Source organism: Juglans microcarpa x Juglans regia, chromosome 6D (assembly GCF_004785595.1).
Source record: "Juglans microcarpa x Juglans regia isolate MS1-56 chromosome 6D, Jm3101_v1.0, whole genome shotgun sequence".
NCBI classification, from domain to species: Eukaryota; Viridiplantae; Streptophyta; class Magnoliopsida; order Fagales; family Juglandaceae; genus Juglans; species Juglans microcarpa x Juglans regia.
The window spans coordinates 26,733,552-27,008,041 of record NC_054604.1 but is presented as its reverse complement, the minus strand read 5'-3'; the positions used below and the strand labels follow the sequence as shown (position 1 = coordinate 27,008,041).

The 274,490-nt window shown below is 35.4% G+C and overlaps 15 protein-coding genes, 1 long non-coding RNA gene and 2 pseudogenes across 40 annotated transcripts; 11 read left to right on the top strand and 7 right to left on the bottom strand.

Moving 5' to 3' along the window:
* The first annotated feature begins 18,832 nt into the window (after positions 1–18,832).
* LOC121235759 (alpha-glucosidase 2) lies at positions 18,833–53,349 on the top strand. Its single transcript, XM_041132148.1, has 23 exons — positions 18,833–19,218; positions 19,920–20,211; positions 20,373–20,441; positions 20,519–20,656; positions 20,758–20,875; positions 22,646–22,728; positions 23,162–23,257; positions 29,415–29,583; positions 29,658–29,800; positions 29,912–29,998; positions 30,226–30,411; positions 34,313–34,480; positions 36,466–36,586; positions 36,689–36,758; positions 37,079–37,166; positions 37,262–37,382; positions 38,939–39,132; positions 39,707–39,815; positions 40,317–40,472; positions 41,665–41,767; positions 43,206–43,379; positions 43,731–43,876; positions 53,015–53,349. The coding sequence occupies exons 1-23, from the start codon at positions 19,031–19,033 to the stop codon at positions 53,206–53,208; spliced, it is 3,213 nt and encodes a 1,070-aa protein (XP_040988082.1). The 5' UTR covers positions 18,833–19,030; the 3' UTR covers positions 53,209–53,349.
* A 9,510-nt stretch (positions 53,350–62,859) lies between these two features.
* Positions 62,860–69,603, top strand: LOC121235757. 4 transcript variants are annotated; one of them, XM_041132147.1, is made up of 4 exons: positions 62,860–63,841; positions 68,114–68,169; positions 68,267–68,456; positions 69,115–69,603. In XM_041132147.1, the coding sequence occupies exons 1-4, from the start codon at positions 63,185–63,187 to the stop codon at positions 69,463–69,465; spliced, it is 1,254 nt and encodes a 417-aa protein (XP_040988081.1). In that variant the 5' UTR covers positions 62,860–63,184; the 3' UTR covers positions 69,466–69,603. The 4 variants fall into 4 exon arrangements, with proteins under 4 accessions (XP_040988081.1, XP_040988080.1, XP_040988079.1 ...); XM_041132146.1 differs by having other exon boundaries at positions 62,861–63,841; positions 68,264–68,456; XM_041132145.1 differs by having other exon boundaries at positions 62,862–63,841; positions 69,112–69,603.
* Positions 69,604–72,312: 2,709 nt separating this feature from the next.
* LOC121235745 (acyl-CoA-binding protein) lies at positions 72,313–74,211 on the bottom strand. 2 transcript variants are annotated; one of them, XM_041132127.1, is made up of 4 exons: positions 74,034–74,211; positions 72,836–72,953; positions 72,632–72,694; positions 72,313–72,542 (listed from the first exon to the last, which is right to left on the bottom strand). In XM_041132127.1, exons 1-4 carry the CDS (start codon positions 74,163–74,165, stop codon positions 72,463–72,465), a joined length of 393 nt encoding a protein of 130 aa, XP_040988061.1. In that variant the 5' UTR covers positions 74,166–74,211; the 3' UTR covers positions 72,313–72,462. The 2 variants fall into 2 exon arrangements, with proteins under 2 accessions (XP_040988061.1, XP_040988059.1); XM_041132125.1 differs by lacking the exon at positions 74,034–74,211 and having other exon boundaries at positions 72,836–72,983.
* Positions 74,212–81,703: 7,492 nt separating this feature from the next.
* Positions 81,704–89,053, top strand: LOC121234322 (probable polyamine transporter At1g31830). Of its 9 annotated transcripts, none has more exons than XM_041130221.1 (3): positions 85,540–85,665; positions 86,144–86,261; positions 87,245–89,053. In XM_041130221.1, coding segments are annotated over exons 1-3 (1,578 nt in total). In that variant the 5' UTR covers positions 85,540–85,663; the 3' UTR covers positions 88,703–89,053. The 9 variants fall into 9 exon arrangements, with proteins under 9 accessions (XP_040986152.1, XP_040986157.1, XP_040986156.1 ...); XM_041130220.1 differs by having other exon boundaries at positions 85,542–85,665; positions 86,081–86,261; XM_041130224.1 differs by lacking the exon at positions 86,144–86,261 and adding an exon at positions 86,335–86,745 and having other exon boundaries at positions 85,569–85,665.
* Positions 89,054–90,092: 1,039 nt separating this feature from the next.
* Positions 90,093–92,297, top strand: LOC121235484 (annotated as a pseudogene).
* An 11,377-nt stretch (positions 92,298–103,674) lies between these two features.
* Positions 103,675–106,119, top strand: LOC121233955. The gene is made up of 5 exons (XM_041129736.1): positions 103,675–104,066; positions 104,522–104,617; positions 104,702–104,750; positions 105,188–105,316; positions 105,838–106,119. The coding sequence occupies exons 1-4, from the start codon at positions 103,725–103,727 to the stop codon at positions 105,274–105,276; spliced, it is 576 nt and encodes a 191-aa protein (XP_040985670.1). The 5' UTR covers positions 103,675–103,724; the 3' UTR covers positions 105,277–105,316; positions 105,838–106,119.
* Positions 106,120–108,911: 2,792 nt separating this feature from the next.
* Positions 108,912–114,191, top strand: LOC121235051 (ATP-dependent Clp protease proteolytic subunit 4, chloroplastic-like). Its single transcript, XM_041131264.1, has 2 exons — positions 108,912–109,501; positions 113,568–114,191. Exons 1-2 carry the CDS (start codon positions 109,053–109,055, stop codon positions 114,049–114,051), a joined length of 933 nt encoding a protein of 310 aa, XP_040987198.1. The 5' UTR covers positions 108,912–109,052; the 3' UTR covers positions 114,052–114,191.
* Positions 114,192–121,803: 7,612 nt separating this feature from the next.
* Positions 121,804–145,878, top strand: LOC121235483 (protein CYCLOPS-like). Its single transcript, XM_041131833.1, has 8 exons — positions 121,804–121,892; positions 125,354–125,488; positions 125,713–125,761; positions 125,834–125,886; positions 126,193–126,441; positions 134,198–134,257; positions 143,305–143,433; positions 145,688–145,878. Exons 1-8 carry the CDS (start codon positions 121,804–121,806, stop codon positions 145,812–145,814), a joined length of 891 nt encoding a protein of 296 aa, XP_040987767.1. The 3' UTR covers positions 145,815–145,878.
* A 140-nt stretch (positions 145,879–146,018) lies between these two features.
* Positions 146,019–155,089, bottom strand: LOC121235236. 2 transcript variants are annotated; one of them, XM_041131560.1, is made up of 5 exons: positions 154,650–155,089; positions 152,657–152,784; positions 150,305–150,430; positions 149,559–149,686; positions 146,019–146,780 (listed from the first exon to the last, which is right to left on the bottom strand). In XM_041131560.1, exons 1-5 carry the CDS (start codon positions 154,852–154,854, stop codon positions 146,666–146,668), a joined length of 702 nt encoding a protein of 233 aa, XP_040987494.1. In that variant the 5' UTR covers positions 154,855–155,089; the 3' UTR covers positions 146,019–146,665. The 2 variants fall into 2 exon arrangements, with proteins under 2 accessions (XP_040987494.1, XP_040987493.1); XM_041131559.1 differs by lacking the exon at positions 146,019–146,780 and adding an exon at positions 146,935–147,432 and having other exon boundaries at positions 154,650–155,088.
* Positions 155,090–164,028: 8,939 nt separating this feature from the next.
* Positions 164,029–172,392, top strand: LOC121234695 (replication protein A 70 kDa DNA-binding subunit A-like). Its single transcript, XM_041130747.1, has 2 exons — positions 164,029–164,501; positions 169,550–172,392. The coding sequence occupies exons 1-2, from the start codon at positions 164,215–164,217 to the stop codon at positions 171,882–171,884; spliced, it is 2,622 nt and encodes an 873-aa protein (XP_040986681.1). The 5' UTR covers positions 164,029–164,214; the 3' UTR covers positions 171,885–172,392.
* Positions 172,393–173,761: 1,369 nt separating this feature from the next.
* LOC121235095 lies at positions 173,762–177,850 on the bottom strand. Of its 2 annotated transcripts, XM_041131329.1 has the most exons (5): positions 177,695–177,832; positions 177,196–177,310; positions 175,280–175,446; positions 174,859–175,149; positions 173,762–174,534 (listed from the first exon to the last, which is right to left on the bottom strand). In XM_041131329.1, exons 3-5 carry the CDS (start codon positions 175,418–175,420, stop codon positions 173,890–173,892), a joined length of 1,077 nt encoding a protein of 358 aa, XP_040987263.1. In that variant the 5' UTR covers positions 175,421–175,446; positions 177,196–177,310; positions 177,695–177,832; the 3' UTR covers positions 173,762–173,889. The 2 variants fall into 2 exon arrangements, with proteins under 2 accessions (XP_040987263.1, XP_040987262.1); XM_041131328.1 differs by lacking the exon at positions 177,196–177,310 and having other exon boundaries at positions 177,695–177,850.
* A 7,177-nt stretch (positions 177,851–185,027) lies between these two features.
* LOC121234824 (probable methyltransferase PMT21) lies at positions 185,028–190,915 on the top strand. 2 transcript variants are annotated; one of them, XM_041130940.1, is made up of 8 exons: positions 185,028–185,267; positions 187,419–187,710; positions 187,807–187,955; positions 188,063–188,258; positions 188,605–188,815; positions 189,438–190,113; positions 190,238–190,315; positions 190,539–190,915. In XM_041130940.1, exons 2-8 carry the CDS (start codon positions 187,441–187,443, stop codon positions 190,759–190,761), a joined length of 1,803 nt encoding a protein of 600 aa, XP_040986874.1. In that variant the 5' UTR covers positions 185,028–185,267; positions 187,419–187,440; the 3' UTR covers positions 190,762–190,915. The 2 variants fall into 2 exon arrangements, with proteins under 2 accessions (XP_040986874.1, XP_040986875.1); XM_041130941.1 differs by lacking the exon at positions 185,028–185,267 and adding an exon at positions 186,910–187,022.
* A 17,101-nt stretch (positions 190,916–208,016) lies between these two features.
* On the bottom strand, positions 208,017–217,001 carry LOC121234431 (cyclin-dependent kinase F-4-like). The gene is made up of 19 exons (XM_041130365.1): positions 216,846–217,001; positions 215,456–215,713; positions 215,315–215,366; positions 214,631–215,216; positions 214,473–214,551; positions 214,198–214,266; positions 214,023–214,112; positions 213,789–213,927; positions 213,475–213,577; positions 213,306–213,358; positions 213,143–213,209; positions 212,749–212,857; positions 212,092–212,157; positions 211,487–211,555; positions 211,306–211,369; positions 211,089–211,205; positions 209,374–209,405; positions 208,842–208,920; positions 208,017–208,473 (listed from the first exon to the last, which is right to left on the bottom strand). Exons 4-19 carry the CDS (start codon positions 214,636–214,638, stop codon positions 208,256–208,258), a joined length of 1,362 nt encoding a protein of 453 aa, XP_040986299.1. The 5' UTR covers positions 214,639–215,216; positions 215,315–215,366; positions 215,456–215,713; positions 216,846–217,001; the 3' UTR covers positions 208,017–208,255.
* A 9,661-nt stretch (positions 217,002–226,662) lies between these two features.
* On the top strand, positions 226,663–227,472 carry LOC121234433 (annotated as a pseudogene).
* A 34-nt stretch (positions 227,473–227,506) lies between these two features.
* On the bottom strand, positions 227,507–235,890 carry LOC121234432 (protein BREVIS RADIX-like). Its single transcript, XM_041130366.1, has 6 exons — positions 235,771–235,890; positions 234,577–234,725; positions 230,625–231,022; positions 230,072–230,201; positions 228,762–229,099; positions 227,507–228,185 (listed from the first exon to the last, which is right to left on the bottom strand). The coding sequence occupies exons 2-6, from the start codon at positions 234,688–234,690 to the stop codon at positions 228,107–228,109; spliced, it is 1,059 nt and encodes a 352-aa protein (XP_040986300.1). The 5' UTR covers positions 234,691–234,725; positions 235,771–235,890; the 3' UTR covers positions 227,507–228,106.
* A 12,366-nt stretch (positions 235,891–248,256) lies between these two features.
* LOC121235041 (cadmium-induced protein AS8-like) lies at positions 248,257–256,731 on the top strand. Of its 10 annotated transcripts, none has more exons than XM_041131252.1 (6): positions 248,259–248,461; positions 252,297–252,344; positions 253,659–253,904; positions 254,144–254,419; positions 256,031–256,095; positions 256,518–256,731. In XM_041131252.1, the coding sequence occupies exons 2-5, from the start codon at positions 252,323–252,325 to the stop codon at positions 256,066–256,068; spliced, it is 582 nt and encodes a 193-aa protein (XP_040987186.1). In that variant the 5' UTR covers positions 248,259–248,461; positions 252,297–252,322; the 3' UTR covers positions 256,069–256,095; positions 256,518–256,731. The 10 variants fall into 10 exon arrangements, with proteins under 10 accessions (XP_040987182.1, XP_040987186.1, XP_040987185.1 ...); XM_041131251.1 differs by lacking the exon at positions 256,518–256,731 and adding an exon at positions 256,379–256,412; XM_041131250.1 differs by lacking the exon at positions 256,518–256,731 and adding an exon at positions 256,221–256,412.
* An 8,978-nt stretch (positions 256,732–265,709) lies between these two features.
* Positions 265,710–267,927, bottom strand: LOC121235043. The gene is made up of 2 exons (XR_005934495.1): positions 267,410–267,927; positions 265,710–266,127 (listed from the first exon to the last, which is right to left on the bottom strand). It is a non-coding gene; the product is annotated as an uncharacterized LOC121235043 (long non-coding RNA).
* A 4,866-nt stretch (positions 267,928–272,793) lies between these two features.
* On the bottom strand, positions 272,794–274,015 carry LOC121235262 (protein BOBBER 1-like). Its single transcript, XM_041131588.1, has one exon. It carries the CDS (start codon positions 273,978–273,980, stop codon positions 273,135–273,137), a length of 846 nt encoding a protein of 281 aa, XP_040987522.1. The 5' UTR covers positions 273,981–274,015; the 3' UTR covers positions 272,794–273,134.
* Positions 274,016–274,490: the final 475 nt, after the last annotated feature.

Sequence of the window (274,490 nt, the reverse complement as noted above, 5' to 3'; positions counted from 1 at the left end):
TCTTTTATTATAATCATTCACTTTTCTATTTCTTTCAAAGAATTATGTTTTTTTTTTAAATATTAAGGTTGATTTGGTCACGTATTTTATTTTATACGAGCCTACAATTTGCACAATGTGTGGATTATTGTGTATGTTATATATGATAGAGATTTAGAGAGAGACAAGATTTTATAGTGAAGAAAATCCAAATGGTTTATAGGGCGGTTTAATTTGACGAAACAATATAAATGTTGAAATAGTGCATTTGGGTGGAGTTTTGAATTGGTTTACATCTATATATGTAAGAAAAGAAATGAAACTTAAAAATTATAACAGTTCATAATGAAACGTTGTTTTTAAAAAGATTATCTCTCCATAAACATAACACTTTAATATTCTATTTTTTACTCCAATTATTGCCAACAATAGTCTACTTTTATGAGTAGAATGTCATGTTGGGGTCATATGACTCCGCTAATTTCATAAAGATTTTTTTAATAAAAAAAGAAGAGGGTAGAGAAAATCACTAACTCTAACAAAGATTTTATACTAAGGGGGTGAGGAAGCTTATACCAGGCGAATAAAACATTCGGGACCCTGTGCAATTGCTTGATAAAGATGAAAAAAAGTCAGAAAAACAGGAGTTGTATTAACTTAACATAATGGAATAAGCAATTCGAAGACAGTACATTCAAAGAATGTAGCCAATTGTGTGGTCCTCCCTCTCAATAGTGAACGACACAACGTTTATTATCTTCGTGTCCCTCTCGTACGACACCCTGAAAATTAAAACTTAAAATAAACTAAGAAAATGGGCGTCAGAAAGAGAGGGGTTTAGAGATAAATCTGTGTAGAGTGATACTTTTTGGTGCCTTGAGGGACGACGAAACGTTCATAGCAGTCGGGACCATTCATATCTTTTCTTCTTCCTCTTCTTCTTCTTCTTCTACCGCTGCTTCTACTCTATTAATGCTCTCTCACGGAACTAAAGTCATATGCTTCTGCTATGCTACACCATATTGAATGATGCCTTTCATTCAATATTTGACCTTTATCTTAGAAAAGGTAAGGAAATTTTAGAAGTCATACCTTAGAAACCTTGAACCAAAGTCCTTGAACCGTTGAATCGGTTGGGTGTGTATATCAAGACGCTTGGCAAGCAGTCGAGAAGTCATATGCTTGGCAAGCAGTCGAGAAGTCATACGCTTGGCAAGAGAATCAAACCTAAAGGCATATAAATTTTAAGGACTTGCCAAGTTTTAATACCGAGGTTCTATAAATGCAAAAGATCATAACATGAAACGCAATCCTTGACCGTTTCGTAGTGGTCACCTTGAACCGTTTGCCAGGAAGTTACAAACGTTGGTTTAATAACTTCATAAAACGTTTAATACCTTCCATGCCTAGAAAATTTAATACTGATTTGACGTCTAAGTGAAATCAGATTCGTCTAAGTGTAAACAGTGCTCTAAATTATCTAAACGATTGACGTTTGATAGTTGAACCGATTGGGAGTCTGCTTAAATTCCTATATGAAAGGATTATGTCTTTCTTTTTTCTTTTCTTTTTTTGAAAAATAAAGGATTCTGTCCTTTAATAAGCCATTTCTATTTTTTTTTTATTTAATGAAACTTCTTAAATATGTAAGATTATAAAATAAAAGCGCCCATGAGCGTAGATTCAATGGATGGGCTTGGGCACTGAAAGAGACGCGAGATGTGCGAATGGGCAGTGTTGGTGTCTCCCTTTGGACACACCACTTGGCTTTACATTTCTCTTTTCGCGCTCGTCGATGCCACGTGTTTCCAGGTCACCTTTTCTTTTCACTTGGTGCAAGTCTCTCTTTGCACCATTTCATTTCCGAATTTTATGGTATGAAGGCCAAGTCAGCAATTGAAAACTTGATTTTTATATAATTAAATAGATTAATGTTGATGGACGGAAAATTTAATAAAATAAATTGTTTCTATGTAACACATACCATGCCATGTTATTCCTTAAAAAAATCAACTATGGACCTAATCCTAAATCAGCTATATGCCCATAGCAGATGGTAGATCAAATTTACCTATAAACTATATATATATATATATATATATGACTAAATCTATTCATCATTTTTTTATCATTATATCATCATCCCATGATGTGACATTAGATGATAGGTTCACAAATGAAATATAATAAATAGTTTTCAATTATCTAATGTCACATCAGGAATTGTGAGAATTGAGATGATGAGTAGTATTAATGTATATATATATTTACAAAAACTCAAATTTTTTAAATAAAGTTGTAAATATAATATAAAGAACATATTTTATTAAAACCAAGTGGTTTTTTAGCAAACTCAAGTTGCTTAAATAATAAATCAGTTGTTCACAAACATAAAATTGTAACCTTTGTTAAACTCAAGAGTAAATTTGCTCTTCGAGTAGAGATTTAGGGTTTATTTGGGAAGTGAAATGATATTATCTCATTTCAAAACTTTTCATAATTTCCTTCTCAAACATTACTAAAACACAAATACTTTTCAATTTCAAATCTTCAACTTTTTATCTAAGAATTTTGCTATGCATAAACCATTATTCACCCCACACCCCACACCTGACAGTTTTTTTTATATGTCAGACCCATCACCTTCAACCCCTCTCTCTCTCTCCTTAAGCTCTCTCTCTCTCTCTCCAACCTCTCTCTCCCCTCAAGCTCTCTCTCTCTCCAGCCTCTCTCTCCCCTCAAGCTCTCTCTCTCCTCAGCCTCTCTCTCTCCTGAAGCTCTCTTTCTCTTCGACCTTTCTCTCTCCTCAAGCTCTCTCTCTTCGACCTCTCTCTCTCTCCCTCCTCAAGCTCTGATTGGCCTTTCTCTCTCCTCAAGCTCTCTCTCTTCGACCTCATCAGGCTCTTTCTCTCTGTTCGACATCTCTCTTTCTCTCTCCTCATGCTCTCCTCGACCTCTCTCTCCGTATGAGATGGAGGGGTTGGGGCAAGAACCAGTTCACTTGTTAGTGAACTCGGTTTGCCACATAAGATGTGGGGTGTAGGGTAGTGAATAGTGGCTGATGAGAAGATTTATTCTTATCTAACTATTACATAATCATTACAATTTTCTCAAGCTTTCAAATAAAACACAAAAAAATATAATTTTTTTCAAATTTCAAAACAAAAAATTATATTAAAAATTATATTATAACAATGAGTTTTTTGTTTTATTTTATTTTTTAAAAAAATTGTAAAATCTTTTTGGTTTTGTTTTTCTTAAACTAATTAAATTTTTCTACTCATCATCTATATATCACATATTTGGTAAGAGAAAAAAATAAAAATAAAATAAAATAAAAGTGTGGTGTGTGAGGATAATTAATAGAATTTTTCATTCACAAAATTTAGAGTGGTTTGGATTCAGAGATGAGTTGAGATGGTTTGTAAATAGTAGAATAAAAGTTGAATTATTTATTATATTTTATGTGAAATTTTGGAAAAATTTTTTTGGGATTTGAAAAAGTTAAATTGTTTATTATATTTTGTGTGAAAATTTAAAAAAATTGTAATGATGAGATGAGATGAGTTGACGTGGGTTTTAAATTCAAGCAAGGCCTAATCTCATCTCACTTCTCAAACAAACCTAAAATGGCTTACCTAGTCATTATTAGCTAACTCTTAACTCTTATAAGTACATGAATGTAGTAAAATGCATTTCATATATTTGATGAATGATCATTAGAATTCTTACCTATTGACGTGTTCTTATTTACCATATTCATGTATCTCATTGATTCATATATTGCCATTTTGTAACTTCATGTATCCATTTAATATCACGTATCCTCTCATGCCTATAAAATGGAGTCTTTAGGAGTATTTATTGTAGACACACAACAAAAAAGTTGAGAGAAATAATATTGAGTTCCTTAAAAACTAATTTCATATATTGTGGTCATTCAGTTCTTTTGTTACTTTTCTTTAGTTTTACAATATGTTATCATCACAAGATTCTAGCCAACCGTTGTGTTATTTTGATTTGGCAAGATATTTACATAACATTTTTTGAAGTATTGTAAGTTTCTCTTCTATAAATATTAATATATGCTTATTACAATATAAATCATTTTATAAAGTCTTAATATGATCTGTGTGATATTATATAGAGTATAATTTTATCATATCAATGCGATTAATTTCTTATTTTCTATGTATAAGTTCATTTTAAATATTTCTTTTTCATACTTAATATGTTTATAGATAATGTCAAATCTTACCAAACTCAAATTTGTTGTCCTCGATATTTCTGGCAACAATTATTTATCATGCATCATTGATGCTAATATTCATTTTGATGAATGAATCTTAAAAATATTATTAACAAAGGAAATTAAGCATCCATGAAGGATCGCTCAAAACCAATAATTTTATTGAAAATTGAGTATCTCTCAATAAAAAATCCATTAATTCTATGGGATAATTTAAGGGAATGATACATGTACTGGAAGACTGTGATCCTCCCAAAAGTTCGTTATGATTTGATGCACCTTAAGTTGCACAATTGAGATTGTGCAGAGAAAAAAATCACTAGGATATGTTTGAAATGAAACATATAACATATTTATGTCTTGAATGTGCTCCTACATCAGCAATATCAAGTGCGAAAGTTCACTAAGTATTTTGAACTAATATCTTGTTTACTAGTAATTGAACAAAACAACGAGTTGTTAATAAAAAATATCAGTCTTGTCCAATCAGTTATATTTCATTCCCTGAACCGAATGTAATCTCATTTCATCACAATAAAAGAAACTATGGTCATGGACATGGTAGAAAACAAAAATATCAAAATCAATGAGAGCGTACTAAAAGTTTTTCATAAAGAAATGTTACATACCACCAGAAATGGAACCACACTGCGATAAAATAAGATGAAAACAAAGGTTTGCAGAATAAACCTGTAAAGAAATATGTAAATAAAAATGTTACATACCTTCATGTTGTGATCCCCCTATTGTTTCCCCAGTTACATCTTATTTTGTCCCGACTAGGGGTGCTACCCGCACCGTTCACCCCCGTCCCCCGCCCCCGGGATGCGGGGGGCAGGGTACCCCGCCCCGCCCCGCCTCTTTTCACTAAAAAAATAATACTACATTTATTTTATTTAAAAATTATTTATAAGTGCAAAAGTAATTAAAAATACATTTTTAGATCCAAATTATAAATTTAAATTTTGTAACTATGACTATAATTTAAAAACTATGTAATTTTTAAATTTGCTAGTGCATATTTTGTGTAAATTGTAGTGTATTAATTTATAAACTATGTAGTTTTTAAATTTACCAATGCATATTTTGTGAACAAGTCTAATAACTTGTAAGATATATTTATATATACACAATTTGTAATATATATATATATATATATATATAAATGGGGGTGGGGGAAATGCGGGGTGGGGCGGGGTTGGGCCCTCCCCGTCACCTGCCCCCGCTAGGGGCCCTAGATGCGGGGCAGGGGTCCCCGCCCCCGCATGGGCCGAGTGGGGTTGCCTGCCCCGCCATGCAGGGGCGGAGCGGAAATGGGGCTGGGCAGTGGGGGTGGGGCCCCGCTACCCACCCCTAGTCCTGACAGGCGATGTGAGAGCAGATGAGACCCTCACACGGGCAGAACAAACACTCTCACTGCATTTCCACGGGGCACTTTTGAAACCGACCCCTAGTCTACGGTCGTCGCTACGCTGCCCGAGGTTGACATAGAAACAATTGCTTCCTCAAATGGTGTGGAGATAAGCAGTGAAGGGTTTCAAAGGGATCTCAAGTCGTTCCCGGGGTCCTCTAGCACATGGTCTTGCATCCTCTTCAAGCTCTATATGTAATTGTACGACAAGGCTTGGTCTAGGACGAATGGTGCCTTCTCAATTGGGCATTCAGGTGAGGGACCATGTCATTCACTTTTGCCAAGTCACTCTTCAAATCCTTGACGAGAATGTTGTTGGCAGCTAACCAGCATTCCATCTCAACCAACTTTGCTATCGCCTCGTCCGCTCGGGCCTTCTCCGTGAACACATCGACACAGGCCAGGGCGACCTTAACCTCCAAGTCCTTCACCTATTGTGACTTAGAGTCGAGGGATTTCTTTTTCTTTTGCAATGACTCGGTGAGGGTCTCATATTGGTCGTTGAGCCAATTGTACAACCAAATGTCGAAGTCGCGTAGCTTCTTCAATTGAGAGTTCTTCTCCTACAACCCCTAAACAACCTCATTCAACTTTTCTAGCTCCGCTGTTTGGAGATCCAATGACTCTTGTAGGGTATCCTGCGCCTACCCGTGAAGCACATGACCTCGAGCTTGTGTTGTTCGGCCTCCTCCTGTGATTTAGTGAGGTCAAATTTGAGCGTGGTCTTCTGCCGACGAAATTGGGTCATTCTCTTCCGCCTCCGCTGAAGATTGAGTTTGTCCTGCACAAGGGCCTCCTCCAACCTCTCCTTCTCCTCCCTCTTTCCGCTTGGTGTGTCGCAAGGCAAGGCTGGCCATGGAGCGAAATGTCCGATTCTATTCCTCTAAAGCTCCTCGGCCATCCACAATGAGCGCCGCCTGTCACAAAAGCAAAGTAAAGTCAAGACTGAGCAAGCCAAGATGAACTAAGGGGAAAGAAAAGGGCAAGAGAAAATAGCGCACCAAAACATACCCCGAAAATAAGGTCATTGAGCAAGTTGGCCATCTCTTGGATGGACTCCTCACGTGCCCTCCCTGATCCTGACTGATAAGGGGAAGAAAGGGAATCCAAGGCCGGACCCCCTACTCCTCGAGATAAGGGAGGGTCTCGGTATCTGCCCTTGTCGTGGGTTCAAATCTCACAGATAGCGCCACTATTAACATCGTGTTTTGTATGCTTGAACAAGGTTCTAGCAACTCGGGCCGGAATCTTCACTTATGAACACAAAGAAGAAGGTGGGATCCGCTTCCGCTCTGCCCCCGCATGGGCGGGAGGGCTACCCCACTCTGCCCATGCGAGGCCCTGCCCCGCCCTCCTCTCCACACCACATATATAATTTATTTTTTTATTTATATATATATAAATAAATATATTGTATATAGATATATACAATTTATTAAAAACTTAAGGTTGTATTCAAGTTATTGGATTGTCTTGGCCTCTTAGGCCAACCTTTATATAGCAAGCCAAGACAATACAATAGTCATCCTTAAGCAATGTGGGACTTAGTATCCAAAATCTAACTCTAATGAGTTTAAGTTCTTTTTATATTTATAAATTTTAATTTATTATTTAAATTATATTATAATTTGGGTCAAAAAAATATTTTTGAACCAAATTTTTTTTTTTAAACACAATGTATTAGCCTAGGCGGGGGGCGGGGAGGATGGGGTTTTTTCCACCGGCACGGGGGGTGGGGTGCGAGGGAGGTTACTCCCTGCCCTGCACCATGCGGGTATCACCCCTAGGGCTCGGGGTGGTTCGGGAAACTTCTGATGCCTAAGTTAGTCTCACGTGTTTTTCAAGCCAAAAGGCTTGGCCATGTAGCAATATAACCCTCTATCCGTAATGAATGATATTTTATCCTTATTGTCGGGGTTCATGAGGATTTGGTTGTACCCTGAGTAAGCATCCATGATACTAAACATGCAATGTCCCGTGGTGGAATCCCCTATTAGGTTAATCCGGGAAAGAGGGAAGCTGTCTTTGGGGCAGACCTTATTCAAATATGTGAAATCAACATACATTCTCCACTTGTCGTTGGCCTTCTTCACGAGCACAACATTGGATAGCCAGTCCAGGTATTGTGCTTCGCGTATGAACCCTGCTGCTATAAGGTAATCAAGCTCTTCCGTGATGGTAGTGCACTTCTCGGCACTAAAACTCTGCCTTTTTCTGCTTGACCTTATTCGAGACTCACACACTGGTGGTGTTGAATGATGTTCAGGTTAATCCCGGGCATGCCATTGTGGCTCCAAGCAAACACATCATGATGCTTTGTTATAAGTTGCGTCATAGCTTATCGCATGTTGGGTGTCATTCGACTACCAAGTTTGACCGTGGCCTCGAGGTGGTTCAGGTCCAGGGGAGCCAACTCGAGCGGCTCGTTTGGCTCTACTTTTTGGAGAGCCTGCTTGTCCCTAACTTCTTCCTGCCCTATGATGAACTCGGGAGGAGGCGACAGGACAAAGTCGTCGTCTAGGGGCTCTATCATGTTGACTTGCTCGCGTCAGTCTCAGCTCTTGGACATATCACTCCCATGCCAGGACTTGCTCTCCACGGATCTCCCCCACTCCTGTAGGGGTTGGGAACTTCATCTTTAGGTGGTAAGTTAATGTTACTACCTTCAGATTGTTGAGTGTGGGTCGCCCAAGTATGGTATTGTAAGAGATGGGGGCCCTCACCACTATAAAGTCAGTCATTCTAGAGGTAGTGTGCGTGGCCTTTCTAGCCAGGACTGAAAGAGTGATGGTCCCCACCAGCTGAATCATCTCTCCTGTGAACCTCTTCAAAGGCATGGGTATTGGCCACAGGCAGTTGGGATCAATACCCATCTGAGAGAAGGCATCCCAAAAGAGGATGTCGGTGGAGCCATTGTTGATGAGGATCCTCCTAGTGGTGAAGTTAGCCACCTGCATTGTCACCACCAAGGCGTCGTCATGGGAGTAGAGGACCCCTTCTTCATCGGTCTCCCTAAAAGTAATGGTTGGTGCAGGCTCGCTCATCCTCTGCTTGGTCGGGCGGTGTTTAGCAAAATACACTTCCTCGAATCGTACCCTCCTGGCATGGGCTTTTCTATTGGAGGAAGTGGGCCCTCCCCCAGTGGACCCCCAAGCTATGGTTCGGATCTTGCCCAATGAGGCATTTTCGCGAGGCAATGATTGAGGGTGATTTCGCGAGGTCTCCTGCTCTGCTCGCCTCCTTGGACTCTCGTTTCTTCTTGGCCTGGTGAACCATCTTTGACTTCACTCCCGTTCTTCCCGACGGTTGACATGGTGCCAAGGAGCCGGGTACACCACTCTCCCCCTTCCTCCCTCGAGGGACTTACAGTCAGAATTATTGTGAGTTACAGGACGGTGGTAGGTGCAATAATAGTGGCCACCATCCTGATGGTCGATGGTCGACTTCCTAAGGAGCGGGCCCATTCTCCTCCTCTATCATCAGTGTTGCCTGGTCATGTTGGGCCCTGCCCTTAGATGAATGGGAGTCATCTCTCCCTTTGTCGTGGTGTCCCCCTCAAAGCGTGTCTTTAACATTTATGAACGCGTCTACTTGGTCCATGAATTCTCGTAGCCTGGTGGGAGTCTTCATGGCCAACTCAACCATAAATGGGTTTCAAGACCATATGTCGCCCAGGAGGGCGGCGAGAGGAATATTCTCGTCTTGGTCATCAGTGATCATGCATTCTTTGTTAAATCTAGCCAAGTAGGCCTTCAAGCTCTTGTCCTCTTGCTACTTAACGGTCGGGAGGTAAGTGGCCGATGTCTTCTCCTCCTGCTGGCCATAAACTACATGATGAAAAGACGAGCCAAGTCCTCAAAACTGTAGATTGAGTTTGGTGCCAATGATGCGAACTATGCCCACGCTGCACCTTTTAAGGTCAACAAGAAGGCCTTGCACATAATCTCTCCAGGGAATTCGTGTAAAGCCAGTCATATGAGCCTTAAAAGTGTCCAGATGCTCCAAGGGATCCTTGGATCCATCGTACAAGTCTATCTGGGGAATCCTAAAATTTAGTGGTAGCGATATGGCCATCACTTCCACGCTGTAAGGAGGATTGGTGATGGTGAGCATCTGGTTTACCGAGGCTGAGGCTCCCACCTTTTTGGCCATCACTTCGTATTTGTCTATGAAGTTGCAATGCTCATGCTGCATCTTCTTCTTGTCTTCGTCATCAGCTATGGATGTATTTACTAATTGCATTTTCTATTTTTATTTTATATTCACTGCTATGGATGTATGTACGGGTACCGTATTGTTGCCTCAAACCATCATCGTGGGTTTCAAACTGCTTCTTTGAGGCCCAAATCACCTTTGTGGGTCGGGATGACTCTTTCTTTTGTCTGCTCTGTTGAGCGATTTTATGCATTAACATAGATTATTTGTAGTATAAACAATCATTATTTTTGTCTAAATTGAAATATTTATATGAACTAATGGGAGCCCATCCACGTGAATGGTTGAGGTATTATCCACGAGACACTAATCTACTTCTGTAACACTCCAATCCCCAAGATTAATAATAAAGTCACTTTTTAAAAATTATCGGGAGCCGGAGTGCTACTACCAAACCTTGACTTAAAAATATTTTCTTTTATTCTAAAGGAAGTGTCAGGTACAGTGATTTTATAAATAAAATAATTCTTTATTAAAATACTAAAATCATAAAAGAGAGTGCGCATAAGTATTTATTAAAATTTCTCAAAACTCGTGCCATAAAAATCATAACTTAAAATATCTGTAAATGATCTAAGCCACTGTCACACCTCCCTGGACTAAGTCTCATCATGTAACTCTATCGTCATAATTATCCTGACCTAGGGTGGTTTAAAAACATTAAAAAAATAAAATTAAAATGAGTCAATGACGCAGTAAGAAATCCATCATTAACTTAAACATACTTAATATCAAATTTTTCATAAAATATTTCATGCTGAAAACTTAAAATATGACTAATCATACTGATGTTTATGCTATGCATGACTGATTTATCTGAATTAAATGACTAATCTGACTTATTTGGCTGGCCAAGACATTTAACCATGTGTGCAAGGTTGTGCACTAACTTCTCCTGCTGTAGCAAAGGAAGCCGACTGTGCAGTACTTTGACGTACTACGGTGAACCACCCTTGAGTCGTGACTTGCATGCCCACCCTAAAATTGCATTGGTACCATACATCTTAATGGCTATCTAATTAATTGTTATGAGCTTATCTTACACTTGATTTTATGAAAAATTACGTGTCTTATGTAACGTAAGATGCATAATACATACATAACTATAATATGCGGAATGAAACATGATGAATGACGTGCTTACAAAAATCATAACATGCGTGGTACGTAAACAATGGCTTCGAAAGAACTGACTTTAATAATAATATATATAACTAGCTAACGTATACTAATCTTAATTTATGATCAAACTACTTACCTTGTAGTGTGGCTTCCTAAAATTTTCGACACAAAATCGATCATGGTGCTGAATTGGGAGGTTTATGGTCTTTTCCAAATAACACGGGGAATGGAGATATTTATAGAGAGATTTGGGAGAGGGTGACGACCAATTTGAGTTGTACTCGGTTAAAAAGTTTTAACGTGAAGATGACTTGTAAAGTTGTATCCCTATTGGAATAGGATGCCGACAAGTTCGAGTACGAGTTGAACTCAGTCACAATCATTCAAGAAGAGAGTTTGAATTTTAAAACATGATCTAGTAGTTCATTTAATATAAGATTGGTAGTGATTGAAACTATGTAGGAGACTTCAACCTGTGATATTTTAAATTGAAATAAATTTCTAATAATGAGAATGAGATCATACACTCCAAAATTCAACTCAAACCTAAACAAATATATGCCTTAACAATGGGAATGGGATGGATTAAAAACCTAATAATAAATTCACTCAATAATTATCTTAACTCCACATACAATAATAACTAACGATCTCCACATAAATAAAACTCTCCACATGAAATAATAATAAAATTCTCCACCTAAAATAATAACCTCAATATATCGTAACCTAAAACTCTCAAAAGTTTGGATATCTTACACCTCGTTCTTGATGTAGAATCGTGTTACCTATAGAACATAAGATATTTTCTACCAATCATCATGAAATACCATACACCATACATAGATCTATCTCATAACTTCAAAATCTACTAAATTCATTCATAATATCCTCGGATCAAAGTCTACAAAATATAAGATTGTTACTCATGAACAAGATGCTTCATCAATCTTGAAACAAAAGATTCCTAACCTCATATTTAGAAACTTGCTCACCTTATGTGCTAAAACCCTTTCATGTAGTCGGTGCACTTTGACATGCATGTATCTAAAAATTTTTCATTCATAATTTTCATTAAAACAATTAAATCGTGAAAGTTAAAAATATATACTGCAGAGTAGGACCTTGAGGAAACCTTGACCTAGATTTATTCTTTTCACTTTCAACTTTCAAAATTCCTTTTTCCTTGTAAATGGTTTTTTTAGAAAAGTCTAGAGAATCTTCAACCTAGGTTCTGATACCAACTGTAACACCCAATTCCTCATGGTTAATAATAAAGTCAATTTTTAAAAATTATTGGGAGTCAGACTGCTACTACTGAATCTTGACTTTAAAAAATTTATTTTATTCTAAAGGAAGCACCAGGTACAAAGGTTCTATAAATAAAATAATTTTTTTATTAAAATATTGAGATCATAAAAGAGAGTGCATGAAAGCATTTATTAAAATTTTTCAAAGTCCGTGCCATAAAAATCTTAACTTAAAATTTATGTACATGATTTAGGCCATTGTCACACCTCCCTGAACTAAGTCGCATCATGCATCTCTATCATCATAATTATCCTGATCTGGGGTGGTTTAAAAATATAAAAATAAACTAAAATGAGTTAATGACTCAGTAAAGAACTTATCATAACGTAAACATACTTAAAATAAGATTTTTCATAAAATATTTCATGTTGAGAACTTAAAATTATGACTAATTATATTGATATTTATGCTATGCATGATTGATTTATCTGAATTAACTTCCTGATTTGACTTATTTGGTTGGCCAAGACATTTAATCATGTGTGCAAGATTATGCACTAACTTCTCTTACTGTAGCAAAGGAAGTCGATTGTGCAGTACTTTGGCGTACTACGGTGGATCACGCTTGAGTCCGTGAGTTGCATGCCTACCATAAAATTGCATCGGTACCATACATCTAAATAATCATCTGATTAATTGTTATGAGCTTATCTTATACTTGATCTTATGAAATTTTACGTGTCTTATGCAACGTGAGATGCATAATACATACATAATTATAATATGCAGAATGAAACATGATGAATGATGTGCTTCAAATATCATGACATGCGTGGTACGTAAACACTGACTTCTTAAGAACTGGCTTTAATAATAATATATATAACTGGCTAACGTATGTTAATCCTAATTTATGATCAAGTTACTTACCTTGTAGTGTTGTTTCCTAAATTATTGGGTCAGGTCGTTACAACTCCTTAACTAAACCTCTCACCTCTCCCATTTGTGTATTGACGTCGAGAGGTGGAAGGCCCCTCCTTCCTCCTTGCTCACCTATATTTTCATCCATGTCCATAACCACATGCGCCCCACCACATAATCCTCCAGCCACCAATCTTTAGATTCCTAGTGAAAAAGTCACAAAATGACTTACCGTGATGGCCTATTTCATGCATGATGCCTACGCATTGTTATGTCTTTGAGCATATTTGGACAACATGTGTTGGACTAAGAGCTTCAACACCTCCAGATCTAGCCCACTTCGCCTCGATACCCTTAACGCATGGGTAATACACGTTGACACAACTATGCATCATCCTTTTAGACCACCACCGACTAAGACCTCTTGAACCCATCTATTCAACTTGTTAAGATATAAAATAAATAATAAAATCTATCTCTTCTCATCAACTTAGCATTTTGAGACAATTGGTGATTTCATATGGTATAAGAGCAAATGTTCTGAGTTTGAATTCTGACTCTATACTCTACTCCATTTAATTAAATATTTCACATGTTGGGCCATTCATTGAGGAAGAGTCCGTCCACACGTGAGGGGGAGTGCTAAGATATAAAACAAATAATAAAATCTACCTATTTCCATCAGGTTAAGCTTTTAAAACAATTGATGATTTACACAACTAAATTTTCCTTTTTTGTAACCTAAGATCTTAAGGTCGAGGAAATATGTCTCTTTGTAAAAACCTTCATAGTAACAAAATACAGCATGAACCAACTGCCCACCATCTTTGGTGGTGGCATTGCAATTCGTTTTGTTGGTTGTCCAAAACAATTGCCTCATATGGTTCTCACTGATGTCTCGCTCACTTTTTTTTTTACTTAGAGATTAAGAAAATATTATTTAATAATATTATGAATTTTTTTTTTAAAAAATATTTAAAATGTTAAAAAAATGATGTGAAAAAAAAGAAATATTTAAAACTTTTTTTTCTCATCATTTTTTCAACACTTTTAAATATTTTAAAAAAAGAAAAAAAATCCACAATACTATTAAACACATTTTTTTAATCACGAAATAAAAAGAAAAAAACTTAAAAAAAAAAAAAAAAAAAAAAAAAGGAGCGAGACGTCAGTGGGATCTCCCGCGGATCCCTATCATTTTCCATAGTGAGAAATGAGTGTGGACTAAATTTTTGGTTTCAGTGCCATTTTATTTTTTATGTTTGGGTGTTGTATTCGTTACAATTGGGTATATATCGGTAAGCCCCGCCCGTTTGAAATGTATCATAATCATTTAATTTAATGAAATGCATGTTTATAAAAAGAAAGAATAATCTTCGATCTAAGTTTTTTCACCAACTTCTAAAAAACTCCACATTTCAACATAGTTCACTTCTTCATTATAATATATTATTGTAATATACAGATATATTAAGGTAACAATAAACATATGCATCATCATTAAAAAAGAGACTGCTAGAAACCACATAAAGATCTCACAAATTAATAAAATTTTATATGATATGTTAAATCTATTTTATAATAAAAATAATTTTACAATTTAACATACTGTTTCAAACCCCGTTAGTTTATGAATTTACTTTTATTAGACTAAAACATTTTTCAAACATTTATCTTAAACAAATATATTTAAAATCTCACTTACAATTTTAGCAAGGATTTTACCTCCAAAGTCCAAACGTCCCTTAAAAGAGCATTTTCCTTCTTAAGAGCATTAGCATTGGTGTAGGCAAACACCAATGCAAACTAAGATTTAGCTAACAACCCTATTAAGGTCCTGTTTGGATTTAGAGATAGTTTCATTTTATCTCATTTAATCATTATAATTTTTTCAAATTTTCACACAAAATATAATAAACAATTCAACTTTTTCAAATCTTAAAATAATAATAATATTAAAAAATAATATTCTAACAATATTTTATTCAATTCATCTAAAACCATCTCATCTCACTATCCAAACCTGCCTTAAATCTACTACATTGGAAGAGACAAATGCAATTTTTTTGCTTATAAGCTATAGTAAATCTAAATATTTGGATGGTCACTACTCATCCTTTATTGATTATTTTATCACTTATTTCTCTCTCTCTCTCTCTGGAGCCCCAACGGCTCTCACTTGATCTTACGACAGAAACTCATTTGCATGTATAGAAATTGGTAAGATTTTCTCTCATTGTTTCTGGTAACCATAGATTTACTCGTTTTCAAGAATTTATTCATTCTCTCTCTCTCTGGTCGAATCAAGCTTTTCTATTTCTTGCTCCCAAAACTGAAACATGTTATCATTTCTAGGTTTTTGGTCTCTCACATTCACACGCTGTACTTCCTTCGTTGGCATAGCTATTCATCACCACTGTTACTCTTCAGTGTTGAATCTACGGTAAATGAGGCTCTCTCTCTCTATGTTGCTATCATTTTTATTACTATGATTTCAGGATGAAATTGATTATGCTGAAGTTTTGCTTAATCTAAGGTTGGGTTTTAGGGATGATTTTAGGGTTTTTATTTACTTTTTTTTTTTTTTTGAAATTTTGCTCTCTCAATTTTAGGGATGATTTTGTTTAATTGGTCTGGTCTAGTCCAGTCAGTTTTTTAGATCTGAACTGATAGTTTTACAGCCTTAGTTGCTCTAGTGATTTTGGTACATGGATTTCATAATGGATTTTGAGGCACCATCTATGGAATGGCATTGACTTGTGAAATTATACATGTATTGTGAGAATTTCATTTTGTTGCTGCCCTAATTAAAATCGATTGAAATGAACTTTCTTTTTCCTTTCTCTTTTCTCTATATTCTTGTACATTGTTTAGTTGATGAGTAGATGATATACCGTCGATTCCACATAAGTTGATGTTCAATTTTAACGTTTTATGGATATTATTATATACTTGGGTGCAGGTGGAAAGAATAATGCATATGAGTCTCTTCTTGTAGATCTTATGTATTCAGTTTCTCAAAATCCGCCAGGAATCACCATCTCTTTTTAATTTCTGGTGACATGGATTTTGCTAACATTTTACACAGCTTAAGAATGACTTGATACTATAATATATTGCTTGCAAGTCGTAAATGTGCACCTGGTAAAATAATCGGAGGAATGACATTCTTGTGAAATTAACGGAATACTAGCATTTTCGAAATAGTACAAATAACCATATTTTGGAAGTAGTACAAATAACCACAAATAATCACATAATTAGAATACTAGCATTTTCAAAGCATACTCGGTTAGTAAATTATGAGCAGTCATGCACACTCCATAAATGCACAATGAGGTCAATTTAGAGTTGAGAATGAGTGTCTCTGTCTTTAATACGATAATGTTGCTCAATGAACTCCATAAATTCAGGTATAATATCGTGCGATATTGGTTCAAGGACACTATCATTGAATTGTTCGTAAATGAATTGGTTTGCACTGAGATATAGATGACGCTCATCTTCAACAATTATATTGTGCAAGATACTGCATGCGTACATAATGTCCTTTAAAACTTCACGAACAAAATATCTAGCAGGTCCACGCACAGTTTCAAAATACGTTGGAGTACTCCAAATGCACGTTCCACATCTTTCCTTACAAACTTTTGGAGGGTAGCAAAATGCTTTTTCTTTTTTCCTTGTGGAGTATAAATAGTTTGACTAATGTTGCTCAAGAATGATATATATCATTAGTAAGATAATATCACATCGTATATTCATGGTCATTGATTGAGAAGTTGCACGGAGGAGCACAGCCTTCGGTCAATGCAGTAAAAACAAATGATCGATCAAGCACATTAATGTCGTTATGAGACCTAGGCAAAAAACAAAAAAATGCTATATCCAAAAATCCTAAGACATAGTGGCCTCCAAAATAATAGTTGGTTCATTTATATGGCCAGCGTACATACCTTTCCAAGCACTAGGATAATTCTTTTATTTCTAGTGCATGCAATCAATGCTACCCATTCATAAAAACCCACGCCTTTATCCAACATCTAGTAACCTTGCTATATCATTATTGTGCGGAGACCTCAAGTGCTTATTAGAAAAAATTGACACAATCGCCTTAACAAATTTTTTTCATACTCACTGTTGCGGTGCTTTCTCCAATTCTAACATACTCATCCATAAGATTTGCGTTGTTATCCCATATGCGAGCATCCCAATTGTTGTAGTCATCTTCTGAAGGGAAGACAATTTGAGCCTTCCACTGGCGTCTATTTTTTGAACAAAATAATCATCATAAACTTTAACTACAGAATGAATTTGTACAAATAGACCTCGACCCATTCGGAACCTTCTCCTAGAAACATCTGGTGGATATATTGGTAGCTCAACAAAGTAATCATTCCAAAAGTGTTGATGACCTTCCAATGGATCATGTCTGATGAACGTACAATATTGAGGATTATGATGACATGAAGTAGATGCTCCCTCAATATCCCTTCGTTCTTATTCTACCGCCATTGCTTCAATCATATCGAATTCATGATCAGAATAATCATCATATATAATATGATCAATACTCCAGGGATCTATAGCAAACTGAGGGAAAATAATTTAAAGAATTGGAAGAAGATGAGTGAGAAATAGTCTAGAGATTATCTCTTTATAGGGCGTAATTCGAGACTGTTAGCTACAACAAATAAGGTTGATAGAAGAACAAAGGTTGTCAAAATGTGTTTATTGGTTTCATGAACTGTAAATGTGATTATTGAGTAGAATAAGGGTTAATATAATGTGTTTGTTGGATTAAAAAATTATAGATATGATTGTTGAATGATTAGACTGACGAAAAAAGATAGTTGACAAACAATAATTTAATTTTAAATTAAATTATTAATTAATATATAGTCAGTATAATTGTAAAATATGATTTTTTAAATATTATTATTAAAAATTAATATTTATTATTTCAACATAAAAACACAAAATAAAATATATAATTTTACCCCTGTTACTTTTGCTCCTTCACGAATCATCAATATGCTAAGACCACTAATAGTGGACTCAACAAAATTATATTTTGATCAAAATTTAATTAGATTGCATAAAAACTCACTGTAGTGGACTCAACAAAGTTACAGTACTTTTAACTTTGATAATTTTTACTAGTCAAATCTGTTGAGTTCAAGTTGCTTGCCAAATATTATTTTAGCATAAACAATTTCATTTCCCGCGTGTTATTCTTTTCGTGCGAGTTAATAACTTCAGGAAATTCATCTTCGTCTCAAAAGTACGTAGCGTCCAAATTCAAAACTCAACCACAGAAGGTGGCCAACCTCCATAAGTCATCATTTCAATGACGTGACATCATCTTGCTAGAGTATTTCAAATTCTAGTTATACAATATTATTATTAGTTGATGTCAATTTTTTCTTTTAAAATTTAATATCAAGGTTAGAAAATTAATGTGTATTTTTTTAATAACGAATAAATATTTAAATTACAATTAAGATTAAAATAAATGAAAAGATCAAAATTAATATTTTAATAGAACAATAATAGATTAAAAGAGTCTATTATTTAATATTATTAAAAAATAATTAGTTAAATTTATAAAAGTAAATACTCCGACTAAATTTTAATCAAATTTTATTAATTACACTGCTAATACTCTGATGCTAAAGAAAACAATCGGATAATGTAAAGGTGAAAGCGTGCCGACGGTTGGCTCTTCCTGCGGGCGTTATTATTTCGAGCATAGGTTCAAAAGCCTTTTCATCACCATCCATGTCAGGCTGCCATATTTTACTTCAAACGCTCCTTTCTCTCTCTTCCTGTTGAATATTTTATCATTAAAATAAGAAAAAAGAAGTTCACGGGCTCCACCAATGGGAGAAGCACAATTATTGAGGTTGGCAGTTGGTGGGGGTACGCTGGACCTCGCGCACAGTCACCAACAGCAGCATCATTTCTATAAGAGTTGCTGTATCTGGAGTTCGAACTGGAGTGGACGACGATTGTCATCAGTATCGAGGTTGAAGAAGCACGGTCTTCTTGGTTCCGAGGGCCTCTTCAGGTTATCACTGCTTCTTTTATAAAAAGAATTTCTCAAACATTTAACGTTATTCTCCGAGTTTTTATAAACTCATTTGGGTAAAAACTAGTCGAGGTTTTGTTGCGCTTGTGATGCGACTGTCTTTATTTTTATTTTTTATCTTATAAGCAATAGGATTTGAGCCCATGGCGTCCGCTACGTGATCTCATTATCATAGACATAGGTTAAAAGAGTTTTGCTACGTAAAAATTTAAGTAAGGTGCACTGCCCGTTGTCCTCAAAAAGGCCTTTATTGTTTTCAAAAGGGGTTTGGGGTCAGCCTCTCTGTTGTTTTGGGCCTTTGGGGTGCGGGATTGGGAGAAGTACGTCTTACTGCATATAGTCCAGTGTTGTTGTTACAAAAAATAAACCTAAAACAATGATATTTATCTTACTACATTCTAGATTTTAAAAAATCCTTCACCTGAAAATTTCTCCTTTCCGTCTATGTGAGGGTAAAGTGATCGTTTCTCATGTTTTTTTTTAATATCCGCTACAAACCATCTCGTACGTGCTTCCAACTTTATAGGCGATTCTGTAAGATTACATTCTCATATTGTGACATGACCTGTAATGTCATTTTCAACTTGAATATCCTTTTCTGCTATGTTTCGAGGAAAATTGAGTAGGATACTGAGTGAACACTACGTTAGAGGCTTCCTAATGCAAGCCGTGGTATGCAGGAAGAAGAGGCTTAGTAAGGAGTTAATTAGTAGAAGGTTGACATCTAAAATGGCTGATTACAAAGAAAAGAGCATCACTGCAGACGTCACTTCAGGGGATATGATATTTCAACCTATACTGGAAGATGGAATCTTTCGATTTGATTGTTCTGCAAATGATAGAGATGCAGCATATCCTAGTTTATCTTTTATAAACAGCAAGGATAGGGATAAACCGATTACAGGTCACAAGGTGCCCCTATATACCCCAACATTTGAATGTATTTTGGGGAGGCAGATCGTTAAAATTGAGGTCAGTTACTACTGTGTAATAGTTTGTCCTCAACGTGCTGTACAATATTTTCTATCCAATATATTACCACAGATACATTGTTTTTGTCTCTTTTCTGCTGCAACTTCAAGTCTAACATGATTCCTCATTAATTGATGTGATGTAATTTGCTTCTGGTTTAGCTTCCTGCTGGCACCTCCTTTTATGGAACTGGAGAAGTTAGTGGACAACTTGAGCGGACGGGAAAGAGAGTAAGTTATTTGCTTGATATTTGACCCATGCAAGCATTATCCTTGTTCTCTAAATATAGTGGTTTCATTTCTTTTAGGTTTTTACTTGGAACACAGATGCATGGGGTTATGGTCCTGAAACTACGTCCTTGTACCAGTCTCATCCTTGGGTGCTAGCTCTTCTTCCCAATGGAGAGGCATTGGGAGTTCTTGCTGACACAACACAACGTTGTGAGGTGCTGTGATAAATGAATCATATGGAAGTTAATCTTTCTGAAACCTTTAGACTTTATAAGTTTTACCTATTTACTGTTTGCATTTATCTTTTCATAAGCAGATTGACCTCAGGAAGGAATCGAAAATACAATTTGTTGCTCCATCCTCATATCCAGTTATTACATTTGGTCCATTTTCTTCACCCACTGATGTCCTAAGATCTTTATCTCATGCAATTGGTAATTTCTTAAACAATGTTATCTTTTATTTCTTTAATCCCTTATCGTAACAATTCAAATATGTTAATGCGGCCACAATGACTAACTCAATTATAGATGAACCTAAAATTTGGTGACTGATGGGTCTTATTATTATTTAATACAAAACTACGCGGTATAAGTGAGGTTTTCCCAATGAACCATACATCATTACTCTTTGCCAGCTATAATTTTTGGAGAGTTTTCCTTATGCAACTTGAGATGTGACCCAAGGTGAGCCATAGGTGAAATTCTCATTGCAAGGGATTTACATCTCTGGAAATTCAAAATTTGAGGTTAAGTTTTCTTCAATAGAGGAGAAGGATGAAGAATGGGATTCTAATTCCTAGGTATTAAACTTAGAAATTGTTTGCTAACTCTTACATCTTTGAGTGTAGCTCATGTAATTCTTGGTTGGTTTTCCTTTTCTTGTTTGACTTATAGCTCTTATTTGGTCATTAAAGGCCTTCTAACTTCTATTTTTATTTATTTGGAATTATTCCTGTATTGTTTTAGGATTTTGCTTCTTTGTAAGCACGTATTTTGGTCTTGTAAAGATTAGAGAGAAACTCTGATGAAGGCTTTGGTGATATTCCAAGGATTCTGTTTATTGAATTGTACTTCTAGCACAAGGATATGTTTCTCAATGCTGTTATGACACATTATTTCCTTTGTGAGAACTCAGATTTACTTGGATACATGTTTCAAATCTTGTACTTGTCTATTATCATGAGCAAACAAAATTAAGGTTTGCGACAAGTTCTTATGTCAAAAGCACTGATACTGATACATGATACATGATACATGATACATGTAGAAGAAAATATATACATGAAAATCTAAGTTTTAAGGAAACTAGGATATGAAATGATGGGGATCCACAATTAATTAATTAATTTAGGCCTCGTTTGTTTTCGCAGATGAGATGAGTTGAGATAAAAGTTGAAAATTGAATAAAATATTGTTAGAATATATTTTTTTAATATTATTTTTGTTTTGAGATTTGAAAAAGTTAAATTGTTTATTTTTTTTTGTGTGGGAATTTGAAAAAATTGTAATGATTAGATTAGATGAGATGAGATGAGAATAGTTGTAAAAACAAATGAGGCCTTAGAGATATATTTTATGTAAGTTTAATGTTAGTTTTATGCCACAAAAAAACAACATAAAAAGGCATCAAAATGCTTAAAAACATATTTAAAGGCAATTTTAAAGAAATATTTGATGGCAAATTAGCATGTTCAAACTCTAGACTATAGTTAAGATAATCCAATTGTGACCATCTCATTCCCTTCATGATCATCATCATCCTTAAATAGAACAGTCCTAGTGTCTGCACATCAAGTGAAGCGCTTGCAATGGAAATGTCAAGCATCATCCCAAGTGCCCTTCCAATATCCAACATCTTGCTCACTACTTTCTTATAGTCTTCCCTATTCCTTCATATTGTCAAGGATTAATATGCACAGGAATCAGATTGTTACTCTTTTATCAAGATCATGCTCGGCTCGTGTCTGAAGTTCAAAAACATTTTTAATTTCCAGAAATGTATCTGACAACGTGCAAATCTGTATCAGTATCTGATATGCGATAGATACTGGTACTTAAAAGGGTTTTCAAATATTTATGATTCTTATAGTTTGCATTATGAACACGAATTGTTTGACTACCAACCACTAACTCGTTCTTTAGCCACAAAATTTACCACTTGGTAGAGAAGTATATGCTGAATAACTAATGATATGTCATCAGGATCCGTATTTATGCCCCCAAAGTGGTCGCTAGGCTATCACCAATGTCGTTGGAGCTATGACTCAGATAAAAGGGTTCTTGAGGTAGGTACTTTCTGATTATTTCTATTTATCTCAATTAAACTAGCATCTCCCTATCTTACCCTCCCTCAATTCTCCTTGCATGCTTGTGGTAGTACATATTCAAATACTACTTTGGATTTTTTTGGGGAAATTTAGAAGATTGTCCATATGTTGACAAATACAATATATTTAATTTTAATTTTTTGCTGAAGAGAAAGCAAAATCATCATATTTCTTATTCCTGACAATAGATAAGAGTTTAGGCATGGCATGCATTCTAATGAAAAACCTAGAATTACACTCTCTAAAATACCTTGGACCATATCTGGTAATTTTCGCATTTGCGTCTTCCGCTTGATATTTAGCATTTAGGGGGGGGGGGTGGGGTTATATTTTTTTTTAACATTGTATAGCTTTCTCTTTTTCCTGATCATTGAACTTCTCGTTTTTGTAGATTGCCAATACAATGCGGGAGAAAGGCATACCTTGTGATGTCATATGGATGGATATCGATTACATGGATGGCTTTCGTTGTTTCACTTTTGACAAGGCATGTCCTCCTTAAATGGTCCCTAGTTGTTTACTTATAAAAAAAGATCCTCTGTATGATCATTCCATAGGACATTAATTCTTGGTCATCTGAATTGAATTTTTCATAAATCATGTTGTTCTTATACTTTTACTACTTTTTTACCGACCAAAAAAAAAAAATACTTTTACTACTTTTTTGGGTCAAAATACAATTTTAGTTCCTAAACAGTAGTAGGCTTCCAATTTTGGCTCTGAACTGGTGATTGTTTCAATGTAGTCCTTCAAAAGATAGGAATAGTTAAGTGCTGACTTTACCCTATTTGACGCTCCTATGAGAATGACAATCGCCGATGTGAAACGAACATGGCAATATGGAAGCACAATCTGGGATATAAATAATCGTAATGCGTGAGTAATCACATTATTTTCAATTTATTTTAACTTTTAAAGATATTATACTCATTTGTATCAATATATTCTAATATGACGAGTTTCATGATTTTCTTCTATTTTTCTAATCCTAGATAGATATCTCTCTTGTATACCTCCTGTATACATGGGTTATTCCTTTTGCAGTCTTTAAAATAACTTCAATTACTTATCAAAGAATATATGTAATTTTAAGGCTGGATTGTAATGTGGCTAGTTTCCGTGTACTTCGGCTACATCTTTTTCTATCAATAAAGTTTTATTCTTACTTATAAAAAAATGTCATCATAAACAAATAAGTCCAGAAACTAACCATAACAAGAATCTCTATAGTTACATAACATCAAATCAAGTCTACGCTACCAAATACTGAACCAAATAATAATCACAATAATCTTAGTAAGATAAATCATTTGGCTCTTGTGCACTTGTATTATCAACTCCTCAATATTTCATAAAAACTCTAGTCAATAGGATCTTGATATGTGGTATTATCTAAAAAACATAAGAGAGAGTTTTAATGAAATAAGTTAAATTAATCCAGATTAAATCTTGGGATCTGTTTAAAGAAGATCCAAAGAATATACATTCCTCATTTCATCATGCCCATGAAATTTAAGTTCTGCAGAAAGTACTAAATGGATTTTAGTTCAATAAAAATAGAATAGCAAAACCATTAGGTAATAATTTACAGTAAGCAGCAAATCATTCAACTACTCTCAAATAGAATCAATAACCTTATTCCCTAGACTTCATCACTCATGGTCATACATTCACTCCGTATGACTAGTTTGTGTGATCCCTTGTTAGGATGATGATCCCCTACTTTGGTCAATTTGTATTACTACTATAGCCTTTAATGATAAGTTCCCTAAAACGGTTTTACCTTACTTCTTTCTTGCTTATCCAAAAGAATAATAATTTTACCTTAATTGGCTAATCCTCAAAACGACACAATTGTAATTGATGTCATTTTGTTTGATACCTAGTCTTTTTAAGCTTTTAATCAATAAAAATAATGACCTCAATTACATGATAAACACATCAATTCAAGATTATTATAAGCTAACTCATCAAAATCCCCAATTTTCAGTTTATGCCAAGCCTTAAATTTCGAATTGGTGTAAAGTAATCATAACCAACCAAGTTTAACCACTCATTCACATGTTTCTAGTGTATGATTTTGAAAAAAATGTCACATGTATCAATTTATCAAACACTAGTATAGGTAATTTTTCAACTCTTCACAATCTATTTTTTGATGAGTAATGCTAGATACAAGTCTCAAATAGACAAGCTTTGCGTAGGCCCTTTGTAAAAAAGTATGTCCCACTAAAAATGAATATTTTTTTTACATTTTTTCAAGGTGGGTTCACTTTTTTACAAAGCCTTGCGTAGTGCTTGTCTATTTTGGGCTTGTATAGATCATTTCTCTTTTTTGATAGGTAATCAATAATTTTTATTCATAAGAAAATGATGTATGCATGAGAAGTACCTAACTAGGGTTTATAACCGAAAGTAGAAAATAATGGACATTTAGTCCGTTAAAATCAATGACCCCTGCCCATAAGGACTAGGTTTTAAAGAACTGACCACTCTTCAACTTTTACTTATAAAAAAAAGAACAAGGTTTTAAAGAAGAGAACTTTAAGCTTATCCATTGTCAATTTGCGATCTTCAAAGTTTCTATCATTTCTCTCCCGCCAAACGAACCAACACATACATATAGGGGCTGTCTTTCATATTATTCCACTTGTGGATTGCCTTGGAGTTCTCTCTAGCTTGCTAGAAAATCCACCAGCCTACGAGGCATGGCCCATGATAATTCTATTCCCGCAAAAAAATATCCCACATGGTCCTAGCCACCGCACAATGTAAAAACAGGTGATCTACTGATTCTCTATTCTTATTACACATGCAACACTAGTCTAACACCATTACACGATGTTTCCTCAGATTGTCTGTAGTATGAATCTTGTCTAGGGAGGCTGTCCAAACAAAACAAAAAAACTGCTTTTAGAGGAGCTTTTGTCTTCTATATATTCTTCCATGGAAAAGTGGTCATGCCCTAGCTAGTTAGAACTTGGTAGAACGATCTAACAATGAATCTACCCTTCTTGGAGGTGCTTCAATTGATCTTATCTATGGTGCCCTCAATCACCCTGACGTAAAATATAGCAAGGTAAAAAACTCGGTTATAACCTCCAACTCCCAATCTTGAGCTACCCTGATGAAACCTACATTCCATTGAGGGGAACCACTAGAAAAGACCAAGAGATCAGCTACTGAAGCATCATTTGCCCTTACAAGCTCAAAAATGCCAGGGAATGTTTCTTTGAGGCTTTGTTTACCACACCATTTGTTATGTCAAAATTTGACTCGAGAACCATCACCCACCTCAATACGTGCATGGCTTAGGAAAGTCTCCCATCCTTTTTCTATTGTGTTTCCACAAACAGACCCCATATGGTCCACGTACCTTATTTGAGCAATCCTCCCCAAGACTCCCCAAATTTCGAATCTATAATTGACTTCTATAGGGCCCCCCTTTCTTGTTGGTACCACCACATCCATTTACCCAAAAGAGCTTGATTGAACTTTATCAAATTATAGATCCGCAATCCTTCCCCAGATTTTGGTGTGCAAACAATTGACTAGTTCACTAGATGAAATTTGACCTTGTCCCCCTTCCCATTCCACAAGAAATCCTGTTGCAACTTCTCAATACGATTAGCTGCCTTTGTAGGGAGTTGGAACAAGGACAGAAAATAAGTTGGTAGATTAGAAATGGTACTTTTGATTAGAGTAAGCCTACCCCCTTTAGACTAGTATAACCTCTTCCAAGAAGCCAATTTACGTTCCACCTTTTCAATCACGCCGTTCCAAATCGCCTCTGATTTGAAGGAAGCACCCAACGGTAGGACAAGATATTTCATAAGTAGAGAAGATATCTTACATCCCAGGAGGCGAGCAAGATTCACCGCATTGGGGACAACTCCCACCAGCACTAATTCAGACTTTGAAAGATTCACTCTCAAACCGGAGATAGCTTCAAAAGAAAGGAGAGCCCTCAAAGATTGAATATGCCCATGATTTGCTCCACAAAAGATGACAGTGTCATCGTTAAAAAGCAAATTAGAAATATCAATAGAGCCATAATCACCATTTCCCCCAAGAAGCCATAGAGAAGGCCACCTTCCACAAGTCCCAAAATCATCTTACTAAGAGCTTCCACGATATTGAAAAGTAATGTAGAGAGTTGATCCTCCTGTCTCAAACCATGAGAGGAGTCAAAAATCCCACTGGCGAACCATTCACCAAGATAGAGAAAAGCTAACTGTAGAAATGCAATATGCTACCCAAGCACACCATTTCAGCCCAAAACCACTTCTTGCAAGTAGATAAAGCAAGAAGTTCCAGTTGACATGTTCGTAAGCTTTCTCCATGTCTAGTTTGCAAAGTAATCCAGGTTCTTTAGATTTGAGTCATCCGTCCAATGCTTAACTTGCAATTACTGCTGAGTCAAGAACTTGTCTACCTTTGGCAAATGCATTTTGAGGCTTTGAAATTAACTTTTCCATCACTGTACTCAATCTATTAGCTAGAACTTTGGAAAAGATCTTGTGCACCCCATTCACAAGGCTAATAGGGCAGTAGTATCAATGAATCCCCATTTTTTGAAGGAATGAGAACTAAAAAAGTAGCATTGAAATTTTTTTCAAACCTTTCATTGGCATGGAACTTCTTGAAACACTTTCATGAGATCATCCTTGATCACTTCCAACAAACTTGGAAGAAACCCATGGTAAAACCGTCAGGGCTGGGAGCTTTATCACTAGCCATGTTACAGATCACTTTGCACACTTCATCTTCTTCGAATAACCTCTCAAGCCACCCTGGACCCCGTTGGTCTAATAATTCAGAACTTAATCCATCCATTTTCGGTCTCCATGCGTACTATTATGAGAGTAGGTGTTCGTAGTACTGTATGATGTGGTTCTTGATGACTAACTGGTCTGAGGAAACTGCACCATCTACCATCAACGCCTCAATTGCATTGTTCCTTATGCGAATTAGCCACCCAATGGAAGAATTTCATGCACTTGTCTCCCTTCTTTGGCCATAGTCCCCTTGATTTTTGTCTCCAAGAGATCTCCTTCATCAATGTTGCTCTTTCAAATTTTGTGACTACTTGACTTTTGAATTACATCCGGAAAATGTAATTCCTAATCTGGAGTTATAAAAAACCTATCAATCCTTGTCCAAGATGGGCTTTTATGGCTGTTGGACCATGTGAACGTGCCTTCAATTAAAGGAATATCCATAAGCTCATGTTCGAAAATGAAGTCAGAATAACCCCTCATGGTGGGGTTAAATTGAGATGCACTTGATCTTCCACTCGGGAAGCGAGTGATATTAAAGCTCCCCCTATACATTTTGGTATCTCCCACCAACTAAGAAGCCCCACCAATTCTTCCCACAATAGCTTTCTTTCTGAATCAAGATTGGGGCCATATACTCTTGCAAATGCCCACAAGAATCCATCTTCTATATGCTTAAAGGAGCGAGCCACAGTAAACTCTCCTGCACATTCATCCATTCTCTCCACCGCCCTTTTATCATACATAACTAAAACACCCCCGGATATCCCTTTAGATGGCAAGTATGACCACAACCAACATGTTGACATCTCCATAAACTTCAAACTAATTCTCTTCCAACTTGGTCTCCTGTAAACAAATTATATTACTCTTCCATTGATGAAGTAAGTTTCTAATTTAGAGCCGCTTGTTACTCTTATTCAGCCCCCTTATATTCCATGATACAATTTTTGGTTTCATAAAGAGACCGTCTTTGCCCTTCACTCAAGATACCCCTGGTTAGAGCTCCTCTTCGCAATCTACTAATGTTTTGTAAAAATCAACACTTCAGGATAATAAATCAACTAAGAAACATAACTCTATTGGTGTAATTGAAGAAATCCCCAATCTTTGAGTAGGATAGGTTGTGGCCCGCCATGAGTTTTCCAGCCGGTTTGGCCAGAATTTTAGTTTTCTGCTGCTTTTTGGGGTGGCTAAGCAAAGCTTTAAGGTTAGAGAACGCTGGATAATGTATGGGTAATGCAAATCCTGCCAAAACTATGATCTAGATAGAATATTATTGTTTAAAGACTGAAACTCCCTTATTCCTCCTTCGCCGACGATGGCTGGGTGGCCAATGGCGTTCACCTTCTCTCTTTCTCTTAAACTCTCCCCCTTTCTTTCTTTTTTTTTTTTCCTTCTTTTGAATTCCCACCAGCAGATTTCTTCAAATGAGTTTAGAAGAGTGTTTGAGGTTTCTCCCTCTCTTTGTCAATGGTCATTTTGTTCTATACTCTTTTTTTTTTCTTTCTTGAGTGGGAGGGGAGATGGGGAAGTTATCCCCATGTGCTGTATATGCAGCTTTCTTTCTTTATTTAAATTACACTATCCGTGTATTTCTCCAGGTAATCATAGATCAGTTTTTATTTCCTTTTTAGTTTTTTTTTTTCAACAATTTGTGCATTTTCTATTTACAATTACCTAATCTTGATTGAGGTATATATAGTGTGTTCATGTTAGGTTCTATATTGTGCTACATGCTACAACTACTGTGAACTTTTAATTACAAAAGTTAGTTCCTAGTGAGTTGGGAATGAATTAGCTATCTTGTATTAAATTCTTGACACAATTCTGGATATTGAAATAAGCAATTATGATATCTTTCAGGATCGTTTCCCAAATCCAAAGTCTTTGGTAAATGACCTTCACCAGAACGGTTTCAAAGCTATCTGGATGCTTGATCCTGGAATCAAACATGAAGAGGGTTATTTTGTCTATGACAGTGGTTCCAAAAGTGATGCCTGGATTCAAAAAGCAGATGGAAGGCCTTTTGTTGGTATATATTCAATTTACACTGGTACGGCGTATTTTGATAGTTGATGTGTTACTGTATTTCCAATCTGTCTTCAGGGGAGGTATGGCCTGGGAATTGTGTTTTCCCTGACTTTACACAGTCAAAAGTTCGTTCCTGGTGGGCTAGATTAGTTAAAGATTTCATATCTAATGGTGTTGATGGCATATGGAATGATATGAATGAACCAGCTGTTTTTAAGGTAATTAAACAACTCTATCTGGTATTGACATTTTTACATTATCATTTTATATTTTAAAAAAAAAAAAATTGTTTAATTATTATTATTATTAATATTATTTTCAATTTTTAGTCTGTAACCAAAACGATGCCCGAAAGCAATATCCATAAGGGAGATGATGAGCTTGGAGGTTGTCAGAATCACTCTCATTACCACAATGTATTACTCTGTGAGCCTAGTCTTGTGTTTCTTTCTTGTTACATGCTTTATTATCCCTACACTCTTCTTGACGAGCTTTTGCTGTCAACATGCTTTGAAAATAATCTCTGGGCATGGATGATATATATGCTAGTTGAGTTTGCTTTGGTCCTGAAAGATCCGTTATTGGAAATTGACTTGCATAATATATCATGAAGTTTCCTCATTTATTGTTTTACCCATTCTAGGTGTATGGCATGCTGATGGCAAGATCAACATATGAAGGCATGAAGTTAGCAAATGAAAATAAGCGACCTTTTGTTCTCACCAGAGCTGGATTTACTGGTAGCCAAAGGTACGCTGCAACTTGGACAGGAGATAACCTTTCAAATTGGGACCACCTTCACATGAGTATCTCCATGGTACTTCAATTGGTAAGTACTTTTCTGACTCCACTTTGCCAGAAGCAAAATTGGAGGTTTTTGCTTTTGTTTGTTTGATTCTCTTGTTATTTATGGTTTTGGCTTTCCTTCCAACTCTCTGCAAATCTTTTCTTTATCCCATGGCTCCGTGGAGAACTTTGGAGCTGCCTCTATGGTGGTCATGTGAAGCCAAACTAGGAGTCTAGGGCTAAAACAGTTCTTAATTGGCGCCAGTAGTTTGTAGGTGTTTTTTTTATGAGCAGGGATCTGGAATTTCACTGGAAGTCCAGTATAAAATTTTCCTTCCAGGGCTATTTTCTTAAGCCATCCAATAGCCCTTCCGATCAGCTTTAAAAGGAACCACTTAGTTTTTTCTTTTTCCTTTTCCTGTTTGGTGGTAAAGTATTAAAGAAATGCTAAATCCTAGGGACGTCCTCCAAATGTAGAAGCAATATTTTTGCTGAAGATTTAGGGAGATGTCTTCTCTTTCTGAGTTTGAAATATCCCTGGGGATAGTTCTTCCAGGCTCTACATGGGGTATTGATTTTTATGTGACATGGGGTATTGATTTTCTCACATAAACTGCACTGCATCCTTTCTGAGAAGGAACAATGAAAAAAAATTATGTTCTCCATGTGTGTATTGCACAAAGAGCAACAATTTCTAGAGATGATCTCACGAGTCAAAAGTTGATCCTTAATGAGCCTCTCCTGATGGCCAGCTATAGAATCATGGCTTGTTTCTTTTGATGAATAAGAAATTTTATTGAGACAAGTAGCAAGACAAAGCCAATTACACAGGAAGTATACAAAAACTGAATCTAGTTACAAGTCAGGAGCTAGAAAAGGAAAGAAGGAAATCATGGACGCTTGTTCCATTAAACACAATAGCCGAAGCCTATTGAAATAAGATATTAAAGAAAAAACGTCTAAGTTCATCCATCGAGCGTTCCTTATCATCAAAGCATCGACCACTCTCCGCCCAAATACACCACACAAGGCATAGAGGGATAATATTCCAAATAGCAGCAATTTGCAAATTACCCCTTTAACCTCTCCAGCAAACAAAAAGATCCACCACTCTCCTAGGCATTGCCCAAGCCATGCCACTCCTATTAAACACTTCATACCATAACGCCCTAGTCACCTCACAATGTAATAATAAATGATCCACCAATTCACCGGCTTTCTTACACAAAAAGCACCAATCCAAAACAATTAATCCATGCTTCCCGAAATTGTCCAATGTCTAAATCTTCACTAAAGAAGCAGACCAGCCAAAGAACACAACCTTTGAAGGCACCTTACTCTTTCAAACACTTTTCCAAGGAAAGGAATGTACCCCATTTGGCCTTGACAACAACTTGTACAAAGAAGGAACTGAAAACTTCTTATTACCAGTATGCCTCCTAACCATCTTATCACTCTCATCCTGCCCAAGATGTGTAGCATACAATAAGCCAAACAATTCAGAAACGGCCTCTATTTCCCAATCATTAACGGCTCTAGAAAATTGAACATTCCAATGGGATGAAACACTCGAACAGTCCAAAATCTCAGCCACCGAAGCATCCGAATTCTGAAAAATATGAAGAGATCTAGAAAAAAAGCACTAAGAACCCTACCACCTCACCATTGATCATGCCAAAAACAAAGTCAGGAACTATCACCAACCACAAACCCCACCCCCCCCCCCCCCCCCCCCCCAAGCACTTCCATATTTTGAATCAATCATGGCCCTCCACAAGGATTTGCAATCTTGATGATACCTCCATAGCCATTTCCCAAGTAATGCTTTATTAAAGATACTCAACTTTCTAATAACATTTTCAATGGTGGTTGGGGGTGTTTAATGACGAGGTTACTATTTGACTGGAACTATATAATGGGATTCTAGAATCAGATAGTTATAGAAGCAAAAGCTTTTGAGTTCTTGAGGGATGGAAAATATTTGCTCATCACGAAGAGGAGCTAGAGAGTTGTGAAGGAAATAAGGCTGGGGAGGTCCACAACATTCTGGTTTGCCAAAGCCTTAGAGGACTGTTTGAGGGGAGGAGGAAAAGTATTCTATTAAGCTCATCGTTAGGGAAACAAAGGGTTTGTTGCGTAGAGATGCTTTAACTCATGTGGCGGTTACATGGCTTTAGTGGAGTATGGAGGTGGTGGTAGAAGAAATTTCATCTTCATTCCAGAGGAGAGAGATGAAAAGGGATGGAGGAAGATGGTGGATACACTGAGGGAGGCTGGTAGAGAGGGTGGCTTTGTGGCTAGCAACAGAGGAGGGGAAGCCCAGGTGCCGTCGGAGGAGATGGTGGTAGTGAACCAACCCAATAGGCGATCGTACATAAAGGTCCTCCAACAAAAGGAGGGAAGGTCTGACATGCCTATCAGTCTGAATGGAGGCATTGTGCAGAGGCAATATGGTGGTGGCAGCTACGTTATCGGCTTGAAAGAGGATGGCGTGTACTTTGCTCTGTTGGAAATGAAAAGGCAGATTGATTTTCTGCAGGACAGGATGGAACATGTTTTAAGCTGTGTAGAGTGAAAGGTATGGGATCTAATGGGCTAGATTTTAGGCCCAAGAAAAACATTACACTCAATAAGGATCCAGTGGGTAGAGGAAAGGCCAAAATGGATTTGGGCCGACGTAATGGGCCTCAAACCGTGGGCCAAATTAGACTTACAACAGGGGTTGGCCCTGGTCACGTTTGGATAAGATAGGGCGCTGGTGAAGCAGGCCCATCAACCGGTGAGACCCAGACCAAGCCATTGGAGGTGGTTCCGATGGTCGCGATAGGTACGTTGGTGACACCTGAGTTGGATTCCGACAACATCTACACCGAGATACGTGTGGTGGTACCTCCTGAGTTGGATTCTCACACGCTGGTGCCCTCTGGAGTGAAAGACATCGTCACGAATGGCTTTCCAACCGAGGGGGTGGAACCAACACCTTCCCAATTGGAGGTGTCATTGACTGTGTTTGAGCTTCATGAGGTGTTATCGGAAGAAGGAGACAGGAGGAGCGTGGATTTCGTGGAAGATAGCCTCGTAGGTCTACAACAGGGGCTTACCGAGGTTAGTGAGGATGTGTTTTTGGTTCCTGAAACACAGGAGATTACCCTTCCTTCTGTTAATGTTGAGATCAACGGGGGTACTATGGTTGAATGGGAAGGATGTAACCTGTTTGGAGGGGAGGGAGATGGTGGGGATAGGGAGCCATTCCCACTGAATTGTCTATTACCAAATGAGTCTGAAATCTCGTATTGGGTACTCAAAAAGGTAAAGGACATTCAACATGTGGTGGGAATGGAGTGTGTGGGTTACGAAGAGCAATTTATGGCCCTTCTCACAACCATTGAGGTGAGCCATTCTCACTCCAAGAAAGCTGGTTCCAAGAAACAGAGGGAGCTTAAGAGACTTAATTGGTCTTTGAATGAGGGTAGCTCAAGTCGAGATAGGTCCAAAGGGAAGGGTACTGTTGTTTCTTTATGAAGCCGAAAATTGTATTGTGGAATGTCCAAAGGGAAGGGTACTGCAAACAGTGTCCCTCTTTTCTGAAAACAGTTGCCCCCTTTTTGTTCATTTAGGTTGCGTTTGGGTAGTGAGGTGATCTCAGATATTCTGTGAATAGAAGTGAAAAAGTAATGATAGAATATTGAACAGTAGTGAATAATAGGTTAAAAGTAATAATAAAATAATGAATAGTAGTGGAGGTTGTGAGCTGTCTGAATTCTAACATTAGATATTTGTATGAATTCTTCCCTCACTTTGTTCAGTTTTGGAGATTGTGAACCGTTTTGCTTTTACGGAATAGTTTATCTAGAGATGCACTTTCATACTCAATTTTTTTGACAGGACACTTCTAATTTCTTTTCAACATGGAACTTCTAATCTTGGTTTTAGTTTGTGTTCAGGGACTTAGTGGTCAGCCACTTTCGGGACCTGATGTTGGTGGGTTTGCTGGAAATGCAACACCCATGCTTTTTGGAAGGTGGATGGGTGTAGGTGCTATGTTTCCTTTTTGCCGTGGGCATTCTGAAACTGGCACCATTGACCATGAACCCTGGTCTTTTGGGGAAGAGGTTTGTCCCCCTTTAGCACTACAACAATTACATTATACTGGTTTCTAACTTGTGGTTTGTATGTGATGAGCATTTTAAGTTATTGATGATTGGAGCTCTTAACTGTGCCACTTTGATTAGTTGCAGATGTATAATTCTTTTTAGAAATGGACCTGTGATAATTTATATACATAATTCATTCCCTATATATTTATGTCAACTGGCTGTCCTAGTGTTCTTATTTTCACATTTGAAAGGATCATCGCACAATGAATAAAATATGGGTGAGGCTGGAATCCAATTTCGTGTATGCTATCTTGCTGTATATGTTTCTATAATTGTTTGATTGAGAGGTTAGCCTATTTTTCATCATCTCAAAGAAACAAAGTGAGCCATATCTATACAGCATCTTTATTGAATGCTAATACTCTTGGATACTCCCCAATATGTTCCCCGTTTTCATCGACAAACCCAAAATGTTAGAATGATATTGATAAGTGAGAAAACATATGTATCAAGATTGGATACTCCTGGTCTTTATGCTAACACCTCAAGCATCTTTATTAGAGTGTTGACCTTTATTAAACGTAGGATAGTTATGTTACACGCTTTTACTGCTGTATAAAGGATGCCTTTGTAATTTAGTTATTGTAAGTCATACTTAAAACTGCAGAAAGTTTAAGAATATGATAACTAAGTTAATTCGTGAAAACTAAGAGAATTCCTTGGTTGGTTTCAATTTCACTTTAGTTGCAGCAGAATTCCTAAAATCACTTCCTTCGTAAGTAACTACCTAAATATACGATAGAAGTTCTGAAACTTTTGTGTTAATTACATATGGTATCCTTCTTTGTTACTCCTATCCCTTTCTCCTCTAAATAATGGCTGATGTTAAACTATCACTTGTGATAAAAATTTTATGCTAGCTTTCCATCTAACATTACCATCCTTTATCCAGAGTTGGAACTGGGTATGCTATAAAAGATCTGACACTGAAGAAAGCTGATTTTTAATGAAAGGATAATTTCTAACAATCTTCCATTTAAAGATATAACTCATATTCACGTGCTTCATACCCATTTTAATCTGTTGGTTGACATAAAATGTTCTCTTTACCATGGAATACATTAAAGTAATATTTTTTTTTATCAGTGGAATACATTAAAATAACATTAAAATAATATAATACTGCTTATAATCGCATCCATTGACTGCCTAAGCCAAAGTCTCAAGTAGAATAGTAATGATATTTGTGTAAAGTGAAATGTAACAAGCAAAACATTACCCTATTGTAATTGAGTAAAGCACCAACCATCCCAGTCCCTTAATGCCTGCACGAAATTTTCATTTCATATGGATTTGACTAATCGGTTTACATCCTAGAAAGAGTATCAGCGGATTTTCATAGGAAAAAAGTAAGACTTTTCATATTATAAAATTATTTGGTCCCTCTTGAACTAATATGTTGCCCCCTTTCCTATATTTTAGCTTTTTTCTGCCACATCACAACTTTATTTTCCAAAGATAAGTAATTATGTTGAAGAAAGAGGCGGCTAGGGTATTTGTAATGGGGGGTATAAAAAAGAAGACCAAATATCTTTGTGATGAGTACTTCTAGTAGGGTACCGTAGCCCTATCAGATACGGAAAATCTTGTGTACTTACTGCTCTATATTCAATATATCATAGAAAATTAAAGAGATATTTTTTGCATTTTCTGCCATATGAAGTGTGAATTGTGGAATTGTCATCCCATTGAAGTCTATTTCTTACTCTGAGGATGATTTACAATTGTTTTATCATGCTACAGTCGTCCACCTAAGTTTCTAGTGCGCAAGTGTTGTACTAAAATATAGAGAGCTTATATCATTTCATACCCTAAAAGTGGAAATGACTCATTCCAGTCTGTCTTATACTCAGAAATTACTGATTGCCCCTGTCCAATTTCTGTATTGTTCTTTATCTGTTTTGCCTATGATTCGTTGGAACTTACTCCAGTTTTATTAGTGTGAAGAAGTTTGCCGCCTGGCATTGGAAAGGCGCTACCGCCTTATACCGTACATATACACCCTTTTCTATATGGCTCATACAGTGGGTACTCCAGTGGCAATGCCTACTTTTTTCGCTGGTGGGTTCTCATGTTGTTAGCTAGTCAAATTCTGTCAGATGGATTTTAAGAATATTATTACATATTATACATGTTTGTAATGTATATTGATTGCTTTTGCAGATACAAAAGATCCCAGCTTAAGGAAGCTTGAAAATTCTTTTCTTTTGGGTTCAGTTTTAGTTTATGCAAGGTTCTCATCCTATTCCTCCCCAATTTGGTCTTACTGAAAGTCAATAGATTGTTATGACTCCAGTGTTTCTTCTCTTTCATGTAGCTTTATTCCACTTTGCGCAATAGGCATTATTTGTGTCACTGGGAAAAGTAAAATAAAAAGTTATAACTTCTTTTTTTTTTTTTTGAAAATCATAACTCTCTTTATCTTGAATGGGTAATTTGTAACCCTTTACAGAATAAAGATCTCTCTCTCTCTCTCTCTCTCTCTCTCGATATATAAATATATCTTGTACTTGACCCATAAAATTTTTATTAACAACCTTGCCATTTGATTAGCACGATGCGTGATCAAGGGCTCGATAAATTGGACTGTACAATACCCAATGGAACTTGGCTGCGCTTTGACTTTGATGACTCTCATCCGGTATCTATTCTTACATCTTTGTTTTGACAGTCAATGTTTATGGATTTAAATGTTTTGTATGCTCTCTGTCCCTTTAATTTATTTCTGGACTTCAGGATTTGCCAGCTTTATATTTACAAGGTGGATCAATTATACCTTCTGGTCCTCCTCATCAACATGTTGGTGCAGCTAGTCCTTCAGATGACTTGACACTTCTTGTGGCTTTAGATGAACATGGTAAGTTTATTGTGTTCAGCTTTTCTGGAATAGACTTGAATTTTACGCGTAGCGATGCATATAAATTTGGTGCGCCATAGGTTCTCTTTCTCTCTCTCACTCATTCACAAACACACACAACTTATCCCCACCTGAATCTGACATATTCGTCGGTGGGACTCATGTATTTCTGCAGGTCCTATCCTTATGAGATAAGAAGGAGAGGGTTTTAATTTAATCAAAGGATGTAGCCTCGAGTGAATATGGCATTTCAAGTCGCTTGGGTGAAGTCTTAGGACTGGTTTGGTTACACAAAACCAAACTATCTCATCTCATATAATCATTACAACTTTCCCTAACTTCCACACAAAATATAATAAACAATTCAATTTTTTCAAATCCCAAAACAAAAATAATATTAATTATATTATAACAATATTTTATTTAACTTTCAACAAAACATCTCATCTCATCTCATCTGAATTGCGTAACCAAATGAGGCCTTAAGGTTTTTGGGCTCTCAACGGAGGAAGGAGTTTATTTTATTTCAGAGATGAGTAGAGAGATAACAAGGTTTGTCTAAGTGCAGCAAAATCAGCATAGGTTGGTGGCATGGTGGAAGTTGTGATACAGGCATAAGGGAAGCCAGAGTTTGTGAAATCCTCCTGTGTTAGAACAAGATCATAGCTCATCCATTGTTGTTCTAATGCTCACGGTAGATTGGGATGGGATAGCTACTTTGTTTAGTTACATAAAGCCTCTAGTTTTTTTTTTTTCCTCCATTTATTCATCTGTAACGAGTTTCATTGAAGCCACACCTTCCTCAATTATCATTGGGGAATGTTGATACCAAGGATTGAGAAGGTTGGCTGGGTATTGAAAATTACAGAGGGATCTTCCTATAGGGGTGTAAGTGTGGGGGAGAGCACAAATTTCACTCAGTGAATTGGTCCAAGGTGCACTCCCCAATATGGCAAGTTGCGGAGAAGTAGTTATGGAATTATGCCAATAAAAAGGAAATCCATTTGGAGGATGGTAGTTCAAATGGAATATGGCAAGCTGTTTGAGTCTTTTCTAGTTGGTTGGGTTATGCCTGACATGTGGAGGATCTTTCATGTGTTAAGGATATTGTTTGGCAACCACCAATGTGAAACTTTGTGGAAAATGATCCCTATTTGTCTAATGGAGGGAGAGGAATGACCAAAGCTTGAGGATATTATGAAAATTGTGGAATTGTTGAAAGGATTTCTTTTTTAGAACTCCATTGGATGACTGCAAATTTATATTCTTCCAGCTTTAGTTTCTAGGCTTTCTTGACCCTTTTTTTAATTTTCTGGATAGGTGCATCTTTTGTATCCTTTTTGTGTACTTGGACAGGGTCTTTGCTCACCAATAAAATGATATTTCTTTTTCAAGTAAAAATGGCGCACCAAACCCAGGTCATATTTTGAAACATTATTGTATGCCCGAAAGGTTTTTGGTCTGGAGGTTTTGCTCACTATATTTAAAGTCTTGCATGGATTAGGCTTCAAAGGTCATTTCCTGCTCTAGGGACATACTTATCGTTTTATTTACAGGGAAAGCTGAAGGTGTTCTTTTTGAAGATGATGGCGATGGCTATGAATTCACTAGAGGTGAATATTTGTTGACACACTATTATGCTGAAATTCAGGCGTCAGTTGTTACTGTGAGAGTTTCAAAAACTGAAGGATTATGGAAGAGGCCAAAGCGTCGACTGCATGTACAGTTATTGCTTGGCAGAGGTGCAATGGTAAGTCTTCCTCTTCTTTAGGTAAAATGCTGAATAGTCTAAGATATGCATATCGTAAAAGACAACATACAGTCTTCCTCTTGGAGCTTCTTTCAAGGCCAAGTCCATTAGGAATGATGTGTTGGAGAAGATAGAGCGTAGGCTAGATGGGTGGAAAATGATGTATCTATCAAAAGGGGGTAGGATTACCCTTATAAAGAGCACACACTCAACCAATCATTTCTCATATTGCAGCTGTGTGGAAGATGGCACCTATTTGTCTATTGTGGTGTATTTGGAGGGAGAGGAATGACCGGAACATTGAGTATTGGGAGTGCTCTATGGAAGATCTGAAAAACTTTTTCTATAAGACTTTATTTATGTGGGCTATTGCTATAGATTTCAGTATCTTAGTTTTAATGATTTCTTGTATCTATCTCTAGTTCCTAATTAGGTGCATTCTCTTGTATACTACTTGTGTACTTGGATTATGCCTATTTTCATATTAATAATCTTTCTTATCAAAATAAAAAAAGATGATGAACATGATCCAATGTTTTAAAGTTTTCATATCTAATCTGTGTACCTCCAACAGCTTGAATCGTGGGGCATGGATGGAGAAGTTCTTCAGCTTATGATGCCCTCAGAACAGGAAGTATACAAGTTGATCTCTGCCAGTGAAAAGAAATACAGGACTCGTTTGGGTAATATAGCTTCTTCAACGCTGTGTACTTGCATACACCTTTATGATTGAGTGCATATTGATCTGGCTGTATGTGAATTTTTTTAAATCCAATATCTTTTGTTTTTCTAAACACATTTTTTTATATATTTTGATTTTTGTGGTTTCTTCATTTTTTCTGAGGAGTTGCATCTTTTGCGGTATAGTCCAATGGTTACGGTTTATTATGTTTTCATATAGTCCACACTTAGCTGTCCCAGAGTTCTTACTAGACAGTTCGTCATTATTTTTATCTTTTTTTCTTGGGTACGGGGGGTGGGCATTGGAAGGAAGTTGGGGTAAAAGCTGTATGATTTTAGACTCGTCTCGCATTCTTCCTTTAAAGAGTATCCTATACTATTTATACTTTTCACCATAATCTTTATAAGGGATGAATATTATTTATCATTAGAAATAAGTTTTACTGACAATGTTGGAATATCTAAGTCATCATGCTGCTGAGGATTTAAGTTTTTAAATGCAGAAAGTGCTGAGCGCATTCCAGATGCAGAAGAGGTTTCTGGGCAACGAGGAATAGAACTTTCAAGGACTCCCATTGAATTGAAAAGTGGTTGTTGGATTCTGAAAGTAGTTCCTTGGATAGGGGGTAGAATTATTTCCATGACACACCTTCCTTCGGGTAATACTTTTGAATGGGATAATCTTGATGATATCTACTCTTTCTTTTCGATTGTGTACTTTGAAAATGGTTGACAATAAAATCTTAGTATACTAATGCAATCAATTATTGTTTAGTCATATCATGTGAGTCATTGTTATTGTCACTATTCTCCACGGTAGTCTATGTTGCCCCTACCTTGTCTCAAACTGTTTGTGGCATGGTGGCACCACCATTTGTGACCATCTACAACCCCTTTTCTCACAATCACCACCTTAGTTTACCATCTTAGTAACCATTACAATCAATATTATTATGTCATTTATCTGTTTGCATATGACTTTAATGATCCAAGGAAAGACCAAGTCACACTTGGGTTTATAATTCAAAAGGACTAATCAAGGTTACAAATGGAAGCTTCCTTGGAATCATCATAAGTTCTAAGAACTTCTCTCCTCCATGCAATGTGGAATCTCATCCACCACCCTTCTTCCCATAGATATGGAGTGTTACAATCTCCCCCACTCATATGCTTGATGCCTCTTGTTAGGAGATTCCATTGTGGCGTCGCTCAAGTCCCACACTTCTGGCTGAAATTGATTCTGATACCACTTGAATGGCTCAAGGAAAGCACAAGTTACATTTGGACTTATTCTCCAAATAGACTAGTCAAGATTTCAATTGAAGCTTCCTTAAGATCATTAGAGATGTTAAGAACTTCTCCCTCTCAGATAATGTGCAATCTCATTTGCTCTCCCATTCACCACCCTCCCATAGATGGGTTAACGAAGACGCTCTTTGCCTGTCTGTATTTACAAATTGGTATTATTCACTGCTGTAGCTCCTATAAAGTTTTCTGGTCAACAAGGCTTTATCTGATTTTTCGAGGAAAGAATATATTGAGCCTTTCCTATATGTGTTTGTGGCGAGGTGCCACATTGCATGTAATTGTTCTTATGCTCCCGAAAGGCCCTTGCAAAAATAAGATCAAGCTAATTTGATATTTTGGTTTAGTTTTAACATGGGGCTTGATTGCCACCCTTTCTAGTCTACTAAGTTGCGACTGAGTCTTATTTATGAGGATTTTTTAATAATGTTAGGAGCTGCTGCATTAGTATTATTTTCTTCAGAAAATAACATAATATACTATTGTGATGTGCATTATCTTCTCTTTATGGTTTGTATTTTGTTTCTTTATGTATCATGGATGAAGGTATGCAATGGCTCCACAGCAGGGTTGATATCAATGGATATGAAGAATATAGCGGCACTGAGTTCCGCTCTGCTGGATGTTCTGAGGAATACAGTGTCATCGAGTGAGTTTATTCAGTACTAGTCTTTATTGGAGAAGCATAAGTTTAACAGAGGGATTCACTCCAAAGTTTTTACAACTGGCTGATGTATGAGGCAACTGTTAATTTTTACATCTAATTAACCTTTTGTCTACCTGCTCTTTTTATTGTTTCTTCTAGGCCCCAAGAGTGGGGAGAATATTTGAAGTAGATGACAAGCTTTTTAGTGGTTTTGCATTCACCATCTCACCTTTGGTGTCTAAAGACTTTCTAACCAAAAAATAAGGACAGTTCGTGATAATGTTTAAAGGCACTGTACACTTATAATTACACAAGGTAGCCTGCTTGTGTCATGCGGTTAAAATATGTTAGTGTAGGATCTTCGACTTGTATCTAGCCCATCAAGATCAGATCCATGTTCCTTTGAGCAGATTTAAATTTCCTTCCCTTGGATTTAGGATCTTTAGCATTGATATCACTTGTGCAATGGATGAAGCTTAGACATGGATATGGCTCAGAAAGGTGTCAGCTTCTTAACAGAGGTTTTAAGAAGAATTTATAGAAAGAAAACCTATTACAGCAAGAAAGGCAACAAGTTTGACATTGGAATTATGGATAGTATCAACATCAATTTTGGCGGTATTGGATGTCTCTTGGAGATCATGAGGGGAACTCTTTATTCTCCCACCTTCTCTTTTCTCCTTGAGATCCATGGATATAGGTTATATAGTCACGAGCAGATGTTATTACTTTCAGAAGGGCTCAAAACCTTTGCCATGGGCCTGTCCAACCTGTTAATTGACAGGTATTCTTTCATGTATTCAGTGGGTGAAATAAAATTTTGGTTATTGGGCATTGTGGTGTTAGAATGCATGAGATTCTAGATTGCATTAGTGCACCTGTGAAGAGAAGTCATTGTGTGGCAATCAAGTACTTAATAAAAATATAGTGATTTCAGCAACACTCTCTGGTGAATTCTTGTTCTTATAATTAAGTCTAACATGTTATCGGGGTTAATGTTTTGGCTGGTAAGATGATCATATCATAAGGTTTGACCTCAGTATTTCTTCTGTTCAAAAGGTGATTTTTTTGGGTTCAACTGTGGGAAGGGAGGGATTTTTTGGGCAAAGAGTGGTAACCTTATCTTGAGGTTTACTTGGGGAAAGAAAAATGTAGCCACTTCAGTATTGTTTGTTTCAGAGACCTGCGGTCATTTGCTGATCTGCTTTACTGCTCTGTTTAAGTATAAACAAAATTCAGATGTTTGTGAGTTTCACCTCATGTTTTTTAGCATTAAAATATTTTTGGCATAAAGAAGGAGAAAACACTCTTCTTCTTTTCTTCCTTTTTTTTACAGCTGCCTGAAATGGAGGAATGTTGGGAATAGCATTATTGCTTATTCTTCTATTTTATTTTTTCGCTCTTTGGGTAATTGTATTCTCTATGTTCTCTTTCCTTGTAGGCGTAATCTTGAGCATGCAGGAGAGGATGAATCAATTATGTTAGAATGTGATATTAGTGGTGGATTGATTATTCAACGGAAAATATACATTCCAAAGAAGAATCCGAAGATTTTCCAAATTGACTCTAGCATTATTGCTCGTAAAGTTGGTGCTGGTTCTGGTGGGTTTTCAAGGTTTGCTCCAAAAACTACGCTCTCTTCACCTTCTTTCTTTTCTCTTCCTTAATTATTATCGTGCATTACTGAGATGGAAAAAGTTAATTATTACAATTTTATGATGAAATTTGCAATCTATTCTTGATTGGCTTATAAGCAGCAGTAATAAAAAAGGTGTCTTTGATTTCAGGTTATCTAGTTACTTTCCTACCAAACTGACGACTTTGTAGATGGGAAAGCTTTTGATGCATTTATTATCTTCTATATTCTTATGGTTCTAACTTTGTGTCGTCTCTATGTTTTTCTAATATGCATTTTATTTCTTTCTGAAATGTATGCATAACCCTTGGTTATGCTTGTGTGCTGCAGACTTGTGTGCTTAAGAGTACACCCAATGTTCACCCTCTTGCACCCTACAGAATCTTTTGTGTCATTCACTTCCATTGACGGGACAAAGCATGAAGTGTGGCCAGAATCTGGGGAGCAGTTTTATGAAGGGAATCAACTACCTAATGGTAAGATTTTTTGTTCTTACCTGCCAAAAATCTTCATTGACATCATGGTGGAAGTTATTTCGCTGTGATGGGAATATAAAAAAACTCTTGGGTAACCAAGAAATTGAGGACACCCAAAGATGAACTTGGGCCCTCTATATTTTTCTGTCATCCTTCTAGATCTGGTGGAGTGACTTCTATCTATTCTTTAAAAAATAGCCCAAACTAGCCCTAAGCGTGCTTTACTTTATAATATTGTCATTTATTGTCCTTCCAGTCAATAACAATTTTCCAAGAGGCAGGAGACAATAAGAAATTAAAAATGCACATCGTGAAAAATGGGAAATTAATGCTTTAAGTAAAAAAATATCTGTTGTTCGCTAATTCCTCTTCTTTTTTCTTAATGTATTCAATATGTTAAAACTATCAAATTATGCTCAAGCTTTTAAATGAACAAATAAACAATTATGTCTTTGGCATCCTAGAATTGTTATGCTGCAGTTACTTTATAGGTGGAAATGTTAACTATGAAAAAAAAGGAACTTTATAGGTGGAAATGTTGCAGCTGGGATGTCCAAGACCAAATGTGAAACTTTGAGGAACTTCTTTATTTCCTTTTGATTGCAACCCATTTTTTGCCTTCAAAAATTGAAATTTCTTTGACTTTCAATTATTTGTTTGCTTTTGCATTGTGACCTCCTTGGTAATGGCTTCTTTTTGTTGTCCTTTAATATTTGTCTTCTTTGAGGGGGTCCAAGTCACACGACCCCTGGCTTCCTTCTGATGGAAAAAAATTGTTTCCTCCCTCACTTTCTTTATGGAGCTATATTGTCAAAGTAATAGGACTTGATGAAAGGATGTAATTACTAGTTTGTTGGATGTGGTTATGCCGGTATCTAATATGAAAGAGGCTAGTGCTTGAAGAGGGAACAACTAGAGTCACATTGGCTACTTAGTTCTGTCAAATTGGTCTGAATGCCCTTTCCATAGGGTTTCCTTTCATTATGTAGAAGAGATTTACATAATGAATGCCAGATTTCCAGCGCCTAAATGCTATACAAGGTAAGTATTTCCAACCTATTTACAACCTAATTCTCTGCTTTGTACAATCTAGATATCAAGGAAAACATCCCTAAAATAGTACAAATAAAATCCCTAAATTATCTCCGTAACATCCCCCTCAAATTGATGCTAGTAGATCAAGAAACATCAATTTGTCAACCAAGAACTGATGCCGGTGCCGAGAAAGAGCTTTAGTGAAGATGTCTGCAGTTTGATGTTCGGTGGAAATGTGAGGAAGAGTAATCACATGTCTGTCAAAGGATTCACGTATGGAATGACAATCAACTTCAATATGTTTGGTACGCTCATGGAAGATAGGATTAGCAGCGATCTGAATAGCACTGGTATTATCAGCATGAAGAGGAGTGGAATGAAGTTGAGGAAAACCAAGTTCACCCAATAACCCACGAAGCCATGTGATCTCAGAGCAGGCGGAAGACATAGCACGATATTCAGACTCAGTGGAGGACTTGGAAACTCTGTCTTGCTTCTTACTCTTGCAAGAAATGAGTGCATTGCCTAAAAGCATGCACCAGCCTGTAACAGAGTGACGAGTATCCGCACATCCGGCCCAGTCAGCGTCACTATACCCCACCAATTGTAAGGAAGATTCCTTAGGAAAGAACAACCCGCAGGTAGAGGTGCCCTTCATATATCGGATAATGTGGAGGACAGCGGCTAGGTGAACGTGTCGAGGGGCTTGCATAAATTGACTGACCTGCTCACAGCAAAAGAAATGTCAGGACGAGTAATCGTCAAGTAGTTCAAACTCCCAACGAGTTGCCGATATAAGGATGGATCTGATAAAAGCTCGCCTTCCTTTTGACGAAGCTTAAGATTTACGTCCAAGAGAGTAAGAACAGAATTACCCAATTGAAGGCCAGCTAATGAAATTACTTCCTCCGTGTATTTGTGCTGATGTAACAATGTACCAATCGAAGTAATCTGCACCTCAAGGCCAAGAAAGTACTGCAAGGGACCAAGATCTTTCATGTGAAAGGAAGCCTTGAGATGCTGTTGTAATTGCTTAATTAACTCAGTATCAGAGCCAGTAATCACAATGTCGTCAACATATTCTAGAAGCAATACAATTCTTGCAGAAGTCTTGCGAAGAAATAGAGAGGAATCAAACTGACTCTGAGTAAAGTGAAAAGCAAGCAGAGTAGAGCGAAATTTATCAAACCATGCACGCGGAGCCTATTTCAGCCCATATAAGGATCGGCGTAGCCGACAAACCTCTGAGGAAGGTGTAGTAAACATGCCAGAAGGTGGAGACATAGATTTCTTCTTTCAAATCCCCATGTAGAAAAACATTCTTCACTTCCATCTGCCGAAGAGACCACCCCTGCGACGCAGCAAGTGCCAAGATAGTCCGTATAGTAGTCATTTTGGCAACATGTGCAAATGTCTCTTCATAATCAATGCCATACTCCTGCTGGTTCACAAGGGCCACGAGACAGGCCTTATATCAGTCCAGTGAGCCATCAGACCGAAACTTGACTGAGTATACCCATTTACAACCAATAGGTTTTACACCAGGGGGACAAGTCACAAGATCCCAAGTGTGATTGTCTTGAAGAGCATGGATTTCTTCTTGCATGGCCTGTTGCCAACATGTTTCGGTGGCTGCCTGAGTATAAGAGCGAGGAACAGTCGAGAGTGGTAGTAAGTGAGGTATGAGAAAAATCATACCTATTTGGTGAATGTGTAACTCGGGTGGAGTGCCCAGGAAGCGTAGAATCAGATGACAGATCAGTGTCTGGAAGAGGCGTTGAAGGAGGATGTCTATGATACGCCACACCTGGTTTAAATCGCTCAATAGAAGAAGACACATCATCAAAAGCGGGTAGAAGGGTAATAGAAGGATCAGAAATAACCTAAGAATGAAAGAAATATTGATTTTCCAAGAAAATCACATTCCGGGAGATCCAGAATTTGTTCGCATGAGCATCATAACAAACAAATCCTTTTTGAGTAGGGCTATATCCCATAAAAGCACACGTGACAGACTAGGCAACAAGCTTGTGACGATCAACAGGTGGCAGATGAACAAAACAAACACACCCAAAAGTATGAAAGGATTGATACTCAGGAGATATGCCAAATAATTGAAAATAGGGAGAATCATAATTTAGAGTGATAGTAGGCAAATGATTGATCAAATAAACAACAGTAGATAAAGCTTCTACCTAGAACTTAGAAGGTACAGACGAATCAATCAGCAAAGTATGAACGACATCTAAGAGATGACGATTCTTACGCTCAGCGACTCCATTTTGTTGAGGGGTATAGGGACAAGAACGCTGGGAAATGATCCCCTTTTTGCTGAAGATAAGTCTGAAAGGAATGAGACATGTATTCCCCCCTGAGTCGGAGCGTAACGTTTTGATACTAGTACTGAACAGTGTCTCGACAAGCGCAACAAATTTTTGAAAAACAGAGAACACGTCAGCTTTAGAACGAAGAAAATAGATCCAAGTAAATCGATTATAATCATCGATAAACGTCACAAAATAACGATACTGACCATGAGAAATAATAGAACTGACACCCCAAACATTAGTAAGCACAATCTCAAAGCAAGTAGAAGCATGACTACCATGCACAGGAAAAGGTAATGTTTTACTTTTACCAAGACGAAAAGTAGCACAATCAAAAGATACAGAAGATGAAGAAAATGAATCTTTATTGCCCAAAAAATCATATTTCAAAAGATGAGTCAAGACAACAGAATTAGGATGATCCAATTTCTTATGCCATACTTCATTATTATTGGCAGTAGCCGTACAAGCAAAAGAAACAACATTAGAAAGAGAAAACTGTAAAGGAAATAGACGTCCCACTTTAGGCCCCTTCGCGATCACCATCCCCGGCACCTGATCCTGCACAAGACAACCACCACGAGAGAAATGAACATTACAGTTATTATCCACCAATTGTCCAACAGAAATCAAATTGGTAGATAATCCAGGAGAGACAAAAACATTTCAAAATGAAGAACCTAAAGTACCAACAACAGTAATAGGAAGTGTACTGCCATCAGCAATCTGAATAGTTTGCGTGCCTCCATACTTACGAACACCATGGAGACCCGTCGTACTACCAGTCATATGATTAGAGGCCTAAAGCCGTAAAAGCAGACACAATCATCTGTTGGACCATGGCAAGTGTGAGAACAGAGGACTCAAAGCTTACAGTGGGGGCGCAGAAGAAGACGAGGACTGAACAACAGATTGAAAGGCTTGGGATTGGCGATTCTGTGGCTGCACGCGACAGTCTTTGATGAGATGACCCTCTTTCTTGCAATAGTTACAAACTTTCTTCGGACAATTGCGAGCAATGTGACCGAACTCCTTGCAACTGAAACACTGCAACTTGTTCCTCCCTCTCCCTTGTGCTGCATATACTACATTCACAGCCTCAGAAAAGACCTTCTCAGAAGTCATACCCATCTGAGTTGATAATCGTTGTTCCTCACGCAATAATTCTCCCAAGCAAATATCCAAGGAAGGAACCAGATTACGGTTCAATAAACCGGCTCGAACAGGCTCAAATTCATGTCGAAACTTCATAAAAAATTGATCGCGTTGACTCTCAGCATGAACCACACTTGAAGAGCCGCGAGAGCTGCGGTGGGAACCTTAGCATGAACAATAGCAGAATACTCGCTCCAAATATTAATAAAGCCAGGATAAAATTGCTCAATGGCCAAATTACCTTGAGTGTAATTGCTAATTTCCAATTCCAATTGGAATTTCCGAGCGCTGTGGTCTTGGTGATAAATACGATGCAAATAGTCCCACATAGCTTGAGTCGTAGTGAAACACTGAAGATTGGTGACAAGATGAGGCTCAATCATTCCCAATAGCCAAGAGATCACCTTAGCATCCTTGACCTCCCATTGGGCAAGTTCCTTTTCATCAGTGGGAACTCGAACAGAGCTATCAATATGATTTGATAATTCTTTCCCTTTCAAGAACATTTTAAATTGAAATTGCCACGTAGGAAAATTCTTTTCAGTAAATCGAACAATAGAATTGTCAAGAGACATGATGAAAATCACTGGAAAATAGGAATAAGTCCAACCAGAAAATTGCAAATAGTCACGACAAAAAAACACCAGAAGAATCGGCAAGCCCAAACAGAGAAAGCCCATGAGAGATACTTGCCCAAAACTGAGAGACACTACAGAAAGCCCACGAGCGAATCAACACGCCCAAATAGACACAGCAAGAAGTCCACGAGGAAAGCTTGCCCACGAGAAAATCCCATCGTCAGCCACACTAGGAGGAGTCAAAGCTGTCGACCACAGAAACGGCCGATCACCACTTAGCTACCCACAGAAATGGCCGACCACTTCATAGCCACCCACAAACGCTGTCAGCCACCACAGAAAGTGTCAACGGGCACAAAGACAGACTCGCAACTCCCAAAGAACGCGACAGCCACCAACGTGATGAGCTCACCAGTTGGACCCCCACAGATGTGCGAGAAAACACTCCGGGAACACCACGAGCTCAGAAACACGCCATCGTGCAAGAACAAAGAAAAAAAAATTCTTATCGCCGCGACTCAGAAAACTCTCAAAGATTAAGATCACTGAGAAACAATAATCAGAGTAGGGGCTCTGGTACCATGTCAAATTGGTCTGAATGCCCTTTCCATAGGGTTTCCTTTCATTATATAGAAGAGATTTACAAAATGAATGCCAGATTTCTAGCGCCTAAATGCTATACAAGGTATTTCCAACCTCTTTACAGCCTAATTCTCTGCTTTGTACAATCTAGATATCAAGGAAAACATCCCTAAAATAGTACAAATCAAATCCTTAAATTATCTTCGTAACAAGTTCCACTACAGAGTTGAGGGTGTAGAATTGGTAAAAGCTAAAATGGTAAGGGCCAACAAAATTAAATTAGAGGTTGGATTTTAAAGTGGGAATTTGTTGAGGGCTGGAAGTGTCAGACTTATGGGCTTACTGTGATGCTTCTAGTCAGAAAAATAGAGAAGGGCAGGACCTAGCTTGGTTCTAGGGTTTCTAGTATTTTTTTCCTCATGTCTGAATGTTTCACACATTCATGCAAACGTCCGTAGAAAAATTCCTGAAGCGTTTGCTAAGGCTACGTCTGCATTCGTAGGAAAATTGCTAAAACCCTACATGACTAAAGCACTAAAGTTCCAGACTTTAAATTAAATGAAACAATTTGTAAAAAGCATTAAATGAGCAGCCTATAAAACAACTTGAGAACCAAACAACATAAAACTCCCAACAATCAAGCTATCTAGGTATATCCCAGGTGGGGCTTGCAGCATAATCACATTCCCAATTAATATCTATGGTTTAGATTTTTTTTTTTTATAAGTAAGAGATAAATATTATATATATGAATGAAGTAGACATAGATCTTGTACACAGGAAGTATACAGAAGGACCCCTAATTACATTCTAAAAGCGATAAATTAAAGACAATAAATCATGAACATTATCCCCATGCAATACAATAGCGGAAAACCAGCACATTAAAGTGTGGAGAAAAAAATTCTTCAACTCGGCCAATGTGCGTTCCTTATCTTCGAAGCATCACGCATTCCTTTCTGTCCAAATACACCACATAATGCACAACGGAATCATCTTCCACACTGCAACCACTGGATAACAGCCTTGCTTTCTCCAACAACCCAACAAATCCACCACCCTCATAGGCATAACCCAAGCAACATCAACCCTTTGAAAAGTCTCATCCCACAACATCCTAGTTACATCACAGTGTAATAAGAGGTGGTCCACAGATTTTCCATTCTTTTTTCACATGTAACACCAATCCATCACTACACATCTTCTCTTCCTCAAATTGTCCGTGGTTAATATCTTCCCAAAAGCAGCATTCCAAACAAAAAAAGTTACTTTAGAAGGCACGCGAGTCCTCCAAATATTCTTCCAGGGGAACGGAGTATGCTCTTATGTTGTCAAGATGTTATAATACGACTTCACTGTACATATCTTATGATCATAAGACCTCCACGTCAATCTATCTCTCTGTGCCTTATAAGTCCCCATAGAATATAGTAGGCTAAAAAAATCTGAAACAATAGATAATTCCCAGTCATGGAAATCCCTAATAAAAAGAATGTTCCACTGATGCGCACCATGAGAAAATGACCGCACATCCGCCACTGAAGCCTCCCTATTACCTGCAATGCGATATAGAGCTGGAAAAGCCCTTTCCAATGCTTGATCTCCACACTACAAGTCCCTCAAAAAACTGATTTGATTGCCCTCACCAACAACAAAGGGAATTTGATTTACAAAACGTGGCCACCCCTTCCTTATAAATTTTCATACATCCACACCATACCCCCTCTCACTTCGTTAGAGCACCAACCACCCCCAGCGACACCATATCTAGCATCAATAATTTCCTTCCACAATGATCCCTCCTCCAAATGATATCTCTAAAGCCATTTCCCCAATAAAGTTTTATTAAAAGTTCTCAAATTACACAGTCCCAACCCCCCCTTCTCAACTGGGACACATACTATCTTCCATCTCATCAGATGAAATTTATTCTCTTCCTCCATGCCTCCCCATAAGAACGCCCTAAAAAGTTTCTTCATCCTGTTCACCACCCCTATAGGCATAGGAAACAACGATAAAAAATATGTAGGAAGGTTAGTGAGAGTACTCTTGATGAGAGTGAGGCGGCCCCCTTTCGATAAATACATTCGTTTCCAACTAGCCAACCTTTTCTGTACCTTCTCCACCATCCCATTCCAAATAGCTCTATTCTTGAAAGCTACTTTCAACGGAAGGCCCAGATATTTCATTGGAAAAGAGGACACCTTACAATCCAGCAGGCTTGCTAACCTACGGATATTAGAAACCTCACCCACAGGAACCATCTTAGACTTGCCAAGATTCACCTTAAGCCCTGACACTGCTTCAAAACAAAGTAACAGTGCTCGTAGAGTTTGTATCTGGCTAGTATTTGCTTCACAAAAGACTAAGGTATCATCTGCAAAAAGAAGGTGTGAGATGATAGTAGTGCTACCAGAACAATTACCCACCTGAAAACCAGATAAGAAACCTCCCCCAACGGCCGCCTGCACCATCCTACTTAAAGCCTCTATAACTATAACTATAACAAATAGAAGAGAAGATAGAGGTTCTCCCTGCCGCAAACCCCTCGAACTATCAAAAAAGCCAACGGTTGTGCCATTAACTAGAATTGAGAACCGTGCAGTTGAAATACAATGGTGCATCCATGAAATCCTCCTAACCCCAAAACCGCACCTCTCAAGCAGGTATAAGAGAAATTTCCAATTCACATGATCATAAGCTTTCTCCATATCAAGCTTACAAAGAACACCAGAAACACCCTCCCGCAGTCTGTGGTCCAAGCACTCATTTGCAATGAGTACCGAATCAAGAATTTGTCTCCCACGAACAAAAGCGTTCTAGGACTTAGACATTAGAATTTGGATTCCAATGTCTCTTTTAAACCATCCTTACTAGGTGTCCCAAAATCAATTTAGTTATGGTCAATTACATAGATCTAGATATAATTAGATAGGTAATAAGAAACATAAATACATGTAAAAACGAGTCAATTACATGGACCTAGATATGTGAAGGTAATGTAATTAGAAACCTAACTATATTTCCCAAGAATATCTTTGCACATCATAGCCTCTAAAATATTAATCCAAGTACACGTAAAGCCTAAAGGAGAGATCTGAACAACCAAAGTGGAGCATTGATTGGGGGGATGTAAGGCTATGGATAACCTCTCTCTGAAAACCGATGATTTGGTTATATGATTGCCCATTTATCTTTTTTGATAGTTAGTGCAAAATGAAGCATACATGCAAAATAGTATGTTAAAATACCCACAAAACATATAAAGCAAATGAAGAACATGACAGAAACTGTGGTGAGTTAGCAAACCAACTTGATCAAACTACACCTAAATTATTTCACCATTTTAACATAGTTTGTAGAAATTATTTTCAGCAAGATCATCTTGTAACCTTTTGAAACTTTATTGTATGTTTTGCCTACTCATTGATCAAGTTAATTTCCATTGGCTTCTTATGCAGGGGAATGGGTGCTCATTGATAAATGTGTCGGCTTGGGGCTAGTCAATCGGTTTAATGTGAATGAGGTTTTCAAGTGTCTCATCCACTGGGGGACAGGGACAGTAAATTTGGAGCTTTGGTCGGAAGATAGACCTGTTTCAAAGCAATCTCCTCTCAGCATCTCCCATGAGTATGAGGTGATAGAAATCCCATAGGTGAAATCTGATGTGGGGGGACCATGGGCTTAGGTCTCTGTTTAAAGATTCTAAACTGTATCTCTTAATGAGCTTGAAATTTAACCTGCATCCACTTAATCAAATATCTTATAATATCCTTATTTTCATCTTTTTTAGCAATTGGTCAAAGTGGCAAACCTCATATCCTTTCTTTAGTAGAACTGAAGATATCTTTATATTTGCTTGTGTTGTTCTGAAAATAGTTTTCAAAAACTGTCCGGAGAACTTACAAATTTGTTTCTAAATATTTTTATTTTCGTGGATTGAAAACAAGTAGATATTAATCCCCCTTTTTTTTTTTTGGAAAACAGGTCGTCAGTGTAAGTTGTCCATAACACACGCACATTATGTATTTGTGTATGGTTTTATCTTTTTTCTCATTTCAAAAATGAAAAATTGTTAAAATGAACCAAAAATTCCCCAAGTATTATTCTTCAAAAAAAAGGATAAAATCAGATTTTTAAACAGCGTCAATTACTGCTAATTATTGTTGAAATGTTACAGTTAGTGCTGATTGAAATGCAAGTTCAACTGTTTTAATTATTTTTATCCATCACTGCATACTGAGCACACAAATTCAACAGCCTTCTTGTTAGTTGGAGAAGAAATCAAATCCAGCTCACATCTTAACTCTCAAGGCTACGTTTGGATGTTGTGATAATATCAGATTGAGCTATGAAATAGTAGTGAAAAAGTAGTGTATAATTTATTAATAGTAGTAAACTGTTTATGAATAGTAGTGAAGTAGTCTGAGATTCTTCAACTTACCAAACACAGCTAAATCTCGTCGATTCTATGTCCAAAGTAAAGTATATTAATTATTTGTTTTTGAGCCACTTGCTAATTGATGATTAAACTTTTGTATGAGAAGATATTGGGAGGACAGTAGATTTGGTTTTAGAGAGGATGGAGTAGATCTGATTATGGAGCTGAAGTAATTGAGTGCTGATGGCTGAGAGAAAATATGGGTGGAACAGCTTTGGCTAAAAAATATAAATTATACAGAATTAAAAAGAAAGAAAAATGATACTAATGAAGAAAAGTGGAAATGATTTCTTTTTCACTGGTGCTGCAATAGTCCAAAAAACTGTTTGGGTAAGGAGTTCATTCAACGCCTAGATATTAGCATACATTCTTTAAGCCTAGATATTAGCATACATTCTTTAAATCTAGTGACCATTTTTTATGATATCATGGCCTCTCTCGTATGCTAGGAATCCCATATATGACGGGACAACCAAACATTGATGCTACGGAAATGCCAAAGAATGTATTTCTAAAACAAAGTCATCTCTTAACAAAGCTTATATGAAGAGATGTTTTCGATGCTCGTTAGATCATTGAAGGTTCTTTTATCTTATTTTTTAATATATATAATTAAAATTTATTTTTTTATTTTACGTATTGATTTTTATAATATATCGTACATTAATTTATATTTTTTTCTTTATATAATTTAAATATTATATTTTTTAATTTTTTTATTCCTTTTAAAAATTTGCTCTAACTACCAATGATATTCTCATATATTTTGATATTTATAATATGTTCTTATAAAAAATGTCATATAATTTTGTCATATTTCAGATAAATCCAAATTTATAAGTCAAATTAAAATTAAAATTTATTCAAAATATATATATATGTATATAAGATGTTATATTATGAGGATATTTATATTCGTTTCTGATAATTGTGAAAGAATTATTATATAATATTATGTGTGTTGTTAAGTATGAATCTATGTTATTTAACTTCAATAAACTTCAATAAATATATAGCGAAATTAAGAACCTATGACAATTGAATTAGTAGTTAAATATCACGCAGATGAATCATGACATTGGGTTAGGACCTGTCATTTAAGCATACGCACGTAATCTGCATAAAATACACAGAGGCACTTTTGTGAAATAAGGTGAACTTTGAATATGGGAGAAAAAGTATAAGAAGAGAGAAATTAATTAAAAAATGTTTGCATTTGTGTACAGTACACACTACATGTAACAGTAATACTGTATAAATCTGGAAAATAGAGATGAAATATATCATCTGTTAGACGACACTTTTGGACTAATTTCCTTCAAATTTTACAGAAATATGGATTTTACAAAATCCATTGTGAATGCTCTAGGAGTTTAGAATTGCGTAAATTGTGATTACATTTTGTTTGATTGACAATGTACATATTCCTTTTGAGATATTGATGCAATATGGTACAAAGTTTAACTTTTGTCATATGACATGATCGGTACAAAAACACACATAAATTGGCTCACTCACTTGTGTAATTGCCTTTGACACTTTGGACAACAAATACAAATGAGACTAAGTGCCTCTATCATACAAGTATGAAGAGTATATAATGTTGAAAAAAAAAATTATTCAGCAATTCTACACCACATATCTGCTTTTATTTTTTTATCTTTTTATTTTTTTCATTTAACATGTGTGTGGTATAGGGCTACTGAGTAGAATAACTCAATGTTAAAAGTTATCATATTAGGAATTGAGTAGACTAAAATATGTTCAGTGTTTCGATATGGTCATACACCATATCATAAAAAAAAAAAAAAAAAAAACAGTCCCATATATTTCTTACTTAATGTGCTTGTTCAACCAAATACGGAAATGAGCAAAAGGTTCCATGTTTCCTCATTTGTAAGTCCTAGATATGTTTTATGTCTTTTTGCCTTTGACAATGTCATAAAATAGTCGGGAAAACTGTTGAATCAAAGTTAAGTGACATAAGGAAAGAGGAAATATAATTTGATATGATATCCTTGGTTGTATTATTCAGTTGACAAACCATGGCACCATGCATCTTGTGACAAGCGACAACTCATCTCTATGTTTTTATTTTTTGTTGGTTCACCATAGTTACAAGTGCTTGAATTCAAGAGAAATTAGAAATGCTTAAATAGGTTGTGTGCTTGAGTATTCTATGACATAATGGGATACTTGGTATGAACAAAGTTGAAAGCACAAGCGAAAGATGCACAAGGAGGTTGTGCCTGACACTAGCTAGCTATTGAAATGGCCAATTCATTGAAACTTATGTATAGTCTCTCTTCCCTTGTTGCAATGTTATACCAATGAATTTTGAGGAATTACTCTCCTCTCTTTGGTGTGTTCTCTCTTTTAGATTGTATTTTACTCGTTTAGATAGTGAGATAAGATAAAATAATTTTAGATGAGTTGAATAAAATACTGTTAGAATATTATTTTTAATATTATTATTATTTTTAGATTTAAAAAGATTGAATTATTTATTATATTTTGTATGAGAATTTAAAAAAATTATAATGATAAAATCAGATTAGATTAAGTGAGATGGTTTCTGTATCTAAATGAACGGTTTCGATTCAGAGATGAGATGAGATAGTTTTAGATAAAAGATAAAAATTGTAAAAAATATTATTATAATATTAATTTTTAATATTATTATTATTTTAAGATTTAAAAAAAATTATTTATTATATTTTATATAAAAATTTTAAAAAAATTATAATTATAAAATAAAATAAAATGAATCGCTTTTCAAATCAAAACGAGACGTTAGAATGTGAGAGTTCCTTCCATAAATCTCCGTCAACTGTCAATTATTCAATTAGACCTTTTCATATTTTCCAAGCACAACCAAGAATTTTTTTTTTCTTTTTATTTGTTGGATAAGCTCCAGAAAAGCTGGTCTGGAAAATTAAAAGCTGGTTTGGAAAAGCTCACTGTTCTAGCATTAACTCCTTTTCAATCCATGTATCACTGGCACAATGAAAAAGACATCATGGTGCCGCAGGAAAGGTAGAGATCAGTGACAGACACGACTAGTTCTTATCCCAACCAGGCAGCACCCTTCTGGTGGAAATAAGATTAGTCAAAATGATTTCTTGGGAGTTGTGAATGTTATCTATTTTGCATTGCAAGTGCTTTAAAACTAGTTAGAGCACTCTCATTTGATTTATATAAAACACTTATTTGTGTAAAATTTAAAGAAAACAATTTAAAAGAGGGATCTATTTCATCTATAATTTACAATTAATTACAATATTATTACTACATCTAACAGTAATCGTTAACACTTATAAATAATTTTTAAATCGTTTCTTTCTCATTTGTGTACTTTTCCCTCTCTCATATGATTTAAGTTGTATTTAAATGTTAAAATAAGTTGAATTGAGTTAAATTGAAATAATAATATATTATTAAAATATTATTTTTTAATATTATTATTATTTTGAGATTTAAAAAAATTAAATTATTTATTATATTTTGTATTAAAATTTAAAAAAATTATAATAATAAATTGAGATGAATTGAGATGAATTTATGTTCCAAACGATACATTAGTTTATTTCACTTTAGTCCATTTTCAGCTCCATTTGTTTATTTCGTGTGTCTTCCCTTCCTCACAGTTGCCTTCTATTCGTCTTCCATCGATCACCAGATAACTACTTCAAATCTCTACATTTCCAATTCAACCATCCTTCCTCACAGTTGCCTTCGTCTTCCATCTATCCCCGTTGCAACTCCTATTCCAAGTGGGTTTTCGGTATGGCTCCTTCCTCCAAAATCATCTTCACCAACGACCTTACCAAACATTTGAATCCGTCACTCTCTCGACCACTTTCCTCTTCCTTGCTAAATTTATCCAAACCTACGTTAAATTTGGTGGAGACACACAAACTGCAACTATTCTAAGCTCAATCCATAAGGAGAGTTTAACACCCAGCTCTATATCCTACTCCAAGCTCCTCTCACAATGCATTGCTTCCAAGTCTGTAAGTTCAAGCATGGAAGTCCATGCCCATGTAGTTAGATTTGGATTATTTGAGGACCGGAATGTTAGAAACCATCTGGTAAATCTGTATTCAAAGTGTTGGTGTTTTGGGTATGTCCGAAAACTGGTTGAGGAAAGTACTGAACCGGATTTGGTTTCTTGGTTTGCTTTGATATCTGGATATGCACAAAATGGGCTTGGTAAAAAAGCTATATTGGCCTTTCATGAGATGCATTTGTTGGGTGTCAAGTGCAACGAATTTACATTTCTAAGTGTTCTCAAGGCGTGCTTGGGTACGAAGGATTTGGCGCTTGGGAAGCAGGTTTATGGGATTGTGGTGGTAGCGGGGTTTGAATTTGATATGTTTGTTGCAAATACTTTGATTTAAAATATTTTTATTTTTTTGAATTAATTTATATTTTGTTTTAAAATAAAATATAATTATATGACATTATATATGAGAGGTATTGCAAATATAAAAAAATATGAGGACATCATTTGTAATTAGAGAAAATATTAGAAATGAATAAAAAAATATTAAAAATTATAATATTTAAATAATATGAAGAAAAAATAGATAAGTTAATAAATAGGATATTGTAAAAGTCAATATATAAAATAAAAAAATAAATTTTAATAATATATTTTAAAGGAAAGATAAACAATCTATTAAAAATGCTCTTAGAGCATTGGCGTTGGCTTCATCAAAAGTTTAGCCAAATGTAAAATATGATGAATTTTAGTAAAATCCAACTGCATTGGATTCATCAAAGGGATGGATGGGAAGTTTTGAGCTATAATAAATCTATGGGATCCTTCAAATTTGAAGAGTTACTATTCATCAAGCAAATGTATTTTTTATTCTATTTTAATCCCAACGGCCTTATTTTTTTTTCCTTTTCTCTCTTTCTCTCGTTCTCTCTCCCTCATTTTCGCAGTGAATCCTTTCTTTCTTTCTCTCATTTTCACAATACCCCATATGCAGTTTTCTAAAATTAGCATTTTACTAATTAGTTTTGTTACTTGGTTTTGTAAGTTGGTTTTGTATTATACAGTATTACCTACAGTATTTTAACTTGCATATGTACCTGCGATTGGAAAACGTACCTTCTGGTTTATTGTAAGTTGGTTTTGCATATGTCTGCTCCATTTTCCATATGTAACTGTGATTGGAAAATCCACTACATATATATTTTAGCTTTCATATGTAAGTCTGTTTTTTAGGGAAAAAATGTAAGTTGGTTTTGCATATGTAAGTTGGTTTTTTAGGACAAAAATGTAAGTTGGTTTTACATATGTATGTGCTGTCTTGTCTATTTTTTGCTTTGTATGCGCTGTCTTGTCTATTTTCTGCCTTGTATGTGCTACCTCTTCTGACAACTTAAACATTACGATTCTTTAAGGATGTACACTCTATTTGAGGATGATTCATTCTTCACCACTCTTTTACAAAGTGGAGGAGAAGGTTGTTATAGCACTTTAACATACACGCAACATTCTAATGTTGTGGTCCAAACAACCCCCTTCATGGTGAAAAGAGGCTTCCGGCAAAAAAAATTTAAAGAGGTGCATCTTTCACTATAGATGAGGATAATGTACTTGTCTCCGGTTGGCTCAACATTAGTATTGATGCCATACGGGATACTGATAAAAAATTCACTCAAATGTGGGACAAAATTTTTGAGTTTTATCATGAGTATAAAAAACTAAATACAGTGAACCGTTCAATAGGGTCATTGATCCATGATCCAGAAATGCACAAACAAGTTTTGTGCATTTCTAGTGCAAGTAGAATCATTACACCTAAGTGGTGCGACCGAGCAAGACAAGGTATGTACCATTTTCCTTTAATAATGTATTTATTTCTTAAGATTTATTTTCTGACAATATTCCTTCACTTTTTCAGATTGAAAAAGAAAAAATAATGTACAAAGAGATAGAGAAATCGAACTTCACACTAGATCATTGTTGGTATTTTTTGAGACATCAACCTAAATGACAGCAACACATTATTTCACTGAATATGAGGAGAAGACCACATGATAAACGTCCAGCTAATGAGCAGTCAAGTGAAGCTGTTGACGATGTTGTGGAGGAGAACGTTGAGAGGCCTCAAGGCAAAAAAACTGAAAAAAATAACTTGAGGAAGTGGAAGACTCAGGAATCATGTAATGTTGAATTCAACATAGCATTAGAAAAAATGACCGAGGATATATGATTGTTCATGGTAGAAAGGAGATCATGGGTGACGAAGGCAGATGACCATAGAGGTGCACAACTAGAACTTGATAAGAGAAAGTTCGATGAGATGTGTAACTGAACTTGCTGAATTTATTCTGGTGCTGCTACTGAAGTTGTTGTGTAGCTTGATGTGATGATAGCTTCTTGATGTAGAGTGTTTTTGAGATTGCTAAATTTATTTGAGATTGCTGAATTTATTTGTGATTGCTAATTTTGTGTGATGATAGGAGCTTGATGTTGAGTGTTTTTTATTCTATTCAATGCTAGAGCTAAAGCAGTCCCAAGAAAGAAGCAAGATCCTCCAAATTGCATCAATGAAAAACATTGACAGAGAGGTCCATGCACATGACTACAGTCTAGGCTCCTTGGTGCTCATCAATGTTAGATTGTAATTAAGGCCATAACATAAACACAAGAGAAAGAGCAAGGATACGGGGTAAATCAACATATATATAAGCAGAATATTTTATGTGGATGCCAACAATAGTGAAAATAAACGTGAATCAAACTACAAAAGTGGGGAAGATATAGATTTTCAAAAGGGAAATCTTAAATAATGAACAATAAAAAGGGATTGTAAAATATGAAAAAAGAATAAAAATATTATTATTATAAAAATAATATTATATTATTTTTTTGATGAACTCAAGCATTAATTTAATGTAAAATTATGAATAGAAAAACTTTAGATATATGAAAAATATTTACTTTTTATCAAAATTTGAATATGAATTAAGTGGAATGCTAGTGCTCTAAGGTTTTGTTTGGTGCATAAATTAATCTCAACTCATCGTTATAATTTTTTCAAATTCTAACTTAAAATATAATAAATAATTTAATATTTTTAAATTTTTAAATAATAATAATATTAAAAAATAACATTTTAATAATATTTTAACATTTTAATTGAAAGTTGAACATACAGCTTTGTTGTTGAATTCTGTCTTGCCTACTTTATCGTGCTGTCTCCTCTCTAAGAGCCAAGCAAAATAGTGATTAATTTAGTAGCTGGCGCTCCAAATAGGCCTAAAAGACATTGATTTCACTTACAAGTAGCCAAAAATGAGTCGCTTTTGGGTTTGCGTTGTTGTAGACAAACTGCTGCAAGATATAAATCACTAGGTCAGCTCCATAATTCATGTCTTTTGTGGGACATCGGACACTTGTTTCTTGAGGGAATCGAGTAGGTCCTTCCTTTTCGGCTTTTGCACTGTGCCAATGTTCTTGCTCTGTGTCTCCCGGGGCGGATATTGTGCTGGCATTACCGGCATGATTCAAGATCCCTAACACCATGGACTAAAATCCTCCTCAAACTCCTGCACTTTCGTTTTGGTGGATTAAGCATTCTAGAGTGAGATAGACAAAAGGTGGGGTTTTTTTTTTTTTTTTCTAAAAAAAAAAAGACATACAATGAATATTTTGATATCAAACAAATATTTGTCATTATTGGTATAATTTCTCAACAGCATTAAATACAATTCAAGGCATATCTATATTTGCAGTCTACTTAAAATTAAAGAAAAAAGTATAAATAATTTTGATGAATAATTATTTTAATCTTGAGTGAAATAAATACTTATATATTCTTAATATTTGATCATTTCACTTGTCAACATAAATTAAAGAGAAAATATATTTTAAATTTTAAATTTTAATTTTTTTTTTAAATATGAGTAAATATGAGATTTATATTAATTTTTTAAAATTTTGAATTCTATATTTTTTTCAAAAAGAATTTACAAAATTTACACGCCTTAAAATTAAATATGTCATTACTCTAAAGTAAATATTCAAAATAACTTAAATACTCCATATTTAACGCAAAAGAAAATCAGCAATCATAAATTAAAGAAAAAGTCTACTCTACCGCCCCAAAAGTACCGTTTGATTTGACCGTGCGGTATTTTTTTTGTTTTTACAGAATGATGAAGGAAGTGATTTTAAATGTATTGATATATTTTTTTTATTTTTTAAAAATATTTAAATACATTAAAAAAATATGAAAAAAAAATTAAAAAAAAAGTTACTTTTACAACTAGCGGTAATACAGAGCGATGCTACTCGGTCGGCATGCTCTAAATTAAAATTTAGCCAACATATCAAAGAGATTTTAAGGACATTAAAAACTCATGATAGAAGATATAGAGTACAAACCAACTATATGCAAGGAAAAAAAATGAATGAATGAAATTAGAGTTATGTTTTATCTCGAAAGGTTTGTTGTATTTTCAGTGTAAAAAAGAAACTCTTCGGAGACTAAAGAATTACGTTTAGATGTTGAGTTGAATTAAATTTTTTATGAATAGTAGTGAGTTGAGTAATGAAGTGAGTTATGTGAAATCTATCTAAACTGAGTTTAAAGTGTGTTTAGATATTAAGATTAATTTAATACTTTTTATGAAAAGTTAAAAAAAGTTGTAGGTATCATATATAAAAATATGTTAAGTTGAAAAATATTGTGAATCTACGTATAAAGAAATTTTGAATTAAAATAAATTTAATATTTTAATAATTAGATATTAAAGTCAACTTAAAATTAAATTAAATTCAGTTAAGCTGAAATCCTGCAATGAAATTTACCTTAAATGGGGGGAGAGAGAGATGTAGAGAAAGGTGGATTATGCGAAAGCAAGGTCAGGGATTCGGGAATGAGATAAAGGAGCCTTTCTTCGCTTTGTTTTTATTGTCTGCAACCACACAGACTGTACGTCTGCGTCCACCAAAAAGGACCGGACTTTGGTTGGTTTCTTTGATATCTTCGTGAATTGCGTGCCCTGAAAGACCCATTTTCGTAATCCAATACCTGGAAAATCTACGCAAGAAAAGGCATTACAAACTGATCAAGAGAACAGACCCTCCTCCAAAAAGAAAAGCAAAGCAAAACAAGCTTAATATCTGTCAGACTAGAAGGTCTTACTCTCAGTCGAAGACGTACTAATGGCAGAAAAAGAAGAAGAAGAAGAAGAAGAACGAGAACTAGGACCTCTAGAAGAAGATGGAGAAGGAGAAGAAGACCAAGAAGAGGAAATGAAGAAGCTTGTGCGTGGATACCTGGGGCTGAGCTTCTCGGTGTCTTTGGCATTGCTTCCCAAGAACTCAATATGTCTAGTACCAGCCCTAAAAACCCAAGTCCGGGAACTCTCTTTGAGACTCCTTCAAGCGGAGGAGCAGATGAGGCAGATGAAGTCCCGGAGAAAGGAGGACTCCAAGGCCAACGCCCGGGTGGTGGAGATCTTCGCGAGCCACCGGAACGCTTGGCAGTCGGAGGAGAGGCGGCTGCTGCAGGGGATCGAGGAGCTGAGGGAGAGGATGGCAGAGCTAGAGAAGAGGGAGGCGGAGTACAGGGCGCGCGTGGAGGAGCTTGAGAGAGAGGTGGGCGAGAGGGACGAGATGATTAGTTTCATGTCCAGGACCAGCGCGGCTGCCCAAGAGTTTGGGGATGAAGAAGAAGAGAGTGCGGCTGAAGTGAGCTTTGCTTATGCTGGTCCGGAGCCACAAGATCATCTTAATCAGCATCAGCAGAATGGGTTTGATTCCGAGTTGTTGGCGTCCTCGGCTTCCAAGTTTTGGGCGGAAAGACCTAATCTCTGCCAGGTATTAATTTTCTTTTCTAATGCCCGTTTGGTTTCTAAAAAATGGTAGGAAAATAAAAATGTATTAGAATTGCTTGAAGGGATTGATGCCGGAGAAAATTGAAAACCGAGGGCATTTTTGTTCTTTACTGAAAAAATATTGGGTGATTTCTTCTTCGTTCAAATTCCTCTAATTCTAACTGAGCTTTATTTAGCAGTTGGGGAAAAAGAATGGCCCTTGGAAGAGGCTTATATGTTGAAAGAAAGATTTCAATCTAATGCATGAGTGAGCAACATGAGAGAGATGATTCAGATTCAGTATATTCATAAGACAGTAGCCACGATCTTTATTGAGCATTAGATGGGATATATAAAAGATGGTTAGGTTTTGTTTAATGAGCACCGATGGATGGGATAGGATAAAAAATCAATTTGTTCAAGATAAAAGCACCAATAGAAAAAGAGACGACCTTGAAGAATTTGGACAAAGAGGGCGAAGTACATAATTGCCAATCGTCCGATAAAGATCTATCTGATCGATTGCCAATTTATTGACTCAATCGAGAGGTTAAATAAAAAGAAAGCATTTCAAGTTTACTTCCTTAAAATAAGTATATAGCACATGCTTACACATCTTACTCTACGAAAGGAGCTTGATAGATGTATTCCAACTGATAATCATTAGGAGAATAATGTTACTTCAATTTTCAGGTCTGATGTTAATAGTGTCAATGGGAAGTTCTTTTGATACTTTAAAAGCCTAATAATAATGTTCAAATTTTTATTTTTATAACAAGAGGTTTTACAACCCACGTCGAAGTACTTTGAATAGGCATTTCTTTGTGATCCAGATGCCACTACTTGCCTAGGTGGGGTGATACTGGAATATTAATCACATATTCCAGGGCACCAAGAAGTTTATAAAAAGATCTTGCTTAGGTGCTAATCTGAATGTCTTAAGCCAACCTGACCAGCTTCCTATGTCAATCACTTACTACTTTATCAAGGATATAGAAGTTATCCTTGTGCACACTCTATTGCTTTGGTTTTCTGCTACTGTGCTCAATGGAACTAAGGTTCATGATTCCTTGTGTCTTGTTCAGGTTCCTAGAACATAATTAGATGTTTTCTTTTGTATACTCCTTGTGTACTCAGGCAACGCATATTTCATTAGTATTAATAAATTTATTTTTATCCATAATAAAAAAATAAAGAGAAGAAGTTATCCTTGCATTAAGGGATTCAACGAAGTTTTTTATTAAGATTCTTGTACTCCAGTCTTCTCTATAGTAGCCTACATTTCATGACTTAATCAGTGTATATCAGCCATTCGATAACTATCCAATTGCATCTTCATGCATGGTAATATGCTGCATTAGCAAGACATAGAGGTGTATTTGTACATGTATGAATCTAGTATTTGCATGATTCTTTGTATAACAGTTCTCTTTCTTGACTGAAATACATGACTGAGCCAGCAAAAAAAACTAAAAAGAAACATTGATGGAACGCATAATTTTGTTGCTATAACATCGTATGTTTATTGCAAAGAAAGTCTTAACTCAGAATTAGACTCAATGGTTGGAAACTCATGGAAAACTAGTGCTTAAGTTGACAAGCTTAGTTTTGGGTTGCCTCACTCGAGCATTTTTCACTCAGAACTTTTTACCATCTTACTCCCGTGTCATGCTTTCTTGATTACTAACTAAAGGAACCATAATGCTTTCCCAAGAGATATTTTTAAATCAACCAAACATGAATGAATCCCCTGACAAATGATCAAGCCTGACCCATGCTACTACTTCTCAAGCCTGGCTCCTTGAGCAATTAGTTTCTGTCAAGATTGTGTGAATGGCCGAATGAATTGGCCTTGAGTGTTCTGTATATTATATATAGACTTTACAAGAATGCTATACATGGAAAGAAAGTAAGTTCCCAAATGATTCTAGCCCTGATTCTTACCCTATATATGGAAACTATATTCTGTCAAAATTGTATGTTAACTGTACAAGCATAAGTAAAATAAGGAAAGAAGAATTATGGACAGCAAATCTGTTCGTTGACAGTTTCTGCCTTGTTTTATGTGAGAAACCTCTATCTAATCTGGGAACAACCCAAAACCAGCAAACTTTGTTTCTATCTATTGTAGAAAAAGGTACTTCATTTATATTTGAAACTGACGCTGTTTGCCCAATTTTCTTCCTCTTATTTTATAATGCTTCATTTGGTTGCTGAGAAATGGTTGGAAAATAACATCAATTTTACTTCTTGGGTGATCAAGATCAGAGAGAAATGGAAGTTAAGGACCCTTTTGATTGTTGTTGGAGAATAGTGGGCTATTTATCTTGGGTTAAAATCCTTTATTATAAAATGGGTTACCTCAAAAGTAGGACCCTTTTGTTTTTGGAATAGACTGAGAGAAACAAAAAAAATTGCAAACAGTAAGAACTGCTGAAAATATTAACAAAGTAGATGATATATTCTTGCTTAATGAATTTATGACATTACGAGCCTTATTTGAATTGACCATCACTTTAGAAATGTATAAGAACATTTTTTTTAAATTGATCAGAATAATTGCATAATATCCTAGTTGTTGATGATCTTAAAGTCAAGTCCAATATCTGACATTAGGGCCTCTGCTGTGGACATTGGTTCACTTGTATTGTCATTTTGGATTCTATTTCTTATATTGTGGATAGAAGAATCCTGTGTTAGGTATACTTAAGAGTCTTGTCACAGACTTGAAGAATAGGCACGACCTCGTCGAAAAGAAAGAAAGTGATTTTGTGAATCTTCTGCTTGTATGTTGATCGAGAAAGCTGTATCTTCGAAACTCAAATTAATTAAATCATCGGTACCTCTTATGGGTCTGGAGTGATATTCTTCCATAGTGGGTCACTAGAACCACTACTGATCTATATTTTGCATCTTTTTCTTGATTCGCATGTTGTCCTTAACCAGACTCAAAACATTTTGACACTCAAAACAGTTCAAGTATTGCATTCTTGCCAAATACACCACAGTAATCATAGGGGGATAATCCTCCATCGGAATCTCTATGTTCCCCATAAAGATTCTGCCAACATGCCAACCATTCCACACCACTGTTGGGACAACACCCACTAAAGCCCAAAAATGTTGAACATCGCTCCCCATAATTCCCTAGCCAGCTCATAATGTAGGAAAAGGTGACTGAAGCTTTCGCCATTTTGTTTACACACGGAACACCAATACAATACTACAATGCGCCTCTTTCTTAAATTATCAGTGGGTAGGATATTTCCTAGGATTGCCAAGCAAACGGGAAAAGGCACCCTTTGAGGGCGCATTATTTCTCTAAATACACTTCCAAGGAAATGAAGAGCCAATTGAAGGGATGGGCATTGAAACAGGTTGTAACCTCAAAAATACATCTCTTGGACCGGATCATCAACCTATTTTTTTTACTTATCAAACAAAGATCATCACCTTCTCTTCTCTCCCCTTGAGAATACGAAGCCATTTCCCCAATAAAGCTTTGTTGAACAGTAACATATTTCAAAACCCCCCAAATCTGCCTAATGATAGTGGTGGACCACCCTTATCTTAAGTTATGAGGTCAGTGTCTTCTTTTAATGTTGCTTCTTAACACTTAAGGTTGGCTATCTAAAGTAAATATCAGTAGAGGACGAAGGCATCAAATCTTGACTGCTAAAGCCATTAATTGTGTTTGAAAGTTATCCACTAATACAGAAACACATTGTATCTTTGGTATACAGGTCTATCAGCTTCATCACTAGCAAACATTTTGCATGCTGTCAATCTAAGCTTTTATTTTCAGAGAGGAAATGTGACTTTTGCAGTAATAAAATTATATCCAGTTTACCATATTACAGACTATGTCCCTTATTCTTTATTTGTTTTATTACTTTGTTTTCTATTTTTCTTTGCCTCCACCCTTTAACTGCTCCTCCGGGGTTTTTTGAAACGTGGCATCTTAGGCACTCGCTAAAAGACTGAAGTCTTCTGTGGCAGAAATCTGTTCTCGGGATACTGTCCCTGAGAGTTAGCAAAACATAATGAACCATTAAGCCTTTACAAATCACACTTAATTGGCAGCTATCAAACATCTATTGTGTGGTTTTGTCTGACCATTTACAGGTTGAAATGATCAAATTTTATAGATAGAATGCAATAAGTGATTCAGAAACTGGTAAGGCATTTGACATTGTGACTGACATATAAAATAACATTTGTAAAGAAAATGCAGGTATTTCCTCTGGACCTGAAGTTTGAATGTTTCATCTTGCAGGGTGTACAGTATGAATCCCTCGAATCATTGTATCATATGAAGCATTTTGTACCAAGGTAATTTATAAACAGCCTAGCACTGATCATTTCTGAAGAATGTATTGCCAACACTCTACAACTAATAAGGGCAAAACATGTTTTTCTTGTCTAGAAGGGAATCCCCTTGGAAGGTAGATGGTGAATCCACAGGAGTTTCCTCTAAACTAAAGTTACTTGAACAGGAACTACTGAATTTAGTAAAAGTTGGTAAGAGTGATCTATCAAAAGTACCATCACTAATGAGGAAGCAGGCAAAGAGATGCCAAGCTCTTTCGGAGAAGATTGATGATCTATGCAGAAGAATGGTAATTCTCAACTGCTGCTAGTTTATTGCTTTTGTGCTTTCACGTAATCATGGGCAGTCTTGATTATCATTCGATCCTTTTAGATACCTTATCAATCAAATGAAGCATTATCTTGGAAAACACTTTTGTTCCTCAAATATACAAGGCTGTGTACCTTTGGTCCTTTTAGCTCTGGTTGTTCCATATAAGATGTGGGACTCATTGTTTTCATGCTCCATATCATATGTATGAGGCTGGTCCTGCGCATTGAAGCTAAAAGGATGTGCCTTTTCCCCTGTGGAAAAAATTTGAGCCAAAATCCTATGTGACACAATTACCGAGTAATTTTAGAAGTATCTTGATGTGGAAGAGTATACATTTGCTTTTGGGGCCCAAAAGTTTGTTATCTCAAGGAGTTGTTCTATCATATGCCCTGTGACTGGTATTCCTCTTTGCACTCAGTGCTTCCTTTGGATCTGCTCGGTGAAACATTCCTTTGACACTGCAAGTTCCCCCCTCAGCATGTGCCTCTAAATGATCCTCTCCCCCTTAACACCACCCCAACCCTCAGCCTGCCCCTACAAATGGTTGTTCTTCTTTTGTTCTGTTTGTATTATAGGTAAACTTACTTTTCCGTTTGTAATGTTGCTAAAAGTAGCTTCCCACATATTTACAGCAGGCTAGTGATCCCTGTGAACCAACCCTTAGTCCAGAGTTTCGAACGCAGAGGCAAACAGAGTTTCTACTCGAGGCATTTCGACTTCAGCAACGTGCATCAGAAACTGGACAGAAGCTCATGGCATTACAAACTGAAGTTGCGAAGAGTTATTATGGGGATGAGGTGGGGAGCCAGGCCAAACTGACCACAAGGAGATCTTTGGACTCGATCATGAACAACTTAAAGGAAATCCAGAGGAATTTGGAGATATGGTTGGCCAGAATTATAGGAGATCTTGAAGGGATTCTTGCTAGAGATGGTGCTTCTCGTGTAAGGGATTATTATATTTCAAGGTATCCTTTCGTTCAATAGAATATCGGATATCCAACCCATCTCGATCCAAACAAAGATATATCCTCTTTTGGTCTCAAACTGTTCTAAGCCGTAGTGGCAGTTAGATGTCTCATGTAAATGAACTTTCCACTTTGTTTATGATAGCATCTTAACCTATTACTAGATCTTCAAAACTTACTCTACACATAATTGCAAAGTAAACTGGGAAACATACTTTTAACATCCATCCCAAGACAACAGGAAAATATTGAGATCTAGTGATCTATGCTGTTCTGGCATAATTTTTGTATGAATACTGCTGTTATAGAATATGTCAGGTGATTCCAAAGATTTATAACTTGGACGATTCCTTCTTTCAATCTCTCGAGGAATTGCCACCCTCTTTGGTCATTTTCACTTGGAAAAAGCTAAAGTCACCAAGAGTTTGGTCCGATGAATTCTCCCCACAATTTTTTATTTTATTTTATTTTTTTACTTGGTGATTAAGTGTTTTTTAATGATATTGTGAATTTTATTTAAAAAAAATTAAAAATAAAATTTATAATATCATTAAAAAAAAATGATACTTACAGTCGTGAGTATGTAAAGTGAATATATATGAGATCTATATAAAAAAAAAGTTAATTTTTTAATAGTAAATTTTTTAATAGTAGATTATACTCTTATTCAAAATGATTATATGATTATACATTCTATGATTGTATGTAATATTACTCTTAAAAAAATAATGAAAAAAAGGCATTTGGCTTTATTGGGATCGGCTACACCCTAGGTGGGTGGTCTTTACTATCCCCTTGGTGGGTGTAGTCCTTGAAAGCTCAATGTAATGTCAATTTCATATCTACACGTCAAAGGTCTCATTTTGACAAGATAGACTAGGGAGGCAAAATCATAGTCAGTCCCTGCCAAAATGAAACATTTTAAATGGAATAGAATTTTAATAAATATTATTTTATCATCGAATTATAACATAGTTATAAATTGGTTCTAACTATATCACTCAATCAAGTTTAATACCATACCCCATTCTTTATAAGTTGATAACCAAACAACCCAACTCCCAACTACTCTGAAAGCTATTTCCTTGGTGACAGGAAGATGATGGAGCCATTAATGTTTGCTAATAAGTTTAGGTTCAAGTGGGGCATTAGAACTTTAAGCCAATGGATACACCTACATTTTTGGGGGTACCCCAAGGAAGAGAGAGCTGTCTATATTAAGTAAGGGCTCGTTGAGATGAGATGATTTTAGATGAGTTGAATAAAATATTATTAGAATATTATTTTTTAATATTATTATTGTTTTGAGATTTGAAAATTTTGAATTATTTATTATATTTTGTGTGAGAATTTTGAAAAGTTATAATGATGAGATAGATCATTTCTCTATCCAAACAAGCCCTAAATCATCTTATTCAGTTGATGCTTTTTGGTGGTAGAATGAAGCTCTTTTTATGAATACCTTTAACAGCCTCACTTATGGCTTACCATGTCTTCTTTCACTATCTAAACTCACAACCATTTATAACTTAATCCCTGTCCTTGTAGAAATTCCACTTGAGATGCCCATTAAACACGAAATTAGCAAAACCATGTAGAAAATATACTTCGTTGCTGCATAATATTAGACCCAAGATTGAACAACTTATTAGAGGCCCCTTGGAAGTTGGAAAGGACTTTCCACTGTCACTGCTGAAGTCCTATATTCACGGTGATCAGTACCTTTTATTGCACGCATTGTTCTTCTTATAGCTATACATGCCTTCCTTCTTTCCTTTGAGAAAAGGGTAGATTCTCTTTAACTTCTTAGGTTCTTATTTTTCCGAACTCTCCCGAGTCTACGACCCAACAAATGAAAGACATTGCCCCTTTGCCCCTCTTTTTCTTCTCTAATCAAGCATGCATTTCAATAACATGAGTAAATTGAGATACAAGAAGAGGGGGTGGGGTTCTCCCAACAAACATCCCGTTACAACAACTACAGTGCAAAAGTAGAAAATAGATCAGGTTTTAGGTCCAAAAATTTAGGCTAGGTTTGAGTGGTGAGAATACTTGAGAAGTGTTGAGAATGTTTATAAATAATAGTGAAAAAGTAATAATAGAATAATAAATAGTAGGTAAAAAGTAATGAATAGTAAAAAAATAGATGAAAAGTAATAATAGAGTAAAGAATAGTAGTGAGAATACTTGAGGTACTCTTGGTACCCAAACGTAACCTTAGTCTCCACCCATTCCCTACAAAGACAGCACCGTCTTAGATGATGATGGTACACTGCAGTTTGTTGGCCTCAAATGTTCGCAGAAGAGACTGATATTTCCAGTCTTAAGATCTTCGATTGGGAAAAGCAAAAACATAAGAAGATGACCGGTTGGCCCGATTATGTGATTTGACTTTCCCCTATTTACTTCTTTTATTTGGTTGACAGTTCTTTGTTTCTTCTTTAAGATACAATTACTCCATTAGTAATGGTCATTCGTTTTCGAGACGTTACTTCTAGAACCAACACTCGGGGTTTATCGTTGCTAGTGGAAGCATTTCCCTGATTTATAGACCAAAGATGGCTTTTCATGAATGAATAGACACTGGCAGGGTTTAAAGCTTTCACCTGAAGTAACTTTTAAATGAGAAATTTACACTTCAGGCAGAAGATCCAGAAGGAAATTCCCCAGTCCGATAATAAAAAGAAACTATCAGACCACAACAGGTAATTAGTTCAGGTTTGGATGCTGCCGGGCAACATGATCCAAAGGGATTATTTAAACTCCCCAAGCTGAATTGCCCACCCAAATATTCGAGTAGAAATCAAGAGCTCTGGAATAATTTAAGCTTAGTTAAAGCAGGCCCTGTAGTGGGTAACTTACATATTTCTTAAAGATTAACATACCATAATCACTTCCACAGGACTTAGACACGACCCGCTAAAAGTTTGAAAACTACAGATACTGTTTTTTTTATTATTACAATTGCGTTTTTAAAACACAAGGAATCAAAGAGGCATTATGCATGAACAAGACATCAGGCAGATGCCGCAGCTTCTTCATGCAGCTGTTTCACTTTGGTTATGTAATCACTCATTGCTTCCTCCTTGGACTTCCCTGAAAACAAAAAAGTTTGACGTCTCTTAGAATAGACCACAGATACAACAAAGTTAGAACCATACTGCTTTAACTGTGATAGCCATTACCTTCAACAGCTTTCCATGCATCCCACTTTGCTCTCTCCCTCAAGCTGAACATTCCAGGACGGCCTGCAAATCAGATACAAAAGGCCATGAATGGTGCAAATAAAGTTCCCTAAAAAAATAAGCCTTTGGTCTAGAAAGCAACAGGAAAACAAAGACCGAAAAAATTTTAAAATGATGAGAAACTAAATTGAGCCAGACACTTACTGGTGTTCACTGCTCCAACAGTGGCCTGCTTGTACAGCCCATAAAGAATAAGCTTGTTTTCGTTTGTTGTAGACTCCGGCAGGGTCTTGGCTTTCTCAGCATGCTCCTCAAACTCCTCCTGCAATAACCCCATCCCATTCGGAATAGTACACATTTAGATAAATGGATAAATGCCAAAGAGAGATATAGATCAGGTAAAGCATAAAAAGGTCCTTTAAGCACAGTTCAGCCATAAAAGGATTTATTCTCACGTGTGTTTTCCGAGTTTTCTCAAGAAAAAGCATGGAGTTGTCAGATCCTAAAAATGGAGCTCGACCCACTACTAATGATGCCAAGAATAATGAAAACCTTGAAATTCCAAAGATAGATAACAATTTAATCATTCCTAAACCTAAAGTTAGCCAATAAGAAGACACTAGTCCTTGCAGACACGCTGATTTTGTTTACAATGCATAAATGATCACTTTTTGTCATCCAAGCTTTAATCCGATACCCGGTGGAGCAGATTTCTTAGCAGCACAAGAGGTATTCTTCTACCACTTCATTTCTCGGCAATAGCTAATTTTCACTTTTAATTTAAGTTTTCAGACAACTTTAACACGAGATTATTCTGTTCAATGCTATGGCTTGGTTCAACATATAATTCAAGGTAACTAGCGAATCGAATAAAAAACTCAACAGAAATTTAAATCAAACAAACGGCAGATCTTGGAGGAAAAATCAGATAAATTATCAAACAAGCCAATCTAACCCTGTCAAGTCCATCCAAAAGGTTATACCAATTTCCTAGATAATGAAGAAACCAAAGTACAGAAAATAAAATTATGGTAAAAACAACTGAACCCAAGTTTCCTCCTTCCTTCTATTTTATTAATCTCCGAAAACAAGAATAATATCCAGATCTGAGCTATTCCTTCCACACCCAATACAAATTATTCCACGGCCTATTTGAATCTAACACAAACTGTATAAACAAAGCATTAACAATTCTTTTTAATCAGGAAAAAAAAAACCAATGTAGATAACTACTCGATGGTGATGCATGTTTGATGATTTTAAAATTTATCAACACCCAAGAAAAAATTGGACCAGAAAGTTACTTCCGGGAATTGATTTCCGATGAAGAACAAATCTCAGCAAAAAAACCAAACTAAGTTGCATATCATGAACATTTTAAAAACGAGAGATTAGGGCAGACCTTCAAACCCATATTGCTCTCTCGCCTGGACTGGGAAGACTGATCTGCTTTGCTCTGGCTTATTCTCGATAATAACGAAAAGGAAACGTAAGTTGCGTGCGCTCTTAAAGTTGCGTGCGCTGGTGGGTGCATTTATAGCGAGCAAAGTGTGTGAGCAAGAGAGGATAGAGATGCCTCCAAAACTGAGTCAGTTTTGGTCGCAATGTTTTGAATAATGTATCAGTGACTGTTTCGATCGTAGCATTGAAATGATATATTTTAATACTGATAATATTTTAGATACTATTTTGAAATAATTTTTATACGAATAAATTATACATATAAATATATATAAAAATATATTTTAAAATAATAGTCTATATATAAATAAATTATATATAAATTATAAATAGTCTAATCTAAATTAAAAGATCAAAAAATAAGTTTGTAATTTGATGCCTCCAAAATTGAGTCAGTTTTGGTCGCAATGTTTTGAATAATGTATCAGTGACTGTTTCGATCGTAGCATTGAAATGATATATTTTGATACTGATAATATTTTAGATATCATTTTGAAATAATTTTTATATGAATAAATTATATATATAAATATATATAAAAATATATTTTAAAATAATAGTCTATATATAAATAAATTATATATAAATTATAAATAGTCTAATCTAAATTAAAAGATTAAAAAATAAGTTTGTAATTTGAAGAAATGAAAAAAAAAAGTAAAAGCTGAAATATCAACTAGTACGGTCTGAAATATAGGTTGATACAGACTGAAATATCGGCCGACACGGGCCGAAACGGCCAAAATTTTAACCGGTACGAAATTGTACCCATCTCTATACTAGCTACGCCACATAAACGAAATATTTTGATCGTACCAGCTGGAATGGTATAAAATTCAAAACCTTGATTGGTCTGGTCATAGGAAAATAAAAATAAAAATTATTTATTGGCAAGCCTAACATCTCACTGAAGTCTTTCAAATCAATTTTAGTAGAAAATTAGATAAATGATTGTTACAGTCGTGAGTGCACAACCGTCGCGTAATTATTTTTAAAAAAAATATGAGATTTATATGAAAAAAATTAATTTTTTAATAGTAAACTCTACTCTTTTTCAAAACAACTGTATAACACTTACACACTATATGACTATATGTAGTATTACTAAAAGAATTATCAGTGTTTTGATATATTTTTTTTATAACTATAACTATAACATGATGAGATTAAGTTAATGTAAAAGTCTTTAAACTAATAAAAAAATTATTAGTATAATATGATTAGAGCAGGTTAATGTAAAAGTCTTTATACTAATAATAATAATAATAAATAATAATTATTTTTATTTTTTTAATAACTAATAGATTCTATAGCAAGTTGTATGTTTGTACTGGCTTGTAAATAGCAAAAATTATCTTGAATCATATAAAAAAAAAGGCGTAGGAGTGCCACGTCGGCAGAACTCTTCTCACTAGGGGTGATACCCGCCCCCTACGGGGCGGGGCCACCCCTCCCCCGCCCCCCGCCCCCGCATATGCGGGGGTGGGGAATTTCTCCCCAGACCCTGCTCCCGCATGGCGGGGCGGGGTCCCCTGTCCGCTGGGCCGGGGTGCGGGGGTGGACCCCCACCCGTCCGCACCCCCCGCACCCTATACTGGGCCTTTGGCCCAGTATCTTTTTCTGGGCCCTAAATGGCCCAGAATCGGTTTTTGGGCCACTTTGGGCCCAGAATTCGTTTTTGGGCCATTTGAGCCCATTATTTAGATTAAAAAGTATATAGATTTAAAAACAGGAAAAAAAATATATATATATATATATATAGAATCATAGATTGAACTATTACGTTATTAACTAATTAAGTAGTAATCATCACTAAGGCAGTAAGGCACTATGCTAAAATATTTTGTTTACAATTATACAAATTAAGAGAACTAATAAACTATTACACTATTACAAACTCCTCTAAAAGAAATAAATATTACAAATTGTACAATTAACTATTGTAGCAACATTACAATTAATTATAAATTAACAAAATCATAATTTTTCAATTTGATTTTGGGGTGGAGCCGTAGCGGTGAGTTCACTGAGTGGTGAGTTATGTCGATTGCTGTGAGACTGAAAATCAAGATCATAAAAGTCAATAAATTATAAAACCTGAAATATTAATAAGTTAAAAATAAAACAAATTAGAATTAAAAAGTTATAAAGATGAAACAAAATTTTAAATGCAAAAACAATTATGGAAGAAATTGTGCAAACCATGACAATGGTGAGTCCAATACAAAGTCATACTGCATCGGAGGTAGCCGTAGACGTCGTCTTATGTATCACTATAAGTATTAAATTTGAAATCAAATTAATGAATACCAATTAAATGAAAATAAATAAATTAAAATAAGAAATTAGAAAATGAAATTAAAATAAATACCAGATCCAGACTGATCATCACTATCCTCATCGATGTCGGCCTTCTCATACTCAAGAACATCCGGAACATGAATTTGAGTTCCCTTGATCCAATTCTGCGTGCAAATCAAAGCCTCCACAGTGGCAAGAGCTAATGAACTCCGAAATGAATCTAATACACGTCCTCCCGTGCTAAAGGCCGACTCTGAGGCTACTGTGCTAACAGGGATGGCCAAAAGTGTGCGGGCTATCTCTCCAAGGATGGGATACTTCACAGCATTCACCTTCAACCAACTTAATATATCGAAATCTCGTGAAAATGGTAGAATCTCTGCTGTTAAGTATCTGTCTATCTCTGGCTGAGCCTCTACAGAACTCCGAAGGAAGGGGGTCTGCTCATACCTCTCACCCCACTCCAATCTACGTATTTTCCCAACCTCGACTTCAGGAAACTGTGAGCCTTAGGCTGAGGGGGTAGGTGTAGGTGCCGCAATATTACCACCCCGCAGAGTGGAAAACTCATCAAATAATCTAGTAAGGGTTTTCCGCACCCTTGCTGCAATAAGCTCTGCCCATACTTGCCCGTACGCAAGGCCCAATCCAAATATCATACCATCCAACTTATACCTCGGGTCAAAGACGACAGCTACATATAACAAAATATTAGCCTTCGTTAAATCTCTTCAATACTTGTCGTACTTTGTCCTCATAATCAATGACATCTCCCGCATCCTAATGTGACCACCCGCGACCATGTCATCTAATTCTTCTTTTACCCTACATATTTGCTAACATACAATATTGGATGTAGGGTACAAAGTTCCAGATAGCCTCGTGGTGACATCGTAAAAAAGCCTCAAAAACTCTACAAAATTAGTTACAATTTCCCAACCATTCTCTACGGGTTTCCCCAATCCCCCGTGATCATCAAAATATTTAACATATTGGATGTCTTCGTCACCCAATAATGTAAATGCCAGCTTATATTCTTGGGCCGCCTCCAACATCAGAAATGTTGAGTTCCATCGTGTAGGCATATCAGTACAAAGGCCCCTCTTAGATGTTAGGCCCGCAGATCTCGCAGCAACCTTGAATTTGTCCAATCTCAAAGGAGAAGATCTCACCCATCTCACAGTAGTCCTAACCCGAGCAATCGAGTCATGAAGATCTCTCAAACCATCAGCGATAATCAGATTCAGAATATGTGCCACACATCTCACATGCAGACACTCACCACCCATGAGTGTCTTATTTGCCTCTCTAAGATAGGTCTTTAGATGTCCCAATGCAACATCGTTAGACGAGGCATTATCGACTGTGACTGTAACCACTCGGGTCAACCCCCACTCCTTTATTGCGGACTCCAAAGCCTTTCCAATTGTCTCACTCTTATGATCGGTGATTTTACAAAATTTTATAATTTTCTTTTGCAATGTCCAATGACAATTAATAAAATGCACAGTCAAAGACATATAATTAAAATTTTGGATCGATGTCCAAGTGTCAGTGGTGAGACAAACAAATTGATCCGCCAATTGACCCCTCAACTTCTCCTTTTCAATGTAATAATGTTTTTTTACATCCTTTACCACCGTGTGGCGAGAATGAATATTAAACCTTGGTTCCAAGTAGCGAGAATACGCTTGGAACCCTTTCCCATCAACAATTTGAAAATGTAGCTCGTCCATTATGACCATACGAGCTAGGTGTCTTCTACACTCATCGGGATCATACTTAGTATACCCCCTCAAAGTTGCACCCCCACTAGTCCCATCCACCATTTTTTGAAGTCCAATTTCTAGCCTAGATTGGCTTTTGTCTTGTAATGATTTTAATATTGGACTTTTTTTGCATTGCTCTTCTAAGTGCACCTTTAATTGTGAGGTGCCATGTTTCCTATAGTGACATCTATAAATTTTCCCACAATAGTTACACTTGGCTTGGGGGTTACTTGAGTCACCACCCTCTAGTTTGGTGAAATGATTCCAAACTATTGAAGCAGGTTTCTTGCTGGGCTTGGGGGCGGGGCAAGGTGCCGTAGGGCTAGGGGTAGGGGTTTGAGGCAGGAGGGGTAGGTGTAGGTGTAGGTGTAGGGGTAGGGGTAGGGGTGCCCTCGGCCTGGAAAGGAGAGCTCGCACTAGAATCTGATGGCATATCCATGAACTCAAGCAAACAACAAATTTGAAATTATAGAAAACATAGCAAATATATAATGAACATAAAAAAAAAAGTAGAATAAAAAATTAGACCATATAATTCATCAAACAATTGTAAAAAATTTAAAGTCATAAATTTTAGGCATTAAAAAGACACATGAATTATTCAAGTTATAAAAAGACTTGTAGTGGTTTTAGTTATTTTTTATTGTACTATTTTAATTATTTCTCCGAACTCAAAACAGACAAATTTGAACCAATATATTAAGAAAAATGATCACATCCGAGCATATTAAATTAAATAAAGAAATTAAATACAATACAATAAAAATGAAACGTCTAGAAATCAACTCAAAACAAGGGATGAGATGTTGATATGAATGGATAATAATGATTATGGTCGCTTTACAAAAGGATGGATGTCCATATCGATAATGGGCATGTTGAGGGCTTTGTCTTGTCACCCTAAATGCTTTCTTTTTACTAAAACGACATGTTTATGCAAATTCTCTTTTGTGTTCAAATGAATTTGACATTCATAATATATATATATATATATATATATATATATATATATTTATAACTTGAAAGACTATAAGCATAGCAACTATATAAATTATAATGAACATAAAAAAAAAGTAGAATAAAAAAAAGTACCACTTGACATTCATAATTTCATATATATATATATATATATATATATTTCATCTTAATTCATTATATTGAATTTCGAAATACCCTAGTGCATTCCCTTTTTTTTTTTTTTTTGTTCAATTTGGTAGGGAACATGAAATTCTATTTTTAAACCCCTAAATTAATTTTTTAAACCCCTAGTGCATAGCAATTTTAAAGATTAAACTCCTAAATTAATTTAGGGTGTTTCGTTTGAAACCCCTAAATTAATTTAGGGTTTCGAAACACCCTAAATTAATTTAAGGGTTTCAAAGATTAAAACTCCTAAATTAATTTAGGGTTTCGGATTGGAGCCCTAAATTAATTTACGGCTCCAATCCGAATTAATTAGACACAATAATATTGAAATTCAGTGATTTACACACATTATATAATGCAAAAAAAAAAAAAAAAACAATTCACAGCACACAATTTATGGGTCACGGGAGTCATTCAAAATTTCAAAGTTCAAACCACATGCACAATCTAAACTCCACAGCACATAATTCACAAAATCTCATCCTCGTTGTCACGTCAAAAATTTGAAGAATCAATATACAACAGCACAGAACTGTTGAAAACACAGTTTCTTACTTAAAATTGCTATATTTTGTATATATTTATAATGAGGAATTTAATACAGGATGCAGAAACAAATGCAATGATCCAAAACGATTGAGAAATTCCAAAAAAGAGCCAAGATTTAACCAGCAACACATTTCAATCGTTATAGCATCAGTCTCTGTATCCAGAAGCAATAACCACTTAAATGCACACTGACATAAAGAAATCATCGCACCTTCAGTTCTCCAAGATGAAATCCTCCGACATCTTTAACTTTCCTATTATATTTTAACGTTTAAAGTTTGTCCATGATCAATAGTTCACAGAAGTCCAGCTATAGGCCTAGGAAAAATCTTCACAGCCTTCTTCTGTCGAGCTGGAGATTCAAATATTCCAAATGTCAGGAAAAAAAACAATGAAAGAACAATCCCCAGGAACAAAACAAGTCATTACAGCCCAAAACGCAGCAAGGGAAATCATCAAGCATGTAATGATTAGGCAGGGAAATCCCCACCGGCACGACCATGTTATGCTTCAACATGGCCTGTCTCCAATTGGCAGGAAGCAAAAAACTCGTGCGAAATCATCAGGAATGAGGTGAGCATGATTATTTTGATGGTAAGGTCACTGCAAAGGAAACAAAAAGGGTCATTTCAGAACACAGTTAAATTTTAGAACACAGCTTTCAAATTTCACCCTAGGAAAGGATAGTTAGTGCAGAAAAATAGACCCAAAAATTAAACATTTCATTTCAGCAAAGAACACCAAAATGTTCTATTTCCAACATTGACTAAAGGAAACTGCTATAATTACAAATTCCTTAATCATGCATTTGACATTTTAATGGAAAAATAGGCTTTCTTGGTGTACCCAGCTGCTCAAGATTTGTGGAGTGTATGTGATAGGAGACCTCAAAATTGCACGACTAAAAATGATGCTGAGACCTCAAAATTGCATGACTAAAAATGATGCTTTCTTTCGCATTTGTGGCTGAGACCATCTGGTGGAGACTGAACAGGGTGGTGCATGGAGTAGATTTCATCCATCCTAAACAGGTGTTTTGAGCAGCTTCTTTGTATCTTCAACTAGTTGTCCAAATCTACACAACCTAGTTTCTGGCCCATGATGTTAGTCATGTACACAGGGAAGCAAGCAATGCAGCTCAATTACTGGCAAAAAACTGGCCAAGTAATTTTATTATATTAGTAAGCATGTGTTTGAATTTAGATAAAAAAAAAAAAAAAAAAAAAAAAAAAAAAAAAAAAGCCCCTGTAACTTTAAATGTATTTAAATTTTATCAATAATGCGTTTGGAAGCATAGAAAATGCAGGGAAAGAAAAAGGGAAAAAAAACTTTTATATCTTGGATTTTTCAATGACCCGCCAACAAAACAAATCATATTCTCTTTTCATTTTCTCAGCTTTCTTAGTAACCAAACAGCGCATAAGTTTAAGCAATGAATACCCAAGAAGAGAAGTCACATAATATGGCTTACATATAAGATCAACACAAAGGAGGCCTTAGGGTTTTGAAGGGCTGGCTATGGCACAGAGATCTTATATCGGGTTTTGACAGTTCAAGTTTATACAGCACCATGATGTAAATGATTTGACATACATATATGTGCATGTATGCTATGTATAGAGTATAGTATTTATCATCTTTCTATCTATACATACATAGTTGTAATACACGTAAGCAATCTTAACTTTAATTGACGAGGCGAAAAAATTCTTTCTTTAATTGGTTCCCTTTAGTTTTATATATGATCTCTCTTTCACTCGTTTTCTCAATTGCAGCAGTCAGACGTTACAACCACCCCCCCCCCCCCCCCCCCCCCCCCACCCCCCCCCCCCCCCCCCTCTCTCTCTCTCTCTCTCTCTCTCTCTGATCTCTCTACGTATTTGTGCTATTGTTTAACATAAAAAGGAGTGGGGAACCCAAACTAAGGCCATGCCAGCACCCGTGGCAGCTGTCGATGCCGGAGGAGTCACAGTAGATCAACAAGCCGTCGGTGGTGGCGTCACAGTTGAGGCAGATCCGTCTCCGTCGCAGACCAGTTCCAATGAGCCGGCTGCGAATGGCTTCGAGGACGATGTGGGGGTTAGTATCATTAATCCATCTCTCTCCCACACTCCTCTCAGTCTTGTTGCCTTGATTTCATATACATGTACATATACATACATGTGTGTGTGGAAGGTTGCTCGTTCATCCTTTCTTTCTTTGTTTTCAGTTTTCAATCCTATTGGGTTTTGTTTTTTCTTCGAGTTCCGGTGAGTAGATAGATGAACAGTGTCGGTTGAGGGTTAGGTTGGGATTCGAACATTTAATGCTTATACTCTACACAAGTGATAGTGCAGAAAATTCAACCAAGTTTCAGAGTAAACAAGAATCCGTTGTGTGGGAACTTGAGTTTTACTTTGACGCGGGGATTTTGCAGTCTAGAGATGACATAAAAACAAATTTAAAAAATAAAAAAATAGATTCACCGGAAATTTTAAGAAGATGAGATGAGGGGATTTACACTCCGTTTGGTTGACAAATTCAGTTGAAATTAATTTAATTGAATCTAATTTTAAGTTAAACTTAATATTTAAATATTTAACTTCTAAATTATTAAATTCATCTCAATTTAAAATCTTTTTATACGTGAGACTTACAATCTTTTTTAATTCAACACTTCTTTACACGCGGGACCCATAATTTTTTTTTAAACTCATCTTAAGTGAATCCCACAAAACTTACTTCACCATCTCAACTCATTACTATTCATAAAGAACTCAGTTAAATTCAACTCAACGTCCTAATGCAATCTTAATGGAAGTTAAAAGTTGAATAATATTATTAATAGAATATTATTTTTTAACATTATTATTATTTTATAATTTGAAAAAGTTAAATTATTTATTATATTGTGTATAAAAATTTAAAAAATTTATAATAGTGAGATGAGATGAGATAAAACACGTTCACCATCTAAACGAGACCTTAGAGTGAAAGAAAAATAAATACATAAAAATTAATTCTACAGTATTTATAAATTTTTGAATGAATTTTTTAAATAATATTAAATATGATTCACTTTGTGTGTCTATTTATTTATTTATTTTGAAGTCTTGACATTTGAACTCCTCGTATATTTTAGAAGCTATATCATGCAACCTATTCACAATTTCATTATTCAAATATATATTAACTGATATATCAATTTTTATGTCAATTTATAAATATAATTTTTTAAATAAAAAAATAAAAGATAAAATGTATTTTACAATTATAAATTATTCAAATGAACTATTAGAATGGTGTTAAATAATTAAAAAAAAATTAATTTATATGTTATTTTCTTATTTTGAATTTTATCATCTTTAAAAAAGTTTCCAAGTGATTGATATAAAACAAAAAACAGAAAATAACCAAAATAACAAATTGAAGAATAATATTGCCCTAAAAAATTAATAAATACAAAATTTTCACATGCCTATAATCAAAAGTGGGTGTGTTGGACGAGGTTGGAGGCTCGTTATTATTCTTTCTTCTTCTTATTATTATTATTTATTTAGAACGTGATTCTTTATTCTTCTTCTTCTTATTTATTTATTTTTCCGGAATAAAAGAATGGGCCAAGTCTACCAACCCCATTCCTCCACGTGCTTATCTTGTTGCCAACTATGTTCTCCACTTTTCTCGTGTCATTTATTTATTATACATATATATTTTAAAAAGATTTTATTTTTCAAGAAGTGATTCCATATTAGAAAGGCTGAGACATAATACATTATATATGGTTTTAGTGCCAAACACAGATCAATAATAATTTCTTTATTTAGGTTCTCTCTCTCTCTCTTCTTGGATGAAATTGAATATATTCTTCTCTGAGTTGCGGCTACTTTTGCCCATTAGGAGAAGGAATAATGGATATTGAGTCGTGGGTAGATCATAACTTTTATTTTTTATAATGAGAAGTGATATCTATAATCTTAAAATTTGGTAAGTTTTGCATATATTTTTAAAAAATGATTAAATTTAGAGTCCATATATAATTTTCAAGATAAAAATATTATGGTTTAATCAAATATATGAGCGATATTTATAGAAATAAAAGCTCTTTACCTTGATAACCAACTAATTTATTTATTTTTTTTAATAATTTGATAATTGAGTGTAAAAACAGAAAATTGGGTATGTAATTTGGATACTAGGAATGATTGAGAATTGTGAAAATTTTCTTGAAAATACGTTTTGAAAAATGAGAGGTAAAAAATCAAATAAAATATGTTTTAAAACAAATTTTGTGGTGAATTTTGTGAAAGTGAACAAATATAATTTAAAAGTTGTTTAAATATTATTTTTGTTTGAAATTTGTGAAGATTGTATTGAAATTGGTAAAAATTATATCGAATTTTGTGCTTGAATAATAATTAGGTAATAATTAAATAAAAAGTTTAAAATTTGAAATAAAAAATATTTTTATTTGAGTGATTTCTAGGAGTTATAGAAATTTTGAAGAGAAATTATATTTGCAGTCATGGAATGCGCAAGTGTTACGCATTCTTTTGAAAAAAATGAGGTAAGATGGGACTCGTATGAAAAAATTAATTTTTTAATAATGGATTCACTATTTTTCTAAATGAGTGCATAGTACTTGCACAATCTATGATTGTATCTAGCATAGCTTTAAAAATCTTGAAAATTGTAGTGCTACCTAAACATGCCTAAATATTACGAGATTAGAGGCTCGTTTGGTTCTTTGATTGCACTTAGTTTAGCTGAGTTTGATTTATATTTAGATATCTTCTAATATCTAAACATTTAACTTTAAAATCACTAAACTCATCTCAACTCAAAACCTCTTTACACGTGAGACATATAACATTTTTCAACTTAACACTTCTTTACACTTGAGATTCACAACCTTTTTTAATTTCTCATAAATACATCTAAACTCATCTTAGATAGACTCTATAAAATTTATTTCACCATCTTAATTCACTACTATTCATAAAGAACTTAACTTAACTCAATATCTAAATGCAGTCTAAACGACCATGAACAAAATTAACAAAAAATTAAATAGCAAGCTTGTAGAGGATTGAAATATTTTATTTCATGGTATAGAAAACAAAATGCAATAAAAAGTCCCATGAACAAAAATCATCAACTAAAAAGTAAAAATAAAAATAAAAGAGTTATAAAGTCTATTTTACTTAAATGAATTTTGTTATGTACAAGTAAATTTGTGTATCAATCTACATATTAATATTGTGATCTTCATATTCTAAATTTAAATTAATATTATTTTTAATAAAATTTATTTTTTTACCAATCATATTGAATAGATAGATACATTAGTATATAAAATCTCTTATAATTAAAATTTTCACTTAAATAGTTTAATCGGTAAGATTTGACGGTGAAACTCTGTTGGCAAAGAAGCTTTTTCCTTTATTTTCGGAGGAGAATTTGGCAGCAACATTGTATGGTTGTGCTTTGTTTACTGTTTAGGAAGGAGAATACCTTATAACCGATTGGATTAATAGCCCACAAATAACCGCCCTCCAATAGTTGATTGCCAAGTAGGCTTTACAACTTAATTTCAGTGTGACCGCACATCAGCCGATTCAAAATTCATCCCCCTCACAATCACCCCACAACCAACCCCCCCCCCGTTTTCCGACCCTTGCGAGTTGGGAAGGTGCAACTGGGTTTGACGACGACGGATCCCGAGAGAGACACACCAGCGCTGGAGTCAACGAATGAGCTGAGCATTGCAAATCTTAGAAAATGGCAGTGATATGCTTCCCTTTAACAATAGAGAAAATGCAGTCGTATGTGTTATTGCAGATCTGAGCTTTTTTTTTTTGGTATGAAAATAATGATATTTGTGTGTTACGATGGTACTGGGTGCTATAGGTGGTGGTGTTAGGAGGTGCTTGGTTGTCTCAGGTGCAACCATTTTTTTTTTTTTGGGGCAAGGGTTGATGGCGCACGGGGGGTCTTTGGGGGTGGGTTAACGGAGGTTCTCTCTATGTATGTGTGTGTTTGCCGTGGCTTCCAAATTTGCATTTTCCTTATTGCTTAATTATTTTATGCTGCATCCGATCTGTCTTCAAACCAATTCACAAGCCTTTTGAATATGCATATTTTTGTTTTGTTTTGTTTTCTTGTTTCTAAAGTTAAGTTTTTTGTGCATTTTGTTTAGTAATTTTTTTCTGAGTGTTGTGGGTTCTCGGAATTCTAATTGTAGGGAAAATAATTTCTGATTGTAGCTGAGCAAAAGATATGAGCCATAGATGTTTGTTGTGTTTAGGAGAATTTGGTACACAAAAGAATTTGGCACTGAGTTTGCTCTTGGGCGGCGGTGCAAAGAAACGGAAGAGATGAAAGGGAGGGGCAGCAGGGAGATGAGTTTCGAAAGGGAGGGGCTGGTAGTGGCCTAGCTCTTTTCTATTGTGTGTGATTGTATCTATTCTTACTTTTATGTGATTTTTAACGTGGCAGCTCATCAAAGGAGGGCTGACACTCTTCAAAAAACAGCCCGATCGCTTAGAAGCGGGACTGTTTAGGAAATGGTTTCCTTCGCTTAAGAGATTTTTTTTGCACGAAACTGGTACGAGAAAGTAGAAACAGCCACGTCCAAGAAAGAACAACTTTCAATTGCCACGCACCCCAAAAAAAAGTAGAAATAACAAACCAAATGTAAGTGCGACTGTCGTGGCTCGAGCAGTCTCAAAATCTGTGTTGTTGCCCACCTGTTGCTCTCTCTCTCTCTCTCTCTCTCTCTCTCTCTCTCTCTCTCGCTGAGTGGAAGCTGAGGTGTAGAAACACGATCGGAGCTTTGGCTTCAAGTTCCGATTCTGCAATGGCGGAGGTTATCTATTCGACCCTATAAGGAATTGCATTTCTTTCATGGTTTGTACGATTTCTCCTCTCTTCTATTGTCTCGCATCAAAATTTTCCCCTAAATTTAGCCTCTAATTGCTTAAAAATACCTACCCTATTGTTAAATGTTAGTCCTTTTGAGACCCCTTTCTCTTCCATTCACTATTCGGTGTTTTGTTTATATAATTGTATCTCCTTTGCTCTATTTTTTTTTTAATTTCAAATTTGCAAGTGACCCATCTCTTTTCTGATGCCGTCTTGTGTTTTATGTATGTGTCGTTAATTACCATGTACGTTTACGGTGGTTATATTTACATCCTGAAGCCCATTTGCTATGTTGTTGCAATGCTCGTATATGTATTTACTTCGACAATTACTTCATAGCCTTGTGCTTAAATTTCTCTACTTTATTTTTCACTTGTGTAATTATGCCTAGTTTTTGCTTTATTTTCTCTCTTTTTTGTTTCCAAGTTTGTATTATTGAGGGAAAACCCAGTTTTTATCTAATGAGAATGTGAATGGAATGCAGAAGTTGAGGAACACAGCAAATAGGCAAGCTTCTGCTGCAATGGGAGGGTATAGTGATGATGAATACGTGTCAGTTGGGGAAGTTCCTCTTCCTAGGGCAGATAACTTCAAGAGAGTTTCAATGCTGCCCCTTGTCTTCATCATATTCTATGAGGTTTCTGGGGGACCGTTTGGGGTCGAGGATGCTGTTGGTGCTGCCGGTCCTCTTCTAGCCCTTCTCGGGTTCTTGGTCTTTCCGTTCATATGGAGTATTCCTGAAGCATTACTAACTGCGGAGATGGGTACCATGTTCCCTGAGAATGGTGGTTATGTGGTTTGGGTTTCAGCTGCATTGGGTCCTTACTGGGGGTTTCAGCAAGGTTGGATGAAATGGCTAAGTGGGGTTATTGATAATGCTCTGTACCCGGTTCTATTCCTTGACTATTTGAAGTCCGCAATCCCAGCTTTAGAAGGTGGTTTACCGAGAGTCCTAGCTGTGATAGCTTTGACCGTTGTTCTCACTTACATGAACTATAGGGGTCTAACCATTGTGGGATGGGTTGCTGTTCTTTTAGGCATTTTCTCACTTCTTCCTTTCGTAGTCATGGGACTTGTGGCAATTCCAAAGTTGGAGCCTTCCAGATGGTTAGAGGTAAATCTACAAGATGTGGATTGGAATTTGTATTTGAACACTCTGTTTTGGAACCTAAATTATTGGGACTCAATAAGCACGCTTGCTGGCGAGGTGGACAACCCAAAAAGAACTCTTCCAAAGGCTCTGCTTTACGCTTTGATATTGGTAGTTCTTGGGTATTTCTTCCCTCTTTTAACTGGTACCGGGGCTGTTTCAGTCAACCGTGGGCTGTGGACTGATGGGTATTTCTCGGATATTGCAAAAATTATTGGGGGAGTTTGGTTGAGATGGTGGGTCCAAGGAGCTGCAGCAATGTCAAATATGGGGATGTTTGTAGCTGAGATGAGTAGTGACTCTTTCCAACTTCTAGGAATGGCAGAACGGGGGATGCTGCCTGAATTCTTTGGCAAGAGGTCTCGACATGGAACTCCTCTTATAGGGATTATATTCTCAGCTTCTGGTGTGCTTTTGCTATCCTGGCTGAGCTTCCAAGAGATTGTAGCTGCAGAGAATTTCTTGTACTGCTTTGGAATGATTTTGGAGTTCATAGCATTTGTATGGTTACGGATAAAACACCCCAACGCATCTCGACCTTACAAGATACCGCTGGGAACAGTTGGAGCCATTCTTATGTGCGTTCCTCCAACCATATTGATTTGTGCTGTATTGGCACTTTCTACACTCAAAGTATTTCTTATAAGTATGGTTGCTGTGGTGATTGGCCTTGTGATGCAGCCCTGTCTCAGGTATGTGGAGAAGAAGAGATGGATCAAGTTCTCCATTAGTTCTGAGCTCCCAGATCTTCATGCTAATAATCAGAACAACAATGTTTCCTTACTAGATTAATGCATTCCACTCTGATGTTTCTGAACTGTCTAGAAGACAAGAAGTTCTTAAACCCCAATGCTCAAGTTGGCAACAAGAATGCAAATGCAGCATTCTACCAAATTTACTCATTTGCCTAGTTTCTGTTCTTAGCTATTATGTAGTTACTAGCTTTTTATCATCATCTTTGTTTTTTAGACTGGTGATAGATGTAAATTTGGTTTCAGTAAATTTCAATGTTGTGCCTTCTCTAATTAGTTCCCGACTTTCAGTACTGAGATACTCATGTAATGTAATGAATGAGTGACTGTGGTTCTGGCGATATCCGAGGCAAGCTATTCCATGCTAGAGGAGCATCCTTATTTTCTAGTCTATATGTTTGTAATTGGCTTCAAGTTAAACTTTTAGTTAAATTCATATAACATTTGACCTTCATGGAAATGCCCGCAACTATCATTTCTCTTGTTGAATTAGCTTTCAAACATGCCACAGGCTACAAATGTGGCGTCCCATCACCATTTTTCTCACATAGCATGTGAAAAGGATCACTAGATACGGCATGTAAAATAATTACTACATGATTAATTAATTTTAATCCTTTTTAGGTTTGATTTTCACTCTTTTTTTACCCCCCCCCCCCCCCCCAACAAAAGAAAACAAAGAACAATGAACAGTTAAAAAATAACAATAATAATAACAAAAAATATATTATCTATATAAGACAACAAAAATTAAAATTCAAAGACAGAAAAGCAAAAGAAATAAAACCAAAAATTTAAAATAATAAAAACTAATGACTAGTTTAAAGGATTAAAGATTCACTTATCAAAAAATATATATATATGTATGTATATATATATATATATATATATATATATATATATATATAAAAGATTAAAGATTTCAGTTCATGCTATTTTTTTAGCATTTTTTGGTAAACTTTTTACACACTTTTATCTTATTTTACATTTTTGTCAAAATTTCCACCTTAAATGTATGTTCTTTTAGATAATATTTTTTTCCATCATTTTTACCAACACTTTTGAGTAAATTTATAATTTTTTAAATTCAATTAAATCCAATTTCACAACCTTCTTTTATGGAGAGCCTTGAATGATAACCTTAGTTGCCACTCTTGACCTAAGCCTTTTGAAGTTTTGAGCCATCCTCGGGTCAAGAGTGGCATTGCCAAGCCAAGGTGTGTTAGTCAAATAAATTCATAGTCTTTTTATTTGGTGAAGTACCTATTCAGGGTGGTTTGCCAGATGGCCATCAAGAAGGGGAGGTTTGAATATAAAAAGGTTTTTAACTATCTCATCACACAGAAGTCTCCGTAGTGGTTTTCATGGACGGACTTGTTTCCATAGCATTGCAAAAACCTCCTGAGATCTCTCAAAACAAAATTTATAGCATGGAAGTGCTGGCTTCAATTGTTGGTGAAGCAGTGGTAGCAATAGGCAGGCCTTTCTTTGGCTCTGCCTATTCTATGATCAAGAAGATAGTCAAATTTCGATCATACCTTGATGTCTTGGAAAAGAAGAAGAAATCCCTCATGGATCTCAGAGAAAATGTCAAAACTGAAATGGAATCAGCTGAGAGAGAAGGAAAAGTGCTAAGCACTCAAGTCATTGAGTGGCTTAATGAGGTAGAAAAGCTTCTTCTTGAAGTCAATCAGTTTCAAGAAGTAAAGCTTTCTCGGCATTCCGTAAATTGTAGGGAACGGTATAGAATGGCTCCTAAAATCTGGAAGTTCCCATATTGGTGCTGTGGCTGTCAACCATTCAGTTCCCAGAGCAGTGGAGCATATTCCTGGACCTTCAATTCAAGATGAAACAACGGCATCAAAAACATTAGCAAAAACTGTGACTCTATTGTCTGACCCTGGAGTCCGAAGGATTGGTATCTGGGGAATGGGATGAATAGGCAAGACTACTCTGGTGAGAAATTTGAACAATAAGCTCAAGGGTACTTCAATGCAGCCTTTTGGCATCGTCATATGGGCAACTGTTTCCAAGAATTTGGACATAAAAAAGGTCCAGACACAAATAGCCGAGAGATTGAATTTGGAGGCAAGAAAGGGAGAAAGCATAGAGAGATTGGCTGGTCGAATTTATCAAAGACTTGAGATTGAGGACAATTTTCTACTCATTCTAGATGATGTTTGGGAGAAAATTGATTCGGGACAATTGGGAATCCCGCTGCCTGAAGTTCATACGGGTTGTAAGATCATGCTGACTTCTCAATCTCGGGATGTTTGTAGGGCTTGATGATAGATGAAGAAGTTAAAGTGGATGTTTTGAATGATGATGAAGGTTTGCAATTGTTTATTAGAAATGCAGGCAAAGTTGTTAGTTTAGAAAACATTAGGCCATTTGCAGAAGCAATTGCTAGAGAATGTTGTGGGTTGCCTTTGGCCATCATCACCTGGGAACTGCTATGAGAGGTAAGACAATGATCAAGCTGTGGAAGCATGCTTTAAATGAGTTGCAAAGATCAGTACCTTGTACCGGCTCTTTAAGCCTTTGAAGTGGAGTTACGACTCATTAGAAGGTAAAAACATAAAACCTTGTTTCCTGTACTGCTCTTTGTTTCCTGAGGACTTCTCATTTGAAATAAGCGAACCAGTAAGGTGCTGGCTGGCAGAAGGTTTGATAGATGAACATGAAAACAATGAGTATTCAGTCAATAGAGGAATTGCTTTGATTGAATATGCATGATGTTGTTCGTGATGTTGCTATATGGATTGCATCATCGTCTGAGGATGGGCATAAATCCCTTGTTCGTTCAGGGATTGGCTTGAGGGAGATTTCTGCAGTCGAGCTATCAAATTCTCTCAGAAGAGTTTCTTTTATGAATAACAAGATAACAAGACTACCTGATTGTGTTATAGAATGTGCAGAGGCTTCAACTTTGCTACTACAAGGTAATCTTCCCCTTGATCGAATTCCTGACAGATTCCTGCAAGGATTTGAAGCACTCAGGGTCCTGAATATAAGTGGAAGCCGCATCCAGTCATTGCCTCTTTCTCTACTTCAGCTTGGTGACCTCCGTGCTCTTCTTTTAAGGGATTGCATCTATCTTGAAGAATTACCCCACTGGAAGGGCTTAGTAGACTTCCAAGTGCTTGATCTCATTGCCACTCGTATCAGAGAATTGCCTACAGGTATGGAAAATTTATGCAACTTAAGGCGACTAAACTTATCCCGCACACACTATCTAGAAACCATTCAAGCTTGAATTATATCCAGGCTGTCTTGTTTAGAGATTCTGGATATGACATTGAGTGGTTACCATTTGAGTGTACTTCTATATTGAGTGTACTTCTATATTGATAATTCTATATTAATAGATTAATTAATATAGTACTATATCAAACCCCGGTAGGTAAGAAGATAAAATTTTGAATTGCGTATTTTATTTTCGTGAAATACCTGTTATTTTTTATTCTACCGCTACAAGATCAACAATTCCATGAGCTTGGGCTTCTGTGTTGCTAACATAAAAACATCTCTTTCCATGTCTTTGGATACAACCCATAAAGGTTTGCCCATTCTTTGTACATAAACCCTTGTGATAGTTTCGCATAACTTTAATAGTTCTTCTGCTTCCTAGATAAATTCTCTTGTTTGTACCTCATAAAAAGAACTAACAGGTTGATGGATCATTACCCTGATTATATAACATAAAAAATAGTTCTTCTATCTCTAAGAGAGAACAAATCAAATAAAGAATAATAAAGACTACAAAAAACAAGATAGAATTGAACAACCGTTCAGACATCTTTATCTTTTGCACATTGCATACGGCTCCACAATGAAATTCACTTTTCCCTCCAAAGAGAAAATATAGGGTCTATCATACTAGACCCAGATCGGTAAATAATCTAATAATCATCATTTCCTTTATTTTGGAGTAGTTAAAAAATACTATGATGGCTCTTTTGCTTTATATTTATATAGATATTTATTTAGTCTTTTATTCAACAATCCCAAAGTTTTTTTTTTTTTTTTAATTCTTTCATAACATAATTAGTCTTCTAGGGTGAAAACAAAAAAGTTTGTGACACTGCAATAGGCTTCTGATAGATCAGATAAAATCGAAAATGCCCCTTATCTCATACTACTCTTTCGATATATAAACAAATGATTTTTTTTTTTCATATCGAACTCAAATGCCATGCTATTATTACTTAATAGTCATATTTCATATGGCGAAGACATAGTCTTCTTTTTTCTCTCAAATACAAAACTCATTGGCCCCGAGCATGAGGGAATGCTAGACGTTTGGTAATTTCTCCTCCGACCAGAATAAAAGATCCCATTGAAGCGGCTAATCCCATGCATATTGTCTGTACATCTGTTCTTACAAATTGCATAGTATCATAAATAGCTACTCCGAGTATTAGCCAACCCCCAGGAGAGTTTATAAACAAATACAGATCTTTGGTATCATCCTTTATACTAAGATATACCATAAGACCAATAAGTTGATTCGAAATCTCACTATCAACCTCTTGGCCTAAAAAAGTAATCTTTCTCGATAAAGGCGGTTGATTAGGATAAAATTATATCTTTAGGAACTATAGGCGCACCTTTTGATGCATACAGGTTATAAAAAAGGGAGCTGCTACAACCACCGAAAATGGTCACATAAATGTTTTACCAAATGACATGTCTTCTCCAGTTGGCATGCCACATTCAAAAAAAAAAATCAGAAACAAAACAGAAATCAAGATTGCCATTCGTCCCACGTGATTTCAAAAAAAAAAAAAGTCAAAAACAAAAAAGAAATCAAACCTGTCATTCGTCCCCATGTGATTAAAAAAAATAAAAAACGAAAAAAACAATCAAACCTGCCATTCATCCCCCACGTGATTTAAAAAAAAAAAAAGTCAAAAACAAGAAAGAAATCAAACCTGCCCATCCCTACCATTTGTCCCTGCCATTTGTCCGTCTCCTCTCTATATTGGTATAGCCTACAACGCCTTCTCCCTCTATTTTCAGCACAGATCTCTACTTCTAGTCCATCTTCTACCGGGTCGTTTTCCTCTCTTCCAAGTGGTATTTTTTCTTTCATCTTTTTCTCTATTTTTATTCAAATATTATGGTTTTTATTTACAAATATTAGAAAAAATATGTGCTCAAAATCATAAAATATGTTTGGACCTTAGATTTTTGTCTGTGTTCAAACTTCATGTATATAGTTTTGGACGTATTTAATTTTTTTTTTAATCAGAACGTATTCAGTTTTGGATCTTAAAATTTTGGACGTATACAGTTGATTATTGTATTATTTGTATATATTATTTCCTTTGTATGAAAATGTTGTTTCCCCATTTTTTGTGCATATGAAGTGGTCCAATTTTTTGTTTGTTTCTCCACTTTTTGTGCATACAAAGTGGTCCAAATTTTTGTTTGTTTCTCCACTTTTTTCCCTTTCTTAAAGTACTCTAATTGATTGGTAAAATGTCCCCTTGAATGCATTGTTTTTAATGTAAAATCCATTGTCAATAATTACAACAAAAACAAATCATACACGTTTCTTTCAAATCCCTTTGATTGTATATGATTTCTTTCAATATTCAAGTTAATATCTTGATTTGAATCTGGTTGGATATTTTTAGGTAATTCAAACACTAGAGTTGCAATGGATTCTGATATGGAGCATACAGATAATAAGTATGACAAGGTAGAAGTTGATAATGAGCAAGAATGTGCTGATAGTCGATGAATAAGGTTAGAATGACATTTTCATCTGCAGAAGAAGTTTTGTCTTACTATATGAAGTATGGTAAGCAGGAGGGATTTGCAATGTGTAAATAAAATTCTAAACAAGATGATGATGGTAATGTCAGATGGTTTACCTTAGTATGTGTGTGGGAAGGCACATCAAAGAGTAAGGCTGCTAATGTTTTCAAGCCAAGACAAACAGAGAAAATAGGATGTATGGCCAGGATTAATGTGACGATGAATGATGAAGGTGTATATACCCCGACTAAAGTAAACTTGGAACACACACATTTGTAGTCCGGAAAAGGCAAGACATTTCAAATGTTTTAAGACGGTTGATGCTCGTGTAGCTAAAAGACTTGAAATAAATAATGAGGCAGGAATACGAATGTCAAAGAATTTCAAGTCTCTAGTTGTTGAGGTGGGGGCTTACAATAAACTATCATTCGGGAAAAAGGAGTGTCAAAACTATATTGACAAAGTAAGACAACTTTGTCTCGAGGTTGGAGGTGTTGAAGCTCTATGTAACTACTTCCAAGAAATGCAAAAAAAAAAAAAAAAAAAATCAGATTTTTATTTTTCCATAGACGTGGACCATGATATGAGATTAAAGAATATATTTTGGGCAGACGCCTGAAATAGAACTATGTATGAATCATTTGGAGATATGATTACATTTGATACAACATACCTAACTAATGCCTACAAGATACCCTTTGCACCAATTGTGGGTATGAATCACCATGGTCAGTCAATCCTATTCGGGTGTGGATTGATATCTAATGAGAATGCACACATACCTTTGAGTGGTTGTTTAAGTCATGGTTGAAGTGTATGAAGGACCAACCACCAAGTACAATCATCACAGACTAAGACAAGGCAATGCAAATTGCAATTGCTAGAGTGTTTCCAGCGTCTGGGCATCGCTTCTGCTTGTGGCACATAATGAAAAAACTTCTTAAGAAGTTTGGGCCACATGCTCGATATGATGAGATTAAGAGTGCACTACAGAAATGCGTGTATGACTCTTTAAGTGAGCATGAATTTGTAGAATGTTGGTATGATTTCCTCGACATGTATGATTTGCATAAGAATGCACAACCACTATATAGTGACCGACATTTTTGGGTGCCAGCCTACGTTAGAGACACATTTTGAGCTGAAATGTCAACTACACAACGGAGTGAAGGCATGAATGCATTTTTTGATGACTACATTAACTCAAAGACCACTCTAAAGCAATTTGTTGATCAGTACAATTATGCTATTAGGAGGAAGGTAGAGAATGAAGCCATTGCCGACTTCATAGAATGTAATACTGTGATTCTTTGCATTAGTCACTATCCTCTTGAGGAACAATTTCAAAAAGTATACATAATTGCCAACTTTAAAGAAGTACAAGATGAATTTTAAGGATTTCGATATTTGACTACCTCGTATTTTAGATGCGTGGGTGGAAGATACACATACGTATTAGCCGATGAGGTTTGAGTGAATCATAACTTAATAAAACATGCAAAGTACAGTATTTTGGTCGATCGAGATCCTCTGGATGTTAAATGCAGTTGCAAGTTGTTTGAGTTTAGGGGCATATTATGCAGACACGCTCTTCGTATCTTAGCTCTGCTAGGTAAAAGTACAGTACCATCAAAATACATCTTGGATTGGTGGAGGAAAGATATAAAGTGAAAATACACTTTTGTAAAAAATAATTATGAGTTGAGTAGCAACCACGATGGAGAAAGGCACGATAGGATCCAAAATTCATTCTATGAACTGTGTTCGAATGCTTCAAAGGCCGAGAGCAGTTGTGTGAAATTGATCAGCCAAATAGAGCAGTTGAAGCTAGAGTACCCTGGCATCCATTCTCAGTGTGGTAGCGAACCAGTTGATCCACCTACTTCCATAGAGGGCAGGAAAAGTGCAGTTCTTAGTCCGTTGGTAGTTTGAAGTAAGGGAAAACCACCGTCAAGAAGAAAAGCCCACCCTGTTGAGAAGGTTCTTAAGAAAGCTAGTACAAGAAGGAGATTGCGATGCGGCCCTGTTAAGGTTCCTGGAGAGCAGAGTAGTCAAATAGTAGATCAATGCAATATAAACGGCACACAATATGTATCTCCTCAAACCCAGGTATTTCCTTCCTTTCCTGGTTTTTTGTTGTGAGAGTAATATGTATATTTTGTCCATATTTTGATGTTGTGTATGTGAAAAATGCTATTGTATATTGTTACAAGATATAACAAATCAAGTTTGGATACATGCACCGAAATTTTTTTCGACTCCTTTGACTGCTCCTCCTTCGCAAGTAAACCTTCACATGATATAAAACATAAAGTTTGTACCACTATTACATTTTGTTGGTTTTAACACAATATTTTTTTATGCATATAGTATACACACGGACAAGTATACACAATGGATTATTTAGGAATTGGAGCGACTGCTGCTCCTTCACAGGTAAACTTTCGCAAAAATATAAAAAATAAAGTTTGCTTAGATACATTATGATATTACATTTTGATACATTTGACACAACATTTTTTTTATGACTATAGTATACACACGGACAAGTATACACAATGGATTATTTGGGTATTGGAGCAACTGCTCCTCCAGTGCAAGTAATGTCAACGTGAGATACTAATGTTGTTTTTAATTTTTTTATTATTGTTCTTACTAAGTTTTGTTTCTTTAGGTCCAACCATCTCAATTACATCTATCGGATCAGAATGATTATCAGGACAAGTATAAATGGTAGTGATTAGTAAGAATGTTTTGGTGGAAATGACTATGTACAGACACAATTATTGGAATATATTTTGGTGGAAATTATTGGAGTACGTGGTGGTGTCTTGGTCCATTAAGTTTTTGTAATGTAATATTCAAACGTACTTCCTATAATAGGCTTAGTGCAATTTCATGTAATGCATTTTTGTATTAATGGAATTAGTACAATATCTTGTAATGCATGATTTTGTGATGGAATGCAATTACATGGAATGCAATATCCTGTAAAAGCTGAAGCTGAAATTGCCATGTAGAGATATACACAAATTTGAAACTGTCCATTCATTTTCAAAAGCAAAATATTTACAAATTTATAACAAGAAATGCCCAAAACATAAAAATTCCCATCCATTAAATGTCAATATTAAAGTACATCTCAAAACTGCCCAAAATATAAAAATGTTCATCCATTACATGTCAATATTAGAGTACATCTTAGAACTGTCCAAACCCCAAAGATACCAAACCAAAGTTGGGTAGAACCCAGCAACTGCAACTCCTACCCCAGCACCAAATTCATGCCCATCCAATAACTACAACTTCTTGTTATCATCTACACATTTGGCACAACTTCAATATTTGTTATCATCAATGAAATGTACAACTTCAAGTTTGTAAACAACCTGTTGTATTCGTATCATTCAATTAGCAGAGGAAGGTAAATCATAACCAATAAGAAAAGGTAATCAAAGTCCATAACAGAGCCTCTGTTTTAACACAACAGCATATTGTGTTAACAACAGAGCCAACAACAAAGCCTCTATTTTAACACAAGATTTTTTTAACACAGAGCCCCTTTATTTTTTTCTACATTTTGTTGTTTCATTAACTCACCTAGCTTGAGCAAAAATGTACGCAACCAACTCTCCTTCCTAGCTTAACCCATTTTCTTCCTAAGTTTCAAACAATGTACACAACTCAAACTACAACTCTCATTCCTTTAATTTTTTTTTTTCCAATTAAGCATATTAATTGTTACAATAATGCTAAATCAATAACCATAAATCACTACAGAAAACATTTACAACAATTGTAATTCAAACAATTAATAATTACAATTTATAACCCATCAACAATGGCAAAAACTTATAGGAACTGAACATAAATCATGCCAGAAAATATAAAATAGAGAAGTGAAAATTAGAGACAAGCAGTGAAACATACAATGTACCAACAGAGGCTCTGTTGTTGTAAATGGAGCTTTGCCAATAGAGATGGAGGCAAGCGACGGGCTTATGGAGATGGAGGGTTCGAGCTTTGCCAATCGAGATGGAGGCACGCGACGAGCTCAGGGAGATGGAGGGTTCGGGCTTAGGGAGATGGAGGGTTCAAGGGGTTTAAAAATAAAGGGGTGAGAGGGAATGAGGCAAGCATGGGTTCAGGGTGGGGGTTTGTTCAGGGTGAGCGGCGACGGGCTTTGGAAGCGAAGGGTTCTAGCGAGGGTTCGTGGTTTAAGGATGAGATGTTGAGAGGATGCCGAGAGGGAGATGAGATGGCTCGGGGAGATGAAGGCCACGGGCGAGGGTTCATATTTCAAGGAGATGAGGGATCGTCTGGTTCTGTGAGATGTGCTCGAGATTTTGAGGGAGAGAGGGGAGGGTAGCGAGATGAGGGCTTGTAAGTTGTAGCTTCCGATGAGAGAGATGAGGGGGTTGGGGGCTCGTAGGTGGAATCTGGACTCTGTCGATGAGGGAGATGAGGGGTCGATGAGGTAGATGAGGGTTTTTATTTTTATTTTTATTTTTTTATCCACCTGGCAATAGCCAAGTCATTCGGTGGATGGTTTCGGTAAACAATTTCTGTAGACCTAGCATTTTCCTATCAAAAATTGCGAAAAAAAAAAATCAATGTGTAGATTACAGCCCGCATTCTTTTGGAGAGGTGGAAAAGGAGCTGACATGCTTTGAAGAGCTCGAATGCCTCGAGAGATTACACATCTTATCCATCAGATTGAAGAGAATCCCTTATCTCAATTTTGATGATCTTTCCTGGATAAATAGATTAAGAAGGTACCAATTCTTTATTGGTCCAACTGCCAACTCCTTACCAACTAGACATGACAAAAGGAGGGTGAGTATCAGTAGTCTTAACCTTTCTGAAGGAAGGATTGATCAGTTGCTCAGTAATGCAAGTTCCCTGGTCTTAAGTCATTGTTGGGGACTTAATGAAATGCTAGAAGACTTGGTCATTACCAGTGCTGGCAGCTTTGCTAGTTTAAAATCACTTACCATTGCAGGCTCTAACAGCAGTTTACGGCCAGCAGGAGGATGTGCTGCTCACTTTGACCTACTACCAAATTTAGAGGAACTTCATCTCCAAGACCTGACTCACCTAGAAAGCATTTCAGAACTTGTTGGCCATCTTGGGTTCAAATTTATTAGACTAAAATTAATAGAAGTGACTCGATGTTCCCAAATGAAATTTCTTCTCTCCTGTGGTTACTTCATTTACACCCTACCAAACCTAGAAGTTCTCAAAGTAAGCTCCTGTGACAAGTTAGATGTGCTTTTTAGTGATCGTTCAATGCAAACATTGGCTCCAGATCCAGTTGTTCCAAACTTAAAGGTATTGGAATTGAAGAACCTACCCAAATTAAGGGCTCTTTGGAGACATACAGAGACATGGCCACATGTGGAGAGGCTTAATGTGATCAACTGTAATCTTCTCTCCCTAATGGTTATTAACCGAAATGCACGTACCATAGAAGAAATAATAGAAGAAATGTAATGGCGGAACACATTAGAGAGCCATGCTGACAGAATCAAATAAGGCCTGTTTACTATTGAAAATTGCATTTGCTGCCGAAAGAGCTCCCTTGTGGCAGTGAATGTGCCGGCTGCTATATCACCTGGCTTCAGGAATTTTATTTGCTTGCTGAAGAATCATGCAGCCAGTGGTGATCTTTTCAGGCTGGTTTTTGGGTATGTATGGTAACAACAAGTGTTCTGTGTGTATGGTAATTAGCAGGTGCTTCTGCTGTTGGGTTTGGTAACTTCCAACCGGCTGGTATTGATTATTTTAGAAGTTCACATAGGAGAACAAATTTATAAACTACTTTAGCCTAACAGAGTTAAAAGGAGAAATTTTTGTGATTATTTTGTTTTCATTAGCATGTTGTTTGTTGATTTTTGTTAACAATATGATGTATGCTTTGTTCATGGAAGGACACCTATGATGGTATCCTCAATTCCCATGTTAAAAAGGAAAACAAAATTACTTGGTTATTAAGGGTTGACATTTGGATTTTAAACCATTGATATGAAAAAAAAAAAAACTTTTCAGACTTTTTATATGAAATCAATTTCAATACTTTAAAATATAAAAAGAACTTTGGTTTTAAGGAGCTTGTTCCTATAGTTCATTAAATCATAAATTTTAATTTTGAAAAAGTAGAAAATATTACCAATTCAAGAATATGGCATATTCTTTAAAATAAATAAGTGCAACATATAAAAGAAAGTTGAAATATAAACTTAGGAAACGCTGGACTTATGATTATAAGCTGTGGCCCAAACTTCGGTGAAAAGTACTATGATTGGCTCAAAAGAAAGAAGAGAAAAAGAAATAATAGATGATGTAAATGAAGAGAGGAGAAGATATTGTGAAGGATGCAGATTGTAAAGAAAAAAACAAGAGTGAATGACGAAAAACACCGGAAAATTCAATCTTGGTCGCGGGGCCCAAAGATAATGGTTTTCATAGATTTGTTTCCAATGCATTGAGAAAGCTTCTGAAGGTCACTCAAACCAAAACTTATAGCATGGATTAAATAATAAAATCTATCTCTTTTCATCATTTAAGTTTTTAAGATAAATGGTAATTTTACATGATATCAAAATAGAGATTTTGAATTCGAATCTTAACTCTACACTCTATTTTATTTAATTAAATATTCTACATATTGGACACCTATTGAGGAGTAACCTGATCTCACACGTAAAGAAAGTGTTAAGATATAAAATAAATAATAAAATTTACTTCTTCCTATCAGTTTAAACTTTTAGAACAAGTGGTGATACGTAGATGTGGTGGCTTCAACGGTTGGTGAAGTAGTGGTAGCCATAGGCGGGATTCTGAGCGTCTGTGTCTATTCTAGGGCCAATAACACAGTCAAGTTCCGATCATACCTTGTTGCCTTGGTAAAGAAGAAGAAAAACCTTCTGAATCTTAGAGAAAATGTCGAAATTGAAATGGAATCAGAGAGTCCTCAGTTAACGCTAGCCTCGATACTGTGGACTATGTTTCTTTGATTTTTTTTTTTTTTTCCTCAGATAACATAAACTTCATTGATAAAAGGGTCATGCTACAGCCCTGCTGGGAGCTCCCGTTGGATTTAGCATGTACTTTTTATGTGTATTTTTTTAATTTATTTTTTATATAAATTTTTTTTACACTTTTAAATATTTTTAAAAAATAAAATAAATTTAAAATATTATTAAAAAACATTTCCTTAATCAAAAAGTAAAAAAAAATCATTAAAAAATACTTCCTTAATCATGAAGTAAAATAAAAATTCTACTTCGTGATTAAGAAAATATTTTTTAATAATATTGTAATTTTTATTTTATTTTTTTTAAATATTTAAAATTAGTAAAAATATCTATATAAAAAAAATTTTAAAAAAACACATATAAAAAAACACTAGAGCCCAGCGGGAGCCCCCAGCGGGGCATCTAGCATTTTCCTTGATAAAATAGGTCTTTAGTAAATAGTTCAAATTTAAACAACTATACTACTTAACAACTTAGGCCTGTTTGGTTATTAAACTCATATGAATTTAACTTAGTTCATCTAATTTTAAGTTAAATTTAACATCCAAATATACACATCTTAAATTATTAAACTCATCTCAACTCAAAACCTCTTTATATGTGAGACCCCACAATTTTTTTCAACTTCTCATAAATACATCAAAACTCATCTTAATATCCAAACACATTTAAAACTCATCTTAGGTGGATCCCACAAAATTCATTCTACCATCTCAACTCATTACTATTCATAAAAAACTCAATTCAACTCATCTCAACATTCAAGCGCAACCTTAATTTATAACAAGCAGATCCTTATCACTGTGAAATTTCAATAAATAAGGTAGGATTTTGATCAAGGGTATACTTCTAAAAAGATTTTGGGATGCTATTCATTGTGCAATTGTATGCACTTATCGATTCTGAAAAAGGATGTATTTTTACCACCTACCAGGTCTCAAATTTCTCCAGCATTAATCTTGTGTCTCTAATAATATTTTCTGCAATCCATTCATGATTTCCTTGAGGCTCTTTTAAAGCTGAGATAGTTCTCTTTTAAAGCTGAAAACGATGATATTCTTTAGGTTCTTGGATTGGGCTTCTTGTTCTCCTATATATGCAGCCATGACTTGTCCTTGGTTTGAATTACAGCTCCCTGAGTGCTCTACCATGATGAAAGCAATTTGTCCTCTGTGATCTGCATATAGAAGCAGATGTACTACCATTCGATCTGACTGCAACATTAAATGTAATTGAATATTTCCTGGAAGAGGTGGAGACCATCTGGTTTCCTATTCAGTTCTTTCGTTTCCCATGCATTACAATGATCCCTATATTACTATATTTCTTTGTTTAATCCTTCATCTAGCTTTATTTCTTTTACGAAATCTTCATTTCTTGTCAATCATAATGTGCCTTAAATTATTTTTAATAGTTGTGAGCCATTTTCATTGAGTTCTTAACTTCTTTATTAGTTTAATCGTTGTTTTTGGTATATGGAGAGAATCATTTGAAAAACTCAAACCCATTTTCAACCGTTTTCTAATTTGCATTTTAAAATAATCAAAGTGGTCAATCTACATCATAAATTATTTATTTTTGACAATTTAGATCCAAGTTAAGATTTATGAATGTATAGTATAATAGTTGAGTAATTCTATTCATAATTCATTTTATTATTATCCTCTCATCATTCTATGATGCAGTATTAAATGATTGAAAATTATTTATTATATTTCACTTGTAAATCTATCATTTAATGTCGCGTCAAAAAATATTGAGAAGATGATGATAAATAGATTTTTTTTTTCATAATAGTTTAAAGTATTTTTTTTTTTAAAAAAATGATTTGTACAAGTCGTGTCCGGTCTCTTTGTAAAAAATTGGATCTCACATTAAAAAGTATAAAAAAAATTATTTATTTTAGTAAAATCTACTTTTTTACAAAAAAAAATAAAAATAAAGAATGTACCGAAAACTTATTTTTTTAGAAATTGTATATGATACTATTCTTTTAAAACTTTCTTTTTGTTCCATTATTATTCTACTTGAATTAGTTTCCGTACACAAATCAATTAACAAATTATTTCCTCTCTTTCTCGAGAAATGTTGGTCGGTACCCTCAATCCCCACTTTCAAAAAAATAAAAAATAAAAAAATAACACTTTAAAAAAATAAAAATAAATCATAATTTCGTCCAAAATTGGAAATACAAATACCCGCCACTACACATTCCATGATACAGAAAACGCTGCTCCAAAAATTTTAAGCACAGAAAATATGAGAAAGAGAGAGACGAAGAAGAAAGAGGGTCGCAAGTCCTCGGTGACGGAGCTTCTGGAAACGCCATTGCCAATGCCGACTTCTTCTTCTCCTCCTCCTCCAAACGAGTCTCCGAAATCGGCTTTCTTCATGACCAAGAAGAAGAATACGGCCTCGGCCTCGAAGTACGACGAGGACACGTTGCTGCCTCCTCCTCTGAAAGCCTTAAGCAGCATCTCCGATCTCAAGGACCTCGCCTCTTCACGCCTCGACCATCTCAAGCGCCACATCGACCACTCACACTCCGAGATCCTCAAGGACCTTGACGCTTCCCAGTCTCGTCTCCACAAGCGCTTCAAGGTCTCTCTCTCTCTTTCTCTCTCTCGCCCAGTGTTAAAAGATTGTTCTGAAACCTGAAATAATTTTCTCCACTTTTCTTTCTTTCGTTTTATGAGCTTCCAAATGGATTAATCAAAAAATTCGTATATCTAAAGGAATAACAGGATATCCGATGATTCCTGATTTTAAGACATTGAATTAGTTCACCGATGAGTGCTTCGACAAAAATCTAGCCATCTCTCCAACGTAATTATGGTTTTACTAAGTTTGAATTCTTGGATTTTGTATTGTTCAATTTGATCTTATGCTTTTACTATTTCTCAAGCTTACACAAGTTCGTGTAAATAATTTTCTGAAGCTATCACGCAAAATACAGCGTATGATCCCCTTCCATTTTCTATATGTTTACACAATTTTTTTATTTAGCAAAGCCTTTCCCGCTAATTATTTCTCTGTTTCTCATTCTAATTCCATAGATTCAGACTCAAGCATGCCAACAAGTGATGGATGAAGCAGAGAAGGAATATAAGAAGATGTTTGAACGGATCAGTGAAAGCCGGGAAGCAATGAAGGTATTTCCTCAATCACAAACACTAGCTGATTTTTTCTTATGCCTTTCAGTTGTTCAACAAGTGTGACTAATGATCCCTTTTCAGGCTTCATATGCAGAGTTCATGGCAGATGCACAGGCCAGCGCAACTCGTGGTATGTTGTTATGACTCTGCTTTTAAAAAAACTTTGGAACTTTGCTTATTGCATATGCCTTAATGACTAGTGGATTTCGAGTACATGATGCTTTGCAACTAATAGGGACCTTAATCCAGAATTGCATAATAGCTCATGACTCATTTACAAATCCCAAATCTCCAGGCTGGATCTATTCCCCTATGTATGACGGTTTGCACATTTGCAGGAGGTCATGTTTGCGCATGCATGTGTCAGCTGTAAATAAAATCCAAATGGGTTTTTGTATGCATCATCCAGCTCCATCAGCACATGTTGATGGGTGATGAAATAATAAATATCAAGCATAGTGATCATGTATATACTAACAAGGGTTGCCCACTAATTTTGTGTCAGCAGCTAATAAACCTTAATCTCATCCCTTTTGGATATCTGTTGTTTACATTTAAACTTTTCAGCGTGCAAAACATCCATTACCGAGCTTTCACAATCCTGTGAGAAATCAATGGATGCTCTCCGGAGCCGTTTTGGGATTCCATCAACTTAGACATCGCTTGTCCATGCCAATCAGTAACAAGAGTTCTTAGGTGAGTGTTTTATGCTCGACTTCTTTCATTATTGGTGTCTTCTTGTCTTTGGTACCGGGCATGCAGTAAATTTTTATCCATGACTCAGTGCTTGAATTAGTAGCTCTCCTCCGTAGGTTTTCTATTTAAAAATGTATCAACAACTTTTTTTTTATGGGCTTCCAAATTAAGTTGCATCCATTTTAAGTAAGACTACAGCATTTATAAACACTGGAGAAGATTGAATATTGACAAGAAAAAAAAAAATACATTTTGAAAATACTTATTGGCCAAACTTTTGGGTAAAGGAGAGAGAATAATTCTCAGCAAAAACCCCTGATTTCACTAAGATGCCTCTGGATTCAGTGAAGTGGCTAGACTTCGTCTTGCGACAAGGACATCTTGCTCTTACTTTGTGCGGGAGTTGAATTTCTGATTAGTTGATATAATTTAACAAAAAGTGGCATAAAATTAAATAACTTCTCTAACCTGTTGGCGGAATCAAATTTTGATTAATTTTTCTTATGAATTGTGTCATCTAGGTGTCGATAGTTGAAAAGAAAAACAGTATGGATTCTGGAGGATCGATTAAAAGTAGCAGATCAGGTGTGATAAGTAAACTACTACTGTTGCATGAACACTTGATGTTTTACTTCATAGTGACAAATGTATTTCTTTTTTCCTATCAAAGTGATAAGCAATGGGCAGCATTGAATACATATTGAATACCTTAATATGTGGCCAGCACAGAAAGTGAGGCCATTTCTGCATAAATGACTAAGTACTGAAAGTTATAGATCAATGGTGCCATTGTTGAGATTTCACTACCTGAAATGCTCTTATGGCTCTTGAGCAAAAGATAAAAGTTGCTTACAAGTAAAATGATTGTCTAGAATCTCTTGAAAAAATCCGCATAGCATATTCAATAATTAGCATTGAGTAGGAATTTGCTATTAGGATCGCATTACAGACGGGTAAGACAATTTTATACTAGCAATGTTAAATGCAGTTGAGCATTAGTAGTTAACCAGTTACACTTGGCCAAAATTTGACTAGAAAACTCTTTTTTCCAATTGAGCTAGATACTTTTCAACATCACTAGATAACAAATTCTCTAAATTTATCTTTATTCATTCAGGCTGGATAACCGATAAAGACTCAGCCCGGGTTACTTGGGTTCCGCATAGAAAAACTCAGGTATACTGGGTTTGCACGTTTTTTTTCTTTCATTTCTAGCAACTAAATGGACAGAAACGCAAAAAGAAAATGCATATTATATCTAATGAATCATATATTTTATGGTTTTTTTTTACTCTCTTTTCCATTGGGTTTCTTATTGGTAGTCAAAGAACATATAGGTTTTGATTTAAAAAATTAAATAAATAGATTTTGAATGCTGCATCAATATATTTTTTTCATGAAAAAATATTCATAACCTGTAGGTTTTGATTTTTAAAAAATAATAATAAATAAACGAACCGGAGTTCTAGATTTTTAAAAACCGATTTTAAAAGCAGGCCGACAATCCGGATTTTGGCCCGGTTTTGAAACTCGGGTTTCGGTTTGGGTATATCAGGATTCTCGAGCCGGAACTTAGATAAACAATCTTATTTTCATTTAAATATTTATTTCCATTCTTTCTTTACAATTTTTATTTTTATGGTAGTTGGAAAGTTTATTTAAGCTAAACATTTAAAAAACGGATGCACATAAAAAATATGATAATTTTTAACAAATATATTTTTACTTCAACATAACTACTTATAAACGTACTCGGCTTTAATTTGAATTGGGTTGAATAGAATGAAATGCATATATACTACATAAGTTAACATAACATACAGTACTTGGCAGATATACACCAGCTAAATGTAATATGTTAATTTTTCCATTGATTTGTTTTTCTCTAATGACAACAGAACATATAGTAACTAGAGAGCTCCAGTTCTACCAAGGAGAGCTTAGAAAGACACGAAAGAAATCAAATAAGCAAAAAAATTGAATGGCTAGCGTATTTGGCTCAACAGATTTGACCTCCGGAAATAGCTCTAGATATTTTTACTGTTCATTTAACTAGTTTTTGCCGAGCTTATATACAAGTTTTGCATATTCTATTTAAAAAATATTAGATTTATTATTAAAAAAATAATTTTCACGTGTAAATCTTATATTTATGAAAAAAAATATACGAAATTTGCACACATTACAACTTCTCATTGTATAATAGTGCACTCGTAATCTTCGTGGGAAAGTAACATAAATAGAGCTAGCTCCAGCCGAAGAGTAAGGCATATTTTGACTACTAAGCTGTTACAAGCATAAAATTATTGGGTATTTGAAAATATCAAGGTAAAGTTAGCAAGGCCCTTTTTATATTTAGTTTTATTTTTTAAATTTTATATTCTAAGATTTTTTTTAAACTCATTTTAAATTTAATTTTCAATTAATTTGCCAATATTTTTAATAGTTAATTAGTGAGGGAAATGAATTGCTCCGAATTGAAGTAATAAAAAAAATAGTTAATTACATTTTGACTCCTTAAACTTTGATTCAATTCATAATGTATCTTTAAAGCTACTAATTATATCAAAATAGACCACCGAACTTTCAAAATTTTCTAATCTCTCATTTCCGTCTACCAACAACGTTTACATAATATTCACTGTGAAGATGTAATTTTCACCTGATTCATTATCATTGACCATATAAAATATAAAATAATATATACTATCAGTTAATAATAAATTACAACTCATTAAATATTTTTTTATTAATTTATATATGGTTAATTAATATCAAATAATTTTATTGTGTACATAGATTATTCAAACTTGCTTGCAACTTAAGTATAAAATAATTTTATATATAGTTAATGATTAATGATTTATTATTAATTGATAGCATATATTATTTTATATTTTATATGTTCAATGATAATAAATTAAATAAAAATCACATCTTTATAATAAATTTTCGTTAGATTTAACGTTGCTGGTAGACGAAAGGGGGGGATTGAGAAATTTTGAAAGTTTAAGAGTTTACTTTGATGCAATTAATAGTTTCAGAGATAAATTATAAATTGAGTGAAAGTTTAAAGAGATAAAATGTAAATAACTAAAAAAATTAAAACTAAAATACAAAAAATCAATATTTTTGGAAGGCAGCATATAAAAATTATTTTAATATTTCAATCCTAAAAGAAATGAGTATAACTATCCATTTTTCTTTTTTAAGGTTATAACTACACAATTTTTTAAGAGAGTTGTTACAGTTGTTTTTATATATTTTTTAAATACTTTATTAATATGATTGGTTAAAATAATTATTTTATAATAAAAAAATAATATTTATTTATATTAATAGAGTGCATAAAAAAGAATAATGATACACTAACAACTCATTTACAATTTGTCTATTACTTCCTTATAAAATATAATTTTTTCAAATTTTAGATACATCAAAACAAAACCAAAAAACAAAATCAAATTTAAAAAAAATATTATTTTATTCAATAATAGTTTGAGAGTAGTAAACTAGTTGGTAGTTTATCATTTCTCCATAAAAAATATGTTAAAATGATTGTAAATAAAATTTTTATTTTTTAACAAGACACGTCGACTCATTTTCTCCAGCTAGAGGCCATCGGCAATTCTAGTCGACGTCGTTTGTTGCTCACCCAAGTCCAAACTCCTTCCTTTCCTTCTTTTCTTGAATTGCTTGGCGTTTCAACTCTCTTCCCTAGGAATTGGACCACGCCATGGATTTGCTCTCAGTCTCGTCCACTTCTTCATCCTCTTCTCTATGCCCTCACTTCTTCTCTCGCTCCAAATCCCCCCACCATCTCTCTTCATTCAAGATCCAAATACCCTCCACTCCCGCATGCCATCCCAGAACCTCCGTTCACAACTCTCTCCACACCTTCTCTCCCAAACCCCTCAAATCCCTAGCCTTCGAATCTCAGCAACGAGAAAGAAGCTGTGTTACTTTCGAACTCTCCGCTGGGCCTCCGCAGACCCCGGGGACGGCCATTAGAGGCTCCGAAGCCGACGCCATGGGGCTTTTGCTCAAGGAGAGGATTGTGTTCTTGGGGAGCAGCATCGATGACTTCGTGGCTGACACCATTATCAGTCAGTTGCTGCTCTTGGATGCTCAGGACCACACTAAGGATATCCGTCTTTTTATCAATTCCCCTGGCGGAGCTTTGAGGTAAAGATTATTTTCTTTCATTTTCCTTTTGAGTGGCAGAGAAAAGATAGTGGAAAGGAAACAAGTCATAGTTAAAGTCAATGATGAAGAGGTAGACTATTTCCCAGAGACTTGTACGACCTAAGGATGCTCTTGTTCTTTTTAGAACATGAACACCCCCAAGTTTCCAGGAAATACACTGTGGCATGACCCTTAGTAATCCGGAGTTGTAGTATCTCTTGGTGCGGGAAATATACGAGTTGCCTATGTAGCATACCCAAACAATTGGTTATGTTGGAATTTACATATTTGAACTGCCAAACTCTCTTTGCTGGTTTATGAACTAAATATTCCTTTAGCATGTGGAGGCATCAATTGTGACATTGCTGACAGGGGTGTTGGGTTTTTGGATGGCATATAGTTGATCGAGTTGTATTAACCCTGCACTTATCATATGTTCTTTCTACGGAAAATGCCTGTAACTCATTTGTCAACTATGTATGCATGAAAAGTGCAAAACAAATGAAAAATATTCATGGAAGAGAATAAGATGAAAAAATGGATATTAAGGGTTAGTCTTGTGAAAATATCAATATATCTGCCAAGAATGAAGCATTAAAGAGAAACAAGCTCACCCCCCCCCCCCCAAAAAAAAAAAAAAAAACAAAAAAACAAAAAAGGGGAAAAACAAATAAAGAAAAGTAACTTTGGCCTTTGCTTGCTCCACTAGCTCTTTATTAATTGGAGTAGCTACCTCACATCCAGATTGAACTTTATCCTTCCACCTCAATGAATTTTGATCTAAGTAAAACTAATTTAGCCACCTCATCCCTAATAGAAGTGGACCAATCAAATTAAAAGAACCAATTCTTCTAACATTTCTTATTTGGAAGCCGGGAGAAACGTAAACCAGACACCATAAAGCTAAAATGCAAAAAAAGGAACACGCTTTTACACACTAATTTGACCAAGAGGAAGCATTCTTCTGCATGTAGTATTTATTTTACTTCAAGAAAACATGAAACAATCAGAAACATTTTTTCTTGATGATACAAAATGAACGGGAAATTCCAATAGTATTGTAGGTTTATTTAGAAGCCTCATAAAGCTGGCCTCATTAGGAAGGATATTGTCTACTATGTCTAGTTCACGCACAAAAAAAAGCACCACTCTACATGCCATTTTGTTACACGGGCTTGGATTCTGAAACTTCAATAATATAATGTAATACCCAAGTTTTAGTATGAGAGAGTGGTGAAGGATAAGTTATTATCCTTTATAATAAGACCCCACAATGCTTGGAAATGAGAAGTTCTTGTATAATGATTTCAAGAAGTTTCAATTGTAATCTTTACTAGTTCTTTAGATTAAGTATAAAAAAACTAGTTGCCCAAACGTGGATTGAGTCTTCCTTGGTTGTTACAAGTGGTGTCAGAGCCAATCCCAGCCAGAAGATGGGGGACTTGAGAGTCCTGCCACATATGATTAATTACTTGACAAGAACGATAGGGGTTTAAAGGGAGGAGATTATAACAACTCGAGGAAGGTCCAAGCCACATCAGAACCTACTTCAAAATGACTTGTCAAAGTTACAATTAGAGCCCTTTAGAATCATTATAAAGGGCTTAAACTTTTCCTTGCCAAACAATATAAGATTCAATTCACCACCTTCCTATACAAATAATCTGGGGTTATTATAATCTCCCCCTCTAAATTTCCAATGTTCTCGTTGGGCCAAGTCCATCATAGGTGGCATCAAGTCCCACACTTCTTGTTGGGATTGATTTTGATACCATTTGCAATGACCTAAGGAAGTCCCAATGTAACGCCTCAATGGAAGACCCCAACATCATGGCCTATACTCCAAAAGAACTAGTCAATGATACAATTGGAGCCCCATTGAAACATTATAAAGAGCAAGAACTTCTCATTCCCAAACAATGTGGGATCTCATACACCATCTACTCTTATATTTATCATATGGGGTATCACAATCTACCCCTCTTAAATTCCTGACATCCTTGTCTGGCTAGTCCGTCATAGGTGGCACGGCCCAAGTCCCACATTTATGGTTGAGATAAGTTTTGATACCATTTGTAACGCTCTAGTGGAAGGCCCTAATCACATGGCCTATACTCTAAAAAAAACTAGTCAATGATACAATTAGAGCTCCATTGGAGCCTTATAAAGAGCAAGAACTTCTCCTTCCCAAGCAATGTAGGATCTCATACCCCACCTACTCTTATCCTTATAATATGGAGTATTACACCCAAGCTACATTTATGCCCATATCTTTAAAGAACTAGTCTAGGTTACAATTAGAGCCTCTTGAAAATTATTATAAAGAGAGCTTGAACTTCTCCCTCCCAAGCAATGTGGGATCTCATTCACCACTTTCTCATACACAAACACATAGTCTAGGGTATTACAGCGTTTGTAATACCTTAGGGTGGTGTGAAATCCTATATTGCTTGGAAAGTAGAAGTTCTTGCCTTTTACAAAGATTTCAAGGAGTTCCAACTGTAACCTTAACTAATTTTCTCTGGCTTGCGTTAAATATAAATATTTTTCAATAGAGTGATTGATCGCATCTATTACCATTGTCATGACATGTTGCTATAGTTAGATGCAATGGGAATTGGGTCTGGGAAAACCATGTATAAAGTGGCCTCTTTTTCCGGTTACTTTCTAGAGCTATCCGTTAGAATGCAGCCTAGTGGTTAAAGGTTAGGCTTAGTATGAAATATAGACTCAGACATCCTAATTTGATTCCACATCAAACAAGAGGATATTTGTGGTTTTGAAAGGCTGAATGGTCAAAGTGTATTAGAGCCAAAGGATAGTTTTTTTTTTTTTTTTTTTTTCTTTTTGGCAATTTGGTATGTAACCTTTTGAACCTTCTTCTTTTTATTATAATGCTTTGATATGTTATTTCTTCGCAATCTCTTTAATTTTTAGAAACTTGCAGCCTCTCGCCTCCAAACCAGATCTGACCGACTTTGATTTTCAGCATTGACTTTTTCAGAGAAACCAATGCAAAAAAGTGTGTTCTACATATATTCCTTTCCTTCAATGATCACAAACCGTCCTTCACCTACCTATCACTTTATCAGGTAGCCCTTATATTCTTTCTCTTATCTGCCATGGCCAAGGAAAATCAGACACATTGCTGAACCTTAAAGGCAACCTCAATTTGAAAATTATTGAGGCCCAGTGCTTGTCCAATAGGTCTTTGGCCCAAATCACCTCCATTGATGCTTTGCCGAATTCGTCATGTGCTACACATCACTGCCACCTCTCATAATCCTGTCTGGAACAAGCACCTCAAGATTCCCCTGGCCCACTGGGTCTCCCAAGTCCCTTGTGGAGTTCTACATGGAGGACAAGGACTTCGTATGTGCCAATATTGTTGGTGTCACCTTGGTCTCAGCTGAATCACATCATAGTTGACACTTTTGTTCCCATTGATTGGCTGGTATTGGAAGCCACCATCTGCATCGAGCTGAGGTTCACAAAATGAGAGGATGATGTGCTGTACTAGTACTGCATGTTGCCCATCCAAACCATTTTGGCATTTGAAATGGTTACTTGCCACCAGTATGAAATGCACGGGCGCATCCCTCAGCAATAGTGTCTACAGTGAGGTCACCTACTTCCTCTCCTCCCCCTCCCAACCGATCCTCCCCACCAACACCTCTCACCATTCATGATGTGGAAGGGGGTGTAAATTGGACAGGAAGTGTGAAGAGTGGTGTTAATTCTTATATATTGTAAGCATCTGCAGTGGCACGGTGGTGATGCATGATGTCTGGAATTGGCTTGTGTTATATTCTATTCTCTTTTCTTTTTTCCCCCATTGGAATTCGAAAATACCATGTTAATGCTTTGCTAATTGGTGCACTGAAGTCAAAACATTCATTTAATGTCACCAAACACTCAATCAATCATTAACCTAGAAAAGTATGATTTCCGTACTGAAATTGCAACTCTGATGCCATCTTGTTTGTTAGCTTAATTGGATTCTTGGGTCCCCCTACTTTGCTTTTTTCTACTGGCTCATTTCTTTGTCTGTTGTTATTTGTATCAGTGCGACGATGGCCATCTATGATGTCGTAAAGCTTGTGAGGGCTGATGTTTCCACAGTTGCACTTGGCATTGCTGCATCCACGGCTTCCATAATCCTTGGTGGTGGCACTAAAGGCAAGCGTCTGGCTATGCCCAATACACGGATTATGATTCATCAACCTCTTGGAGGTGCTAGTGGCCAAGCAATTGATGTGGAAATTCAAGCAAAAGAAGTCATGCATAATAAGAATAATGTCACAAGAATTATTTCAGAATCCACTGGTCGCTCATTCGAACAAGTCCAAAAAGATATTGATAGGGATCGATACATGTCCCCTATAGAAGCAGTTGAATATGGAATAATCGATGGAGTTATCGATAGGGATAGCATTATTCCTCTAATGCCTGTGCCAGAAAGGGTGAAATCGAGACTGAATTATGAGGACATTAGTAAAGATCCAATGAAGTTCTTGACACCTGATGTTCCAGACGATGAGATATACTAGCTTTGGGTATATGTTACAATTATAATACTCTGACAGCTGTTCTTTTTAATTGCTATTTGTCTAGAACTTCATGTAAGTTGGTGTTATTTACAGTTAGATTTTGCCACTTTACTGAGGGAATCTTGTCGATTTTCAAACTATTTTGAGTGATTTGCTTTAGTTTTTGACCATATAAGAAAGCCTCAGAAACAACTCTCGAGGTTTTTTGGTTTGGGGACTTCGCCCCATGCGACTTGCTTTGGTAACCGTTGTTTTTTTGGGTAAATTTTATTGGATGAGATTGCAATGGTAGGTGTGAATTTACAAGAGAGAAATAGGGTGGTAGGGTCCTCTTGTCCGAGTAGATGATCCGGGGCAGGTCGGCCCCTACAATAGAGCAGGATTATCCAACAAACAAAGTTCATAGCACCCATTAGGAGGATTTGGATTTGGGTCTTTTCGTTGCTAATTTGAATAATGATATATTTACAATTCTTTTTTAACTTATTTACAACCGGCCAATATGATAATGTCATTTTATTAAACAAATACATAATTTTTTAAAATGTTGAGTTTCCCTAAATTTCAAAATTACACATAATCGCTTTCTATTTGATATATAGTTATAAAAAGAGTTTTGAAAAAAATTGTTTATGAGGTTAAATCTTGTAATTGAAGCTTTGTATAAAGAAAGAAATGCATAAAGAAGTAACATCTTTGTGTAAGGCTAAGTACTAGAGTTGTGGTTCTCTTTTCCTTTGGTGGATGTTGCCAAGGTTGTGCGAATACCTTTTTTAGCCTATTTTTTCTAGTGTTGTTTATGCTCTTGGTTGCATGCATGCAAGGTGTACAGACTACAGATACTATATATATAAACTCGACCAAGTACCCAAAATCAAGAATAGCTATTTTGGTTAATTTCCAGCATATTTTTCTCTCATAATTTTCTTCCACACATTTGTAGGGCTAATCTTTTTTGAAGGAGTGATACTAGTTACAGTCCTAACTAATAGTTAGGGTGTACAATTCTTACGCACTCCTTTAAAAAAAATGAAATCTATTATTAAAAAAATAAATTTTTAATGTAAGTCTCATCTTTACTTACTTTTCAAAGGGAGTGCACGCCGTACGGAATTTGCACACCCTAATACTGCAAAAATCATTTCTCTTAGATGTAAATTCTGCGTGGGTCAAGGATATCATCATGTAGAGATCTAACTTGTTATTAAACTATGTTTGATTACCTAATGGCTTAGCTATAGCGTTAATGCATGCATTCTTTATGTGGATATTGTGCCACTAATTATATCATAATTTGTTGACAAATGATCATATAATCTCCTTGAAATACATATACATGAGGTGTCTAAGTGGCCTAACCGTTACAAAATCAATACTTTAATTAGTTGCATCTAGGGTGCAAATGGTTCAATCCGATCTGATGATGGACCGAATATGTTCGGTCCATCATTTTTCCAGACCGAAAACCCATAGGGACCAGACCGGACCGGACCAATAGCTATCGATCCGGTCCGATTGGTCCATTTGGTCCGGCATAATTTTTTTTAAAATAATTAATAAAAAAAATTATTTAAAATACTAAATTAAATTAAGTGACTTATTAATGTGGATTATGTAACAAACTCAATAAAAAAATATTTTATATGGTCAATGATAATAAATTAGATGAAAATTATATTATTAATTTATATAATTACTATATAATTAACTAATTTATATTATATATTAGTTAATTCATAGAATATTAACAAGTGTTAATAACATATTTAAAATTTTATATTGCTAATAGTGATAGGTTAGATAAATATATATATATATATATATAATATTGTTAATTTATAGAATATTAACAAGTATTAATAACATATTTAAAATTTTATATTGTTAATTATACAATTATTATATAAATAATATATATAAAATGTTTTTTTTTTTATTTTTCATTCGGTCCGATCTGGTCCGGTCCGGTCCGAAAAAAATCCTGGACCGTGGACCGGACCGAAACTTTTCGGTCCTCTAAAATGTAGACCGAGACCGACCAGTCTCGGTTCCGACCTAAACGGTCGGTCCGACCAGAGTGTTTATCACCCCTAGCTGCATCTGTTGTTCTTCTTTTTTTTTTTTTTTTTTAACACTTAGATGGCCATTTTTGTTCATTTTCATTGTAGGGGTGGGCAACGGGCCTCGCACCCCTCTGGCCCGCCCCCGTTCGCCCCGCCTCAGCATGGCGGGGCTGGCAACCCCGCTCAGCCCATGCGGGGGCGGGTGGCAGGGAGGGCCCAACCCCGCCCCGCATTTCCCCCGCCTACATTTATATATATATATATATATATATATATATTATATACAAACATAAATATATATTTATATTTTACAAATTGTGTATATATAAATATATATTACAATTTATTAGACTTGTTCACAAAATATGCGTTAGCAAATTTTAAAACTACATAATTTAAAAGCTAATACACTACAATTTACACAAAATATATAGTAGCAAATTTAAAAATTACAAAGTTTTTAAATTATAGTCATATTTAAAAATTTTAAGTTTATAATTTATAATTTGGGTCTAAAAATGTATTTTTAATTACTTTTACATTTAAAAATAATTTTTAAACCAAATAAAATGCAGTATTTTTTTTAAGTAAATGGAGGCGGGGTGGATTCCCAATCCGCCCTGCACCCCGGCCCCGTATCCTGAGGGCGGGAGACGGGGGTGAAAACCCCACCCCTCACCCCATGCAGGACAGGGTGTGGGGAAGGGGTGGCCCCGCCTCGTAGGGGCGGGTATCACCCTTATTTCGTTGAGAAATGATTTAGCTACAAAGAGATATTATAAAAATAAGCTCATAAACTAACGTGACTTGATGCGGTATGTAAGATTGAAAAGTTACTTTTATTATAAAATAAATATGACGTATTATATAAAATCATATTAATTTATGAATTTATTTTTATAAAATTTATTTATAGCTTTAACGCCTTTTTTTCCGTTTATGTAGATAAAGGGGTATGGTGACTTGATTTCAGAGCATTGATCTTAAAAGAGAGATGGGTGCATGCGTGTGATCCGTTTGGTGTATACGGAATAAGTCAAATGAGCCTATCTAAGGATCTAGGTCGAGTAATCATTCGAGTTCGGCTACTTAGAAGTTAGTGTTTAAACATGCTAGTTATTATGAGATCTATGTAATTTCTTAATTGACTCAATGAACGAACTTACAAATACATTTTATTTTCGATATTTGTGGGAATGCGAGACTGATTAGACACACCTGAAAAACTAATCAAGACCAATAATGTCGATAATCTCGTTACTACGAAAAAAAAACACGTGTTGCATTAATAATTGAATTAATTGAAAAATTAATATATGGGTTTCTACACTATATTTCACTTTTCAATTTTCATAAAATTGATATTTAAACTACAAGAAATTTGCAATTAGGTACTTTTGTTAATTCTTCCGTTAGAAAAATAACAGCACAATTATCACGTGACATCACACGCCACGTATCAACTAATCAAAGATTGATACGTGGCCTCTCGTTAATTTTCTAATGAAAGATTGATGGGTAATTGTTAGTTTCTTAAAGTTTAAATATTAATTTAGCAAAAATTAAAAGACTAATGATACTCGCACAACTAGGAGTGTAAGGAGTTTAGTCCGGATCGAGAAAACTGACTGGACCAAATGGTTCGGTCTTGTCTAATCCAAACTGAAATTGAGACCGGTTGGTCTCGATCCATCCGAAGTAAGATTTTCGATTTTTGGTCCAATCCTAGGGTGGGGTTTTTCCACTCCGGATCAGACTGGACCAACAGAATATACATATACATATTTTTAAGTATTTTATATATATTATTTTATATAATAATTGTATACATAATTATATAATTTTCATCTAGCTTATCACCATTAACAATATAAAATGTTAAATATGTAATTACAAATATCTTGTCAATTAACTAATGTATGACATCAATTAATTAACTTATCATCAATTCACCATTAACTAATTACTAACTTCTACATTTATAATCTAATTAAAGTTATTAGATAAATTTTTTGTTAAATGCCTAAGTTGGAAGTAAGTAAAAACATGTATGGTCAATGAAAATTATTTATTAATAATATAAGAAATTTAAAAAGTTTAATATAGCTCATTATGCATTAACTATCATAATACATTTACATACTCTAAATTAGTAACAAATTAGTAATTAACATCATAAATATTGGGGCAACATGGATAATATGAATATGTTGTTGTACGTGGGGCTTATTCTTGATCATTGGTATAAGATGCGATATCTTGAGTTTTCATTGGAATCAATGTATGTCCATAATCCAACAAAAGCGGTTGATTTGAGTTGGAAGGTGAAAAATGCTTTCACCCGCATGTATGATGCATATGTTGAAAATGAAGAATAGAGCATTTCTAGTCAATAATAAGAACGCACAAGTCTCCCACGTGAAGATGTACATCCTACAGTTAGTAGCTTGAGGATAGGAAGCCACAAAGATTGGCCCTATTTAAGCAATGGTTACAGTCGGAAAACTCTTTGTAAAACAAATCAGAAGTTGATAGATACCTAGCTAAAAGTTATGAGAAACAAGATGTGAGTTTTGATATTCTAAATTAGTGGAAGGTTAATTCAGTTAAATATCACATAATTTCAAAAGTTGCATGTAATGTTTTTGCAATACCGGTATCTACAGTGGCATTTGAATCTACATTTAGCATGGCAAGTCATATACTTAATCCTTTTCGAACTAATTTATCTCCGATGATGTAGAGGGCCTCATTTGTGCACATAATTGACTTCATTCTTCTTCCACTCCAATTAGCCATATGACTTTAATGAATAAGGTGGAGGTTTTGAGAAACAGCTGGATATGAGTATGTAACAAATTTATTTCTTTTTATATCTTTTAATGATTCATTGATTTATATGTTATGTAAATTTATATAATTTGTTTTGTTTTATCTTTTATGTACAGAACTTGTTGGGGAGATTAAAAATTCTACGGAAACATTGAATACAATGTCTACATCCAATGCAAATGAATGAGTTGAGAATAATATACTACTATACTAGTTTTTTTCATTAGCATAAAAACAAAATTTTAAACTAAGACATTTCTTATTTGTTTGCTATGTTTTTGCAGTAAAGACTAAAGTTGTGGAAACTTCCAAGTTTTGGATTTGGAGACTATTATGACACTTATTATTATTATTATTATTATTATTATTATTATTATTATTATTAAGTCATTTGTAATTTGTAATATCACTTTATAAGTATGTGAGTTATGGTTCGATGCATGGATTAATTGTAATAATTTTTATGTGTCATTTACTTTACATTTTTTGGTTTTTTTGAATTTTTTTTTTTATTTGGAGTTTGGATGATTAGGGATTTTTTAAAATTTCTTTTTCTCTATTTTTTGTTTTTAGTTTTATTAGTATGATTGATAACTTTTTTGGATGGATATGGATAATTTTTATTTTTTTTATATTTTTCTTTTATTTAGATTTAGGATATTATTGACATATTGCACATTTTTTCAGTCTTTTTTCCTATTTGTTGTATGTTAATAATAATTTAGACTGAAAATGGGATAAAAAGTCAAGACTTGGGCCAAGATGGGTTGAATGTGAAAAAACTAGCCCATTTGATAATGGTAGGATTGATTGGATTGGATCGGACCGGATCGAGAGTCAACTCATCATTATAAATTTTTTAAATTTTTATATAAAATAAAATAAATAATTTAATTTTTTTAAATTTTAAAATAAAAATAATATTAATAATATATTTTAATAATATTTTATTTAATTTTTAATTTTAATCTTTAACTCATCCCATCTCATATATAAAAATAAAGGTGCATATATACATGTAGTGCATGATACTCGTTGACGATAAGCCCCTAGGACAAAACATGAAAGGTTGAAAGCGCTGTCTCAACTGCTACAATTTTTAAATACCAAAAACCGGTCCTTTTCATGGGGCGCTTGCTTGCGGACCAACTGCTCCACCTCAGGTAAAGCCTCAATTTCTTCACATTTGTTTTATTATGTGTTATTCCGTCATGAATCGAACGTTTCCGCGTGATCTTAATTGATCAATTCCCATTATTTTTTTCAGCCGCGTAAGATTTGATTTACCGCCGCAAATTTTCGTTTCATAATCAAGAAAGGAACTATGGCATGGTGGAATTTGAGGAAAACCCGTAATTCTTTGATGCCGCCCCTGGAGTATTTCTTCGTTGCCTACCGAATGTTTGTAAAATTGTTGAAACAAAAAAGAAAAAAAAGTATTCCCACCGTGCGGATAATCATAAGACATTGGGCTTGCTGTCTAACATATTCCTGTCAGGTTTATAGTTAAATTTGTGCGTGCCCAGTTGTTCTCAAGTGTAACTTGGAAAGAGTCTAGCTAGGTACATCTGTCAACTTATTGTGGATAAAGGGTCAAATTTTTGGCTGATCGCAAGCTTTAAAGCTTGGCCTATTGCTCTCATTAGGGGCAAAGGGTCGTAGAGTTCACTTACTCATGTAAATATCAGTCAACTTTAGGAGTTTTATTTCTTGTTTGGAGAAAAGAAAACATGGTCAAATATGGGAACAAGGGACGCTTTAAAGATGATTCTTTTGAACAACCGGACAGTGGTCAGTAGAGTTTGAATTCAATTCAGGGTCAGACAGTTCCAAGGAGTAAAGGGGAAAGGAATTATTTTGAGATGGAAGACTTCTACAGGAATTCCAGTCAGGAGATGTTACTGAAATATTTTGCCGAGAGTTCAAAAGGGATGCCGGCACCAAGCATGGAGATGGCAGGATGTAAGAATCTTTCCCAGAACTTTCGACATGCAGACAGTGAGGAGCTCTTCAAAAGTTGGCTCGCAAATGGAGAGGCAAGATCCTTGTTCATTGACTTTGTTCCGTGACTACAAATTGAATTGTTAACATTACCCAATCAAAATGTTGAAGAAACGAGCTGGATCATTCACTGTGATGTATTCTAAAACTTTATTGTCTTATAACCATAGCTATCTATCTCCAGTCATGTGTGTGTGTCATATATGACTCTTTGTAAGGCAGTAAAGACACACACACACACACACACACACACATAACCAAACCACTCCCTGCGGTTCATTCTGATTACATCTTATTTTTTGTTGGAAAACTAACATAGAGAATAACAACCTTATGGCTGATTTGAATATCAAGTATCAACCATGAAGATACCTGCTTAAAACATACTGCCTTTAGTTTCTTAGAGAATATGAGCTTTACCAGTTTCCAAATCAGAGAGACTCATATTTTTCCTAGTAATTCACGTGCTCTTTGGATAGAAGCATATATTTCATGACACTCATTTTTAAATGAGGATTTTTGCACTCATTTTTGTTGAACAAGTTGAAGGTAGGGAGCAGCTCAAGCCATTCCCCTGTCAAAAATGATATCCTCATTACTGGTTTGACAGTTGTTTTAGAAGCATATATTTCATGACACTCATTTTTAAATGAGGATTTTTGCACTCATTTTTGTTGAACAAGTTGAAGGTAGGGAGCAGCTCAAGCCATTCCCCTGTCAAAAATGATATCCTCATTACTGATTTCACAACATGTTTTACGTGTTTTATTCTGAGGAGATACTAGTAATAAGACTAATTACTACTCAGTCTTCACCTCCATAGTATATTTGCATGCATAGTCACCCAACATCGTCAATGGTCATAGTTGTGAAATCCCTCAAGATTTTCAAGTATCAGACATGGGAATACTTTGTCACCTACCTTCTTTTTGATAGACTTGGCAGGTATGGAGTCTAGTTTGGAGCACTAAACGGCACTATGCATTTTTAATCGTTTCGTACATCTTAATTTAACCTGAAATCTTACTCCTGGTCTTTGAAATTGCTAGATCCATTGACTATGGTATTAATTGTTAGTTTTTGGATTTAAGAACCATTGAAACCTGTAGATGTTTTGATTCAGTATTGGACCAAATAAAATGAGCTATTGATTGATCTGACCATTGTAGACTTGTAGCAGCTTAAACCTTGTCAGGCCATATTGAAAGACAATAAATCTGATGGCTTTTGGAAACAATAAATGAATGGGTATTTTGTAATTGGACTACTAAATATACTTATAAAAAAAAAATTATAATGGGACTACTAGATATGGTCTCTCTGTAAGTTGTTGTTCGAAGATTTTTTTATTGATAGGTAAGTTGTTGTTCAATGATAATATATAATCTATCTTGAGATATTTACACTCGTGGCTCTTTGGTCAAATATGGCATAGCTTTTTATTTTCTCCCATTCCTGATTGCTTTTTCTCTTGACCGTTGTATATCTATTTCTAGAACAATGGCAACAACTCATCAAGCATAGCACATCATATCCAGCAAACATCAAGGAGGTGAGTAAATTATATAGAGAACCCATCACTCAATGAATGAGTGCCTCTTATGCGCAGTATAGACATTGGAAACTTTACTAAGCAACTCTTGTGCTTCTTGTTTGTGAGTGTTTTATCTGTTTCTTTATCAGACAATATGCTGGGAAGCATGTTGTTCAAATAATCAAAGCCTATTGGAGATTTTACATGCTTGATAACATTAAAAAAAAGTGTCGACAAGCATAACAATATTTTCCAGAACTTTGATTAGAATTTTTTTTTTTTTTTTATTAATTTAACATTTGGAAGCCACCGTTTTCTAATGACATAGGGTTAGAATAGCTACCTTCTGTTTTTTTCAACGTTTTCACCATAGAATTTTGTAGAGGAAGGTTATCAACAACATGATAACTTCTTTTCCTTTAATTATGTGCAGGTATAATCTGTACTGCCACTTCATCTTTCATGATGACCATTTGTTTAATCAGCAATAGAGCATAAATAGGTTCAAAAGGTGGAAAATGTATAATCAAGCTTTATATCTTCAACAGAATACGTGCAATTAACTTGCATTCTGTTATGATATAACAATGTGTAACTCCATATATCAGATAAGAGATTACAAAGTACCCTAGTTTAACCCAAAGGATTCCTTCTAAGAACGTGTTAGGACATGAGAACCATCAGCAAGAGTGCACTCCAGTTAGTTTAATGGTATTTAAATTTTGGTTCAAACTAATTTAAATGCCTTTAAAACTTCTACCAGGAGTAAATACTAATGACTCTGGTTTCACGAAAAGTGCCCGACTGATTTTTTTTCTTTTTTTGTGAATCCAAGATGGCAACTTTTAATACTGCTAGTGACCCTAAGTGGGATTCTGGGTGCGACCCTAGGTTGTGATTCTGATATATCCACTTTCTAACTTCGGATCAAACTTTGAAAAGTGAGTGTGAACAAAACATTTTTTAATTTGGGAATATGGTTTCAAAGCACTCAAAGTCAAACCAACTTAGTTCTCAAGTTTTGTTCAATCAAGTACCAAATCCATGCTCCCCTTAAATCTTGAATATTTTAAACATATTTTTCTTTCAAATTTTCGTACAATTCCCCAAAAAGAATCTTTTCGCTATTTGAAAATGAATCTTTTATTGCTCAACTTGATGCTTTTTGACTACTAATTTTTCTTTAACTGTTTTAAGCTTTAACTATTGTTCAGATTTTCCTTTTTCCATGAGCCTTCTAAAACATATGGTGGCTTTCACCCTACATGCACAGACATTCCTTTCATTTAATCACGCAGCGGTGGTTAACGTTCTGATTTCACGGGTAGCCATTACCTGTACAGTAGAAGTGCGTGGTAGTATGTTTTAGTGCTGGGATAGTTGGTAATATCAAGAAGTCATTCTTGGCTTCCAATCTCTCAATATTTTTACTTACAAAAAAACTGAAGTTCTAATTCTTGGCTGCCATGGTAATGAGCTAAATTTTTATAGATAATATAAGAAAATTCAGAATAATTTTCACTATGCTAGACATGAGCTATAATTATCCATACTTACTAGAAAAGAAAAGGATGCATGAGCTTGATGGGAACCAAAGGTTTCCATTCCCACGGGTTCATATCAGAGCTCCAGTACCATCCATTCTTTTTCTGACCAATAACAAAATCCTGGACAATTTAAGAAAGGAGTGATAGCTAAATTCGAACTACTAAATCCAATAAGAAGAGAAAAGTATTTGCAGAATGGATGATATAGTAAAGTTCTAGTTGATGGTGAAGGCTATATACATGTTATTTATATATGTCTTTATTTGTGTCTTGAAGGTATAACTTTGTATAATAATACTTTTTGTTCAAAATAGGACATTTAGGAAATCTATTTGACACTGTATAAGGAATAGGAGAAATACTGTACTAAAGAAGATGTACATGGGAATTGGTTCAAGTAGATTCCTTTGTTTCCTTTGTACTAATTTATGACATAATGGTACAGAATGGATGATTGACTAATGCAACCACTGTTAGCTATAGCATAAAACTGGGACTGCCAAAGATTGTTGAGGACAATTTACCCAAGATTGATTGTTCATTACCTTGATCTAACAATATTTAAGGAGTAAAATTGAAGAATGAAGACAGTGTTTTTCATAGAATTATGGCAAGAAAGGTAGAGTTTAAATACTTCTGATGTAACTTTTTATTGCATCTGCCTGTACTTTTGAAGCAAAGAATATATGCTTGGTGTACTTTTTGTTGTTGTTCAAGCATTTACGAAAGTATTTGTTCAAGCTATTTTATGAGTTAGTGTTATTTTATGTACTTCCTTTCAGCAAATTTTTTGGTTTTTTATAATCAACATCATAGATAAATTTATTGTTTGTTTTCTCGAGGCTGTTGAAAGGTAATCGAACTTCAAAATTCTTCTACTCGTCAAAGTTTTCTCATCAGCTACTTCCTATTAATGGTTTAGTAATATATGGAGTTGTAATTTCTGGTAAACTATATCCCATAATATCTCTCCTTACCACCTTAACTGACGTTTGAATTGGTGCAAGACTTACCTCTCATGGCTATCACGATTTTTTGTCAATACAACCATGTGTAGGTCACACTAATTTAAAATTGGTGAAGATGGTAACATATAGCGAAGGAAACAAGTTCTCTACATCCGGTAACGTTTAAAGCGATGGGGATGTCACCAGAAATTGGAAAAAAAATGGTCAAGATCATCTAGTTGCTTAATGAAAATCTTTTAGTTACTTTTATAACTTCTCTTCCCCAAGTATTTCATTGTAATTTGTTCCAAGAAATTCATTATTATTATTATCCCGTGGACTTGTTATTGACAATTAATTTTGCTATTACAATTTCAGGATATCCATTGAACTTGCCAGTTTGTCTAGTCAGCAACATGAGGAAATACTAAGAAAGAAAAGAAGCAATGATAATCTACATCAACAGAGCAACTCTGCTCTGATAATATCACTGGAGACTACCATCAACTATCAGTAAGGTGCTTACTGCTGCCTTCTAATATTAGTTTACCTATCCCTTTTGCCATAATACATGGTCCTTAGAGTTGTTTGGTCTATAATTGAACTCATTTTTATTTTCTGGCTAAGCCGTCTGTTCTTAGTATTTTACATCATGATTACTTTTTAAGTACCAAAATATCAGTGCTACAATTTTCTCAATAGAGGTGATTATTATGTCTGTAATTTAGTTTTTGCAGGAATTCTGTTGAAAAGGGATTGCAGACTGCAGATTTATATTTGGCCAAGGTTATATTTTCCTTTTTGAATCTTCAGTTGAATAAGGCTTCATGTTTTTCTGATATCTTACTATTTGTGCAGGCATGGTTTCGTAGCTCTCAACCCATGACAAGAAGCCAATCCTCTGAATTGCGGTACTTATTGTGCAGTGCATACATTAGTCAAAATGATATTCGTGAAATTTCAATGAGATAGGCTCATCTTACACCTTATAGAGTAGTGACTTGTTCGGTTTATCTCTTAGCTTTTTCCCTCCCTTAAATCACTAATTAGATGTATACAGAAAGGTGCGAGGGAGATCATTCATTATGAAATCGCTAGCACATGCTTACAGACACATTTGCATGGCATTACTGGGCTCTCAGTTATCCATCACTCCTTTCCTTTTTAGTGAATATATTTTAATTTTAAAGACGAATGATATATACTTTATATTTCAGGAGGAGGTATGCTGCTATGCTGGTCAGTCAGACAACAGTAGGTATGGAAGTTATGCAAAATGCTTCTGGGCATGGTGTCAATATTTTGAATCAAGAGTTTGCTCATTCTACTTGTTTCAATGACCCTTCTATGTGTGGGTTTCCCAACCAAGTGGCCACATTCATGTCTCTTTCAAATTCATCCTCATCTACTTTCAGCAGCCCCCAAATGGCTGATATGGATAAAGTGTCTTCTGTCGTGAGTATGCTGTAAGGGTGTGCAACCGGACCCATTTTTTTCTGGTCCGGTCCTGTCCGGAACCAGGAAATCCGGATGCATTCGGGCGGTTATCTGGCCAGACTACACCCGAGCGGGTGAGATGAATCCTGATCCGGTTACGGATCCGGTTCTGTGACCCGGTTATCCATAACCGGGTCATTTAAAAAAAAAAAAAAAAACTGATCGACGTGTATAACCGAGTCATTAAAAAAAAAAAAAAAAACTGATCGACGCTTTCCGCCTTCCCTTCTGGGCTTCTCTCTCAACCTCACGAGTCACCGAAATAGAACGCTTTCCCAGTTTCCCTTCTCTCTCAAGAACCCTTTCCCTTCTCACCGCCCGTAAGTATCCACACCCCTATTTAAGAGAGAGCAAACCAATTCTGGCAGTAACAATTCTCATTCCCTATAGAAGATCGCCAACGATAGGGAACTTAGAAGTCCTTTGCGCATCTGGGAGAGAGACGTGGACCATTCATATTCTCTCTCTCAAGGCTCGTAAGGTAAGGTATCTTTCTTTGTATTTTCTCTACCTGGAAGCTTGATCATTCCTAAAAAGCTCAGATTTTTCTCGTCTTTCTGTTAGATTCGTATGAAATTAAGGGTTTTTTGGTTGTTGGTAAAATTTTAATTTCTATGTTCAGAATTATAAGATGTTCGCTACTAGTTAATGAAGCTAACAAAATCTCAACCTAAGAGTGCAAAGACGGTATTTGACAAAATGCCGTTGTGAGTGCTATTGATGGTGTAAAAACTCCATTAGATTTTCAAATGTAGTCAAGTACAGTGCTTTATTACTTACTTTGGCTTTTTGCCTTAGTATTACAATCATTAAGTGAGACTGCATCAAAAATCACATTTTATGACAATCATTTCCTCGACCTTATTAAGGAATGCCCTGATCAGATATATTTTTATATGCTATCCATGTTTTTAATTATATTTCTATACACAAAATTTGTTGAAATAGAGTATTTATTGGATTCCCCCCAACCCTTATTATGTATTTGCCTTTTTAGTTTAATAAAATGTTGCTCACTAAAAAAAAAAAAAATACTTAAACTAAGAACTAAGGTTCTTTGACGAAGTGAGACGTGGCATCATGAGACTTATTATTTTTTATTCTGATAATGTGACAATTAAAAAATAATTTAACCAATAACGAAAGTAAATTTTGGAGAAGGGGATTAATGAGTCACATGCATTGCTAACATTTTCTTGTTGCTGATCATTAGCTTCTTCGCATCTTAAATCTCATTTTCTTAACATAAACAAAATGCAATCCTACACTTATATAAATTATTCCTTGCAAGTTGATTAATGCAATTAATCAATCATTTTTTTAGGAAATTTCATAGATGTTGCATCATGAAGACTAGTGGGCGGAAGGGTTTCTTGGTGGTTTGGTTGGTCTCAACTTATTAATTAACCTCCAATAAATATATTGTTGTTCAACTTTTGCAGCTAGTACTTTGTGTATGCAATTCAGATCATGAAATTTTCCTACCAAATTCATACACAGGAAATATTTTTGTTTCCTCTTATGAGGGGAAGCAACATATGTACACCATATAGATACAATCAAACAAAATAATTGTGGTGTTTGAGATGCTTGAAACATACAGATGGCAGCTGTTTAATTAGCATTGAAAATTTGAAAGCATGTTAATTGCGTGATAGCATGTTAATCTCTATAGAAAAATTTGCAATTCATAGAGATGGAAATGTTGCATGGATTTTATATTTTTTTGGTTGTCACTAGTCGACTATGTTAGCTATTGATTTTATTTTTATTATATTTCTTTATTTTTCTTATATTTAAAACAGATGGAAGGTAGTTTTAATGGTAGTGTTGGTGGTTCTCGTTCAGCTCATATTTCATTAGACATAGAGGAAGACACTAGTCCTTTAGTGCCTTCCTCCATGAATACCCCAAACCCCAGGCCCAAGCCATCTCTCCCCTCAAAATCAAAAAGAGCCAAGAAGCCTACCAACCAATCTTATGTATGGGATCTTTTTATAAGGGTTGAACCTGTTGATTCCATTGTACCTAAAGCTCAATGCAATTCTTGCTTCAAGATTTATGGATGCCATTATAAAAATGGTACTTCATCAATATCACACCACCTAGGATATGCTTGTCCGAACTCTCCCATTAGAGGGAATAAAAATCTTGAGAAAGATAAATCACCATCACACACTGGAGTTAGACAGGCGAACAATATGATCGTGAAAAATTAAAGGCGATGATTTCCAATTTGTTTATCCAGTGTGAATTGTCATTCAAGATTATAGAGCATCTGGCATTTGTTAAACTTTTGGGTTATTTAGAGTCTAGACACACCTTGCCATCCCGAAAGACCTTCCAAAAACAGTGTATTGTTTTATACAAGAAAGAGAAGCAAAGGTTGAAGGATTTGTTGAGCAACCAAAGAGTTTGTTTGACCACTGATATATGGACATCGGTACAAAACAAGAATTATATTTGTGTCACGTGCCATTATAGTGATCAAAGTTAGGTATTATACAAGAAAATCATAATGTTTTTCAAGATTCCTAATCATAGGGGTGAGACAATTGCTTGGATGTTAGAGTCTTGCTTAGCGGATTGGGAGATCAACCGCCTTTGTACGATCACTGTGGATAATGCCTCCTGTAATGATGTCGCTATTGGTCATGTGAAGAGGAACATAAGAGATAAGGAGTTCACAATTTTGGGAAGCGAGTTGATACATGTGCGATGTGCTGCACATATTTTAAACATCATTGTATGTGATGGTTTAAAAATTCTATATGATGCTGTAAATAAGATTAGAGAAGCAATAAGATCTGTGAGGTCATCACGAGCAAGACTTGATATGTTTAAAATATGTGCAAATGAGCTGAATATTGTGTGTGAAAAAATGATGTGTCTAGATGTTCCTACTAAATGGAACTCAACATACCTAATGCTTAGTGTTGCTGAAAAATACGAAAGAGCTTTTGTGCTAATGGGAGTGAAGGAGTCATAGCTTTTGGCGCCTCCGTTTGAAGATTGGCAAATGGCGAGTAATTTTATTAAGTTTCTAAAAGTTTTTTATGATGCCACTTTGAAAATCTCCGGCTCTAAGCATTAGGTATGTTGAGTTCCATCTAGTAGGAACATCTAGACACATCATTTTTCCACACACAATATTCAGCTCATTTGCACATATGTTTTAAACATATCAAGCCTTGCCGGTGAGGACCTCACAAATTTATTGCTTCTCTAATTTTATTTATATCATCATATATAATTTTTAAACCATCACATACAATGAGGTTTAAAATATGTGCAACACATCACACATGTATCAACTCGCCTCCCAAAATTATGAGCTCCTTATTTCATGTTCCTCCTCACATGATCAATAGTGACATCATTAGAGGCATTATCCACAGTGATCATACAAAGGTGGTTGATCTCCCAATCTGCCAAGCAAGGCTAACATCCAAGCAATGGTCTCACCCCTATGATTAGGAATCTTGAAAAACATTATGATTTTCTTGTGTAATACCCAACTTCGATCAATATGATGGCACATGACACAAATATAATTGTTGTTTTGTACCAATGTCCATATATCGGTGGTCAAACAAACTCTTTGACTGCTCAACAAAGCCTTCAACCTTTGTTTCTTCTCCTTGTATAAACCAATACACTCTTTTTGGAATGTGGTTTGGGATGACAAGGTGTCCCTAGGCTCTAAATAACCCAAAAGTTTAACAAATGTCGGATGCTCTATAACCTTGAATGGCAATTCACACTGCATGAACAAATTGAAAATCATCGCCTTTAATTTCGATCATATTGTCCTAACACTTGAGGAATAGATTATTTACCATCCATCCTAACTCCAATGTGTGATGGTGATTTATCATTTCCAAAATTTATATTTTCTCTAATGGGAGAGTTCGGACACACATTTCCTAGGTGGTGTGACATTGACGGAGTATCATTTTTATAATGGCATCTATAAATCTTGAAGCAATGATTGCATTGAGCTTTAGATGCTTAGGTGCAATGGGATCAATAGATTCAACATGAGATTGGTTGGTAGGCTTCTTGGCTCTTTTTGACTTTGAGGGGAGAGATGGTGCGAGCCTAGGGTTTGGGGTATTCCATGTCTAATGAAATATAAGCTGAACTAGAACCACCAACACTACCACTAAAACTACCTTCCATCTATTTTAAATATAATAAAAATAAAATCAATAGCTAACATAGTCGACTAGTGACAACCAAAAAAATATAAAATCTATGCAACATTTCCATCTCTATGAATTGCAAATTTTTCCATAGAGATTAACATGCTATCGCACAATTAACATGCTTTCAATGCTAATTAAACAGCTGCCATTTGTATGTTTCAAGCATCTCAAACACCACAATTATTTTGTTTGATTGTATCTATATGATGAGCATATGTTGCTTCCCCTCAAAAGAGGAAAACAAAAATATTTCCTGTGTATGAATTCTGTAGGAAAATTTCATGATCTGAATTGCATACACAAAGTACTAGCTGCGAAAGTTGAACAACAATATATTTATTGGAGGTTAATTAATAAGTTGAGATCAACCAAGACACCCTTCCGCCCACTAGTCTTCATGATGTAAATCTATGAAATTTCCTAAAAAAATGATCGATTAATTGCATTAATCAACTTTCGTCCAAACTTGCAAGGAACAATTTATACTAGTGTAGGATTGCATTTTGTTTATGTTAAGAAAATGAGATTTAAGATGCGAAGAAGCTAATGATCAGCAACAAGAAAATGTTAGCAATGCATGTGACTCATTAATCCCCTTCTCCAAAATTTACTTTCGTTGGTTAAGTAATTTTTTTTCTTAGGTTGAGATTCTGATAGCTTCATTAACTAGTAGCAAACATCTTATAATTCTGAACATAGAAATTAAAATTTTACCAACAAGCCAAAAAAATCCCTAATTTCATACAAATCTAATAGAAAGACGAGAAAGATCTAAGCTTTTTACGAATGAACAAGCTTCTAAGGAGAGAAAGTACAAAGAAAGATACCTTACCTTACGAGCTTAGAGAGAGAGAGAGAATATGGATGGTAGCCTCCGCGTCTCTCTCCCAGATGCGCAAAGGACTTCAAAGTTCCCTGTCGTTGGCGATCTTCTATAGGGAATGGGAATTGCTACTGCCAGAACCAAGTTTTTGGTCTCTCTTAAATAGGGGTGTGGATGCTTACGGGCGGTAGGACTGCTATCCGCATGGTGCGGGGCGGGGGGGACCTTTCCCCGCCCAAGAATTATTTTTTAGAACCCAAATTATAATATAATTAAAATTTATAAATACAAAAAGAACTTAAACTCATTAGAGTTATATTTTGAATTGTCTTGGCCTCCTAGGCCAACCTTTATATAGAAGGCTAAGGCAATTCAATAACTTGAATACAATTTCAAGTCTTTAATAAATTGTATAGATTTATATACAATATATTTATTTGTATACAATATTTTTTTATATATGTGGAGTGGAGCGGGGGGCAGGGCGGGGCCCCACTGGGGTCATCCTGCCCCTGCTAGGCCTTCTTCATGCGTGGTGGGGGCCCCGCCCCGCATGGGTGGAGTGGGGTAGCCAGCCCACCCATGCAAGGGTGGGGCGGACGAGAGTGGGGTAGCGGGGTACGGGGCCCTGCTGCCCACCCCTAACGGGCGGCGAGAAGGGAAAGGGTTCTTGAGAGAGAAGGAAAACTGAAAAAGTGTTCCGTTTCAGTGACTCGTGAGGTCGAGAGACTTGAGAGAAAAGCTTAGAAGGGAAAGATGAAAGCAGAAAGCATCGATCAGTTTTTTTTTTTTTAATGACCCGCTTATCCGTAACCGGGTCATAGAACTGGATCCGGATTCATCTCACCTGCCCGGGTGTAATCCAGGTGGATAACCGCCCGGATTTTCGGGTTCCGGACCTGACCCCCAAAAAAAAAAAACACCCCGGAGCGGTTGCACACCCTTAGTTACGTATAGCTCTAATAGGGTTTATCATTGTCATGACATTATAGCCAACAATATCTTTGATCATGTGCAAAGTAGTCATTTAAACGAAATACCAAAAACTTTTCAAGAAGCATCTCATGTCCAAGTTAAGGATTCAGGGATTTTACAAGCAGTTGAAGAATCCATAGATCTTGACTTGGAAGGTTTTGTAAATCCCACGAAACTAATCCATCCCAGAGTTTCTCAAGAACCTTCCCAGAGTGAATCTTCTACTGCTGCACCAGTAGTTTCAGCTGGGTTTGATGCATGTGATGGTCCTAGCAATTCAAGTTAGACTCTAAGCATTTGTGAGAGCTAAAGGAAACAAGTTGGAAATGGCAGGAGTTCAGAAAATGGAACTAGGTATATAGTCCACATGATGATGAATATGCATAAGTTGATTTAAACAGTTTCTAGCCATCCTATCATCATCATTATCCTTCAGTATCCTAGACTCTTTGTTCTATAATCTTTTTATTCATACTGGTAGGTATTTTTTCCCTTAATTATGATGGAATTTATTTGCTCGGTCATTTATAAATGCCATCATTGCTGTCATTTGTCAAAATTGTGAAAGGGGAGGTGGGGGATTGGGTAATTTCACTGTTTTTGCCATGTGACTTCCTGGCACTTGTTCCACGGTAAATGAGAATTTTGTGTAGGTCCAAATCAGATTATGAACACATTATGCTATGCTTGTAGTTAGGGAATGCTAATGCACTTTTGACATTATTTTTGAGAGTTTTATGAAGAAAACATTTCTTTTCTAGGGTGCACTCGGATATCCCATAAAGTTGAATCAGTCAATTTGAAGGAAAGAGTACATGCTGAATTATTCAGCCATTATCAATGGTGAAGCTCAATATGAATGTGGAGAATTTCAGTAAAACATAGTTGAGATTTAATATCGTGCAAAATTCAAATACACCAACACATAATTTCTTTTCTTTTCTCGTTTCCATGGAAGAACTATACTTTCAGATGCTTCAGGTATGTGTGTGTAAATGCAGAAATCAGAGAGGATAATTGACACTTTGAAAGAAGATTGAAAGGCATGTACTTATTCATGTAATAGTGTGTGAAGTATTTGCTTAAAAATGTGGGGAAAATTCTAACCAGATTTTATGAGGACAGAGAAGTTTAATTCTTCAAAACCTATTTAAGTTCATCCAAAACATCGGTGGACCTGTATCTATACGTAAAATGATTAAATGAAATGCAGTTCTATGGTGGAAAATGGAGTAGAGGATGAGGTCGTGGGTATACTGCATGGGTTCATGGCGTAGCTTACAATTGGAAAAAGAAAAAGAAAGACAGAAGGAAAGTATTGGAGGGTTGTGAATTTGATCTGTTTCTTGTTGAAATTTAAACCATGAGTTTCTGCCGGAAATAAAAACCACGAGTTTAGCTCAGACAATGCCTTACTAACGCGCAACGTTTCGTCTTTGCATGTTTGTTTTACTCATGTGTCATAGCACATCTAAATTTCTTTTCCTTTTCTAATGCGTATACTTGAGGGAAAACTTCAGAAACCCTGCACGACATATTTTGACAAGTTGTCTGCAAAATCTAATTGAGATGTTTGCCAGAGAAATAAAGCGTGCATGTGGGAACTTTGTCTTTTCATCACTATGCTTATTTTGACACGTCCACTATACGGAGATTTTCCATTTCACAGATCATGTGGTCGTGTAACAATTATACAATCATATCATCTCTAACAAACAGAAGTTGTGCAGTGGACCAGGAAGATTCTACGAAAAAGCGTAGGGTGGATCGGTCACGAAAGTATGTAAAAAGAGTTCTATTATTCCAGAAAGAGAATTCTCTTCCTTTTTTAACTCTATTATCTCTTCCTGAAGTCTCATTAAGCGTAGGGTGGAGCGGCCTCGTTTGTTTTCACAACTCATCTCATCACATCTCATCATTATAATTTTTTCAAATTCTCACATAAAATAAAATAAATTATTTTTTGAAATCCCAAAACAAAAATAATATTAAGAAAATATATTTTAACAATATTTTATTCAACTTTTAACTTTAATCTCAATTCATTTCATCTCATCTCATCTCATTTGTGAAAACAAACTAGGCGTGTTTTATACCAAATACTGTGTATCTCATATAAGAAGCATACTTGAAATTAACAAGACATGTAAAAGCGCACACATACACATTAAGGAAGTGCAGCCTTTATTCATTCCACTATATGTCTGGAGCATTAGCTTGATTTCATTTACTTCTGGTGAGTTAAATTTGTTATGAAAGAAGGTATTACATATTAGCTACATATAATTAATGGCAATTCTGGGGTCTTGAATGTCCCTTTCAGGTTTCTATTGTAAAGAACTGATTTTATACTTGTCAGTATAGGCTTATTTGTGACCCTATCATTCTCTGTGGGCAATTTTTCACGTTTTGTCATCCATAGGCACTAGAACATAATAGTCAAAGACACATGGTGAAATTGTTTTACATGCCATGGTCCATTGATTTTTTAAATTTGATTATTATGTTCTGCATAGATGGAGCCAAAAGATGTGGTTAAAAAAGTAACTAGAAAATAAAAACCATAAAGCTAAGGTTGTTGGGCTATCTAATGGTTAAAACGATATCAGTTGTCACACTACGTAGCAGTGCATTTCTGTTATGATTTTGCTTGGTCTTTTCTTAAGTTGTTTACTTTTGAATCAAACTGTTTTTCATGACAATCAAACAATTATCACCTGTATTCACTACTTGCAGTTACAATCTATAATTTAGTGGGTGGGTACTCGAGATTGTCAAGCATTACCCAAGTGCGAGCAAATTTCCAAATTGCTTATGTACTAGGTGGAACCAAACAATATATGTCATTTGGAGGTAGGGGTGTCGAATCGTGTTAACGGGTCATGTTCGTGTCGTGTCAAAGCATGTATAATATACTATATGGTCAACCTAAACACGATCCGTTAAGTTTATTGTGTCAAAATTTCAAACCCTAACACAATCCATTAACATAACAGGTTGACATGACACGACCCGTTTTGACTCATTATTAAAGACTACAAAATATGTTAACAAGAATCGACTAGACCCGTCCATTTCAACCCGTTTATGTAAATAGGTTGAACAGATCCGAAATTAATCCATTTAACCTGATTAAGTTTAACATAATTTTATATAAATATTAAAATCATAATACTTATAAAAAATATAAAACTAACTAGAAGTCTAAAATTACAATCCAAACAATAAAAATATCGAAATTAAAATCCCAACAATTTTACTTTTTAGGTATAAGAGTATAATTGTAACTTTAACTTTCATAACGGGTTTAACCCGTTAAGCAATCGTGTCTTAACGGGTCAACCCGTTTTGACCCGAACTCGTTAAGACTAAACTCAAACCTGCTATTATCGTGTTGGGTTAACAGGTCATGTCACATATTGTCACCCTATTTGGTGGTTCAAAGTGTGACTAGAAATTTTGAGTTTCACATTGATGTGACTAGCGCATTCCTAGATCATAAATGATGTTCGAGATTAGTAACGTTACAGGTGCACAACACACGCCCCAATAGTGTTTAGGTTTTTGGGATATGCTGATGTAGCTAGTTCTTCCTTTGATTGTTGAAAATATTAACTGAATGTATTAAAACTGTGTGGCATATAGGTATTATAGCACAAAGAGTTTCTGATGAGGGTGTCATGAATTTGGGTGAGATTGGTTATCGTATCCGAATTATGTGGATTGCGAAAGGAGTTGCATGTCCCATGTTGGATGTGTACTTGGTGTAACTGTGCTATAGAAGTGACTTTGGGAGGTTTAACTATGGCTTGTCCTTTTAGAAATCTTGCAGAGGTGGCTAATCCAATAATGGAGTTGTGATATAGTGTCGTCTTTTCTCAAAACTTTTTACTTTAGTTCAAGAGACATTCAATTAAGGGTAGGGTAGACAAATAATTGAGCATTAAAATAATAAGTTTCAAAACGGAAAACTTGGAAGAAAACTGAGCTAAAAATAGAAGCTAAGCACCCTATAGCATTACTTGACATGCATGAGAATCTAAACCTCGGCCCTGTTACTGATGGTTTACCAACTTAGAAGAGCTGTATTTGAGGATTTTGTTCAAGTCTTGGTGAGGATTTTTTTGGGCCCAATCTTATTTGTTGAGGTAATCTTGTTGTTCTAAAAGTTGCAAGCTCTGCTTGAATTCAATTTAGGAATTTGGCTGGGCCTCTTTGCGAGAATGCAATTGAATGAGTAATGATATACACACAACACATTGTACAACACATTGGACAACAATGTTATAAAATGAGGGTATTTTTGTAAAATTATGTTACTTTTATAATATGTTTTACAAAAATACCCCTCATTTAAAACATAGTTGTATAAAATGTTGTATGTAAATCATTTTCCGCAATTGAATAGCATGCTTTATCCACAAGTTTTTAACTTTGTAATGTCATCGCTTCTACACTTTATTAAGACAACTGTAAATACCACTCAGTATGAGTTGCTACAGGAGCAGCCCGAGCATGTCTAGAAGGACCTGGAGCATCTACAAATAATAGAATGGCTGAGTGGTCCCGTGTGGTCCCCAAAATCTGTTCTGTAAATTGAAATAAAATTCTTTAAATGTAATTTACATTTCATTTTAAGCTCCTGTGTATAAATATGGTCCACAGGTCAATGTAAATATGCAAAGAAGATATACGAAACTTTTATAGAATTCAGAATCCCACTGAGGAATTTTCTCAAGCAACTGTTGTCCTTTCCTTTCTTCATTATGGTATCTAGAGCCAGCTAGGACCTACGTCCAACAACAAACAAAAAAAAAAAAATTATTTCCATCAATCAGTTTTTCTCTTCCCTTTTCCCTTTCCAATATCTCAAACACAGAGTCTCTCTAATCCACTCGACAAATGGAGAAAAGTGATACAACACCAAGTTCCTCACCATTGCCTCCACCTTCATCTCCCAATCCCTCCATTGTCTACTCTGCTTCCCACTTTGTCACTATCAAGTTATCCATAAATAATTATCTCTTGTGGCATGCTAAGATTGTTCCCTTTCTTAAGGGACATCAGTTGTATGGCCATATAGATGGATCGATATCCATGCCTTCTCCTACACTAGATGACAAACCGAATCCTGCTCATTCCCGCTGGCTCCTTCAGGACCAGCTTATAATTTCTGCTTTAAACTCTTCCTTGACAGACATCGTGCTCTCCCATGTGCTTGAGTGCACCACCTCGCGCCAAGTTTGGACCACCTTGCAAGATTTATTTGCAGCTCAATCTTCCGCTCACGTGATTCAGACCCAATTCCAACTTGCTACTCTTAAGAAGGGCTCTGAAACAATATCCGACTATTACCACAAAGCAACCACTCTTGCGGCATCACTTGGAGCTGCTGGACATCCCCTTTCATCTTCCCAATTTTCCATATACTTGTTGGCTGGCCTCGGCTCAGACTATGAGTCGGTGGTCACTGCTATTACCACACGACCTGACCCCCTCTCCTCTCAACAGATTTATAGCTATCTCTTGAATCATGAATCTCATTTAACTCACCAAAATCACTCTCTAATTTCAGGAACTCCACTCGCAGCAAATGCTACAGCATTACCTGCCCCTTCTGCTCCAAACAGAGGTCGTAATTCTTCCACTAGAGGTGGGCACCGTGGTTGTGATAGAGCTGGTCAGCCATCCAACTATTTTTCTTCCAGGCCCGATACTCGGCCCCTCTGTCAAGTGTGTCAAAAACATGGACATACTGCTATTTCCTGCTACCACCGTTTCAACCAAACCTTTCAAGCCCCTCCCCCTCTCTCTTTTGCTGCTAATTACACTGCCTTGCCATCAGCTCCCACCACATCCTAGTTTCTTGATACTGCTGCGACCAATCACTTCACCTCAGAATTTACAAATCTTACATTGGACTCTACTCCATACAGCGGCACTGAGACAGTAAGCATTGGAGATAGCTCTACTCTTCCAATTCAAAATATCAGTTCCAGTTTTCTTCCCACTTCATCTGGCAATTTTCTACTCAATAAAATCTTGCATGTTCCTTCCATTAAAAAGAACTTAATCTCTGTTAATCAATTTTGCATTGATAATCCAGTTTATTTTGAGTTTCACGCTCATTTTTTGTTGTGAAGGATTCTTGCACTCGGGTGGAACTTCTTCGGGGACACATGGATAATGGTCTCTATGTTCTACCTGTACCATCACCCAGCTTGGAAGCTCTACCAGCCTCTCCCACAGTCCCTCCACAAGCCTTCCTAGATGAATGCACAACTTCGAAAATCTGGCATGCGAGACTTGGGCATCCATCTTCCAGAATTACATCATTTACCTTAAGTCACTTTCAGCTTCCTGTCAAGAATAAAAAGTTTCTAGTTCCGTGTCATGCTTGTGCTCAAGCTAAGGCCCATGCACTCCCACACCCTCCATCCCCATCTCGGTCTCTTAGACCCTTTCAACTCTTGTTTTTAGATGTATAGGGTCCTACACCTGTGCTCGGCTCACTAGGATGTCGTTTTTATTTTTCTATAGTCGATGACTTTTCCAAATACATATGGTTATTTCCTATGCAAACAAAATCAAGTGTCACGACTATCTTTATGGCATTTTTACGCTATGTTAACAATACTTTTTCCACAATGTGCTTGTCGTTCAGTCTGATTAAGGGGGTGAATTTCGCCCCCTTAATTCTCTTCTTAAATCGTTGGGCATTACTCATAGAATAACGTGTCCATACTCTCATGCTCAAAATGGCACAGTTGAAAGACTTCATCGTCACATTGTGGAGACTGGCTTGTCTCTTCTTGCATATGCCTCGGTACCCCATAAATATTGGGTTGAGGCATTTCAAACGGCAGTTTTTTTAATTAATCAAATGTCAACACCAATTCTTCAAAACTCGTCTCCTTTTCAAAAGTTATTCCATCAAACTCTTGATTATAAATTTTTAAGGATTTTTGGTGTGGCCTGTTGGCCCAATTCAAGGCCCTTTAATCGTTACAAGATTGATTTTCAATCTCAACTTTGTGTGTTTATGGGCTACAGTCCAGATCATAAAGGGTATCTATGTTTACACTTGCCTACGGGTTGTAGTTATACTTCTCGTGATGTTATTTTTTCTGAGACCGAATTTCCATTCAAATTGGTTGTTCCTCCCGTGTCCAGCACCCATACACATACTTCGGCCCCTAATTTTCTGCATATACCTATTCCTCTATCTCCTGAATCAACAAGCCCATTGCAATCCACCTCACCTGGCCCACAACATCATGACTCTTCTAGCCCAGCACGTCCTTCTCACTTAGTCCATCTACTCAGTCTTCACTTAGGCCTTATTTCCCTTCCTCCCCGATATCTAACCCTAATCTTCTGCCCTCCTCACAGCCGCCCCCTCCCCTGTCAACAACACTTCCATTTTAGAAATTTCAGCACCTCCATCCTCGGTATCCTTTGCTTCTTCTTCCTCTTCTTCATCTTCTTCATCCTCTTATCTACCTCGGATCCTCCTTCCCATCATCCCATGGTTACAAGGTTCAAGTCCCATGTAAACTGCCCCTTAGTCCGAACGGATGGCACCATTCCTTGGCCATCCACGAAACCTTCCCTTTCAGTCACAACTTCATCTCCTCAACCCATTCCAAAAGAACCATCATCAAAGACCGAGGCCTCTAAATATCCTGAGTGGCGTGCTACCATGGGAGCCGAGTTCCAAGCTCTTCTTCACAATAATACCTGGGTCATTGTTCCTCCATCTCCAAACTTCAATACTCTTGGTGCTAAATGGGTCCTCAAAACCAAATGAAGGGCTGATGGATCTCTTGAGCGTCGCAAGGCTTGCCTTGTCGCCAAGGGTTTCCATCAGCAACCTGGGCTAGACTACACTGAGACCTTCAGTCCAGTGGTCAAACCCGTTACCATACGCCTTGTTCTATCTCTGGCAGCAGCTTCCAACTGGGTGTTGCACCAACTAGACATTCAGAACGCGTTTCTCCACGGTGACCTTGAAGATGAAGTGTACATGCAGCAGCCATCCGGGTTCGTGAATCCCGATTTTCCCTCCTATGTCTGTAAGTTAACTAAGTTCATTTATGGTCTAAAACAAGCCCTTAGGCTTGGTTCTCCAAACTTACAGATAGATTAATTTCCCTTGGTTTTCATGGCTCAAAATCGGATTCCTCCTTGTTTATTCTTAATACTGCTTCTGATTGCATTTTTGTCTTAATATATGTGGATGACATTGAGGTAACTGGTTCCAATAATAAATTGTTCACTGATTTCATTGTTGCGCTTGGCTCTCACTTTCCAGTCAAGGACCTTGGCCCTCTACATTATTTTTTAGGTATTGAAGTTACTAGAAATTCCAGTGGTCTGTTTATTTCTTAGTCCAATTATATTTCTGATTTGTTGTTACACACTAATATGCATAACTCGAAATCTGTCTCCACGCCCATGGCCTTGTTTGGTAAGCTCACTGCTCTAGATGGCTCATCTTTTGAGGATCCGCAACTATATCTCAGTGTAGTGGACAGCCTTCAATATCTGGCCTTCACTAGGCCAGATATTTCCTTTGCTGTCAACAAAGTGTGCCAGTTCATGCACTATCCACGGCTTCCCCATTGGCAAGCCATTAAGCGCATCCTTCGTTACCTCAATCTTACACAGAATTTTGGTATTCATTTCAGCTGTAAATCCTTACCTCAATTATCTGCATTCTCCGATACTGACTGGGCCGGATGCCCTGATGACCATAAGTCCACTGGTGGATTTTGTATTTTCTTTGGTTCCCACTTAATCTCATGGGGCTCTAAAAAGCAGCCCACAATTGCCCGGTCCTCTACGGAAGCTGAATACAAAGCAGTTGCCAACACAGCATGTGAACTCATTTGGATACAATCTCTTTTGAAGGAACTTGGTGTATCTCTTAAACATCCACCAACATTATGGTGTGATAACTTAAGAGCCACTTATTTGACTCTTAATCCTATTTTGCATACTCGAACAAAACACGTTGAACTTGACTATCATTTTGTTAGAGATCGTGTAGCTGCTAAAACTCTCCAAGTGTCTTTTGTTTCCTCCAAAGATCAGGTTGCGGATATTTTTACAAAGCCACTGGGTTCCTCTCGCTTTGCTCAGTTACGATCCAATCTCACCGTATGTCCTGAGAAGCTTGGATCGCGGGGGAGTATTAAGATTTGGAGTCTGGTAAAGTCAGAAATGGTTCTGATGGGCGCCGTGAGAAATATTTGGAGTCTGGTAAGCATTTTGGGTTGTAAGGTTGCTTCCTTACCCATGACACACCTTGGCCTTCTTTTGGGGGCTGCCCATAAGTTGAAGGCTATTTGGGATGCGTGTTAGAGAAGATTGAGAAAAGGTTGACAGGTTGGAAAATGGTCTACTTGCCAAAAGGGGGCAGAATTAACTTAACCTCAAGCATACTCTCTAACCTCCAACATATTTTCTATCCATATTTCCCTTACTTGCATGGGTAGCAGATTGTATTGAAAGATTTTCTTTGCTTTTCTATAGGGAGGAATTGGGGATGAAGTCAAGTTCCATCTTGTTAAATGGGACAAGGTTTTCTCCACAATCTTGTAGAGAATTGGGGGTTTATAAGTGGTGGCGGTATCTCCAGGAGGAGGCGGCTTTGTGGAGGGTTGTTGTTGACTCCAAGTGTGGGAGCGGTAGGGGGTTAGTGTTCTATTGAAGTTAAGGATGCGCATGGTGTGGGGTTGTGAAAAAATATTAGAAATGGATGGGGGTGTTTTACAGATATTTTAGATTTAAGGTAGCTAAGGGCTCTAGTGTTTTTTTAGCATGATGCTTGGTGTGGCAATAGGGCCCTCAAGATCGCATTCGCCACCCTCTTTCGGATTGCACGTGATAAGGAGGCTTCAGTGGCAGATATGATCGACAGCAGATTGTTTGTTCTCTTAGAGCGGCTCAGGATTGGCAATTAGGAGCCATTTCAGAATTTTTCTGCTTCTTGTATGCTACTAACATTGATAATGTTGTGGTGGATTGGATGATAGGGATTCTTGTACGAACATTGATATGGATTCTTGGACAAGCAAAACTGCAACCTTTTTCCTTGGAAGTGTATTTGGTGGTGTAAGGTACCCCCAAGGTAGCTTTCTTTGGCTGGACTGCCTCCCATTGGAAACTCCTTACCATTGATATTGTGAAAAAACGTGGGCTTATTGTCATTGATAGGTGTTATATGTGAAATGGGGAAATCGTGGATCACTTACTATTACATTTTGAGGTGGCCAGTATATTATGGGATGACATCTTCAACATGACCGGAGTAGCATGGGTAATGCCCAAAAGGGTGGTGGATCTTCTTGCATGTTGGAGAGGCCTTCTTGGTAAACCCCAAATTGCCGCTTTGCATCTTTGGATGGTTGGTGCTTTGAAGATCAGGAATGTTCCTTGAACGAGCTCAAGAGATCTTCTTTAACATTTTATTTTTTTGGGCTACTGTCATTGATTTCAATGGGGCTAGTTTTCATGATTTCCTTGTATCCATTACTAGTTCCTAACTTGTGCTAGGTGTTCTCTTTGTATACGCCTCTTGTGTACTTGCGCTACACCTACTTTTGTCTATCAATAAAGTTCTATTTTACATAAAAAAAAAACGTACGTATCTCTTTATGATCACTACTCGATTGCTGTCACTATTCTCTAATTTCAAGCATGCGAGAAGATTTGATTGAATTCAAAGAAAGACATTGTGTTGGCAACATGAGAAGATAGAATTGTCTGTTTTTGCTACAGCTAGAAAATGCTGGTTCATTTTGAATTTCTCATTGATGTAGAATGGCGGAGGCAAAGGAAAGGAATTTGACACCAGCAATTCCATCAGACATGCAATCTGTCTTGAGGCAATGCGAAAACCTTGAGAAGGAAGTGCGGTCACTCAAACTTAACCTGTCTTTCATGAATAGGTAACAAGAAAAAAAAACAACATTATTCCCTTGCACTTATGATATCGTATACTCGTAATCTAATGTTCAAGACTGTACTGCTTCTTTATTCATTGTGAACTTCTTTGGTGATTTTGATCAACAAGCCAAGTATCTTACAACTACAGTGCTTGAATTGTTACTTTCAGCATCTCCTAAGTGGATTACCCTTTTGAATGAGAAACTTGTATAGTCATTGTTGCCTACAGAAGGCATGTTTTGGTAAACATATAAAGTCTAAAATCTTGAATTCTTATTTCAGTCATACTAAATGAAGTCAAACAGACAATCTAGAGTTAAGTAAACTCTTCTTACCCATTCAAAATGACGTCGCCTAAATTGCTGCTGCCATAGGTACATGAGTGTGAAACATTTAAATTTTATTCACTATGCATATCTATAATGCATTGATGTAGATGATGAAAGAATCAAAGTAACCTGAGATTCTGTTCTGGAATCCAGATTATATGTTTATTCATGGATTTGGCAGCATAACTGAAAAGAGAATAAATAGCTTCTATAGTAATAAGCATTCCATTTCATTTTATATCTGCAAACCATACAAGTTATATCATTCACCCATAGGAAAGTCTAGATATGAATGTAGTTATTATGACTTCCATTGTTTTACTTTCCAGGCTTGGTGCAAGAAAAGATTATAAAAAACTCATCTTTAGTATAGGCACCAATGGACTATTTTTCCTCAGAAGAATCTGATGCACATTGATCAATTTGCAACTATTGATGCTTCATCTTTTGAGATTCATTTTTGCTTGGTTTGAGTAGGGGCTCATTTGATAATTATGTTAACTGCTGAAACAAATACACTCAGTTGTGAGTAATGCTACATATAGTCGTGGAGTGCACAAGTGCTATGCAGTCATTTTGAAAAGAGTGGAATCCACCATAAAAAAAATTACTTTCTTTCATGTGGATCTCATATTTATTCACTTTTTTCAAAGTGATTGCACAGCATTTGCACGCTCACGACTGCAATTATCATTTCTCTTGTAGATTATATCACGGTAGATGAAAACTTCAGTTAGGGGAGTGTGTCCGCTGGCTGCTAAATTTGATTCTCTGTTACTTATCATGAATCTCTGTTCTTACATGATGTGCATAGGGATGTCAGCTGGTCCCTCGCCTGGCAGATCGGTGGAATATCTTTTAAAGAGCTTCTTGGTGCAACTAAGTTGCTACATGATAGATACAAAATAAGATGTGCACTTCTTTAGATAGGATTTAATGATGATGTATACATCCTTACTGAAATTACTCTGACTTTGGAACGTTACAATGCTAAAACTTCAATTCGGAACGACTTTTGGGTATTCTTTTAACGAGGGTGGACCAGAACTATGATAGGCCTCTTCATGAGATAGACTAAAATCCTATTTCATCACATCACGCCATCTAAGAAATCAAATTATCCTTTGCTAAAGGTCAGTAGCACATTGGGTTTGGGTTTAAGTAGGGATGAAGTTTCAACGAGCCAGTGGCTGAATTTTTCATTTAGAATAGGTTTCCAATTTCCTGATGTCAAACTTACAAATTCAGGAGCTAAAAGTATTGTTGTTTTGGGTATTAATTGACTGATGACTCTTGGTCACTTGGCTTGGATGCCAGAACTAGATGCACCATATAAGATCAGGAAGCCCTGCCTGGATGAAACGCATGTGATGCCGTTCTCTCTCTCTCTCTCTCTCTCTCTCTCTCTCTCTCCAGTGACCTGCATTTTGCTTCAAGGCCTTGAGGAGGAAACCACGTTAATTAGATGAAAGCATTATTGGACGTACGTAGTACTTTGGTATTTTGGAGCTTCTTATTGTCCTTTGTGCATATATTATAAGCTTTCTATATCTTATGGAAACTTGAAAGTTATAATCATACTTCAACACCACACCTAACTTATTGTTTTGTTAATCGATAATTGGAAATGCAATGTCAAGTAAATGCGATGCATCTGCGCCCTAGTTTGGGTACTCAGGTATTCTGATAATACCTCACTACTATTCATTATTTTATTATTACTTTTCATCTACTTTTAACTACTATTCAATATTTTATCATTAATTTTTCATTACTTTTTCACTACCATTCACAAAATACCTCAGAATACCTCACCATCCAAAATGGTTTAGTTGGTGGTCATTGCAGAAATCTCACTTCCACACAGGTTATCAAACATTTTGCAGGTCTCTAGTTTTTAACCTGGTTTTTTACCATAAATTTCCAGGAAGGACACGGAGCAAAATAAGCAGATAGAAGAGCCTCAGCAGATGAATGAGGAATTGGTCGATGAAAAAGAGCGCCCACTGGAAGAAATAGAGAGGATCGTGTCAGAAAGTGATAAGATGTGCTAAATCAATCTGCTACTGACGGATCCTCGTAAAAATTAATATTGTGTGAAGCAGCAAAAATTTTGGCAGCAGCCTTTTGTGAAGATTCAAATTAGGTTCAAGGAATCCAACCCGATTATAAATAAGATAGACAATACCAAGCCACATGTTGGTATACCAGTAAAGAACGAACTTACTAAATGTAATGTATGAATGTGATTCTGGGTGTTCTACTTTGAGTTTGTGGGCTAAGATCTTTGTAAGGAATGATGCTAATGTACTGAATCTGTTTCTGTCTTAGTTTCCTGCTTTCTAGAGTGTAGTAGGTATTTCCTTTGCTGTTTTACTTGAGCTGTGCCTATTCTAATGAAAAATAAAAAATAAAAGAATGTGATTCTGGGTGTTTTACCTCGAAAACACTAACCCCGATTTTGATCCTATTTTGTAACTTCAGCAGCATGCACCAGGATACACCAAGCTTCGATGGTATCAAATAAAGCAAGACACTGCCAAGCATCAAGCTCTTGACGGTTTATGTCGTCAGGTGATTGTATACTGTAGCATATTCTAGTAAAGATAGCTAAATCTCTAAAATACTCGGCATGTCTGAGGTGCAAAGAGAAGATTTTGATGCACTATCTTGGACACCTATAACAGATTCGTGCCACCAAAAGCACACAATCATACACATTTAAAAAAAGGAAAAAATGTTATGTCTGAGACTGCCTTTTGTTGGGTCTTTTGTCACAAAATCATCCTAATTCCAATACAATTATCTGAAATGGATTTCTAGAACTACGGATTTATCAACATAAAGTTTAATAGGGTAGGGAAGATTATATACTCGTATTAGCAGAAAAAGGTTACAAATGTTATTAAAAGGATAATACATACCACTGACAAGCATTAAACCCCATTAACAAGTATAGACCCCCAACGTGGAAACAAGTTTGTTTATACGAATGCATCTTACTCGGGTTGTCAATGTCGCTAAATCCAATTGAACCTCTTCAGTAACACGCATCAGAATGTGGAAGTTTTCGAAGCATTATTGATCTTACAAAATAGCCAGGGAAAAAAAAAGTGAACTAAAGGAACACATACTTGAACCTAAAATCTATCAAACCACATCACGCCCATTCGATACAATACTAAACTTTCCGATGATGGCTTTCTTATTTTATAAGAAACCTATACATTAAGTTGTCGTTGTGCTACATATCAAGAGTCAAATAAATTGTATAACACTCAATTGTACAACATTGCACAAGGGATGATATATTAGTTGCTGCAAGTCCAGTATTGTAGAGGGGGAACAAAAAGTACCGCCTAAGACTTCAGAACTGTAAAAATTTCTGGAAGCCCGAGCTTTTCCCCATACTGGATGGCAAGCCAACCAACAAAACAGAAGTATACAACAAGAAAAGAAGCACGCTTCAAGCGCGCTGTATTGGCAACCTGAAGGAGAGCCCTTGGTGCACGGATGAGAAGTAACCATAATTTCATTTGATGTATAAGCCTAAGAAAGCTTATGGAGATCAAGGAAGACAAAAAACCAGTAACAACTCCAGCTACCATTTCCAACCTCAAATACTTCTCTCTTCCCATGCTGGAAATCCAGGACTGTAATATCTTTGTGTATCTGACATTTTAAAGCACCACAAATGATAAAATAAGTGTGGAAGAAGCCCTGAAGACCCATACACACACAAACCATGCATACATGATCCTTTTCTCCTACCTAAGGGTATTACAAACATATTTATTTACATGAAATGCGAGATAACCATTATGGAGATCATAGATAATATCAGGGAGTGATTGTATGACAACCCTCTTTAACCAGATTTTTCTTTCAAGTCCATTTCTTTTTTATCAGAATCTAAACCTACAGCTATAACTACTTTTTAAATTTTCATGTGGGGGGAAGTGGGAATGGGGGCCCAATCTAGATGGCCGTGTGACATCTGAAGAATCTCGTCAAACAGTCTTGTGTCTCCTAGAATGGCTGGCCTTCAGCACATCAGTTCAAAATGAGACAAACCGTATTGGAGAGCTTCTGCAGTCACTTTTTTTTTTTTTAAGTAACTTCTGCAGTCACTTAGATGAAACTAGAAGTTAAATAGGGCAAAATTCTGTCGATCCCAATTTATTTGGAATTATTTTAACTGAGATGGAGTTGAAACAGGAAAAATTATCGATTAAGATAATCTTAATCTGATTGAAGAAAAATATAATATATATAGTAGTCTGGAAGTTTAACACCAAAAGAAAAATCATCACCAAGGAAAAAAAATTGTGGGGCTAGTTATGATATTTCCAACCAAATAGGAGATGCTCAAAGCATAATGTAAAAATTGAGTGGACTAACTTTCAGGAGAAACTTAAAATTTCAGTCTTTGATTGAACATAATAATATAAAATAAATTATCATTTTTACAAACGAGATATGTATAAGGAAGATTTAGCATGCTCAAAACAGAAAAAATTTCAATTCTCAACCTTTATAGAGCTTAAGACAAAAGACAAACAAAACAGTCCAAATAAATGGTAAGAAGAAAAGGGGAAGATATTTGGATGATGATCCCAAATCGAAAATGTGTATCTACCCCATTATGCTCACATAAATTATATCTTCCAAATCTGTCATGTCCTTCGTTTTTAAATTGCTAAAAGAAATGCGTATCTACCTCACTATCGCAATAAAAAGTTGTTGTAGAAATGAATATCCGACTTTTTAAGCATGACTTGTAGAGATATATCTCTAACACACCATGCATCATATTCAAAGTCCACCCTCTATTTGACTGTAAATGAATTGTGCACACTGTACATGCAAGACAGCACGATTTTCCCATATCATGTGTTCGTAAATAAACACACTTAATTTAGCCACACCAAGCGAGTGGTTAAATATAACAAAACACTGCCATTTATGCCTTTGACAAAGTTAGCAGCAACATTTAGAGAGAGAGAGAGAGTTGAGGACGATGCAATTTGTGAATTCAGAGCCCACCCAATTGATCGTACTTACAGTCCACACTTTCCAGAAAGTTTCACTGCTAGATAAATCAGAGGAATGTGTTGCTGTTGAAGGGCATGACAAGGAAGAGGAACAGATCTTTTATTGATGTATATAAAGATGACCACAACAAATACAGTGAGATGTTGCAGCCCTAGGAGTTGCCACTTGCCAGGCGAATTGGTTGTTGTGGAAGATTATTGTTTAAGAGGACTTTGAAGGGAAGGGGGCCTTTGCCAAAAAAGTAAGGCTATCAGAAGAAAAAATGGATTCCTCGTTTTTAATTTTTCTCTCTATTGGTAATTAGTTTTCAGAACTTTGATATAGTGATTGTTTCTACTAAATTTCCATCTAAAAGCCAAGGAGATCCTCATCCTTACAAATTCAGAGTCTGTCCATCTCTAGTGTTGTTACAAACTCAGTCCACAGATAAAACGACCATGTTTTCTAATATTAAACAAGCAAAAAATTGTAATTACCCAAAAAAGAACAAGCAAAAAAATGCAAAATTTAGCTGTCTTCTGACATGGCAAAATCCTGCTTTTAAGATGGGCAGAGTCCATTCCAAATCAAAAGGAAAAGATCCAGATCCGAAAACTCAACGTTGCAAAGGTAGACTATGGCTCTAAATTCTATCAGATTAGAACACCTGAATTCAGATATAAAAGAAAACCCCATCCAAAACTAGCCATGTATAGCACAAAAAGAATTATTGGAAAATAAAGTTGAAGACAGAATCTACTTACAAGATGGAATATCGCCTAACCATCTCAATTGTAGATGGATCTTTTGCTTGGCAATTAAAAAAACCATACTGATATAAGCTCACTTGGGATATCCCAGATGTGTACCAGCAGTCATAAGTTTTATTCACCTAAAAGAAAAGGTTACAATAATATACTAATTATAAGGGAAATTATATATTGCAAGGCTAAGTAAATTTTATGTATGCATCCTGTGTGTTGGAGTTTCTTCCTATTTAATCATTAATAAAATCCCTATTTACTTATTGGAAAAAAAAAAAAAAAGGAGATTATATTTTGCACCCCCGAAGTCATTGTCTTGAAATTCGCACCCTACTACCAAAACTGTCAACATGCACCCTAAACCACTAAATTTTGGCAATTTTGCACCTCAGTCAAGATCTAATAGTTAAATCAATGCAAAATAAAACAAATGACAGTCATAACAGTAATATTTCAATCAAGGGTCCAAATTTAAAAAATTTGGTAGTTTGTTTAGGGTGCAAATTGGTTGTGGCAGTTTATGATGCAAATCAAGAAAGAGCTAGTAGTTCAGAGGTGCAAAATATAATTTTCCTAATTATGATATACTTCAGGAAAAATGAAAAATAAAATTGGTTGAAACATATCTTTTAACATCTTACTAAATCTAGTAACTCATTTATATGAATTTTTCATTTTCACCAGAATGATAATAAGTTCAAGCCTGTACTACATCATGACTGAGACCAGAAGAATTGCACTCCTACCTTGAATTTATCTTTGGTCAACCATGCAGCACCAAAATTAGGCCTACAATTAAGAGGAAGGGCTTCATCTGGAGCTTCCGCCGATGCCAATCGTGTCTGACCTAAAGAATGATCTTTGTATTCCACCTGAAAATGTTGCAAAGAAACCTTGATGTTAGACTAATGCAGTTTACCTATGTTTACAAACACTCATTTAGACATACATGCCAATAATATGCATCGCCAAGTGTAATTGATTAAAAAAATTGAATGGCACACACACAGGAAACCCCCTGGGTCCCTAAAGTAAACTGGCGATGTTTAGTAGTTTAAATCCATAAGTCCGCATCACCAAGATACTTGAAAGCAAGTTGAAAACAGACTTGTTAAGACTAATATCAAATAGTAGCCACAGTAGGCCTAAGTTAAATCGGTAATTTCCAGCACTCTAGAAGCTAAGTGATTATTGTAGCAACAGCCAACTTATCAATGACGCAAACTGAGCACCGGCATTTACCTTTTCAGAATGCATCTTCACACAACCTTGACGTTGATATCACTTAGCATTAATTTCCAAAGTCCTCTTCAAGTAATTAAACATTCTGCATTACCCTGTATCTCTTTTTTTTATTAATTGTATATAGATTTTGGAAAAGGAAAACAGTATGAATAGGTATATAAGAGTATCTCCTAGAATTGCAATATTTTTATAAGTTAAGATTTTTTAATAATCCAAAGGGTGTTTACCTAGTAGGACATATACATGAGATACACCTAACCAGAACGAGGAAATAAAAAAAAAAAAGAATCTTAGTTCCTCCATCCTCTTCTTGCTCACCTTAAAACTCTGGTTGTTCCTTTCTCTCTAAATACACTACAACAAGCAAGGCAGGACCATCTTCCACAATCCTTCACTTTGAGAACAAGAAAACTTCCATTTCCAACACTCCAAAACATCTACCACCCAAAATGGCATAACCCAAATGACTTAAAGATAGAATTCCATAAAATACTAGCCACCTCACGATGCAATAAAAGATGATCAATCAACTATCCATTCCTCTACATATGCAGCACCAATCCATTACAACAATATTCCCTCTTCCTTAAATTATCCAAGGTGAGAACCTTCCCAAAGCAGTTGTCCAAACAAAGAAGGCCCCTCCCAATGGAGTCTTGCTCCGCCTACGTGTTCTTCCAAGGAAATGGATCGCTATCATGGGAAGATAACACATTATAAAATAATCTCACATCAAACACCCCAAGCTTTGAAGGGGCCAAAGAAAGCTTATCCTCGCCACCCTGTCTCAGCCAAATGGCATATAAACGGTCTCAAAACGAAGAATATCCACCTCTCAATCTTGTGTCGCTTCGTAAAAATCCACATGCCTCGAGTTAACTAACTAAGAAAGTGTAAATTGTCTGCTACAGAAGCTTACTTAAAACAAGTGAAGCTGCATAATTTACAGAAAGTTTCCTTTAATATTTTATCCACACACCACAAATTATGCCAAAATCTTATCCTCAATCCATCTCTGACCATAAATTACAAATTGAGCAAACACCACCAATACCTAATATTCTTCCAAAGACCTATCCCATAACTATCATATTCAGCATCCACTACAATCCTCCAAAAACTCTCTCTCACATGCATAACGCTAAAGACATATCCTTAGAAGAGCTCAGTTAAACTACATTAGGTTACAATTCCCCAAACCACCCTTTGAGACTTGGGACTTGGGAGTAGACCCTTGCCCAGACCAATTTACACAAAAAGTGCCATTGTAACTTCTCCAACCGATTTGCTACACCAACAGGGAGAGGAAATAGGAGCATAAAATATATAGGCCAGTTCAACAAGGAGCTCTTAATCAAGGTAATCCTACCACCCTTAGAAAAATTCAAACAACTCCATCCAGCCAAACAATATTCCATCTTCTCCAGTATGCTGTACCAAATAACATATTCCTTGAAAGATGCTTCCAGAAGGAGACCTAGTAGGTCATGGGCATCCAATAATGATAGCCAACCTATGAAGCTCAACAGAACCAACAGGGAGCAATAATTTGAGACCCTCTCGTGCATTACCATACATCATGGGTTTCAGTACACAAAACTACCGTAAATCCAGTGAGGTAGAAACAACTTGAGAAACATCACTTGAGAAATGCATGTTGGATTTGAGAATTAGTAGCTACTGATACTCCACTAAAATGTCCAAGACAGAGCAAATACAATAACTGTTCAAGAATGTTGTAACAAAAGGGGAAAAAAAAAAATTGCTTCTATTGGTGCAACTACTTGGTAAAATAATACTTAAATGAAGGGATATTACTAAAAATGAACACTTTAAGGGCGAGTGACAATTACCTTGAATACTGAAGCCCAATAGTAATCATAACGGCATCGAAACTTCCTTTCGAGGGGGTAAAACACATGCTTGGCTTTATAATTGAACAGTCCAAGTTCACAGACCTTAGAGGACCTAAGATCCACACCTTCAAGCAGAATATATTTAAGTACAACACACATGATGCTTAAAATTTCAAAATTAACTAAAGTTTTAATCAAATAAAACTTACAAAGTATATTAGCATAAAAAATAATGCAACTCACAACAAAATAAGATAATGGAACAAGCACAAAAGACATCGCATGTGTTCACTCAAGCAGAGTCAATATTGGATACGGCAATTTTTTTTTTTTTTTTTTTTGATAGGTAAAAGTAAATTTTATTGAAATAATGATAGTAACAGAGTAAATTTTATTGAAATAATGATAGTAACAGAGTACACCAGAAGTATACAAACAGCTCATGAAACCTAATTACATCTAGGTACTAGTGAGGGATACAAGCAGGTCATGAAAATTGTCCGTATTACAAATAACGGCAAATTTTATTGCATTAATGAAATTCTGATTTTTTTATATTATCTTTCACACTCTTGAAAAAGGCAAAAAAAATCAACAAGTAACGCCCATTGAATCTGATGAGGTGTTGAAAGTGTCAGAAGTTGTACATGTATGGTGTCACATATTCCATATCCCATCATAAGATCCAATATTAGCTCTACAAGCTCAGAAATCAAATTATGTAAAACATGATATTTGAAGTGTTTAGTAAAATTAGTTGAACAGCATAAGCAATATGAGAAAATGGAGCAGGTCTAAAGGAAGAAATAATCAGATAGTCACAAACACAGGTAAAGAGATAAATAACAATAATAGGCAACATATAGCAGGCATTAATTTAATCTAAAACATTTAAATTCATGAGACAGTAAGTAATTAACACATCAATAGTCCAGCAAAACTTAAGAGTTATATAAGATACCACCACAAATGACAAGAAGCCCTAAAATATTGTTAATTCGGCATAATATTTCCTGGATGATTGCAAATAGATGGCTTGCATAAACCTTCTCCTAAAACCAAACTCAACCCTCAGACTGGATAATTATACCTCCGCCAAGAAAAGACAGCCCCGCACACTCCAACCAAAAAAGAGAAAGTTAAAAATAAAATGAAAAGAAGGAAAGGATTAGAGAGCAAGAAATACCATGGAGCTGAATGAGTATTGATGAAATATAGAGGTTCTGGAAAAGGGTTCAATAAGTCCATGACAGCAGATGTATGGCTATAATAGTAGTAGAGTCTTGTGTTAACAGCTATAAAGTCATTTAGGACACATATAACTTAACTATTCTCTATATCTCATTGTCTGACAAGTTTACTAATGTTTCTTGCCCAATTCCAGATAGCATGAAATCTACTAAATCATAATATACATTGCAAAAGAAGGATTCTAGTATTACATTATTCTACATCCCCTTTGCATTGAATAATTAAAATCAAACTGTCACCATACCTCGTGTTCAAAAGAAACTCCACAATTATTTTTCAAGTATGTATAACAACACACTAACAATGATTATGGGAAAATTATATCTACAACTTGGTGTGGAGGACACACTCTCTATACTATTGACATGATATGATTTAATTTCTAAGAGAAATTTAAAATTAAATTATCAAATTTTCTTGCAAGTCAAATCATGGCATCTCAACAACACGGAGTGTATCCTCCACGATGGCTTGCAACTAGCATTACTCATGATTATGTGTATATTTATATATATATATATATATATATGGATGCCTTTGCTTCCCGGAAAACTAAGGCCATTGAAATGGTACATGATTAGATATCATGAAATCATATCTATGTCAAATAAGGCACGACGAACTCAAAATTTTAAAAGAATCCCAAATCAAATTTCTTTAGCTTAAGAGCACTCTTTAAGCAACCAAAGCAAATAGAAGGAAAAAAAAATACATTTTGGGGGAAAAATAGAATACTCACTGCTGGAGACTATCTTGCACTGGGAAGGCACGGAAATTGGGCTGCTAACCGATGAATTCGCCACGAAAATCGTCGTAAATAAGAACAGGAACGAGAGGGCGAAGAAACTAATGAGAGGAAAGAGAATGGCCAGAGAAAACCGCAGTAACAAAAAGGGGAATCCCTTCTTCTCGGTGTCGGCGGAGGAAACCTCCAGGGAATCCATCCAAACCCCCAAGCAGGTAGGGTTTTCCGTGGTTTTAAAGGATACACGATGGTTTTATTGGTTCAAAGCTCCGTCCACCGGGCCATATATCCGGTGATCGGAATTTCTATGGTCAGGGGAGAAGCGAATGCAATGAACTTTGCAAGAATTTTTTTTTTTTTTTTTTCGTTTTTTGATTTTTTTGTCGTTTTTCTCCCACTTTAACTTTTAATCTATGGTTGGTCGCCGCGTGGGCAAAATAGCTAATAGGTAGGTGAAGATATTTTTCAGTAAATAAACATTTCGGCGTAATGGTTGACTTCTTTTCCGTGGTTTAATTTTGGCTGTTTTAGATATTTAGAATTTTTTAATATATTTAAATATATATATATATATATAATATTTATAATTTTAAAATGTATAAATTAATTTACTTTTTGAAAAAAATATACTGAATAGATGTTATAATATATGCTTGAATGCTAACATTACATGGCCTGGCATGATGTCTGACTTTTAAAATGGAGGTTTGAAGTTTAAAACTTCTTTTCTCAAATAAAAAATATATGTGTGTTTGAATTAATTTTGATAAAAATTATTGAATAGATGTTATTAAAAAGGAAAATACTATTTATATTTATAATTTATCTACACAAACATACGTATTAATGTGTTAGCCATTAAAAGTATAAAATATTGATAAAATAGAACTTCTACTCAATACGTGTAATATTTATGTGTAAAACTATACTTACTTACGTGTAGCATTATTCCATTAAAAAATAGGTGATGCTACACCTACAGATAAAAGTTATCGAAATTCTTCATCATTGTGTAAATTTTTTTAAGCATTTTTTTAGTCCCTTAAATATTTTTAAAAAATAAATAAAAATAAGAAACTCATTAAAAAATGATTCTTTAAAAAGCAAAAAAAAAAAAGACAATATAAAAAAAAAAAATCAATGACTCCCCAATGTAGGAGTAGAGTTTTCTTTAAAAAATATGGTCTCATTCGTATACTTTACATTTTAAATTTGAATAAATTATACTTATTATCTTCACACGTCATATATTACATCTATTTTTTTTTTCTTATAACAAGTATGTAATGTATGGATAATAAGTAGAATAACTCAATTAATTTAACAAAAATAAAATAAAATAAAAATAATTTAAAAATATGTAAAATGTGTGGTATGAGATGATAAGTAGCATCCCTCTTTAAATTTTTAACACAATGCAGTTATTTTTCCTCCATTGAGACCCGCATGCTAATGACATAAAAAATAGATTGGAAAATGCTAAATGAACTTAAAAATAAATAAAAAAAACTTACTTCTCTATATGTCAATCATTGATATGTTGAAAATTATAAAATTTTAAATTTAAATTTTAAAAGAAAACTAATAAAATGAGTCTTGTAAGTAAAAATATAAGTACATGTAGCACTAAATAGAATACCCTAAATTACAACTTATTTGTAAGTAGGCATGTGCATATGGCTCAGCAAACCGAGTTGCCTAAGTGACCGGACCCGAACCGACATATGCCGGGTTATTAGATGTTCGGTTCGCCAACTCGATAAAATGGCAAGTTTGAGAGCATTGGCATTGGTTTCATCAAAAGCTTAATTAAATGTAAAATTTGATCAAAATCCAGCTGCATTGGATTCATCAAATGGATAAATGGGAAGTTGTGAGCTACAGTAAATCTATAGCATCCTTCAAATTTGAAGGGTTACTATTCATCAAGCAAATGTGTTTTTTATAGTATTTTAATCCCGCAACGGCCTTTTTTTTCCTCTCTCTCTCTCTCTCTCTCTCTCTCTCACTCTCATTTTTCCTCCTCACGTCTTTTCTCTCCATTTTCGTTCTCACGAATCGCAGTGCCTATTTCTCTCTTTCTCTCGTTTTTGCAAATCGCAATGCCCCCTTTCTCTCTTTCTCTCGTTTTTGCAAATCGCAATGCCCCCTTTCTCTTCCCGATTTAGGTTCACCCAAGCAGAGTGCCAAAGAAACAAAGCAGTGCCACATTCAGGTTCGCACGAGCTTCTTTCATTTACTGTTCATCTCATTTCTTTTCTCTTGCAACCCTAGTTTTTTGTGAGCTTTGATAGTTAAGGTGCATTTGAAGAAATGGTTGTAGTTTGGGGTTAAAACTTACTTCCCCCGCTCCTTTTTTTAATGTTGCTGAGTACATCTTGCCAAATCTCTTGCAAGCCTAACAGGGAAAGTCATATGATTATACCAAATTGTTGGAACCTTCACTAGTTGGTTCAGACTTTCCTAGATTTTTTTGGTCTAGAACTTTGATTTTTTTTTTGCATGAAGCCTATTTTCCAATATACATTTACTTGAAGATTTTATTAACTTTGGACATTTTGGCATTGATAGTCTATTTTTTTCGCTTATTTGATGATCTAAATATTTCTCAGGCGCATCAGTGTTGCGGATTGTCAAGCAACCACTTGGAAAAGAGTTTTTTTTTCTTTCTGTATTGTATTGTTGGTATATTTCTAGATTTGCATCCCCAGTGTGTGATAATTTATCACATAGAAGTAAAATTGGTCCATGATAATGGTAAAATCTCAAAAGGAGAAAAAAACCTTCACAATATGCCAAATAGAATATGCCTTCACAAGCACATACAGAAGCAACACTAAAGCCTTCACAATATGCATTATATTAATAGCTTGAATGCCACTATAGGAGAAAAAAACTCACTATTTATGATGGATTTCACTTTTTTCAAATGATTTGCATGTCTTATAATTACTTTGGGTAATAAAGTATTTTCAGATATTTTCTTTTTAAATATGAGTCAAATATAAAACACTTCTTATGTATGATTTGTAGTGTAGTGTGAAGATGGTGTTAAAATTTCTCTATTTGCAGTTACTTTAATTTGACAAAGAGGATTGCGTAATATTTTCACAAGTTCCCTTGATATTTCTTCTTGATAGCTTGAATGCCACTATAGGAGAAAAAAACACTCAAGTTCACTATTATCATTCTTGTCTTGAAACTATCATCAGTCTTTCTTCTTTCGTTGCCTCTTTTTCATTTGGACTAGCATCTTCTTAACATGCCTCTGTTTTCTTTTCCTCCATTTCTTCATTTTCTGTTTTTTCTTTGCTTTCCTTTTTAGTTACTGAAATTAATTTTCTTCATGAGTAATTATCGTCATGAAAGTAATTACGATAGAAATGTATGTGCTGCCTTGTCTATTTTCTGCCTTGTACGTGCTGCCTTGTCTATTTTCTGACAACTTAAACATTATGATTCTTCAAGGATGGACACTCCATTTGAGGAGGACCCCTTCTTCACTACTCTTTTACAAAGTGGAGGAGAAGATTGTAATAGCACTCTAACATACACGCAACATTCTAATGTTGTGGTCTAAACAACCCCCTTCACGGTGAAAAGAGGCCTCTGGCAAAAAAAGTTCAAAAAGGTACATCTTTCACTGTTGAGGAGGATAACTTACTTGTCTCTGGTTAGCTCAACATTAGCATTGATGTCATACGAGGTACTGATAAAAAATCCACTCAAATGTGGGACAAAATTTCTAAATTTTATCGCGAGTATAAAAAACCAAATACTGTGGACCGTTCAGTAGAGTCATTGATCAATCATTGGTCCATGATCCAAAAATGCACAAATAAGTTTTGTGCATTTCTAGTGTAGATAGAATCATTGCACTCAAGTGGTGCGATCAAGAAAGACAAGGTATGTATAATTTTCCTTTAATAATGTATTTATTTATCTAAAATTTATTTTCTGACAATATTCCTTCACTTTTTCAAATTGAAAAGGCAAAAATAATGTACAAAGAGATGGAGAATGTGAACTTCACACTGGAGCATTGTTGGTGTCTTTTGAGACACCAACTCAAATGGCAACAACACATGATTTCACTGCATACAAGGAGAAGGCCACACGATAAACGTTCAGCTAATGAGTAGTCAAGTGAAGTTGCTGACAACGTTGTGAAGGAGAACGTTGAGAGGCCTCCAGGCAAAAAAGCTGAGAAATAAAACTTGAGGAAGCAGAAGACCCAGGAATCCTGTGATGCTGAGTTCAACATGGCGTTAGAAAAAATGACCAAGGATAGACGGTTGTTCATGGCAGAGAGGAGATCATGGGTGACGAAGGCAGATAACAATAGAGGCGCACAACTAGAACTTGATAAGAGAAAGTTCGAGGCGGAGATCATGAGCAAAGATCTTTCTGGCATGAATGTCATGCAGCAAGCCTACTTTCTAAATATTCAGAGGAAAATTTATGAGGACTCTTTAAATTATTCCGAAGGTACATCCGAGAAACATCCATCCACACCTGATGGAGGTGTGTAACTGTTGGTTATGATTTCAGATTTCCAGCTTTTAGTGGCTGGGCAACCACTATGAGATTTAACTTTTTTTTATTTTGAAGTTGGTATGTAGCCTTTTTGTGTTTGACATAAACTGAAATTGTATATGTGCCCCTGGACTTGTTGTGTAAGCATTGCTGATGTGTAACTGGACTTACTGTGTAATTGGAATTGCTGAACTTGTTGTGTAACTAGAATTGTTGATGGCAACATTTTGTGTGATGATAGCAGCTTGTTCATATCTTGTATGTTACTTGATGATATTTACCTCACTCTAGTAGTTTCTGTGAGGATGAATTATTTGTTTTTCTTTGGGTCTAAAGCTCTTTCTCTTCCTGTCTCATGTTGAACATACACCATAATACATCATGTTAACACTCAGGTCTTGTCTCATGTTGCTTGTAGTGATTGAAACAAATTCAAAGTATTATGTGCATTTAATTGGAGCAACTAGCCATGGTGTATTGAATATATTTATCACATCATCTACTCAATGCATGTGCATTGATAATATTTATGACCTTTCCAAAATGGAGTAGCTAACCATGGTGTATGTTGTTGTCTTACTGTAATAAAGCATAAAAAATAGGATCTTTTTTGCTATGCCAAATAATTTCATCAGGTTTGGTTTTTTGGTTTTTTTAAGAAGAGGATCTTCTCAATGTATGTTGTTGTCTTATTGTATCATTGGTATTGTGGAGGCATGATAGCTACCTAGACAGATTTTCAATAAAAAGGAAAATTTTAAATGATGAACAATAAAAAGAGATTGCAAAATATGAAAGAAAAAAATTAAAAATATTATTATTAAAAAAAATTATATTATTATTTTGATGAATTCAATGGCTAATCCAATGTGTTGTTATAGATAGAGAGGTTTTAGATATATGGAAAACATGTAATTTTCATCAAAATTTGAAGATGAATTTGATGAATCCAGTGCTCTGAGTTTCCACTGTCAAACCAACCGAAGTGTAAATTATTTCTTACCTTCAGACAGTATGTCTCTCAAATCCTAGCCTCCAAGAGTCCAAGTACCAGGGAAGACCATTTCCTCATCTATTTCAGTCCCGATTCTCCCAAGTCTGTAGTCATGGTGCTGGTGGGTCTCGTAATCCCGAGTCAGTCTTGAGCCTATTTCCTCCACCATTTGCCAATGGGTGTATTCCATGCGTTGGCCCCGATATGTAAGCCCGATTCTCCATCTCTTTCGCCTGATATGTAGCCTAATTTGACAAGATCCTCGTAGATCTGGCCATCCCGAGTGACGGCCATCATTACCTGTGGGATCCCAAGATGAAGATTGTCCCTCCTGTCAACTTGCCAAAAGTGGAAAACCTTCCCATAAGTCTTGGCAAGCTTCTCCATCTGGCTCATTGATTCACTACCTTTTGAGCCATTCTCAACCCTCTCATCCAATCTCTCCGGCTATCTATACTTCCAGCAATGGCTCCTACTCTTTTGTTCTGCAATCTTACATCCGAAACCTTCGATTCAACATATCCACAACCCGAAAACCTTATCTCATTGTCACTACTTTACATGAGTCCCACATTCAAGCAACCGTGGTTTGTGCTCACATGCACAACCTGCAAATGAAGATCAAAAGTGGAGGCCATGACTATGAGGGTGTTTCTTATTTTGCCAAGGTCTCGTTCTTTATCCTAGACATGTTCAATCTCCGTTCCATTCATATTGATATGGAAAGTGAGACCGCTCGGGTCCAGACCGGGGCAACTCTGGCGAGATTTACTACAAAATCTACGAGAAAAGTAAAACCCATGGCTTTCTTGCTGGTGTTTGTCACACAGTCAGTGTCGGTGGTCATTTTTGCGGAGGAGACTATGGCAATATGATGCCAACCCGATAAGCTGAGCGTCTCCTCGTTTTCATGTGCAGAGTAGTTATGTGCCTCAACTTGGCTAGTCAGTGGCTTAGAGGAAGACTAGAGAAAAGGGAGAAAAGAAAAGGAAAGAGGTGAAATGCATTCGGTTCTAAAAGAAATGAAGAGAAAAGGAAAGGGAGAAAAGACTAGAGAAAGAAAAACGTTTGTTGCAAGCGCTGGTGCAAACGGCGTCCAAACGTGGCTGACGTGGAGACACTTGAAGAGAGAGACCGAGCTGCGGGAGCTGATGAGAGGGAGAGACCGAGCTGATGAGAGGGAGAGACCGAGCTGATGAGAGAGAGAGAGAGAGCTGATGAGAGAGGAAGGATTCATTTTAAATCTGACGTGGCATGAACGGCTACACGCCGGTTGTATCTACCGACTGTATATAGAAGAACTGCTAGAGAAAAGTGTTCGGTTCTGAAAGTTTTTTACACGATGCTGAATGTTGTGGGTTGCGTCGGACCAGTTTTAATCTGCCTGGTTGTCGAGTCGGCCCCAAATCTATCCTCGATGGATCGGGTTGCAGGCCTATTTGTAATTTTGTAAGAACTTGTCATTGGCTTCACATTTTCTTGTGCAATGGTGTTTTTACTGTCTCCTCTTCATCCTCGAGCAATCAACAAAGTTGCCAATCATCACGTGTGCATCCTGCCTCGCCAGTCGCCAACGTAAATCGTTAGTTTTTATAAATGCATGAATAATTAGTACAACTGCTATAGTTATAAAAAAAATTTCATAAAAAAATTTATAAATTAATATAACTTTATATAATACGTTAGATATACTTTATAATAAAAATAGTTTTATAATCTAATATACTACATCAAGCCATATCAATTTATAAATTTATTTTTATGAAATCTATTTGTGGTTAAAATATCTATACATTATACACAATATTTTGATGACTTTTATAAATTAAAAGGCAGATTTTTTTTTTTTTAATTTGGGTATTAATAAAATAAAAGAGCATTATCCCAAGACAAACAAGGGCACTTATAGATTTTTTTTATCAATTTTATATTCTTTATTTATTTTTATCAGACAAGTCTCGTGCGATTTTTTTTTCTAAAGTGACTTCATTAGAGAAAAACATTAGTACAAGAGTAGATTATATTACAAACCATCTCATGAGATCATGCTTCTAATACCTAAGGGAGGGTCCTTCCCACTATGAAAAGCTAATAAACATGGTGGTATTTCAATCAGAGGGATTTTTCCAAACTTATTGTTGGAATATGCCTATTGCGCTATTGAATGCGCACATCAATTTTGTGATCGATGTATCTTGACTGCTCTCCATTCTTCCAAGTCTTTTAACAAAAACTTGGTATCCCTTGCTACTCTTTCTGATTTCCAATTGTGTGATTTTTGTGGATGGTTAATGTTGTTGATGACATTCAGTGAATCCCTTTCTATGATCACTTTTCTGATACTTCTTGTGAATGCTTCTTGAACTCCTACGTAGGCTACCATTGCTTCACTCTGATTTGAATCTATATTCCATACAAACCTTGTCACTACAAATTGAACTTCTCCATTGTTTGATTTGCAAACTACTATTGATGTACTACTATGTTGTCTCATTGCAGCATCAAATGTGATGGAATAGGTGTCTTTGAATTCAGGTGGCTTCCGATTCCAATTTGAATTGAGTTCTAAACATTTCCACTCCCATGCTTTACAATGTTCCTGATACATGTTTAATGTTTCGTTGACAAATTGTTCTACTGCTTTGTTGTTGTTTTCATGAGGGACTAGAGTTTTATCCATGAGGGAGTGGGATTTGTTGAGTTCTACTGCTATCTTGAAGATTAAGGGACCAGAGTTTTTTCCATGAGGGAGTGAGATTTGTTGAGTTTTGTTCATTTTGTTAAATAACAATAGCTGCATAAGCTGATTTTTACAGAAAATATACCTGGTGTATGTTGAATTCATCGTGAATTGTCCTGCTGATTATGATAATGGTGCTCAGTTAGATTGAATTTCCTTATTGCAGTTATTGTTTCTTGAGTAAAAAAAGCCTATAACAAAATTATATTCCATCTTCTTGGCTCTTTAAGAATGAGTTCAAAAATTGTCATTTGAGGGTCTTGCCATGTTTCAGGTATTTTTGGTTTTAGAGTGAATTTATCAATAGAAGGTATCCATGGGTCTGTCCAAACTTTAGTTCCTGCCCCATTGTTGATTTGGATACAGAGATTCGAGAGAATGAAATCTTTTTGTTTGAGAATGCTTTTCCAGAGACTGGAATCTGTTAGTTTTGAAGAGATATTGTTCTAATTTGAATTTCTCATGTATTTTTAGATGAGCATTTCTTTGCATGTGCTTGTTTCTTTTTTGATAAGATGCCAAGTAATTTTGCTTCAAAGAGAATTATTGAGGTTTGCTGCAGTTCTCATTTCTAAGCTTCCTAAGGATTTAGATTAACAAATTGATTTCTAAGATTTTGGCGTAAGATTGTGAATTTTGTTAGTCTTCAACCCCCACCAGAACTTCATTTGAATTCTATCAATTTAGTTTGTGATTTTCTTAGGAAGCCAAGTAATTGCCATAATATAGGAAGGAATTGTACTAGCCATAGTATAAGCCAAGTCACGTGCCGTTAATTTAAAGAAAATAAAATCTAGTATTAAAAAAAATTCTATTGCGGTTCTAAATCTTTTCCAAGAGCCAGACATAATTATTATATTAAAATAATATTAAAGATAATATATTCAAACAATTTAATAACTTTATAATATTTTTATTAAATTTTTTCTCCTTAAATTCATAAAAAATTTCAATAAAATATACAAACCATGCCTTAAACGGTTCAGCTCAAGCGGCTGAAATACACGTGGCATGGAACAAGAAAGACACGCGGACGGTTAGTGTGCATCGTAAGTTTGGGACATGTTCGACATTTATACAAAACCACAATGCCCTTCCGTCCCACCGAAAGTCGAAAAACAGAGCGGTTTCCCTCTTAAAAGATGGCGCTTCTTCCTTCCTAGGGTTATTAAAAAAACTGTTCGACTCTCTCGTTCTCACTCTCACCGAAACTCTTCTACTTTCTGTCCGATTCAACCAGATTTTGCCTCACTTTCCCTTTGTCCAAACGCCTCAATCTATCTCCTTAAATGGCGATAAATCTGACGGAAGGTGCGATAATGATGATGTGCCGCGGGGAGCTGAAGGCGGAAGAGGTGAAGCCGGTGCTCCAGGTGATCGACGTGAAGCAGGTGAGCACTCAGGCACAGCAGCACAGCAATACCGAGAGGTATAGGGTCTTACTCTCCGATGGGTCACACCATCAGCAAGGGATGCTGGCCACGCAGATGAATGCTCTCGTCAAGGAAGGGAAGTTGCAGAAGGGCTCTGTCGTCCAGTTGACTCAGTTCGTCTGTAACGTTGTCCAAAACCGCATGTAAGACTTTCTTGCGTCAATTGCTTCTGTTTTCGTTAATTGTGTTCGGGGGAATTGTCGGTTCTTGGCTGAAATAGATTGATTTTGTTCAAGATTTCTGGGTTTGGCTTTGCTTGTTTATCTAGACCGTGTTGTTGGAGAAAATGTGGAAATTAAGACAGATTATTGAAATCGCTTCAATTGTTCTTGATGGATATTTACTTTTGAGGGTTGGGAAATACATATGCGCTTTAAGTTATGGTTTGGTGATTTGACGGCATGTTGGGATAAAATGAGTATGCATGTTTGAACAAGCACATCTTTCAACGTTCTCTGATACCAATTGTTGAATCAATTCACTCGTCGAAAAGGTCACTTTTTTAAAAAATTGTGAAGGACCTGAAACTGTTTTTCTATAATTGTTGTATAGATAATTTATGTTTTAGTAGCTCTCTCTTTAAGCAAGTCATGTTTCATCAAGACCACAAGGCATGACGGTTTGGTGGAACTGCTTGTATATTGGAGTGAGCGTTTTAGAGCATTCGTAGTCGGCTTGGCAAACCAACTGCTTGGCTATATATTATCCAATTCCCTTAAACAGCATCATACAATGAACAGTATAAATAGCTAGAGCTATTTTCAGAGGCCAAATCTGTTGAGCCAAATTCGCTGGCCATTCAATTTATTTGCTTATTTTATTTATTTCGTGTCTTTCACTATGCTATCCTTGGTAGATCTGGAGTTCTCTAGGTACTATATGTTCTGTTGTTATTAGAAAAAAGCAAATGAATGGGAGAGGTATCACATTACAATTAGTTCATGTCTGTTTGCCAAGTACTACATGTTATGTCGTTAACTCTTAGGAGAGGTTTGGATACAAAATGCCTCTTAACTCATCTCATCTCATTATTATAATTTTCTCAAGTTAAAAAAAAAATACAATAAATAATTCAACTTTTTCAAATTTCAAAACAAAAATAATATTAAAAAATAATATTCTAACAATATTTTATTCAACCTTCATCTCATCTCATTTCATCTCATCTCAACTCACTATCCAAATTTCCCCTTATTGTGTGTAGTATGTATGCATTTCTTTCCATTCAACCGAGTTCAGAGCAATGTATCTTTATATATAGTTATGTTGAACTAAAAATATATTTGTTAGAAATTATCATGTTTTTTATGTGTATGTGTTTTTTTTAATAGGATTATCTTAAAGAAACTTTCCAACTACAATAAGAATAAAAATTGTAAGGGAAGAATGGAAATAATTATTTAAAATGAATAGGGATAGGTTTAGAGAGTCTGGTATTTGATGTTGTTGAAAGTGGCTAGCTAAACTAGGAAAAGTGAATTTTCTAGTCAAATTTTGGCTAAAGAGTAGCTTCACTAATGCTCTTATAGGCTTGGAAGGTTTTCTTTTCGGAAAAGTGAATGTAATGATGGCACATGTATAGCTTGTGTAATGTGGTTGCATAATTTCATCTTAAGTGTATTAGGGTGTTACATGGTCAACGTTTTTATGGTTTGAAATATATATGGTCAACTTTTTGTTTCTTGTTATATATGCATTGGTGGTCAATAGATTTTTTGTTGTTTTGGGCCTTGGCAAGTACCTTGAGTTATGCTGATGTTTTTTAAAAGAGAAGTGCTAATGTGATTTGAGAAATTATAAAAGTTCTATAAAGAGACATTATAAAAGTAAACTTACAAACTGATGTGATTTGATTTGAGACGCCATATCTACTTTACAATAGGAGTTTTACAATCTAACGTATCATATCAAACCACATCAGTTTGTAAGTTTATTGTTGTAAGATCTCTTTGTAGACCAAGTATTTCTAAGTTTAAAAATGTTGAAGTGTGCAAAACCTAAAAGTAAAACTTTTTGTGTAAGGTACAAGATAAGAAAAAAAGAATTAAACAAGAGAAAAATGGCTATACCTAAGAAAACATGAGTCATGCGCTAAAAAACTGGCACAAAAAAACTCATGGTTTTGTTTTTTTGTTTTTTGGTGTCTATCATGCATAGAGCCACATGCTGTGGCACAATTCAAAACACAAGTGACTAGAAGCCCACATTTGCACATTTTATTATCAGCTTAAACATGCTACATTGCCAAATATCTTCTTTGAACTATATGTCAATAATATATACTAATTTATTCACTCAGATCCCTATGCTGTATGTGCTTAGCTCTATTTCCATTGATAGTATATGAAATACGTATGTCTTGCAGCATAGGAGTTGCTCTTGTATATGTCCCGTGTACTTGGGCTATGCTTACTTTTCTCATTTGGTTACACAGTTCAGATGAGATGAGATGTTTTGTTGAAAATTGAATAAATATTACTAGAATATAATTTTTTAATATAATTTTTATTTTGGAATTTGAAAAAGTTGAGTTGTTTATTATATTTTGTGTGGGAGTTTGGGAAAGTTGTAATGATGAGATGAGATAAGATGGTTTTGTGTATCCAAACCGGGCCTAAAGTTCTTCTTCATTGATAAAAAAAAAAATACTTATGTCTTGTAAGAACTTTAGAAGAAAAAAATACTTGTCTTCCCGTGGGTACCATTCAGAATATTTCAGACTTGGCCAATATATTGGGTTGCAGAATTTCTTCACTTCCTATGCGATATCTCGGTCTTCCATTGAGGGCTTCACATAAATCAGTTACTATTTGGGATGGGGTGATCGAGAAAATTGAAAAGAGGTTAGCTAGTTGGAAATTGATTTACTTGTCTAAAGGGGGAAGATTAACATTGATAAAAGTACTTTGTCTAATCTTACTACTTATTTTTTATCTTTTTTCCCTTTGCCAGCAAGGGTAGAAAGAAGAATTGAGAGTTTATATTGGAATTTTTTGTGGGTGGTAACGGAGAAGAAAAAAAGTTCCATTTGGTTAGTTGGAAAAAGGTTTGTCAATCGATTACTTGTGGTGGGTTGGGGATAAAAAAAAACTTGAGATTGTTTAATAGAGCACTACTTGGGAAATGGCTTTGGAGATATCACATGGAAAGAAATGCCTTATGGAAAAATGTTATTGATGTAAAATATGGAAGTTTGTGGGGAGGTTGGTGCTCAAAAGATATTAGAGGTGTGTAACCTATCAAAAAAAAGAAAAAAAAAAAAGAAAAAGAAGATATTAGAGGTGTGTATAAGGTGAGTTTGTGGAAGTTCATTAGAAAAGGTTGGGGGGATTTCTCTAATCATATTAAATTGAAGGTGGGAGATGGGAAGAGAATTTTTTTTGGCATGACATTTGGCTTGTGGATTCTACACTTAAGTCGGATTTTCCCTCTCTTTCTAGGATTGCAAGGTATCAAACTGCAGCTGTGGAACATTCTTTCCCATGCATTGATAATAATATTCAGTGGAATGTTAACTTTACTAGGGATGTCAATGATTGGGAAGAGGATGATGTTACTGCTTTTTTGGAAAGACTTTATTGTTCAAAGGTGATGCTAGGAAGGGAGGACAGTATGCTGTGGGTTCATGCAGGAGATTCTAAGTTCTCGGTTTCTTCTTATTACAGCATATTAACCTGTCACAGGAGCAGTGAGTTCCCTTGGAAAAATATTTGGGGAGTGAAGGTTTCTTCCAAAGGTGGCTTTTTTCAGTTGGGTGGTATCCCTTGGCAAAGTTTTGACAACTAATAATCTTAGGAGGAGGGGTATGTACATAGCTGATTGGTGTGTCATGTGCAAGAGGGTTGGAGAATCTGTTAATCATCTATTTCTTCACTGTGAAGTGGCCATATTTTTGTGGAATGAGGTTTTTAATCGGACGGGTTTACTGTTGGGTGATGCCTAAGGAAGTGGTGGATCTATTGGCAGGGTGGTATGGATTAAAGGGAAGAAAGTATGCTGCTGATATTTGGAAGATGATTCCTTCATGTCTCATGTGGTGTCTATGCTTGAAAGGAATGAGAGATGTTTCGAAGACAAAGAACGTTCAATGGTAGAACTTAGGGATTTTTTCTTTAGTACTTTGTGTTTGTGGGCTAAAACTCTTGTAATGGAAGATGATAACTTTCAGAACTTGTTTTAGATTTTCTTTTGTTATTAGAAAGATGTAGGTTTTTCCTTGTATACGTTCCTTGTACTTGGGCTTTGCCTATTCTTGGGAATAAAGTTTCTTATTACTTATCACAAAAAAAAAGTAGTGAAATTGCTTATTTGATCTTGGGATATTAGTTTATTTCCTAATTTTTGTCCTTGGTCTTCAATTATGTAAATAAGGTTTCTTTGGCAAGGTCCTTGAATTTTTATCTCTGATTTTGTTTTTGCTCTGAATTTTCTGCTTCTATATTATCTTTCTGTAATGGAAAATTACTAGGTAGTCCTGGAGTACAGATGACGTGGTACTCCCAAACTATCACAATATGCCATGACATTAAAATTGCTTGTGTAACTATTCATTTTTAATGACATGATATCCTATGATAGGTTGGAAGTATCACCTGTCCATATCCTATGATATCCTAATAATTATTCTTCCTTGACATGTTCAATGCGAGCATGCTCCTGTGTATTGATTGATGGAAAGCAGCACTTCAATGCACATATATTTAAGGAAAAGAGAGAATGTTTCAAGTAAGGCCCCATCAATGGGTCCCACCATAGGTGCCATCGCGAGTGGTGCATTTTTGGTGGGTGATGGTCAAATTTGTTAGCCTGTAGCATCTTTAGATGTGCTGAAAATTAGAAACTTAATGGTTAGGTCCAGTTGGAAATTGTTGATATGTTGGTATATGGTTGAGAGTCCATTCTTACTTGAAATTTCTGTCTTTTTAAGTTGTGAGACACTTTTTCTTCTGTAAGATTTTTAATTCAGAAATACTTTTGTGTTAAATGGTCTTTGGACCAAGTAATATATCCTACCCCATTGATCTTCAGGGGATGTCAGCAGTTTACACAGGGTGTGTGAGTGGTACTTGCCTATAAAAGAAGTCTCAGTTTTATGAGTTTTTCTTCCGAGTCATTTTTTCCTGATTTGTTTTTGCTCTCGTACTATGGCATGCTTTTGGTGATGACATGTTGACTTTATTACTGCAAGCAGGATTATAATCATTGTTGATTTGGATATGATACTGGAAAAAATGGATCTAATTGGAGAACCTGTATCAGCTCCGAGAAATGTTGCTGTTCAGTCCTCCATAGCTCAACCAGGGATGCAAATTGGGAATCTCTCATCTTTTGCCAGCAGTTCACCTGGTGGTCGGGCTAGTAAACCGAACATGGCTGAGGCATCCATGGAGCATCCTAGAATAAATCAATCACATGGCAATACTTATCCAACAAATTCCGATTCAGGAAGATATGCTGCATCTAATGCACCTTCCATGTACCCTAAAGCGGAGACTAGCACTGGGTTTCCGGGATCAGCATCCTTAAATGGGTCATATAGTGGTCAGAACACGAATTTCCATAACCCCAGGCCAGAAGCTTTGCGGCCTCCTCTAAATACCTCTACTCGTCAACCTCAGTCTGGATATCAACAACCACCTCCAATGTACACTAACAGAGGACCAGTAGCTAGAAATGAAGCTCCCCCTAGGATAATTCCCATTGCTGCTTTGAATCCATACCAGGGCCGGTGGACAATTAAGGCTAGAGTCACAGCAAAAGGAGAACTTAAGCACTACAATAATCCCCGTGGTGATGGTAAAGTATTCTCTTTTGATCTTCTTGATTCTGATGGTGGGGAAATTAGGGCAACTTGCTTTAATGCTGTGGCTGATCAATTCTACAACCAGATTGAAGCTGGTAAGGTCTATCTGATTTCCAAGGGAAGTTTAAAACCTGCTCAAAAGGCTTTCAACCACCTCCAAAATGATCATGAAATTTTTTTAGAGAGCATTTCAATAATACAGCCTTGCTTTGAAGATGATAGCACAATTCCACAGCAGCAGTTTCACTTCCGTCCCATAAGTGATATTGAAGGTATGGACAGCAACAGCATTGTGGATGTAATTGGTATCGTGTCTTCTATCAGTCCCCCTGCTTCAATAATGAGAAAAAATGGTACTGAAACTCAGAGGAGAATCCTACACTTGAAGGACATGTCTGGCCGAAGCGTTGAATTGACTCTGTGGGGAAACCTTGTAAATGCAGAAGGACAGAGACTGCAAAACATGTGTGATTCAGGGGTTTTCCCCATTCTGGCTGTTAAAGCTGGTAGAGTTAATGACTTCAATGGGAAGGCACTGGGGACCATCTCTACCAGTCAACTATTTATAGAACCCAATTTTCCTGAGGCTCACAGGCTGAAAGAATGGTTTGACAAGGAAGGAAGGAGCATCCCATCGGTCTCTATTTCCAGGGAAACAAGTGTGGGTAAGACAGATAGTCGCAAGACAATATCTCAAATCAAAGATGAGAAGCTAGGGACATCTGAGAAGCCAGATTGGATCACTGTCAGTGCAACCATTTCATTTGTAAAGGTTGACAATTTCTGTTACACAGCATGTCCTATCATGATTGGTGATCGACAATGCAACAAAAAGGTTACAAATAATGGGGATGGGAAATGGCGGTGTGATAGGTGCGATCAGTCCATCGAGGAGTGTGATTACAGGTATATACTTCAGTTTCAGATACAAGACCATACAGGCTTAACATGGGTAACTGCATTTCAGGAATGCGGTGAGGAGATAATGGGTATGCCTGCAAAAAGTTTGTATTATTTGAAGTATGAAGAGCAAGATGATGATAAATTTGGAGAAATAATTCGCAAGGTTCTATTTACAAAATATATATTCAAGTTGAAAGTAAAGGAGGAGACATACAGTGATGAACAACGAGTAAAGTCAACAGTGGTCAAAGCAGAAAAGGTAGATTTTGCATCTGAATCCAGATTTCTTTTGGATTTTATGGAAAAGCTTAAAGCAGGGAACTATAGTTCTTTTGCTACAAATACAGAAAGTATCTCTCCTAACCCTGGAATGAGTGGTACTGTAGTTGGGAATATTGGAAATAGGCAACCAACACCATCAATGAACTATACCGGGAACAGTAGCAATGCTGGCAAAGACTTCAGTGTACCATCACACCAAGCTGGTCGGTATGGAAACCAGTATAATAGTTCTATTGCTGCTGCAATTGGCACTCCTGGTTCATATCCATTCTGTAACAGTTGTGGGGGTACTGGTCATAGCTCCACAAATTGCCCAAGTATCATGAGTAGTCCTGCATTAGGAGGGAGCTATCCTAATAGAGTTTCCTCTGGGCCAGGTGTTGGCAGCTCCTCAGGCGAATGCTTCAAATGCCATCAACCTGGGCACTGGGCAAGAGATTGTCCAGGGTTGAGCACTGTACCTCCAGCTTACGGAAGCAGTGGTGTTATACCTGGTAGATATGGTGGCGCTTCAAAGCAACAATTCGGTGGCTTTTGAAGTCGCCTTTAAATTTGAGATATTAGACGTTTGTACAGAATAGTGCATGTTTTCCTGGGTGTATCATGTTGTTGCATAATATTAGAGACGTTGCATTTTGATGCTCTTGGGGTTTGGTGGATCGATCAAGTGTTTCTCTGTGCAGATATGGTTGGCATGCTTAGGCGCTTATCGAGGCTGAGAATGGCTGTGGGTTCCAGCCTTTTTAGAGTTACTATTTTTTGGTAGTGAGACGCAGCCAAGGAATGGGAGGCATCTTTCTTGTTTCTGTAATATATTTCTTTCATGTTTGAGCTCTTACTTTCAAATTTTGCAAATGCTGTTAGGCTAGACATTGTTTCTACATGGCTTTTCTTTGATGCTGGTGATCTCCAAGGTTACTGAATTCATGTCTGTTAAATCAAGTCTGGTTGACGTAATGGTATTGTAATTATGATTATGTAGCCGAACTTAAAATGATCCTCCTTTTTCCAGGGACGTAGCCATAGGTGATGCCTGCCTTATTCTATATTTCTCCCAATCCTCAAACAATTGCCTTGTATTTGGATAGGATAATTGTTATCATAACTGCTTGTGCTTTTAAATTACTTGTGGATTAAACCTTTTTAAATATATTTCAATTCTAATTTCGGCTTGAATCTCGGAGTCAAAATCATCTATTTTTCTACTCACTTGGAAAATTGAACGGTCAATTAGACCGGATACATGAGCAAAACTAAGGCCTCATTTAGATATTGAGTTGAATTGAGATAAGTTGAGATTTTTTTATAAATAGTAATGAGTTGAGATAGTAGAGTGAGTTTTGTGGGATTTACCTAAATTGAGTTTAGATGTATTTGAATGTTAAAATGAGTTAAAATGTATTTATAGAAAATTGAGAAAGGTTGTGAATCTCACTTGTAAAGAAGTGTTGAGTTGAAAAATATTATGGGTCTTATGTGTAAAGAGGTTTTAAGTTGAGATGAGTTTAGTGATTTGAGAATTGTGTTTAGATGTTAAACTCAGCGTAAAATTAGATTGAACTGAGTTCATCAGTTAAAATTTCAAACGAGGTCTAAAACTTCCCATTATTCATTTCAAAACTCTAAAGGGATACACCCGACAAGGTTGAACGAAGCGAGCTACCTGGGGAGAGGAAAGCAATGTATTCATGGGCAATTCATTTTATATAACCATATTTTATATTTTAAAATAAGGTTATTTATGAAAATTGATATTATTTTAAGTTATTTTATAAAAAATACTTCTCATTTTAAACATGCTTATATAAAAGATTATAAAAATAATTGCAGGCGTATCATTTTACATCCCAATTTATAAATGGCAAACAAAAGAACGAGAACCTGTCTCATGCATCCAATCTGGTACAATCCCACTGTGAGAAACAACCCAGCAATTGCAAACTGTTTTAAGAAAGAAAAATATGAAATTTAATAGATGCGGTTTGCCCTGCAAGAAATAACCATATGAAATGCGCATGAAGTCTTTTTCTTCACAAAAATGTAGGCCGAAGATTATAGGCCTAATAAATCTGCCGTAGCTCTGCATTATGATCTGAGTCAGATCTGTCTCGCTGAGCATAATTTTTAGAAAAATTCTATTCATCATCATCTCACCATACGCCACATAATTTTTTAATTTTTTAATTTTTTCTCTTATCAAATATGTAATATATAGATAATGAGTAGAACTCAATTAGTTTAGTAACAATAAAACCAAAAAAAAAAATTAAAAATAACAAAAATAAATGTCATGTGTGGTGTGTGTGAATGATGAGTAAATAAACTTATTATGATAAGTCAAACCACTTCTCTTAATGATATTTGGGTGAACATACACATAAATTACCACTCACCATATCACACAAGCACAAGATATTATAGTTAAATAGCATGTATTACTAAAGGGTAAATCTTTAACGTTCAATTCTTCCATTTCTTCCATTGCATGGCAGCAATACTGAACACACTTTATTTTATTCAAAACCCAGCTCACGAAGTAACAATCAGAAACACGTACTTGCCGATGAACTTGGCCCGTCATTTTTTACAGGCAGTGTGCTGTACTTGAGTCCTTCTGAACCACAATGACCACCTGTGATGCCATCAACCTGGCTGGAATCATAACCTATGACTTCATTTGCAGTTTCTATTTGAGCTGTTACCCTTCCCCTCTCAGCCACTCCTTTAAGCCGGAGCCGCTCAGCTCTTGAGCCAATAACCTGCCCCAGGATAGAAGCTGCAATTGTCAATGCCATAGCTGTTTTGGGCATCATTACAGACTTCCTGAGCATGGCTATGAATGGCACAGCCGCATGCACTGCTGCAAACCAAGATAGTGAGAACTTCTGAGTATGCTCCCTCCATACACCCAAGGGCACATTAGCAGCCATGCCTAAGACAGCTATTACTAGCATTTTTTCAGGTAGTGGCTGAGGGCGCAATGTTTTAACAAGGGCAGTCCTGGCCAGGGCTGCCCTTGCAGCAACTACTGCTGGAGGGCATTTAAACTTCATACCAGGTGGTGGCCGAAGTGCTGTTGCCACAAGTGGAAGGACATGGCTGACTGCTCTGTAGGACTTGGCAATTGGGCAGTTTCCTGTTTTTAACCACTCATTTCCCAGCGCCTCGTGGTTTGATAAATTTCCTTTCTGCATGGTTGATCAGAAACAAAAAGCAGTTGGTCAGGTTCACAACAAGTAAATTTTTATTTGAATCTCAAAGCAAGGAGCATGATTCCAAGAAGCATATTTATATCATATTTCCTCCCACAGCATTAAAAAGAAAATCACTGTTTGATATAAAATTATAAATTAATTTTTGAACCTGAAATCTAGGAACCCATAACAGATTTTATCATCCACACAGAAGCAGGCACCCACCTTGATTACAAATGCCATTTTGTACAGTTTTTCTTTTCCCCAAAACACTCCATTTCTCAGAATAAAATGGCATGCAAAAGGATGTTAATCTACCTCAGAAGGGGGTTCCCTTTCGCGGGATGGCTCAGACTTCTTCTGCTGCTTTCGTTTCTCAGAGAAGTTACCAAAGCTGAATGGTCCTCCAAAACCAAATGCCGACAAACTTATTGTGGCCGCTTTCACTGCTAAAGGGTTGAACTGAGGTGCAGGCTCAGCTTCTGGAATCTCACCATGAATGTTAGATCTCCCCAAGAGTGGGACAACCCCATCCTTCCCATGAAAGAGCCTAAATGCCATATCAAAATTGGGACCATCTTCAAATATTGGGCCTTTGGCTCCCCAGCCCTGAAGAACATAGAACACAAGCAACATCAATATTTAATCACATTGACACATCAGCATCTAGTAGTCAAGATTAATAAGAAACTTAATAAAAATGGCAAAGTGGCATAAAAGGAAAAGAGATCAAACTCACAGGAGCAAGGATATTCACTGAAGAGAAGGAAAAGCAAGTGGGTTTGTTGATATTCCTCAAAAATGGACATTTTTTAATCTCCTTCTCACTAAAGGGGCATTCAGATGCCTCATCATTCATTCCATTAAGAAAAAAATCCATGTATTCCTCTTTTCAAAGCAATTTCCCTGCAAAGAGCATGAAATGTGTCAAAAAGAATAGTAACAGTAGTTAGAGAAAATTAATTTCTGCAGTTGATAATAATCATAGCGAAATCACACTTTAGAGACAACAAAGATTTGCATGTTTGGGTACAAAATTGACACAAATTCTATCCTATATAAATAACAGAACATGTTAATTGTAACACTCATATTAACAAATCGATAAAGCTAATAATATGGTTAACAACTTACCATTATAACATGGGTTAATCGCAAAATCAATACTAGGGTTTTCATGTTTTTATAATTTGAGTCCTCAGTTTTCAACTTTGGCAAAATTGATACATGAGCTTCAAGAAGCTCACAATTAGGTACCTCCGTCAATCTCCCGTTAAAAAACTAACGGGAGGCCATGTGTCGGTCTTTGATTGGCTGACACGTGGCATCGTGGTGCCACATTGCAATCCTCCCTTAATTTTCTAACGGGAGAGTGACGGAGATATCTAACTGCACATTTTTTAAAGTTCAGGTATCAATTTTTCGAAAGTTAAAAACTGAGGCCTTGAATTGTAAAAATGTGAAAATTCAAGTACTGATTTTGCAATTAACCATTTATAAAATTTATGAATTATAGTGCAATTACCATCCTCAATATTAAAGTAGTACAGCTGTTCCAAAGGTTGATCTGTCCTAATTTACTGCATTATCTCACCATCTCGACTTCGATATATGCAGTAAAAACCACGAAGAGAGAACACAACCAACATGAGGACCGAAAGCACCCACACCCTGTATTTTTCTGTCAACCCGTGGCTTTTATGAACTTTATTTTTTTCAAATATCCATGGTTCCTTATCATTGGCTGAGTGCTAGATGATGACGCACAAAAAATCAATTATCACAAAAATTATCCTGCTTAGAGTCCTTAGACTAATCCATGGCACGATTGCATTTGATTCGATTCAATTCGATTTTGAAGAAATGAACAATTCAAAGTCACAATTCAATTTGTTAACTACAAGAAATTGAATTGGTTGGTTAGCATTAAATTTGTTATTGACATGAATTGAATTAGTTTTGCAATTCAATGTTTTTTTTGGAATATACATAGAGAGAAATGGAATACCTTTGATAAATGTAATGAAGTAGGGAGGTTTTTGGGATTTAGTAAAAAGTGACTAGATTTAAATGGAGATGAAATAGGAGTTGTAGCAAATTTGATTCAATATGTTCATTTTTTGTCCAACTGACGTGAGTCCAAAATCAATTCATTCAAGTTGGTTAGTTGGGATTCAAACACACGAAATGAATTTGAATTCATTTATGTTTTTCTCCAACCACATAGATTTTGTAAATGAATTAAGTTTAAAATAATTTTTTTCCAACTATTGGGTTCCAATGGTATGTCAACAACACAGATCAGTGCAACTCTCTCATTAACTCACTTTCAACAAATTAATAATCGTCACATCACGAGAGAGATTGGGCATCTCTTGCATCAGATTTTAACTTGTCAATATATAAAAAATTAAAAATTACTTGTTAAGGTAACTTTGAACAACATAAGCTTGTAGAATTATATAGCATGAGAGAGTGCCAATCACCATAGTAATCCAAGATTACTATAGCCTAAAACGTTCGCGACACCAAACCATCATGGAAACAAACCCTAGAGTTCAGACAGGAAAAGAAAGGCCCTCAAATAATGAGTATGAAGTCGGCAATTATTAACTAGCAATCAGAAATTTTTATGACCAAGAGCAGGAACCAGACCTTTTGGCAAGAGGACTTGTCATACGGTCATAATTAGCTAGCAATAAGCAATATTTATGACCAAGAGCAGGAGCCAGACCTTTCGATAGGAGGAATTTGTCACCATTTCACAACCCTATTTCAATTTCAGATTTACGTGCATATAATATTTCGAATTATACAAAAACCTCAAAAGAATGAAAGCGTGGTAACAGGACTTAATACGCATTTAACTTTGCAATACAGAATTAATAGGATAACAAAATCACGAAAATGCATTACGAAATAGGAAATAGAAGCCTCGTGCATGTACATGTAAAATCAAAGCAAAAATCAAGCATCCACAAGAATTCACAAGAAAAATGTCTCTGAAAGAGTTCCAAAAAGCAGGGAATTACGTCCAAAAAAAAAAAACAGGGAATTAATTGTGTTAAGAATCGAATCAACGTCACATTCAAAAACCTGTTTCTTGAAAAAGGAATCGGAGATCTAATGAATGAAAAGTGAAAACGAAACTTACCTGAGAATCGACCGGAAAATCCCAGCCAGAATCTAGAAAGTCGTGTGGAGGCCACAGACGCGCGCGCACTGTACGGGATTATTTGTGGACGTTTCGGCTGCCCAAAACTTACATGCTCAGCCGGTAAATGTCCCGTAGCTCACTTGCTATTGCCGGTCTAAATTAAGCAAAGTCGGGAGGAGCCCCACAATTATTTTCAAGAGAAATGATGTATAGAAATACAAATGCGCAAGTCTTACACAAATTTTTTTATAAAAAAATGAATTTTATTATAAAAAAGTATAAAAAATTTAATTTTTTTTATAAAACTCACATTTTTATAGAAGGCTTACACAAGCCTATTACATTTGAAACATATATTTAGTATTATTCTATTTTTAATAATAAATGGGTTGATACAATTATTTGATATAAAGAAATGCAAAAAGATAATAATAAAAAATGGGACATTGAAAATGATGGTAACCATAATTATTATTATTATTATTATTATTTTAATAGAACTTGATTTTCTTAGTTATGTTAAGCATTTTTTTTTTTTGGTAGGCTTCTAAGTTATGTTAAGCTTATTTATTATTTATTATTAAAATAATACTAGGTACAATCTTATGGTATATAAATACTATGCACTCTATTTGAAAAAATGGATTGATTAAAAAAAAGTTAACTTTTTCATATGAATTACATATTTTTTTTAATTTTTTTTTAAAGTAAGCAAGACTTACGTAGTTCAGAACTGAATAAATCATTTACTTGTTATTAATGGTCATCAAACTTCTTTTGAAAAATTAACCCATTTTTCAAAGTAAAATTTTATTATCAAGTCGATGTATAGAACACATCTAATAAGGTGTTTATATGACATAATTTAATTTAAAAAATAAATTTTAAAATTTGAATCTTACAAATCAATTCTTATAATTTAAATAATGTGAATGATATACTTTACATACCGACTTAAAAATATAATAAATTTTTTCAAATAATGTTTTTTTGTATTTTATAGATTACACAGATAACTGACTATTTTGATTACGAGTTATTAGGTTGCAAGTGCACAATTGGCAAAGCAATACAAGCTAATGGATTCTAGCTTCTAAGATGAATGAAATTATTCACCCAACTCGAGAATCAAAAGTCAAAAGCCAAGCCCAACAACATTCAAGGATCGTTTAGAGAGTCATGGGAGATGAAATGATTTTAAATAAAAAATAAAATATTATTTTTTTAATATTATTATTATTTTAAAATTTTAAAAAATTAATTTATTTATTATATTTTGTGTAAAAATTTTAAAAAAATTATAATGATGAGATGAGATAAAACTGTTTATGTATCAAAATGAGATCTAAATTTGTGAAAAAAATTATTTTTATTACAAATCCAAAACTACTTCGATTTTTTTTTTTTTTATCATAAAAATACAAGATAAATGATTGCATGAGAAAATTTAAAAAAATGATTTTTTTTTAATAGATCAAAAGAAAGAGGCGTCAAGGACACGAATGACGAATGTCTTATCCCGTTACTGTCGAGCAGATGAGCAATCTGTCTCTTCCTAAACCGTTTTGGCTAAATTGCACATCGGGAGGGCCCTCAACCATGTCACATCATTCAACTTTATAAATTAGACATCCGTTTTGAAATAAATTCTCTTGTAAAATAGAATAAATAATTTAATAATTTTAAATTTTAAAATAATAATAATATTAAAAATAATATTTTATTTTTTATTTTAATTCATCTCATCTCAACTCAACTCAGTATCTAAATCTCTTAAAATTTCTTTTGAAGCCATCAAATTAGAGGACTTTTTTTCTTTAAAATATTTGAAGGAAAAATGCTATATATATTTAAGAAAAACTTATAAAAAAATTTAGTTCTCTACGTATCAGTTATTAATATATTAAAAGTTATGAAATTTAAAATTTAAAATTTAAAATAAAACTAACAAAATGAATTTTATAATTAAAATTATAAATAAAAGTATAAGTACATATTGTACAATTCTATTTGATTGCTATGTTTGGTTATCAAACTCATCTCAACTCATCAGTATAATTTTTTTAAATTTCAACACAAAATATAATAAACAATTCAATTTTTTAAAAATTTTAAAATCATAATAGTATTAAAAAATAATATTTTAATAATATTTTATCATTTTAATTCAACTCAACTCAGTTCAATATCTAAACGCACAAAAAACTCCCTGCAAGTTGGTTATAACTTATGGCCTCCGTGGGGCCAAGAGAGAGCTATTATACATGATGTTAGAAAGAAGAAAAATGGGTCTCCATCATCCAAGTTTATTGTAAGATATATATATTGAGAGAAAGCAATTGGATTGGAAAGCCATGTTAAAAGAGATGATGGTCGAGGTGTGCCCACCTGAATGCTCTTTTTCTTCCTTGACATTATTATATGTTAGACACTGTTGTATAGTAAATTCCAAAAATTCTTACACCCTTGTCACCTTCCAATTTGACCTATATTTTTCTGTTTAAAAATTACAGAATGCATCCGGTTAATTAGAAAAATATAAAATCATATAACTTCTAATAAAAATACTAATATTTTTTAATTTTATCTATTCATATTTCAACTAGATGCATTCAATCGATATTTTTACATAATTTAGAAGAAAATAAATTCAATCAATTACGTAATCATGTAATTTAATTAAAAATAAATTCAAATTTATAAAACTTGATCTTCTTTTACTCTTTGAGTCAATTTTTATAAAATTGAAGTTATTTTAAATTAATTTACGTGATCACGTTGGTTGGTTGATTGAATTTATTTTCTTCTAGATTATACAAGAATGTCATATTTTAAAATTTTTAATCCAGATTCAAATAACAAAAAGAAAAAAAATAATTGAATAGTAAAACAATAGTAAATGAGGTGTAAGGATATCGATCATTACCCTTGTGGTTTAGTGTTGAAGATTAATAAATCCAGCTGGTTCTAAATACTCGACTTATCTTCATTGTTTGAAATATATTCCAAAACCAGTTTGACAAAATGTTAATCTTCTGATAATATAGGAAACTCAGTTGTTTTGAAAAAGCAAACCTTGAGTTGCCTCTTAAACGTTACGTAATTAATTAACTATGTTTTTGTGCTTTCAAACTAATTAATTAAGATTCCACATTTTTTTTTATAAATACTATAAAAATTGAGACATTACACTGAGATTAATTAAAAAAAAAGGGTGACATTGCATAATTATGGCTTTCATATCATATCTTAATGGAAGCTGAAAATTATAAAATTACTGATAATTTGAAGGTGTAACATGTAATTAAATGCTCAAGGGACTGTTTGGATAGTGAGATGAGATGAGTTGAGATGATTTTGTAAATAGTAGTGAGATTATTAGTTGAAATTAAATGAGATGAGATGAAAACCTCTATATCCAAACGAGCTATTAATTATTCCTAGGTTTATCCAAAAAAGCAAAAACTGCTTGTGAGACTCAGATTCTTTGTGTGTTCAGTATTTATAGTTTGCTTGCTTCTGTGGTTAAGGGCCACTTAAGATTGGAAAGGACTGGTCTTCCTTATCTAAGATGTAAATATTTGGTTTTGTGGATCCCTTGTTTCATGGAATGTAGGTTGGATTTGTATAGTTTATGTATAAGAGTAGCTAGGTTTAGAATCTTTTCATCTTAGTTTATATTTTTTTAGTTATCTTGTAAACCCCAAAATGTTTAGATGTAATTACGGTATTTATCCGCTATAAGTGAGAGTTTACCAATAAAATCTGGCACATCGTCCTCTTCTCAGAAAAAAAATACAATAATTACTATAAAAATAAAAGATAATTACACTTTAGTGACGTAAAGTGTAATTACAATATTGTGATATCTTAATGGATATGAAATTATGAAATCTAAACTTTAAAAAATTACAATATTGTGAACTCTTAGTTAGGATCTAATTGGTAAGATTAAGTGAGTTGGCCATGATATATTAAAGGTTAAATATATAATATTATCAATGTTGGCCATGATAATTTTTTTGGTAATTTCTATTTTTCCCCCACTCCACAATTATATGGAAAATGGCGTTGAATGTACCCGATCATAGGGAAAAAAAAAAAAAAAAAGATTTGTAGGGTAAATAAAATTAAAAAAAAAAATTAGTGTTGGGAGGTGGTCCTCTATGTCATAGGATGTTTTATTATTACGATTCTTTGTAGAAGCATTGTTTTTTAAACAATAGGATATTTTAAATAATGTTAGTTACAATCTTAGAGTAAGTGACTCTTATGCACTCAATTTTTTTTAAAAAAAAGTTAGAGCCTATTATTAAAAAATAAATTTTTTCATATTGATTTTAAATCTGATAATTTTTTTAAAAGAAGTGCGCAATCAATTAATTTAAAAGCAAATCTTAAAAAGGTAAAAGAAAAATTATATTTAGCAGTCATATACTACACATTTGTTTTTATTTTCTTTTTAATAGATATATGGTATAAGAGTGATGAGTACTCAAATTAAAAATAAAAAAAACTTGCCATGCATTTCATTCATATGATTGTGGTCCAATTTTGAGAATCCCAATAAATGTTTTTGTTTCCTTGCTTCTTTTAGTTTGTTCTGCCAATTGTTTTTGTTTTTATTCGTACAAACAAATCGGAATTTTCTCCGTACAGTTTTCAGCATGAAAAATCGCGTATTTTTTTGTTCTAATTTTTAATATTTTAAATTCTTAACACCAAAATTGAAGAAATGAGTGGTTAAAAAAAAAAGTGTTGGAAAAACCATTAAAGTCTCTGTCTTCCTGTCAATTGTCATGACTCATGTGTACCATTTGCCATAATATTATTTCGTATTTCCATTTTTTTACATTCTTTTATCTACCTTGGGAAAGAGGTTGCTCCCTTTATTTTGTAGAGATGGATGGGAAGAGATGAATTAAAATTAAAAAATTAAATAAAATATTATTAAAATATATTTTTTAATATTATTTTTATTTTAAGATTTAAAAAAATTAAATTATTTATTTTATTTTGTGTAAAAATTTAAAAAATTTGTAATGATGAGATGAAAGATTTTTAAAATTTTCAAAATTTTAAATTTTAATTTTGAAAGGAAACCAGACCTGAGATAATACATACATGCATATATCTCACTTTATTTCATTTTTTTAATTTATATTATTGTTAAAACAGTATTTTATATTGTGAGTTTTACCATCACCATATTTATGGCTTTCTAAATTTACAAATATTTAAAATAAAAACTTTATAGAAAATCTTAATTCATAATTTGATACTTAAATCTTGATTTGTCCTCCTCTCCATTGGCTGATCTCATGCATGCTCATTCTATATATAAGAAGTGTTACATTTACAAAAAAAAAAAAAAAAAAAATCTATAAACTGACATGATTTTATATGATATGCTAGATTTATTTTATAATAAAAATAATTTTACAATCTAACATGACACATCAAATCACGTCAATTTATAAATTTATTTTATAAAAACTTTTTTCAAATAAAATATTTTTATATAATAATTATTTATTTAAAAAAATATCATAAAAACAAACTCGTAGATTCGCAAACTGATAAAATATGAGGTAATACATCATATATATATATATATATATCATTCTTTTTACCGTAACTTCTCCTAACAAATGATAATATTATATATTGCCGGACGTCTTAACTTTAGCGACGTTCATTTTAGTCGTAGGGACCGCCATGTTTGTCTTTACGGGGAGAGTGGGCGTACGTGTACTGCATGGTTTATGTGCATTTGGCTGATCATATCATATCCTGTCCGATTGTATTTTTGTAATATACATAAATACACACAAATTACACCCACAATTTGGCTGAGGAATGTGACAAATTATGTCACGTTATTAGCAGGGCAGAATAGAACGATCCAAACTTCTGCGAATGTCTTGGATGCAGATGGAAAGATTGGATATAGAGATCAAACAAGATTTCCACATTCTCAAAACTTCTCGTAATTTAATTTTAAAATATTACTTATATTAAATATTTCACTTTTGTTTATCTAATTATTATTTAATCATTATCCAAATACAAAAACTAATACGACTTTTACAAACTTCAAAATAAAATATAAAAATCAATACAATTTTTATAAAATTTAAAATAAAAATTATATTCAAAAAGATTTTTAACTTTATAATATTTTTATTATACTTTTTATCTCTCTTATTTTCTAAAACTTAATAAAATATTTTAACTCAAATAATTTTATTACTATTTATAGAATTCTGAAACACTCAAAGTGTCCAAATGAGCTATTAGAAGAAAAAAAGAAAAAAAAATATGGGACACTATCCATGTTACAAAGAGTTATAATAAATAAATTTGTTGAGTGTGTTCCTTTTGATTTAAAGACAAGGGCATGGCCCTTTTGACGAATCCGAAAGCTATGTCCAAGACAACTTAGAATCCATGCCCTTTCATCAATTCAACCACCATCTCATGAGTTGTATCTTGACTCTTTTAACTTTTAAGTTTCAACTCATGGCACCTTTGACTTGTAACATCTTCAGCTTTGGGTGCATCGTCGTGCATGGTTCACTGAGTATTCCCACTTAAGAAGTGCTTTACATAAAAGTAAATTTATAAGTTGACGTGGTTTCGTCATGTGATCATTTCAATCAATTTTATTATAAAAGTATTTTTATAATTTGAGATATCACATCAAACTACATCACTTTATGAAATTTATTTTTGTACAAATTCTTTATAACTAAAATATTTCTCTTTTCACTAATATTAAGCACTACGTTTATATCTCATTTTTATTATATATTTTAAAAATATGTTATTTTTATTACTTTTAAATATTTTTTATATATTTATTATTAAGTAAAAATAAAAATTGATGAATAATATTATCTTCTCGTAATAAAATAAAATAATAAAATAAGTTAGAGTCTAATATTTTTCATTTATAAATAATACGAGATATATACATATATACACACAGCCACACAAAAGTAAAAAATACCTTAGAAAAAATCCCATTACGTATTCTTTTCTGGGTGTTGTTGAGGTGGTTGTGCAAATGATCGTTCTTTTCTTTTCTAAGTAAGGATTAAAGATAGAGAGTAATGGCAACAGAAGCTTGAGTCGCTTGAGCAAACCAGAGTGGAATACCTGAAAAACCATTCGGCATTCAGTATGGACCTTTACGTGAATCGATGTAGATTCACCCAGAAGGAAAGGGCAAAAAAAAAAAGGACAAAACTTTAAAGTGAGTGTAAGAGATTTCTACAGTATTTTACCCTTTTTCTTGTTTTTTCGAGAACCGAGAAGATATTAATCAAGTAAAAGAAAATCTATTGAAGGCAAGGAGGTAATAGTTTTTTAAGACAACTAGATATCCCAGTACAGTTATCGCATAATATTGTATTCAAGGTTTTTCTCTCTTGTTCACGCAGAGAGAGAGAGAGAGAGAGAGGGGTGTGTGTTCCGGAATCCGGACAGCCATAGCTTTCTCTCTGGATTTTGGAAGCAAAGTAAAAAGAGAGGCTATACACAGACAGAGAGAAAGAGATAGATAGAGGTACATACTCGCCGATCATCTCTCTCTCGCTCTCTCTCTCATCATCATCTCCCTCAACTTGTACTGTGTTACTGTTCCCTAGTTCCCTCACTGTTCTTTTGTAATTTGTTTCTTGCTTTTCTTCATTCTCTTTCAGATCTCCTCAGATACTATCATCCAATTGATACTCTAATTAACTTCTATCCGTCCTTTTCCGTTTTCATTTCAGATGTATATGGTTTTCTTTAGGACATAAATGCATGCCTCCTTCATGGGTTTTCTTTCAATTGCTTAATGGATCTGCATTTTCGCTGCAGATCCTATTTTTCTCTTTTGATTTTCTAATTCTGAATGGTATACATGCTTTAGTTTTGATAATTACTGGACGGGTATTTTGGAAAGGAAAACATTTTCTACACATAAAAGTCTACATCAGTTACTTTGTTCTGCTTCTGCGCTGTCTCGCTCTGTTTCAGCAACATATGGATGATTTTCATGCTATACTTTGATCGATATGCAATGGGACTACGTGCTTTTGCCTTTTTACTTTTTATTTTAATCTCATGTTCCTTTCTTGAGGTCATACAGCCATTGATGATTCAAAAGAAAAGCAGCTGATTGGCAAGCAGTGACGATAAAATCATGGAAACTTTCTTATGTTTCAAGAAATTATTAAACTACATGATTCACTTTCTATTTTATTTCCTTTTTGCTTTTCATGGTCTGGGGTAAGATCCAGTGCTTCTTTTTCGACTTTTTATACTTATTGCATGTTTGGATTGTGGTGGAAAATATAGCTTAAATAATAAGTTCTATTACTAAACAGTGATTTATTATTTGGTGGTAATCATATGTTTAAAACACTTTTAAATATGTTACATTTGTTTAGAAACAAATTAAAAAAGTACAATCTAAGGTAGAAATGAAGATTATTTGTTTTTTAAAAAAATTATGATCATATCTTTTAAATTTTAAAAATTGTAATTATCTGAAAGTTGTATGACTATTTTCACCCATTGACAGTCATTTTGAAATTCGAATTACGTTTCACATTATCTGAAAAAACGCGTTTAAGAAAATGATGTTTTTCCTCAAACGTACTTTTTGGTTTATTTGATATTAAGTGCATGTTTGAGATTGTAGTGAGAAATATAACTTATAATTTTAAGACTTATAGCTTATAACTTAAATAATAAGCTTTATAGTTCAAAAGTTATTTACTGTTTGATAAACATGTATCTAGAGCACTTTTAAAGTTAGTTACATTAATTTTTTAAAAATATATAGTTATCTGCATGAGCTTTTCTATAAAAGCTTCAATTTGGTGCTTTTTAAAATGGTAGACTTTCAGTTTTTTTAGATGATTAAAGCACTTCTTATAAATTTATTAAACATATCATTTTTTCTTTAAAAGAACTTTTAAATAGTTAAAAGCACTTTTTAAGCTTTCAAACTCAATCCAAACAGGCTCTAAAAAGTACTGTTAAGATCTGGTAGTTTCAGCCTACCCAAGTCGTTTTAGAGATTGGTATTGAGTATTGACAATTGGATAATCATTCCGAGATTTTCGTTGATTATGTTGAGAGTTCTGTTTTTTTTTTTTTTTTTAATGTCCACCTAAATCTCTCTCCTACTTTTTTTTTCTTGGCAATCTCTTCTTCGGGGGTGATTGAGGACAATTTGCATGCATAAACTGGATCTTTCCTTGAAAATTGAGTCCTGTTCATCGATCTGAGTGCTACAGTACTCTACTGGGGACTTTAACTTCTCACCAAAGTAAACATCTTGCCTTTTGCTTTCCACGTTGTAGATGGGTTTTGCTCAGTCGAACACATTATTAATACACACGTTTTACGTGAAGTTGTAGCATTTTTTCCTTCCTTTTTTTCATTTTGTGCGCGTGTGTTTTTAGTGGCTCTTGCAAGGTACTAAGTGTTCTTCATTTCCTTTGACTTTCAAGTGCGGATAGAATATATAATTTGGGAATTGAGGAATGGTTCTGATTTCTTTAATAATAAGGATACAAAAACAAGGAATGCCTCTGTTTTATATATGGCTGAATGACCGAGATTTACTGAGTTGGGGGAGGTGGATTATTAGCATTCTCAAATAGTCTTAGAAAAATATCCAGTCTTGGTTTACTTACAACTTTTTTCCCTTGCATTTGTGCAGATAGCTTACGACTTCAAGGATCATGAAGCATAAAGATGGAAAACCAGCTCCCCAAGGGGACAAAAGTTTGAGGCTTGTCCCCATGTCAATCATGTTTTTGGTGCTATGCGGATGTTCCTTTTATCTTGGTGGGATATTTTGTTCTGAGAAGAGCAGGTTTGACACTAAGAATGTTGCAAGTGATGTCCAATCTCCCAAGGTATCGATAGTTACTCCTCTTCAAAATAAACACGTTGAGTTTCCTGAATGCAGCAGTGACTATCAAGACTACACTCCGTGCACAGATCCAAGGGTACTGCTAATTTTCATGTTCTTGTGCTGTTGGGATTTAGGACAAGGCTTTATAGTATTAAATTCCCTTACTTATGATTCAAGTTTATTTGTACAGAGGTGGAAGAAGTACGGTGTTCATCGGCTTAGTTTCATGGAACGCCACTGCCCTCCAGTATTTGAAAGGAAGGAATGTTTGATTCCACCCCCCGATGGGTATAAGCCGCCAATTAAATGGCCAAAGAGCAGGGATGAATGTTGGTACAGGTATAAGATCTTTTTATTATTAATTTAAGTGCCTTTCTAACTTTAAGTCACATGGTTCAGATATCTAATTATGGTGCTTCATTGAATTAATCATGTGGACCTTACAGAAATGTACCATATAATTGGATTAACAAGCAGAAATCAAATCAGAATTGGCTCAGGAAAGAAGGGGATAAGTTCCTTTTTCCTGGTGGGGGTACTATGTTCCCTACAGGTGTTGGTGCATATGTTGATCTGATGCAAGATCTGATCCCAGAGATGAAAGATGGAACTATTCGAACTGCCGTTGACACTGGGTGCGGGGTGAGTGACACATTGATCTTCTCATTTGTTCATGGAATTCATCTGATTGAAAGTAAACGAGATTTTTAAGGGGGAAATGTGCTTATCTTCACTGTTCATCATGAGGTGGTGCTCATCTTTCATTTAAGTCACTGATTGCAGAAACTAACTTCCAATTTTTTTTTGGTCCTTTCTACTAGTCATTCATTTGTATATATATTTGTTGATATATGTTTTATCCATATTCGAGACATGTTCACCTGTTTGTAGTACTGTATATTCCCAATGAGAGGTAGTGGAAGTCATAAATATTTTTTACGCCGCAAAAGCTAGGCCAATTAATTTGTGTAATTGACTAAAATTTCAGGTTGCAAGCTGGGGTGGTGATTTGTTAGATCGTGGGATTCTAACAGTTTCTCTTGCCCCAAGAGATAATCATGAAGCTCAAGTCCAGTTTGCACTGGAACGTGGAATTCCAGCAATCCTTGGCATAATTTCTACACAACGACTTCCGTTCCCCTCAAAGTCATTTGATATGGCTCATTGCTCAAGGTGCCTTATCCCATGGACAGATTTTGGTAATTCTTCTCTCATACTGTGAACATTTTCTGGCAATTTCTGTTTAAAAATCTAAAAAACTTAATCGAGTCCAAAGTAGACAATTGAGTAGCCACATACAAGTTCTTTTCATGCTTGGTTTTTCCTTTTTGGAACTTTGGGTGAGAATGCTTGTCATATGATCTAATTAGAGTACTTATCAAAAAAAATATGATCTAATTAGAGTGCTTTATGTGCTCTATCTACTAGATCAGCAATTATTCATTTTTTACCTCTTTTATTGGCAAATAGCATGTCGCTCTTTCTGATCGTACTGTATATTCAGTTAAGAGTATGCAATTTAATTTTCTGTAATTTTCTAACATTTGCTAATCGCCAGGTTTTATTTTTGTGCACCAACAGTTCATAAGGCAGATTGTTAGGAATTTCTGAGTTGCTTTTCATGTGGCCTGAGTTTCTTCTTTCTTCACTAATTTAGATGGGAGGTGGTGGTATTAAATTCTCCTCCACACCTCGGTGTTAGGAATTGCTTTTTACAATATTCATAAGGTATTAGGGAAAAAAAAATTGCTGACTTCTTTTTTCTTCTCTGGGAGGTGTTAACCTTGCTTTCTTTCCACAATGGACATTTCCTGCTTTCAGGTGGAATTTACCTCCTTGAAATACAACGCATACTTCGTCCTGGAGGTTTCTGGGTCTTGTCTGGCCCACCTGTTAACTATGAACGTCGCTGGCGAGGATGGAACACTACTGTGAAAGAGCAGAGATCGGATTACCAAAAGTTGCAGAAGCTGCTAACTTCTATGTGCTTCAAACTTTACAACAAAAAAGATGACATTGCTGTTTGGCAGAAATCTTCAGACAGTAGTTGCTACATTCGGCTGGAAAATCCAGATGCCTACCCACCTAAATGTGATGATAGCATTGAGCCAGATTCAGCATGGTACACTCCACTTCGCCCTTGTGTTGTTGTTCCAAATCCAAACCATAAGAAATCTGCATTGGGGTCCATCCCTAAATGGCCTGAGCGGTTGCGTATTGCTCCTGAACGGATTTCAATTATTCATCGTGGGAGCGCTAGTGCTTTCAAGCATGATGACAGTATGTGGAATGCGCGAGTGAAGCACTACAAAAAGTTGCTCCCTGCCATTGGGACTAATAAGATACGAAATGTAATGGACATGAATACAGCTTATGGAGGTTTTGCTGCGGCTTTAGTTGATGATCCCTTGTGGGTCATGAATGTGGTCTCATCCTATGCTCCCAATACACTTGCTGTGGTCTTTGACCGGGGTCTCATTGGAACTTATCATGATTGGTAATATTTTTTTTTATTAATTTTGGAATTTGTCAAGCTTTCTCTGTGGCATTGATAGCATACCAAGTGCCTTCTTTGTGACTGAATAGTGTGTGATGTTGAGTGTTCAATTTCTGGTTGCTAGGTGTGAAGCATTCTCAACATATCCTCGAACATATGATCTCCTTCACCTTGATAGCCTCTTTACTGCTGAAAGCCACAGGTAAAGGTGCTAACCAAATACTTTTATTGCAACGAACTAGGTGGGTATTTCTTAGATGATGATACCTTTTTGCAGTTTTGGGTGCACTGTAGCTTATATATGAGAGCAACAAATCAAAACAGTCTTGATTAATTGATGCATAGAACACTTGATTCATCTAAAGGAAAAATTATTAGTAGAATACCAATGTTGCTTATGACTCATGTTGCTTATACTCTAGCAGATGTGATATGAAACGTGTGCTCCTGGAGATGGATCGGATCCTGCGACCCAACGGGTATGCAATGATTCGGGAATCCAGTTATTTTGTGGATGCTGTTGCCTCGAGTGCCAAGGAGATGAGATGGGGTTGCCATAAAGAAGACACCGAGTATGGCATCGAGAAGGAGAAGATATTGATTTGCCGGAAAAAGTTATGGTACTCCTCTAACAGGAGCTCAGGCTGACAATGTATTAGAGGGTCAAGAACAAATATAATTCTGGGAGTTCGATACCCCGCTCATAGAGAGATTAGTTCAGTCTAAAGAAGCTCAAAATCTTTGAATTCATATTCTTCAACTGCAAATTAGTTTCCGAATAATATTAATTTATTAATGTAAAGGGTCTTTTACTTTTTTATATATACTACGGAACAGTCTCGGGTGTGTTAGTCCCGGGCGGGTGTGTTAGTCCCGAGGTGCATTTGACATAATGATTAAAAAAATTAAAAATAAAAAGGTAAAAAAGTCAGTAACTTATTTGTCTGGGAAAAAAAATACAAGGTTAAAGAAAGACAAAAAATAAAGATTAAAAAAAATCTAAACTTCAGCAAAGTATGAGCATTAGTCTGCATCCATATTGGATTATCTATTTACTCTATATAATAATAATATATTATTAATTTTTTATTTAAAAAAATTGAAACATGAGTAAACTGCCAGAACAAAAAGGACGTGAAAAAGAGACGTCAATTCATGTGCCCCAAGGGGACTATTAAGGGTCTTTTGGTTAAATATGATCCTTCATTAAATTCTACAAGGGAGCTACATGTCAAATAGTCAAGGGTCTTAAGAACCTTTTGGTAAAACAAGATTCTTTATTAAATTTTACAATGAAACTACACGTCAAATGGTCAAGGGCTTTAAGGACTTTTTGGTAAAACAAGACTTAACGGAAAAACAACAAAAGTTAATATTCACAATTAGATAGCTACTTATTATAATAGAGTAGGTGTATGTATATTCTTGAAGGCACCATATAAATTAGTTTGAAGGCTTACTACTCTCTTACCACCTTTTTATTACTCTATAGCGTATTTGAAATTTTTATTTTTTTATTATTTTCTCTTAAGTATTTTTTTAACATCTTTAATAATTAAGAAAAAATTAAAAAAATATATACAACTTCACTAATAATCACTTCCTTAACCATTAAGTAAAAAAAAAAATAAAAATAAAAAAATAAAAAGAGTAGTAAATGGATATTAGGAAGTAGGGTTGTACAAAAATTGAGAAAACTGGTTGGCACGATGGCACTGACTCAGACCGGGTGCCAGAGCATGAAACCGACCGAAATCGGCAAAGAACCGGTCGGTCGGCAGTAGATATTAGCTAAAATCGTGATTGGCCGGTTCGGTTCCGATTTGAACCAGCAAACCGATCGATTATATATAATATATATTTTTTTATATTTACATGTGTATAAACAACGTTGTTTCACATATTTCAGTGAAACGGTGTCGTTTTAAGTTCTCATTTTTGCAAAAAAAATAATATGAAAACGACACCGTTTGGGCTAGGGATTCAACCTTAACCCCCAACCACCCCCCCCCCCCCCTCTTCCACACTTCATTTTCACAATTCTTTTCTTCAGTTCCGCCTTAACTCTTTGGTTCTCAACTTCTCATCTCCCTCGGCCCTCTCTCTCCCTTTCAGGCGCTCAGATCTCTTATCTCCCTCTCAGATTTCTCGTCTCCCTCACAGATTGCACATCTTCCTCTCAATCGACTCTAGTCTCAAATCTCTCAACTCCCTCTCAAGTCTCATCATCTCTCTCTCGGGATGTATTGTTTTTGGCATTTCTATGTTATTGGCATTGGGGAATGTTTTGATTGCCTGAAATTGTTTGAATCCGATTGTTAGTTACTTGGTTGAGAAATTTGTATGTGATATGAACTGATGGGAATGCCGATGAGCCGAAAACAACGAGCCAAAATTATACTGGCCGGTTTTACCACCCTTCATCGACTAGTTTCGATCGGTATCGTCTCCTAAAAACCATATTTGTTCGGTTTTGATTTTGGACCGAAACGAAACTGATATGGTTGATTTTCAGTTTGGTTTTTAGTAGACGATATATATATAAATATATATATATATAAGACAGCGAGAAGAAGGAAAGGGCGGAGCCTGACCGAAGAAGAAGAGAAGGAAGGGGAGGAAGATCAGCAGAAGATCAGAGAAAGAGAAGAAGGATGGAAGATATATTGCACAATAATTAAATTATGCAAGCACAAAATAAATAGGCGGTTAGACCGTCCATATGCATGTATGCAGATGCAAAATCAATTGTAATAAACATATAAGCTTTATTAAAATAAACAAGCTTAAAGTAATTACAAGGCAGCAGTTGGTAGTGCAGATTTGCACTTACAAGTATTGGGTAGATAGGGAGAGTCTAGAACAAGGTTGAGAGGATTAAGGGTTTCTCTCGAGTGAGTTCTAAAATGAGCTCTGACTATCTCAGCAATGAGGTTCTCCTTTTATAACACAAGGAGTTCCTGTTTACAATCATTAAAGTAAAACCCGTGAATGCACAGTGGGAACTGTTTAGGCACGGGGCACAGGGGTGTCATCATTCTGTCCTCCAGCTGTCTTTGTAGGCGGCTGCTTTGGGCATAAGACGACAAATTAGGATTCGGTCCACTCTGTGACGTCCAGCTGTCTCTAGGGGCGGCTGATTATGGCGCAGAGTGTCAATTATCTTCAAAGAGGACTGTATCGGTCTTCTTTGAACTCAAGTAGTAGTCAATCATCTTCTAGCTTTGGAATGCCTTCCGAATCATGACCAAATATATTACTGTATGAAGCCTCTGATGATGCTTCTGAGTTTTCTTCAGAATTATCACTTGTAGACTTCGACAGTTGTTGTTCCAGCAATTTCAATAAATCTTTTTTCCCGAGTCTGCTGAGGATATTATCTTTGACAGACTTAGAAGATTTCTTAGAGGATGAACTGGTAGTTTTTCCTCTTGATGAAACTGTTGGTGAATCAGGGGCCTGAATTACCAGGGGGTATTCAGGTATTACTATACCAGACGTAATTGCAGGAAATTCCTTTTTGTCCGCTAGATCAGGAGCGGCTTGGGGGAAGTCCTTAATCATCTGGTCAATTACTTTTTCAGTATAACCATACCTATCCCACCATTTTGTGAAATAAGCACGATCCAGCAAATTGGCATTTCTCTCATAAGTCCATTTGAAGATCCACGGTAGTTTGTAGGTCTTACAAAATTGGAGCTCAGGAGGGAACATCTGATTATGCCGGTTCAGTTTTGTACCAGCAAATTTCTTGTAAAATTCAAAAGCTCTGGCGAGCTGCTCAGGGAGATTTTCAGGAATTAGTCCGAATAGGTCCCACCATTGGAGAAACCAGTAAGGGAAAGTTCCTTTGAATCTTTTATCAAAATTAAAGAACCATGAATGGCTCATATCAGGTACCTGAAAAAACATGAAGCGTCTCCAGGCAGTTATGTAATCAAAATAATTATAACTCAGTGCAGAGTCATGGAGTTTTTTGAGGGTAGATGGGTTTGTGGCCCATTCTTCTTCTGTAATAACTCGTAAGATATAAGCACTGTGATAGATTAATTTGGTGGAGTCATTCTTATCATAAATGGGTTTAATGATAAGAGAGTTGGTGAGAATTAGGATACTGGAATAATATTGAAGATTTTTAGAGGAATCTTCAGGTATCCAGTGGAAATTGGTTGGGAAATAGGAAGAGGCTATTTTGAATGGGTCTGTGACATTAGAACGACAGGGTTCTATATGGAACAGATGGGTCAAAATTGGCTTCTTCATGTACAAAGAATTTCCTTTTGGGAGGAAAAACTGAGGAGTAATTAGAGCAGGTCCTTTTGATGCAATTGCTTTCGCATATGGATCAAAAGGGGTAGAAACCGTAGACGCGAAGGTCGACGGTTGCACAATTGTACCAAGAGGTGTAAACCTATTGGTAATATCCAATGCCGTTGAAGGGGCACTGGGCGCAGGAATAGTAGATGTCCTAGACTCATTCTTGATGAGTTTTATACTAGGTATTGGAGGTGGGGGGTTCACTCTCTGTTTTTCTTTTCCTTTCTTTTTGCTGACGCTCATGGTTGGATGTCTGCAAGAATTCTCTGGTAAGAAAATCAGGGATAGAATTATCAGTGCCTTTGATGTATTCAATATCAAAATCAAAAACACTTAAAATACTTTGCCATCGTGCAAAAATGTGTTTTGATGCAATGTTTTGAACATCTTGTTCTAAAACAAATTTAGCACTCATGCAATCAATGCGAAGTAAAAACTTCTTATTTAATAAATCAGATTGAAATTTAGAAATACATAGTACTATGGATAATATTTCCTGTTTAATAGTACTATATTTTTCTTGTGCAGGGTTCCAGGTTCCAGAATGGAATCGAACAATTTGTTCAGAAGAACCTGGTGAAACAATTTGTTTCAGAATGCCACCATAACCAATGTTTGAGGCATCTGTTTCAACTATTTTGAATGAATCAGAAGTGGGGATACCAAGGCACGGCAAAGTTTTAACATGTGCTTTGATTTTCCTCACTATTTTAGTATGTATTTCTGTCCAAGGAGGAGGATTAGAAAGAAGTCTTTTGAACAAAGGACGACATTGTTTCCTCATATCCTTGTAGAAATCAGCAACATAGTTAAGAGATCCTAAGAATCTCTGTAACTGGTTTTTGTCAAGAATGACATCAGGAAATTTATCAGCAAAATCAATGGCTCTTTGGATGGGCCTGATTTTACCTTCAGCAATATCATAACCAAGGAATCTGATCTTGGTTTGAAACAATTTGATCTTCTTCGCGGAAACGACAAGACCATTGAATCTAATGATGTCAAGAAACGAATTTAAATGTTTCCAATGTTCATCAATAGATTTTGAGAAGACAAGAACATCATCTATGTAGACGATGGTGAAAGCAGTGAACGAGTTGAAGATATCGTTCATGATATGTTGAAACTCACTGGGGGCATTTTTGAGACCGAATGGCATCACATTCCATTCGTAATGACCAAAGGGAGTAACAAAGGCTGTTTTGTACCTATCTGACTCAGCTATCTGGATTTGCCAAAACCCGGACTTGAGGTCAAATTTGGAAAACACAACCGCATCAGTCAACCTATGAATTAAGTCATTTTTGTTGGGAATAGGGTACCTAATCCACTGCAAAACTTTGTTCAAAGGTTTGTAATTAATGACTAGACGAGGGACACCTCTCTCTAGTTCAGCTTTTTTCTTGACATAAAAGGCTGGGCAAGACCAGGGGGACTTACTCTCTCTAATTATGCCTTTTTTCATCAGGTCGCTAATCTCCAGTTTACAAAACTCTAAAGTCTGACTATTCATTTGAATCGGTCTGGCTTTAGTGGGGATTGTGCGTTCATCAAAATTTTTGATATAGGGAAGAGAAACGATGTGTTTCTTCCTATGCCAAAAAGCATTTGGTAAATCAGAACAAACATCAAAAACAAGACGCTTGTTAAAATCATCAATTTTTGAAATTAAAATTGGGGAAGATAAATGATCAGAAATCTTTTTGTATCTTATTTCCTGTTTGAGGAAATTCAGATGTTTTTGTTTTGCAAAAAGTAAAGATTTCAAACCTTTATCTTGATCAATCTCTTGACGAGATGCAAATTTGAATTTAACTTTTTGACCAAAAGGGTCGGTAGTGATACCATCCTTTTCAGTCAAGAAGGGATATAAAGCCGAAATAAAAGGAATGCCTAAAATCACTTTGTCAGACATGTTTCTGACTAAAACAGAAGGGATTTTAAAACAAACATTATTTTGGCAAACATGAGCGTTGTTAAGTTCAAAAGTAATTTGCATTTTAGAACCATTTGCAGAAAACAATCGCTCAGAAGATTTTTCAAAATATTTACTAGGAATGAGTCCTTCCTGAATACAATTCAGGTCTGATCCGGAATCAATCATAGCAACAACAGAAAATTGAAAATCATGGGCAACTACAATAGTAACCCTTGAAAACCATTTCGGAGGAATGGTATGATGGATTAAACAGATCTGGTTATCAGCAGCTAACTCGTGTTGGCTAGAACCAGAGTTGTTCGTTTGCTCATTATCAGAAGGGATGTCCTGATCAAGTTGTTTATCAATTTTGAACACTAAAAATTCTTGTTTTAAAATCTCATTTTCAGACTTAAGGTTGTTAACCTCAGATCTGAGTTCAACGATTTCTTTTTTAACAAGATTTATTTCGTGTTGCAAATCATTTGTAGAAATATCCTTGGGTTTTTTCTTTTGAAATCTCTCCAAGGTTTCTTGAAAACTAATCCTGGGTTTTGAAGGTTCTGGCTCTTGACGACCCAGAAGTCTCTTTAGCTTAAGAAGATATTCTTCTTTTAGCTCAGGATTTGTAATTTGAGAAATCAGGGTTAGCAATAGATTTTCTTGTTCTTCAGATTTGGATAAGACATGGATTGTCTTTCCTTTCATCTGGCAACAAGTGTCATTACAATTGCAACCTAGCTTAGGACCAGAAATAGCAGGAGTTTCAGATTCTGAGTGATATTCTGAATCACTAGAGCTGAACTCAAGGGTATCAGATGATGAAGATGAGACTATTTCTAGGAGTCGAAATAGTTCTTCTTTATCATTGTTACCAATATTTAACTGGTTAAGCTTTTTCTTAAGTTTTTTATCTGTTTTGGCTTTCTGGGGACATTTACTAGCAAAATGCCCTTTCTTGCCACAGATATAACATTTTCCTTCAGAAGATTCTTTGGAATTCTTTTTCTTAGAAAATGGCTTAGAAAATGGTTTTTTATAAGTTTTCTTGTAAAATTCATCACGGGGTTTTCTCCTGATGTCCCTGTGAGGTTTAGAAAACTTTTGTCTCCTTTTAGAGGGAGCTATAGCAGGAAGTCCAAATTGTTCACAAAATGTTCCCATTTCGTATTTGGCTTTCTTGCTATTTCTCATCTGCTCTCGGAGCATTCTTTGATCATTACACATACTAATACCAAGTTTCTTTATTACTGCGCATATATCACCATAAGTGTATGCGTCGTAATTCAGAGACCCAGCAACAGTAAGTTCATCCTTCACTTTATAAGCAAATAAGCGAGGTAAACCATCAATATATTTCTCCTTCCAGTAAGGCTTTTGACTGTCGTCACGAAGCATTACCTTTGAAATAAAAACATCTTGGTACCATCTGTAATCAGACATCTGATGACATCTAAGATTGTTTAACTGGTCGCTGATACGACTGGTTATATCAGACGGAGTACCAATGAAATGCTTTAAAATTGTATAAATCAAAGTATTAACTCCATCAGGCTGAGCAGAGCCAATGGATTCATCAAAAATAGGAAATCCTTCATCATTACACTTGACAGCGTTCTGAATGGATTCCTTAGCATCTCTGGTTAGGTGTTTATCCCACCAGTTTCTTAAAACACCGGAAAAACCTTGTGTTAAAATCTTAACAATATCAGGCTGTCTAATATTGTTGTTGACATAAGCATTTGAAATCAATGACATTTTACTCATGGTATTCATGATCTCTTGTTCAGAGAAACCATCAATATTCCACTCGTAAACTTTGTCAGCAGAGTAAGAAGATTGGCTTTGAAAAACTTTTTCTTCAAACTGTAAATCAGGGGGAGTAGGCCTGGAATACCAGTTCTTCGTCAGACTCATTGGTTAAGGTCCTTTTGAAGAAAATCTGGCAATTTCAGGTTTTAAATTAGAATCTTGAAAATTGTTTTCAAGTAAATCAAGATCCTTTTCTTCAGAGGAGTGTTCGTCAGAAGACTCGTCTGTGGATTCCATTAAAACTTCTTCTTCTATTTCTTTGTTAGACAAAGCACTAGTAGAAGGAAGTTCTTTCTTCAGATCTTTGAGCATTTGATCAATCTTATCTAAAGTCGGGATTTTGAAATCAATTTTGGTTCGACTTTCAGGTAAGATAATCAAAGGTTTTTCAATTATTTTCTTTGGTTGATCTGTATTTGAAACCAAAGGAATAGGATCAGGTTTTTCAACCTTTTCTTCAATCCGATCCAACTGTTGTCCGATCGTATGAAGAGCAAGATTCACAAAGTTATTTTGAGAAATAACTTTTTTAGTTTCTTTGAGAATCTTGTCCTTCTCAGGATCTCTGGAAACAGTTTCCGAGATTTTGAAAGGTGAAGCAGAAATCTCCACTCCCTTGTGGGTGATGAGAACAGTCTCCAAAGGTGGATGGCTTGACTGAACTACCATCTTGCCTTCTTCCTTGACAAAATCAGTTTTAACAACGTTTAAAGTGTTGTTTGAAACATAAATATTTTCAACAAAATCGAAGAAAAGAATATGCTGATGCTGCTTATTCATTTCTTCTTTCCATTTCCGTTTAACACGTTGTTTTTCTTTTTCAGAATACTTTGCATGATAGGCTTTGCGCCTAGCACTGTTTTTTGAAAGTTTGTATTCTTCAAAAAGATAAACAAGATCAAACGCAAATGGTTTATTCAACACAGTTAAACTGTGATGAATCTGGGGGGCAACAGGAGCTACCATTTCTGAGGCGGTTGGAGATGAAGAGGATTCATCATCCTTGTCAGCCTCATGCTGAATAGGTTGGTCTTTAGAAGAACCAACATCCTTTGCCGAGTAAAAAGCAGAAGTAACTTGAGAGGACGTAAAGAGTCCTTTCAGTTTTAAAACAGGTTTAACAGGTTGGGCAGTTTTAACAGAATCTTCCAGAAATTGCTTGAGATTTTGGTCTCTTCTTACTGGAATTTCTGACCCTTCAAAAGAAGAACTAGATCCAGCATAAGAATTTCTTCTTAGCCCTGGAGATCGGTTCTGATCAAAAGAAATTTTAACAGTTCCGTCGAGATACTGTTGAATGTTACTTGGATAACTATCAACAGGATTTCGAGGAATAGAGGCAGGGGGAACAGCCTCTTCTAAAATCCATTCATTAGGAAGAATAATATCCTTCCAGAAAATCATTTTTGGAACAGAAACTTCCGCATCTGGGGTTGAACTCTGGATCAGTAGAGTTTTTCCCTGGATGGGTTTTGCAATAGCACGAGGATTTAAATTCGTTTTTAAAAGACGATAATAAATCCTGTAAATCAAAGTGAGAGGTTTACTCCCAGGGAGCATATCATAACCAGAAGTCAAAATATTCAAAGTTAAACATTTTGAAATATGATCATCATCAATAGCAAGAGTTAAATCAGGGAAACAATTAAAATGGACTGGTCCGTTCGTTAAAGACGATTGGATCATTCCGAGAATACTTGTTTCAAATTGATTGAATCTGGCATCCCTTAGACAGAAAAGAACGGATGCATCGATACCTCTCCTAGTTAAAGGTTTGGCAGCGATCTGGACAGATCCAATATGGATATATCTAAATCCTTCCTGGAAAAATTTAGCCATTTGTTCTTTGGGGAACAAACAACATTTTTCTTGGGATTTTGATATAGCATAAGATTGTTCAACAGTACGCACGCAGTGTTGTGTGTGCAGGGTTTTCTCGAACCAGTTGGTCCGATACAACTTATTAACATTAAGGGTTGGGATCTTCCATGACCCAAAATTAGAAGACTCAACTGCCTCGAAGGCGCAGTCTTCCTCATTCACTATGTCAGGCGGCATAGCCGACCTGGAACTAATTGTTGAATTGGATCTATTTATCCAACTCATTTTGTCCTAGGACAACACCGACCGTCGCATCTCAGGGGTCTGCGAACTTACCACTCTCGGCCCTCGGGTTTGTACCACTAACTGCCCTCAACGCCTACCTCGGCTTAACACGGGACTTACCTGGGTACCTGACCTACTTGTCGAAAGATGATCCTGAACCAACCGAAGTAGAAACTTCGTTTCAGGGTTGTCACAAAAACAAAATAAGTTCAACAAAGGAGAAGCAATTCACAACAATTAGATACCAGATTGGCTCTGATACCAAGACAGCGAGAAGAAGGAAAAGAAAAACAGAGAGTGAACCCCCACCTCCAATACCTGGTATCTAATTGTTGTGAATTGCTTCTCCTTTGTTGAACTTATTTTGTTTTTGTGACAACCCTGAAACGAAGTTTCTACTTCGGTTGGTTCAGGATCATCTTTCGACAAGTAGGTCAGGTACCCAGGTAAGTCCCGTGTTAAGCCGAGGTAGGCGTTGAGGGCAGTTAGTGGTACAAACCCGAGGGCCGAGAGTGGTAAGTTCGCAGACCCCTGAGATGCGACGGTCGGTGTTGTCCTAGGACAAAATGAGTTGGATAAATAGATCCAATTCAACAATTAGTTCCAGGTCGGCTATGCCGCCTGACATAGTGAATGAGGAAGACTGCGCCTTCGAGGCAGTTGAGTCTTCTAATTTTGGGTCATGGAAGATCCCAACCCTTAATGTTAATAAGTTGTATCGGACCAACTGGTTCGAGAAAACCCTGCACACACAACACTGCGTGCGTACTGTTGAACAATCTTATGCTATATCAAAATCCCAAGAAAAATGTTGTTTGTTCCCCAAAGAACAAATGGCTAAATTTTTCCAGGAAGGATTTAGATATATCCATATTGGATCTGTCCAGATCGCTGCCAAACCTTTAACTAGGAGAGGTATCGATGCATCCGTTCTTTTCTGTCTAAGGGATGCCAGATTCAATCAATTTGAAACAAGTATTCTCGGAATGATCCAATCGTCTTTAACGAACGGACCAGTCCATTTTAATTGTTTCCCTGATTTAACTCTTGCTATTGATGATGATCATATTTCAAAATGTTTAACTTTGAATATTTTGACTGCTGGTTATGATATGCTCCCTGGGAGTAAACCTCTCACTTTGATTTACAGGATTTATTATCGTCTTTTAAAAACGAATTTAAATCCTCGTGCTATTGCAAAACCCATCCAGGGAAAAACTCTACTGATCCAGAGTTCAACCCCAGATGCGGAAGTTTCTGTTCCAAAAATGATTTTCTGGAAGGATATTATTCTTCCTAATGAATGGATTTTAGAAGAGGCTGTTCCCCCTGCCTCTATTCCTCGAAATCCTGTTGATAGTTATCCAAGTAACATTCAACAGTATCTCGACGGAACTGTTAAAATTTCTTTTGATCAGAACCGATCTCCAGGGCTAAGAAGAAATTCTTATGCTGGATCTAGTTCTTCTTTTGAAGGGTCAGAAATTCCAGTAAGAAGAGACCAAAATCTCAAGCAATTTCTGGAAGATTCTGTTAAAACTGCCCAACCTGTTAAACCTGTTTTAAAACTGAAAGGACTCTCTACGTCCTCTCAAGTTACTTCTGCTTTTTACTCGGCAAAGGATGTTGGTTCTTCTAAAGACCAACCTATTCAGCATGAGGCTGACAAGGATGATGAATCCTCTTCATCTCCAACCGCCTCAGAAATGGTAGCTCCTGTTGCCCCCCAGATTCATCACAGTTTAACTGTGTTGAATAAACCATTTGCGTTTGATCTTGTTTATCTTTTTGAAGAATACAAACTTTCAAAAAACAGTGCTAGGCGCAAAGCCTATCATGCAAAGTATTCTGAAAAAGAAAAACAACGTGTTAAACGGAAATGGAAAGAAGAAATGAATAAGCAGCATCAGCATATTCTTTTCTTCGATTTTGTTGAAAATATTTATGTTTCAAACAACACTTTAAACGTTGTTAAAACTGATTTTGTCAAGGAAGAAGGCAAGATGGTAGTTCAGTCAAGCCATCCACCTTTGGAGACTGTTCTCATCACCCACAAGGGAGTGGAGATTTCTGCTTCACCTTTCAAAATCTCGGAAACTGTTTCCAGAGATCCTGAGAAGGACAAGATTCTCAAAGAAACTAAAAAAGTTATTTCTCAAAATAACTTTGTGAATCTTGCTCTTCATACGATCGGACAACAGTTGGATCGGATTGAAGAAAAGGTTGAAAAACCTGATCCTATTCCTTTGGTTTCAAATACAGATCAACCAAAGAAAATAATTGAAAAACCTTTGATTATCTTACCTGAAAGTCGAACCAAAATTGATTTCAAAATCCCGACTTTAGATAAGATTGATCAAATGCTCAAAGATCTGAAGAAAGAACTTCCTTCTACTAGTGCTTTGTCTAACAAAGAAATAGAAGAAGAAGTTTTAATGGAATCCACAGACGAGTCTTCTGACGAACACTCCTCTGAAGAAAAGGATCTTGATTTACTTGAAAACAATTTTCAAGATTCTAATTTAAAACCTGAAATTGCCAGATTTTCTTCAAAAGGACCTCAACCAATGAGTCTGACGAAGAACTGGTATTCCAGGCCTACTCCCCCTGATTTACAGTTTGAAGAAAAAGTTTTTCAAAGCCAATCTTCTTACTCTGCTGACAAAGTTTACGAGTGGAATATTGATGGTTTCTCTGAACAAGAGATCATGAATACCATGAGTAAAATGTCATTGATTTCAAATGCTTATGTCAACAACAATATTAGACAGCCTGATATTGTTAAGATTTTAACACAAGGTTTTTCCGGTGTTTTAAGAAACTGGTGGGATAAACACCTAACCAGAGATGCTAAGGAATCCATTCAGAACGCTGTCAAGTGTAATGATGAAGGATTTCCTATTTTTGATGAATCCATTGGCTCTGCTCAGCCTGATGGAGTTAATACTTTGATTTATACAATTTTAAAGCATTTCATTGGTACTCCGTCTGATATAACCAGTCGTATCAGCGACCAGTTAAACAATCTTAGATGTCATCAGATGTCTGATTACAGATGGTACCAAGATGTTTTTATTTCAAAGGTAATGCTTCGTGACGACAGTCAAAAGCCTTACTGGAAGGAGAAATATATTGATGGTTTACCTCGCTTATTTGCTTATAAAGTGAAGGATGAACTTACTGTTGCTGGGTCTCTGAATTACGACGCATACACTTATGGTGATATATGCGCAGTAATAAAGAAACTTGGTATTAGTATGTGTAATGATCAAAGAATGCTCCGAGAGCAGATGAGAAATAGCAAGAAAGCCAAATACGAAATGGGAACATTTTGTGAACAATTTGGACTTCCTGCTATAGCTCCCTCTAAAAGGAGACAAAAGTTTTCTAAACCTCACAGGGACATCAGGAGAAAACCCCGTGATGAATTTTACAAGAAAACTTATAAAAAACCATTTTCTAAGCCATTTTCTAAGAAAAAGAATTCCAAAGAATCTTCTGAAGGAAAATGTTATATCTGTGGCAAGAAAGGGCATTTTGCTAGTAAATGTCCCCAGAAAGCCAAAACAGATAAAAAACTTAAGAAAAAGCTTAACCAGTTAAATATTGGTAACAATGATAAAGAAGAACTATTTCGACTCCTAGAAATAGTCTCATCTTCATCATCTGATACCCTTGAGTTCAGCTCTAGTGATTCAGAATATCACTCAGAATCTGAAACTCCTGCTATTTCTGGTCCTAAGCTAGGTTGCAATTGTAATGACACTTGTTGCCAGATGAAAGGAAAGACAATCCATGTCTTATCCAAATCTGAAGAACAAGAAAATCTATTGCTAACCCTGATTTCTCAAATTACAAATCCTGAGCTAAAAGAAGAATATCTTCTTAAGCTAAAGAGACTTCTGGGTCGTCAAGAGCCAGAACCTTCAAAACCCAGGATTAGTTTTCAAGAAACCTTGGAGAGATTTCAAAAGAAAAAACCCAAGGATATTTCTACAAATGATTTGCAACACGAAATAAATCTTGTTAAAAAAGAAATCGTTGAACTCAGATCTGAGGTTAACAACCTTAAGTCTGAAAATGAGATTTTAAAACAAGAATTTTTAGTGTTCAAAATTGATAAACAACTTGATCAGGACATCCCTTCTGATAATGAGCAAACGAACAACTCTGGTTCTAGCCAACACGAGTTAGCTGCTGATAACCAGATCTGTTTAATCCATCATACCATTCCTCCGAAATGGTTTTCAAGGGTTACTATTGTAGTTGCCCATGATTTTCAATTTTCTGTTGTTGCTATGATTGATTCCGGATCAGACCTGAATTGTATTCAGGAAGGACTCATTCCTAGTAAATATTTTGAAAAATCTTCTGAGCGATTGTTTTCTGCAAATGGTTCTAAAATGCAAATTACTTTTGAACTTAACAACGCTCATGTTTGCCAAAATAATGTTTGTTTTAAAATCCCTTCTGTTTTAGTCAGAAACATGTCTGACAAAGTGATTTTAGGCATTCCTTTTATTTCGGCTTTATATCCCTTCTTGACTGAAAAGGATGGTATCACTACCGACCCTTTTGGTCAAAAAGTTAAATTCAAATTTGCATCTCGTCAAGAGATTGATCAAGATAAAGGTTTGAAATCTTTACTTTTTGCAAAACAAAAACATCTGAATTTCCTCAAACAGGAAATAAGATACAAAAAGATTTCTGATCATTTATCTTCCCCAATTTTAATTTCAAAAATTGATGATTTTAACAAGCGTCTTGTTTTTGATGTTTGTTCTGATTTACCAAATGCTTTTTGGCATAGGAAGAAACACATCGTTTCTCTTCCCTATATCAAAAACTTTGATGAACGCACAATCCCCACTAAAGCCAGACCGATTCAAATGAATAGTCAGACTTTAGAGTTTTGTAAACTGGAGATTAGCGACCTGATGAAAAAAGGCATAATTAGAGAGAGTAAGTCCCCCTGGTCTTGCCCAGCCTTTTATGTCAAGAAAAAAGCTGAACTAGAGAGAGGTGTCCCTCGTCTAGTCATTTCTCCTGATGTCCCTGTGAGGTTTAGAAAACTTTTGTCTCCTTTTAGAGGGAGCTATAGCAGGAAGTCCAAATTGTTCACAAAATGTTCCCATTTCGTATTTGGCTTTCTTGCTATTTCTCATCTGCTCTCGGAGCATTCTTTGATCATTACACATACTAATACCAAGTTTCTTTATTACTGCGCATATATCACCATAAGTGTATGCGTCGTAATTCAGAGACCCAGCAACAGTAAGTTCATCCTTCACTTTATAAGCAAATAAGCGAGGTAAACCATCAATATATTTCTCCTTCCAGTAAGGCTTTTGACTGTCGTCACGAAGCATTACCTTTGAAATAAAAACATCTTGGTACTATCTGTAATCAGACATCTGATGACATCTAAGATTGTTTAACTGGTCGCTGATACGACTGGTTATATCAGACGGAGTACCAATGAAATGCTTTAAAATTGTATAAATCAAAGTATTAACTCCATCAGGCTGAGCAGAGCCAATGGATTCATCAAAAATAGGAAATCCTTCATCATTACACTTGACAGCGTTCTGAATGGATTCCTTAGCATCTCTGGTTAGGTGTTTATCCCACCAGTTTCTTAAAACACCGGAAAAACCTTGTGTTAAAATCTTAACAATATCAGGCTGTCTAATATTGTTGTTGACATAAGCATTTGAAATCAATGACATTTTACTCATGGTATTCATGATCTCTTGTTCAGAGAAACCATCAATATTCCACTCGTAAACTTTGTCAGCAGAGTAAGAAGATTGGCTTTGAAAAACTTTTTCTTCAAACTGTAAATCAGGGGAGTAGGCCTGGAATACCAGTTCTTCGTCAGACTCATTGGTTGAGGTCCTTTTGAAGAAAATCTGGCAATTTCAGGTTTTAAATTAGAATCTTGAAAATTGTTTTCAAGTAAATCAAGATCCTTTTCTTCAGAGGAGTGTTCGTCAGAAGACTCGTCTGTGGATTCCATTAAAACTTCTTCTTCTATTTCTTTGTTAGACAAAGCACTAGTAGAAGGAAGTTCTTTCTTCAGATCTTTGAGCATTTGATCAATCTTATCTAAAGTCGGGATTTTGAAATCAATTTTGGTTCGACTTTCAGGTAAGATAATCAAAGGTTTTTCAATTATTTTCTTTGGTTGATCTGTATTTGAAACCAAAGGAATAGGATCAGGTTTTTCAACCTTTTCTTCAATCCGATCCAACTGTTGTCCGATCGTATGAAGAGCAAGATTCACAAAGTTATTTTGAGAAATAACTTTTTTAGTTTCTTTGAGAATCTTGTCCTTCTCAGGATCTCTGGAAACAGTTTCCGAGATTTTGAAAGGTGAAGCAGAAATCAAGACAGCGAGAAGAAGGAAAGGGCGGAGCCTGACCGAAGAAGAAGAGAAGGAAGGGGAGGAAGATCAGCAGAAGATCAGAGAAAGAGAAGAAGGATGGAAGATATATTGCACAATAATTAAATTATGCAAGCACAAAATAAATAGGCGGTTAGACCGTCCATATGCATGTATGCAGATGCAAAATCAATTGTAATAAACATATAAGCTTTATTAAAATAAACAAGCTTAAAGTAATTACAAGGCAGCAGTTGGTAGTGCAGATTTGCACTTACAAGTATTGGGTAGATAGGGAGAGTCTAGAACAAGGTTGAGAGGATTAAGGGTTTCTCTCGAGTGAGTTCTAAAATGAGCTCTGACTATCTCAGCAATGAGGTTCTCCTTTTATAACACAAGGAGTTCCTGTTTACAATCATTAAAGTAAAACCCGTGAATGCACAGTGGGAACTGTTTAGGCACGGGGCACAGGGGTGTCATCATTCTGTCCTCCAGCTGTCTTTGTAGGCGGCTGCTTTGGGCATAAGACGACAAATTAGGATTCGGTCCACTCTGTGACGTCCAGCTGTCTCTAGGGGCGGCTGATTATGGCGCAGAGTGTCAATTATCTTCAAAGAGGACTCGGGAAAAAAGATTTATTGAAATTGCTGGAACAACAACTGTCGAAGTCTACAAGAGATAATTCTGAAGAAAACTCAGAAGCATCATCAGAGGCTTCATACAGTAATATATTTGGTCATGATTCGGAAGGCATTCCAAAGCTAGAAGATGATTGACTACTACTTGAGTTCAAAGAAGACCACTCTCGGCCCTCGGGTTTGTACCACTAACTGCCCTCAACGCCTACCTCGGCTTAACACGGGACTTACCTGGGTACCTGACCTACTTGTCGAAAGATGATCCTGAACCAACCGAAGTAGAAACTTCGTTTCAGGGTTGTCACAAAAACAAAATAAGTTCAATCTGACCATCCCCAGATATTATTTGTTTCTGCTCTGTTCTGCACTACTCGGGACTAGTTTGATCGTGCCCTCGACGACTTCTGGTGTTTTGAATAATTCGAAGCAATGACTCTTAAAAGAAGGAAGTGATGAATCTCGGCTGCCAACAATTTTGATCACCAAAACCTATTTCCATCTTAATTTTTCTGCTGCTCTTAATTTGATGTTTTTGTAATCTTTTATCCAAATTAAAGATAAGCTTTCACAAGGATGCAAACAGGTGAGATGCCTTTGCTCGAGTGCCACGCAACGCTTCTTTCATTATAAATTCTAAATTAATCCCCCGTCCGTCCTGAACTTATATTTAACACTATTGATCAGGAAAAAATGTCCAAGTCAGCTACTCGGAAAACGCATTTCCTTGTAAATAAACACGCATTAGAAAAGATCAATCATCAAAAGAAGCAACACCAGTTTAACAAACATTCTTTCCAACACACAGCATATCTATCGAAGGACCAATATTTCAAACAAAAACACAGCTTCATAGGTTTTCTTTATATTTTAAATATAATAAAAGACAGTCTCGACCACAACAAACAAACAGCACATTATGCATATATATATATATATATATATATATATATATAATGGAATAATCCATCAGAGAGCAACTTTTCTCGTATATGTTGGAGGCTGAAACTGATCTTTAGCAGGCTTCAGAAACATATCACCTGATCCAGAAAACCATTGGACTCCAGCCTTCATGGGAGGTGGTCGTGGCTTCCCCACATACTGCCTTTGTGGACCAAGACTCATGTTTGCCAACTTCTCAGTTGAATCCAAGACTTCCCGTGCAGTCATCATCTTGTTCATGGAGTCTTATCAACAAACAGTGTGTACTCTAAGTTAGTTGTAAAAATCATATTCGATATAACATGTTCCGTTAAAAAATACATTTAAAACAAGCAACAGAAACAAAGCACCATATCTCATCCCCTCCTTTACAACAAATTTAGAGCAGTAATCTGCTTTGCAGTATCTAATAAGTTAGGACTATATTTACTCAACATAAAAAAAACAACAATAATAAAATCGGAGCTATATTTTCTTGTCAGATAAAGATAACCCAAAACATGGTCTAGTACTTCTAACTTCAAATTATATATAAATTATTAACAGGCGGAAGATGGAAGAAAGAAACAAAGAATGTATTTTAACAAAGGAAAATAAGAGACGAGAAACTTACTTGGAATATTCCTTCCTGGCGGCCGATATCTTGGCTGTTCTATAGAGCTCTTCAGATATTTATCATCTTTACTTCCATCCTTCACCCCAAAAAACAAAAGCAAAGAAAAGAAACAGGGTGTAACTAGCCATTCTTTTTACCAAAAAAAAAAAGATGCAAAATCTGAAATGCATAGTCATGTTTATCCTTCATGAACCTCAAGAAATTTATTTGAAACATGAAAAAATATTTGAAGGGGCCGGGGGAAGCACAATTGTCTTTGGCAGTACCCACAAATCTTAATCATCACAGTACAATTTAACTTCCAAGAAAAATGGTTTAGAAAAAATTGCATGCAATCAAATTTCATGTGAATTTTTTTTTTGTAAGTAAATTTCACGTGAAACATAAAAGTTCAAAAATTCATCAAAAAGACATTTAAGCAAAAATAATGTTCCAGTAAAAAAAAAACTAATGTTCCCAGTAAAAAAAAACTAACATATTTTGCAAACACACAATCTACAATGTTAAACAAAAGACTTCAAGCACCTACCTGATTAACCAAATCCAGCTTGCGCTGCACACCTGTAACACCATTTAGGATAGCATGAGAATATGGCACTTTATTTGGCACCTTGCTTTGCACACCATATGTTATTTAAAAAAAAAAAAAACTCATAATTCAACACGTAATGAAAACTTATTTGTTCTCCTCAAACTATATCCAAACAAATTTAAAAAATGACAGATAAAAATAAAACATAAAATTTGCATTATACAAATCACATATGATCACTAGGGGTGTGCAAAATTCCGAAAATTCCGACTCCGTCCGACTTCCGCTCCGTTGTATTGAACATTGGCTCGATCGACATGTCGAGCGGAAGTCGAACGAACCTCTCTGAAAGAGTTCCGCTCGAGCGCCACGTCGAGCTCCGATCTTATGTCGGAGCTCCGATAGGAGGTCGGAGCTCCGACCTCCGATCGGAGTCGGACTCCGACTCCAATTCGGAGTCGGAGCTCCAATTTGGCTCCGACTCTTGTCGGAGTAGGAGGTCGGAAACGAGCACTCCGACTCCGTCGGAGTCGGAGCCCAGCCCTAATGATCACTGTATAAACAGTGGTTCTTGGGAGCATGGCAAGTTAGGCTCACTTGACACATACAGGTATACACCAAAAGCCTTCCGACATTGATTGATTGACAAACAAGACAATTTTTGTGATGACCCAAGGGAAGCCCATGCCTCATCTGGGCTTATACTCCAAAAGAATTAGTCAAGGTTATAACTGAAGCCTCTGTGAATCATTACAATCCGCAAGAACTTCTACCTCCCAAGGATCCCGACCACCACCCTTTTGTACCATGTTCAAAGCATTACAATTTCAATCCTTAACACGGTGCTCTAAAAAGACTAAACAGTAATGCATTTGAGTCCTCAGAAGCTATCTTGCTATAATATTTGCATCAGATTAAAAGCTATACAAGCACACCATGTCATTAAGTATTGAAGCAAAAGAAGACTCAAAGTCTTATATGTAGCTCATTATGATTATGGTTAGAAACAGTGTCTTCGAAAAAATCTCTGAACATTTTTTCAATCTAAATCCACACACTTATTCACCAAAATAATTTCAACAATATTTTTTTTTATCAAAACATCTAACCTCAATTTCTATAAAAAATAAAACCAAAACTTGAAAAAGAAAACTCACAAACTTTTCCTGTCCCCTTTTCCAATCCCAATAAAAACATATCTGCAGAACTTTCTCAATCCAAAAATATTTTCAGTGGGTCACATCACTTTCACAAAACCTAAAAAAAAAAAAAAAAACACCATCTCTAAAAGTTTCCCAAAAAACTTTTTTGAAAAGTAAAAAACCTTCAGAAAGAACTCAACAAATTCTTACATCCAAACATACATATGTTCAAAGTCAGACTCTGGCAAAGACATACGAATTCCTTGCAAATTAATGTCAAGTCTTCACGTAGCATTTCACGAATTGTCTAGTCATGCATTCATAAATAAAATTTACCCTAACCCACTAGGGCACCATTCTGATATGTACAACTTATGTCTTTTTTTCTGCATGTCGCTTGTAGAAGTTTTATTCTTTAGTTAAATGAAAATTTTTGTTAAGTTAAAAGCAGACTATTTTTTCTCATAACCTCATCTTATGAAACACAACTATCCCCTGAACATCATACGACAGATCAGGCAACAAAGTCAAAGAAAGATGATTTAAATGCAAAACTATGTAAGTAACCACCTGTGCTTAAAGAAGCATTTAACTTTGGAAAAGGATAATTGCTGGTCAGCTTTGAGCTAGGTACAGGCCCAGATCGTCTCCTAGCAGATTGTTGCTCAAATGCTCCCCTTGTTCCAACTGCAACAAGGAAACCGAATAAGGATCCTGCATATTATAGGTAAAGCAATCCAAAAACCATCAAACATTGAACTAATGGCAGTCCAAGTAGTAGACAAACCCGAAGGAGGTGTTCTAACAACAGCTTCCCTAGATCGAAGGTATGGTGGAACATAAAAGCAACTCTGCCATATCAAAAGGAGTTAGGCGTTAGAATTCATGGAATAACAACATTACTTAACATATCACACTCAAATTCAAAGTAAATATCACCAGACAGATTCACAAAGATGAGCCAATACCTGGAAGAAAGGATGCTGAAGGGCCTCAGCAGCTGTTGGCCTCTTGAAGGGATCCCAGGAACAAAGTGACTAATGTTTATTAAGAGAAAGAAAAAGTGAGACAAAAGAAAAAAGAAGGTTTAAGTATAGATTGCAACCTCTGTAGAACTATAATAACAGAAGCAGAATACAATTTCTTAAATTCCCTATTTTTAACAATAAAAAATACAATCATCTTAAAATAGTGGCCAAGAAAGAAAGAAATACACAGTATTGGCTGAAAAGAAAGAAAGCAGGGAGTTAAAAAATCTTTCTTGGGCAATCAACTACGATACTAAGGGAGCTAGCTCAAGTCGAGGGAGGCTAAAGGGAGGGCTTCGTGAAGATGTTCCCGTAGTGGGATGTAGGGGATGGGGTCGGGGAGGTGTATCGATAGTTTTCCAATTCGGGCTTGGTGTATTTTGGGTAGGTTTTCATGGGCTTTTGGGTCATTAGGGGCTTTCTTGTATGGGCTAGGTGTTTTTCTTGTATACGTCCAGTGTACTTGGTTACACCTATTGATATATATATATAATATTATTACTTATCAAAAAAAAAAAAATTGCTTTTTACATGGCGGCACCTACTGTAATAAGGCTGATAGCATCATTGCTTGCAGATGGGATCAATACAGAGAGATGGACAGCAGCAAACTGCAATGTCAGAATTACAAATGTCAGTAAAAAAGTTCACTTTTTGAAGTATCACCAATTAGCTGTTAGCATGGTAAGCAAAGAATGGACTGCATAGATTACAAACTCAAAAACCATGCACTTTGTGGAATAATTAACATCAGATGAAACTGCTCATATTGAAAGGGAATAATGGAATGACTTTTTGTCACCTAGTTAAGACATGAAAAGATCAAGCATTTTTCACACATTTTTACAATCCATGAAGTAATAAAGGCAGAGTGACAAAAACCATTATCCTCAAGAGTAGGTAAAGCTTCTCTCCATTTACTTCTTCCATTCAAACCATAATTTTTTTTTTCTTTTAAAAGGCTAGCAAGACCAAGCCCAAAGCCCTCAAATTTTTTTTGTTGATCAGTAAACAAGGACTTTATTGATACAAATAGGTATAGCCCAAGTATACAGGAAAAGCACTCAAAATATATCACAGTTGATAAATGCAAAATCTTTTCAGAGTTTAAAGCATGCCCACAGAAAATTTTCAAGAGTCAAGTACCTCCTACAGCGCATGCAAATAAAATATATGCAACTAAACAAAAAAACAAAACTTGCCTGGGGGAACTGGTAGTTGATGTCTCTTGCCAGATGAAGTCCATCAGCCCATGTATCCTTGGTTGGACTGCCTATAACACTGCATATTTTGTATATCTCATCGGCTTCACTGCAAGAATACAGATAAGCACCAATTATGGACCATCCAATTAGCAGATCCCCACCTAAATAAGTATCAAATTTAAAACCAGATCCTCAAAGTAACATAGTTTTAACAAATTTCCAACGGATGAGAAAAAGGAGAGGATAAAATAGGCATATAGAAAAGAGAACAACGAAGAAAAGGGAGAAAAACTGCATATGAAATTCTCATATGCTGCCAAGCAAGTCTCTCCTCATGCAATAAGCAAAAGATGAAAAAGGTACTCAATATTCAGAAAAGAAATACATGTACCTAATACCCGGGAAAAGAGGACGGAGAGTGAACAACTCAGCCATTATAGCACCCATTGCCCACATATCTAGATGTCAGAGAGATACAACAATTCATAAGTACCATATTAATAGAACTGCAGGCAACCATAAAAGTTAACAAGTTCTTCCAACCAAACACTTACCAACTTTAGAACTATACAGGTATGACTGAAGCAGTACTTCAGGGGCTCGATACCTGGCAATGGTCACATGTTAGAAGCCTATAACAAAGTACAAATTCAACTCCAATAATACATGCAGAGGTTCACAAATAAGAGAGAAGAGTGACAAGAAAAAAAGGAAAACACGTACCAGCGCGTCGAGACATACTCAGTATATGGTGGTTGCGAGTTAATTTCACGAGCAAGACCAAAATCAGCAATCTTGATTTTGTCCTTTGTAACCAACAAATTCTCTGTAAAGTGGTTTGCAGGTATTAGTTGTAAACTACAACAAGAAGAAACTAGCAGCATACCCGTTGACATAAATCAGCAGGCTCTCTACAGTTATTGTACAAGACATGATTCTTTTACATAAATCTAACAGTATATCTTTGTCCTCGGAAAATTCATAAAGCACTTTGGTTTCTCTTTAATCAGTAAAGTTCCACCAAGATTGTCAATTACCTGGCTTAAGGTCACGATGAAAATATCCACGCTGATGGATGTAAGCAAGAGCTTGAAAAACTTGAAAACACCAATTTCTGACTTCAGCTTCAGAGAAAAGCTTTTCCCTGCCCTTCATGAGTTGGTATAGGTTGCATTCCTGAAACAAAAATGTTATTTAAAAATAAAAATAATTAATTATAACGCTAGCTTTTATAGCAATCAATTGCCAAGGACAAAAGAAATGCCACCTACCATGTACTCAAACACGAAGTACAATATGTCATTTTCTCTAATGACTTCCTTAAGCTTCACAATATTTGGATGATTCATTTTCCGTAATGACTGTCATAAGAAGAAATCTTTTAAGTTATTTACAATATATAGCAACGCCAGAAATTGAAAATTCAGAAATGGCAGATCATATTACCTTCACTTCTCTCAGATTTACACACTCCTCCCATGAATAATACATTTTCTTCATTTTTTTAATTGCAACCTGTTAAAATCGAAGAATTTGTATTAGAGACAGAAGTGCATTAAAGACAAGAATACTCAAGTTCGTAAAGGTGAATTAAAAATTAAAAAAAAAAAAAAAAACTCCTCTTAAAATGAAGAATGTATTACAAACAGAAGTGACTTTAAATAAATACTCAAAACTGTAGAGGTCAATTCTAGAGGCAATAGAACTTAAATAAAACTTACAACTTCACCAGTCTGCTTATTAATAGCTCTCCAGACACATCCAAATGTTCCATCACCAACTTCCTTGATTAGGTTGAACCTAGAATAGACCAATAAACTATGACAAGAACAAGAATAAACAAACACAATAAAGCAAGCCGCACAATAGAATAACTCACCTCTCCATTTTTTTGGAACAAAAGCAGCTCTTTCTTTATTCGGGAAAACTATAAGAACTCGCAAAAGATAAAATAGTAGTTGTCTTCAGTAGAAAATTTCCATATGACATTAACAATTGCCTTGCTGGTCCAGCCGAATCCAGCATTAATCTTCAGCAATAGCATCCACTAGGGCAAGACCAGAAATCTTTTGATGGATGAGCTGCAGACTTATTTACTAATGAACCCACGGCTTCAAGGCAGTAACACGGGATGGAGAGTAAGATAGGATGAGTACCAGATATCATATTGAAACCAATCAAAGAACTGACAGGAAATGATTGATCTAGCGAACAGAAAGGATCCCCTAGCTCAAGACAGGGTTACCCAAGGGTTCAGAACTTAACAATAGCTAACTCATCTATACTATGTATACTTTTTAGCAGAATCTTCAAATAACTTGGATCTTTTCACACGAAATGGTACCCATTTGGAGCAACAATGAAACAACTAAGAACTAAGCAGTCTGCACAGAGTCAACAGAAATGCTTATCTAAATGTCAACTATGGTAAGCAACCTCCAAAGTGTTATAGGCAGAGTTCAGCCCTGTTTAAATAGAGGAACACAGTTAGAAACAGTAAAATGTCTTAAGAGTATAAATAAATAAATGTAATCACAGAAAGATAACTGACAAAATGCCATACCCCGGAAGATGTTTTCCCAAAACTTTTGACTGGATGTTGTATCAGAAATGCACTAGAAACAAAATTATTTATTAGAAAGTAGATCAAGAACTCGGCCAGGAGAGAGAGAGAGAGAGAGAGAGAGAGAGAGAGAGATCTTACTTATACAATTGCACTAAAGGTCCAACATCTATCTCCGAAAATACTTGCATTACGCCTTCTGAAATGATCATTTACGAGTAGACCACTAAGTGCAATTAACAAAGGAAACCAGAAGAAAATCTCCAACGACAAAAAACCTCCAGTCAAGCACTTCCTGGAATGAGAACACCCTAAACTGGTAGCATTTTGACCAGAAGCACACTTGCTCCATATCTTAGGAAAGATAATAAAGCCCTTTGAACCCGAGCCTGGCAGAACCTGGAAAAAAATTGCAGCATTCAAGCTCAGCGCAAATAATCATCCAGAAAGTATTAACCTAATTAATATCAGCAGGCGAACAGTCTCTCAGAAGATACGGGAGAGCAGGTTCTAAACCTAAACTAGTCACATATTCAGGTGAGAAGTATATTTATTTGTTCAAAGCTACAGTATGTACCGAACAAGTTAATCCACCATCATGCTTTTTAAAGTAAAGATAGTTTATCTGTTGTTCACTCTTACAACTGACCCATCGAAAAATATTCTGAACATGGCACGTGAAAGAAAAAAAAAATACCGGGGATCTAACACAGTGCAATAATAAAGGATTAAAACAAATACTTCAAACACAAATTTAACAGAAAACCACAAGTGAAATTCTTCAAAAGATTAAGCAAGGGCTTAAACATGGACAAGAAAATAAGATTACCACAAGATGACTACAGATACAAACAAAATATTAAGGAAATACAACCAAATGTGGAAAATAAGTCCAAAATACGAAATGCTAAAAAAATGAAGCACATCCCTCAAGGTTCTTAACCCACGAGAGAGAAAAATTGATAAACATCATGCATATCAAATTAGCAATCGCAGCTAATGGTATAACGACAAAAATAAAAATGTACTGACGATTTCTTTATACAAGCAATAAAGATATTCAAACTATCAATCGCGGTAAAAATCTCAATTACCTACTTATAAAAAAAAATCTCGATTACCAGCAAGTTAAAATCAAGTGAATAAACCCTATATCCAGATCCGAAACAAATCCAAAATCCTTGATAAAATTCCGCAAGGAAATCATAACCCTCAGCCGTGAAAACCACGAAATATCTAAATTTGTGAAATTAAAGGTGTAACAACGGAAAGCTATCCGTTTCAGCCACACAAACAAAAGGCCACAAAACCCCAAACTCTCAATTTAATTCGCACAAATTTCTATCGATTAAACCCAATTCGGAACTTACCAACAAAGCAAACAAATAAAACACAATACAAGAATAAGAATTCGGAACAACCCAAAGAAACTATAACCCCAAATCGAACTCCCTATTCCCCCACCCCCCCCCCCCCCCAAATTAAAATCAACCAAATACATCAGATATGATTCGATCCGACCACAACGCACCTGAAAGCCAAGCGGCAGAAGCACCGTCGCCAGGGAGGAGAAGAATTTGAATCCAGAGCTTCCGTGTCTCTCTCTCTCTCTTTACCCCAAAAATCTGATATGCGCCTTCCTTGCTTCCATCCCTCCTGCCCACCAAGATATATATATCACCCTTCCTTATACGGTCAGATTTATTTTTCTCTCTTTCCTCCAACGGTCAGGATGTTCCGCTTGTTGGTCACCCACCTTTCCAAACCTCATTCTGTTTCTTTATTTATTTAATCACAAATTCACAATTGTAATTAAAAAGGGGTAATTCTTGTATTTTAAGTTTGGTCCGGTAAATAAACTCATCTCAATTCATTATTATAATTTTTTAAATTTTAATATAAAATATAATAAATAATTTAATTTTTTTAAATATCAAAATAATAATAATATTAAAAAATAATATTCTAACAATATTTTATCATACTCAACTCAACTCAACTCAATTCAATTCTAAAAGATTAGGTATCATTTAGATTCGAAAATGAGTTAAAATAGATTATGAATAGTAGTGAAATGGGTTGTAAATAGTAGTGAAATTTATGAGTTAAAGTTAATAAATAGTAATAAATAGTAATGAGATAAGTTGAAATGAGTTGAGATGAATTATAAATACAAACCGGATCTAAGTCTTTTAATTAATACTTATTTGAGCAAATAAAAATAATACTGCTATTTTAAAGCATTAATTATTTATATGACATAAATTAATTTTTAAAAAAGTAAAATTTAAATTTTATAAATTAAATTTTATTATTAAAAAATTTTAAAACTGTAAATATTATCTTTTCAATTAAAAATGTATAAAATAAAGCAATGGTGATTTAGATTCGGTCGGTCGGTTGGTGGGTGGTTGGCATCGTATACCTTCCAATCCTTATCGGATTTTAATTAAATTACTTAAACAGATCAGAAAAGAAGGTTAAATTATTAGATTAGGACAGAAATAGTATTGGTGAAAAAAATAAAGAAAGAATTTAAATTGGGTAAGTGCCGACTGCCGACCGCTTGAGGTGTTTGGATTAGCACTCACGCAGGTGGCGGCCCCGGAGTCCAACTGCGGTATTAGGTGTCACGCATGCGGATTGTCCAAATTTCTATTACTTTTTAATTTGGCATTTTTTTTCAGGGAGGCTTTTCTATTAAATAAACAAAAATGTTACTTACGTGACTGAAAATACCAAGAATTCAGATAAAATAAAGCATTATTTTAAATAAATTATGTCTGACTTAGTTTAGAAGTTTGATAAGGGTCAAAGGCATGCAAAGTATGTAGGTGTGTAAAGTATATTAGATAAGATAAATATTTTTTTAATCACAAAGAAATCATATAAAAAAAATCTATAAATTAATGTGACTTAAAATGGTACGTTAGATTGTAAAATTATTTTTATTATAAAATAGATATAACGTATCATATAAGAGAATATCAATTTATGATTATTTTGTAAAAAAATAATTCTATTTAAAAGTTTTTACATCACATATCATCTATGTGACATGATTTGATTTGTAAGTTTAGATTTGATTTGAAAGATAAACTTACAAATCAAATTATGTTATGTGATGGTGTCTAGTATAAAGACTTTCAAATAACACTACTATTTATAAAATATGTTTGGGGTGATAGCAATTCTCACTTGATAATCTACATGTAACACAAAGTCAAAGGTAAGATTATTTTGTGTGCTTAATGTCCTTCTTCGTATTTTTCAAAGAGTTTAACATCATCTATCGTTCATCTAACATCCCACACCTGACGTGGCTTTTTTTTTCCTTACCAATCGAAACCTGCATTTTAGTCTTCCCCCAGCTTCTTCCCGCAAGGTGCAAACAACCCATTACCAGCTCAAAATTTCTACCTCTTCGTCTCTCCCTACTCGCACTACTACATATTGGTGAAGTTTTCTTATTCTTCTCTCCCTGTTGGCGCAAACTTCTTCCTCTTCGTCACAACAACATTATCAGATGAATCACAGTAAGAAGAATCATAGCAAAATGATCAGACCAGCTTGCACTCCCCTTACATTGCGTGTATGTGTGCTTCACATTCTCGATCTTTATTAATGATTTTTCTATAGGCTTAGGAGAACAAAGCAACCGTTCAGTGAGGAGCACCAATTTAGGGGTCTTTAAGGCTCGTTTGTGGAGTAAAATAAGATGAGAATTTTGTGAATGGTAGTAAGATAGTTTGTGAATAGTAGTGAAATAGTTTGAGTTGAGTATTTTATAGATTTTGGAAAATAAGAGAGAAAAAATTAGATAAAAAATGTTAAAAAGTTAAAATATTATTAAAATATAGTTTTCTAATATTATTTTTGTTTGGAGATTTGAAAAAGTTGAATTATTTTTTATTTTTTGTTTGAAAGTTTGATAAAGTTATAATGATTAATTTAAAAAATTTATAATAATTAGTTTGAAAATGTTTGTATTTGAATTATGTTTGGAAATGAAACGGGATGGGATGAGATGTGATGAAAATTTTAGGATGAGATCTATTTTCAAACAAGCCCTAAGTTTTTGTAGACAATTTTGGAAAACAAATACGCCATTGCTTTCTTTTCTTCTTTTTTAAATCAATCTCAAAACAATGGGTTTATGGCTAGTAAGAGCTGTAATTTGTTACTTAAATTTGCTACTGAGTTTAACTCCTAGTATCTTTAGAACAATAAATCTTACTAGAAAGAGAAACCAGAACAACAATTATCCTTCCTCACAAGATGCAGAACTGTGCTTATGTTTGCCCTAAAATCTTCCTTTCCTCACTTCTATCTTTCAAAAAGAAGACTTCCATATTGAACAAGGGATGTGTGCTAGACTTCCCAAATGTCTGTATTTGCCTAAATCACAGAAAATGAAGAGATTTTTTTGCCCTAGAATCATAAACAAAAGAATAGATGAACTAAAGAAGAAAAGAGGAGCACGAATTTTGCCCTAAAATATTTGAGAGAAATGACTAACTCGGTTAGAGAGGAACATAGGGCAGTGCTTGCACTACACGAAAAGAGGAGAAGAGCATGCACGAAGAGGGTAGGAGAGGTGAAGTTCGGGCGAAAGGGCACTAGGTGAGAGAGAAGAGCCCATTTTTTTTTTGTTACTAACTCGGTCTGCCACATAGAGTAGTGTGGGGTGTAAAAATACTAAATTGGATTATGAAAAAGAATATTTCTTTTTAATTGCTTCCTAACATCTTGTCTCATGCAAATATAATTAAGAGCACTTTGTTAAAGAATCGACCCTGACATATCTGTCGTTGAGCTCCTATTTCTCTTTTCATTATTTCTTTTTTTAGAAATCTCAAGTCAAGAGCACAGGAAACAAAGATGTAGAAGTAAAAGTTTGGTTAGGATTAGGTGACTAAGTTAATAAGTTTGAATATGATTAGGTGACTAAAATGATAGATTTTATCCTATCATTAACTTGGTAATTTTGGACGAATATAAATTATATATTGACTTTATCTATAACAATATTAAGTTTATCTATGAGGTATTAGAGGTTGTTTAGATAAGTCATAAGTGTGAAAATCGAGTCCCAAAAAATCTGCAATTATCCAGAAAAAAGGTTGAATTGAAATTTGTTATTGCAGAGAAGATTTATCGCGAGATGTCAGCGACTCAGAATTCCGTTAGTAGACGTTTTTGCGACAGATTCACCCCGTCAGCAGAGTCCTACTGAAACTAAAACTGCTTTCAGATTGTTTATTTAAGGGATCTTACTACTTAGGATTTGTAGATATTCAAATTTAGATATTTTCTATATCACTTTTTAGTGCATATTTTGGTAAGAAAATTTCTTGAAGAATTTTCATATTGTTTATCTCAAAGAATGTGATCATGCTCCATGTTGGAGAATTGATTGATTAAGTTTCAGCCACTGGAGTTCCAAGAGAAAAATCAATGTTTGAAAATCGTCAGACGTTCTTGCTACCACTGCGGTAAAAGACAAATGAGTTATTTTTTTAGTCAAGTAAGAGTGTAAATTGACAAAATATTTATAATTGATTTTCAAATAATAAAATTAACTTTTATGAGTTTGGCTGTCCCGTAGGGTTTTACATTTAAAGAGTTTTTTAAAGGATTTTCCTTTGATACTAATTTTGGTGTTATGTAATTTATTTATTTTACGTTATTGCTTAATTATTAAATTAATTGCATGTTTGACGACTAACCAATTTATTGAATGAATTGGTAGATATTTTCACTGTAACTGGTTTACTCATTTGAGTGTGATATGTTCCCCTGTTGACCATGTCGTTATATGTCCTGCCACACTTTGATGGAGAAACTATGCTTATTGGAAAGTTTGTGTGAGAGATTTCCTCAAATCTTTCGATGAATGTGTACAGTATGCAGTTGAGCGATGATGGACTAAACTCAAGACAACTATTGATACTTAAACAAGAGATAAGATTACCAACTCTAATTAGAATAGCAATGGACTTAATGTTATCTTTATGACTGTATCTACGGAAGAACTTAAAAGAATCTCTATCTGCGAGATTGCTAAAGAAGCATGAGGCATCTTGGAGGTTACACATGAGGAAATAAAAATTGTGAAAACCTCAAAATTACAATTGTTAACATCAAAATTTGAAGATATTAAGATGCTGAAAGATGAAAATTTTAATGATTTTTATGCGAAACTTACGATATTGTGAATTCCATGTTCAATCTAGGCGAGAAGGTGGAAGATTCAAGAGTTGTGAAGAAGATCCTAAGATTTCTACCTAAAAGATTTTGCCCAAGGTGACTGCTATCGAGGAAAGTAAGGACTTGAATGCAATCAAGATTGAAGAACTAATAGGTTCTCTACAAACCTATGAATCTTCTTTTATTCAAACAAGAAAAGATAAATCCATTGCTTTCAAAATTATGGAAGAAGATTGTGAATATTTTTCTAATAAAGAAATTTAAATAATGAGAACATAACACTTATTGCTAGAAAATTTAGGAAATTCATATTTAATAAGAAAACAAATGGAAAGTAAAAGAGGTAATGAATTTTCTGCTAAAAATAGTAATTCTGAAAAATGGAACAAAGATAGAACTGAGCAAAATGATAAAGTGAAGTATTATGAATGCTCAGGTTATAGTCACATAAGAATTGAATGTCCAAATTTTAAGAAAAATAAAGGAAAAACACTGAATGTCACACTTAGTTATAGTTCAAAATCTAATACTTCAAGTTCATCATTTCATGATGAAAATTCTTTTGTGACTTTTTCTACTGTTGTTAATGATTTTTCTAAAATTGTGCTAACAAAATCTGAAAGTGAGTATGACGACAGTGACTCGAATGTAGCTCTTGTTGATGCTGATCATGAGATGAGTATACATGAAGCTTATGGTGATTTATGTGAAGAAGAGGTCAACCTGAAAAAACTCAACAAGAAGCTGTATAATAAACTCACAGTTGTGGAGAATGAAAAGAATAACCTTACTGAAGCGCTGAAAATTTCTGTTGTTGAAGTATCAAGGTTAAATTATCAAAAGGCTATACTAAAAAGAGAATTAAAAAAATTTCAAGAGTGCAAACAAAAAAATTGCAACTCAGAAATTAGATGAGATGTTAAGCTTTCAAAAATCCAATTGTGATCGCATGGGTTTAGGGTACATGATTTTTCAAGGTATGGAACTTAAAACCTCGTCATCCGCTGTCACTTTATTAAAAGATATCATTTTTGTTAAAGTCAGTCAAGATGAGGAAGTTTCAAAGAAGACCGTGTCTAAAACTTATGTTGGAAGAGTCTCATATGATAGATCAATGACAAAAACGCTCAACCAAGCTAAGTTTGAAAGTAATTTTATTCCTACTTAGCATCATTGTGATGTTTCTGGCCATATAAGATCATATTGTTTTAACTTGATTAAAGTGAAGAAAAATGGAGGTGAAAGAAAGTTAAAAATGAAGGGAAAGATTCTAAAAAATTAAGCTGATGAGTTGAGTTAACAAATCACCTTCATAAGTCTAAAGCTTGGTGAACTAGCAGAATTTTGTCTTCATAACAAAGAAAAGATCATACGAAATGGTGTTGATGAAAAAAATAGGCCAAAATTTAAAGCAAAGTGAGTGGTAAAAAAAAATGTCATGTCACATTAATTGATAGGACCATTTGCATGTTCTTACATTCCTTGCATTTTATTTTATTAGTCTAGGACATACATTTCATTTTTTTGTTTTTAATTTATGTTTTTGTTTTCAGTTTTTAAATAAGAAAAATAATATAAAATTTATCTAGTTTGTTTCTAATTTTTTTTAGGAAGTGCATGCTTGATATGTCAAAATTTTGAACACGTCTTCTCACAAAATAAATTTTTGAACTTATGCATCTCTCTACTTTGTGTAGTTTGTTTTGTGTATATTAACCCTATGGGTCATCTTGATAAAGTTCATTTATAAGCACTGTGAGGAACTTATATATATGTTCATTATAATTAAGTTCCATATTTATTATTGAGATGCTCACTACAAATGGAGTTCATATCTTGAATTGACTAATATTAGTTAAACCTAGTGCAATAATAAAGGGATCTCCCCTTACCAAACACAAATGGTTGATCCATATAGAAAAAATCGATGTTGAATCATTGCGAAAACAGACAAACATTACACGAATATATCCTTTAAGTCCTTATAAAAAGAATCATTACTCAAATCATTGTAGAAAAATATGAGTAACAAAAATGGAAATAAAAAATGGGGCTTGTGCAAACTAGTGTTTGTAGAAGATACTCATGTATCTAGACCCTAACATAAAGTTTGACTTTTGAGGTGAGTGACAATCTCTTGAGAGTATCTATAAGAAAAAAATACTCATAAATAATATCATCAAAAATATATTGAAGAGAAAAAGAAATAAAGAATTACTTTTCTATATAAGTTTACTCACTCATACACTTACATGAACTTTGACATTGATGATCTTATGAGGTATGAACATACATGGTGATTGTTGCAATTAATATGGTGTACTCTATTGATTTTTTTTTTTTTAGTGACACTATGAACTGAGATGCATCAAAGCATGTTACTAGCCTCATTGTCTATATATATATATATATATATATATATATATATATATATATATAAGAAAAAGATTATTTTTTTATTTTATTTTATTTAAGTTTTATTTATTTTTTATATAAAATCAATAAAGTGATGAAAATATAAAATATATTTAATATTTTTATTTTTGAGGTTGGATCAATGTTGGGCATGTATGATGTTGAATTAGACGTCTGGGAGATATTTTTGTTTTAATGGGATAAGTCCAAGTGGGACAGTAAGGCAGAGTGCATATATACAGCTTTTTGTCACTTAAGTGACTTAAGGGATTTAAGCCACAAAGACTTGCCCAACCCTCTTTCTGGATATTAGTTCTCCTTTTCTTGTGATAACACACTCACAGGACCTTCGTCCCTTATCTTGAGTCCTACACGCACGAAGCATCCCCTTATCAATTACGTGCTTCTCATGATTAAGACCTAGAACTAATACTTCTAATCTACATCCCTTCATCATAGTAATGTTTCTATCTCAATCAAATCTCTCTCCTTCATAAAGTCTAGGGTTCAGCATATATTAATGGAGATTGAATTGTTGATTTTAGTTATGTGAAGTTGGGTCTTGGATTTTGGTTGGGCTGAGTAGACATTTACACATATGATTACATGGATTTATATTATGCGTGTATTAATGATGATTTTTGATGGGTTATGTGATTATACATTTCGGTTTTAAACTAGTGTCCACCAAGTGTTTGTTTTTATGTCTCAACCAAACTACTTCATTCATTTTGTAATAATTTTACTTGCATTCATGCTTATACATTAACTGCATTTAATCCATGAAAAGATGATACACATGAGAGTTGTTCATTATGTCTTTCTTAATGTCTTCATCTCGGCTTACATAAGTGGTATTTATTATATTATGAGTCTTATAAGATTAGTGACAAAAATTGGGAGATATTATAGGAGCAGAGAAGCAAATTGATTTTTTTTTTTTTTTTTTGTGAAATTATGGGGGAGTTTGAGTAAGTATGTTATTAATGGGGAGTTGAATGATTTTTTTGGTATGCTTGTGATAGTTTAATATTGAGGGAGAGAACTAATTATAATATTAAGAGGGAAAACTAAATTATGGACATAATTCTGTTGGACTAGAACATAATTAGACTTTGATTTGGATTTTAAATCTTGTAAATTTTGATAGTACTAATCTTAGTCACTGTTCTATGTTAGTATTTTTTCTTGATTATTTGCTTGAAATTTCTACTCGGTTTCTTGGTTTGTTGTTTGTGCTTTTAACATATTTATATTATATCAGGCTTTGTCACCAATCCGCTAAAGTGGGAGATTGTATATGTAAAAATTTGTTTAGGATTAGGTGACTAAGTTGATAAGTTTGAATAGGATTATGTGTTTAAAATGATAGAGTTTATCCTATCATTAAGTTGGTAATTTTGAATAAATGTAAATTATTTATTGACTTTATTTATAACAATATTAAGTTTATTTAGGAGGTATTAGAGATTATTTAGATAAGTCATAAGTGTGAAAATTGAGTTCCAATGAATTTGCACTTATCTAGAGAAGATGTTAAACTGAAATCTGTTACTGCATATAAGATTTATCTCGAGATGTCAGCATTCCGTCAGGAGACGTTTTAGCTACAGACTCGCTCTGTCAGCAGATTCCTACTGAAACTAAAACTGCTTTCAGATTGTTTATTTAAGGGATCCTACTGCTTAGAATCTGTAAAGATTCAAATCTATATATTTTCTAGAACACTTTCCAGTACATATTTTGGTGAGAAAATTCCTTGAAAAATTTTCATATTGTTACTCTCAAAGAGTGTGATCGTACTCCATGTTGGAGAATTGATTGATTGAGTTTCAGCCACTGGAGTTTCAAGAGAAAAGTCAATGTTTGAAGATCGTCAAAGGTTCTGGTTGCTACTGCGGTAGAAGATAAATGAGTCATTTGTTTGGTCAAATAAGAGTGTTAATTGACAAAAATTTTGTAATTGAGTTTACTTGTAATTGATTTTCAAATAATAAAATTGACTTTTCTGAATTTGGCTACCCCGTAGGATTTTACCTTTAAAGAGTTCTTTAAACGGTTTCTCTTCGATACTAATGTTGGTATAATGCAATTTATTTACTTTACATTATTACTTAATTATTAAATTAATTACATGCTTAACGACTAACCAATTTATTGAATGAATTGATAGATATTTCTACTACATTACTGGAGTACTTGCGTAATTTCAAAAGAGATGTGTGAGAGAGAGAGCGAATGGCTGGGATTAAAAGGACAACTTCATCGCCATTCAAGCTTTCTTTAACTCCCCCGGCCAATCCAATATCATCTCACAAGCTCTCTCTCTCTCAACTGGTAAATGGAAATAAGGTCTTCCTAATTGTATCATTGGATGCATAAGATACATAAGATACATAAATTTTCTACTTTAGATGGAATCAGTTTGTAGGCAAGAATATGATAATCTGTTAAATCTCATTCCTTTTGGTAAATCAAAAGGAAAATGATAGTCTGCCGCCCCCACTCTTACCGCCCAAGTTGACCGCTTGCACTTTTTTTTTTTTTTTTTTAACTTAGTAATTAAGGAAATAATTTTAAATGTATTACTGTATTTTTTTATTTTTTTAAAAGTATTTAAATATATTAAAAAAATATAAAAAGAACAAAATAACGCTGGGCGGTAAGCCCAACGGTAAGAGTGAAGCAGCATAATAGCCCCATTCAAAACAAAAACCTCTTTGGCATAGGATTTCTCAACCATGAGTTCTTATACAAGTTGGCTTGCAGATTGATCGAAATTTTTGCACCCTCCCCATGAACAGCTACTGTTTGGAAAGATATGTGAAGACGCAATTCCCAATTTCTGAAACAAAACTATACCAAAACCATACTTATCTCAGCCTACATTACTGTTTTCAACCTTGAGAGGTCCCCGAGGCTTTGGACCATCTCCAAGGAAAACCAAGAAGGCCAAGAAGCCGAAGAAAGACAACGACGGAAAGGGACAAGAAGAGGAAGAGAAAGATCAAGGGGTAATACCAGAGGTAGTGACCAACAGAATGATCAGAAGGATGGGTTTCTCAGTAGGGATATCACTGTTCATAGGGCTTTTACTCTTCCCATTCTTTTACTATCTGAAAGTTGGACTCAAGATTGATGTGCCTTGTGTCATTCTTCTTTGGGTCTGCTCTTTTAGGGGTGAGTTATGGGATTGTATCCTCTAGTTGAGATCCAATGAGGGAAGGTTCACTCTTGGGTTGGAATGAGGCTCGAAAGAACTGGCCTGTTTTTTGGCAGGCACTTTGGGGTAGATCTGGGAAAAACTAGAGTATGTATCTCTCTCTCTCCCCTTAATTTACACTTCCCCCCTCCTCTTCTTCCTGTCATCATCATTATTATTATCTTCATTCAAACCATGAAGTAAATTTGATGTGCTTTGAATCTGTAGATACATAAATCAAAGCTGACTTTTTGCAGACAAATATCAAATGCCAGCCTGAGCCCCACTTCCAACACCTATCTAAAGTGCTAGAAGATCTACAGAACCAAGGTTTGCCACCCAAATCAGATTATAGCAATAAGAGAAATGATTTGTACAAGCCCCAACAATCCATCCCCAAATCCAAGCTAGTTGAATAAGAAGCATCTTCCAAAAGAATAGAATCAGCAGAAAAAACCAGCTCCATGTATGACAGGGAATGATTTCAATTCCGTTTGTAGAACATTAGTAACAAATAGCAAACTCTAGTATGTAAGTGGGGAGCCAGATAATCCCATGATGCCCAAAGACTTGAAAACAAAGTCTTAAACAGGGAAAAAGAGGCCCAAAAAATTTCACTAAATAAATAGTGATAATAATCATAAAAACAAAGACAAGGGCAAAAAAGGACCCATCTGGACATCTCACTGAAACGAGCCTTTACTCAAGACAGAGCCATCACCACAAGCAAATGATGGTGCACAAACCTTTTGTGTGATGAAGTAATGGTAATTCAGTTTATAACACCATCACTTGTGGTGGCTAACTCCAATTCGTTATAAAGGCTCCATTAGAACATGTAGATTCATTCTGATATATTCTAAGAAATAAAGTTTGATGATTCCACCTGTTTGAGACATCCAAATGCACCCTAACTTCTTGTATCTTATCTGTGGTAATTAATGTATGTCGTTTAAATCAATTCTTTAAAGGTACTGAGCTTGTATTCTCTCTTTGTTCTCTTCCCACCACAGCTTTGCGTGATCCTCCCCGAACCTTTCTCGGCTGTGCAAATACAAATGAAACTTGTCAAAAGCTGCGTCACCCTTGAAGAAAAAAGGGGACTCTACAGAATGCCAAAAGCTTCCTGCTCTGAATCTACAATGTCAATGTAACTATTTCCAAAGTTGGTGAGTAATGAATGAAACGAGCAAACTTGAATCATACCCCCAGGCCTTTAGAGGCTTAAGTACAAAATATCAAGAAAATGAAATCAAATTATCCCATCTTTTTCCAAGAAAATCTTGACTTAAAAAGCTCACATCAAGCGACATTTGAAATGGGTTCCAAGGCCAAAAAACAAAGTCAAATCCGTTTTTTAAATCCTAAGAATATTGTTTTGAAATCATGAAAAATCTACTCATTCAAATACCATTTCAAGTGGTTTCTGAAAATTGTTAAAAATGCTGTTTTAGGCAACTTAGGAATATAAGAAAAAGAAGTTAGAAGATTTGGAGCTTAACAGTTAAAGCTCCCCGAGTCCCTAAAGTTCATAACCCTTTCCTTCCTCCGGTTTGTTTGCCACCAAATGGTGCAACACCAACAAGGAATACGATGTAGATGCAAAATTAACTTGTTTACCTGAACCTGACACGCCGCAGCTCCCTAGTGCCATCAGCTAACTGTCTGATGGTAATGTACACCCCAGGGTCATCTTCCTCTACCCATTCTGTCTCTAAGTCACTGGCATTGCTTATCGAAACTGAAGCCTCGTCCCTAGATGAGGTTGTCGTCCGTGATGCTTCCATGGATGACCCTACATTGTAATGGTGGCCACCACCTTGATCCATAGGGTCAGAGGGGTAATAACCTTTGCCAGAGGGTCTATAGTGGCTCCTTGGTGTCCACTCCCTGTTCAACGATGAAGCCATAGGGCTTTCCCTGGCTGATCCTAGCCTTGTGAATGAAGAATCCCTCTGCTGCTTAAGATTAAAAGCATCCGTCAGCAATGAGTACAAATCAGCTATCATGAGTATAACTGGAGAAACAAACATTTTAATAAATTGGAGAATGTGAACTCATTATTTATCTTGCACACGGATAGAGATACATATGTTTCAAGACATTGTGCCAATTTTTCAGCTTATTATCATTCAAGCAAATCCAAGGCTTAATTTTGATTGTCATTAGAAACAGCAAAAAGGAAAAGGAGACATAAAATGATCTTTACGAGTTTAAAACTGCATCTCCAACACAAACACTTTGAAAGGTTCCGACTTTGCATATATCTTTCCATGTGTAGTAAATGAGAATGAACACAAACAAAAACCTCTAGCAGCAGTCGAGGATTTCATTTTAATCAAATTTTAGGTTTGCAAGGGATCTCATTGAATCAAATGGGCTACTAGAAGGTTATGTGCCTGAACCACGACATTCTTATCATATATCCACGAATTGTTGTATTTGTCCAAGCTAGAGGATCGTCGGGTAAATTAAGGAGAAACAATATTAGATAATGATAGACTTACTACCCTCTTACCACCATTTTCCTACTCTATAGTGTATTTGAGATTTTTTTTTTAATATTTTCTTCTAAGTATTTTTTAACATCCTTAATTATTAAGAAAAAATTTAAAAAATATGCAACTTCACTAATAATCACTTCTTTAACCATTAAGTAAAAAAATTAAAAAATTAAAAAAAATTAAAAAAATAAATAAAAGAGTAGTAAATTGGTGGTACGAAATAGTAAACCTATAATTATCCAACAATGTTTGCATATTTAAGGTTTTATCATGAGTAGAGGAAAATAAATGTTTTTCACTCGGGAGGATGGAACCGACATGACTAGACAAGTCCAGAGCATTTAAAAGTTAGTAGCCCACTGGTTAATTCCAAAATGCTAATCAAGTAAAAAAGACAAGGAAAGTGAAGACATAAGAAGTTTTTACCTCATCCTCAGACCTTGGGGGAGTGTGAAGAGCTTGTCTGTTGAATCTCTGGACGTTGTAGAGCTCCATGATCCGGTCATAATTCTCTCCCCACCATCGTTGAGCTTGCCATTTATTGAACATCTCTCGGCTTCAAAATTAAATGCCAAGGAATCAATTTCTGGCCGTGCAAAGTAATTAAGTTCCAGTGACCAAAATCTGAAGTTATTTGAAGAAACTTAGGGTCCTAAAGGTCCACTTCCTGTTATGCTAATAATGGCTTCAAAGTGGCCCCAGTGGTCAGGCAAACTATCTCATGCATCATACAGCATGGAGACATGACTAATCAATGCGACATCTAAATCCAACCTAAGAAAGCTACAAGACTTTGGACCTTTGCTGGCAGTGCAGTTGTAGGGCATGTTAAGGCTGAAAAATAAGTATGTTAATGTTCTTTAGAGGTTGATTTCCAAGACATCTTTAGACATCTCAAAGCAAGAACAATTTTCAACTCAAATCAAGGGGGAAAATACTAGGATTAAATTGCTGATGCTGGAAGTAACCTTCATCATACCTGAAGCGTATTCGCTTAAGATCATTTCCGCCATTAGGAAGGGACACGAAAGTAATGTGAACACCTGGTTCCACCTGTGCCATCCACTCCTTGGGCTCATCCTCATCCTCTAGCACCACATCACAAGACTGCGCAGATACAGATGCTCCTCCAGGAGTCTGGTCACCTCTCAATGCCCCAGTAAATCTTGAATCAGATCTTGTATTATGGTGGTGACTTGTGAAGTCCCATGCGGGTGTTGAACTTGCACTTGCACCTCCAAGGTAGGGGTATGGAACCCCTTCTGAAATAGTATCAAAGTCTGGGTAATGCCGCTGGCCTTTCTTGTAGCTGCTGGAGCCTGTGCAGGGCTTGCATTGCCGGTAAGCACCAGAAAATTTCAATGCCATATCCTTGATCTGCACATTAATGAAATCCATGGTTAGAATGAAATCTCAATTTATGGGCTTGGCCTTCCAACGTGGACAGTTTTTATTTGAAAAAAAACTAGGAAATCCAGGATTAGAAAATATAAGCCAACGTTTTGAAAATAACAATGCTAGACTTGTATTGAATTTACCATCCTTAATCAACACCCATTTATGTGCCGCATTATAAATGGTTTCTAGATCAACCAGAAAAATAACTCAAAATGAATCATATCGGCTGATATGATTAGAGATTGACAAAATCAATGCTAAAGAATAACATTTATCATTGACAAGAAGAAATAAATAGAATCACATAATTCCTTTAACTTGAATATTTAGAGTAGTGCTAAAATAGAGGTGCATGCAAGTGGCAAAGTTCAATCAATAGATAACAACGGCTTGAAAGATTTTGAACCTTGCAAGATGAATTAATGCTATTGAAACGATCCTTTATCCACACACCCAGAAAAAAAAAAAAACAAAAGAAATGGCCCTTTATCCACTATCAGATTCTAGATATCTGGTATAGAAACGAACCCTTGTACACGTAAAATGTTTACCAATCTACAAGGGATCCAGCCTAGAACTGAGAGTACTGCAAAGTGTTACTTCTAAAGCTGTTGAGATGTACATGGTTCAGGAAAAAGGACCCAAAAATGTGAAGCCAGTTGTCCATGCATTAAAGTAACTTGACTTGGCAGTAATCATCTTCTCCCTTCACATGTACCCCATTAAACGGGATGGAACCCCGGTCCCTTTCCCTCATAATAATGATGATATATGCCAGTCGGGCCAACAACACCGGCTCCTTTTAATTGTTTAACCTCAATGCTATTTCTTTATTTCCTTATGGTTTTTCATGGGGCCAAACTTCGATAGAAAGAGAAAATTAAGAATATAATGGTATGCATGCAAACATAAGAAACAAAAGCCATAGCTTCTACTCTCGGTGCTAAGCTAGACGTGCTCTATTCAATGAAAAAGCAAAATTCAGCCTACAAAATAGTGCCAGAAAAAGATTTTACAGTCAGCATGAGTGAATTGAAGCATGCATGCAGCTTTTATTCTATATACAGTAATTTTTGTCTTCTAACATGTCAGTTTATGTGTTTACTTTTATAGAATCTCTGTGCCTGTTGCACTTCTATTTTCTTAATGCTGAATATCGCAGTAACTTTATCCACTTGTAGTAGTCTAGCTGTCAGCATATTGTGTTTTTTAAAATTAATTAAAAATTAGTTTATTAACACATTAAATAAATATATATATATGCTTGTAAAAATAACCATATCAATAACCATTCTATTAATCTGAAAATATATTTAATTTTTTAACTGTTTATAAAATCACAAAATAAATAATGATAAAGTCTTATGAGCTGATACCAATCGGTAAAAAATTTTATTATTAATGTAAAAGTCATAAGACCAAATGTTAATTTAGTCAAGTTTAGATACATGATTTTTAACTATTTTATAAAATCTCAAAATAAATAATGATATAGTCTTATAAGCTGATACCAATAGGTAAAAACTCAATCACTAATCTAAAAGCTTAAGGCCAAATGTTAAAAATATAATACAAATAATTTACCTATTTCTATGAGTTTAAGTTATTGGGTTAAGTAGTAATTTCACATGATATCAGAATAGAGATTCTAAATTTAAACTCTAACTCTACACTCTACCATATTTAATTAAATATTTTACGTGTTAACCCATTTATTAGAGGGGAGTGCTAAGAATATAATATAAATAATTAAAGAAAAATACTAAATATATTTAAGAAAAATTTACTTCTACATATGATATTATTGATATATTAAAAATTATGAAATTTAAAATTTAAATTACATCAAGACACTACAAATCATAAATTTAAATCAACGATAACATTCTCTAGTATCTTTTGTAAACCTCCTAGAAGTAAACGCCACAATATAAAGAAACTGAAAATAATACAGAGGCACTTGTCTCAGTTGTCTGTCTATACGGGACTTGGCTGGTCAGCAAACGTGGCCAGTGCGGGAAGAGAGCCATGGTCAAAGCTGATGATAATCTAAACGCAATCTGAAATGAATATGCACTTTTTTTCTGATAGGCTCTGATCCCTTGGTCGGGTTGTCACTCACATTTCTCTTTAAGATGGTACCCTTTTTTCTCTGTCATTGGCTAGTTATAGTTCTAAAATGCAGTGGAAACGACAAAGAATTTAATGGTGGGTCACACAAAAAGGATACTTATATTTGGGGCAGTCTTTTCTTGATGTGTGACTTGTCTTTTCTCAGATCCCCCCTTCCCCTAGACTGGTCCATCTGTAATCGTGTAATAGTCTCTCTCTCTCTCTGCGCAATTACCCACAACCAGGAAGGAATGAAGGAAGTCTCCACCAAAACGAAAACCAAAGGCCAGTCTCATATTTATGAGTAAAAGTCGAATGTTTTTGAACCGAATGGTATATATTCCAGCCGGCACAACTATGGTTACATGGAGGTTGAAATCGAGGTCAAACAAGCAAAGGAAAAAACAAAACAAAACAAAACAAAACCCTCGTATTAATTAATAGAAAGTGCTCCCAGACAAAAACAGCTAGCCCCCAACTCAGTCTGTCCTTCTACCTATTGGCTCACATACTTGAGCTAAACAATGCCATTTTATCCACTGCACAAAGCTTTTCGAGGGCAAAACTTGTTACAGACAAAACTACAAATATTTATAGTTTCTAAAACTGGAGTGAGGACAACATAAAATGAAATCAAACAATAAGGAACACACCCATGTCTCCTAACGGGGAAAATATGAAGAAAAGAAAGGGGGGGTGGGGGGGGGGAAGGAATGAATTGAGAATCCACTAATATGAGATTACCACAGAAGTTACCAAAAGGACACACATGTGGGTATCCATCCTCACCTAAGTGACCCCTGAATAAGGGGATTCTGTTCATATACTGTCTTTTCTTTTTCCATAAGAATATAAGGTGGGTCACGTACAAACGTGGCCATTCTAATCTCCCCTAGACCAAAAATGGTGCGGTTCATGAATAAGAGACGACTACCAATTCCATGGAACTCATTCATTGGAAAACCAAAAAGAAAAGGGATCGAATTTATAAGATTGAATGAATATGATAACATCCGAAGCAAAACCCAAAGGAAAAAAAAAAAAAAAAAAAAAAAAGGGACTGTCGCACGTGACAGAAATCGAATAAATGCTGGACAAAGCAGATTCTACAGTGCATTCACACGCAAGGGTAGCAGCTAAAATATAATATTGTTCAGAGCAAACAACAACAGTACGTTTGTACAACTCTCTCTCTCTCTCTCTCTCCCCCCCGTAAGTGTGTAGGCGTGAAAGATGCCAAACAATGGTCCCCACGATGCATGATTTTGTTTGTTTTCACAAATATGGAAAAAGACACTGAAAAAGCAAAGATAGATTGAGGACGAAGCAAAACAGCGACACAGAGGTAGAAAGAAACGTAAATCCACGAGAGAAAAGAGAGTGATCAGTGAATGAGTGAGTGAGGGTGTGGGATTAGGAACCTGCGCAGTCAGGCTTTTGACGGCTTCTTTCGTACTTGGCGTGCCACTGCCGCGCGCTCCTCCGCTTTCTTCCTCGCCATCTTCCGGCTTCGTGCACGCTATGCATGTAAACATTTTCTCCCCTCTCCCTCCTCTTTACCTCCTCACCCCTGCGCAAACAGAGAACATTCAAAGTACTGCATTAAAAACAAAACAGAGAGTATATAGATGAAATAGTGGTAGTCAAACGCGAGAGTGATGAATATGGCTTAACAGGAGCAGAGTGAACAAATCATGACTTTATTATAATTTCTGGTCAAATTTGGACCGTTTCTCTTTCATGGGAAATTAAATAAAGTTATCTTTATTTTAAATCACTGTGTTGCCCATGTTGGGTACAATTTTTCCGGGGTTGAATTTCACCATTCACCCACGACCTCTTGCTCATTGCTGTAGGAAGCCAAACCAATTGTCGAGCTAAAAACACTGTACTGACTATCACCCAAACTTCAAACTTAAAACGACGCAAACCGATAGAAAGTGGCGATGTCTTCTCTACAGAACAGAAGTGTTCTTTTTCTTCTTTCTCCTCGTTTCTCCTTTGGATTTTCAAGAAAACAGGTTGGTCCCGGAGAGGAAGAGTAAAGCGAAGGAAAAGAAAAGAGATGCTCGGGATCAGAGAAGACCAAGAAAGCGAGTTACGAGTCAATAATTGAACAAGAAATAAACAATTGTGGGCTTAAGCCATTTTGAAAGTGATCTCATTATAGCGACCGACTCTGGTTTATGTTGCATGCTTTAATGCACAACAGCCCCCGAATGAAAAGAATCAAAGATTTTGCAAGCCGTAGTTTCTGACAAAACCCAGATTTTTTTCCCTAAAAAAGAAAGCAATATTTGATTTCTTTCTTTTTCTTTCGGGTAAATCACATCCCTCCTCCTCCTCGTTCTTCAAGAATCACCCCCCCCCCCCTCCCAAAACAAAGTAACTTAGACAGAAACAAATGTATTCGGAAAACAGAGGTTCTCGCATCACTCTTAGTCTCTGTTTGTGTTTATGTTCTTTTTTTTTTCTCTTTCTGGGGTGGTCGAGGAATGAAAGCTGAGGATGAGAGGACAAAGAGACATGAGTAAGTAAGGATCACGTTAGCAGTAGACAATTTGTCCATCGGGTATTAAATTGCACCATTAACATACGAAAACGACTTCACTTACCCAAAGCCAACCAAACTACTGTTTCTCCTCTTTTCTCTCTTTCCCTTCAGCGCCCTCCACCTCCAAGTCTCAATAACCAATAAACCCTTCCAAATCAATCTCTCTCTCTCTCTCTCTCTCTCTCTCTCTCTCTCTCTATTCCTGCAAAACAGAGTTCAAACTTACAACATGGAAATGCAAACCATGATTGAATGAATGAACGATGCTAGTGGTATAAAGAACAAGCAAATCAGAAATCTCCAACAAGTAACATTCTGCTTGGTTGCTGAGAAAAGTTCGACAAAAAGAATATAGAAAAAGGAAAATCTGAGCTGTCTAACCTTGTGATGCTCTTCGCGATACGAACCGATAGAATTATCACTTTTTTAGGCTTGTTTTGATTCTCTCTGGCTCCAAACAGCACATAAGAGAAACAAAAAAAAAAAAAAGAGTTACTAAAAACTCTCAATGTCTCCTTCCTTTTGCTGCTATCAGAATCCCCAAAATTTCGCTGAAGAATCTCAACTCAAAAACCAAAAAAAAACGAATCAAAGAAAAAAGAATCCGCACTTCGATCTGCTAAATCTTCGCCGCGACCAAACGCCGGCGACAAGTCGGGTTGAAATCCCAAATGCTTAAGAAGGGAAAGTCACGGACAGGGGAGCTAGTAGCTCTCGGACATTACGTTTCGGTACGACAGACGAGAGAGGGAGAAGAACATGGGGGCTCGCCTATTTATACAGAGGCGACTTGACGACGTCTGATTTAGCCGTTAACTTAACGGGCAAACAATGTCCATCAATGCGAGGCCGTTAAGAGGGACGATAAGTTGAACAGTTGGTCTCAAGCTCGGACGACAGTTATGGTCCACATGTCCAATGGAAGAGGATCGAATGGCGTGTATTAGGTGGGATTATACGTGGCGTGTTTTCATTGGCTTCGATGTGAATGAGATGAAGATGGACGACTCGGATTTGTTCAAAATAGAAAACATCCCGTTATTGGACTCGTGTATTTTGAGGCAAAGGGAGTTGTTTAAAGCGAGAAAAACTATAATATTTTTTTTTTCTTTTTTTTTTGTTAAAAATATTAATGTATGTTTTGGACGTTGAAATCATTTCAATTTATCTTAATTTATTTAGGATTTATTACTTTTTAACTTATAAAAAATTAAATTCATATCAACTTATTTTCATATTCAAACGCATATCTCAACTTATTTATATTTAAGTTTTATTTGTATTCAAAACTTATCTCAACTTATCTCATCTCATCATTACAATTTTCTCAAATTCTTACACAAAATATATTAAACAATTCAATTTTTTTAAATCTCAAACAACTTTACCAAATTTCTACACAAAATATAATAAGTAATTTAATTTTTATTCTACTATTCACAAACAATCTCAACACATCTTAATTCATCTCTAAATCCAAATTATAATAATTAGATAATGATTAGTTAAAAATTTAAAATTAAAAAATATTTTATATTTGAATTATGTTTGATAAAGAAATTATTAAAAAAATTCGAGATGAGATTATTTGTATTTTCAAACGATGCCTTAGTCTTTCTTTTTTTGTTTAGGTTTTTTCTTTTTTAAATGTTACACGACACTCAGTTACTGACGCTGATGTGGTGATAGTTTAGCAAGTAATGTGACCAGAGTATTAAAACTACAATGAGTAAAAAACTTAAATTAGAGTTTAAGGATTAAATTCTTAAAAAGACAAATTAAAAGAACTATTTTAACATTAATTTAATCCTAAACAATAACATTTAGGTCATGTTTAGATAGTGAGATGAGATAAGATGATTTTAAATAAAAGTTAAAAGTTGAATAAAATATTATTAAAATATTATTTTTAATATTATTATTATTTTAAGATTTAAAAAAATTGAATTATTTATTATATTTTATATAAAAATTTTAAAAAAATTATAATAATAAAATAAAATAAAATCATTTATGTATCTAAACAAGCGTTATCCTTCTTACTTTCCCTCCCTTGCGTGAAACACGATGAAAGATCTCTTTTTAGGCCATATGGCACTTTTTCGAGCCTACTTCAGAGACCACTTTATATATACATTGAAACCAAATCACTCTTTTTGATAGTCATTCCCTAGTACTAGAGTTATTGTCATTGACAATGAAATGTTATTATCAAAATATCAAAACCTTAGAAAACGTAAAAAAAAAAATTTATTTTTATTTTTTAAATTTATTTATTTATTGTGAAGTAATTAAGGTTCTCTTTCTACAATCGATTGGAATAGAGGTCATAGCTATGTCTATTTAATTTTTGTTTGGATTCAAAAAGTGTTTCATCTCATCTCATCATTACAATTTTTTTAAATTTTCACACAAAATATAATAAATAACTCAACTTTTTCAAATTTCAAAATAATAATAATTTAAATTTAATAATATTTTTTTCAATTTTCATCTCTCATCTCATCACAATCAAAACTAAATTTCAAAGTGGAAGTGTTGAGACAAACAAATTAATTCTTTTCTTTCATCATCTCTTTATTGCTTTATTCTTTGTTACTTTATTCACTTCTATGATCCTTAAGGAATGATTGGGTGGAAATCATGCATGCAATATTAATGTAGTAGCCATGCTTGCTAATTAGTAAAGGTAAATAAATAATTAAACTCTATTAAGAAAAAATTAATAATAAATTAGGTCTCGCGTGTGCATGTAACTCAAGCTAACATAGAAGTTTATAATTATATAAAAACATAAATGAATGTGAATATTTACGGGTAATTCCAAACTCGATGATTTTGTCAACTTTTTGGCATTGCTTTTTCATAAAGGTTCTCATTGTCTTGACTGCCGACTAGAAATTCCATTCGTCCTAAAGCTAAAAATTACAATTTTCCATTCCTTTTTTCACATAGATTTCTTTGTTTAACTTTCATTTCATTTCATCTCAACTCAGTATCCATACCTCCTCTAAATTGTTATTCAGACTCATCTCATCTTGAATGGCACCATGTGAGCTAAAATGGAACTGGAAAAATTCCAAACCTCTCCCTTTTTGTGTAGTACCGCCATGCCGATTGTGAAGGGGAAGTCTCTGACGGTCCGACCACCTAGCATCAACAATCCCCTTTTTTTTGTTTAAAGTTTAATTATTTATTTTCATTTTTTCCCACCAAAGACATTTTTTAATAAAATAACCAAACACTACTCCTCATTATAATATAAAAGCATCTTACATAGGGTTGTAATTGAGTCAAACTAAGCCGGTCTTAAAGCTTGCTAAGTTCGGCTCGACTTAAAAAATTCAAGCTCTAATCCGAGTTCGGCTCAAGTTGTTTATTTTTTTATTTTTTAAATAAGATTAATAATTAATAAATTAGATAAATAAAAAATCTAATATTGAAATTGTACAATTAACAAGTAGAACCTCTATTGAATTATAAGATTTTAAAATTTTTTAAATAATTAATATCTAATTAGTTGATATTTATCCATAATAACAATATATTATATGTCTATATAAATTATTAATACATATACATAATATGATAGCATATATTTATTTTATATATGATTCTCACATATTAATATATGAAATTATTAAATTTTATCAACTAATTATTGTACAAATTATAAAATATAGTTATGAAGTATATTCAATATATAGGCATAAGTAATTAGGTTACATATTATATATTTAATTATAAAAGTGTTATGTTTATATTACTAGCTAATACATACACACACATATATATATATACATAGATGTATATATATATTTATTAATATATGAATGAGTTTTAATCGAGTTGATTCGGGCATAAATGAGCGTGCCTTAACGAGTTTTAGCCGAGTTGAGTCAAGTTTTATAAAGTATGTGTCATTTACTAACTGAGTGGGCTATCGAACAGATTGGTTCATTTATAACCCTAAATTCTTACAACAATTCTCAGAGCACTCTCAATAGTATTCCACCACTTAAAGTATATGCTGGAGGCTGGAGTTGCCCTATTGATGTGGTACTATCACTTGGTGCCACGTGACTTTCTTAAAAAAATAAAAAACATATTTAAAACAAAATAGAGTTCAAAAACACAAAAAAATGAATACTAAAATCTTAAATTCCTTCTACTATTTTTATGTTTGTATTTTTATTCTTTCATTAAGCCATGTGGCACCACATGTTGGTAACATGTCAATGGGGCAACTCTTAGCGGTATACTTCAAGCAACATAGTAGCATTTCTCATTTGGACTTTTAGAAAGAAAATATGTATTTTGCATAACCCGCTCTAACATATGCACTACCAAAAACACTTATTTTGGAAAAAACAAACGATATATTCAAATTTATTTCTAAAAATCCAGATTTATATATACCATAGTTTAGTGGCAGATTTTGATGTGCCACTCTGCCTGGCCCTCTGGACTAGCTATCCAAATATAAGGTCTTTTGAACTGTCCCACTCTTTTCTGTATACCTCCCATACTTCTTTTTCGGTAGGAACCTTTTCTTTGTACATCCAGGTCAGTAACATATACTAAGTTGATTTGGGTTAGAAAAAATAAAGAAAAAGCATATTGTCCAATCACATTGCAGGGTTGAGGTACATAGGTCAGCTACTTTAAATCAGACACTCTCATAGTCATGTGTATCTACTGGACTAGATAACCAAACCGGCTGTGACTCAGTACTGATGTTATTGTTTTTCTTTCTGGGCGAGGTACAATCCGTCAACTGTATGGTCCAATCTAATTGCAAAAGAGTAGTTAGATCCGCCGCTGGTGAAAGGAATCAAAACTGCTAAAAATCCAAATTGGAATGTAGGAAGATCTTCAATCTTGTCGGAGTCATGACAAGAAGAGAGAGAGAGAGGGGGAAATAAAGCTATTTGGTTCCCATGGTTCTGAGTTGTTTTTGTCCTCCCGTACTCTTTTCTCCTGACTAAGCAGTGGGTCAGAGGTTGCATCCTAAGCTGAGTAAGCTCTCTCCTGAGGTGGGTATGGTCAGAGAAACTTCGTACGGAAACTAGATAGTAGTTACTAGTCTCAGCCCCTGGACACCGGCGAGAACCGGTGACTATACGCTTGGGTTGGGGGCAATATATATGTGCTGCTGCTCTGCTGTTGTTGTATGTGTGTGTCTTGGTCTGTCTTGGGCAGAGTTGTTTTGTGTACAGAGAGTTGTATTCTGGGTGTGGTCGGTTGTCAGCATTGGCTAGGTTGGGTGGATGGAGGGACGAGGGGGCAGGGGTGGGGGTGCAAATGTGGTGCTAGCTTTGGCATTGTGGGTAAGTGAGAGATCATAGCTTTAAATTTTTATTTTGTTTTGAACTTTAACCCATCACACTGCCCCCTTGTCCTTAGCTTTATTCCTGGGGCTAACCTCTCTTTAAGCAAAGAATGGTTGGACTAGAGGGACAGCAAAACCCAACTGATCATGATATATACAAACCTCTTTCTCTCTCTAAGACTGCCACCAGTACAGTATTCTTTTGACACTAATACCAGTCTCTTTCCCCCATCCATCTCTCTCTCTCTCTCTCTGTGAAGAAAGGGTTGTGCCACGGGTCAACATATGGCGGGTGCCAAGCTTTAGGTAAAGAGGTTCCTACAAGATCTTCTTAAGCAAGAAAAGCATAGTCAAGGTCCAAAGCAATTCTCTCTCTCTCTCTCTCTCTCTCTCTCTCCATTAGTTGGGTTACGAAGCAATTCTTTCAAAAAAAAAAAAAAGATTTAAATAGAACTTTGCTATTTTTTTTACTTCTCTTTACTTGTGACCAATGTACATCATGTGAAAAAAGAACAGTAATAACGTGAAAACAAGAAACTCTTTTACAAAATGGAAAAGAAGAATTTTATGCATCAATTACTATTCACTTTCATAATACACACTTATAATTTTTTCATAGGTTATAGGGTGTGAGATAGTGAAAATAGTAGCTGATATGAATACTTTTTCTTTAACCCCTATTTTGATGGGAAACTCATCTCATCTTATCATTACAATTTTTTTAAATTTTTACATAAAATATAATAAATAATTCAATTTTTTTAAATATAAAAATAATAATAATATTAAAAATTAATATTTTATTCAACTTATCTAAAATCATTTTAACTCATCTCTAAATACAAATAGAGCATCACACACACCCATGAATGTGAGACGATCATGCATTCAGGGACTATAATTTCCTCATAAAAAAAGGAATCTAAACATCATTATATAATATTACTGTGTAAGATTATGGATCGATCAACAGATTTTCTTTTTCTGGGTAGGGTTCATTTCAATATTTGGGATGGATACAAATCAGCTTTCACAGATGATCATAGCCGTTTCTTGATGATTAATCCGTGCCGTGCATGTACTTGACAAGATTCTCGAGCATAATCATGAATTTTCAAAAACTCCTGAATCTCTCTTTCTTAAAGGAAAGATACAATAAAAAAAGAAAGACTAATATTTTATTAATTGCTTGAAAGACTGGAAAGAATGAAAGACACGATGGACATTAGACTACTTTTAACGTTAGGAATGTTCGGTTTTCAAGTTTATTATAATAATGTGCTTTGAAAAGTGATTATAAAGCCAATCACCGATCCTCTCTAAAGTAGATCTCTATCTCAATCCCCAAGTCTTTCCCTATTTCCAATGATAGATTGATTACTTTGATTATTATGCATGCTAGCTAAGCTTGCTGCTTGCTTGCCGCATCGGTCTTTTGATTTTCTGCTGCAGATCATTAAAACAAAAAACAAAACATATATGCATGTTAAAAGAAGAGACCATGCAGGCGGACTCACGTCTTACACAAATAAATATACGAGCTTTTACTACTCTGTGGCCGTACAACCCTACTCTTTATGTTTGCATGGAGCTGGCTGGCAGCTAGTTATTACTATATATCTACGTGTCTGTGTGTGTGTATGATCTATACATAGTCATCCCCAAAGGTAAAATCTCAGTCCCTGCAGGAGGAATATCGCGTGTGTTATGTTCGTCTTGATTTCCAAACCATAAACTAAACTATCGTGGCCCACCAAAGGGGCAATTTCAAGTACAGTCCAGAGCAGGAATAAGTTTGAATGGCCGAGAAAAGTTGGAACAAAACGTCTATTTGATTTTCTTTTTTCTTTTTTTTTTTCTCTTTTCTTTTTCCAGGTAAACTGGGATTGATCTGTAACATGAATATTCTACTGCTTTTTAAATGTTTCTTGGTAAATTGAGAGAATTTACGAAGGAAATATATAGTATCTGAAAAGAAGATCAGGGAAGCGTACCCTCTTGATGATGGACTCTGCCCCACTGAGAAAGTAATCTCTCTAGCTAGCTAGCCGGCCTTTGTCCCACGAGGAGGGAGAGATTTCCTCATTGGCTTTTATTTTCTTCAGCAGTGTGTGGAAGTAAAATATTGTATGTTTGAATGAAATATTTCTTTGGACGGAGTAGATTATATCATTGAGCAGGAGTGTATGTTGATCATGGCCATGATTAACATACATACACTACTGCTCTTGATATGTCTAATGTATTGTCTGTTTGAATGAAATGTTGTGAAAAATATCACACTCACACACAATGATAACAAGACGGACTATGAAATAAATGTGAAAATACAAGAATTAATCACTCACGCAGAACACACATTATTTAAAGTGGTTTGGTAACGTGCCTATTTTTAAAGAGTTGCAGGAAAATTTATTCCAGAGGAGATTAAAAACATACAATGAGTTATAAGAACTTTACTCTACTAACACAAATCTCAACTCTCTCTCTAGGGCTTTTTTTTCTCTCAAAATATTGCTCTACACCGTTTTTGTACCTCTTTATTCAATCTGATCCTTTATGAACATAAAACATTACATATTTATAGTGTACAATGATGGAAACCCCAATCTGAAAATTGTTCTTTGCTCGAGTAGGTGTCGAGCACATTACAAGCAAACAATCAATCCAACATTGGCTCGAGTGGTCTGTCGAGTGAGTTTTCTGTCCAATGTTCGCTCAAGCGCACCTCGAGCAAACTCACTGCCTAAATTTTGCTCGACCACATTGTCAAGCGAGAGTTGAGCGAACTCTTAGCTTGATGTATTCTCGGCTAAAAACAACCATGCTCCATAACCCAACATGAAATATTTCCTCATGGCTTCTTGATATGTTTAAAATCATGTGGGGATGATTTAAAAACCTTGTCTCAATACCATATCCATGATTAAACAACTTTAAGCATATAATTGACTAGGCTTCAAGGATTACAGAAATTGGAAGGGATATTCCCCTCTTGGCCCATTGGGTTGGGCCTGGGTAAGACACTAAAGTCCATCTCAACCTGGATTCTCCCCTCATACAGCCCATAAATTGCCAAAAGAACTTAGTCCGCAAACTGTATTAGCAGAAATGAGATATATCGTGCAGGAAACAAGTTGGGGGGGGGGGGACAAATGGGACGCGCCGTCGCTTGTAAAACCTAGCATTAAAAGATCTACGCTGGTAAGTAAACGGAGAATACAGACAACCTTCCATTCTTTGACGATGGGGACAAGAAGTGATCACGCCGATCGCCTACTATCGAGACGCCATCCGAGAAGTCACGCCGTATTAATGGCGCCACCTCAAATGCCACATTGCATTAAAGGCCATAACTTGGGCAATTGTGGATGTGACCCAAACCCCTGACACAAGATACAAGATGTTTTACAAAACCTCGTATAAAAGCCATGTTTCAGTTACGAATCACTCTCTTTGAACTCCCTAATTCTCTTAGAAGAAGTGTTGACTTTGGCATTGAAGGCTCCTTGGACCACCCATGAGCCACCTTCGTCTCTGTGATTGTAAGTAGAAAGATCTCGGCTAAGATCTTGGAGTTTTAGCCGTGGTGTACAAAACATGACATTCATAGAAATGTTAAAAGAGCTTTGTATCCCAAAAAAGAAAAGAAAAGAAATGACCTGATCAAGGCTCCATATATTAAGTACATATACATATATTTTAAAAGAACTTCCATTTAGGGCATGCTAAGCTGACTATATATAGATGAAGAACCCAATAGAAGTCTCAATAATATGTTATATTTAGCCGTTAATAATCCATTTTCTAGTAATTATAAATCATTTTTCATGATTAACTAAATTGAAACAATTACTTTTTTCGCTTAGCTAATTATTGATAATGATCAGTTACGTGTATATATATATATGTGTGCGTGTGATGTGTGTGATGATTTCAATGTTTAAGCCCACTAGCCAGAAGCCTTGAGGTCCCATGTTCCCCTATAATCTAATCTTGAAAGAAACATGGTTTCTTTTTAATCGTATTACAAGAAAAATACTTACATGTGACTAATTATTTACGATAAAAATGATTATACCTTTATATCTTGAAGTATTGCATGTTTGTGGGTATGTAGATATATAAGTCAACAGGAAAACTTCTTCTCCATCTCTCTTTCTAGTCTAATTATGATCTTGGAATGTTGTTCGTGTTGTCTGGCATCAAATGGCCGGCGTGGCCAGGTTTGACTTTGAGGGGAATTTATAATCTTTGGAAAATCATTTGCCACAAAAGTGAAGAGATTCTTATCCTAGTTGGCGGTGAAACATGACAGATCATAATGTTCAGTGCAAAGAGAGAGCGAGCGAGCTAACATATTTGTCTTAAAAGTTCACAACAGAACACATGCTATGATGTTAACATGTCTTGAAAGATCAGTTAATAAAGCTTATCTAGATAAAGGAAATTAGGATGGCACAAGTTTCAGATTCCTTTGGTAGGGAAGTTTTGCTGCTTGCATGCATATATCCATACATACTTGCCTGCAGCCACAGACCTAATTACGAGTAGTCATTGTCACGTAAGTCCGTAGTTGTCGAGAAACTGAAAACACATGAAGCCAAGCCACTTGTCAACTACTGTACCAGTACAGTACTTCATTTGCCGCTTATGTATCCTTAATTCTCGTTTCTTCTGCACAGGAATAGTTACCATCGCCATTAATCGACTTCTTACTTTTTTTTCCCACATGATCGATGTACGTACGACGTCGTTCTTTCCTCCTCGGGGGAGGAGCGTAAACCCTAAAAACAGATCAAGATGTTAATGGCAGTTGACGTTGATGCATGCATGGGAGCCATACATGGAACCAATGGGTGCTCCAAAAAGTTTGAGGATCGGTTTCTTGCATGCATGCATGTTGTACGAGGAGTCGAAGCCCCCAACCATGGTTCCAAATTCCCAATGAGCCGAATTGCATATATGGCCCAGTTATTTGTTTTTCCAATTCAATGATCGTTACTTAATTTGCTCCGTGAGGCAACAGTCCCTTTTTTTAAGCTCGAGACTGAATGGGCTTCGTACGATTATTCAGTACTGTGTTAATAGGGTCAACATCTCTTTAAAGTTTTTATTTAGATTTAAAGTGGAAGAGAGATAAATATAATAAATAAATTTTATAATATTTATTATTTTATTTAGAGTAATGCTATATATAATCTTACGTAGGGGCAAAACCAAGAAATCTGGTTTGGGGAGGCCAAGTTAAAAAAATAATTTTGAAGGGTCAAATACTAATTTTTATATAGTCTACTTTATAAAAACACATTTTAAAACTTAATTTTCATCAAATTTTGAAAATTTTGGCCCTCCAAGCCTCTTAGTAGTTCTACCCCTGGTCTTAGGGTGCACAAGTTCTGCACACTTCTTTTACTTTTTACGTGGGTCCTAGATTTACCAACTTTTTTTCAATGAGTGTGTGAGATTTGCATATCCTAAAATTAGAAGTATCATTTTTTTTCATTTAATGTTTCAAGGTAGGGCCATTCGGACCCACTCCTACAAAGTAAACCTTAATCCTATGCATCGCATCTTCGTAAGTTTCCCTACTTGGAATTGGTTAAATCTCTAACTTTTGACTAGGAGGTTTGATCCCAAACGATTGTATACACTCATGATGTGTTGAACTTTGAACTTTGAAGGGAGTGATGTCCCAAAACTAAGACCTTCACCGCTTGAGGCAACCCTTTGGGGGTTTGTTGCATGGGATATCTATACATACATGTAGTAATGATAAATGTTGCAAGACTATGTTTGTCAATTTCTCACTCGTGGAGATCTTTTCCGCATTTCAAACATGTCAACTAGAAAATGGGATGGAATAATATAAATGGAAATATAATACCATTTTGGTAAGGATCTAAAGGGTTAGGAAGCTAATTGATAAAAACCCAAACATACAATTACAGGACCAGTTTTAAACTTGTCCTAATCATGGTTGAGTGTCTACAAACAGGATTGAGGGGAGAGAACAAGCCCAGAGAGTGATTGAGAATTCTCTCAAGAGCAATGCTACGTACAGTCCTCATTTGAAGATTGCAATGCAAGTTTATATAATTTTATCTTTAAAATTTTTTAAAATTATAAAAATATCCCTCCTAAAATGATATTTTTTCTCATTTAATAAAGTATTTGTACATACAATTTTTAAGTAGGAACTGCAAATAAAATCTCTTTTCCCAATTATTACTACCATTTTATGCTATTTCAGAATTCTTCCTTTTTTTCTTCTTATTTGAGCTTTCCATTTTTACCCCTTCTACTGGGTCCCCAATTCTTGTTAGCAGATTTTTATTTTTATTTTTTTATTTTATCCAATGCTCATGTTTTCATGGTACTCTTTCTAGAAAGCGTGACTGGGCCTATCTGCGATTCTTCCTCCCTTTTGGGCCAATGTCTTTTTCTTGGGCTCTAGCCCATAAGACCCCATGTGCTACATATGCTCGTTGTAAAGCCAATTTGATTAAAGATTTTCCAAATGGTTATAATGATTTTTATTTTTTATTTTTATTTTTCTCCATATGTTTGAATACTTTTTAAGTGTATTTTTTTAAGTATTAATTTTATAAAAATTTCATAAATAAAATTTAAAAATTGATATGAATAGATGTTATTTATATTAAAAAATAAATTTATAATCAAATGCACAAATCACAATATTTTATAAAATTTATTTATGAACTAAATATATCTATTTTGCTTTTATTTTGGCTGGAAATTGAAAGGTTGGTCTCTGACTCACTAATCAACTCCTACACGTGGAAGCGAGAGGAAAAAAATACCGGCGCATTTTATCCATCGAGTAAAGAAAAAATTCTATTACGTATAATTACTTCTATATATTCTTTACGCATTCTACTAATTTAATTATCAAAATAGTTATTTTATATTAAAAAAATAATACAGTCAATCATATTAGTGAAATGTATAAAAAGTACATAAAAATGACTATACATTAAATTTTTAAAAGAAAAATGATAGGATATATCTTATAGTTTTATCAATTTTTGATCGCTAATGTATTTTTTATATATATTTTTATTTTTTTTAACAATTAAGAAAGTCAGTAATTGGTATATTTTTTAATGTTTAAAAATATTGAAAAACTATTTGAAAGAAAAAAATAGTAGAGGCACCCATCAGTAAAACAGTAAGAGTAAAACTCCGAAAACTCCATGTAATTTCTTCGGGCACAGGCATGGTAATATGATTGCATTATCCATTTCCCATGCGCCGCTTGCCATTCTCTATTGATCACTCTAAACTCTAAAGCTCAGCAACAAAGCCGAAGGCCCAGAAATTCAATCTGCTTCAGAAGTAGTAAGAAAACAAGAGGAGGAACTAAGAACACTGATACGGTTCGAAGCAGAATTTGATGGTAATCACAATGCTCCAATTGTTACTTCTCTTTTTCAGTATATTCCAATTTATTTTTCTGTAGTGCTGTAAGTTTTTATTTTTCGTTTTTCTTTCGGGTATGATGTGCTCTGGATGAGTTTCCATTTGTTGTTAGCGCATTCTCTTGTGACGAAAGGAGATGAGAAATTTTTAGGCCTTTTAGTTTTTGTTTTGAGGTCGAAACCGGTTGAGAAAATGGAAATTGGGGATCATATTTTTTCATATCTGAGTTTTTTTCTAAAATTTTCTCAAAAACAGTTGGAGTATAATTATTCGGGAGAAAAGATGCATATTAATGTCATGTGATAGAAAGTTTTCGAGCTTATGCTGCATGTTAAGGCAGCAGATTTCCCTGCCTCAGAACAACATAGTCGAAAGGAAGATTCTAGAACACTTGAGAATACTCGGGAAGAATAATTGTAAAAATTCTAGAAGGATACCTTGTAACAGAATATAGTGACCTGACTAGCTAGGCTTCACGATGGTGTGATTTGAGGATTGGATTCTGTTATGAAATTATGTTTATATATTGGTCAGCATATGTTGGAATGGAAAACAGAAAGGAAATTACTCTGTCCAAATTCAATTGAGGCTTTTTCACAAACAGTTTATCCTCACTCTATCTTTACACAATTCATTATGGTATCAAGAGCCTAAAAGACACACGTCCATTCTTTTCTCCTCTTCCTTCTCATGGAGTCACCAGAAAAACCACCTGCCCCCACTGTCAACTCTTCCATCATTAATTCAGCCACACACTTGTCACACTTAAGCTTACCATAGACAACTATCTACTATGGAAGGCTCAGATTGTACCTTTCTTAAAAGGACGCCAGCTTTTCGGTTATGTTGATGGCTTCATTCCCATGCCTGATGCTTTTCTTGATGATAATCCCAATCCAACGCACACACAATGGGTCCTGCAGGATCAATTGATTATTTCGGCCATCAATTCCTCCCTTTCAGATACTGTATTGGCCCAGGTTCTAGATTGTACAACCTCTTGTGAGGACTGGACCACTCTTCAAAGTCTCTTTGCAGCGCAATCTTCAGCACATGTGATTCACACACAATATCAGCTCGCCACTCTCAAGAAAGGCGCTGAGTCAATCTGAGTATTATAACAAAGCCAAAATACTGGCTGCTTCATTGGGTGTCGTTGGGCATTCTCTCTCAGATTTAGAATTTTCAATTTATCTACTAGCAGGACTTGTCACTGATTATGAGTCCTTGGTTACCTCCCTTACTACAAGACCTGACCCACTTTCACCTCACCAGATTTATAGCTACATTCTCAATCATGAGTCACGCCTTGCTCATCAAACTCAATCCTTACTTTTCGGCCCCACTCTTGCTGCTCACAATACCACAACCAGACCTGTTCCCTCTTTTGGCTCTCTTAATCGTGGTCGTAATTTCTCTTTCTGTGGTGGAAGCCGTCGTGGAGGTGGATAGTCCTCAAATTACTTCTCCAATCGCTTTGACTGTCGCCCAGTCTGCCAAGTATGCCACAAGCCTAGACATACCGCCCTCTCATGTTATCATCGGTTCAACTAGTTTTATCAGGCCCCTGCCCCAACTTCTCTTGCTACTAATTTTACTGCTCTTCCCCATCAACACCGTCGTCTCCTACTTGGTTATCGGACACAACAGCGACCCATCACTTTACTGCTGACTTCTCCACTCTCAACCTGGATTCTTCCCCTTATCAGGGCTCCGACCAAGTTAGCATCAGAGATGACTCTACCTTGCCAATTCACCATGACGGCTCTACCCATCTGGATTCTACCTCTGGCAATTTTCTTTTGCAAAACTTTCTTCATGTTCCTTCTATCTCTCGCAACTTACTATCCGTTCTTCAATTTTGTCTTGACAATATTGTTTTCTTTGAATTTCACTCTAATTTTTTTCTTGTGAAGGGTTTATATTCCCGGGAAGTTCTTCTTCAGGGGCCGGTTGAGAATGGACTATATGTTCTGCCTCCGTTTGCTGCTTCAACGACTTCTCTCTCCTCACCTTCTCCTCAAGCTTTTCTAGGTGCACGGACTTCTGCTCAACTCTGGCACTCCAGGTTGGGCCATCCTTCTCCTCTTCACCGTTTTCAGCTTCCTACCACTTCAAGTGTTGCTCTCTCTCCTTGTTCTGCCTGCTCCCAAGCTAAAGCCCATGCTCTGCCGCATCCTCCTTCTCCTTCTCGATCTCAAAGGCCTTTTGAGCTTCTATTTCGCGATGTATGGGGTCCGACACCAATTATCTCTACCAATGGCTGTCGGTTTTATCTTTCAAGTGTAGATGACTTTTTCAAATACATTTGGTTATTTCCTATGCAATCTAAGTCGAATGTTTCCTCTTTAATTCTTGCATTTCTTTGTTTTGTTAGCAATACGTTTTCTGCAAATGTTGTTTCGGTTCAGTCTGATTGGGGAGGGGAATTTCGCCCTCTCCATGCAGTATTTCAATCCTGTGGAATTTCTCACTGCATCACCTGTCCCTACTCCCATCAACAAAATAACAGTGTTGAACGTCGCCACAGACACATTGTAGAAACTGGTCTCTCCCTCTTATCTCATGCCTCTGTACCTCAAAAGTATTGGGCCGAAGCCCTTCAAACCGCCACTTTTCTTATTAATCGAATGCCCACCCCAGTTCTTCATAATATGTCTCCTTTTGAGGCCTTGATGGGTCGATACCCTGATTATTCATTTTTACACGTTTTTGGGTTTGCTTGCTGGCCCAACTTAAGGCCCTTTAATCGCCACAAATTAGATTACCGCTCCAAGCTATGTGTCTTCATGGGCAATAGCCCAGGTCATAAGGGTTATCTTTGCTTACATCTCCTTTCGGGTCGGACCTACATTTCACGGGATGTCACATTTAATGATCCAGTCTTTCCCTTTGCACCGAAGCCCAGTTCAATATGTCCCTCTCATTCTTCATCTCTGGGCTCCTCTTCTTGTGGGCCATTATCTATTTCTTTACTCCCTACTTCAGCCACTCTTGCATCGCCCACTTCTTTTAATAACCCAGCACATATCACAGGCCCATCTCCGCCCATTGGCCCATCATAGCCCACAGCCACATTTCAGCCCCACATATCGTCTAGGTCATCTTCTTCCTTATTCTCTTCTCTTATTCGATCCACTCCCTTGATCTCTCACCTACGTCTTCTCCCACAGAATTGCCTCACTCCAATCCCTTACCTCCCACGTTGCCACTGACCACTCATCTGATGGTCACTCGCTCTCAGTCTAATATCCACTGTCCTCGTCTTCGTACCGATGGTACTATTCCATGGCCGCTTCCTAATCCGTCTCTCTCACTTACTGTTTCCACTCCCAAAATGTCCTCTCTGCCTCTCTTTGTACCTGAAGAGCCCTCCTCTTCTTCCGAAGCATCCAAATACCCTGAGTGGCATTCAGCCATGAACACCGAATACAAAGCTCTTTGTTCAGCCTGAATGTTTTGGGTTCCAAATGGATTCTCAAAACAAAGCGTTGAGCTGATGGAACTCTTGAGCACTGCAAGGCATGCCTTGTGGGCAATGCTTCTCATCAACAGCCTGGCCTCGATTACAATGAAACATTTAGCCCAGTTGTTAAACCTGTCACCATTCGGCTTCTTCATTCCATTGCCGTTACCTCCAATTGGCCACTTCATCAGCTGGATATACAAAATACCTTCTTACACGGGGACCTTAAGGAAGCAATTTACATGAAACAACCACCCGGGTTCGTGAATCCAAACTTTCCATATCATGTCTGTAAGTTAAAAAAATCTATCTATGGTTTGAAGCAGGCTCCTCGGGCCTGGTTTTGGACACAGTCATGGTTTTGGAAGATAGATGCCTGGGAATAAACTAGAGGGTAAACTTTGAACTAATCTCTGCAAGATTGGATTAACGATTGAGGGTGTCGTTGTTGCTGCATATGCCTTTATATGACGGCTTCTTATAGAAGATTGTAAGGCTCTTGTTGAGAGGAAGGACTTCAAGCTGAGCCAGTAAATGTTTACATTTATGCAGACGGGCGGAAACTAATGCAAATTCTGTGTATTTATGTATGTGGCTATATATGTATGAACATTCAATAAATTTTAGGATGATTTCAGGGCACTGTTTGATTTTGTTCTCTTTCCTGAACTTGTTGATCTAAACTTTTTTTTAATCTATTCTACTTGTTGATATATGAGTCGGTACTCAGTAGCATTTTCCAGTGGATCAGCATCATACTGTAACAATTTTGTATTTATAGGAATAGGATATTGGGAGGCTTTGCTCCAATCATTTTTGCACAATCCCGTATGTCTGTGATGTACATGTATTGAGATTATTCCTTCATTGATGAACATGAGTGCCTAAGAAAAAACTTAAGGGCCTAAGGTCTTTCATTGCAAAGGTTTGCTTTAAACATGAAACACGACAAGTGATTTTGCAAACAAGCTTTTACCAGTGACTATAATGTCCTCAACATAAATCAAGAAAAAGGTAAACTCTTGATCTATGAAAGATGAAAAGGAAGTAGTCAACCTTAGACTTGATGAACCTGAGACTAAGAAGTGTAGTAGCAGCTTATTGAACCAAGCTCTAGGGGCCTGCTGAAGCCCATAGATTGCCTTCAGAAGCTTAGAAATGTGACCAGGGAAATCAAACTTGGGGGTTTTTCCTTATAACCACCCCCCTCTCTCTCTCTCCCATTTTTTGATATTTTCCAATTATAGGTGTTGTAGTCTTCGTAGAAAGTCTGGGAAATGATGCATATTTGTATTTTATTATTAGATAGCTTGCCACTTGCAAAACTCTACTTGGGAACTTTTTGCTGGTTATGCTCTGGATGCTTATATAGACTTCCATTTTTCTATTTAGCATGTGCATTAGGCATGAATATCCTTTTGAGTGATTTTCTGTTCTTTTCCATTGAGGAGTGTATAAGAAAGATTTCAGCATCATTTTTCTTTTCCATGTGAGGGGATCATACAATTTCTTTCTCCTTTAGTTATTTTTCTACATGATTCTATATATCTTATAGTAACCAAATAATTACTTCAGATGATTGAGTAATGGTGTAGAAATGGTCTTACACTAATGTCAGTATGTCATGTTTGAGGTGCATTGTCAAATAAAAGTTTTTTTTCTTTCAATAATTTTTTTAATCATTTCTGCCTGTCATCTTCACTCTCAGGTAAAATGATTATAAAAGGTGTGTTCAGGAGATATGAAAGATGGAATCCTGTACATCCAACATTTGGAGCCTTCTGGGGCATGGGAATAGGTATTGGTTGTGGTGTTGGATGGGGTCCTGGTTTTGGCCCTGAGGTAGTTGGTTATGTTGGAGCTGGCTGTGGTGTTGGATTCAACGTGGGCATCACTCTGGCTGGTTTTGGAATCGGTCTACCTGCAAATTACCTCTTTGAAGTTCCTTACAATGGTATACTATTTGTTGGAAACCAAGCCATTTCACATGCTACATTTTGTATTAGTTGCTCTGCAAAAATATATTCGCGCTACTTTTATGCATTTTAGTAAACCTAAATTCTTCAAGACTAATATGAATTGATTCATATAATTATGCATGTACGCGTTGTTGATTTGTATGTTTGTATGTGTCTGTCTCAGTTAAGGATTAGTCTTGAATGCCAAAGCTTGATGACTGCATTCTTTTTCCAGCTATCATGGCTACAACAAGTGGTGCATCAGAGTTAGCCCATTCAAGTGGCCTTCTTTCCATCAAACATGTTGCAGGAGATGGCTGGAATAATATTGCACCTCACATCTCTAGTTTACAAACAGAAGCCTGTAGAAGATTGTCAAGCTTTAAGAAGAAACGTTTTTCAGACAAAGAGATCGACTTATTTGGATGGAAGAGTGTGATGCCCGTCCCTAATATGTCTCTGCTGGGAAGTTTAGGAATGTTTGGCCATCGCTTCTTTGACCATTGGAAAGGTAAGCAAAAAAATACCTCTGGCCTTGTTAGTAGTTGTGAAAAATGTTGATGATAATTTCTTCTGTAATTGACCCACTCGTGAGTAGTCCAAGTGATAAGGGTGAACTTGTGTGCACGAGCCCCATGTAACAGGTTCGATTCTCCTTGGGATCAAATTGTGATTTAAGTGGGAGGCCATGGCGGTGGGTTGTTGTGCTAGTCTCCCCGGGGATTTAAGTTCCATGGATGAGTCCTAAGGGCCCTGCTGTGGGGTGGTTCTCCCGTCATAAAAAAAATGATAATTTCTTTTGTAGCTGGAGCTATTGCCTCTATTTCGTTTTATTTGAATCCTTATATGATTCTTATATCTTTTTCTTGGTTTTTTTTTTTTTTTTTTGGGGGGGGGGGGGGGGGGGGGGGGGGGGGAGGCGTTGTTCGCCTTCCACTCTTTTCAAAGTTAGTTTTTCTATAATGCTGCATACTATTTATGTGATATATGCATCTTTGTTGTGCTAATTTGCTTTAATCCTAGGGTTTGACTCAAGTGGTAAAGGCCCTGGTCTTGGTGGTATGCTCCCTCCAGGTCTAAGGTTCAAATCCTTGTGGGTGCAAATAATTTCTATGGGCCATCGGACTGGGGGAACTTCCTCTTGAATTACCTGAGGTGTACTGGCGGAAAACTCCTTGCCAAGGGCCTGTGCATCCTCGGGATTAGTCGGCACTTTGTCCTCGGACACTCTGTGCCAATAAAAAAAAAAAAAAATTGCTTGCTTGCATTTGTTAATAATATCAAACCAATTTGAAATTCTGGAAGCTAGTTGGAGATGATTTCACTAGTTTTTATAGGGTCATAAATCACCATAATAGTTTTGAATGAGCCAAGAGAAGGAAACAAAATTAGGTAGTTGTGCCCTTATTTTGCTAACTTCAGGATCTTCATTAATGAGTTTTCATGCCTCATTTAGATGACATATTTGAGCAGTAAAGTGATTTGAAGAGTTAACATCTTAAAGTAGTTTGTTTGGCAGCTCTTATCTTTCACTCCATTGTAATTTTGCCTGGAGTGTGAGTAAAGCTATGCCTGGCAATTGAATTAGGAAGGTAGGAGTCCTCTAGTCAAAATAATTGTTTTCGGACTCTGAAGAAATGCTAAACTTGTTGCACAGTATAAAATTGACTTAATGACCAAAAATAATGACACCCTCAATTATCTTTTTAGCAAAGTAGGTCCCAACTGGGTCCCATAGTATCATTATTGTTCCGGTTAAAAGATAATGTTTGTTTTTTAACCAGGACTCACTAGTTTTACATAAACCTTCCCGAACGCCACCTTGTATATTCATCAATTATGGGTTCGGATGCATGAATCTTACACAGTTTTTTTGCATTTTTTTGGCTTAATTTTGTTTCATTTTTGTTTTTCATGAATAAAGGCTTAAATTATGTTGCCTTTGTAATATGGATCCCATGCTTGTAACGCATTGAATACAGTGTGTCTATGCAGTTCAAAGATACTGCTGGTTTAGAAGATTTTATATGATAGTGCACATTTTTTTGTACTAGTGATTTCATCTCTCTTTGGACTTTCATGTTTCTTACGTTGGTTGATCAAGGAAACTGAAACAAAGTACTAAAATGTGCATCCCTCACTTTCAGGTTTGAAAGATGATTAACGCCTTGCAGACCTCCAAGTCATGTAGGTTATATTTTATGAAATTTGTTAGCATTCTGCAACTGCCATCGTTTTGAATTAAGGTGTATGTTGGATGCAATACTGAAACGTGCTTTTCTTTTGTTTCTTTCAGTATAATCTTTTTTCAGTCGTACTTTTGGATTCTTCTCTCCAGAGGTAGAAAAGGGATGAAAAACATTGTTTCATTGTCATCCCCAAGATACAATTCTCATGCTCTAGATTTGCCTTTGACAACATAAACTGTTCAAAATCATTGGAAGTTCCCTTATTTCTTAGAAGCAAGTAGGAAATGAGAAATGGGAAGGAACAAGAAATCTGTCGCATGCTTTTTGCCTCTTGGCTTTGGGTTGCATGATATCATCAGTCAGGAGCTTGAGACAAAAGAATAATGAAAGTCATGTTTACAATCATCTGTATCTATTTAGATGAACTGAGCTTGGATTCTTGCCGAGCAGGTATGTCGACGGAGCCAGCATGTCGGTAATTCTGTTTCAAAAGAGTTTGGGGGTAGGGATTTAAAGCCTTCATTTAGAAGGAATAATACATTGTTCGAAGTGCCATGTCAGTGATTTGGAACTTGAGTGAGCCATGAACTATCTGTGCTTTATTATAATCTAAATTAGATTTGTTTGAGAGATATAAACATATTTGGTCTTATTTTGATTATTTTCAACTACTTTCTTTTTTTTATTTAAATTAATGTTTATGGACGAACACTGTAAAAGGAGAATTGGGGAATCTGTGAGGTTTGAGGAACTGGTCTGGGTGGAAAGCAGATGGTGGGAATGTATTCATTAAGACACTGCCCGAGGGTTTTATTTGCTTTCGGCGTCTCTTTACGGGAATACAGTAGTAGATCCTTCCGGAGCACTTTTATTGGATTAATTAAAAGTTAAATCTATTGAGTATTTAATTATTAGAGAGTAAAATATACTCACAATGAATTAATATATTTGAAATTTAACTACAGTGACTTTTAAAATTTTTTTCAAATTTGAAGGTTACTGTACATACATCAAATACATATTTTACTAATTATTTCTCTCAATTTCTTTCTATCACATATTTTATTGGTATATTAATTTGAGTGAGTGATATATTAATTTAAAAAGAATATGATTATTAATTAATATATAATAGGTAGAATAGTAAAATATGATAAAATAAAATAAATTAATAATTAAAAAATTAAATATTTTTGAAATTATTAGTTATTCATTACTATATAATAAATAAATGTATAATTTAATATGAAGATTTGATGTGAATAACTAAAATCAAATTCATTTTATATTATTTTATTGTTATATAATGAAAAAATAACTATTTTAATGTGGAGATTTATATGAATGAAATAATTAAAAGTCAAATTTTTTTTACATTCATAAAAAATGCCTTTTAATTTTGACTAATCCTATGAGAGTTCTTGAAGGGTAAGAAAATATAGAGAAATAGCTATCCATTCACCTGGACTAATAACAGACAGGGTAATGCGCTTATAAGAGAAAGATTAGATCGTACCATTGCAAATCAAGAATGGAGACTTCTCTTTTCAGATGCAACACTACAGCACTTAGCATCATCAGCATCAGATCATCATCCTATCTTATTGCATACCACGGCTAATTTTCGCCTGGCTCCCTCTTTCAAGTTTGAAGAATTCTGGACTCGCGAGCTATTGAGTCACCAAATAATAGGTGAAGCATGGAGTAAACCTCATTTAGGTAATCCGTCTTACATTCTATGTAAGAAAATCAAGTCCACCAAAGAAGCTCTCAAACTTTGGAACAAAAGTCACTTTGGAAAGATCAATCACAATATCCATCAGATTGAAAGTGAACTTCTTGAGGTACAAGGCAATCTTATGACCCCTATCAATCAAGAAAAAGAAAGATTTCTGCAAAATAGACTTCACAAGCAAAGAGAGTATGAAGAAATCTTATGGAGACAAAAATCTAGACTCACTTGGCTAACTTCAACGGATCTCAACACCAAGTTTTATCACTTGACAACAACTATCAGAAGAAGAAGGAATGCTATAGAGTCAATCAAACTGGGACCAGGTATTTGGTCTATGGACCCTCTTGAGATAGAAACTGCTTTTATAAATCATTTCAGTTCTATATATTCCTCTTCAAATCCAATCATTCCGGATCTACTGGATAATCTATTTGATAAGCAAATCTCGGACATAGAGAATGATTCTCTAACTGTTATACCAGAAGAAAAGGAAATTTTAGAAGCTCTAAAACAGATTCCCAGTAACAAAGCTCCAGGGCCTGATGGAATGACGGCCCTCTTTTACAAGCACTACTGGATTATTGTTAAGAAAGAAGTCATACTAGCAGTGCAGAATTTCTTCACTAGTGGCCACCTTCTAAAGCAGATCAATCATACCAACATTGCTCTTATCCCAAAGATATCTAGTCCAAATACTCCAAGCCAATATAGACCCATTAGCCTCACAAATGTCATCTACAAGATTATAACCAAAATAATGGCCAATCGTCTAAAATGTCTGCTCCCTAAAATTATCTCCCCTCTCCAAACAGCATTTGTCCCTGGTAGAAACATCAAGGAAAATACAATCATAGCTCATGAGCTATTTCATCATCTCAAAAGAAAAACTGGGAACAAAGGATTGATGGCAATCAAACTAGACATGGAAAAGGCTTTTGACCAAGTGGAATGGGAATTTCTCTTTGTAGTGATGAAGAATCTGGGTTTCAATTCAAAATGGATAAACTTGATAAAGGAGTGCATAACAACAGTGTCTTTTTCCATCCTCATTAATGGCTCGCCAAGAGGTTTCTTCAAATCTCAAAGAGGTATAAGGCAAGGTGATCCAATTTCTCCATTTCTCTTTATATTGGTCACTGAAGCACTATCTAGAATGTTATTAAAGGCGGAAGCTCAACAGAAACTGGAAGGGGTACAAATCAGCAGAAATAGTCCAACAGTGTCTCATTTACTATTTGCTGACGATACAATAATCTTTTCAAAAGCAACAACAAAAAATGCACAAAGCATTTCAGAATGTCTTGCAAAATATCAAAGTTGGTCTAGACAAAGGATAAATCTGAGCAAATCTTCAATGTTTATCACAAGGAATACAAGCCAAACAGCAAAAGCTTCTATTTCCCATTGGCTACCTTATAAAACTGCATCGGCAAGAATGAAATATCTGGGCTTGCCAACCTCATTCAACAGAAGGAAAAAAGAAAATTACAGTGACATGTTGACCAATGTGGGGAAAAAATTGGAAGGCTGGAAATCAAAGCTACTGGCCCAAGCAGGAAGAACTATGCTAATCAAATCTGTAGTAAGCTCAATTCCATCTTATCATATGAGCTCATTTCAACTGCCAAAATCAGTCTGCAGATCACTTGATACAGCTTTCAAAAACTTCTGGTGGGGATTCTCAGAAGACAAAATTCATAATATGACATTAAAATCCTGGAAGTCTATCTGCTTACCGAAAAAAGAAGGTGGTCTAGGTATCAGATTAATGGAGAAGATAAATCAAGCAATGTTAGCAAAAACATGATGGGAACTAGGTGAGCCAAGAAATGGTTTGTGGCACTCAATTCTAACTGCCAAATACCTAAAGAATACTACTTTCTGGGAGACAGAGCAAAAGTCAACTGATTCATGCATGTGGAAGGGAATACTCAGAACAAAGAATTTGCTAAATAAAGGTCGTTGTTTTCAAATCCAAAGTGGAGAATCAGTAAACATTTGGTCAGATCCATGGGTTCCTTCTCTGAATAACTTCAAACCACAACAAATACAAGGTATGTCCCTAGATTACCCAAATATTACTGTCTCAGATCTTATTATCAATAATCCTAGGAGTTGGGATGTTCCAAAAATGCAAACTCTCTTTGATCAAGAAAGCATCTCAGAAATACAAAAAATACCCCTCTCAGCTAGATCAATGGAACAAGACAAAATTGTTTGGATACTAAACCACAATGGAAAATACTCTGTTAAGACAGCTTATCAGGCAACATTAAGTAGTCATGTTTCGGATCAACATGACAACTTAATATCACTCTTTAAACCAATGTGGAGCTTAAAAATTCATGATCGACATAAATTACTGATCTGGAAATTACTTTGGAATATTCTTCCTACTAAATCAAGAATAGGTGATTTCGTTCCTCATCAAGAATCAGAAGAATGCCCACTCTGCAATCAAGACAAAGAGACTCTAAAGCATATTTTCATAGATTGTCCCGTCATCAGAATTTTGTGGCAACAAAGCAGTTGGCCTCTAAATCTTGCAAGCTTGCCTATTAACTCTATTGCAGACTGGATCAGAATGATCATCTACCCAGAAAAAGAGTTGGGACTCCGAATAGAAGAAAAGCATCATTTTCAGTTATTTGCGGTTATAATTCTAGATTTTATTTGGAGGAAAAGAAATGACATAGTCCACAATCACACCTCTTTGTCACTGGAAGAAGCAAATATCCAGTTGAGACACATCTATGAAGAATATAAAGATGCATGGAAAGAAAAACAGAGTCAACAAAGCAAAGAAGAAGAATGGAAGCCTCCTCCTCCAAATTATCTAAGCTTCTCATTTGATGCAGCAGTACGAGACCAATACTCAGTTGTCTCAGTAATACAAAGAAATCATAGTGGAGAGATTTTGGGGATAATAACAGATAAGGTACAAACAAATATCTCTCTAGTGGCAGAAGCATTGGCAGCACTGCTAGCATCCAAAATGGCTTCTACCCAGAATCTAACAATTATAGAAGGGGATGCTCAATCGGTATTCACATCTATAGAGAATCCAGATTCCACTCCTTTTTGGAACATCTCAACCATCATTGGGGACATACTGCAAAACTCTCGACATCATCAAGACTGGAGATTTACTAAAATTCATCGATCTCAAAATCGATGTGCGCACTCAGTGCGCAATGGGCAGCTACCAATCATGTTTTTGGAAGCCTACCTATAGATAATATTCCTAGTTGCTTTTTGTATATTGATAGTGGAAAGGATCCACCTTGAACTTTTATATTTCTTTATATATCTATAAAATGCTTGATTAGAAAAAAAAAAGAGATGCTTATTCGAAGAGTTCTTCTACAGTTACCGAAGATTTCTCCCAAATATAGTTACCGACTAACGTGTCATGCCATGTGGCATATCACGTAATTTATTTAATATTAAAAAATAATAATAATTTATTTAATATTAAAAAAAAGAAAAAAGAAAAACGTGATTTGATTTGAGATGATCCCAAAACCCATATTGTAGATGACGCCAAACCCAACTAACAGAATCCCTCTCCCTCTCCCTCTCTCTCTCCCTCTGTTCAGCACCGACCTCCACTCTGCGCAGTAGCAGCCCTCAATTTCCGGCGTCATCTTGCAGCTCCCCTCCATCCGACCGCGCTTCCCCAAGAATCCAAACGGTAAATAACATTCCTTCCCTCTTGTGGTCGCTCTAAGAAGTTATTATCAAACATATTGGGTAGAATATTAAAGATAAAGATTTACGGAACCAAACCACGGCGTGGGGCTAAGGGCTTTTCTTTTCAAATGAACTTTTGAAGATGTTGCTTTTTGCATTTGAACTAGCTCCTTTAGTAAGCTTACTCTGGGTTCCATCGCTAGAAGGGGTCCCCCATATTTATTAATTACATAAAAAAAAAGGATTTCTTTCTTTGGAAATTGTTGTTAGAAGTATTCTTTGATAAATATTGCCCCCATCTAATATTGCATCTGGAATTTACCCCCATCTAATATTGCATTTTTTTGAGATAGAATTTCTTCATCTCTCAACTCTTTTAATACGAGCTCTTTGTATTTTCAACAATTAATTTTGATTTTTTTTTTGGAGATAGAGAAATTGTCATTCTTGAAGAGTAAAAATTATAAAAATATAATTGCATTTTACACATGTCATCTCCCCAAGTATTTATTAACTACATAAAAAAACATGGATTTTGGAAATTGTTGTTAGAACTTAGAAGTACTCTTTGATAAATATATTTATTTGATATCTCTCGGGTAACATGGTATAAAGGTAACTCCAGGAGAGATTTAAGCTCTTCATGGTTCAACTCATGTGGTGTAATAAAATCATTTGGTGGAACTTTGCAACCATCTGAGTTGGGATGTTCATTAATTTTTCTGATTTTTATTGCCAATACAACCTCATTTACAATCATGAAAGTTCATAAGCATTTGATATGAATCTTTGAAACTGCATGTACGAGAATATGAGCATGTGATAATGTAGCATCACACCTGCGTCGATCATCCAGTTGATCATTTATGGGTGAAATGCTGCTGGTGGTCTTAATCATCTTAATCATTGCAAATATATAGTGCATTCTTCGCAATGATTTTTTTTTTTTTTTTAACATTACCGAAATTCTTCCATGTAAAAATTTAAATGAGTTGTAATGATTGCTTGGTTTTGTCTATGCATACTATTGTTAGGCCTTGAAAAAGATGGTCCAATACGGCTAAATTTGCAATTTCAAATTCAGATTTTTTTTTAATTTTTAATTGAATCTGGTTGCAATATCAAACCCATAATTTTTTTTAAAATCTTGCATTTTCTTGGATAATTTAAAGGTTGGATTTGCAATGGATTCTGACACGGGACATGCAGAAAATGAGGGTGATGAGGTAGGACATGCAAATTATGAGGGTGATGAGGTAGGACATGCAAATTATGAGAGTGATGAGATAGGATGTGTAGATGATGAGTACAATGAGGTGGTACATGCAGATAATGAGTGTGATGAAACCATTGAAGAGCTAAAGGTTGGAATGAAATTTTTTTCGATAGAAGAAGTTTGGTCTTACTATAAAAAATATGGTAAGCAGAAGGAGTTTGGGGTGTGTAAAAGGAATTCTAAACAAGGAGATGATGGGAATGTCAGATGGCTTAGATTCGTATGTGCGCGACAAGGCGCATCAAATAGTAAGGCTGCCAATATTCTCAAGTCAAGACAAACAGAGAAGATAAGATGTATGGCTAGGATTAATGCTACAATGAATGGCGAAGATGGATATACCCTATTTAAAGTAAAGTTAGAATACACACACATTTGTAGTCCTGGAAAGGCAAGACATATGAGATGTTTTAAGAAGGTTGATGCTCGTGTGGCTAAGAGGCTCGAAATAAATGATGAGGCAGTACGAATGTCTAAAAATTTCAAGGTTGTGGTTGTTGAGGCAGGGGTTACGAGAATGTGTCATTCGGGGAGAATGAGTGTTGAAATTACATTGACAAAGCATGACAAGTTCGCCTTGGAGTTGGAGGTGTTGAAGCTTTATGTAAGTATTTTCAAGATATGCAAAAAAGAAATATGGATTTCTACTACCAGATAAACGTGGACCATGAGATGTGGTTAAAGAATGTATTTTGGACAAATGCCCGAAGTAGAGCTGCATATCCTCTAGAGAAGCAGTTTCAAAAAACATACACAATTGCAAAATTCAAATAAGTACAAGAGGAATTGCGGGGATTTTTATATTTGACTACCTCGTTATTGGGATGTGAGGGTGGTAGATATGAGTTCGTAGTTGCTAATGAAGTTCATGTGTATGATAACTTATTAAAATGTGCAAACTACATTGCCAAAGTTAATGAAGATCCCCTTGATGTTAAATGCAGTTGTAATTTGTTTGAGTTGAGGGATATATTATGCAGACATGCTCTTCGTATCTTGACTCAGCTAGGCAAGCATACAGTTCCATCAAAATACATTTTAGATCGGTGGAGGAAGAATGTAAAAAGAAAATACACTTTCATCAAAAGTAGTTATGACACAAGTAGCAACCACGATGCCCGAAGGTACGATATGATCCAAAATTGCTTCTATGAACTGTGTTCCAATGCTTCAAAGGCCGAGAGTGGTTGTGTGAAATTGATTAGCTAGCTAGAACAGTTGAAGTTAGAGTACCTTGGGATCACCGATCATGATACTACCAACACAGTTGATCCAGTGGCTTCCATGGAGGACACGGCGGGTAGAGTTTTGAGTCCATTGGTAGTTCGGAGTAAGAGAAAACCGCCATCTAGAAGAAAAGTGCACCCCATTGAGAAAAGTCTTAAGAAACCAAGCACGAGAAGGAGATTGCACCATGGCGAAGTTGAGGTTTCTTTTTATTAATGTTGTATACAACAAATATTTAACAAATTCTTATATATTTTTTTTAAATAGAAATTATTATATTTCTTCCAATGCACAGCGAAGTAGTCCCTTACCAAATGAATGCAATGTGAGCGGCACACAGACTGAAACTCCTCAAACTTAGGTACTCTTTTTGTTGTTTATGATTATTACATTTTGTATTGATCATTGTTCGGGTTAAATGGATATAGGATCAACAAAGTCAAGTTGAGATACATGCTCCAGCTTTTTTTACTACTCCTTCAACTGCTACGGATTATTTTGGTGATGGATGGATTGCTACTTCCTCACAGGTACTTCAAACTACATTATTATTTTAATAGATTTTTTAGTGTATTGGTTTTTTTGACATTTTTTTTAATGCCACTCACAGGACACACCCGATCAAGTATATAACACAGATTATTATGGTATTAGACCGATTGCTCCATCCTCACAGGCATTTTAAACTACATTATGGTACTAACATATTTTTAGTGTGTTGGTTCTTTTAACATTTTTTTTATACCACTCACAGTACACACCTAATCAAGTATATGCTACAAATTATTTTGGTATTGGACGGGCTGCTTCTTCCTCACAGGTATTTTAAACGACATTATGGTTTAGGGGCATATTTTTAGTGTGTTGGCTCTTTCAACATATTTTTTTTTTATGTCACTCATAGTGCACACTTGATCAAGTATACACAACGGAGGCTCTTCATATTAGACCAACTGCTCCTTCAATGAATTCTTATTTGTGGAGATAACATTATTTGGTGGAGATGACATATTTTTTGATCGAGATGACATATTTTTTGATCGAGATGACATATTTTTTTGTGGATATGACATGTGGCTATTGTAAATTCCAGTCATTGTGGCCATGACTTTTTCTGTAATACATTTTTTAGTGGAGATGACCTGTGGCTATTGTAAGTTCCAGACATTGTAGCTATGACTTTTTCTGTAATACATTTTTTGGTGGAGATGACCTGTGGCTATTGTAAATTCCAGACATTGTGGCCATAACTTTTTCTGTAATACATATTTATTAGATGACATTTTTTTGGCGGAGATGACATGTGGCTATTGTAAATTACAGGATGTATATATTTGATGCACCACTTAACTTTATCTTTCTCTAGTTATTCTAATTTAGGTAATTACATGGGTGTATGAGATTTTTTTACTTGAGCAGGTTCATATTTTGTTAATTACAGGATGTATATATTTGATGCATCGCTTAAAGTTGCTCTCCTGGTTGCTTTTGCCAGCCTTATTCGGTAGTAGTAGTACTCTTACCTTTATTGATTAATTATTAATGTCATAATGGTCAGCAAATGCACTCCTCTTATATGTATAGTAAGAAAACATGCTTCTGCTTGTCTGTCTTGAACCCTAGAATCAATGCATTGACAATGCGTTTCACATCCATGAAAAAAAAGAATTCATCAAACAACTACAGGAAAGGTCTGATCTGCATTATATCATCTAGAAGACCAACCAGCTTTATAAAGAGTGACATGCGAGTAAAATTAAAAGGCTGAAAATTAAGGAAAAAAAAAAAAAACTTCATACAAAATCATAAGCAAATTACATCTTGGTCACATTGTTTTCACAAAATTTCCTAAAATAAAATCGTAAACAAAGTACCCACAGTTTGTGTACCCATAACATTGAAATTATTATAACTAAACTGACACTCTCAAGTTTTCTCTTGCGCCTCTCAGTTTTTATTTATAATCGATGTCGAGTTATTTTAATATTCATTATTAGTTGTATCTTTTGAAGTTCAGTTTTTAGTTGATTGATTCTCTTTTCACCATACGATGGTATTTCCAGATTATACCAACAAAAAAATCTGCAAGAATACCCAGCCTGCAAAATCAAAGAACACATATTGGCAAACCAAGACATTTATAGCAGGAGTTGTGGCATTTTATGCATTATAAAACTCATAGCACATACAACATGTCTAATCTCGACCAATGGCATTGAATCCATGGTTGCAAACTGGCTGACTTTGTATAGATTGAAATCAAGTTAGCCCCAACCAAATTCCAGAGACCAAAAGCTAGCCCAAGTTTTTCTCCACTTGATTCATGCTATGATTCCAGAGACCCAAACCAATTCGGTTCTATGATTCATGCTTTCCTAAATTAAACTATTTTGTCTCCATTTGAAATACATCCTAAAACTTCCTAAATGCCAAATTGACAATGTATTTCAAGTTAAATACTTTCCTAAATTTTAATCCAATTTTATAAAACTAAACTGTTTTTCTCCACTTCAAATACATTCTATAATTTCCTAAATGCCAAATTGCCAATGGCACAAGTTGATTACTTTCTTAAATTTTAATCCAATTTTAATCAAATCTTAATCCAATTTTAATCCAACATTTGTTTGACTAGACATGTTTAATTGGATTTTACTATAAACTTAATTATATACAAAGAGAAATTAGTTTAAAATTCTAATCATAGTTATAGATATTGATTTTGTTACAAATTTAGATGTGAATGTGCCTAATTGATATAATTTATGTTTATAATTAAGACATAAAATTGTGTTAATCGAAAAACAGTCCTTTAGATTATTTCAACCAATCTATATTAAATATGTCGAAATGGGTTGAAAATACAACCTAGAGATAGACTTCTCGGAACTATGAAAGAAATTAAAATGGAAGAAGAAGTCTGAGGAGGCAGATTTGGTGGTATATATAATGAGAATGATTTGGATTAAAAGAAATGCTCTAATATTTAAGAATAATTTTGAGGACCCGACAATGGTGGTTCAAGCTGCAGGTAAAGGACTAGAGGAATTTATTTCAGCTTATACTCATCAAAAAGATCACCAACATTCATGAAGGACTAAGAGACAGTTGATCAATGGAAAAAACCCAAAAGCTAGGGAAGTGAAAGCAAATTGGGATGCAAAAAGGGATATTTTGGCCTCTCTATGCACGAATAATATTTTGGCCTCTCTAAATAACTTTGCATTTCAGCTGGATTTTCGAGGCTCGATTTAGCTATCGCATAGAGCATGATTCATATCTTAGCAAACAAAAATCCATAAAGTAATTCAAGGGACAATTCATGCAAGAAAAATTAAAACAAAGAAGAAATTCCATTATAGATAGATATAGAGTAACAACCTCGGTTTTTATGTGAGGGAATCGGACCACGGCGTAAATGGAGATCTGCACTAATGTAACAACCAGTGGCGACGGTAGGCTCAGTGGTGAGGGGGTTGGCCTCAGGCTTCGGGGAGTCCAACAAACGTGAGGCGACAAAGGTCTTAGGGTTTCAGGCTTTGGGATGGAGTGACAGTGGCTCAATGGTGAGGTTACAGTCACGAATTCGAGGGATGGAGGTGACAGTGGCAACGATTCAACTCAATGGTGACGCTCCATGCCTTAAGAAGTCAAGTCATTTCTGGTTTGGGAGGGAGGGTGGAGTCATGGCCTTCAGTGAGGGAGGGATGGATGAACGGGATGTATAGAGGAAATATGAGAGGATGACATTTCATTGAAGGAGTAGAAGAGATCTACAAGAGGATGATATTTCTGGGAGAGATTTGAATGGGATGAGATATTCTTCTATAGAGGAGATTTGATTTGGGAGGGACGGGAGACATGGAGAAAAACGAAAGAGGACGGGAGACCCACGAAAGAGGACTTTTTTGTTTTTAAAATTCAAATTGGTTTTTTCGTAATTAAAGGGGCCACATGGGTGACTCCACGTCATTCGGGATGCAAAGTTCGAGACTCTTTTTCGGGGGCTCTAGCATTTTTGTTATTCGAATCCTTTACATACACGCAAACGCTGCTTTCTTTGTTTTACAAAGTTCACAAGTTATACTCCATGATAAAATAAGGGCAAGGCTACTCTGCTGCTCAGCATTTACCTCTGGGCATGCCGCCCAGGTTTTTTTTATTTATTTTTTATTTATTTTCACATTTTTTTAATATATTTAAATATTTTTAAAAAAATAAAAAAATACACCAATACACTTAAAATCACTTCCTTAATCACCAAATATTTTTTTTTAACTAGCGGTAAACTAGAACGATCAATATAGGTAGGCAAAGAAACTTTTCCCATAAAATAATATTCTTTTTAAAAGAATTCAATCACCAAAGCCAAAGCAATAGTAAAAACGAAATATTCAAAAATGAATATTTAATGATGGATGTACATATAAAAGTTGCCCCGAGCATTAGTATTAGATTCATCAAATTTATCTTCAAATTTTGATGAAAAGTACATATTTTCTATATATCTAAAACCTCTTTATCTATAACTCCATATTGGATTAGCCATTGGATTCATCAAAATAATAATATAATATTATTTTTTTAATAATAATATTTTTTCTTTTTTCTTTCATATTTTGTAATTACACTAACCATATATTAATTAATAATTTAATTTGATACTTAAATTATTGTTTCTCAATTAATTTTTATCCTCAACCGAATTATTCAACAAACACATTTTGACAACTCTTCTTCTACCTAACAATCATATATAGAATTTATTAAACTAACAAAGACATTTACAATTCTTTTATCCAACAAATATATTATGCCAATATATTAAGCATGAATTTACATAGCTCATCAGATTAGATAGAAGGCCCCACTTAAGTTAGGATCAACTACCATTTCCTCAGTCATTCTAATAAGCACAGAAACAACAATTCTTTAATAGACTACAAATCGAATCGAGGAGAGCAAGTAAGATTAGTACATTGAGCGTATTGCACTTATAAAAGATGTATAGAAAGGACAGTAACCAATACCTGGTTCATTCTCCAAACATCTGACAATAAGTTCTTTTGATTCTCTAAGAGAAAGAGACAGAGAGACATAAAGGTCTAAGATGAACCGCATAAAGGTGTTAGCCAAGATTCAGAAAATAACACTTACTAGAATTAACAGCTTTGATTTCCCTCGTAGTAGCATCAGCTGACATCAAAGGTTTAATAAAGAACTGAGCAAACCTGAGCAGCAAACACAAATATTCTAGGGTGATCACAATTCTAATGAAACTGATGATTATAACAGCCAGCAAAAAAAAGGAAGGAAAGCATCTACCTGTCCAAAGCTTCTTCAAAACGATCAGTGTTAATGTCAAAATGATAATTGGTTTGCTTTAAAGATGAAAAAGCATTTGTCCTGCCACCATGCTATGCATCAAGAAAATCAACCAAATAGAGAATGTGAAAACCCACATGAGTTGGCAATCTACAATGACATCGAATAAAAAATGGAAAATAGAAGAAAGAAAAACGGGAGTCATGGCAGTAATAAGTTTGAAGAAGGCATAGGTATCCCTCCAAATTATGAGTGGTAAGTACCTCTGCAATATACTTGGAGTAACTATCTTCCAATGGGTATTTCTCACTAGCATAAAACAGCATATGCTCTGCAAATAAATAAAAAAAAAAATATGACAAAAAAAATCTTATTTGCATCTAACCCCACTTCAAAATTTCAATGTTTGCTAAGTTAATCCGTATATAAACAAAATCCTTCTATAGTGAGTGGCATATACCCAAAACAGAGCAATGTGCACTTGTTGTCTGAGTTCATTATCTTCACTTTCACATTAGAAGCTACGAGCATTCGTTGAACAACTTTCAATTATACAAAAAATATATGTGGGTATTTATTTAAAGAACAAGGCCATGGAAAAAACTTACAGAGCCATATTGCAAATTTGTAGTAAAGCAAGTAGCACCGAAACTAACAGTAAAACAAACAAATATATGCAATTGAATATAGAATGCATAAAACTATAATTCTATATAATAATATCTCAAAAAAAGAAAAACTTATTGAGAAAATGGGTGAGGCCCGGAAGGCCTTCGGGGTCATTGAAGTAGCCCACCCTGACATCCATGGTAGCAGCACACTGGAAAAAGAAAGATGAAAATGAAAACTAGCTGACGAACATAAGAGATAAGCCTTAAAGATTATAACCGAGACTATAAAATCAGAAGGAGAATCAAATCTAAAACAGGATATAACATGATCGTAAACAACACCGAGAGAGAAAATAAAAAAAAAGAGCAAAAAAGAAAGACCGGATTGCCTTATCGGTATCGAGATCGCTGATGAGTAGGACCTCAAGGGAGTTCTTAAGGACGGTCCTTCTATTCCCCCTCTTGTTAGTCCTCGCCTTGAATATCTCCACCAGCTCTTCGTTTGCAACCACCATGATTGAATGCAGAATGCGTGTGAGGAAGAGACGACGACGAAGACTCGGAGAGAGTTTATAATTATAAAGACAAAAAGGGAGAGGAAGAAGGAAAATCTGAGAATCAGGAAGAAAGGGAGAGGAAGAATCAAAAAGGGATTTGGTGATTTCGGGATAGAGGAAGAAAGCAGAGAAGAGAGGGAAGAAAGAACTGCTTTGCTTGCGAAAGTGTGATTTTCGTAATAAAATAATCCGATGGACATTGAATAGTAGTTCATCATGTTTGAAGATAAATGGGACTTCATTGTAGCTGAAAGCTTCACGTTTAAGTAAAAGGTGAATCCAATGCTGTGTATTTTGAGCGAAATTCATCAAATTTTAAACATTGGTCCAATGCCAATGCTCTTACTATGAATCCATGATATTGTAGGGGTGCCAGCCGCACATCCGGCCTCCCCGTTCCCATATAGGTGGGGGTGACTCAATCAACCCCGCACCTTGTTTTTGCCCATACTTTTGATCGTCCGCATACGCTTGCCAGGTGGGTGAATTGACACCCCACCATCCGGTTATATCATTTGTCAACATATTTTTCATAAAAAATTTGCACAAAATCGAATATACATTAGAAAAATCGGAGAAAACCATGCAACAAATAGTTTCAAATCTATGCCCAAAAACATAGATCCATGGCCATGGGTTATAAAACTCACATATCCATGGTTGCAACCGTGGGCCTTAAACTTACAGATCCGCGGCAGCCAAGCTGTGGTTGTAGTGTTGTACCATTGTAGACCGCGGCTTGGCCTTGACCCACGACAATGGAAAGAGAAGCCGGGCCGAGAAGAAGAAGAAGAAACAACAACAGAAGAGAAGGAGAAGAGAAATGAGAGACGAGATCACAGTGAACTGTGAGGCGTGAACGGAATGGGGAAGAGGAGATGACAGTGAGAGGAACTGAGGAAGGGAGAGAAAAATATTTGCATTTTATATATATATATATATATATATATAAGTACGCGGGTGGGCGGGGTGAAATTCTAGGCAGGTTGGGTACCCACCCATACACCGCTTGCCTGTATGGTTCTTTTTTGAGTGAGGAACCTATCCGCACCTGCACTCGAGGGGCGAGTTGTCTGCCCATCCCTTAGTGGGACGGGCGGCTTGGGCGGATGGGTTGGGTTGTGGTGGCCCGTTGCCCAAACCAACATGATAGAGGTGACGAAACAACGGATTGGATTCTGATGTTCAAATCTAATTGCATTCCTAATTGAGATAGCCTGCCTGCCTGCTTGCATGCATCCCATTTTTGAAATGAGTAAATACATTAAACATTGCTAAAGTCACACAATCAATCAATATTGTCTATTCAAATTACACATTTTCTTGTTTCCTTGAGTCCAAATCTTCTCTGGTTGCCATCTCAAGTACTCAACCAACGTCCCCTTTTTATCAGGTGAAATTATTGGTCTAGTTGATTGCTGTAGTGCTCTGGAACTAATCTCAGTACTATATATAATTTATATGCTGGAAACTACTCGTTCATGCATGAAGTTCATGATTAGGTGGCTGATTGGGAGAGTAAAGCTGCTTATTGCTAAAATTTAGTAGAGCCTTAATTAAGGCTCATCCCATTGGCAATGAGCATGCAGTACGGCATGGATGGATGTGTTGATAGAATTGTAATATTGCTAACATTTAGCTGTTGATTGCTAGCTTGTAGCTGCTTCCTGATCTTTCTTTCTATTTTTCATTGATGGCTGGTGTTCAATGCCCATTAATTACTAAAAGGAATCAGAATTATTTACAATTATGAATTATTTGTCTGAACTTTATTTTTCTGCCATTAAAAGAAATGACAGACACATGATTATAATACACACACACGCACATTGCCAGGAAATAAACTGCCTGATTAACACACAATTAAGCATCGATATTCTGCACAAATTCAAGGATATTGGCAACAAAAAACGAGAATTCCAGCCAAATCAATGGAAATAATCACATAAGAATATGTTATACATGATCCCATTAAAATTAATTATAAGAATACGAAATTTAAAATCTACTTCTAATATATCTCCTAAAAGTAGAATTAATACATGTACTGAAAAAAATCAAGTCTTGCCAGCGAAAAATGTATACCAAAACTTTTAATTATGAAAGACTTCTAGTACTACATGATATATATAGTTGGCCAATTAGGCAGATAAGAAAAATGAGATTTAATTGGAATATATCCAGCTTGAAGATCAAGGCTTTATAATCGTTTGAATAGAGTATTGACCAATTAATATTGATTTAAAAAAAAAGAAAAGAAGATGAACAAAAAAACTTTAATAATTACAACGATTGAGAAGATTGAGGTCATGTACCATTGAAGATCAATTAAACTAAACCCATTTGTGTTGGGGAGCTAAAGATTTCATGCAGAATTGAAAGCTAGCTTCTTAATTTCTTTATTGTGAATTAGAAGTTTCATCCAACGAAAAATCATACAAAAATCAAACTACAAAAAAAAAAAAAAAAAGAAGAAGAAGAAGAAGAAGAAGAAGAAGAAGAAGAAGAAGAAGAAGAAGAAGAAAAAAGAAAAGGAGCAAAATGATCGATCTTCACGATGACACGAATTTATCATTAATCGTGCATGCATGGACAAGTACTATAGATGAAAGATTATCTAAATTTCGTTCCCGAGAAGTTCATGTTTGGATTCTGAGCCATGAATTGCTTTAGCAACTCTTGCTTTTGAATCTCATCGCTCGATGGACCACCCAACTGCTTCTGCCTCTGATCAAACATCATCTTCTCGACAGCAGAACGAGTTTCGGAGTCCAACTCAGATAACCTGCTCGGCTCTGGTTCGACTTTCTGTGTATCGATCTCCGGACCACTCTTCAACAAAGACTTCCACCAGTCAATCTGATCTCTCTTGCTCATAAGAACAGATATCGACTTCTGATCCTCCAAACTCCAGAAGCAATCGTCAGCCTTCACCGGCTTGTACAGCTCTCCATCGATGATTGGAGGTTGACCTTTAAGCCCAATCTTCAAAGAATTATTCTTTATTTCGCACAAAACAAGGCTGGATTTCGTTCCATGAGGAACTGGTACATTAATGGTGACCTCTTGTAGGGACTGACCCCATGAATAATTCTCCATGTCGAGGCCGTTGCCATTATTTGGAACAAGCTTCTTCTCCTTCTCCTTCTCCTTCTCCTTTTGTTCTTGTTCTTTCTGATCAGTCGCCATCTTTGCAGAAGCCTCGGCTAGTTTCAAACGCTTCTTCTGATCAGCCTCTTGCGCCTTAATCTTTTCCTTGATCGAACGAACCGACGACATGATTTCTTTCTCAGCAGAATCGTTCTTGAACAAATCGGACTTCTGAGATACAAAGTTGAAAGCAGATTCTAAGAACCCTAGAGGGTTTGATGGATCGAGAACCGCATTGAAAGAGAACGAATTAGAAGAGTAGTGTTGATCATGGGGTTGATCTTCTTGGTAATCCGAAAGGATGGCCATAACTGAAACTCTTATTGGACTCTTTTTTATGGTACGTTCTGGGCATGGGTTTCCAATATTATATATAGAGGCCCCCGAAAGGAACAATGGCAGTTCTTTTCAATATATATATATATATATATATATGGAGAGAGAGAGAGAGAGAGAGAGAGAGACAGAGAGAGAGAGAGAGGGGATTTGGAAGCTTTTTATTTTTTATTTTTTCACCTAAAAAAGTCTTAGAATAATTGGTAAAATATTCAAATATTCAATTTTCATTTTCAATCCTGTGATTATAATGTCCAAATCTGACATTAAATTGGTTCCAAAAAAAAAAAAAATCTGACATTAAATAATAATATTTGCATTTATTGATTCATGATCATGTAAAGATTTTGGGTTATTACGCTTTAATTAGGGTCATGATCTGTATTTTCAATCCTTTAATTTTATTACGCATGCACATGATGAATTTATATCATACTGAAAATCTAAGTAATTGAATTTGATATAATTGTATGGTGTTTTTAA

Bases quoted from the DNA above. Each gene is read 5' to 3' on its own strand.
- LOC121235759 (XM_041132148.1), top strand. From the start codon at position 19,031: ATGGGAGAAGCACAATTATTGAGGTTGGCAGTTGGTGGGGGTACGCTG. The intron at 19,219-19,919 runs GTTATCACTGCT...CGTGGTATGCAG, and splicing joins GGTTCCGAGGGCCTCTTCAG to GAAGAAGAGGCTTAGTAAGG. The intron at 43,380-43,730 runs GTTTGCTCCAAA...TGTGTGCTGCAG, and splicing joins GGTTCTGGTGGGTTTTCAAG to ACTTGTGTGCTTAAGAGTAC.
- LOC121235757 (XM_041132144.1), top strand. From the start codon at position 63,185: ATGGCAGAAAAAGAAGAAGAAGAAGAAGAAGAACGAGAACTAGGACCT. The intron at 63,842-68,113 runs GTATTAATTTTC...TTCATCTTGCAG, and splicing joins AAAGACCTAATCTCTGCCAG to GGTGTACAGTATGAATCCCT. The intron at 68,457-69,111 runs GTAATTCTCAAC...ACATATTTACAG, and splicing joins ATGATCTATGCAGAAGAATG to CAGGCTAGTGATCCCTGTGA.
- LOC121235745 (XM_041132127.1), bottom strand. From the start codon at position 74,165: ATGCACCCACCAGCGCACGCAACTTTAAGAGCGCACGCAACTTACGTT. The intron at 72,695-72,835 runs GTAAGTGTCTGG...TCTGATTTGCAG, and splicing joins TGTTGGAGCAGTGAACACCA to GCCGTCCTGGAATGTTCAGC. The intron at 72,543-72,631 runs GTAATGGCTATC...TTTTGTTTTCAG, and splicing joins TGCATGGAAAGCTGTTGAAG to GGAAGTCCAAGGAGGAAGCA.
- LOC121234322 (XM_041130218.1), top strand. From the start codon at position 81,787: ATGCCAGCACCCGTGGCAGCTGTCGATGCCGGAGGAGTCACAGTAGAT. The intron at 81,937-87,244 runs GTTAGTATCATT...AATGGAATGCAG, and splicing joins GCTTCGAGGACGATGTGGGG to AAGTTGAGGAACACAGCAAA.
- LOC121233955 (XM_041129736.1), top strand. From the start codon at position 103,725: ATGAGAAAGAGAGAGACGAAGAAGAAAGAGGGTCGCAAGTCCTCGGTG. The intron at 104,067-104,521 runs GTCTCTCTCTCT...CTAATTCCATAG, and splicing joins GTCTCCACAAGCGCTTCAAG to ATTCAGACTCAAGCATGCCA. The intron at 104,751-105,187 runs GTATGTTGTTAT...TAAACTTTTCAG, and splicing joins ACAGGCCAGCGCAACTCGTG to CGTGCAAAACATCCATTACC.
- LOC121235051 (XM_041131264.1), top strand. From the start codon at position 109,053: ATGGATTTGCTCTCAGTCTCGTCCACTTCTTCATCCTCTTCTCTATGC. The intron at 109,502-113,567 runs GTAAAGATTATT...TATTTGTATCAG, and splicing joins TCCCCTGGCGGAGCTTTGAG to TGCGACGATGGCCATCTATG.
- LOC121235483 (XM_041131833.1), top strand. From the start codon at position 121,804: ATGGTCATAGTTGTGAAATCCCTCAAGATTTTCAAGTATCAGACATGG. The intron at 126,442-134,197 runs GTAAGGGTGTGC...TCTAACAAACAG, and splicing joins TCTTCTGTCGTGAGTATGCT to AAGTTGTGCAGTGGACCAGG. The intron at 143,434-145,687 runs GTAACAAGAAAA...ATAAATTTCCAG, and splicing joins AACCTGTCTTTCATGAATAG to GAAGGACACGGAGCAAAATA.
- LOC121235236 (XM_041131559.1), bottom strand. From the start codon at position 154,854: ATGGATTCCCTGGAGGTTTCCTCCGCCGACACCGAGAAGAAGGGATTC. The intron at 152,785-154,649 runs GTGAGTATTCTA...TTCTGCTTGAAG, and splicing joins GTGCAAGATAGTCTCCAGCA to GTGTGGATCTTAGGTCCTCT. The intron at 147,433-149,558 runs GTAAGTAGATTC...TTAAAATGTCAG, and splicing joins GTTAGGCGATATTCCATCTT to ATACACAAAGATATTACAGT.
- LOC121234695 (XM_041130747.1), top strand. From the start codon at position 164,215: ATGGCGATAAATCTGACGGAAGGTGCGATAATGATGATGTGCCGCGGG. The intron at 164,502-169,549 runs GTAAGACTTTCT...TACTGCAAGCAG, and splicing joins AACGTTGTCCAAAACCGCAT to GATTATAATCATTGTTGATT.
- LOC121235095 (XM_041131328.1), bottom strand. From the start codon at position 175,420: ATGGATTTTTTTCTTAATGGAATGAATGATGAGGCATCTGAATGCCCC. The intron at 175,150-175,279 runs GTGAGTTTGATC...TATGTTCTTCAG, and splicing joins CAGTGAATATCCTTGCTCCT to GGCTGGGGAGCCAAAGGCCC. The intron at 174,535-174,858 runs GTAGATTAACAT...TCAACCATGCAG, and splicing joins AAAGGGAACCCCCTTCTGAG to AAAGGAAATTTATCAAACCA.
- LOC121234824 (XM_041130940.1), top strand. From the start codon at position 187,441: ATGAAGCATAAAGATGGAAAACCAGCTCCCCAAGGGGACAAAAGTTTG. The intron at 188,259-188,604 runs GTGAGTGACACA...CTAAAATTTCAG, and splicing joins CCGTTGACACTGGGTGCGGG to GTTGCAAGCTGGGGTGGTGA. The intron at 190,316-190,538 runs GTAAAGGTGCTA...ATACTCTAGCAG, and splicing joins TTTACTGCTGAAAGCCACAG to ATGTGATATGAAACGTGTGC.
- LOC121234431 (XM_041130365.1), bottom strand. The intron at 214,267-214,472 runs GTAAGTTTTATT...CGATTTTAACAG, and splicing joins ATAAGCAGACTGGTGAAGTT to GTTGCAATTAAAAAAATGAA. The intron at 208,474-208,841 runs GTAAGTTTCTCG...TTTGTTGATAAG, and splicing joins GCCAGGAAGGAATATTCCAA to ACTCCATGAACAAGATGATG.
- LOC121234432 (XM_041130366.1), bottom strand. From the start codon at position 234,690: ATGTTTACATGCATAGCGTGCACGAAGCCGGAAGATGGCGAGGAAGAA. The intron at 231,023-234,576 runs GTTCCTAATCCC...ATTAATGTGCAG, and splicing joins TCAAAAGCCTGACTGCGCAG to ATCAAGGATATGGCATTGAA. The intron at 229,100-230,071 runs GTAAAAACTTCT...AATCTTAAGCAG, and splicing joins CCCCAAGGTCTGAGGATGAG to CAGAGGGATTCTTCATTCAC.
- LOC121235041 (XM_041131248.1), top strand. From the start codon at position 252,323: ATGCCTGGGAATAAACTAGAGG. The intron at 252,345-253,658 runs GTAAACTTTGAA...CTTCACTCTCAG, and splicing joins GCCTGGGAATAAACTAGAGG to GTAAAATGATTATAAAAGGT. The intron at 254,420-256,378 runs GTAAGCAAAAAA...AGAAGCAAGTAG, and splicing joins CTTCTTTGACCATTGGAAAG to GAAATGAGAAATGGGAAGGA.
- LOC121235262 (XM_041131588.1), bottom strand. From the start codon at position 273,980: ATGGCCATCCTTTCGGATTACCAAGAAGATCAACCCCATGATCAACAC.